The sequence below is a fragment of the Zootoca vivipara genome, chromosome 7 (genome assembly GCF_965207765.1).
Source record: "Zootoca vivipara chromosome 7, rZooViv2.hap1.1, whole genome shotgun sequence".
Taxonomy (NCBI): domain Eukaryota; kingdom Metazoa; phylum Chordata; class Lepidosauria; order Squamata; family Lacertidae; genus Zootoca; species Zootoca vivipara.
In genome coordinates this window covers 38,584,169-38,786,904 of record NC_142590.1, presented here as the reverse complement: position 1 = coordinate 38,786,904, position 202,736 = coordinate 38,584,169, and the positions used below count along the sequence as shown (strand labels likewise).

The window sequence follows — 202,736 nt, the reverse complement described above, 5'->3', positions numbered from 1 at the left end:
TATATGTGCAGCAGAATGAGGTGGTAGGTGGGCGATTTTATTTTTCAGTAGTCAAAGCTTCCTGCAAATAGACAGAAATCAGGCAAAGGCCAGCAGCAGACATTTTCTCCCTGCTGACTGCTTGACAAGGCCAAAGTTAAATTATCATCACCCAGTGGCGTAGCATCAGGGCGGCCCAAAGGGGTGGTTGCCCCGAGTGCAAATTTGCTAGGGGTGCAAAATTTCAACACCCAGTGCTCCCTGAATACAACTGTGCACTTCCATCACTGGGCTCCATGCAAACCAGGAAGTGACCTCTCCAGACAACAAACGACACTTGTTTTCTTACCTCTGCAGCTGCGATCTCTTGGGTAATGCAGATTTTTTTTGCAGTTGAATGCACATGCTAATGGCTAGATCTTTGACGAATCAGTTGATATTTCAACATCTCTCCCTGCTTCAAACATGGGGACAAAAATTGAATGTCTCAGCTATCTCCAAAGCATGATTACCGAAGTAGTCTGGACCAAGAAATAAGTTCTGCACAGGTAACATCTCTTGGAACTGCGGTGGGACGTGGGCACTTAAAGCACCACCTGCTCCTACAGAGACTTGCCCAAACGATTTATTATCGTTTGGTTGCCATGCCAGGTGAAAAGCTGTTCTGTTTGCCTGGGTGTTTTACACCAATGCTTCTATTTCTTGGTTTCTTTTTCATTTGTTATTGTCTGTTGGGTTTTTCCCTGCTGTAGTAATTTGCCATTGTTGTTTCATGAGATTTAGTGTGGTGTTGCTGCTGATTTTAAAAAACCTGCTGTTTTAATAAATAATATCAATATTGTATTGTGTTGTTTGGATAAGTGATGACAGTGAAGACGAAAGCCCCGTACAAAAGGTTTAGCTCTGTTTAAAAGGCAGCTCCAGGCAGCCCAGTTCTGCTCATCAGCTTGTAATGTTTCCAACCAGTTCTCCAGAGGGCAAACTTTGTGAAACCTGTATTGTACTTCCTTTCCCTTTCCTTGTCTTTGCCGTTCTGACATTCATTTCTATGGAAACGGGAGCATAAGAAGGAACTGAGAGGCAGCTCCTGAAACTAGCAAGAACTCCTGATCCACAGCCATTGGCTTTTGGATACAGTTTCCATGAGAACAGATGTTTGGTCAGCATTAGTAGTGGGGGGAGTCTCAAAACAGATCTCTCTCTGTGTGTTAATATGTTCGTGTACATGCATGGGAGAGATTCCTTGTCTGAAATCCTGAAAAGCTGCTGCCAGTCAGTGTAGACAATACTGGTTTGACTTGGTTTAAGGCAGCTTCCTATGATCCTATCTACAAAAACATTTAGAGAATCAGGATTCATTTCTTTAATAATAATAAAAAGTCACCTGGATATTGCATAGCTACTTTAATACTACATGGCTATAGTAATTAAATGGCTTTGAAACACCACAACATCTTTTCTAAATAATAGTTACTTTTTTAATCCTCCCCACTGCTGCATGAATGTGAACAATCCACCGCACAGCAAAGTTTTACAAAGAGCCTCTATTTCCCTGTTGGTTTAAGTTATACTGCAAAGTCCTTTATGTAATGTTATAAACTGAGGGGAGGGGAGGTTCCCCTAAACCCAATAATGTATGGGGTGTTAGGGGAGGGGTAGTGCTTCTGGTGGGGCACATGCCATGCTCCTTCTGTGGTAGTCTGTTTGCCTTTGGTCCCCGCCCTGCACTCGCCTCTCACCTGTGGCTCCTAGAAGCAGTCAGCATGTGCCAGTGGCCGCACCCTGGGAAACAGCTTTGACTGGCCAGCTAAACCAGGTTAGGATAGCCAATGGGTCTCAAATCCCTGGTGAGTTAGATCTTTCCCCTAGGGTTGCCATATTTTGAAGAGCAAAAAAGAGGATGCTATCATTTTAAATACCCCTATTATGTTGTTGTTTAGTCGTTTAGTCATGTCCGACTCTTCGTGACCCCATGGACCAGAGCACGCCAGGCACTCCTGTCTTCCACTGCCTCCTGCGGTTTGGTCAAACTCGTGTTACTAGCTTTGAGAACACTGTCCAACCATCTCGTCCTCTGCCATCCCCTACTATATGTAGGCTATAGAAGCTGTGATATATTGCTTGGGGGGGGGAGGCAGGAGAAGAGAAGAGGAAAGCAAATCTACAACCACCCATCATGGCTCTGACTTGTCCAGAAATTATAGCCAGAGACATTTTGGCAAATTAAAAAAAAAATCCACCCAGACAGAAATTTTACCCCTGAAAAAGAGGACGTGTCCTGGAAAAAGAGGACACATTGCATTCCCCTGCATGCAATGACAGCCTCCAGCGGATTGAGCAGACGAGACCAACGGTCCAGTGGTCAAGAAGACAGTTTCTGCACGTGCCGTAGAGGGAAGTGAGGGACAGATAGGGCTTGTCGACCTGGGAAGGAGAAGGAAAACTATTATCCTAAACATCTTCTGCCTTATGGGACATATTCAGCAGAATAAAAGGCTAAGGAATAAACCCTACAGAATTCCAGAGTGGAGACCCTAAGATGGTTGGACAGTGCCTTCCAGCAATTCCTGCAGTCAAGCTGGTGCCAAATGTATTGCTCCGTTTTCCTTTGGACCACAGCAAGGCCAAGAGCAGGGTCTTGCCTGGGCAGCCCTCCATGCACACTGCTCAGGCCTGCGCTCCAGGGAAGTCACTTGGGTGCTACTAACACAGCAGTTTGACTTCACCCCCCTCTCCCTCCCCATAGGCACACTCCATTGTCTCTCCAGACCGATGTAGGCCAACGGCAATGTTAGATGCAAACCATCATGAAACAATGGCCTAGCATCTACACATCTAAGAAGGTTCCCAGGTCTGTGCAAAACAGGCGGTGCGAAGGTGATGAAGAGGGTTGTGGGGTGACAGAAAAATGTGTCCTTTTGCAGGAGGCTTGGGCTTTTGGCAAGAGGTACGCTGGGAAGACGGAGAATAAAGGTGAGACTCCCATGAGCTGCTGCGCAGGCCTGAATTCCATGCGGTGCTGGTTGGAGGAGACTGCACGAAGAGCCCTGGAGCCCTTAAAGACTGCTGCATTGGACCCCAGCTTCCTGAAGCTAGGAGAGAGCGGCAACAGGAGGCACTCTTGGGGTGTAATGTTCTGCATCCCTCCATTGCAGACTTCCAACTGTAAGTGTGTGTTAATAAACTGTATTTCTTAAAGACACTAGTCTCTGCTGTGCTCTGATCTTCCCAATGGAAACACAACCCTGGAACTCCTCAAATATCACACCACTCATGGAGATTGGGGTGGCATGTAACAGTATCAATGTGTGTGTGTGTGAAATGATTGGCTCAATTAAGAGTGCCTGAGATCGTAATACAGTGGTACCTCGGTTTATGAACACAATTGGTTCCAGAAGTCTGTTCATAAACTGAAGCGTTCATAAACTGAAGCGAACTTTCCCATTGAAAGTAATGGAAAGTGAATTAATCCGTTCCAGATGGGTCCGCGGCGTTCGTAAACCGAAAATTCGTAAACCGAGGCGTTCATAAACCGAGGTTCCACTGTAGAGAGAGAACATGTTATTACTCAGCCATTGATTGTTTTGGATGTATCTAGGATGCATGTATACCCTACATTTAGAGCACATTATTTCCCCCCAGCAATCTTGGGAATTGTATTTTGTTGTGGGTGCTGGGGTTGTAGTTCTGTGGGCATAAACTACAGTTCCCAGGAGTCTTGCTTTCAGTGTATATCTGCACCCTTAGCGTGATTTACATTTAACTCAACAACCATTGGGTATGATCCAGATGAACACCACAGTCCTATAGACACAGACTGATGTAAATCCTATTGAGTTTAATCCCATTGGCGCTTAATCCCAGGTAACTTAATATAAGATTGCAGTTTAAATTAGATTAATTTACATCCCTTTAAAATCAGTGGAACCAGATAGTCATGGTGTAATTAAATTTAAGCTCCATTTATTTCAATGGGAACTAATGCAACCACCTTGTGCTGGATCCGGCCCCTTATCTGTAATTCTGGAGGAATTTCTCAAAGGATATAAACGTGTTTTTTTAAATAAAAGGAATCCTGATTCACTTTCAAATAAGTTCTGCCCTGCCATCTCATTGGCTAGCCCAAACCCTGCCTGAGTTGTGCCCAGAATCCTCCCCGACTTCTACAAACAGCAGAATCAATCCTACACATGTTTACTTAGAAGTAAATATGGCTCTTGCTGAAATAGGGGATGAAATGCATACAGCAAGTATATTATTTCTGCATGAAATAACTTTATCTGTATTACATAATTTGCCGTTAATAAATGTGCACTTTATTATCCTTGTGCAAACAGAACTGTGGTTTGTCAACCTAAACTTGGCCTAGTTTCGTCACATGCAACTATCTGCAACACTGTTTGCTGCTTTGTATTTTTTCACATGTTTTTGGTAAGGTTTAACAAAAATGTTTCATAAAATTTGATTTCTAAAAATTCAGCAGAATTCCCAGGAAACTGGAACAAGCTAACAACATTCCTAAAAGGTGAACATTCGTACCAAAGGTGATAAAGGCAATATGTTTATGCCCCCAGCCCATCCTCAAATGTTTTCAAGGCAGGCGGAATTGCTCTAGCATTGCAGGAATAGCTGTGCAGTAGAGTAAAGTCTTAAAACCTTATCGGTAAATATATTTCAAAAAATACATTCCTTCACTCTAGGGGGTTGGAAGCCTGGAGTTCTCTAGATGCTGCTGTGATAGCTCAGCCGATAGAGCTCTTAATCTCAGGGTCATGGGTTTGAGCCCCATGTTAGGCAAAAGAGTCCTGCATTGCAGAGGGTTGGACTAAATGACCCTCATGGTCCCTTCCAACTCTATTATTCTATGAGAAAATAGGTGCTTCCCTAATTAAACAGGCAGAGTTTGAGTCCATGAAGCATGTTTTGCAGAAGAATTGCAGTGCATATAGACTGTAACTGGAGCTCATCCTTCTTCCAGGACTCAGAAAGGCTGTCCTATATGAAGTGTTGACTCTTGCAGAGGAATGCTAGTACAGCTTCAGCTACATCCTGAAGTTCCTGACTCATTCTGGTCACCATCTGCTTGTGCCATCTCCATCTCTCTCTCTGAAGGTCCTTTAACTTTCCCTAGGAGGAGACGAGGAACATGCTACATGAAGCCAAGTTCCATCTCAACAGCTCCTTACGTAAAGCTTTCGGAATAATTTCTTCTGAGTGGTGTTCAATACCTCTAGCTACACAGGCCAATTTCTAATTAACTGATCTGAATTCTTTCTGAACATTGTGCCAGCAGTTTTAGAGTTCCAACCACCCACCCACACCCTTCCCATCTACTTTAGAAGACGACGGAAGACCGTGCAAGCTGTATCAATGCATTGGGCTGCATCCAGGCTAACTGAATGAGTGAGTTCCTACTGAAATCAATGGAACTGAAATGAAGTCACAATTAACTTTCAGTGGGACCCAAGTTAAACAAATGGGATCATTTGGATCCACCCCATCATAGTGTGGGTTGTCATCAGGTGCCTCGAGTGACCCCAGCCACACATATTGATTGCCTAATCTGGATTTGAGAGGGCAGCCCTAGATAATTCAATGGGGCTTACTTCCAGGTAAAATGGGTTACAATTGTCTCCATAGTTTCCTTTGGACGAGAAGACTCAACCAACCCCTCAGAAGGTATACCCAGCTTCAACTAACTCCCGTTCTCTCTCCCCTGCCCATTCCAATGGCAAAGTGCTGTTTATTGCAACATTCCTCACCAGGACTCTGCCCCCACCGCTGCGAGTGAATTCCCTTCACGGACCTTAAGAAAATGTTAATGCTCTTTTCATCAAAATCTCAGACCGCTCATTCACTCACTGATCCAGCCGAACTCACAACAACCAGTTAATAAAAAGAAAAACAGCTATGGATTTTCCATTAAGAGTTTTAAATTAGCTGATTTTAGGATCCAAGTCTATGTCTTTTAGGCCTGCAGAAAGCAAACAGGTGAAGCTTTTCCAGGCATGCAGATTCCATGGTAACAAGTGGGAAACATCATTTGATTTCTGCCCCTGTGCAGGATTAAAGGCACAGGACCAGAAAAAAGATGAAATCATTATTCTTGTTACCAACCATCCTGACATAACTGAAGTAGTTACTCCCAGGTTAATCACCCAACCTATCAATTGCTTATACTTACAGGTACCTGGGAGTCAACTCTGGGAGAGCTGACTTCCCAGTATGCATACAGAGGGTTGGGCCATTGGGAGTTTCCCCCATCACTTTCAAGAGACTAGGGATAAGGATATTTACAGATAACCTTACTGTTTCCACTTGAAGTGACAACAATGGTGGATGTGTTGCTATAGAAAGAGAATTCAAGTAGCTTTCCTGTGCAGGTTTTTAAGGCAATGCAAGTAATGCTTATCTGCGAAAGTATTTTATAGGAGCCTTGGGTAAATTTAAATCTGCTGCTGCTATGTAGGGACCTTAAACAATGTGAAGATACACAAGTTTCTCTTCCTGCTAGATTCAGGTTTATTGTTTTGGACACTGGTGGCTATTGGGGTGAGATATGATTCACAAAGATCTGATCCTAAGAATGTTTCTTCCTTAGATACGAACTTTATCAAAAGCAATTGGGCTTGCTTTCATGTACTTAAGCCAGGTCAATAAGAAGGGAAGAGCCCTGCTAGATCAGAATAAAGATGTACCTAACTCAGCATTAGGTACTTAATGGTAGCTACCCTGACACCCTCTTCTGCTGCATTCACAGTCATAATGGCACTGATACGAGAGATATCATATATAGCTATTGTGAATAGTAGCCATCGATCAAACATCTCCTCCATGAATTTGTCCAGTCCCTTGTAAGTCATTGTAAAATGGTTATATTTTTCAACATGGCTAGATTAATATTTTTGCCTAGTGTGAGGTATTGGTACCGTTGTGCATTTTCAGCATTCTGTTGAGCTGCCCTAGGCATTGTTAGCATGAAGTGGCCAAAAGGGGATATCTTCTCCAAACTTCAGAGTTTCTCTAGCATGGGATAGGCAACCATTATCCAAGCTAAGAATATATCTTAACTCTCATAATTCCTCTTTTGGGGATCTAGAAATATCTCAAATCTCACGTGTTCCTAGTTCACAAAGGCTGATTACTAATATACTGTACAGTATTACTAAACTTCACAAATGCTGATTATCCTTTTTTTAATAATATTTTTTATTAGTGTTTTCAGAAAAATAACAACAATACATAAAAAAAGAAAAGATAAACACATAGAGTAAAAAGAAAAAAGAAAAAGAAAAACATATATCGTAACAATTCTCATATCATCTCACATGATTTAATGGGACCTCCTCAGGCTTCCCTCCCTGTGGTTCTTTAACACATTTATAGTTAGCAAATTCTAAATCATTTTCATCACCTTGCCTAACCTTACTTTTTAACTTTCATATCACATATTCCTAAATTCCACAGTTTATTTACACCTTAATTTCTGATCTAATATGTTACTTTAGCATATTTTTAAAAATACAGTTTAAAATCTTTCCATTCTTCTTCCATCGCTTCCTCTCCCTGGTTGCGGATTCTTCCGGTCATCTCAGCCAGTTCCATAAACTCCATCATCTTCATCTGTCAGTCATCAATCGTTGGTAATGTTTGTAGTTTCCAGTTCTTAGCAATCAAAAGTCTCGCTGCCGTCGTAGCATACATAAAAAACGATACATTCTTCTTTGGAATCTCCTTCCCTACAATGCCCACTAGAAATGCTTCTGGTTTCTTAACAAATGTGTTTTTCAACACTTTCTTGAGTTCATTATAAATCTTATTCCAGAAGTCATTCACTAGTGGACATGTCCACCACATGTGGTAAAATGAGCCTACTTCTTTCTTACATCTCCAACATTTGTTATCATGGTTATGGTATATCTTTGCTAGTTTTACTGGTGTAAGATACCATCTATACATCATCTTCATTAAATTTTCCTTTAATAAACTACACGCAGTAAACTTAATATTCTCATGCCAAAATTTTTCCCATTCCTCAATCATGATATTATGACCAACATCCTTTGCCCACAAAATCATAACATTCTTTCTTTGTTCATCTTTCGTATGCCACTCAAGCAACAATTTATACATTCTGGAAAGTTTTTTCGTCTTAGGTTCTAACAATTTTGTTTCCAACTTTGACCTCTCTGATTGAAAACCAAGTAGTCTATCCATTTTGAAAACTTCGTTAATCTGGTGATATTGGAGCCAATCGTCTAGTTTACATTTCAAATCCTCATATGTCTTTAACTTAAATTGGTCTCCTTCTTGAATCAACAAGTCTCTATATTTCGGCCAACTGGTTTCCATATTTACTTTTTTACGGACCTTGGCCTCCAATGGTGATATCCATTTAGGTGTTTTTCTTTCTAACAAATCTTTGTACCTGGACCAAACACTATACAGTGATTTTCTGATTATATGAGTTTTAAAGCCTCTGTGGGCCTTTACTTTATCATACCATAAATATGCATGCCAACCATAAACATTATCGTAACCTTCTAAATCCAAAATGTCTGTATTTTCCAACAAAAACCAATCCTTCATCCAGCAAAAGGTAGCTGCTTCATAATAAATCTTTAAGTCCGGCAGGGAAAAGCCTCTTTGTTTATCATCAGTAAGTATCTTATATTTAATTCTTGGCTTTTTCCCTTGCCATATAAATTTCGATAAAACCTTTTGTCATTCTTTGAAACAGTCCAACTTATCAATTATTGGCAGCGATTGGAATAAAAACAACATCTTTGGCAATACAGTCATTTTCACAGTAGCTATACGGCCCAACAAATGCTGATTATCCTGAAGTGCTCTCCCTCCTGCTTTTTTTTTTAAACCAAATATATGCATAGTCTGTGGTATCACTGTGTTTTGTCAACCCTCTCATATTCATGAACCAAATCCCTATTGCTATGTAAAACTGAATGGCTTGGATCCTAAGGTAGCAGCAGGCAGAGCAATCTTACTTTTGGGTTGTGGATTGGTGGCAACCAAAAACAGAGGGTTGAAGTCTTCCAAGTTGTCATCTGGCAAAGGTGTGTGTGTGTGTCAGGGAGGAACAGTGTTTTACCCTTCCCCACCTTTCCATAAAAACAACACACACACAACTTTGTAAACATTAAAGGTGCAGTCCTGTAGATCTTTATTCATGGTGGTCCCAAGGAGTTCAGTGGGACTTACTCTCAGGCAAATGTGTGGAGGACTGTAGCCTTGGCCTTCAGATACAATCCTACAGAAACGTACCTGGGAGTAGGGCCCACAGGACTTTGTGGGACTGACCCCCACTTTCAAAACCACCCAGGCACTCACCTTGAGTAGTATAACATTTTTGCTCACAAGCATTCACAGCAAGAAACTCCCATCCCTTGCCCACAATAGCAAAAGAGCAAAAAAGTGATGTAAAAAAGCATACTCTACACAACTCTCAGCTCCTTCCGGCTGAACAGCTGAAGTAAATTGGGAGCCACATCCGGCCTATGAGCAGGGTGTTTGCCATCCCAATCTTCACCCATTCTTGTGTCTTTCTAGTGTTTGCGTTGAAGCTTGCAAAAGTGACACAAGTGATATGTTTGGGGAGTGTGTATTTCTTTCTTGGGAATTATTCCAAAAATCTTGAATGACTCCTTTGTTTTCCCTTTAAATTTTTATAAATAAAGATTTATAAAAATCATGACACATTTTTCTTTATTTTGAAAAGATTGCAAAACTTTTTTTGCAGGTCAGCTTTCCATGCAAATGTAGAATAGAATAGAATAGAATAGAATAGAATAGAATAGAATAGAATAGAATAGAATAGATCTTTATTGTCATTGTCCTCTTGCGGGAACAATGGAATTTCTTGGTTGCTATATCAACTTAATGTATGTAGCTCATAACACCCATATTAATATCTCAATGGGACTTGCATGTAGGTGGGTGAGAATATGGATTACAGTCTTCAATCTTGCACTCTCTCTCTTTGTACCTTGACTGTCCTGTTCAGCCTGGGCACGATCTTGCTTTTCCAGCATTCTAAAGCCCTGCTCTCTGTTCAAACATGGCATGTAAAGTGTTCTGCAATCCTCTATGGGTAGGATGTGCCAATATTCTTTCAAATAGTACACGTCCTAGAGACTAGGCAGTGTTCATGTGGAGGAGCTGTCACTATAAAACACCCACATTCCAAGTTGTGTTGGCATTGCTTGTGTTGATATTATTGCCAATTATACACCGACTAGCAGAAAGAATTCCCAGGCAATGCCGGGCACCAAGAAACCAGAAAAAGAATCAGCGGGTTTTGAAATAAGTGGTTAGAATCAGTGCAGCTTTGAAAGGTTCAGTCTGCCATATGATTCAGTGTCGTGAAGTAAGAGTACCACTCTAAACTGCCTTGGTCAGACCACACCTGGAGTCCTGTGCCCAGTTCTGGGCACCACAATTTAAGAAGGAGGGTGACCCAAATGATCAAGTGTCAGGGAAACAAGTATTAAGAGGAATTGTTGAGGGAGTTGGGTATGCTTAGGCTGGAGAAGAGGAGACTGAGAGGAGATATGATGGCCACCTTCCAATATCTAAAGGGCTTTCACATGGAAGATGGAGCAAGCTTTTTCCCCCTGCTCCAGAAGGTAGGACTTTGAACCAATGGATTCAAGTTACAAAAAAGGAGATTCCAACTAAACATCAGGCAGGTAGAACTTTCTGACAACAAGTGCTGTTTGACAGTGGAACTGACTCCCTAGGAAGGTGGTAACTCTCCTTCACTGGAGATTTTTAAGCAGAGGTTGGATGGTCATCTGCCATGCATGATTTAGTTGAGATTCCTGTATCATAGGGGGTTGGAGTAGATGACCCTTGAGGTCCCTTACAACTCTACAATTATATGATTCTATGATTCTGTAGATGCATGTAGAGAGTGCATAGAAGACTATAAGCCTCTCACCTGACTGAAGTTAGCCTCTATTCACACTTTTGCATATTGCCATAAAATCTTTTGATGAAGAGCGCTGAGCAAATATTTTAAATAAATGAATTTAAGGTTGCATTTGAGTTTTCTTTTTGGTTTCTCTTTTGCCACCAATATGGGTTTTTAAAACAACAACAACAGCAACAACTATGGTTTAATGACAGGCAATGGGAAGCCTTGAATTTTGCAATAAACATAAATTAATTGCTTGAATCAACTTTTCCTCCATCCACTGTTGGTGGCAACTTTAGTCCCCTCCCCACTCCACCGCAGTTACCCAGATTAGAAGTTTGTTTGCTTGCAGGCTTGTCTGTTCTCTGATTGGCTTTGCTTATTTGATAATTACACTTGCCTTCCATTCTACCTCATAGTCGTGGCTTTGTGCCCAGTGCGGCTGAAGCTGTTGCGCTCCCCTAAATCTGTCTCTAGCCTGCATACCTACAGCGCCTTTTCTACCAAGCTCAGGAGAAAAGGCATTTTACAATTTCTGGCAAAATCCTTTGACAAACCAACTTCAGCTTTACCAATAATGGTACTTGAAGACTGTACCAAGCTGCATCATGGGAGAGAGAATATACCCATCACTTTGCTCCATAGACTTTAATTTATTGAATGAGGTTCTATTTCATCCATGTTGCTTTTTTAGCTTCTAAAATCCTTTGCCTAACAACTGGATTTTCTTCTTTCTCTCACACACATTTTGGCTTCAAGTAAGTATGGTTTCATGGAACCAACAAATCCTTGCTGGCTTTTGTTTTCCATCAGAGGGTGGAGGTGATGAGAGAGAACTACTTCAGAAGTTTTCCAGCTAGGCTTCATAATAATCCAGCCTGTTAAATGCCTCAGTACCAGGTAATGCAAACATTACTCAGAGTGTAAAGCCTGAAGTTAGGCTTTCCTTGCCTTGGTCTATAGACTTTCAGTATGTTTCTCATTATGCAGCTGAAACGGATATGCACAGTTATGTAGCACAGCCTGCCTTAACTGCACTTTATGAGGTTAGGAAAAGATCAGGCAAAAATATACTCTGCGGGTGATGGGAGTGCAATTCTAAAGGCTCATAATTGAGAGTCAAATCAAAACCAGTTTTCTCTGGAATACAGAGGCATGGTTATTACTGTGCCAAACTACAACCTTTCTACCCCCTAGATGTCTCTTGCATACAGCTGTTCAGAAAAAAATGTCAGATGAATTCATTTTGTAGGATAGGAGGAGGATGACAAACACACAGCTTTTCCCTCCCTCCGCTCAACAACTTTTACTCAATCATTTATTTTTTAACAAGTTTATGGAACCTGGAAATCTGTCTAGTAGAAAGCTAAAATACCCGATCACTGAGCAACAGGAAAGTGGAAGATTAGAACAGAAATTATTATAGATCCTGTTTCTCTGTGGAGGACTCCATTCATTTGCAACCTGAGGTCTAAATCACATGTGAACGTTCACAAGAGGTTGCAGCATCATGATGCCTTGCATGTGTGAAATGTTTGAAATGTTCATTACAGATGAAAAGCTGCAGGCAGAGCTTTCATATCCTATTGCCTCTAACAGATTTTTAAATGGAGATGGTTGACACATTTTTTTGCAACTATCACATGATGGGACAGACACCAAGTGATGTCAATCAGTGTGTTAATTAGCTCTGAACTGGCCCATTTGAGGTGTGTTGAATCATGCTCTCTAAACCCAAGTACAGTGGTACCTCTGGATGCTAACAGAATCCATTTTGGAGCCCTGTTCGCAACCTGAGCAGTGCGCAACCTGAAGCTCCGAATCTGCACATGCTTGCCGTGCAATTCGGTGCTGAACCCAGAAGTAACCCATTCCGGTACTTCCGGGTTCGGTGTGTTTGTATCCTATGATGTACGCAACCCGCAGCGAACATAACCAGGGGTATGACAGTACCCTTTTTCCTGGAGTGACATAAAATCCACATTATCTTTTGTTGGGCCAAACAAAACGTTACAAAAAAGTTTGAGTTCCCCAGAAATCACCATCAGGCCAGATGTAAATATGCAAATGGGGTGGGGGGGGAAAGGTCTGGTGGTGTTGGTGATGCAACCCTTGTCTTCCCCTTTTGAAAGTCTTAAAGTATAGGGTAGGAGGAGTTAGCAGACATTCAACTGAGGCCCTTTCAAGTACAGTGGTACCTCAAGTTACAAACGCCTTGGGTTACAAACGCTTCAGGTTACAAACTCCGCTAACCTGGAAGAGTTACCTTGAGTTGAGAACTTTGCCCCAGGATGAGAATGGAAATCGTGTGCCAGTGGCACAGTGGCAACAAGAGGTCCCATTAGCAAAAGCACGCCTCTAGTTAAGAACAGTTTCTGGTTAAGAACGGAACCCCGGAATGAATTAAGTTTGTAATTAGAGGTACCACTGTGCTTGGGTTTCAAATTGCAACCCAGTCTTCTGGTAAGAAGGAGTACAAAATGGATGGTTTCCCATACCTAAAAATACAACTAGCCAATACTCAGTTTTTCTCCAACTCTTGGTGAAGCATCCTTTAATGGATGGAGAACAAGGATGAAATGGAACTAGAAGGTTCCCCACCCCACCCCATAATAGATCTATGTAACTGAAAATGGGGGTATAGGCTTTTTCAGATGAAGAAATAATGTTTTCTCACTGAGACACTCCAGACTTGCTTTTATATTCAAGTGGTAGTTGATGGCTTCAGACAGTCCCCATACCACTTGCAGTTTACAAGCTTACATCTGGCAATCCAGAATGGGTAAAATATATCAAAACTTTCTGCGGTTATGCCTTACAACTTTGGTAACCCTACTAAACAGGAATGATACTTGTTTTAAATCCAATATATGGGTTTCTGCTTTTATTGCAATTTGGGAGTGCCTAGGATTTGTTGGTGGGCAAATAATAAATAGTTCTATTTTTAAAAAAGGAGACTGATGCCCCTCCGCGCCTCATCCAGGAACAAGCAAAGTGTGTGCCAAGCAACGTCGGGGCGACGGCTGTTGTCAGTGGAGGTGGAGAGGGGGCGCTGCCCCCCCCGAGTGGAGCCCGGGGCGCCCCGCCCCTATCACCCCCCTCTTGCTACGCCCCTACACTCTCTCTCTCTCTCTCTCTCTCTCTCTCTCTCTCTCTCTCTCTGTGTGTGTGTGTGTGTGTGCGCATAAGTAATAGAGAAGAATGAGGTCAAAAGAAATCCATTGGTGATTGTTACATAGAGCAATAGATACAGTGACAATTGTCAAGCAAGTGTTGGTGAACTAAAGTGATAAAAAAGCTGTAATCCCAATTAAAACTGCAGGTGATACAATTGAATTTCTTGCCCTGCTAAATTACAGGGAAGCTGGTGGGCTTCTTCCCTACAATGGGCATAGTCACTGCACCAAACTCAAGGCAACCAGGAGAAACAAGGCTGTGCTCCATCCAGTCCCTTACATCTATTTTTGGCAACTGCTTTCCTCAAAACGTGGAGTGGATTGCATGGCTGAAGGAAGCAAATCAAAGGCTTCTCCCCCCACTTAGACTGCAATACATGCCATACATTTAAAGTACATGACTGCCCCTAAAGAATCCTGGGAATGGTAGTTTGTTAAGAGTGCTAGGTGTTGTGACTCTGTGAGGAGTAAACTACTGTCCCCATGATGCTCTGGGGGAAGCTCTGTGCTTTAAATGTACCTTATGCATGCAGTCGCTTCAGGTAATTTTCTCCCCAGCTGTGATATGTGCCAGGCAAGGGGGGGAAACTGCTTGAAGCAATCGAGTGCAGTGGGTTAAAGTGGTTGGAGAGGCACAGCCTGGTTTACCCAGACCTATGGAATACATTTCATGGGTTTAAAAAATAATAGGGCTCACCGCCACCTTGCCTACTGTGGCTTTTTATGTCAGAATGGGCATTGCATATGAAACTGTTACGGAAACACTGCGGCCTAATTTGAATAGTAGAGTGTCTGGCATCTGGTGGGCAGGGCTTTTGTGTTGTGCTCTGGAATTAGCCCCTCCCTTTGGGTGTTCAGTTAACTTCCGTTAGAGAGGCCAACTGTCATTCTTGTCTCATTCTTGCCTCATGATGTTGTTTTAGTTTCTCTCAGATAGTATGTCATCATGTTACGATTTTCTTTATTATTATTATTATTATTGAAGCTTTGTTTGACATATACCTGAGCCACTTACTTTGCTGAAAGAAAAGAAACTCTGCTGAAGAATGGTGGAATATCCTGAGGGAGGGGATATTCCCAGTCTAATCACCCCCACACTCCACAACAGAAACATCATCCCTGGCTGCCCAGTGGCATCTAATTTGACCCAAAGCTCCCCTCCCCTCACCCTAATTGACATTTTGAACCCTGGTGGAAAAACAACTGCTTGGGCCGTTGACTCACAGGTAAGAAGACTGTGGTTGTTTCCTAAAAAACAAAACCTGTGGGGCAAGAGTTGGTACTAAGAGCAGCTTTAAGACTTGTACCCCCCCCCCCAATGGATACTATTAGGCTCTCAACAAGGGAAGAGTTTTGCGGCTTTCAGTCCATATGCCCAACCGCTTCAAACAGTTGCTGTCATTCACATGCCACGCACCCCTTTTCTGTTTTAATTCTTCTGCAATACTTTGCTAGACCATTGCTGAATCCAGTGTTGTATTTGCAGTACCCTTTTTAAAATCTGACATTATAAAGACAGTCATGTCGCAGCGGTATGAAAAGTTACGCTCCTGAGTTCATGTCTTTGTTTGTTTGTTAAGGGTTCCCTGGAAAATGCACTGGCGCTTAGCCTGTTTATTCTCTCTCCAACGTGCACGCCCCCCCTCCCCATTTTAAAATTGAAACAGTAGTTCTTTGTCACAGTGGTCAGATCAGCCTTGATTTATTTGGTATACAGGAAGCTAACCCAGCAGGGAACTTGGGGTGTTGCTGCTTTAACTGAAGTCTTTTGAATAACGGGGAGGAGCAGAACACAAGGAGCCTTGCTTTGGAACAGAGCAGAATGAGTTTACTCAAGAGATAAGGCTTTTTTTTTTTTTGCTTCTGATGCTGGGCTTGTTAGCATATGTTGCCGCTTTGCCAATCTTGTGGAAAAGCCAATAACCATAAATGCATTTGATGTGACTGCTTTCCTTATCCTGTGTGCTGCGCCTGCCCTGCCACCCCCCAAGCAGCCACACAGCGAGGAGAAACTGCTGTAGTGGGTAGGGGAGGCTGTCCACAGTTGTAGGCCGGTGCTTGGGCAGGCTGTGTGTGTGTGCACGTGTGTGTGTGTGTGCGTGTGCAACTGATGGTGCTTTTAAAATCTAGTGCTGCCTGGCTGGCTGGCTGCTCCTCCTTCGTGTGATCAATGCTTAAATAAAACAGGAGATTTTTTAAAAAATCATCGTAACTCCCCACTATTCTCCTTACAAGGAAATTGGCAGTGTGAGAGAAGTTGTTTGCGGAACCTCCTCCCACTTGGAGGAGTATCAAACAATAATATCTTACATGCGGGGCTGTTCAGAAAGCTGGAGAAGGTGGGGAGGCGGAAACTTGCACAATGAGGTGGCATTTAAAAGCAACCTTATAGCTAGAGGAGCTCTTGAGGAATAATTGCATGCGGTTTAAAAAGCACACACAGAATTGGGAATGCACAGCCCATATCCAACCCTTCCAGGTTTTTTATTAGAATTCTGCTGCTGTGTATACTATTCCCATTTACTCTGCATCCAACATGCTCCCACCACTGGTTTGGGAGGCAGTATGCACATGGCATTAGCCACAATCCATATCTACCTTGTCATTTCCTATTAAATACTGTGTTTCCCCACAAACCAGCTGCTGTCCAAATTGAGAATAGAGAATGCCCTAGCTGTGTTTCAAGGCAGTAATGTACACACAGCCTGAATGAGGAACATTCAAAAAGTCACATCCACACCTTACATTTAAAGCACTTCCACTTCAACAGCCATGGCTTCCTAAAAAGAATGCCAGGAACTGCAGTTTCAGGGCACTGAGAGTTGTTAGCAGAACCCTCAGTAAATACCCTTAACAAACTAAAGTTTTTGGGGTTCTTTGTAGGAAGCCATGACTGCCAACATGGTATAAGAGTGGTTTGAATGTACAGTGTGGATCCCTCTTTAGTATTGCTAATGCTTGCTAGAAGATGCTTGAAAGTTGTAACTAATTGTGCATCTGCAATTCCCAGAGTGTTTTGAAGGATCTGTTTCTGGCATATGTCATGTTGTCTGTGTTCACTGTTCATTGATCTCTGCCCACAGACGCTGCAGCCAGGGGCAATTGGGGGATCAGCATAGAGAGTGCAGCTCATATTACCTGCTCTGTGTTCCTGAATTTTAGGGTTTTGTCCTGCTCTTATGGGAGAGCTGTCAAGCAGACAAGCCTGAACTGTTCATAAGTTGGCCTTGGCCATGAAAATCTGGGGAGAACCTAAAACCTTTGTTATACGGGGACAAAGGTCCAAGCTTCTTGAAGCAAGAGTCTGACATACAGGCAGGGTGGAGCCTCAAACCACATTTCGTCTGATCTGGGGAAACAAATAAGATATTTATAGGGGGAGTTTGTGGTGCTCAGGCTGCTTTTGAGACTAGTTTCACTCGCCTGTGCACTTGCTTCTGTGGCTGCATAATGGCTGCTAAACCTGTGTGTGTTTTAGAATGTTATTACAAAGGCGCCATATGACAGCATCACTCTCTCCTCCCAAAGGAGAATTTAGCTACCCTGAACACCAGCCATTCAGAAAGGTAAAATCGGAAACACCTTCCCAATAGGGTTGCCATATTTCAAAAATTAAAAACAAGGAACCCTGGGTTTTTTTAAAGGAAGACTCCAAGATTGTTGAGCTTTTTTTTTAATACAAACCCCAAAGTTGTTGAGCTGGTTTTTACAAAAACATGATTTTGCAGTTGTCTTGCCTGAGATCCAGGACAAAGCATCCCCATTTGGAAATTCCCCCTGGACTTCAATTTTGCCTTTGAAATCCCAGTAATGTCCGGGAAAGTCCAGACATATGGCAGCCCTACTTCCCAAGGACATGACTCAAAAGTACATCTGGAAAGATTGCTTCTATCTGCCGGACTGGAAGCCATAGATAAATATGGATTAACCTATTATTATTATTATTATTATTATTATTATTATTATTATTATTATTATTATTATATACCACCCTATACCCTTACGTAGATTTCAGGGTGGTTCACTTACCACATGGTAAGGATTTCTACCACATGGGTGCTTGGTTGTCTATATTAATGCAAATGAACTGGGTCCCAACCCCCACTCCCCACCCACAGATTATAATATGCAGTAAAGGTCAGAGGCCTTATTGTGTGCTGTATTTCCCTTGAGAATTTCACAGTACAAGTTAGCTCTCTGTACTTCCCCATGTCATGAACCTGAGGTGGCTGGCTTGGATAGTGGTAAATGCTGGGGAGGAAAGTGGGGAGCGAGAGAAAGAGCAGCTGTAATATGTGGCCTGCAACCCTGCACCAGTTGACCATTGCCTTTTTAAGTGGTGCTATTGTCTGTTATTTGCCTGGATAAGATCAGAGCCTCCTCCAGACTGGTGTGTGATTGACACAATAATAGCAGTGGATTTAAAAGAATCTGAATAAGTGTGCATGCACCTAAAAGCTTATACCCAGAACAAACTAAGTTGGTCTCTAAGGTGCTACTGGACAATTTTTTATTTTTTTTCAGCAGTGGATTTATTCTGCTCTATTACTTGTTCTATGATGCTTCACCAATTCTGCTGCATTATTGTTCAGAGGGGTTGTAGCATCACAAAAGTTGGACTAACCCCAGGGCTGTCTTAAGCATATGCAGCGCTGGGGTGCAAAGATGCATCCGGCGCCCCCCCCCAGGTTGCCCAGTCCAAGGTGTGCAGGAGGGCGGAGCTGGCCGGCCGCCTCAGCGTCTTGCTGGCTCGACCACCCCCGAACTCATGGCGCGGAGCCGGCCACAGCAGAAGAGCCCACCAACAGATGGGCTCTTCCCCAGACTCAACTCTCGGGCCCCAGACTCTCGCCCTGGCGCCCCCAAGAGCCCAGCGCCCGGGTGCCTCGCACCCCTATTGCCTATGGGTAAGACGGCCCTGCCTAACCCCCCACCTCAAACAGAACATTTATGGTAAGGGAAGAATTACCGCAGGGACTTAAATAGGCACTAACTTGGAAATGGAGCAAAATGACCGCCCCCCAAACTTTTTGCAGGTTCAAATAGTTTTGAAAGTGAGATCTTGTGTGATGGCCATGGTAGTATAGTGAGCACAAATCACTGGGAATCATAGTGCCAAGTTTTCCCTTTTCTCGCGAGGAAGCCTATTCAGCATAAGGGAATTTCCCTTAAAAAAAGGGAGAACTTGGCAGCTATGCTGGGAATGAGCAATGAAAAGGATGTCTGGAGGGGCTCCAGATATGGGGAAATCTCCCTCCATTGTCTTCCCTTTCTCAGATGGGCCATGTTCTCAATGGAATTTGTGTGAGAGGAAATTGTGGTGTTCAGTAGCCGCAAAATGCCAACCAAAGTGACTAAGGAATAGAAGGAAGATGCACCAACAAATCCAGAAGAAGCCCATGTTTGACCAGGATCGTAATCTCTTATTTAAATTGTGCAAAGGAAGCTGTCGCTGGTGCATCTAGTTCAGTATTGTCTACCCTGATAGCCAGCAGCTCTCCTGGAATTCAGATGGGGGAGATTCCTAGTTCTACCAGAAGATGCTGGGTATTGATCCTGGCATCTTTTGCATGTAAAGCAGATGCTTTACCGCCAAGGAATGGCCCCTTACAGGAATGTAAAGATGAAAAGGCTCTGCCTCACATGTATGATATGATGCACACTGGTCCTAAAACCACAAAAAAGATGGACCCCAACTTTGGTACATGACTGTGGTCTCATACAGCAAATATTCCATGTTTCCCTACACACTTTTCTGTTCCTGTACTGATCTGGCCTATTGACATCCTTTCTGCATTCCCCATCCCAAGCCAAGTCCTAAATTTATACATCTGTAGCTCAAACCCATTCCTCCTTTTAAAAAAACAAAACAAAAACAACACAAAAACAAGATTTGCTTATAATTTGGCCACAGCTTTCAAGGAAAAGCTCTGCGAACCAATGCCACACAAGATTGTTCTGTGGCAGGCTGGAATGTAGACAAGTCAGTATGTTCTCATTCCACTTCGCTATAATTTAGAAATGGTTGAGCGAGGAGGATAAAATTGGAACAAGACTTTTCCTCTTGTATTTGGATGGTAGACTGGAATCTTTTAGGGGTGGTCAGCAGCAGTGCTGTCCAAAGCTACGAAGGTAGTCTTTTAATAACACAGGTCTGCTCTGTGATTAGCCCCTGTGAACTGGGGCTTTGCTTTGACTGTTTGCTTTGTGTATTTTATAGGTGTGTAAACACGATTGGCTCTGTTTCTTTGAAACAGACCCTTGTTAGGGTGTCCAGATTCCAGCAGCGGAGGGTTAAGTGGGTATTGGTGACTCCGCCAAGGCTGGGGAAGAGGATCTTTTTAATAAGGTCCAAAGCGTGCTCTGTGCCTGCATCTATTTGCAGAGTTTTTGCTTTTTTGGTAAACATTATTTGCTACTATAGTGCAGGAGTAGTGAGCAAAGCAGTAGTGATGGCGGTCTAAGCTTTTGTTGCATATCCCTTTGTATTCAGGGTCCCTTTTCCTGCCTACAGACACACATCCTGTCTTAAGTTTCATCACAGAGTAGCATTGTTAATTCCATCAATTAAGAAAATGAAACGGTTTTGGAAAGCGTAATTCCTAGTTCTGATGTTTTATCTGCGTTGTCTATATGTCCCACCCAACTGAAGAGCTGCAGACAAATTAAAATGAAGAGTATTTGAAACAAGGCTTCCTGTCCTTTTGATAAATGGAACCAAGAGGCATTTAAAAAAAAGAATATTCCATAGAGCAGTATAAAGAATGTCACAAAATAAGTATGCAAGCTTTTGAGTTCTCCATAATGTTTCCTGAGGCTACATAGTGGTGGGGAGCAGAGAGAAAAAAGCCAGCTGGTGGTGATGGCCCTGCAGCTTTAAGATGCAGAGGTTCTTTGTCTTCTATTGCTTTTTTTTACCCAGCACACACACCTGAAAGGCTGCCTAGTTTTATTTATTTCTGTTGCAATCTGCCAGAGAAACTGCCTTTCTTCTAAGCTTGGAGACAAACCTGGGTAACTATTGGTTTTTGCTCTTTTCAGGAATGGGGGAGTCAGCCATTGTGTTTTCCTCCAACAGGCCTTTGGGGGAACTGACTGTTTTTAAATAGTGCTGCACTGTTTTTACTACAGGTATCTGCATTTTAATAGATTTGTTTCTATATGGTTTTGATTCTATTAGAGTTTAATTACTATATTAATTAACTATTGTCTTCTATATGACTATATAGAGTGGCTGGGGGAACCCGGCCAGATGGGCGGGGTATAAATAATAAATTATTATTATTATTGTTGTTGTTGTTGTTATTGTTATTATATGCTTTTAGCTTTTAGTATTTTATCAGTGTTGTTTTAATTTGTACAAGCTGCCTCAAGTTCCAGTCTGGAAAGGTGGCATAACAACAACAACAACAATAAAATAATAATAATAGTACAGAGCCTCATTTGCAAGTCTCCTCTCATCTGAAGACTGTGACCAAATACAGACTCATGACTTTCATATTAGTTTTTATTTTCCTTCTCTCAAAATCTGCACAGTAGTAAAGGGGTTGCCTGTGGTGAGCACAGGTTTGGAGCCTAATCAAATGGCTCTCTTGGCTAATAGCAGCAGCTGTAACTTTTCATTCTGCCCATGGCAAACTATGTAGAAAAGGCAGTGTGGTGTAGTAGTGAAGAGCAGTGGACTCTTAATTTAGGATTCTGCCTCTTTATTTTTTTTTAAAAAAGTTGAAGCCATTCTGGGCTAAATCCCAGAAGCCTGTGTTTGTCAAGAGGTCACACAAAGAACAGCCATCACTCTAGTAAGGAGACAGTTCTGCATCTTCCTAGTAATCTGGTTCTGTGATGCAAGGATGGCCATATTGTGACCTCAAGTGGTGAATTTGGGGTGAGGTTAAGGAGCAAAATATGCCACACCCAGACCAAAGCTTGGGTCTTGAAGCAGCAGGCGAAATGGCACCAGGCATCTGTATGCATGAGGTAAAGCAGGCACCCCCAAACTTTGGCCCTCCAGATGTTTTGGACTACAGTTCCCATCATCCCTGACCACTGGTCCTGTTAGCTAGGGGTCATGGGAGTTGTAGGCCAAAACATCTGGAGGGCCGCAGTTTGGGGATGCCTGAGGTAAAGGTACAGGGACCCCTGACCATTAGGTCCAGTCGTGACCGACTCTGGGGTTGTGGCGTTCATCTCACGTTATTGGCCGAGGGAGCCGGTGTACAGCTTCCAGGTCGTGTGGCCAGCATGACTAAGCTGCTTCTGGCGAACCAGAGCAGCACACTGAAACGCCATTTACCTTCTCGCCGGAGCGGTACCTATTTATCTACTTGCACTTTGACGTGATCTGCATGCATACAGGTGTGCAATTGTTCCAGTAGATGCCATATTGTGCAAGATGGCCTCAGGAAGCCTGTATGCCATTTGTGTGCCCTGTTTGGCACCACCTGTCAACAGAGAAGGCTGACCAGATGTGCATGGACAGGAGAAAATGGGCTTTGCTCCTTCAGTACAGGGGCAGCCTTCTAGCTTCAACACCCCCCTGTTTACATGCCCCAAAGCTGTTGTTTTCTCCAATGGCAGGAAGTGTTGGGTAGTTGCTTAGCAACTGCAGCATGCTTTCCGTTATAACCCTGGCAAAATAACTAGCCAGACTGGGGTTGAGGTGCTGCTGTTAAAGCAGGCAGGTGCAAAAACAGGACTAATACCCAGGATAATTGAGCCATGAATTACAAACGTCCAAATGGTGCTAAACCCTTTCCCTTGTTCTTTCTTCCTCTCTCTCTTTTTTTGTCTACAGGTGATCAGTTGGGAAACAGTATGAGCATAATGCCACAAAAGAAAAACTCCAGCAGGAAGCATGGGTGGTTCTGGGGCACAGGAGGTGCAAAATTACTGAGAGTTCAGAAAATCAGCATTCTGGTAAGGCACAAAATGTAACCGGACATCACCATATGATAGCTTGCAGGGCAGCGATTGGTATACAGTATTTTCATCTTCTGAATGCTTGTGGAACATCTATTTTTTGTGGTATCTGACTAAATCATACTCAGAGTAGACTAGTCAATTACTTAATAAGTTATTATGACAAATTTTAGGTCCATTGGTTTCAATGGGTCTACCCTGAGTACAACTTAGTCAGATGCCACCCTTTGTCTTTGGATCCAGTTTTAGCCTGGAAATGTCTACAGCCATACCTTGGTAGCCAAATGCCTTGGCACTTGTGCATTTTGGCTCCCAAATGCTGCAAACCTGGAAGTGAGTGTTCTGGTTTATGAACGTTCTTTGGAAGCCGAATGTCCGGTGCAGCTTCCGCAGCTTCCTATTGGCTGCAGGAGTTTCCTGCAGCTTCCTATTGGCTGCAGGAGTTTCCTGCAGCCAATCGGAAGCTGCGCCTTGGTTTCTGAATGTTTTTGAAGTCGAACGGACATCCGGAACAGATTCAGTTTGGCTTCCAAGGTACGACTGTAAAGTGCCACTTGTGTAGACAGCAGTATCTTCAATGCTTGGGGCTGACAATTTGACTCCTTGGTGGGACCTGCTCTACTTCTTTTCATGTGTAGTAGTCCATTTTTTGCACACCAAAAAAAAAAAAATCAAACTACTTACATTTTGTATTAAACATTATAATATAAGCAACTTTCCACAAGCTGTGTGTGATTCGTTTTCACTACAAGTGTTTCCTTGGGAAGGCATGGAGAGGTATAATTTTGACACTTCTGGAGCTGGTTCTCTCTTTTGCCGCGAGAGAGACAGCGGAAGAAATTCCAGATTGGATATGATGGAGGGTGTGTGTGTGTGTGGAATCCAAGCTGGATTCACCCCAAGGCATAGGTGGGTCATGGTACTAAGCAGTCTCCTGATTATCCTATCAGGAAAACTCAGTGTGTCTCCATCTGATAATTTTCTGGCAGAAAAAGGAGTATCCAGTCTTTCCTGATTGGATTGGATATTGTGTGATAACTGGCTCTGGCAGTAGGCTGGAGAAAAGAGCTGAACTGTGGAATTCTGTGACTTAAAAAAAATATGAAGGGGGAGGAGAAGGGAAGCTCCTTGCAAAATGCAAAGTCTGAAAAAGACAGGAAGGAGGATTTGTATGTGGATTGTAGGTGTGTGTTTAAATTCTGTCCATATTTGATGGGGTGTTAATGAAGAATCTCGAACTTTGATATTAATAGGTTAGCTTCCCCATCCCTCAGAAGTCTTAACCCTCCCTGTTATGTACTGAGCTGAATCATATTCTAGTTTAGGTTACTGTAGATCCCAGTACCTCAAGGACAACTTCTACCTACATGAGCCAGCCCCAACTCTGTGTTTATCATCTGAAGCCCTTCTTTCTGTGCCTCCCTCAGAGGGAGATATAAGGGTGGTGGTACAAGAATAAGCCTCCTCATTGGTGGCTCCCCATTCATCAAATGCTATTACCAAGGACGTAAGCCCAGTGTCATTATTATCCGTTTTAAGGCACTCAGCAGAAATATATTCATTCACCTAGGCCTTTGGATCTTAATCTAGAGGCTACCTTAGTATGTTTGTAGCCTCTTATTCTGCTCATCTTTTTAGTGGGGTGCGTTAAGGCAATAAGAGGCTGCAGGATCAGGCCAATGGCCCATCTAGTCCAGCATCCTGCTCTCACATTGACCAGGTGCCTGTGGGAAACCTGAAAGCAGGATTACAGCACAGGCATGTTCTCCCCTCCTGTGATTTCAAGCAACTGGTATTCAGAAGCATAGCTGCCATTGTGACTAGTACCCATCAATAGCTCTCTCCTGAGTGAATTTGTCCAGTCCTCTTTCAAAGCAGTCCAGGTTGGTGGCCATCGCTGCTTCCTGTGAGAGGGAGATCCAAGGCTTAACTACCGGTATGTACTGCAGGAAGAAGTAACTTTTTTTTATCGGTCCTGAATCTTCCAACATTCAGCTTCATTGGATGTCCACAAGTTCTAGTGTTATAAGATAGGCAGAAAAACTTTTATCTATCCACTTTCTTCATGCTATGCATGATGTTACAAATTTCTCTCACGTCACCTCTCACTCACCTTTTTTCTAAACTAAAGTCTTTCAACTCCACTAATATCCAACCAAAAAGAGTTGAGTTGAATCTGCCTCTGTGTCTCTATGTGAACATTTTAGGTTTTTTCTTCTTCTACTTGGTTTTAATGTTTGATTTTACATTGTAAGTCACTTTGAGTCACTTGTGAAGAAGTGAATAATAATAATAATAATAAAAAGTTAATATCATCCCAGGCACTTTTCTCCTGTTCTGACCAGCTTCTAATACAGGAGCTGGCTTGGCGTGACAAACCATGGAGAAGTGGCTGGGACAGTTCAGCTCCCCTATGATCTAAAAATAAGAAGGGATATTTACCGTACATTAATAGGGAAGACATATGATTGAACAGTTGTTACTGCTCCCATTGAAGAAGAAGAAGAGGAGGAGGAGGAGGAGTAGTTTGGATTTGATATCACACTTTATCACTACCTGAAGGAGTCTCAAAGCAGCTAACATTCTCCTTTCCCTTCCTCCCCCACAACAAACACTCTGTGAGGTGAGTGGGGCTGAGAGACTTCAGAGAAGTGTGACTAGCCCAATGTCACCCAGCAGCTGCATGTGGAGGAGTGGGGATGCGAACCTGGTTCACCAGATTACGTGTCCACTGCTCTTAACCACTACACCACACTGCCTTTTCTACAGTGGATTCCCATCTCTGGAACAATCTCCACCTGCAAGGCATACCTAACTCCAAGTGTAACATCATTTTTCTATGTCCCGAAGCACTTGTACGTTGATAGCTATTGGTCCCTCACTCCTTGCTGTTTTATGGTGACCACCCGTGACAACATTATGGGTGTGTGTGGATACATAGTGTGATCACTTTTAGTTGTTGTATGTTTTCAAGATTTCCTTGTTTACTGTGTAAATCACCTTGAGACCTTTGGGTGTAAGGTGAATCTGTAAGTTATTGTTATAATGGTGATGATGATGATGATAATGTTGTTAATGTATAGTTTGGCCCTGAATGATAACTGGAGCTGTATATATGAACTATTTAGAATCAAGTTCAACAATATGTTAGTTACATATCTCTGCCTTTAAAAAAATATATGCCACCATTTCACTTAAATTGCAGGGTCCCAGTCCTGGACCTCCCCAACATGGGAAGGTAAGGAAGCTTTAATCCTTTACTGCTTGCTATGGTGGGAACTCAATCCAGATCAGGCCTCCCCTGGAAGCAATCTGTGAAAAAAACAAAAGCTGCACTTAAAGACACAGATACATAGCGGCAGCATGGCTCACCAGAGAGGAGTGTTGCCTGTAGCAAATTGTCTTGACATTCTGCCTTGGACAAGAACATGAGCAAATTCTAACTTTCCCTTTGCAGTTTTCTAACTAATAAAATTGCGGTAGCAATAATAATAAATCTCATTATTTTCAAAGGAAGTAACACGCTTTACAACAAACATCTTGAGACTATTGGGCTACTGATTGTGATAGCAGTAAAGGTCTTCCATGTAGCTTTCACTGTTTGTGAATTCAGCTTTAAAAGTATGGTGGGAGTGCTAAAGGAGATTGGGCTATTTCTATTTTAACTTGAATATCTGAAGCATACCCTTTTGCAAAAAGAGAGCTGGACTTCTGTCTGAACCGTGCAGCAGTTTTGAACAGTGCTGGTTTTGGGGCCCTTTCCCCTCCCCACTGCCCAGTACTGGCCTCCCCAGGGCTGTCGAGTTTGTGCTTATCACACAATGCTGCTTACCTCACAGCAAAAGCGAATGCTCTGCGTAGATCCTAGAGCGGGAAGTGTGCCCAAGAGAGAAGCAGCGAGGGGCTGGCAGCTTTGAATAAGGAGCTGGAATTATTATGTCAAACTAGAGCAGTCTTTGCAAATCAGAGCTCTGGGAGGCTGTACTTACTGACCCATAACTGTATACTTCTTCCTTAGCTACACAGTTCCAAGTGTTGCGGCTGAGGCTTCAGTCCCATGATGCATGTGCTAGGAAAGGCAGCTAGATTTGCTATTTAAAGCAACATATTCCTGAGCAAATTCAGATGATACAGAGCGGGCTCTTGGAAACCAGTGAACCGTAAGCAAGTATCCATCTGGTGCATTGACTAGAAGTTTTGGAAATGGATACAAGATCAAATCTCAGCCATTCAGGCATTGCCTTTGGTGGCCTTGAGACCAGAATCGTCTGCACTTGCCGTTTAGTTTCACAATCACCACTGTGCTGCTCTGAGGCTCTTCCAATATATCTCAAACCTGCTTTGTTAGTACGGACGTCATCTCTTGGCATCTGGATAGAGATGATGTTTCTTGCCTTGAAATGGACAGGTGGCCTGTGCTTTTCAAATCTGAGTCTCCACCACCAAACTCTTCCAAGTCCTTTGAACGGATGAAGTGCATGTTGCAAGTTGTGGGCAGTGGACTTGGTAGTTATTTCCAAGGTGATTGATACAGAGAATGTGATCGTGTGTGAGCTAATATCCTCAGGTACTCATTAGCTGTTGCCATAATTCACTCTTCCTCACCCAAATGTTGTTGGACTCCAACTCCCATCATCCCTGATCATGGCCTTGCTGGCTTATGGGATTTGGAGTTCAACTACATCCAAAGGGTTGTTGGGGAAGGCTACTGCAGTTAAATAATAACAATAACAACAACAATAATAATAATAATAATATTTATACCCCGCCCATCTGGCTGAGTCTCCTCAGCCACTCTGGGTGGCTCCCAATTGAATATTAAAACAATACAGCATTAAATATTAAAAGCTTCCCTAAACAGGGCTGCCTTCAGATTTCTTTTAAAATTAAGGTGTTCCACAGGGCGGGTGCTGCTACCGAGAAGGACCTCTGTCTGGTTCCCTGTAACCTCACTTCTTGCAATGAGGGAACTGCCAGAAGGCCCTCGGCGCTGGATGGATCTCAGTGTCCGGGCTGAACAGTGGGGGTGGAGGCGCTCCTTCAGGTATACAGGACCGAGGCCGTTTAGGTCAACACCATTTAGGTTAACACCAACACTTTGAATTGTGCTTGGAAACATACTGGGAGCCAGTGTAGATCTCTCAAGACCGGTGTTATGTGGTCCCAGTGGCCGCTCCCAGTCACCAGTCTAGCTGCCGCATTCTGGATTAGTTGCAGTTTCCGGGTCACCTTCAAAGGTAGCCCCACATAGAGCACATTTACGTAGAGTGTAAATGATATTAAAATCCTACTACAAGACCTGTGTGATACGGTGAATAAATAAATGCTACAGGCACATAGGGGAGCCTGTACAGAAGCCAAACTATGAAGACAAAAATGTATTACAGTACTTAACTTTCTTTCCCAGTTTGCTCAGTCCTGCTATCTGTTCCTAAGGTCCAAAATTCATCTGATAATAAATGGGTCACCGTACAAAGTAAATTTGGATGGGGAGTTATCATACCCAAAAGGCTGGGAACCATTGCTTTTTATGGCATTAGTCAGATAGCAGTATAGGTTTCTACCACACAGTGAGTCAGTCCCCAGAAGTTCTAATTGTGGAGCAAATAGTAGGATGTAGTTCTCTCCTTTGTGTGATTTGAGTGACATACCTAGAAAAGCCTGTATTGACTGTTACAGTTCTCAAAAAGAAGGTGCTGAGCAGCTTCTCTGCAATATTTGGGCAAATCAGCCAGTGACAAGGTAGTGAGATTGCAGAGGATGAGAAAGCAAAAGTAAGGAAGGGTATTAGGACCTTCATGACTAAGATTGGTTGAAATTCATGGCCAAACATGCTAACAGGCCATTTGTTTGGACCTTAATGAGGGAGTGCATCATGTGCAACTTTGGATGGATGTTTAATATTTCCAACTCACTGGGTTGGTTACCAGCTGACATCTAAGCCTGAGGACTAGGGTTTGAAATGACGCTGAAGCCCTCAGGAAGATTAGTCAAATGCTGAGCAGGGGTGTATTTCTGGTTATGTTAACCTACATTCCTGGCAGTACACTTGGAGCTGCTGCTTTCCTCCCACATCCTGCCATGAGAAGAAGCCTGGTGGATCTGGTCAAGATTTCACCTAATCCAGCAACAGGCCAGACAGGTGCCTATATGAAGGCTACAGCCTTCTTCTGATCTGAGTTTCCACATGATCATCAGAACTTGACGACGTGGATTTCTCCTCCATGACATCCTCTAAGGCAGGCATGTCAAACCTGCGGCCCTCCAGATGTTTTGGCCTACAACTCCCATGATCCCTAGCTAGCAGGACCAGTGGTTGGGGAAGATGGGAATTGTAGTCCAAAACATCTGGAGGGCCGCAGGTTTGACATGCCTGCTCTAAGGGCATCCATTCTAGTGGTCATCTTCTTACTTTGACGTCCATATATGAACAATGCGCCGTGTGCAGGGCTGTCTTAAGCATATGTGGCGCCGGGGTGCAAAGATCCACCTGGCGGCCCCACCCCACCCCGGTTGCCCAGTCCCAGGCGTGCAGGAGGGCGGAGCAGGCTGGCCGCCTCAGCATCTCGCTGGCTCGGTCGCCCCCGAACTTGTGGTGCAGAGCCGCGCACAGCAGAAGAGCCCGCTGTGGCACTGGCGCCCCTGAGAGCCCGGTGCCCAGGTGCCCCGCACCCCTAGCGCCTATGGGTAAGGTGGCCCTGACTGTGTGCAGAAATTATATCCCTTTCTCCATCTATCCTGAATCATCTGATGTTGCATGTCTCTTGCCTGTCTGTCCTGAATCATCTGCCACTGCCTGTTTGATTGCACGTCCCTTTCAGTTCTAGTATTATTATATGGGGGGGGGGGAGAAGGCAACTTCCCCTATCAACTTTTCCACACCATGCAGGCAGTGCTGACTCCAGGTTTTGGAGGGCTTTGGGGGAATCTTCCCTCTGTGGGCTTCCAGTTCCCTCCCCACTAGCCCTGTCTCTCTGGCCCATTCCACACAATTGCCTGGGAGGGTGCAGAGAACGCAAGGCAAGTGGGGGACCCTGTACCACCTCCTTGCTAGATGGCAGCAGAGAGAGGAACAGAGCAGAAGAACCACATGGTTCAAGACAGAGAGTGGGAGTGGCGTTCCAGTATCAACAGTTTTATTTTCCCATCCCTTGGACCTCTTTCAGATAGTTGCATACCTCTTCTTAAGCAATTTCTTACAGCAACCTTAATGCAGTTCCTTTATATTTGTGTTGTTGTTTTTTTTACCATGATCAGTATCTAAATGTTTAAGTAATCAAAACCCAGAAGCAGTAGCTGAGCATTCCAGTTCCGTCCCATTTGTGCTTGCTCTTTGTTTGTTTTGTTGTTTGTTTGGAATAAGAGCCAATGAATAGTAGTCCTAGAATTTAAACACTCTTGCCTATTCCTAGCAGGGAATCTCCTTGTGGTCAAATTTGGAGAACAATAGGTTAAGGGGGAAGAGCACCAGCTGGCATTAATGCAGACATACTTGGGCAGGCTGTCATTCCACTGTTTGCGTTAAAAGCAGGGATGAATTTCTAAGAGAGTCCAGGGTTCAGGAAAATTAGAATGCCATACCATTGTCTTGGAATGCCTGTTCCTTAACCCTAATTGCATTTGTTTGCTGTTTTTGTGGGGGGGAACACGCTCCGAACATGCTCAGAGGCACACCACATGTTCACAGATTCCGTCCTGGCACTAGAAACTAATTATGAAATTGAGTCCTGGGTTGTTGTTGTTGTTGTTGTTTTGGGGGGCTATTAGTCAGATTAAGCCTTATGTAGGGACCTCAGTTACCTGCATTTCTGCTAATGCTGCACAGAATGATATTCTATATGAATCTGTGTCCAATGATTCGCACTATGTCACAGGCTTAACATTTTCCAAATTGTCACATTCTCACCCCCCACCCCAATGTAGATGAGTTGGATTTTATTTTAAAACTTGTCTGTGTCATCTGTTAGTCTTTCTACTCCCCTTTTTGGGGTAAGGATTTACTTGGACGGGGTTTTTTTTTGCTTTCTGCGAGACTTCCACACCTCAGTGGCAGTGGGAAACGCTGAGCGCAGATTGCATTTAAATGAAGTCTTGCAAAGGAGGTGTTCCAGACGCTGTCTGGAGAGGCTGAAATCTTTACCTGATTCCCTAAAACGCTTGCAAATATTCAAGCCGAGTTAAAGAGAGACTGTTCTTCATTTAGGCAGCCTGCATCTTTGTTGGGGGAAAGACTGTAGAGGGAGGCTGGGGTGGGGGCAGGGATGTGATTTATGGCTTTGGGGAACTGGAAGAGAGAGAGAGGGAGAAGGAAGACGGGCAGAAGAAACAGTTCAGGAGTAAAACATACAGAACCCAGAATATCTTCCTTTAGGTTACAGATATTTACAGAAGCGCTCTCTCTCTCTCTCTCTCTCTCTCTCTCTCTCTCTCTCTCTCTCTCTCTCTCTCTCTCTTTCACACACACACACACACACACACACACACACATTTTATGTTAGTAATATCAAAGTTAAACTTTTCTTGTTAGGGGCTCTGCCAAAAGCTATCTTCATGCAAACCAATACAACTGCATTTTGTAGCCCATGTCTAAGGAAAATCTTTGAGAGTGTGCTTTTATCCCTTGTGGCCCCATACGTAGGCATGTTGCTTGTGGAGTATGTGTTCAAAAGCCCCGTTTGGGCAATGTGACATTTGTGGTACCATGGTTGATGAGGTAAGACTAGGATGGTGGAAGTCCTTGGAACAATACCGGTTTGGGGTCTTTCCAAGCCCTCCCTATAGTGACACATTTCTTTTTAGGAAGAATGGTTGTCCTCTTGAGATTCATCAGCAAATAGAGCTGGAATCTGGACCAGAAGTGGTGCATTAAAAAACTTAAGAAGTGTCTTGATGTAAGAGGCCAAAGGTCTAGCTAGTCCAGCATCCTCTTCTCGCAATAGGCAACCAGATTCCATAGTATGACTATGCATTGTGTGAAATTCTTTCTTTTGTCCGCCCTAAATTGTCCAGCAGAGAGAGAGGGGGGAACTTTACTCCACCCACTTCCTCCAGACCAGGCATCAGCAATGTTTTCTGCCCGTGGGCCAGAGGATTCCCGCAGACTATGGTCCGTGGGTCAGACATAGGCCGCACAGGCGCAGAAGCGATTTCCAGTGCCGCGCTGCCCATGTCCCAAACACTGGAAATGGCTTCTGTGCATGTCCACGGCTGTGCAGAAGCTATCTCTGGCGCTGCAGACATTTTGGAAATGGGCAGCGCAGCACCAGATGCCTGCTCCAGGCCGTGCATAATTTCCATCATTTTATGCACTTCTAGCATGTCCTCCTTTTCTTTTCCCAAATGTTGCGTCCTTTCCTCATAGAGGAGCTGCTCCAGCCCCTTGCTCTCTTTGCCTCCTTTTTCCAGAACCTTTTCTAGATCTACAGTTTCCTTTCTGAGGTGAGGTGACCAGGCAATATGTGAGCACCCTCTGGAGTGAGCCCTGCTGCTGGGTAGACTTGTCCAGTCCACTGCACACTGCTGCCTTTCTTGTGGTCAAAACACCAGTCACATCAATGTGCCAGTGCTTGTAGCAGATATAAAAAGACAACTGTGTGCTTGCTGAGTTAAATTTCCTGAGATCACTATTAGAGGGCTATGTGGCTCACATGCAGTGCTATAAACAACCTGCTTCATTAAAACACTTGTGTTAAAGTGTGGAGAATGTGCAATATATCGTTTCCCCTCCCCCCCCAAAAAAACATATCTGAAAATATTAACAAGGAGCCAAGATACCTGTAATGTTAAAACACGTGATTTAACATTGCATGCATGTATCTGAATTATCATAGAATTGTAGAGTTGGAAGTGACCCTGAGGGTCATCTAGTCCAACCCCCTGCAACGCAGGAATCTCAACACACCGTTCCCCATCCAGTCTGAAACCATGCCAGATCTTGCTTAGCTTTGCAAATGTGCCAGCAGTTTTATTGCTGCAACTCTGAGGTGGGAGTGTCTAATCAAGGCCAATGTGTGTATGTGTGCGTTTAATCTATTGTGGCAAGAGGGAGTTTCCCCCTCATGACCAATAGCTTCTACATTGGGATCATGGCACAGGAGGAAAGGGTTAACCTGCCCTCCGTTTTTGCATTATGGTCAGTCCTGATTGGGTCCCCCAGCAGCTGGAATTTACACGTTAAAAAAAATAAAGAAGGGAAAATGATTGGCAGGGACAACCATCATGTTTCAATGTCATGTGTACTGTACTTTGGCTCTGAAATTCACAACAGCTATGTGTCAGACAAGCCAACCAACCCTCAAAGTGCTTGTAGACTATACAGTCTAGATTAGAGTGCTGATTTTATGTCTGCTTTAGGCAATATTTGGTTTCTTGTTCATGTCCTGGCCATACGCGCACACATATTTGCACGGAGGGAAGTGAGATGAACCCACAGATCTGGTCAGCAGCACTTCCTCAGCGGCTCTTGTTATGGATAGGATTCTTTGCCTGTCTTTTTCTGCGACACACCAGTTACATGTGTGATGTTTACCAGTTACATGTGTGATGTTTGTCTACCGTACATAGTTTTGCATCCGGGGTTTATTGATTCTGCTCACAAAGAAAGCACAGAGTGAAAAACGGGTCCGTCATGGAGATTTCAACTCCTGGAAATGAAACCATGGAGATGCAGCTTTCCCTAAGTAGCATACTTCTGAGTAATACAGCAAGCTTTTCCTTAGATGGGAGACTTGAATTAAGCACCACTGTTCACCTGTTGCTGAGACTGCCACCTACAGGATAGGATCAGGTTGGATTGTAAGGGACTCCTCCTGACGGCTGGACATACCGTAGTGGCAGGCAGGTATTGCCCAGTCTTTGCAGCAAGCAGCTTGTGTGCTTATAGTCACACACAGTGTATCGTGTCATCCTGTACAGATAATGCCATTCGCACTTTGTGTCCACATAGCAATTTCAGTGGGAATTTGAGCCACTCTACTGTAAAGTGGAAGGGACAATCTTGGAATGGGATATGGAACTTTCCTGAACTGGATTTTTATTTTTTTTACTTTTTGGAACCTGGAAGAGTGAATTTTCAATGAACTTTGCAGTAGCTGGAGTAATTTGCTGGTTGGGAATAAGAGCTGATTTGTCAAATGTAATCATTCTGTTTTGGAGTTCTACAGCACAATCATATACAGTATGCACGTTTACTCAAAGGCAAATACTATTTAAAGGGGTTACTTTCTCAAGTAAGCATGCACAGAATTGAGAGTAAAGCTTGAAACAGAGATCTGCATCCTGATCTCATTGCCTCCCAAATAGTAATTATAAGCCAAGTGGTAAAACAGGCTTTGTAAGACTTAAGTCTCACATCTCTAGCAATTCCTCAGCATCATTACGGCACAGAACGTAATTACTGGTGCATGTCTGAGGAATATCTTGACGCCAGTTAACGCCACAGGACAGGCCCAACAGCCGAGCCTGTTACTTTCTTTAAAGTCTGGGTCCCACAGTGCTATAACCCTAAGGGGTAGGCAGCACTACAGATACAGAGATACTTTAATTGTTGTCTGCAGTTGTTTGTTTTGTAACTCGCTTCTGCTCAGTATTGCTGTCAGCAGATGATTCTACCAGGCAACCAGTTCCCAAGGTTCAGAAGGATGCAGCTGGATAACATCCATTGTAGGTCAGGTATCCATCCACATAGATATATAGACCCGCAGAAATATGAAGGTGCAACCTTATGGCATTTCTTCCCAGAGTTGTGGTTTAGCATTGGACATAAATAAGTGTTGGCTGCAATGAAATGTTGCAATGTATACTAAACTTGCGGAGTTTAGAGGGCCAGTCATGCCTCGCTTCAGGATACTCCATTCTGTCCCATCCTTCTCTGTTTCCATTCATTCTTTTCTGGATGGCAATATTCCTTGGCTAATTAGGATGCTCTGTTTTCAGTGAGTTTTTTGGGTGGCGTCGGCATCCACTTAAGGTATGTTTGTATTGTATTCTGTAAACAGTACACGACAGCCCAGTTTCCCCTGAGCATGTGAATACCTCCCTCTTGTTTCTCAGTGACCTCATCATCCTCGTTCACTATGGAAGGAGGAAAGTCTGAGAAGACCTTGCATAAAAGTTGACTGTGTGAGGCACAGAAACAACATTGGAAGCTGTCTTATGCTCATGATACTGGTCCAGCTAGCTCTGTACTGTCTACAATGACTGGCAGCAGCTCTCTAGCTGTTTTGGACAGGGTCCCAACACTAGCTAGAGTGAGATGCCAGGGATTGAACCTGGGACCTTCTGTGTGCGGAGCAGATGCTCTGCTACTGAGCTACGACCCTCCCAGGGTGGCTCAGGAGAGCCCACCCCCACTGTATGAACTGTGCTACTTTCTACCAGCAGTGTACCCCTTTATTTGCTGTTCAGTGGGGTTTCTTTTCAGGTGGAACTCACTGGAACTCAGTTCCGGCACCTCTCAGGTGGGTGCCATTGCCATTATAAGACAACAAAGGAGGCGTTCCTGGTGAGTTCCGGCACCTCTTTTTCTAGAAAAATAGCACTGGTTGCTGATGCATGCAGAGAAGGTGACCGGTGTAGGTTGATGGTCACTGCTGCCTTTGAATCAAGTAAGCAACCTTTTTTTAAAAAAATGCCTGTGTGCTGAAAATGCCTTACTTGATCTACTTGGTTCTAAAATCCCTGTTCCCTGCAAGTTCCCATTTGATGTTTTCAGTATTGTGTTATTTTGGAAGGAATGTGCAAGAAATGAGACAGCTTTTGTGTGTGTTTTCAATGTCAAGACTGGAAAGTAGACTTCGCAGGCAGTCAGTTTGTGTGTGTGTGTGTGTGTGCGTGCGCGCGCGCATGTCTGTCTGTCTGTCTCAGAAATTAAAACAAAAACAAAAAACCAGCAAGCTGGGCACTCCAGCTACTGCTAGCTTCCTGTTTACCGGAGCAGCTGCATGGAGAGTATTACAAAGGGTGTGTGTGTATTAGGCAAGTCAAGCCACTGAATGGTAAACACAACGCAGGCACCTAACAAGTTTTGATCTTTTCTCTCCCCCCTCTTCCACTGCCTCAACCTTTCTTTTGCCCTAGCCATTTTCCAGCCTGGGTGAAAGATCCTACAAATGTTTGTTCCTTCCCTTTGGAAAATGTAGGGCCCTTGAAGTTTTTTGGTGGTTTGCAGAAAAAGCCTAAGCTCTTTTAAGAGTATGAATGGTCTGTTTGCTCTCTCTCTCTCTCTCTCTTTTAATCAAGTACTTAGAGATGAAGAAACTAGCAATCTGCTTGCAGCTACTGTATATGCATAATTAATACAATCTTGTTATTCATAAAGTGTAGGAGAAATAGGGATATTCCCAGTTAAAAATAATGAAGTACCAGCTACCAACTAGAGTGCAGCGCTATTGTGATTTTATGCTGGGAGTTAGGCATATGTCACGACATTTTGGTTACTTATTTTGCAAAAGCTATACAAGAGAATTCATTCTGTTAACAAGCATATTTAGACTCTGTTGGCTGCCTCATTTTGTTGAACCATAGGCTCCTGGTCACTTTTTTAAACGTATGCAATGCTATAATTTGCTTGTGGGTGTGATGAATTTCATGTGCTCTTTTTTTAAAAATGTAACTCTTTGCATTGTCCGCTACATACACTGAACTGATGGTATCTCATTTCCATATTAATACTGTATATTGTTTTGTTAATTCCACCCCCACCCCAATATTTAGCAAAAACCACCTACGTCACGGTCTCTTGATCTCAAGTCCTGACAGTATTAATAAACAGGGCCTTTCTGCATACTGACCCTTCTTGCTCCTAAAGGGGCTCAAGTTGCATTGGGTGTCTTTGTTTTACAATGCATACAGTGTAGATCTGTCTGTCCATATAATTGCACATAAAAGCTTTAGCAGAGAGCCAGAACGGGGGGGGGGGGGGCGGGGAGAAGAGAATTTTTATGATTCCAACTTGTGCAGCTTAGGGCTGAGGAATGTGGTGTGTGTGTGTGTGTGTGTGTCTGTGTTGGGGGACTTGGAAATCTCGCTGCTGCAGCACACTCAGGGTTACAGAGACGTGTGTAGAGAAACGTCTCAGCAATTCTTGTGTAGAGCAGGGGAAAGGGAGGGGAGGTGGGGAGAGCAGGGGCATTTTGAAACTGCTGGCTGCTGCGCGCTGATTGGCGGAGCCTCGTGTCTCAGCGTTCCAGCCAAGCAGCTCTCCTCCCTCCACTCTGTCCATCCCGGAAGGAATTTCCTTTACTGCTTGATCTATTGTTGTTGTCACTGCTCTTTGCTGCATGTTTTGGTCAGATCAAGTAACCATAGTATCAAAACTGTGTCCCAGTGTCTGCAGGATTTTATACTAGCCTCCCACAACCCTGCTCTCTTCCTCTTGCAACCCCTTTGCACGCTTCTTATTATGATTTCATAGGACACAGGGGGAGAGGGGGGGCTGTGTTTTTCCACTGCAGAGATGGTTTCAATTAAAGGCGCTCTCTATGTGGCTTGCTTCTTTTTTTTAAAAAAAGTTTCCTCTCAGTGATTAGATGCAAAGTTTTTTCTTCTTCCGTCCAGCAAAACTTTCTGCTTAAAAACAAAACAGCTTTTATTTCCTCGTTGTAAGTAAATGTTGGGGGGTAGGGTGGGATGTTATACTGGGGTTATCAATACTTTCTCTCACCCGCCGGGCTATGAGAGCGGGTCGAAACGCAGAGGTTGCCTCCCCACCACCCCAAAAAGTGGGGTACTTGCAAATGTTGGGGTTTACATTGGGTGTTCCTTTTCCTGTCTCTCTGCAGAAATAAATCATATGGAGGGGTGTGTGTGTGTGTGTGTGTGTGTTTAAAGGGGGAGGGGGCTTTTCCAAATGTGCCTCTCCTACCAGAACTAAATTTTTGAGTCTGGAGAGAGAGAGAATCATTTGCTTGGGTAGAAATCCAGTATTGCAGATTTTGTGCTGAGATCCCTCTCCTTTCTAATGTAGCCATTTATTGTGTGGTTAATGTGAGAGGCGAACTGGTTTCCCATCTTTTCCCTGCCCCTTTTAACATGCAAAGAGGAGACGGAAGCAAGGTGCCCCTTCTGTCTCCCCCCCCCCAAAAAAGAGGGGTGCAGCAGGTTTGCTTTAGAGCCACTGCAGTATCTGGTGTGGGAAAGCGCGGGAGGGGGAAAGAGAGAGAGAGAGAGAGAGAGAGAGGCTCAGCGGTGGAAAAGACCCTGGCATTTTCTGCTCTGCAACACCGGCTCTCTTCTACTCCCTCGGGGTTTTGCAATGGCTAATTCCTCCTGAGGCTGACACTTGGCACTAGGGAAGGAGGGAGGGAGGGAGGGAAGAGGATGCAGAGCCGGGGATGAAGGGCGGAGGGAGCAGGGTGGAAGAGGACATTTCTGAGAACAGGCATATTCGCCGTGCGAGCTGGACTGGCCGCGAGAGGAACTCGGAGCAACAGTGCCCCCTAGAGACCTCTCCGCCCCACGGCACCCAGACCCGGCAGGTTCTCCCCCCACCCAAACACACACACACACGGGAGGGAAGCGCATTTCATCCCTCAATTTGGGGCGCGGGAGAGATTAATTTTGGCAGGGAGAGCTGTGTGGCTTCGGAAAGGGATGCGGGGGGGGGGGAGAGAAGAGAGATAAATCCGGCGAGCTAATCCTTGCTGCGGTGCTTCTTGGTGCCTTTTTATTTTATTTTTTAAGTCCACGTGGTGCCACGCTCATTTTATTTTATTTTTATTTCTTTTTTTAAAAAAAGCAGTTTCCCTCTCCCTCAACTGGTTTATAAACCCCTGGAGACTTTGAGGGAGGAAAGGGGGTGGGGTGGGGTGGGAGAAAGCGCATCCAGTGTAGCGGGTCTTTATTCTCTCTGGGAACACTTCTTTGTCTTGCAGGAACGGCGTGGGTCAGGCAACTGATCTGAGCTTACATCTGTCATTTTCAAAGAGAGAGGGGAGAGATTAGCGGATGCAGTAAAATAAAAAAGAATATCTGGCAACAAAAGCCTCTCAGAGTAGCCCAGGGAAAGTACCACAGTTGCCGGGAGACGAACAAGGAAATGGGGCTGTCGCACACACACACACACACACACACACGCACGCACACACGCACGCACACACGAGAATCCATAAAGGATGCTGAGCTCTGCCATGTGCTCCAAACTTACAGTGGCTTTCTGAAACCAAGGGCCACTGTGTTTATATGTTTCCAGAGAGCTCTTCCTCCCCGATGAAAATATAGGAATCTGCTGCCCTTGGAAGCCAGCTTTCTGGTACAGGTAGATGAGTGAGGGGAACACATGTAGAGCAACTTGAGGCAGGTTGTATTATTGTTTGTGCCTGGGCTGGTTGGTAGTGGCCCCTGCTGGCCTAGGGAATTAACTGACGAATGCCCTAGTATTAATAGCATCTTTTATCTCAGTCACTTTTAAAAAATAGTGAAGGTTTTCGTCTCAAGAACTGAGACAACCAACTTTTTAATTTTGGTTTCCCGGCCTTTTGGGGTGGGATTCTGTTGTTTTAATGGCAAGCAGCCTTAATCAGACCACTGGAAACATAGCAAGCAGCCTTAATCAGACCACTGGCTCGTTTCTAGCTCACAGTTGGGTACAGCTAGGTTGCGTGCACACTTTTTCTATAGAGCACATTTGAAACACATTTCCTTCTCCCCTCAAAGAATTCTGGGCATTGTTGTTTGTTAAGCTGGGAGCTGCAACTCTCTGCCCATGGTTCTTTGAGGGAAGGAAAGCGCTTCAAATGTGGCAGCACTGTGTAGGGCATGGGATGTGTGAGGCAAGCATGTGACACTCTGAATGCTGCTAAACTACAGCTCCCATTGGCCCCCGCCAGCATGGCCTATGTCTGTATGATGGGAGTTGGTCCAAGAGCATCTGAAGGGCAACATGTTAGCCATCCTTGCTCGAGCTCTCCAGCTGCTTTGGGACTACAACTCCCATCATCCCTAGCTAGCAAAACCAGTGGTCAGGGATGATGGTAATTGTAGTCCCAAAGCAGCCGGTGACCCAAGCTTGGGAAACCCTGCTGTAGGGCAGCTTTTCTCAACCTTGGGTCCCCAGCTGTTGTTCAGCTAAAATTCCCATCATCCCTGACCACTGGTCCTTCTAATTAGGAAGGATGAGAGTTCTGGTCCAACAACATCTTGGGCCCAAGCTTGAGAAAGGTTGCTGTAGGGTTTCAGGCAGGGAACATTCCTAGTCCTAGCTCTACCTAAAGGTAAAGGTAAAGGGACTCCTGACCATTAGGTCCAGTCATGACCGACTCTAGGGTTGTGGCGCTCATCTTGCTCTATTGGCCGAGGGAGCCAGTGTACAGCTTCCAGGTCATGTGGCCAGCATGACAAAGCCACTTCTGGTGAACCAGAGCAGCGCATGGAAATGCCATTTACCTTCCCGCCAAGTATTTATCTACTTGTACTTTGATGTGCTTTCAAACTGCTAGGTTGGCAGGAGCAGGGACCAAGCAACAGGAGCTCACCCCGTCGCAGGGATTCAAACCGTCGACCTTCTGATCGGCAAGCACTAGGCTCTGTGGTTTAACCCACAGCACGACCCGCATCCCTCTACCTAGAGATCTCTACCTAGAGATGCCAATAACTGAACCTGCACACAGAGCATGTGCTCTATCACTGAGATATATAGCCATATATATCTCAGTTATTACATGACATTGCAACCTTGGGGGGTCCAACTCTGCAATTCTATGCTGTTTTCCCCACAAGACTGGAACTAGCATGCAGAATAGCAAAATTCCAGGGACAGCCAAAGTCAAAATAAAAAATGAAGGGAAAAGCAGCATCAATATAACCCAATTACCTAAGTTCTATCCTGCCACCTGAATATACGTTTGCATCTATGTCTGGTGGACCTCCCCATGGGGGACATTGTCCAGTTGGCACATGCTGTAACGAACAGGGTACTAGGACTTAATAATTCTGCAAAGCTTTCGTAAGAAATATTTATATGTAGGTGAGTGTTGTACTTTGGCAGTGTCTGTCTAGCTACACTGCAGTATGCTCACTTAGAAAGCCTGCATTTTGTTTCATAGATATTTCAGATAGCTATTTTAGGTTAATCAATATTTAGGATGAAAATATCCTGTAAAGGCGCATGGGTATAGTGACAAATGCAGAGCTCTTGGAGTTAGGTTCAAAAGGAAGGTTTGTCTGAAGTTGTTTTCTGAAAGTCATTCCTTTGTATTCCTGGCATCTAGAAGCTGACGCAATCTAATATTAACTGCATAGTTTTGTTCACTTCCTATATTGGATTAACAATAGTTAAGTGACATATTATAGGTCAAAATAAAGCTTCTTATTGGTGGAAAATTACTTTTTCCTTTGTCATGTCTCGATTGCTTCTCATGTTAGTAATTGGCCCAAACCTAGTTCAGACTTGACGACCTTTGGCTTTTTGTAATGAGCTTGCTGGATGATGCCTTTGCTTGTTCTCCAACAGGTGACATTTAGTAAACATGGTGCTGCTGCTTTGGTGCTTAGCAGTCAGTTCAGTATTTAGTTCCTTCCAGGAGAGGGCAGAGTTACATGCACAAGCTTGTTAATTACAAAGCTTTACAAACTTCTTTTGTGCTTTCCCTTTCAGATTTTCCTAACTTCTGCCTGTGCTAGGTGATCAGTGCTGTGTTTGGAGAAGTGTCGTCTAAGTGCCTGATAAAACTGCTTTCCCCCTTGTCCATAGTTCTAAACTGCTGTGAAAACCTCTCCAATCATGGGACTGCCAGTATTTTCTGATGGAATTCAGTTGTGTGTTGGCAAATTCAGGTTGTGCAATTATAGCTGGTTAGGAGTCCTTGTGCAATAAATCTGCTCCCCCGCTCCCCACCCAAGCACACCTTTCAGGTCCTTTCCCCAGCAGAAAGCAAGCTTGCTCCATCTTCCATGTGGCAGACCTTTATATGTTGAAAGATGGCTATCATATCTCCTCTCAGTCTCTTTTCCAGGTTAAGCATATGCAGCTCCCTCAAACATTCCTCATAAGGTTTGGTTTCCAGGTCCTTAATCATCCTGGTCACCTTCCTCTGCATATGTTCTAGCTTGTCAAAATCCTTCTTAAATTGTGGTGCCCAGAACTGGACATAGTACTCCAGGTGGGGTCTGACCAAGGCAGAATGTTGTTGTCGTTTAGTCGTTTAGTCGTGTCCGACTCTTCGTGAACCCATGGACCAGAGCACACCAGGCACTCCTGTCTTCCACTGCCTCCCGTAGTTTGGTCAGACTCATGTTCGTAGCTTGGAGAACACTGTCCAAGCATCTCGTCCTCTGTCGTCCCCTTCTCCTTGTGCCCTCCATCTTTCCCAACATCAGGGTCTTTTCCAGGGAGTCTTCTCTCATGAGGTGGCCAAAGTATTGGAGCCTCAGCTTCAGGATCTGTCCTTCCAGTGAGCACTCAGGGTGGATTTCCTTAAGAATGGATAGGTTTGATCTTCTTGCATTCCATGAGACTCTCAAGAGTCTCCTCCAGCACCATAATTCAAATGCATCAATTCTTTGGCGATCAGCCTTCTTTATGGTCTAGCTCTCACTTCCATACATCACTACTGGGAAAACCATAGCTTTAAGTATACGGACCTTTGTCGGCAAGATGATATCTCTGCTTTTTAAGATGCTGTCTAGGTTTGTCATTGCTTTTCTCCCAAGAAGCAGTCTTTTAATTTCATGACTGCTGTCACCATCTGCAGTGATCAAGGAGCCCAAGGCAGAATAAAGTCACACTATTACTTCCTTTGATCTGGGCACCATACTTCTGTTGAGGCAACCTAGAATAGCATTAGCTTTTTTTTGTTTCTGCATCACACTGTTGACTCATGTTAAGCTTGTGGTCTACTAAGACTCCTAGGTCCTTGTCACATATACTACTGGCAGTCCAGGTGTTCCTCATCTTATATTTATGCAGCTGGTTATTCCTGCCAAAGTGTAGAACCTGACATGTGTCCCTGTTGAGATTCATTGATAGTTTGAGCCCAGTTCTTCAATCTGTTAAGGTCATCATGAATTCCGAATGTGCTTCAGAAACCAGGAAAGCAAGAACAGTGGATTAAAGCTAAGAAGCATTGTTAGTTTAAACTGCTTTTGCCGTCTTTGTGGTGGTACTGTAAACATGGAATGACTTGCAATTTGGGTGTGTTTTGGATCAGCTGCATTAATAATTTTGCATATACTGTTGGTTTTGGAAAGGGAAATCCTCCAGCTGTTAAACCACAGGGAAAGCTTTAGAATAATGGATCAATTTTTAAAGTTGGCCACCAACTTAAACATAAAACATTAGTTCTAGTGAAATAAATCAGTTCGGTCAATTCTGCAGAGGGATTTCTGGTATTCACAGAACTTATGTGTGTATTTCTAGGTGTGTGTCCAAGTACTGTTTGGTCAGCATTTGCAAACAGGCTGCTTGTGAATTCAAATTGCAAACTAGGTACTCTGCAGGCTACCTTAGTGTGACATTTACCTGACTTGCATTCATAGTATGCTCAGTGCACAGCACACTCTGCTGTTCTTCTCATACCTTTCAACAGAAGCTGCTTAGTAATTGATACATATACGCTATACTATATATGCTGTTTGTACCTCATACAGAACTCAACTCAGCCAGATGATAACAGTGACGTCCATCTTAATTGGAAGCTGGTTCTTGGTCAAATTCTGATTTTAGTACTTTTAACTTTTATACCTGGAGTTGAGATGTTGAGCTATGAATATCATGATGTACATAAGTATGATTTTCGGGTTTGAATTTAACAATTCAGAAATTTGCTAAGGTTTGCTCAATCTGCTGGTAGGCAAGGTACTGGGAACCCCTTTTAACCCCTTTTATTGAATTAGGGCATTGAAGGAATTCAGGTTTTGAACCAAGAAAATGTGGCTTCTGCAAAGGAAGAAGTGCATGTTTGCTTCAATTGCTTCAATTTAATATATATATATATATATATATATATATATATATATATATATTGTCGGAAGGGGTGAACATCATCAGACAGGATGGTGAAAACCTGTTCTGGCTTTTGAGTCATTTTTAAACACACATCATCATATAGATGAACTTCAAATTATCTTAACTGATAAAGAACGCTTTTTAAAGAAAGCTTAAATAGAAGCTGAGATTCTAAGGCTGCCTTATTCTGCATTTGCAGAATAAGATGCTTCTCTGTGAAACGTTGGAAGTTACAATGTGGCAGTGGACAGCTTTTTTATATACAGTACAGAACCAGCAGTCATGTTGACTAAAGACTAAAAGTGGATACTTCCTTTAAATGGTTAATTTGCTGGCTGTAGCTGAATCTGCCTGTCTGTGAGCTTCCAAGGATTTAAAGGGAAGCTCAGCTGAAAGGGGGCAGTTGTACCTACCCGGTAGGTGGGAAGGGACTGAGGCAGGCTGGTTTGCTAGCATCACCACAAAGGTTTAATACTTTGGTTAGGATTTCCATCTCTGCCAGAAACTCAAGTTGTCCCAGAGGCTAGGCTAGCTAATGCAAAAGAATCTACAAGGCTATGATTTATTAGGCTAATGTGCCAGCTAGTGCCTCTTTCCTATTTCATAATGAGCCTTTTCCATTGGAGATGTCTGCAAAACTGCTTTTATTATGCACTTTGGAAGTACAGAGCTCCCAGGTTGTAGAACGCTTGCTGCATAACATGTGTTTTTGTGTGTGTGTGTGTGTGTGTGTGTGTGTGTGTGTGTGTGGTGTGTGGAGAGAGAGAGAGAGAGCTTCTGTAAATGAGGGCTCATGTGCCTCGGAAGGAATTGTGATGGTTCAGCATCCTCTTTAGCTGTGAAAGATTACAGTTTATGTCCAGCTTTTAAAGCGTCTACCTGAGCCAACCTTACGGGCTCAGCTGTAAATGTATGAAAAGGGTTATGCAAATAGGAGCACATATTGTAGAGAGAGGTTAAGTGCATGATGTCTTTGAGGTAGAAGTCCTCCAGTTCAAATCCTGGGTAAGCTCCATCATAAATAAGAAGATGATAAGGCGGTATTATCTTAAGTTACTTGTATTAAGAATTTAGTGGGACCGGAGCTACACATGCAGCAGAATGAGGAGCGGGTGAGGTTGTAGAGTTTTGAGATGATAGCATGGTCTGCTCCATTTCAGTCTACAGGGGTTGTATGGATAACATTTTTTTGAATATTGCCCTAAATAGGAAAACTAGCAGAGTACACAGAAGAACCACTCTCTCATTTATTCTGGGTCATCTTCTGGTAGGGATTGTTTTTGTTTAAGGCAAGGGAGCATTTGTTGTGTTCCTTTATATTTTGTCAGGTGGGTGGGGTACAATTCTCCTCCTCCTCCTCCTCCTCCTCCTCCTCCTCCTCCTCCTCCTCCTCCTCCTCCTCCTCCTCCTCCTCCTCCTCCTTTAACTGGCATCTTCCTGCCTTGCCCCTTATAATCTGAAGTTGTGTCCTTGACTCTACTACCTCAGAACTGTTAAATGTGCAGTTTAGACCTGAAATAATTTTGCATGCAGGTCTTCAGATGTTACCAGCCCTCAAATATTTCTGATAGCCCAGGATCTCACATGCATTTGTGCGACATTGATTGCATATAAGGGGGTAGGGAAATATACCAGGCAGAGAAGCTTATGCACTAAAGTTAACTAAGTGAGTGACTACTAATTATTATGTGGTGTCCGGGGGGGGGGAGCAATATGAAATGATATCTGGGGAACTCTTGGCTCCTTTTGTTATCCAAAGGCATAGAATGCTTTGATGCTAGTCTTCTATCTTTTTAAAGAGATGTGGTTTGGGGATGCGGAGTGATATATTGAGCACATGAGCCCGTTGCCACGCATTTGGTTCCCTGCCCCTCCCGAGTCCACCTTTTCCTGGTGGTGCCATTTTATCAGTATGTTGTTTATAAATTGTGTTTTTAAAACTTGTACTGAAACACCTTATTTGCCTTAAAAGTATTGAAGAAGTTATGCAAAAGCACGTAAGTAAAAAAAAAACATGTTCCCATGCAAATTTTAAAAATAACAATAGTTCAATGGGCTGGAGAGAAAGGAGGTTAGGAGTTGTGCAAGTTGTGCATTGCATGTAAAAGATCACTGACATCTCCATGTAGGACTGGGAAAGACCCCCCCCCCCGAAATCCTGGAGAACCACTGCCAGTCAAAGTAGACAGTACCTGTACTGAGCTAGATGGAGCAATGATCTGACTTGGCATATATTCCTATGTAAATGACATGCTCAGGTTAAATGGTCCCTTCCATGCTCACATAACTATGTTATCCCCATTAGTGTGGATAGAGCATAGCAGAATGTGCACTGTACACACAAAGTGCTGTATCCCCAAAGTGTGGAAAGTATGCTGTTCTTCCTCATCATGCTTCCGGTGGAAGAGCAATTGCTGAATAACATCAGGAGTTGCTCGTTTGAAAACACCCAATGTTATTGTCCTCCTCTCACAGATAAACACAGATTTATCAAGTTTTAGTTGTTAACGCCTAGGTCACATCCGCACCATACATTTAAAGCAGCCATAACGCTTTAAGCAGCATAAATGTATGGCGGTGGATGTGACCTTGTTGTGAAACCTGCAGTTCTTGGCTGCTGATTTCTGGAGAGCAAAATTGATAAAAATCAGTTGTTTGGGTTTTGCTCTCCTTAATTGATAAGTGTTCTGGAACTAAAGGCTGATATTTGAATATAGCTGCATCTCTCGGACCAAAACACATGTGATGTGAGGCCTCTTGAAACATTTGGGTTCTTTGGGATTAGGTTTATGAGGAATTCTGCCAATTTAGCTGTGTGTGTTTTCCCTATTAGCGATTTTCAAGAGGACTCCTAGATGAAACGTAATTCTTGCTTATGTTGAAAGGAGCAAGATGATTAGAACCTCTTAAACGCTTGACTTGCGATGCGATCTCCAAACCAAAGTTGTAGTGCTGTTGCAGTATCCTTCCAGTGATATTTTGATCAATGTTCAGGCACAATTAGCATAATGCTGTAATTATGGCTTATGGAGCTGGTATTCCCCAAGCTGACAGTGCCTTTTCATCCAGGGTGTGCTGACATGCTAACTTAATACACATGTGTCCATTCCCCCCCCCTGCAGTGCCTCATCTGATGAAATGAATACCCACCAACATGCTATGTTCTGTTCCAAATCTATTACCATATGCCTGTCTTTTTACAGTTCTTTGGTGCATGATGTTCATAGAGTGGATAATTAGCTAAGTGAATTAATTGACATTCATACGTGCAATTAGCAAATGGTTACAAGCAAGCTATTCTCTTTGGGATGACTAAAATTTCTAGGGGACTAGTGTAAAAATACTGTAAAATCATTAAGAGTAAATAATGAGGGTTGATTGCTATGCATGATTATAGAGGCTGTTTTCTTTCCCGAGCCATAAAAGTGTACACATTGTAAACAAGCTTGTGGGAGCGAGGGGGTGGGAGGGAAGAAAAAAGCAATGCTATATCTGTTCTGGAGCAGATCACTTCTGGAGAGATGCACTGGATATGTATTCTAGATAAAATCTGAGCAAGATGGATGGTATGCCATAAACAATCTGGTGATATTTGCCCCCAAGCTCTTCTTCTTCAGTGGATAATGCCATCTTTTGCTTAACAGGTTTTCTGTTTGATATTTACTATGGGACAAAGGAAGATGTGCAGCTCCCTAAATAAGAATGGTATCAAGTCTCTGGGCTGGAGGCTCTGGATTTCTTAGACATTTTTCATACGCCCTTGTAAGAAAAGATGCAATTCCTTGCGGTAAAGGAAACCTAGGAATGGTGATTCCCTTCACTGTGTAAACAAGAAGAGGAAAGCATTGTAATATGACTTTGCACATTAAGGCATAAGACACACCCCATCCTTGATATTACCAGGGAAGAAGAATTCGTAGTGGCAGCTTTATCAAGGCGCAGATTTTCATAAGAGGCTGTTTGAAAAAGGGATCTTAAGAACATAGAATAACTGCTCTCAGAATTGCTGCCTCCAAACTTCGGCCCCACACCTAAACCCGGTCTTGATTTTTTGCTGCTTCTGTTACCCCCCGAGTTCTGGATCTCTACTTGCATTATAAAGACAAGTTCTTCATGGGTCTGTATTCTAGAACAATGGTAGTGTGCTTGCCAGGATGGCAAAACCTGGAGATTATGAGGGTCTCTTGCTATTTTTCACACTTAACAGCTGATTCAATGTTTGTGCTCTTGTTGATGATACCAGGACAGCAGAGGGCTGGTCAATGGCATGTATTATGGAAGATGCTGGATACAGGAATTGCTCCATACAGGTATTAGCAGTGATATGAAGATGCTCCATGATGTGGATGCGCTGTAGAGGGATCCATGAGACACTTTATGGCTGATGCACATAGCAGCGGTTAATATGCACTTGCCCTTACAACGATCATTTATTGGTAAGTACGGTGCACACATCTAAGTATGCAAACTGGTGGCCTGCGTCACCTCTGCTTGTCTAAGGACAAGGCGCTTTTCTCTCTCATAGTAAAATCAAATGGCAAGGACTTGGAGAGTTGGAAATTGAGGGAGGTGAAGAAAAATGTCCCGTTTTCCCCACAAACACCCACTATACATTTAAAGCAGACCCAACATACATTTAAATCACATGATTTAAAATTCTGGGGACTGTAGTCCATTAAGGGTACCAGGAGTTGTAGGTCTGCGAAGGGGGAGGGAAGCTACAGTTCCCATGATTATTTTGGGAAAGCCTTGTACTTTAAATGCATGGTGTGGATCATTTCACATTGCTGTCAGAAACAAAATTGTGCAATCAGAAAATAAAAGTAACACTTAATGTATTTATAGGATTGGCGCCTAACCCTATCGAATTTACTTCTGAGTAACATATAGGGTTGGGTTGTAAAGGCTGTGCTGTAAATGCTTCCTAACCACATGGGAAGGTCAACCACTGCAACAGATTAGGCATGGATGTAGTAGATGCACCATCCCAGAGGAATCTTGAAACTGAAGAGGGATATTTTTGCATCTAGTCATACTTTACTTCAAGCCAGATGTAGATGTTGGATGCTGCAATTCCTGGATGATATTCTAGAGCAATTCAGAACAAACCTTTTTGCTCTTAGAAATCTAAGAGGGATTTTATTAATGTATATTTCAAACACTGAAAAGGTTAAAAGGAATTGAACAATGCAATAACACCCCCTTGTCATGATCCACAAGAGGGTAAGGCCTTGGCTTCCCAACCTTTCTGCTAGTTTTGATTGTAAATGCCTTTATATTTCTTTAGAGTTGCTTTTTCCTGTACACTTGGATATTTACTCTTGAGCCCTCAGGTCTCTCAGCTGGGTGTTGCCTGACTGCACATATTTGGCTTGAGTTTGAAGGGATGGTAAGAAGAGAGGGTAACATGCACAGCGAGAAATACGGGTCTGAGGGACAACGATATCCAGATGATCTGAACCATCTGCAAAGAGATACATTTGTTCCCTATTATTCAATCAAAGTTAAGTATATACATTCGATTTGTTTAAGGATGAGACTAAAATGAGAAGCATGATGGACTAAGGGGGTGCGTAGCACAGGCACACAGCAGACATTTAAATACATTTAATACATTAGACGCATTTAAAATTATAGTATGGCATGGAGAAAGTGGATGGAGAGCAGGTTTTTCCTCCATCTTTCATAACAGTAGAACACATGGACATCTCATGAAGCTGAATGTTGGATGGTTCAGGACAGATAAATTACTCATTGACCCAGCAAATAGTTTTAAACTATAGCATTCCCTCCCACAGGAAGAAGGGATGGACACTATTAGGCAACTTCATGGAGGATAAAGCTATCAATGGCTACTAGGCTCTGCCACCACAGGAGCAGGGAGAGGGCTCTTGTGCTTGGATCCTGCTTACCACAGGCATCTGGCTGACCACTGTGAGGGCCGGGTGCTAAACTAGATGGGTCACTGGCCTGATCCTGCAGGCTCTTCTTAATGTTATTTGTGTGTGTGTGTGTGTGTGTTTGTAAAATGGTAGTCATGAATTCATAATTGATAGTTCTGCCTGCAGCCTCCACTTACCTCTTTGTTTGTTGAGTTATTGGCTACACTTAGAACAAGTCTCAGTTGTTTGGAGATTGGCTTTCATCCTTCACACTGTGGCTGTGGCAAGTTTTTACAACTTTGGTCTCATAAGTGATGCTGGTGGGGAAGGAAAGGATATATTTTGGAATAACTATTCCTTACTGCCACGGTCAGCAAAATCTTCTTCACATTTATATGGGATATTGGCCATATTGTCCAACTAACACCCCCCCCCCTTTTATATTTATGACTTAGGAAGATTTTGTAAGGCTGAAATTCTGAGATTTGTAATAGAATGTTGTTGTTGTTTAGTTGTTTAGTCGTGTCCGACTCTCCGTGACCCCATGGACCATAGCACGCCAGGCAGTCCTGTCTTCCACTGCCTCCCGCAGTTTGGTCAAACTCATGTTCGTAGCTTCGAGAACACTGTCCAACCATCTCGTCCTCTGTCGTCCCCTTCTCCTTGTGCCCTCCATCTTTCCCAACATCAGGGTCTTTTCCAGGGAGTCTTCTCTTCTCATGAGGTGGCCAAAGTATTAGTAATAGAATATAAACTTTAAATTGACTTACAATTTATCACAGGGACTCAGGGAGCTTCCAGGCAGTCACTGCCAAATTCAGGCTCATTTGGAGCTGCTGCAAAACAAACACCAAAGAAACGGACTTTCTGTGATAAGGAAAATGACAGGGACATGCGCTGGAAAGTATTGGCCCAACATTAAGATCCACACCGTGCATTTAAGGCACATCCAACTTGCCTTTAAAGCCAGTGAGTTGCCCCAGAGGATTGTGGGAACTGTAGTTTGTTCAGCATACTGGGAATTTTAGGTCTGCAAGGGGGAAGCTACAGTTCCCAGGATTATCTGGGGGAAAGTCATGTGCTTTAAATGTGTGGTGAATGTACTTTGAATATGATGGGGGCCTTCTGGAAGCAACCTCAGAATCAAGGCCCTTCTGTTTCTTTGTTTATCACCTACAAAAAAATTGGTGAGGAGTAGTATGTAGCCAATGTTCGAGGTTCTTGAAAATTATAGAGAAATTTCTGCTACTTTAAAAGGAATGGGAGAAGGGATTGATGAAAGAGTTTGGAAAGTACGATGAACAGTTCTACAAAGTTCCACCTTAAGAAAACTTCAAAAGACTTTTTTTTTAACGGAAGTTGAGGGTTTACCACTCCCCAGTGAACCGAAGGAAAGCCCTGGCAGTGGTTCTGCCTGGAAAGCCCTAAGGACTCACACAGAGAGAATAAAAAGCATGAGGCAGAAAAGTTCTGCTTGCAGGTGGCCTGGGATTCCTCCTTCACTGAGAGTCGCAGCCTGAACTGAGATCGCTCAGTGCAAGTGTCTGCCTGTTTCACAGGAACAATCTTTGGCAGTTTTCAGCTTCCTCTGGCAAAGGTGAGAGGGGCAGAGAAGATTGGGAGAGACCTAGCCATGGCTAAGCGTTTTCCTGGGGTAATAGAGGGTGGAGGAAATGACTTCTCAAACCAGTGAACTTCTGATCTTGGGGAGGGCTGCTAAAGCGGTGTGTGTTCAGCGCTAAATACCTCTGCACTGATGAAGCTGCCTTCAGGCAGAACTTGAAGCAAACTTCTTTATTGGGGCGCAGTTGTGATAAAAACAGCAACACTTCTGTGGTTAAGAGGGAAATGCACACTTCATTTTGGAAGGTTCCTGATGGAGCAGTGGACCGTCTTATTTCTCTTCCATGACATGGCATTTATCAGATAAAGGAAGAGAACATCTACAGACTTAGCTTTTTCAGCTATAGTTTCCAAACTCCCTGACAGTCCCACAAGTAGAAATCTGTGGCCTTTTTTTTCAGGATCCCTGCCTCCACTTTGCAAGTTACCCTCTCATGCTAAGTTTTCTCAAATGGATGACAGGATGGTTCTTCAGGTAGCTGGGGTTAGAGACTTCAGAATCTCTGTTAAGTATATAATTTCCAAGGTGAACGAGGCTTGCAACTTTTACCAACTTGTTTGTTTGGTGTAGAGAATTATTGCTAAGTTGGTTCCGGAGCAAAAAAAAAAAAAGAGAGTCTAAAATGTGCCTTTCACTTTCCCCACCAAAAGCTGGTCCAGAGTTTCCGTGCTCCACACTTTCTAAACATGGCTGAGTCACAATGGAAACTGCTGATAGACCTGGCACTTCTGTAGGAGACCAGTGTTTTTCATGCAATGAGTTGTTACTCATTGAGCAGAAATAGAGATAAGCTGGGAACAGAACTTTCCCAGCATTTGAAGAGCAATATTTGAACACTAGTTGCTTGTGGTTTCCGTTTGTGTAAGTTGCAAGAATATCATGGGTGCACTTGGGATGCACTAACTCACTGCCAATAATTTCTGGAAGTGACACTCAGTTGTTTTCCCTTTTGCCCTGTCTGCTGCATTGGCAGACATGAATGGAAGACTGTGCGTCCAGTGTGGACTTATGTAAAGCAACACAATCATACACTGACCCTTATCCAGAAGGAACTGCCTCACATGTGCCTAGTTAGGTGTTAGTGCCCTTGCCTTTCTAGATGTGTGGTTACTCTATGGCTGGCATATCTCTCGGGACCTGGCTGCCACCGCTGCCTCCTCTTCCCTGCCGCTGCTCCTTCTTGCAGCTATTGTCCCTCTAGCGATGGATAAGGAGATGGAGCAGCATCCAGCACAGAGGGCAACTTAAGGGACAGTTGGGGGAAGAAGGTTTGCTGAGAACATCTTGCCTGGGGGCTGCCAAAATCTGAACCTGGCACTGTCCTATCTCACCAAATTATTATTTGATATTTAATCTTCACAGGCTTTTCTATGCTGCCAGGCTTACAGAGATTCTTTTTAAACTGTTGGCTGGTGATTTGTGATTCCGGTTTATTTTGTCTGTTGTTTTATTGTATCGATATTTTTTGTACACAGTTTTGAAATTGTGTTATTTAAGTATTCTATTAATAAATAAGTGATTAGGGAAGCCACAGTTTGACTTAGCATACTGTCTGAACACAGGCTCATAGTTCAGCTCTCTTTACACTAGCCACAAGCTGTAGCCAAGGTTTGTCCTGCGGTTTGTGGCTCCTTTATGCAAGGACTCTCCTGTCCCCGAGCCACACACCCATATACACTCCTCATGTTTCACTAGTTATTTATAAAGTGCATGACAGGGACTTTGAACCTCCTTGAATGGCTTTTGAATGACTTTTCTGTTTACTTTCTCAAGCATGTTATTGCTGTTGTAGTGAGATGGGAAGCTGGCCCAAACGATCTCTCTTCCCGGTCCCAACCCTGTGACTCTGGTTGTTAAAAAAGAGATTGCCACAGAGGGCAAGCCAATTAGGCAAGTTTAGTTGGCTAGTTCCTGTCTACTGGGAGGATGGACCTTGAGGGATCTGAATAGCTGACCTTTGCCAAGTATTCTTTCTTGAAGAAGGCAGCTGGAGGCGGTGTCAGACAGGTTCTTGTGTGTGCATGCACATGAGAACAGTAGACCAGTCATCTTTAGAAATAAATGGGTTGGGGAAAGTGTGTAAGTTTCAGAGTCTGTAAGTCAACAGCACTGTGGTGGAGACTGGCTGTTCCCCACACTGAAAATTAACAATATTTTTAGGAGTTATGCTGTATCTTTCCCAATGTGCTCTCTCTCTCTCTCTCTCTCTCTCTCTCTCTCTGTGTGTGTGTGTGTGTGTGTGTGAATAAATACAAATAATACAGAACGGTATAAGCTTTCGGTGACCTCATTTCACCTCTGGAATATAATACTCTCTGTGTACACACAGGAACCCCCCCAATAAAACCCAGAATCCTGCAATTGTTGTTTGTCACTGAGCATAGATCAAAGCACCGTTCACAAACTAGTTTCCAGATTTCTTTTTTGGAGCAGGTGCTTTAAATGTTCATTGTGCATAAAGTAGTTACACATTTTCTGAGTCACCAAGGGGCATCCTTTGGGGAAATGGAAGAAAAAGAGTAGAGTGGAGTGAGAATATGTAGCTGGTGGGTTTGGGAGGAATTTACCAGGAAAGGTGAATTGTGGTGGCTGCAATTTTCAGCTAGGCCCAAAGAATATTTGCATAAACTTGCACAGGCCAATCATATGTGAATGTTTATGCAGAGAAGTATCTCTGTAGGATTTTGTAATATGTAGTTTATTTCAGAAATTTATTCCACACCTTTCCAAACTGTTCAAGGTGGCATAATGATGTGTTCATCTGTGAAGCAAACATAAGTTTGGGATTTCCCTTCATCTTAATAACTTATATAGACATTGTTCTGAAATTATGTGAACAGAAAATTACATAAACTTGCTCTGCGCCATGGAGTTCCTAGTTCCTTGTCTCTGGCTGCCTCATTGTTGGAAAAGAACGATAGTCCTGCCTTTGTTGTGCTTTCAAAGTTGGGGGTACTTTGGGAGATAATATGTCATTGTCCCTCAACAAGCTGATGGAATTTTTCAAACTAGGTCAGGCTAATGCAGATTTGCTTGTTACTATGGATATTGCTTAATTATACACCAATAATCCCCCATGAGAATCTCACGATTGCTGCTCATCTTTCTGTTTTTAAATATTCCCAGAATGTGCAAAAGAAGCTCTGATGGTTGAAAACTGGGAATATATGAGCTGAAGCAACTGAGAATCTAGGTTAAGATAAAAGGTGGGGAAGCAGCTGTCTCCAAAGTGGCGAGGAATGGTGTTGCTTGTGCTATTTTAAACCTCCCCCAGGTCCCCATCCAGGCCACAGGTGGATAACTGGTGGTACTGCAGATTTTGTTGGCCTACAACTCCCATCATTCCTAATCATGGAAGCTGGAGCCCAACAATATACGCAGGACCACAGATTCCTGTCCCTGGTCCTGGTCTGGGCCAGTCTTCCCCAGCCTGGTGTCCTCAAGATGTTTTGGGCTACTAATCCAAAGGGCTGGTGGGAGTTATAGTCCAACAACGTATGAAGGCTGATCCTAGGGCAATACCCTACTGCAGTGAAGGGCCGTCCACCCAGAGACCCTCTAAGCAATTCAGATATGTGTGGCTCCACATATCTACACCACGAAGGTGCTTACAGAGCAAGTAAGGCTTGCACAAAGAAGGCAAGTTACATGTTGCCTGGTTAGGTAGAAAAAAATGGCAAGTACAGTTTAGGGTTAGGATACCTAAGGAACTACTGGCTCCCAAATGAATCTGCCTGTAGGTGGAGATCTATCTTAGAGGCCCTTCCTTGGATCCCCTTGCCTTCTGTGATGGTGAGGGGACCTGCTCTTCCCAGGAATGGTGTCCTGTCTTTGGAATGCCTTGTGTGAAGCTGACTTTGTCTTTTCAACATTAGGTAAAAAAAAAAAATCTGTGTGTGTTTGCCTGGACCTATTCTATTTTAGTGAGTGTCTTACCTTGCTTTCTAAATATTGCAGCTCTGTTTTATTGTTTTGAGTGTTTTGTTGTTGTTTGTTAATTTGTTAGATGCTGCAAGAAGTCTTCAGGGTTTATGAACAGTGTTGAAATATATAACAATGATAATCCTGGACTCCTTTCTGACCCAAGTAGAACTCCATCCATTGACTGGGTGAACTTTGTCCCGTCTCTATGGTGTCCAACATATTGTCCCTGCCTGTGGCAATTAATTGCCTCTAGAGAAAGTGGGGTATCTGTTGCCTACAAGACCCATCCCATCTCACTGTCAGGTATAAAATTTTCCCATTCTGCATAAGGATTCCCTCCACCTGTAATTTCTAATTGTCGTAAGTGCAAGAATTTCATTTGGACTTGGCTGTTTGATTCTGCGTTAGCTGACATTCTCTATCGCTTCACCTTAGCTGACATCCTCTAACATTGCGAAAAGGTGTGAATTGGCTATATGACTGGAAAATTTAATTGCCTTGGCGGATGCCACAGTGGAAATGTGGTTTGGTAGATTGGTTGGATGTTTTGTTCATCTCCTTATGTTTCATATGTCTTGAGCCCTGGAGATTCAGTTGCTGCAAAGGAGAAGTTGGGAGCTGGTGAAGCTGAAAGTTGATCATTCACTCTGCATTCCGCTTCTCCTGTTTGCTGGTAATTCTTTGCAGATGCATACCTAGGAGTTGGTGACACCCCCCCCCCCAAGTCAACTATCAGACTATCTATGGAGCATATGACATAAAAGGGCAAAAGGTAAGTGTGTCTGAAAACAACTTGAATTGAATATAGCCTGTTTCATCCAAGGGTGAATAGAGTTGTCCAGCCACTATTCCTCTGCAATTGACATTCAACATTTCATGGCTGCTGCGCATACGCAATCTCCATTGGATGGGGTGTTTTTCTTCCCCTGCCCTCCAGCTTAAGTTGTATGTTTTGTATTTCTGTAAACATCAAGGTTTCCTTGAGATGCAAATACACTCCCCCTTTCTCGTGTCTCAGTGATCCCCTTTTTGACCTTATTTCTGTCTGCAGCCAGCACTTGATGCTATTAGGAGGAGCTTTAATGTTATTGAAAAAGTCTCTTCCAGCCATGTAACTTCTTTTTTAAAAAAGAGCTCCTTGCTACATGCATTCAGAGATGGTACAGTCTTATAAAGGGTGGTGCTATTGTGGGGCCTGCGTGAATATCTCTTGTGACCTCGTTGCCAGTCAATATGACTGCTTGCTTCGTGTAGCATTGCTTGTCATACTGATTTGGCATGAATCTGGAAAATGACAGATAATTTCCTGAGAAATTTGGACCACTTAAATCGCAACTTTCCAATAGTGTGTCCTTCAAATAGCTTAAAACTACTCATTGTTAATTGGATACTTGTAAACAAAGAGAATGCATAGTGTTTACAAGTGAAATGAACTTCATGCTTGACTTGTGATACTGACCTGAATGATCAGGCCAACTTTTCTACTTTTTTTATATTAAAAAATGCTGCCCCCACAGTATATCCTGCTCTTCTTAATTACCTCCATGACTGGTGCAATATTCAGCTTAAAGGCTTATATCCAAAATATAATGCAAATAGTTCTTCTTCTTTTTTGCAAGAACTAGGTCACCCAAGGGGTGACAATGTAAGAGCGCCATCACCTAGGTAATGTATCTTGTTGCCATGGTGACCCTAAAGGCTGCATCAGTCAACAGCTTTCAAAATTTTGACAGCTGACTGAGACTGAAGGTTTTAATGAGGACAGACACTTGGTTAGTTTCAATAGCCAAGTACTCTAAAAATATTCTTCCACCTTGTTAATGTTTCTAGAATGTAAATTAATAATTCAGGTCTCGCTCTGTGCAGTTCCTGACACTCCAAAGCAAGATTGTTGAAGGATAATAATGTTAGGCTGGCTCTCCCATTTGATATGGCTTCTGCTGGTCATGAAACCCCTGAGGTCATAATGTGGTATTTGCTGGTCCTTTTGTCATATTCCTAGGATAACTATTGCGCTGGTACAGAAAGCCCTCTGTCTCTTCATTGCTTTCTCAGATGGATAACGCAGATGTGAATATCTTGTAATACTTGTGGAGGGTAGTTAATACCATAATTTTCATAATGGTGGTCTTAATTGCAGATTATTTGTCTTTATTTGCTATTGTGTCTTTATATTAATTGTTAGTACACTGTAGCCTCTCTCAAGCAGTGTGTTTTCTATTCTTGCTTTTAAATGTTTGGACCACATCTGTAAACCTGAGTGGTCTGCTGTCCTCTCCTAAGAACAAGTATATCCATTAAAAAGGGGTATTCACCAATTTACATTTTTCTACTGCCTAACTTTTAATTGAGTTTCATTGGCTAAAGCAATGTTATATACCAATAGTAGTAATTCTGAGCCCACCCACAATTCTGTTTGTCTCGTGATTTCAAGTCAGGGTTCCAACAGGGGTTTTTTTGTCCCTCCACTTTCCACAGGAAAACTACTGTTTACTGCTGAATTGGAACAAACATCAATTGGGTTTTCTATGGCTTGACATTTGTTCCGATTCAGCTGTAAAGAACGTGTTTTCCCAGAGAAGGCAGCAGGACAACAACAACAACAACAACAAAATCAACCCTCTCGTGCCCGTGACTTGGAATCAAGGGATGAAACAGGACTGTGGATGGACCCACAGTTCAGGCAATTTAAGCCAGCAGTAGTTCTGTTTTCTAATTACCGGTAATGCATGAAAAACACACATTGTTTAAACTCTTGGTCTAAATCCATCAAAGGGAGATGTACAGAAATCTGTTAACAATGAAAATTGGCACTGAACACTTACAATGAACAGATACTGCTGATGTCATGAACATTGATTTTCTAAATGGTTTTTTCCAGCCCTAATTTTCCTATCTCAATGAACTTTTTGTTGTTGCAGATAGTTCCCAGTCATTCTCAATAACCACCTATACTCCTACCCCTATTTCCCTTTTTATGTGTTAATTTTCAAGAAGGGTGCTCTCACAATCAAGGAGCTGTGCGGTGACATTGCTGGCCCTGTCTCCAGGGTTTCATGGCTTTCTCTGCCTGCATCTTATGTGCGGCCGGTGCTTCTTTTTTTCTCCTGGGGGAACGCAGGGGTATGCATACCCCTAAACATTTTGTGAATCTTTGTACTTTTGTCCATTTACTGTATTTATTTTCCCCGATCTGAACTACAAAATGGTGATTTTCTTGAGTCAAAATGAGAGTATCCCTAAACATTTTTTTAAAGAAAAAAAGCACTGTCTACAGAGACAAAGCCTGTGCCCATAGACCTCATTTGAAACCTTGGTCATGCTGGCCCTGGGGAAGGTGACTTGTGCAGATGTGTGCAGTGGTACCTTGGGTTACAAACGCTTCAGGTTACAAACTCCGCTAACCCAGAAATAGTACCTCAGGTTAAGAACTTCGCTTCAGGATGAGAACAGAAATCGTGCTCCGGCGGTGCGGCAGCAGCAGGAGGCCCCATTAGCATAGCTGCCAAGTTATCCCTTTTTTAAAGGGATTTTCCCTTGTGCTGAATAGGCTTCCTCGCGAGAAAAGGGAAAACTTGGCAGCTATGCCCATTAGCTAAAGTGGTGCTTCAGGTTAAGAACAGTTTCAGGTTAAGAACGGACCTCCGGAACGAATTAAGTTCTTAACCAGAGGTACCACTGTATAAGTCTCGGTTCCCCCTGCATATGTCCATTTCTAATACATAGATAGGTTGGTTGGTCAATGAGGGCGACTGGGGCAACGTCCCACAGCCTCAGCCAAGCCTCACCCGCTTGTTGTGTTGCTTACAACCAGTCCAAGAGATGGCACAACCTGCCAGCTTCCTCCTCCTTAGTCCCAATGTTGCTGTTATAGAACAGTTTGAGGACAAAACAGAATTAGTTGGCTCTGGCCACCATTAGCTTTGGCTCCCTGCTGTCTGCCAATCCAAACGGGCACCAGCCACTACTGGGAAACAAGGCCAGGGGTGGCCCCCAGTGGCCCTTGATCATGTGAAAAACCCTTCATGTGAGTTAACATGTGAAAGTGGCACACACCAAATTATCCTCTTCTGTGCTTCTGAAAGTGGCGAATTCTCCACAACTCCTGCTTTTCAGAATATAAGCACAAGAGAGAAGCCAGGCAAACGTCACACAGTTCTAATCATAATAGAATGACCCGTCTTGGATAATGTCTTAATAGGGAATTGTACATTGTGTAACTCCTAGCCATACAATGGTTTTCCTCCAGCTAGTGTGCTTGCTATGTAGGCAAGTGCTTTTCGGTAAAACTGCACAGCCAGGAAAGTTGCTCCCATCATGTCCCAGAACTAAAAACTGGGATGCAACAAGTCTTCGTGGAAAGCAAAACTTGTGTGTGTGTGTGTGTGTGTGTGTGTGTGTGAGAGAGAGAGAGAGAGAGAGAGAGAGAGAGAGAGAAACTCAACAAGCAGCACACAGAGAAGATGGTTTAATGAGGCATGTTTAGTACGAAAGCTTTGGAAAGCACAGTGGTCAGAGTTTGAATTTGTGTGTGCACGCACATGCCCACAAATGCCGAGTGCTTGGATTACTCCGTCCGTAAGCTGTAAACACAAAAAGCAGCCTGTTCAACAAGTCACTGAAATAGAAATGCTGGCCTTTGTGGAATCACATACTGTATGTATGCTCCTTGAAGCACAACTGCTGTTTGCTTTGCAGCCAGTGCCAAAAGCTGCCAGCCTGAAGCCAGGAAAGCAGCGGTGGTGGGGGTGGGGGTGGAGTAAAAGCCTTCAACAGCTGTGTATGACTAGGGCTCCTGTTTCCCATTCTGTCTGCCATTTCTTAATGCTGTTGTTTAAACCTTCTCTTTGAGCCCGCCTGAGGTTGACAGCCATGAGGCTGATCCTGTGATTAGATTAAAGTTAGCAGTAGCTCTTGCTACCTTTCTTGCACGATAGAGGTGTATTTAATTTCCTGCATTTATGCACAGTCCATAGGTCCATATTCAAGGCTACAGTTCTGTTGTGCTCATATTCAGTGCTTTTTAAGAGGGAAAAAGGTGTCAGTACTCACCATGAAGTTGTTATAGTAAGTGCTACACTTTTAACATTTGGGGGGGGGGGAATGGTGCTGGAACTCCGTACCCTTGAGTATCTCCAGAAAAAATACTGCCATCCTGTACTGCATTTTTCCAGCTTTGGAAGTACTATATTTTACATTTTGTGTGTGTGTGTGTGTGTGTGCGTGCGTGCAATTTTTCGCACAAGTTGCACATTAATTGCCATTATGATCACCATGTGTCAGGAGGACCACCAGCTGGTAAAGTAATTTGTGTAAAGCAGTCAGTGATGAGTGATCCAAATCAGTTAGCCGTTATGCCTGTTGTTGCAGCCACAAAGTAGAATGAGCCTTCTGGCGAACACCAGAAATCTCCTACAGCAGGGCCTGCTATTTTGTAAAGCATTTTTAGTTTGATGTTCATTAGCTGTGTAGTCAATTGGTTCTAAAAATAGTTCAGCGCTTGTACCTGCCTTTGCATGAGGAGGCTTAATCTTGCGCCAGCCTGGTCTTCTCTGTCGAGAAGAGTGAGGAGGTCGGACTTGTAGGGACAAGTAAAAGTGCCCTTGGCTCCCCTGAGAACCACTGTGATTACAAGCTTGAATTCTTGCCTTGCCTGTTGTGCAGGCATTGCCTCGGTGCACTGAATAGCAGGCAAGAAAATATGCTCAATTTTGGCCAGTTGCTAAAATGACTGATGAGCAACTTAGATCTGTTTGCTATTAACCCCAGTTCAAAAAGCCCCAGTAACTTGAAATTATAAAGGGACTAGTAGAAGTATGGTACAAAAGCAAAAGCTGAAGTGATGCGTGCATCATGTGAAGCCACCCACCATCTCTGACCTCCTTGTGCTCAGAGCGATGCCAGCTGCTTCCACAGCCTGGTCGTTGTGGTTCAAAATGTATGCTAGTGACTGCTTTGGTAAATGGCTTTCACGGCCTCTCCCCCCTCCCCCCCAAAAACCCCCAGTTTAATATGAGAGAAGTGTTGTGTATTAATACAGATGTTTTCTGTGAGCTAACGACTGTTTGCCCTCTGCTCTGCAGATTGGTAGGGACCCAGGTGGCACTGTGGGTTAAACCACAGAGTCTAGGGCTTGCTGATCAGAAGGTCGGCGGTTCGAATCCCTGCAACGGAGTGAGCTCCTGTTGCTCGGTCCCAGCTCCTGCCCACCTAGCAGTTCAAAAGCACATCAAAGTGCAAGTAGATAAATAGGGACCGCTCTGGCGGGAAGGTAAACAGTGTTTCCGTGCGCTGCTCTGGTTCACCAGAAGCAGCTTTGTCATACTGGCCACATGACCTGGAAGCTGTCTGCGGACAAACGCCGGCTCCCTCGGCCTATAGAGCGAGATGAGCGCTGCAACCCCAGAGTCGGACACGACTGGACCTGATGGTCAGGGGCCCCTTTACCTTTACCTTACTGCAGATTGGTAATTTGCACATACCATTTTAATGCATGAAGGGTTAACATTTCCTGTAGCACAGCTCTGAGATTGAGTTTACAACTTATTGAGTGGCAAAAAGGCACCCGTAAGAAACGCTCTTCAGGTTTTCTGTGCTCACCAGATTTCTGAGCACAGGCTGTTGTTATGTAATGAATATATTGCTAAAATGCCAAAATAGGCTTCTAAGAGGATGGAGAAATAGAGAGAGCATTTTTACCTTAAGGAAAAGTTGCAATTCTATAAAGATACTATTACATGCTGCCCACTATTGCTCTCTCTTAACAAGCAGTAATTAAAAACAATTTCTCATGCTAGCTACCACACCCTTCTCCTTCTTAGTGCAAGGAATGCTCCAAGGCAGTGGTTCCCAACAGGTGGTCCGGGGACCCCCAGGGGTCCGCGAGCTATGCCAGAGGGGTCCTCAAGATGCTATTAGAATAAAAAATATATTAAATATATTTCGTATGATAACAGGTTTTTTTTTGTTTTGGCCGCTTCCTGCATGAGCAGAGTCTAGCGCAAAACTAGAATTAGATAGAGGCAGTAGTTCTGCTGTATGCCGTTAGACGGCGCTTTACAAACACTACTGTTTTGCAAAGAGGCAGCACGCGTATTCTACCAACGCTCACCTCCCCAAGATGCTTTGTGCGCGTCGGCTTCATTTGTGCGCTACTGCACAGGTACCCTGTCTTCTCCATTCCCCTCCCTCCTCCCTGGCGTGCGCTGCCTCTTTGCAAAACAGTAGTGTTTGTAAACAAGAAACTTGGAAATAAGGCAATGAAAAAGATCCTTCCATTTGCAACCACATATCGGTGTGAGCAAGCATTTTCTTCCATGTGTTTCATGAAAAACAAATATAGGAATTGGCTCGACATGCGGTCGGATTTCGGAGTGAAAGTTTCAAGTTTGGAACCTAATATTTCAGAAATAATGAACTCAAAGGACAGATTTAACTCATCTCATTAAGAACTGAAAATTAAAACTAACTGTATACTGATGGAGTACTCTGTTGTAACTGTAAAAAACATATAAATATAAAATATAAAAAGACTCTTAATTTGGCTCTAACTTTTTAATTTTAGGATTAGGAATTAATGGGGGTCCTTGTCACAATAGCGGCTCGATGAGGGGTCCTCGAGAAAATTTTGTTGGGAACCCCTGCTCCAAGGCATGACTTTCAAGGAAACAGAGCATGCTTGAAGGAGCCTTCAAGGCTGCCCCAGTAGACCAGCGAATGCACCGGGCTGACTTCCGCACCGGGCTGACTTTCTACGGTAGCAGTTTGATCAGTCACATGGTTTTTCTGTTTAGATGCACATAGGAGGGACCTCTTTGCCATAGCTATACTTTAGAATTCAGATTGGCTGAACGCTGCAGAGACCTAATTGGCCAGATAACAATAGGTGGAACAAAATGTTTGCAGAGCTTCTCTAAATATATTTAGAAGTGTAAAATGTGTATGGGACAGGAAGGAGCATGGTGCTTTGAACTCTAGGGATACAACAGCAGCAGTAGCAGCAGCAGCAGCAGCAGCAGCAACAACAACAATAGCCTTTACTTGACATTCTCCTTGCGCGGCCTGTGACCCAGCCCAGCACCCCTTGTGGACTAGTACCCACGTCATGGGGCTACCTTTGAAGATGGGAAACTGCAGCTAGTGCAGAATTTAGGGGCTGGAAGGTTATTGGCTGGAAGTAGGTTTGATTGTATCCATCTCTTCCATGCTGCCCACTATTGCTGTATAATTTCTGGCCTACAAATCAGCTGGTGTGTGATGGCCGCATTAGAAACAACCGTGAAGGTGGGGGGAATGGTCATGGATAACCCAGGCACCCCCAAACTCGACCCTCCAGATGTTTTGGGACTACAACTCCCATCATCCCTGACCACTGGTCCTGTTAGCTAGGGATGATGGGAGTTGTAGTCCCAAAACATCTGGAGGGCTGAGTTTGGGGGTGCCTGGTATAACCCATTTGACGTGCAAATATGCCCGTTTTTGACACATGCCTATTTTGACTTTCCCCTTTTCACAAGCTTGTTTACATGAATTGGGCCTCTGGAGTTTTACATCTTGGCTAGCATGACTTAATGTATGAGAATTTCTAATCCAGATAAGTCTGTTTTGCCAGCGTTGCTTTCCATATGCTCTTCTGCCTCCTTCCACTTTCCCTTCCCTCAGATGCAAACATCTGCATGCTGCCTCTGCTAGGCCAGGGAAGAGTAAAAACTAGCCGTAAGCAAAGCAAGCCCACCCACCCCCTTCACAACAATACTTGGGGTGTGGGGGGGGAGCTGTGCATAAATATCCAATCTCTGCAGTGGCACAGACGTGCTGTGACTTCTTATGAATGTTGCACCATGAATATTAAGTTGCATTCCTGCACATTCAGAGGCTGTTGCCCTGATCCTGCACACGCTGGAAATGAAGGGAAGGGGAAAGGCCCGTTAGGGTGTCTAATTCCTGTTAAGAATACAAAGTTTTCTCCTGCGGTGTGTTCTCTAGGATTTTGTCCACTGGCTTTTAATGTCTTCTCTGCAGAGACATGCAGTGACTTAAAAAAAGGAAAGAATCAGACTGACTGACTGACTCCTGCTTGGCTAGGCCAGATTTCAATGCCTTGGCTTTCAAAGGCTTCTGTCCTTTCTAATCACACCCCCATGTTAACACCAGATCCCATTCTTCAAGCAGGATTTGTTAACTTCAGGGGAAGGCACCTGATTAATGGCAGAGATCCTGTCGAACACAACCTCTCTTAAAAAGAAAAAGGAAAAAAGAAATTTCTTGTAGGAGACTGGAGCAATTAGAACCTGTCCTTAATCCCTTTTTATGTAGCTAAATACATTCAAGAGAGGGCAATTTAATATGACAACAAAGGTGATGTCAAGTTTCTGTCTTCATTACATTAAATGTTCTTCATTTTAAAGCCTAATTTCCAGAACTGAGACATTTTGCTGGAGCTCCAGAGTCCTTGTTCTCTGAAGGGGGGAAAAATCAACCTCCACCACCAGCTTGGCCTTAATTATACAGCTTGTCTAGTTAACAGCTTGTCACTTTTTCTTTCTCTTATTGTTCATATTGAATAGTCATTTATTAGTGTCATTAGCTTTCCTTTCCTGAAGGGCAAGTAAACAAAAGCCTATCTTCTGAGAACTGATCAAAACCTCTGTTAGAATTAATTCTCAGGCAGGGAAAATTAGCATTTTGCACCTCTTCCATTTTTATTCCTAGGTGTGCATTTCTTTTTACATTTTTGAGCTGGCATCGTAGAGCTGTCTAAAACCTATCAAATGGCCTAGCTTGCTTGTCGACTCCCACCCAGGTCTACATTTTCAGAACTGATTGGTGACAGGGCTTCCAAGCACATTATTGAATGGGAATTTCACATGCTGCTGCTTGCTATACTATTACTACTACTGCCTCAGTGTTTTGGCCCTAAAACAGGACCACACGAGGCTCTGAAAAAGCACAAGCTATTATGTGGTTGGGATAGTCCTTCCCTATCATCTAGGCCTTAGAGTTGGCATCAGACTCTGAGGTGAAAATCTCTAGAAGATCTTTGTTGAATGATGGCTCTAGTAAAAGCACTTAGCCAGTATAAAATTCCTGCAAATAAAATAATAATAATAATAATAATAATAATAATAATAATAATAATAATAATATTCCACTGTGATGTGGCAGAAGGACGAGCAGGAAACTGACAAAAGATTTTCAGGGGAGGAGGAGGAGACAAGAGGACTATGACTGTTGGAAGATGAATTCTCAAACTCACAAGAGTCAGGTGGTTTGGGAAGTCATTGGAAATTAAACAAAGGGTCTGCTGGTTTCTCTGTAAGGTTTCCAGACTCAAAAGAGAGCAGGGCAATTAAAGGCACAGAAGTCCTGTCCACTATTGAGTCTGGCAACCCTAGTCATGGAGGTAGTGACCCTGAAGAGGGTTCAGATCTAGTGCCCTGTGGTCTTTGGAAGGGTCACTGTGGTCTATTGTCCAGTAAGGACTCCCCCACACTTCTGGTTTCCCTGTTGTTTACAGATGAATCAGAGCAAATGTCCATCAGGTTTCCTCTGGATTGACGTTGGCTCTGATTTAGCGCTAAAGAGCGGGGTTTTGTGGGGAAAGTGGTGGGGCAAAAGCAGAACTGCTTGAACCCATATCTACGTAGTAGGCACGGGACAAATGGAAAACGTGATTGGACTCATGCTTTCTAGGCATGGGGCAAGCTGAAGTGTGGCTGAGCGCAAAATCTTACTGGTTCATGACCCTGCCACACACAAAGGGCTAACAGCATTGATGGTGTAACTGAGCCCTGACATGAAACATCAACAACAGCCAGTGCTGTTGCTAAATGTGCTTTTATTTGCCTCCCTTGTTCAAGGGTGCTTCCAGAAGTTGTCTGAATATTGTAAATGGAGGACCACTGAGGTATCTCACAAACAGGTCAATAGGCTTCATAATAACAGCAATGACAAAACAGCGACATACGGTAAATGTTACTGCATTAGAAAGCGTTTCAATACATAAAATGTAGCAACATTACTCTTCCTGGCAATAGCAAAAATAGCAGAGGAGTTTGAACAGTTCTGCCTTGGTCCTAGCTGTTCCTGCTGTGTCTGCTGCACATTAGCCAAGGATCAAGTAAGTGTGATCAAATATATTCGTCTTGACTTCCCCCACAAACCACTGCCCTATTGACATCACCAGTCAGACAGCAATTCCTCCTGTGGTGTTATTCAGCTTCTCCTCCTCCTGCAGTTTCTGACAAGGCTTCCAAGGCAGGGGAGCTGGAAACACTCCTCCCGTGATGTTACGGCATGTAAGTCGTCATGACCAAAGTTAGGTCATTGAGAAGAGCCTTAACTGTATTTTGCAACATATCGTTGATTAAGAATCTGATTTAGTGTAGGCTTCCTTCAGCAAGAAACATGGCAGCTGCTGCCTCAAGACGTATGCTCATGTTATGGCTGCCATGTGGGAGCTGCTTTAAACGCCTTAGAGGTGGGCCTCTCCACATGTCAAGCTGAAGGAATATAAAGCTCTCTTCACTGCACTGCAATGGAGGCCTTGCTTGCAGCCCCACCACTCTTTGTTGTTTGAGGAGCAGTGTTGTTGGGAGGTAGCCTTATCGGTAGTGGCCCCCACATTGCAGAATGGCCTCCCTTCTGAGGAGCCTCTTGTGTGCCAGCATTGTCAACTTTTTGATGATTGGTCAAGACACACCTCTTTACCCAGGTCTTGGGTTGAATAAGGTGTCTTCCCTCTGACTATATTGCTGTTCTCTGCTGCTGCTTCATTCATTTTGTTATTGGTTAGTTTTGTAGTTTTGCTGTTACAATTTTAGTTTGAATTGTGCTTGCTTCAATTGTGACAGTTTTGGTGGGCTGTAAGTACAAAACAAACAAATAATGAGTATTTAAAGTTGTGAAAACATGGGCTTTTATGCTTATGGTGGAGTCATCATGTGACAAGTTATTTGTTTATTGACAGCTTTTATATGCCACCCAAACAATGGGTAGCTTACAAGTAATGAAAGCATTAAAATCCATGAACTGCAGAACTATAGAAACATTAAATAAATTCCAACGTGAAAAACGTTCAGCAGCAGAACAATGTCACTAAAACTCATCTAAATTTCAGTGGATTTAGAAACTTACAAAGCCTGGAAATATAAAAAGTATTCTCTTGGTGCTGTGTAAAGTCCATAGCGAAGACACCTAATTCCAAAATTAGGCTGCCACCACTGAGAAGGCCCTTTCCACATGTTGAGCTTCACTTGGTGGGGACTCCTGGAGAAATTCCTCTTTTTCTGCAGGCATTACTCCCAGTCCAATTCAATCGCTCAAAAATTAGCAAAGGCAGGCAGTGCTGAGGCAAAGGAACTACCCAACTATTTCACATTGAGTAGAACTCAAGTATGCCTTTGCTTGGCACCTGCAGTCCTTCTCTGAATGGTTGTTTGAATAGTCCTGAAAAAAGTCATTCTCTGAGGTTCAGATCACATGGGCCTGGGATATGAGTTTCACATTCCGAGCCAGTATTCACATGCAATTGGAAAATCTAGACTCTATTGCTTACACGCTATGTGCTTGCAATGTATAGAATTCGTTATGACCGTCCACTGAGCCCCTCCCTGTACTTAGTTTAGTTCCAGGGAGCTTCCTACTTGAGGTTTAGCTGCTGGAAGATCAGGAATAGCAGGTATCAGGCATGCAGCTACGCATGTTTGCTCTGAAGCAGCTTCCACTATGTCCAATGGAAGTGACTTCCAGGTTAGTGTGATTTCATTCTTCTTCTTTTTCCAAACATGGCACTTCTCAAATTTTTGTTTTGCAGCCTTTCTGTTATGTACTTCAAAGGTGTGCTCAACACGTGCCATGTGTTCTTTGTGGTTTGCTGCTTTCAGGACCCTGCAGTTTGGCAGAACCACCACTGATATCAGTGGCTGGGAAGGTTTGCGTTGGTTATTTCTTAGCCAGATGAAGGAGCTCAGCAGGGCTGGCGGGTAGCAGTTTCACACACACATGGCAAGCATGCACACTGCCCCTCTCCCTCCACTTAACATTTTGTTGTGTTAGCAGTGGGAGCACTGGCAGTCTCCCCACCTCGCTCTGAAGAAGGACCAAGCGAGACGAGCCAAGACTAATAGAAAACAAAGACAGAGAGTCAAAGGGGCTCACAGGACGTGCTAAGGTTCACAACGATGGAAAAGCATAATGCCCTTGAAATGCAGTGATAGTTCCATTGGAAGCCAGCATCTTCATCAGAACCTGGCACCTACATTTCACACTGGTGCCACTCTGTGGCCCACTTGGCCCAGGCGGTGGCATGCCTAAGGGGCAGGTGTTTCCATATGTCTCCAAACAACTCTTCACAGCCCCTTAGGGCCGCTTAGGGGAGGCATGCAGGAGTATAGACATGCCCATGTGCCTTCTTTTTAAAAAGCTGGACTATGAAAATACCAAATGTTGGTATACTACTTGTGATGCGATACACTTTAGCTGCACAATCGTCACATCTAGACTTCATAATGCAGACAAAGACACTTTCTTTGGAAGCCCTTGGCATAATGACGTGGTCGTACTGTGTGCTCTTTGTATTCTGTGGTAAGCTCTTCTCACTTATTTTGCAGTCCGCTGAGCAGTGGTGTCAAAGGGGCTGTTCTAGGAATTTGGTTCTACTGAAGCTGAGTGAAAAGCCTTTTCGTTCATATGCTGAAATAATTCAGTTGTCTTGAATCCTGCTGCCACAACAAAAAGCAGTTAGATGACATTTCGGTTCTTAAGAAAAGCTCCTTCCTCGTGTTGCGTAGTTTCAGGATGTGATGACTTGCCTGGGAAAAGAGCTGCATTTCATATTGAAATTGTGCGTTGGGAAAGTCTTTGCTCTGAATTACTGTTCTTCTAGGGGTGGTCTTGGTCTGCATAACTGATTTTTTCCCCTTCTTTTGTCCAGCTGCTAATGAGAGGTACAAAGGTTGGTGATGGGCATTCAGATTTATTTTCATTTCCTTCTGCTTTTCTTCAGCCCACATGACGACCAAAGGATTAATAGGCAGGGTATTAGAACAGTGAGCCTTTAAGCTGGTGGGTCCATGCTGCAAGCCAAATGCAGCTGCTGTGGCATCCCATGGATGCAGCTGAAAGCAGGAATGCAGCAGAGACAAAATGCAAAGTAGAAGCAATGGCAATATCTGCTGGAGCAGTACCTGCTATCCTGAGCTCCTTTAGGAGGAGAAGGGCAATATATTAATTTATTAAGTAAATAAAATTTGCCAGTGGGTCTCCCTTTGGGGGTTGGAGGGCAGTTCGGGCCTTACCCATGATGCCTTTTGTTAGGCAGACTAGGCTCAGACCAGTAACTGGGCCAAGGTCGCACTGCCAACTCCATGGTTCATCAAGAATGTGGACTCAGTTCTCCACAGCCCAAGTGCATCATGCTAAGCACTACACTGCTCTTTGCCAGCTCACTATTCTATGGCCCCATCTGCACTATACATCTAAAGCAGTATCATACCACTTGAAACAATCATGACTTTCCCTCAAGAATCCCGGGAACTGTAGTTTGTTAAGGGTGCTGAGAGTTGTTAGGAGGGTCCTATCCTCACAGAACTACAGTTTCCAGAGTGGTTTAACAATCCCTCCTCCCAAGGAACTCTGGAAACCGTAGCTTTATGAGGGGAATAGGGGTCTCTTAACAGCTTTCAGCACCCTTAACAGACTACGGCTCCCAGGAATCTTTTTTGCGGGGCATGTCTATGGACTCTATTTGGGGGTGTGGTTATAGGAGTTGCCACCACTGGTTTAGAGTGAAAGTTGGACTGCCCTATACCATCCTTGATTTTTTGAGCCATTCCCTGTTGTGCTGGGGCCGTGGCAGTTGAAGACCGACATCTTGCTATACAGGACTTGGATTTGCACTAAAACAGACCTTTTGATTCAATACTGTTGACGGCTGCTTCAAGTTACATCTATAAGGGGAAGCACAAGTTGGTGCAATCATCTGTTCTGTTCCCTCTTGCTCCTGCTGAAGCTTTCTTTCCTGATTTGTGCCAAGATTGCCAGCTTCTAGGGATACAATCAGCTCTACTTCTACTGCTAGACTCAACAAGAATCCAGGTTACGAAGATCAGAAAGAAGCTTGAGTTTTTCTCTTTCCCTCTCGTACTGCTGCATTTGTGGCTGGCACTGGCCGGCCTGTTTCCAAAACAACAGCCTGAGGAAGGAAGGTTGGTGGAATGTCAGATTGCGAACAATTTGGGCTAAAGTATGGGCTTGAGGTTTCTGTTTTTGTCCAAATCTTCTCTTCTATTTTTAAACGCTTCCCAAGCTTGATTTCAGAGAAACAATGCCCTTGATTATCTCCATTTGCTGTCGCAATGACACCCAGCAATCCCTTTTCAATTGCAGTACCACCCTAGAGGCTCGCTCTGATTCACTCTCATGTGGGTGCCTGGGCAGTAACTAAATTGCTCTCCTTCGGCAGCTCCTGGACGTTTGACTCCTGGCATTGCAGCTGAAGTCATGTGAGGCATGTAGAGATTTCAAGGCAGTGCACAAGACAAACTTGTTCGTCAAAGAAAGCAGGTGGCCACTGACCTGTGCCTGCTTGCGGTGCTCTCCAAAACACTCCCAGAAAGCTTGATCCATGTCACTGCTCAAATCTTTTATCTCTATTAGGCTGGACTAGTTTGAATAATAAGCCTAAACTATTGTTGCCATATTGGATAAAAGTATGGGAAAGGAAAAATAGGTAAGGTAGGATTGTGCTTTATTACTTTTTTAGGGAACTAACAAACTGGTATGGGAGAATGTGTAAGTTTTTGTGTTGCACATTACTCTTCACTAGACTTGGCTGGCGGATAAAGGAACCACCATTACTCCTAATCAAATCAAACATGCACTGTACAGCATGTTTAATGCCATATCAAACGTTCTTCTGTTTCACCCACATAAATGCTATTTGATCATTATGACTGCAAATACTCTTGCACAGAAAAATGGTTATGGACCTAAATTGCTTATTAGTTGTAGATGAGCTCCACCAGACCATTTTAATCTCTGTCACAGTAATGTGTATTCAGACAACTGGAAGCCTCTGATCTGGTAACTGCTTAAAAGTAGGGGTGGCCTGTATGATTTTGCCCTCAAATCCATGAACTCAGCATCAATCATTTTCTCAGTCCTGTTTACTGCCAACGTTCCCTTATGTGTGGCTACTTCTGTGCTGCTTATATTTTTTTATTGCTGTATTGTGCAAGGTACCCACAATTCCTGGATTTAGTAAATGTTAGAATTTAATCAAGGCTTGAAGAACACAAACCCTGGGCAAGCACCTGGACTCCTGGAATTTTGCACCGCACAGAGGTTGGGGTGGCGTGCAATACTCATGTCAGGAATTGGGTTTCGTGTTTCCAGGATAAAAGGCCTGTGAGCAAGGTGTGCCTGGAGCCGAAATGGAGGGAGGAGCAGCAGCATTCCTGGAGCAGTTCTGGTTGTTGCTCCCAGCAGCAAAGCCCAGCAGCGGACAGAGCAGTAGTGGAACAAAGTAGCTTGACTTCCTGCTTTGGAAAGGAAGTTGTATGAAAACATTATTGTTGAATGTGTACATCAAAAGTTTGCTTGCCTTTTGTTTTTCCAATAGAATTTTGTTCTCATAACAACTTGCAACCTGACTATTACATCTATGCACTTGAATGCAGCAAAATTCTTAAGAACCACCTTGTCAAGTCGACAGTTTACATCAGTGTTTCTCAATCTTTTTTGGGCCACGGCACACTTGTTCCGTGAAAAAAATCACGAGGCACACCACCATTAAAAAGTTAAAAAAATTAACTCTGTGCCGCCCTATATTATAATTATGACTGTAAGAAACACTTGCCAAATATTGCTTTCCGGTGGGTTAGCGTTGTGTATTGGCGGCCGCCAGGCTTGTTTGCACTGAGCTTTGGGAAAGAGGAGGAGAAATATTGCTTTCCGGTGGGTTAGTGTTGTGTTTTGGCGGCCGCCAGGCACGTGACAATGCAAATCGCCCTTCTCGTCGCGGCACACCAGCCAGCGGAACAGCGGTTGAGAAACGCTGGTTTACATGACATCAAAAGTGTGTGTGTGTGTGTGTGAGAGAGAGAGAGAGAGAGATTGATTTGGTTGGCTTGTTGTCTCTGTAAGTGGCCCCAAAGCTGCTAAATATAGGTATCCTGGCTTATCACTTGTGTGTAGGCATGGAATTGACTTGAAATTGGATAGTAGGTTTGACTTAAATGGCTGCCAGTTACATACAGTTGTAACAGACGTTTGTTCAGCCCAGTAGAATTCTTGTGGCATGTCTGTACAGTATTGTTAATTATCAGCGAAAGGGTCTTGGCTTCCCTGAGTTAATCAATGGCTGGGAGAGAAACTGGAAGTGATTTTTGCTGCAGGATGGTGAGATCTACCTGCCTTTGGAAATGGCGGTCCTTCGACCTTAGGTTGTATCAGCAGTTATCTAAATGGAACACTCCTACGGTAGAAGTATTGAGAAAAGTGGGATCTGTCCAAGAGGAGGGGATGTGTTTTATTGTTGTTGACCCAGAGAAATTGTTTTAATGGGAAGATTGCTCCCACTGCAGCCTGTATCTCCTTCCTTTTATTTCCCTGTTGCGTCAATTCCAAGCTGTTACGACAAAGAACTCCTGATGATACAAGTGAGTGAGTGGGGCACATCTAGGCCTAGATGAGGGAAGTTCAGGCCAGAATTCTATGCTAATTTCTGATGTCTAGTGAATTACTCATCTTCAGATTAGTTTGCTGCAATATTGGTATAAAAAGGGTCAAAATCTAAAAATTAAAAGACTATCAAGAGATCGAGGTCTACAAGCACTTCTCCCCATTTTTCCTGACATTCCAACAAGAGAACTGATAATCTTTATAAGTATTTAACTTCTATATGATGTGTGTGTCTATATGTGTATGTAACATATATGAGAGTGGGGAGGGGAAGGGAGAGAGAGAAAGAAAGAGAAAAATACCGTATATTCCGGCGTATAAGACGACTGGGCGTATAAGACGACCCCCAACTTTTCCAGTTAAAATATAGAGTTTGGGATATACTCGCCGTATAAGAAATACGACCCGGCGTATAAGACGACCCCCGACTTTTGAGAAGATTTTCCTTGGTTAAAAAGTAGTCTTATATGTAGGAATATACAGTATATAAATGCAGAAGCCAATGCCGGTATCCTCTGCACAGTTAGGCACCTTCAACCTTCAGCCTATAGTCAGTTGGATAAAAGCAATTTAACTGTGCAGGACAGTAGCCAAAGAAACTATCTGGGCAATTAAAAAAACCACCAAAAACATTTGTTAATGTATAGATAGTTTGTTAGAAACAAACACGTATACAATAGCCTGAGAAATAGCCTGTTAAAATAGAATTTCCCCCTTTTATACAAGGGATATGATTTGGCTCCAACTCTTCAACTTGCATGCAATACAGAAAGGAGAAAGGATTTCAGGCTAGTAACTTGATCTACCCTAAATAGTAGATGAGTCATTCGGAATGATCATGTGCTGATGTATCTGTTAAGGATGCTCTACGTGGACAGTTCCAATAAACACATTTACATATCACAAAACACACTCCAGGCTTACAGTTTCTTAAAAACTCTAAAATCCGCAATTGGGCAATACCTTTATTGGGACCAATCAAAATGTAACGAAGTGTGTTATTTTAACATTTTTTTTTTTAAAAAAAACCCTCATCTTTTGACCAAATGGGCCCTTCTGGGAGCATATATGCTTTTTGTTTCTTTTTTCTTTTTACTGTAATACTACGGTAGTATGTGGGCACCCTCATACCTGCTATTTGAATTGCTTATTATTATTATTATTATTATTATTATTATTATTTAAACATTATGGCTATTCTTTCCGAAAGATTCTCGTTTTACACCTCCCCACACCGCACCCCCCATACATTAAAAAACTCAAGCCCTTTTAAAAAACTGACTTTTCCCACTGTCTTCCAAAATCCCAGCAAAAATAATGAGAAAAGGTCTATGTGGAGCAGTCTTTTCTGCTTATACCCCCCCCCCCAAAATGCATGTTTGCTTCAGGGTCAATTTTGGATAGCCCATGTTGCATTACTCCAGCAGCTTTCTCAGTCAGGAAAGGTCCTTCTGTAAAGATGTGGTGATGGAGGACCCCTCTACATATAGAAAAGAGCACTTCCGAGAGTTGAGGTGTTTATATGAATTACTTTTCAGGTAGACCACAGTGGGGGGGAGGGGTTAACCCTAAGCCAGGGCAACTCCCGCTTTGTGTGTATGTGGCTTACGAAAATCACTGAACTTCAGTGGCTGTTGAGCACCTAACCCTCTCAGCAAATCCCAGCTTTTGTGTTTCAGCAAAGCAAATAATTGCCAGCTTCTCGGGTCCAGGCTTATGTGAAAAGGGAGTCTGTTATAACAGCAGTGAAGTGGAATAGCCTATGTTTAGGAAGGGTGTAGTAGGTTTGCCAAAGAGAAGTTTTGTTTCAATGCAAACTCCTGATGGCCTCCCTTTTACCTTTTCTTATTCCCTGCTCCGCCTCAGGGCTGTTATTGGTGCCTAAAATAATACTGTATTGTGTTTTTTTTTCTAATATACAAAACAAATATATACTAAACAAAATGTAAAAGAGAATGGGGTAATGATGTCACAAATACCTTTTGATCCCGAAACACTGATCAGGAAGTCACTATATATACAGTAGTTGCCTCCCATCACATATATCAGAAACAAAACGGATGTTTGTACTGCCAAATATATTATTTTCCAAAGACCAGTATTAATCTCCATATTGGGTGAAAGTAATGTTGAGTAGTCTGAAGTCTTGTCTGAAGTATATACTGCAAGTTCGTTCCTCTGCTCGAACAGCCAGTGCCAAAAGGAAGATTTCAAGGAGAGCCTGCCTTCCCCTTTCTTTCTCTCCACCCCCCATGTGCATGGCTGACACTTGCTATGGATGGATATTTTTAAAAAGTTCTTCGTGCCATCTGTTTTTTTTTTGTGTGTGTGTGCATTAAAAGTGCATGTTTAAAGCATGCTGCCTGTAACACAAACGTTCCTTTTTACTGCATGCAATTGTTTCAACACTCACTTATTTCCAAAGGGTTAAAGAGCAAAGGTGATCCTTTCCCCAGATAACTCATTCATTGTCACCTTGATTGCATCAGGGAATGTACTTGTGCAAGTCTCACAGGCACATTCACTGTTCAACATCACTGAGGCTCAGCACAATCCCAACCCTGCTTTGTGAGTAGAATCCAATAATGCAAATGTCATGTGTGGATATTTACCTGCAGTTTAAGGATTACATTTCATGCATCTGATGGACTGTGTTGTGGCATGCACTTTCGTAGACTAGATTTCATAAGTCTTTTTTTTCAGTTTGTTTTTATTAGTTTTCAAATTAAGATAGAACCACAGATAACAACAAAATAATAATATATCCAACTAAAGCCAGAGCATACACAGCCCAAAACATATTAAATAATAACAGCCAATCTAAGCCAATCTAAGATCATGACATCCATATTTATCTAGACTGTGCAGGGAGAGATGCCTATAAATCCGAAACTATAAACTATATGACTATATGAAATAAATCCCATCATACTGAGTAGAAATGGCCAGAATCATCCTGTCCCTTTGAGACCCATAAGTTATGTTATTTTTTTCCACAATAACTAAATGTCAGAGATTTTATGCCGATTTGCTGGTCTTTAAGGTGCTGCAAGACGTTGTCTTTTCCTGAACAGACTAACACCAATGGCCCTCTGGAAACTGTTGCAAATACTTCCTGGATATCTCTTTAGTTTAAGGTGGGTCATTGGGTAGGAAGTCACAAATGAAAATCAGGAAGCATCAATAATACACTAGTCTTGGGAAAGTGTTAACTGGCTGTTATTAATATTTTCAATAGTGGTCAGCTGGGATTCAATAAAGCCTCTTCCTGCCACATCTCTTGTACAGGAAGTAGTATTTTTTTTTTGGAGGGGGGAATAACAATGCTTAAACAAGCATCAAGTTGCTGAGCAGGTATTATGCACAGTGCTTTCACAGAAAGACAACTGGAGAGACCAGCCTTATCAAAAAATAATAATTGTGCAACTCAAATCGGTTCAGACCAATTTTTTTTCTTTGCTTCTTGGTTTGAGGGATTGCATTGCCACTTGTGTTGTCCTTGTAATTATTCCTTGCATATGCATCAGGAATTCTGGCACATCCTTTGGCTCCCAGTTGACAGCTGCTTTTGGTTTAGCTGATGCCAAACTTGCCCCAAAGAACAGGGCCAGGGAAGCTGTGGTCCTCCAGATGTTGTTGGATTCCCAACAGCATGGCTGGTATTTGGGGATGATAGGAGCTGTAGTCTAATGACACCTGGAGGGCCAGATTCCCTATCCCAGGATTAGGTTTGGTAAACGTTGGAGGGATTTTGGGGTGTAGAAGTGTTTGGTTTTGGGGATGTGGTGGAAGTGTTTGGTTTAACCAGAAGCTCCTTTTGCCTGTGATTGGTCAGTTGCTAAATAGTTTTCGCTACTTGAATTTGTGGGGCAGAAAAAAGAAGGTGCTTTATTTGGGGGAAAAATTCCTTTGGTGGCCATTAACTAATCTTTTTTTGAGGTGGTTTCAGTCGCCCAAAAGCTTGGGTTTGAGGTTTGTGTTGCCATAGATATTAAAAAGCATTTGGCCCACCCTTAGGTGCCCTCAAAGTGTGGGTTGTGGGCATGGGTGTAGAGCCGGGATTTATGTTGGGGGGGGGGCGGGTAGGACACCCACCTGTCACCATCCTCTGCCTGGCTCTGTCTAGCAGATTCAGAATGAAACACATCAACAACAATTGCTTTTAATTACTTTCTTTTGACCCCAAGTGCTGAGAAAAATCGGTCAAAAACGTATCACCATTTCTACTTTAAGTTAAGTATTTTTATTTATTTATTTGCTTGCTTTTTTGGGGGGGGCAGCTGCTATCCCTGATCCCGCTTGACCACGCCCATGGTTGTGGGGGCTTCCCTTTTTGATGGGTCAAGAAGAGATGTAGGTGTGTGAATAAGTGTGCTAAACGCGCTGCATAGCTTGACACACTGGAGGAAATCGGGTATCCAGACTGCAGCCGGGCGGCGAGGCGTCTTGCTCTCTCTCCGCCCTGACTCGCTGCTTTGTTCTCTCTGTCTCTCCTTTCCCCCTCAGAGCTCGCCGGAGGGGCCCATGGAGAGTTACCGGAATGCCACCGAGGTGCAGATGACTCAGATGGTGCAGCCCTGCCACACCAACCACCGCCGCGAGCTCAGCATTGGGCAGCTCCTCAAATGGATCGACACAGCCGCCTGCCTCTCCGGTGAGCCGCCGCGGACTTGCCCCGGGCACGCGGAGGGGCGAGAGCTCGTTTCTTAGCAACCTGCCCTCGGCTGGATCTAAAGCGCTCGCTCGCGCACACACACACACGCCCTTAGCTTGCTCACTGCTCGCTCTTAAGGTGGGCCGAGCGAGTTCCGGCCGCAGCCCTCGCCGCCCAAGGGAGAGGGGTTAAAAAAAAGGCTTTTAGGGCAACGGGCGGGCCGGCCTCGCCTGTTTTCCTTCATAGCCAATAAATCTGGGGGCGGGAGCGCGGACGGAAACGTCGGGAGGGACGCCATATCGCGGGGAAGCCTGTACACGTGAAGGCTCCCTGCATCCGTGGACTTGCAGAGGGAAAGAGGAAGGGGACCGACTTGGCGCTCCCCACTTAGGGACCTCTATCCCCCTTCCCTACCGCTCTGAAAAACAAAACCGTGAGAGAAACTTTTCTGAGCTAAAGTCAAGCTCGTTTGGAACTTTGTCTTTTTTCTTCATATTTTAATTCCCTGGGCTAGCGGTAACTGTGAAATAAAAATAATGTTCGTGCACACATGTATGGAGAACAATTGAAGTGCAGGGCTGGAAGTGGCAAAACAAAACAAAACAAAACAAAAAACAAGAATGAGCAGAGGGTTAGTGTAGTTTTGAATTGTGAATTAAGCTGGGCTGGCAGCTGGAGGCTTCATTTGGCACCAAGAAGAAAATACTCATTGCCAGTTCAGAGGCAAGACAGAAGCGCATGGAGGGCTGTGGCAAGAGGGTTCATGGGGTGCAATGGTGGTGCTGGGGCGCATGTCCCACCAGTGTCCAACTTCATCTCAAAGCTTCCCTAACGTAAAACTAGTTGCTGATCAGCAGATCAAGAGTGTAACTGCACAAGCAGAGATTCCTAGATTTGACCACCAGGCCAAAAGTGCTGGTGGAGAAAAGCAAGCTAGGGGGGAACCCCCCCCCCACCAAACCAGAGCAGCCATGCCCACTGTTATTGGTCTTTAATATGGAGTGCAGCTTATTTGTTTTCCCCTCTGGGCATGTTGCCTTTAGAACCTTTAACTACATTGTAGAAGCACTACTAAGGAACTTCATAAAGGAGCTTGCATTTTGAAAGCAGATGAATCTGAGGGGCTTAATCAATGAACTTATTCCACTTTAAATGTGCCCAAGTCACACTGTTGTAATGATCAGAGGTTTGGGAAAGACTAAATGCACTCTAGTCTTGTACACTCACAGGCAGGATTGCTCACCTGCCAGACGTCCACAGAGGAATCTGCACAATCCATAAGAATAGCCCTGTTGGATCAGAACCGAGGCCTATTCCATTCAGCAACCTGCTTTCCCACAGTAGCCTGATAGATACTACTTATACTACTGACACTTCCAGACATACAAGCAAATGCCCCTTCTTCCTTGTATATACTTTGCTCTGCCCTGGGCATTCAAAGGTAGACTGCCTCTCACCTGGGAGGTTCCATTTAGCTGTCATAGCTAATAGCAATATGTTCTCTCAATTTGTCCAATCTTTCTAAAGCAATCTAAGGGCTCATGCACACTTTCTTTTGTGCCATGTTTCTAAGCACAGGTCTGAGCTTTAAAGCTCCGTGTCCAAATATTGTTATTGTTTTCTCCTGGCACTTTCCCCAGAAGAACCCTCATTTTACTGCTGCATCAGAGCAAATGGTTCAGAAGTGGGTGTCCCTAGGTAGTACTCAGATACCTTTAGAGAGGTGACTTATGCAAACACTTCCATTGGGTTCTCTTTAGCACTGTAGCTGGTACTTGCTTAGCTGGAGAGCGTTGTGTGTAGAAACCTCTAATTTCTGTGTGAATGAATTTTGGAATGTAGCCTATCATACAAAGGTAAGTATTCCACCCATTGTCCCACCCAATTTGGCTCTGCCCTCCCCCACTTGAATGTACTATGGAATGTTGCTCTCGGGCTACAGAAGATTTCCTACCCCTACCTTAACTCCACAAATTAAAATTTGACCTTGCTAATTAAATTGGCACTCACCGTTAATCAAGTAAACCTTCAATTGATTAATTCTGTCAATTAAAACTGATTACAACTTACGGGACTTTTAGCGTCAATACTTCAACTGACCTGAAGTTCTGATGCAAAGGAAAGCTATTGAGAAGGGTATATTGCTGTTTATGGAGCTGCTTGCACAGTGGAAAGATAGCTTCTTAAATTAAAATGAGGCTTGGAAGGTAACAATAATAATCGTACAATCAGAGAGATCACCAACCTTTTTGGGGGCCCATCTGCATGTTTGGAAGTCTCTGTTTTGGGCACCACAAAATGTTCATCTCCCGGAAGAAAAGCTGACAGTGCTCAGAACCACCTCCCCTCCACCCTCCCTGCAAGAAGAGGCAAAAACACCCACACCTATGCCAAAATAAAGCACAAAATAAAAGCAGTCCACACCCTCGAAAAAACCTGGCAAACCTTGCAATAACCTCCCAAGCCAAAAAAACATGAGTAAAAAGAATGAGGTTGGAAGGGGGCATGTTGGGGACTCTAGATATAGGTAAACCACCATTCTAGAAGAGAAGCGTAGCCTTTTGAATACAATATTTCAGATACGAAATACCTAGCATCAAATCTTTAGGAGTCAACCTTGCAAAGAGCTGAAAAAAACATTTTGAATGCCTATGTTCCAACAGCAGCTTTTTAGGCAATTGGGTGATCACCTGCCTGGGATTCCCCCCCCCCCAATTCTGCATGTGGGGATAATTATGAGAGTGCTTCTTAACATAGCAGGCGCATGTGCTGGACTCTGCAGTTTTATGCGCCCTACCATGGTGCCGGTTTTGTTCCTGCAACCAAGGCTTCTTGTTTCCATTCCAAGCCTGCAACTGTAATTACTGTGAACAGAAAGAGCCCTGTTTGCTGCAATGATGTACATAACTAATGTGGTTTGTTTGCCTTTTCAGCCGAGAGGCATGCTGGCTGCCCCTGCGTCACGGCTTCAGTGGATGATATCTATTTTGAGCACACAATTAGGTAACTGCCTCACTTCCTTGCCTCATTGCAGTTCAACTGGATTTTTAACTGGATTTTTAAAAATGTGCCTTTAGCAAATGCAGAAGTAGTAGAAATATGTGCCATGTTAATTAGCCCTTTTGAGCCTGGGTAACTTCTCTGGGTTGTTGTTTTCTTCTTCTTCTTTTCCTTTTACTGGGACAGCCAATGAAAAATATTAGGTTGAAAAATCAATGGTTTCTCCTTATCCATTAAGATGGGGTGTTCCAACTCTGCTGTTTCAGCACTGCAAAACAGGCCTCACCTTTGGCATGTGCCCTTAACAAAGAATGCAGTGCAGATGCGGAGGGTCTGGGGAACTTTGATTCCCTTGTTATAGCATTCCTAGTCATGTGTTATGCTTGCAAATAAAATAGCACATTTGGGGAAGACAGTGGGACAAGCGTGCTCGCTCCAACCCCTTCTTTGTCCCATCTCTCTCCAATTCAGGGAAGAGCGGCCTCTGAAGTGGGGAGTCCCCTGTACTTTAGGGGTCTCCCTATGCATTTTAGAATCCTGTTTTTCTAGGGTTTCCTAAAGTGTTCAGGGAGTCTCCAGGACTACATTGACAATTTGGAGGGTGATGAGGATGGGGGTGTAGCACTAGCACACATGTCCCCATTGTCCCCCTACACACTTACTCTAGCTCCCTTCAGGTATTATATTTAAGAGTAACATTACACACAAGTTGACATCCCAGGTAGAAGGTTCAATCGGAGCAGTCTCGGGACCTGCTTTGAATTCGGTTCTGTTTGAAGGTCGGTTCTGTTCCAAGAACGAAGAGAGTACTTTGGAGCATTTGCAGGAAGCTGCCTTCCCTACTGACCACAGCCCACCCGACACATCTGGCGTTTGGGGAGGATGTTTTGGGGATTATAGGATTACGACTTCTCCGAGGGCTTGAGCCTCAGCACCTCTCTGATTTAGAAAACGAGTCGGTGCCAAAATGTGCAGCTGCCTCATCTTACACAGTGATGTGCGTCAGCTGCAAGAACATATCTGTTCTTCTTTTAACCAGCTTTATTTATTTCAATTTCTGTTAATATACCAGGTCAAAGTATTTGTCTCTCTAGCCCTGTATGATGTTCCTTGACTGGCAATGGCTCTCCAGTGCACCAAGCAGAGGCCTTTCCCGGGGTTGTCTCAACTGGAGATGCCAAGGATCTTCTGCACAAAAAGCGATGACCTCTCTCCATCCTCTTCTAGAGGAAGGTCACAAAACAAACTCCTTCAGGGCACAGGAATGTGGTCCATGGAGGCACAGGTCAATTCTGTGTCCAGGGCAGCTGTCTATCATCTTCATCTGGTACGCAGGCTGAGACCCTAACTGCCTGCGGTCTGCCTCTCCTGAGTAGTGCATGCTCTGGTTATCTCCCGCTTGGATTACTGCAATGCGCTCTACGTGGGGCTACCTTTGAAGGTGACCCGGAAACTACAACTAATCCAGAAGGCGGCAGCTAGACTGGTGACTGGGAGCGGCCGCCGAGTCCGCATAACACCGGTCTTGAAAGACCTACATTGGCTCCCAGTACGTTTCCGAGCAAGGGACGCAGGTGGCGCTGTGGGTTAAACCACAGAGCCTAGGGCTTGCTGATCAGAAGGTCGGCGGTTCGAATCCCTGCGACGGGGTGAGCTCCCGTTGCTCGGTCCCAGCTCCTGCCAACCTAGCAGTTCGAAAGCACGTCAAAAGTGCAAGTAGATAAATAGGGACCACTACAGCGGGACGGTAAACAGCGTTTCTGTGTGCTGCTCTGGTTCACCAGAAGCGGCTTTATCATGCTGGCCACATGACCTGGAAGCTGTACCAATAATGCGAGATGAGCACGCAACCCCAGAGTCGGTCACGACTGAACCTAATGGTCAGGGGTCCCTTTACCTTTACCTTTACCTTACGTTTCCAAGCACAATTCAAAGTGTTGGTGCTGACCTTTAAAGCCCTAAATGGCCTAGGTCCAGTATACCTGAAGGAGCGTCTCCACCCCCATCATTCTGCCTGGACACTGAGGTCCAGCGCCGTGGGCCTTCTAGTGGTTCCCTCACTGCGAGAAGCAAAGCTACAGAGAACCAGGCAGAGGGCTTTCTCGGTAGTGGCACCCACCCTGTGGAATGCCCTCCCATCAGAGGTCAGAGAGATAAACAACTACCTGACATTTAGAAAATACCTAAAGGCAGCCCTGTTTAGGGAAGTTTTTAATGTGTGATATTTGATGTATTTTAATGTTTGTTGGAAGCCGCCCAGAGTGGCAGGGGAAACCCAGCCAGATGGGTGGGGTATAAATAATAAATTATTATTATTATTATTATTATTATTATTATTATTATTATTTTATTGTACTGAATGAGGAACATCTGCCTATCAAGTATTGCCTTCACTGACTGGCAGCAACTCTCTAGGGTTTCAGATGGGTCTTTCCCAATGGAGGACTTTTGAGATAGACTGTTATTAGGCGGCAGAGCAACTGCCTTAGGTGGAGAAGGCCTATGGTTAAATCCCAGGCACCTCCTGGTAGTGCTGGGAATTTAAATAATTAATTAACAGGATCTATATCCTGCTTGATCACCCATTGGCTCTAGGTGGTTTACACAGAATGTCCCTCGTTTCATACCCTGGAGAGCCACTGCCAGTCAGTGTAGACCAGGGTTCTCCAAACTTAGGTATCCAGTTGTTTTTTTGGACTACAACTCCCATCATCCCTAGCTAGCCGGCCCAGTGGTCAGAGATGATGGGAACTGTAGTCCAAAAGCAGCTGGTGTAGACAATACTGGGTTAGATGGACAGTCTGACATGGTATAAGGCAGCTTCCTAGGCCCACGCAGAGATGCCAGGGATTGAACCTGGGACATTCTGCATGCGAAGCAGGTGCCCTACCATTGACCGATGGTCCTCCCCCGTGGCGTTTATATTTAAACTTAAAGCCTTGAAGCAAATTTTCTGAAACAGAACATTCACGCTGAATTTTTATTATCCTGCCGTTCGTATTTGAATATATTCATGTGTTACACAAATGGCATGAAATCATTATGGTAAGCGCAAGCTCTGTGGCATACCTGTCTGTGTTAAAAATTAATAAAGCACCTTTCAGGCAGCGGTGAGAGATTAAATGGGCTTCTTTTTCAGAGGGCAGGTATGTAAAAACCCAGGTCCTTTTTTCTAGCTTATGGGGTGGGTGGTTGTGCCCTTATTTTGGGAAAGCTGTCAGAAGAATGGGTGAATTTGGAGTTTTGCCTCTCTTTTTTTGGTAATACTTTAAACTTTTATATTCCATTTGAGTGCCCATCATCTTGATTCTTTTATATGCGAGGATTTGCTAACAGACTGCATGACTCTCAATATGGCTTCAGATCAGGAATGGGGAACCTTTAGTCCTCCAGATGTTGGACTCCAACTCCCATCAGCCCCACCCAGTGTGGCCAATGGTCTGGAGTAGAAGGGCATTGTAGTCCAACAGCATCTGAAAGACCAAAAGGTTCTCTATTCCTGACGCAGATTATTATGTCCCATTTACTACCACCTGGATGCCCACTCTCAGCCAGAGTTTGGATGCTTGGGAAAGATCGTGGTTTTAAAAGGTTAAAACTAGCATAATGGCTTGGGCTCAGAGAGGGACAAGGAGTCAGTGCATTTTTTTTAAAAAAGGCATTTTATCTGCCTGGTCCTGGTCCTCTAGCTGCTATGGGTTGAACCAAGAGAAGTTTCCTGTCTTCAAGGCCAGCCCCATATAGGAAAAATTACAGTAGTCCAAATGGGATATTACCAGAGTGTAGATAATTACAGTGGTACCTTGGTTTCCGAACTTAATCTGTTCCGAAAGTCCATTCTTAAACCAAAACTGTTCTTAAACTGAGGCGTGCTTTCCCTAATGAGGTCTCCCGCTGCCGGTGCCCTCCTGCCGTTTGGATTCCGTTCTTAGACCGAGGTAAAATTCTCAAACCGGGACACTATTTCTGGTTTTGCAGAGTTTGTAAACCGAATTGTTCTTAAACCAGACTGTTCTTAAACCGAGGTACCATTGTATGACCAGGCTATCTCTGTCAAGGAGAGGCTGTAGCTGCAGACAGGTGTTTCAATACATGGATGCTGCTTGGCTTTACTAAGGCAAGGCTGGATCAAAGATTACCCCAAACCTTGAAAAGATAGTCAAAGGGAGATGTTTCTGAGCCAAAGCGCATGGCTGCATATGCTGTGGAAGACAGTTATGTTTTGTGAGTGCTCTATTAAGTGATAATGATCATGGTTAGAGTGTACTATATATAAAACACTGGAACTTCTAAACAGATACCGGTAGTACTTGAGCAGTGGTAGAACTCATATCCATGCTTATTACGCTCCAGGGAAGCAAAAAAAGACAAAGGTGCAAGACTTCCCGCAAGCCACATATTCCCAGATAAATGCCAGCATGCAAACAACACATGCAGATTGGAAATAAGCAGAGAAATATGAGCCAGGATTGTCTTCACACCTGAGATCAGCTTGAATGGTGCTAAAACTGAGGGGTAAATGAAGACCAGTAGCCCACTGACTTGGGTTGGCTTCTTGTCTATGCAGGAACTCTTGGATCAGTGTTTTGTCTCAAAATCAGAAGCCCAATAATGTTCACTTTAAAAACATGGGGGGGGGGAGCAAGAATCAGCACAGGTTATTCAGCACCTTTTAATCGACACAGCAGACTTGTAAGGTGGGCTAGATGGAGACTAGCCCAAGGGCACTCAGTGAATTGTGGGGTTTGGACTCTGATCTGCTTGGGTTCATGTCAGACACTGTCCAGTAGACTGAACTTCTGATATGAATAGAAAATATGGACGGTGCCTGCTGGCCTTTTGTCTGTCCATGTTTAAGCCTATCCTTCTCCCTGTTCTCCCACAGCTGAAAAGCATCTATAAGAATGTTCCAGGGCCACTCAGTTATGTTGACTTGGTAGGTTGGACAATTAAGGTCCCGTAATGAAACACACCCCTTAGGTCCCACAGAGTTTATGCAAATGTGTGTTTTATATTGTCAGAGGCGACTTCTTTCTTTTTCAGCTGCACTTTGCTTTGTTTCCCTCCTTATCCTTTTGTATTAGACAGCTGCATGTAAAGTCTCCTTGGTGCCTATGTGGGATGGACGAAGCCTGGTAGGAGCCTTTGCAGTACAAATGTTTACAGCAATAGACTAGATCGCTGATCTCCTAACCCACTGATGTCCTGAGATACTGGTGTTAATTAACCTAACTGACACGGTATTCAGAATGCACCTACTAGCCTGCTTTTCCTGTGCACAGAGGCGGTTCTCAAAAAAGTGTAATATTCACTTTCTGCAGCTTGCAGATGTTCTTTCCATCTTTCCGTCTCTAAAACAAACTGTAACTCTTCACAGGGTGCACATGGGACTATAAAATTGTTGTGTGAAAAATGAAGGGATGCTTTGTCCATCTGCTGTTCTGGCTTCTAGAAAACATGCAGTTGCCAGATGAAGGGCTCATTTTATGGGAGCAATTTCATTTTCTTCATACCGGTATTACTCTATGAGTGGATGGAGAGGGAGTAGGTTTGTGTTTTGTAGGACCAAGAAGGTGCATTAGGAGGACTTCAGCCCCCCGTAGCTTTTTACCTCTATGTCCCAAATCCAGATCAGGGGTATTAAAGGGGAAGGGTGAGTAGGGTCGGAGCCTGTTAGTTACCAGAATGAAGAGTGACTTTCAAAAAGGCAGGGATTCAAACTGTTATGTGTTAACTGCAATTAAATCCCTAAGTGCAAAGTAGGAGTTGAAGAAGCTTCATCTGAAAAACCATCCGGAAAATCTGAAATCTACACAACTCTCCGGGAGTTGTGCTTCAGATGAGCAATGTTTTCTCTTAATGTCATACAAATGCATTTCCTGAATGTCAACTGATGGCAAATGTAACCCAGTCCTGCAGTGTCATCCAGAGATATTAGCAGTACTCTTAATCATGCACAGGGACTCTAAAAATAGCTTCCCCCAACTATTATTGTTTTTTTCATTATGCGTTTTCTTTATACATTATGCAAACCATTGTTTTAAAAACACACACACACATCTATCTACATGCGCTAAAATTTTTGGTACAAGCTATACCCCAAAGCATTGCTGAAATCCTTTCTGTATTTTCCTGGGTATTGTGGTATAAGTCCTACTGAGCACAGTGGGACTTTATTCTTTCTGGAGAAGTATGCATCGGATTGTGCTTCATGAGAGAAGTCATGCTATACCAGGCGGGGCAAAATTCTTTCTTTAGTCCATCATTCAGATCAGACAGCATTTTATAATTCACACAAGAATCAATATGCATGCATAGCATTTAGTAAAACTGAGCCAGTGCATGTTTTTTGGCTACTTCTGGGCTTTGCAGTTCAGAATGTGGTTACCTTCAGATGCTGTTGGACTACATCACCCATCAATCCTAGCCAGCATGTCCAGCTAAGGATGATGGGAGCTGTAGTCCAGAAACATTGGTTGCCTCTGGCATAGCCTGTTAAACAGCTGAATAGTTTTGTTGCATTCACCTTTCTGGCTTAGTTTCTTGACTGTTCTTTCCAGTTCAGAATTGTCAACAAACTACCAACAACTCTAAGAAGAAGGAAGTTGATCCTCTCTAAATCTTCTGGGTTTTTTTTGTTTTTAAATAATGCTTTGAAGCAAACTGTTGGAATAGCATTAGTAAATTGCTCACTCCCTGATTTAAGTAACACGTCCCTTTGAAATGGGGCAAAATCTTCAATATTCTGACAGAGACGTTTAATTTAGTTCTTGATCTTATTTGCGTGCCTTTTGCATGTCAAATGCCTTTATTGCAAAATAATTACCTGTCTGCATATAATTTCTGAGAGTTTAGTCGATGAAAGGAAGGGCTTGTGTGAAAGAAACTGGGTTAGTGGGTGAATCTTTGCTTGGGATCTGTGTTTGTTGTAATAGTATATGACAGGCATCCCCAAACATTGGCCCTCCAGATGTTTTGGACTACAATTCCCATCATCCCTGACCACTGGTCCTGTTAGCTAGGGATCATGGGAGTTGTAGGCCAAAACATCTGGAGGGTCGCAGTTTGGGGATGCTTGGTATATGATCTCCTGTGTGCATGTATGCCTTTTGGGTGTTTTAAGGCCAGTATGAAGGCAGTTCTCTTTCGACATCCATAGTTTCCACTTGTGTGTGTGTGTGTGTTTGTACACACACACACACACACACACACACACACACACACACACCTGCACCCTGAGAAACTTACTTTTGAATCCTTTTATGTTATTTGATTCTTATCTTTTTCGAATTTTTAATGTATTTTCTGTTTTTGTGTATTTGATTTTGTATTTTTTTTTAATTACTTGAATAAAGATCTATTTTAAATTTAAAAAAAAGAGAGAAACTTACTTTTCAGAATATAGCACTTAAACTGTGAGAGTTAATCTCCAGCTAATGGTGTGTGATTCTAAATATTATTAATTCAGTTTTTACCCCGCTGTTTGACCCTACCTGAAAAACATCCCTTTGAGTTTCATCAGCAATTGCACTGGGTGGCAGTAAGAGGATGTGTCCTTAAAGAGGCTGTGTCCACTCCTAAGGTGCTTCCAGACGGGAGCTCAGTTTCCTAAATGGGTCATTGGGATATTGCAAAATAGGTTGCCTGTAGCAGATTTAAATGGGAGAAATTATGGGCTGGGTTTTTAATGTCAGTGATATGGGTGGAAATGTGCATGTATGAGGATCACAGGTTCCACAAGGAACAGCTGTCTGGAAGCACCCCTAGACAAAACACCACGTGGGAACCTGGCACTTGAGCCTAGCTTCATGCCAAGCAGATTCACTTGGCTTGTAGCAAGAGGGTGGAGGCATCCTTCACTAACCATATCAATGAACTCCTACATCTCATATCTGGGCTGATCTGATGGAGAAGCTTAAGGAAAGTCCTGTGTTGAAATGAAGTGTTTAAAGCAGGTTGTGACCATCCTGCCTAACCTTTTCCCTGTTGATTCTGTTCTCATATTTTTTTTTTTACTGAGAAACTGAAAGGGGAGAGAGACTTGCCATTGCGCTTGAGAGCTTATATTAAAGCTGAGCATCTCTGAACCCAGGCAGATAACTTTTTGAGGGATGACACATCCCGCTTCCTTTATCGAGAGGTAGATATGATTTAAATGTGTGTTTAGCCATGGGTGAAATCTTATCTATGTGCCCTTTTCTGATGAACCAGAAAACTACACGAGGCCTGGGCCTGCAAAGTCTTCCACTTGGGACCTGGTGGGGAGGGGAAAAAATAATTTCCATCCCATAAATCTCTAGGCCTATCCAGTGCTTCCTCTCAGCCGTCCCCGTGAACTGTCCGGGTGACCTAACTTACAGGCCTCAGGAATTAATCTGACTGTGTTGCTTCTAGACACCCGGTGGGAGTGATTTGAGCAGAAAGCTATCTTAACAAATGGACCATGACAGCAGTATTGTCAAGCAGGGCCCACCAGTCAGGTAGAACTCCTGCATATCAGAACCACAGGATGCTTTCTACCAATTGCATTTTAATGTTTCTTATCTTATTTATCTTTTCTCCCCTATCCCTAGTGTTGGGCAAGTTGTCAACATCAAAGCAAAAGTGAACCGAGCATTTAACTCTAGCATGGAGGTTTGTATGCTTCAGTGTGCTATCTTGGAGGACTTACATTTGTTGCCCAATAAGCAGTTAAGGTTGCAATCCTAACCCCACTTACCTGGGAGCAAACTCCGCTGCATTCAGTGGGACTTCTGAGAAGGCTAGGATCTCAGCCTTGCAGTTGCCAGTACCATGCACTCAATTTTTGTTCTCCAGAAAGATAATGCAAACATGCAGTTATTGAGTTAATTTGAATTGAAGATGAGTTGCTGGGATACATACACACACACACACACACACACACACACACACACACACACACACACCTATATATACACACACCTTAGATCTCAAATGACTTGCAAGATGAATGTTTTGGGTCCCGAATGCCGCAAACCTGGAAGTGATTCTTCCGGTTTGCAAATGTTCTTTGGAACCTGAACATCTGTTCCGACTTCTGTGGCTTCCGATTGGCTGCAGGAGCTTCCTGCAGCCAATCAGAAGCCGCACCTTGGTTTCTGAACTGTTTTGGAAGTTGAAAGGACTTCTAGTACGGATTCCATTCGACTTCCAAGATACCACTGTACTCGTGTGTGTGTGTGTGTGTATACAACCAATGAAACAACCAATATATCTCATAAAAAGTTGAAACAAAATTTAAAAAAATTCCTTCCAGTAGCACCTTAGAGACCAACTAAGTTTGTCATTGGTATGAGCTTTCGTGTGCATGCACACTTCTTTAAATACCATAAAAATTTGTTATCTGCTTTCCTAAGTTGTTTAATATATCAAAGGATGTTCATAACCACGTAGAGGATGAGGATAGGTGGTGGAGGGTAAATGAAAAAGTGCAAGCTTTGTTATGTGAATACTAAACATTGTTTTCTTTGTCGAGCTTGAAATATTTTTGGCAAAAGAAGGGGGTTGGATAGTTTAAAGGAAAACAGGGAGGGCCAGGGATGAGGAGTCCTATAGGAATAATGCATGACACAGAAATAACATTCAACTATTTGGAGTGAATGCTACATAAGGGAAAGGCTGTTTTCTGTGTCTTCCTGTAGAAGTAAATCTTGGTTTCAGCTTCATTTCCAGCTTCCTATGTCCTGTCAATGGGTTGAAATTCACTGTAGTGCAGTGGAGAGGTGGCTTTCATGGCAGCCTATTTCATTTCGTTTCATTTTTTTAAACCATACCCCACATATCTGGCAAAAATCAAATCAAATCAAATTCAGGGCACTTACATGATCTATAAAGCAATAACCATAAAAACAATTGCAAAACCAATAACGCATGAAACAAAAGCAATTTTAATAGCCAATACGAACCACATGAGAAAATTTTAAAAGCGCATATAGGCTCAGAGCAGCAGCCAATAAAACCACAAGCAGGGACAATACCAGCCGCAATGAGGACTTAAATGGTACAGTTTAACCACCACCGAAAACTTGAGTGAACAGAACAGACTTCAACAGGTGCTTAATAAAATACTGCAAATACGGTGCCAGGTAGATGTCTCTTAGGAGGGAGTTGCAGAATGAGGTACAACCGCAGAAGCAGCTCTGTCTCTGGTTACGGCTCACTACTCATGGTAGGAGCTTCTAGAAAAGGGTTTCCAAATACTACCTTAGCTTTTGGGCAGGTTCATGTGACCCTGCACCAGTCCGTGCAGAGGAACATCCTCCATGTCAAGCAACATGTAGAGTAAAATGGGAGTCAAAATCCACTTGCTCGGCACAGTGATCATGCTACAGCTGAAGTACTATTTTACTTGTGAGTTGCTGAGCTTTTGAAGCATATTGGCAAGATTTGTGTGCCAGAATCGTGTCACATTCCTATAGCAAAGCCTTGTATTTCTTGGCTATTTTTCCATGTGCATGTGAATCCTGGAATATGTCCTCAGAACCAGTTATTGTGATATGTTAATATTATGTTAAATGCTCTATTGAATAATAATGTTAACATACATTAATTTGTAAGGTTCTCTCCCCCCCCCCAAATGTAATATTTCTGAAGGGAAGTAGAGCTGTCACTGTTTCTGTGTGGTATCCTGATTGTGATACTATTTCCAAGTCATCAAATTGTCCTTCATAATCACAAGGGCTAGAAACTTGGATTTTAAGTAAAAACGAAAACTTAATAGCAGCTATTCCTGGAAGCTATATAGAGACCACATTTTGCAGGGCACAGAATATGTATGGCCCTGGTTTGTGGAATATTCATTTCCCCCATCAATTGTAAAAGCTTTTCTGTAATTCACAGAAGAAGAACCTATCCAGGCAAAACCCAAACAGCACCCTGATTCCCATAACTTGGCTTCTGTTGCTGGAAAAGGGAAGAATGTTATCCAGGGGATGTCTGGTTTTCATTTTTCTGCCCCAGGGAACAAACTTCTGTGATTCATTTGCTTAGGAGAGCAGCAGTACATAGAATGCAATAATCACACCGCCTGTTCACCTTTAAATATTCAGAAGTATGACTTGCCAAACCAGAGCTAAGAACTAGAACAACACAGAGAGCTATTATGCAGTGCAACTCCTTCAGGTGCTACAAAGCATTCTTTTGAAATATTATCCAGTTGTTTCCGATGTTCCTTTTTCCTGAATGGAAATAGTGGAAGGTTTTCTTAAAATGCAACTAAACTCTTAATTCAGTACCTCACCATCGTTTTATTTTCCTCCTCCCCTCTGGTGATTGTTTCTAGGTTGGTGTACAGGTCAGCTATGAAGACCTGTGCAATGGGGAGCAGTGGAATGTCTGCAAGGCCTATGCAACTTTTGTGGCACAAGGCAAGCCGTCTGCAAAGGTAGGCACAGAGAGTTAAAATCTTCAGTTTAGGCATTTGGAAAAAAAATAGCATTGCTGCTCCATCCCTTCAACCCCCTTTTCCCCTTGAGATTTGCTTTATAGAGACTACCCTGTGCATTTTTAGAGAATGTATAAAGACTCTTGTTGATTGCTTTAGCTATGTTATCACGGTCCTTAACAACTATTTATAAAAATAACACACACACACACACACACACACACACACGATCAGTTTTTATATGGTATGTTGCTGGTGCAGCTCTGCTGAGGTCTAATTTGTAATGTTGAAACTAGGAGAAAAATAAAGGTATTTTAATTCAATCATAACTTATTAGCTGATATAGAGTGCTGCAACACACAAATGGGATAGCATTGCATGGTTTTTAATACAAATTGGGGCACACAGATATAAATACAGATTGCTTTCATGGTGACTTGTACTCCTCCTTCCGGCAACTCCTGCAGCCAAGCTGGTGCCAAAACAGCTTTTCTTTGGACCACATCAGTGTGGCCAAGGGGAGGGTCTTGTCCTCTGGGCAGCCCAGGACCTCCATACATACTGCCCAAGCTTGCACCCTGGAGAGGTAACTTTGGTGCTACTAATGCAGTAGTTTGACTTCACCCTTGGAGGCGCACTCCATTGCCAACAATGATTGTGATTGGCTTTGTGGCATACAGAACTTTGGTTTCCCCCCCCCCAATTTTTTTATTCATTTTGAATATAAGCACACCACATACACATAAAGACAATATCAAACAGTACAACAATAAACAACAAAATACTAAAAATATAACAATAAAGGAAAACAAAAATACAAAAATTTCATACTTATCATTCTTGATTCTTTGCATTGTGGTGACTTCCTCAAGTAGTTCCCCCCTAACTGTGCTTCACTGTAAATCATCCTTAGCAATTTCTATATCATACTTTCAATCATCTTATCTAATTTTAGTCATTCCTTGTCTAATTTTCATACTTAACTCTTATACCTATAAATCCTAAATCAGGCATCCCCAAACTTTGGCCCTCCAGATGTTTTGGACTACAATTCCCATCATCCCTGACCACTGGTCCTGTTAGCGAGGGATCATGGGAGTTGTAGGCCAAAACATCTGGAGGGCTGCAGTTTGGGGATGCCTGTCCTAAATACTAAACATTTTTCTCCCTACAGCCTATAACAACTTCCAAATCTGTTTCAAACCTTTCAAATATTACAGTTCTTTTTTAAATATACTGTACTTTAAATTTCTTCCAATCTTCTTCCACCGATTCTTCTCCTTGGTCACGCAGTCTCCCGGTCAGCTCAGCCAGTTCCATAAAGTCTATCATCTTCATTTGCCAATCTTCCACTGTTGGTAATTCTTGTGTCTTCCAATTCTTCACTATCAGTATTCTTTCTGCTGTCGTGGCATACAAAAAGAAAGTAACATGCTTTTGGGGAATTTCTTCCCTAACTATTCCAAGTAAAAAGGCTTCTGGTTTTTTAATAAATGTGTTTTTCAACACCTTTTTCAATTCATTATAAATATTTTCCCAGAAGTCTTTTACTTTGGGGCAAGTCCACCACATATGGTAAAAGGTTCCTTCCATGTTCTTACATTTTCAGCATTTATTATCATGTGTATGATGAATCTTGGCTAATTTAACCAGCGTTAGATACCATCTGTACATCATTTTCATCATGTTTTCTCTCAAAATATTACATGCTGTAAACTTAATAGCCTTTTCCCACAACCTCTCCCAGTCCTCCATCACGATATTATGCCCCACATCTTTTGCCCAATCAATCATTGCAGATTTCACTTGTTCATCTTTCGTATGAGTGGCATACAGAACTTCGGGTGATTGTGCAGTGGATGAAAGTTATATGAAGGTTGCAGTTCTCTGCACACTTGCAAGGATTGAACATGCTGGACTTCTGCGAAAGCACACCCAGGACCATGGTGTAAATCAGGGGCTGGAAACCTCAGGCACCTCTGCTTGACCTTTGGGACTCTCCTCAGACTGCACACCTCACTGAATCTGCCCCGCATTCTCATTGAGTGCTTTTGCCTGGTCAGAATGTGGATAATGCCTTTTGCTTGCCTGCATCAATTAAAATAGAAAGCTTGTTGCATGCCTGTAATGTACAAAGGTGTTTGAAAAACAAGGCCATGGTGCCATTTCTTGTGAACTGCAAGGCCTTCCCTGACATGCGCACACACTCCCGTCAAAGTGAACAACACATTTATTGTTTTATGCTAGAACTATGCAGACTACAGAGAATATCAGCATCAAAATAGGTAAAATGTGGTTTGGTAATGCTTTGGGCAATCATGGGTATGTCCTGAACTTTTCCGTTCAGCAAGTTTCCAAAGCTAGTAGAACTCCCTCCAGAGTGATTTGTGTACTGCCCCATACTCTACTGGCTTTTAAAGGGGCCGATGAAAAACTCGCTTGTTCTAGTTCCCCTTTCCTTAAAAGGATTTAGAGTGCTGCTTTTCCAGAAACTGTTTAAAGGTTGTTTTATTTAATTATAATGGTATGGTGGTGGCCTGTGAATTGTTTTCGAGTGACTGTTGTTGTAAATTGGGGCTGTCATTGACATACTATATTACCTAAATATTATTTTATGGTGGTTTTATGTCAACCGCATTGTGAGGTCTGTGCCCGAAGAGGCAGCTGGAAAAATACTTCCTTAGCTTTTAGATTTAAAATAAATGGAAGGTCATAGCTGAACTACTTTCTCAGAATGCGGGAAAAATCTCAGGTCAGGATGCTTAACGGCTCTCTACTGAAAGGTACATTTTATGCTGTTTTTCCATAATACACTTAGATCAAGTTAAAGCCCCTGGTTCCTCAAACCGAAGAGGAGAAGATTGAGTACAGCGTTGCAGCTGAACGCCGCCGCATGCGACTGGCCCACACAGAGACCATCAAAGACCTTGTTACTAACAGCCCTGTCCAGTCCGGTACAGAAATCCCCAGGCTCCTTTCAGGTACTTTTTGCTGAGGGGCAGCACTTGTCTAGTACATCAGTCCTGCCACAGGGTTGGAAACAACAAAGTGTGCTCACAAGCAGGAAAAGGGAACCATCAGCAAGCGAACATTGAGAGTTGAAGCTAGCCCTGTATCTGGAGTGTGAGGCCACCACCTACAATTGTGGGGTGGCCACCACAGAATATAGAAGCAGATCTTTATGTAGGTAGACACTGCTATGCTATTATTTTTAGCAGTGGATGGCTTCCTCCCACTTTGTCAGGCAGTGTTGTCTCTAGCAGTTATCTGGTGCATGAAGCAGTATGTATCTTTGACCACATGTTCGCAAAGCCAGCCACAGCTTCCTACCAGATAGATATACAGTGGTACCTCGACCTCTGAAGGCAATCCGTTCTGCGGCGCTCTTCGGAAGTCGAAACCTTCGGAAGTCGAAGCGTCCATTTTGCGCATGCACAGACTGCACGCACGGCAAAAATACTTCCAGGTGAGCGGACTTCGGAAGTCGAAACCTTCGGAAGTCGAGGTACCACTGTACATGGATGTATCCTCCCCCCCAAATTACAGTGTTTACATGATGTGCATTGGGGTTTCCCACAGCGATATTTATGTAAGGTATTCTCATGCATAGAAGAGAGAAGGTGATTGGGTTTTGCTAAAGATGTAATCTTCAATGGCAAGTCAGCCTTGCTTTCTGTGTTGTCCTTGCATTTAGAGCAGCAGCTGTATTTCCTAGCGGATAGGAATACTTGGAGGTTCTGCCAGAAGATATCTTCATGGGTGGCATAGTGCAGTGTTTCTCAACCAGTGTGCCTCCAGATGTTTTGGGACTACAACTCCCATCATCCCTAGCTAGCAAGACCAGTGGTCAGGAATGATGGGAGTTGTAGTCCCAAAACATCTGGAGGCACACTGGTTGAGAAACACTGGCATAGTGGAAGAAGCTACTGAGAGCACATCACTGGCCTGTTGTTAAATCCCTAAGTGGTCACAATTGCTGCAGAGAAGGTGCTCAGCTGCAGGCTTGAAGCCCATATGCTGTCTATGCCATGCTGTTTAAAGAGGCACAACAGTGGTGCCAGTGGTTGTCAGGTGCTGCAGCTTCACCTTTTGCAGAGCTTACCTTAATCATCACTACCTTTTTTTTTAAAAAAAGTCATTAAGCCCCTAACAAAGAAATAAGCACTTTGAACTACTATAGATGGAACCTAGTGGAACAGGAGCGAAGTATAAAGCTTGGGAGTGAACAGAAGTGGAGATGAGAATGAGCCCTGGTTTGTTGCCTAGAGAAGAGAAATTGGCAAGCTTGACGCCATGCACTTTTTGAAAGAGATGGTGTAGAGCAGGCAATGGGGCTCATGGGTCCTTGTTTTTATTTATTGGTTGCATTTATATCCCACCCTTTTCTCCAAGGAGCTCAAGATGGCTCTCCCCCATCCCAATTAATCCCTACATTACAACAACCCTGTGAATTAGGTTAGGCAGAAATGCAGTGAGCTTCATGGCCAAATGGGGATTTGAACCCTGGTCTCTCCCAGTTTCTAGTCCAACACTCTTAACCACTGCACTACACTGGCTGCCACTTGTTTCCTAGCTCCTGGTATCTGCATGCCTACCAGTTTATTCATAATTTTAGACACATCCCAGTTTATCACAAATGCTGACTGTCCGTGGCTTCCTAGGGCTGCATGCTGTAAACAGGAACCATTGTGTCCTCCTTGTGCCAGATAATACCGCAGCAGTTCCTGCCCACTTCCCTGCCAGACTGTGGGTCCCTGCAAATTGGAAAGGGTGTGGGGATTCAACCCTGAGAAGATTGTTCCTCTCCAGACACCTCTCTGATAAAATTGTGTCCTTTTTTTCTTACCAGAGTTTGAGAACAGAGAGTGTGGCATGATGGTACCTGCAGAAAAGACCAGAGTGGAAAGTGTGGAACTCATCCTGCCCCCACATGCCAACCACCAGGGGAACACATTTGGAGGACAGATCATGGCCTGGATGGAAAATGTGGCCACAATAGCGGCAAGGTGGTCTACTTGGTTTGGGGGGAAGAACTAGACAGGATGGTGCTACTTGGCTGTTTAAGTTTGGACCCTGCAACTCCTGCTTCATGCATGGTTAGGACTGGCCTCCATGCGAAGAGATGAGTTTGTCACTATGACGCGTACTCTTTTCATTGGAGGACTTCTGTTCCATCATTTACTAATAACAGAGGTGTTATTACTTCCACAGTTGTAAAACTGTTCTTCAGGAATCATTGAAAGCATTGCTCTCTAACACCTATTTAGTTACCTACTTGCCAAAATTTAACAATGTTTCTTGATGACCATAGGAAGCTGCCTCATGCCGGGTCAGACCTTTGGTCCAACCCTAGCCCAATATTGTCACTACATTGACTGGCAGCATCTCCCCCAGGTTTCAGAATGGGTATCTCCCAGTCTTACCTGGTGATGCAAGGGTTGTACCTGGGACCTTCCGGATGCAGACAGTTGATCTGCACTTGAGCTACAGCCTTTGGTCGGGGCTTCATTGCATTGGCAAAGGTTTAGCTCCTTTCCGTAGAACTTCTGACTAGGCCTGCATAGCACCATAACTCACATTATAGCCAGTTATAGTAACATCCTGGTTTCAAAGGGTATGGACGAGGCATCCTAATGGTTTAGACATCCTGGGTGGTATTTAACTAAGTTTTACTTAGTTATATATTTCCCTAGCTGCTGCAGAAAGGCATCTCCCTTTATGCACTTCACTCTGGCTGAGAGGCTGGTGTGCACAACCTTTGCCTTCTCCCCATAATTAAGCAGATGCGCTGCATCTCTCTTCACTGGGGACAGTTTGTTCTAGCACTGGCAGCCTTCCTTGTGGAATTGTTTGGAGTCCAAACCTTTGAGCAGTGCCAAAGATCACCCTTCACTTTTAGCAGAGACAAGCTAGGTGACACAGTGACACTTAGTTCTGGGGATCTGGATGACATAAGCTAGTGAAGAAGAGAGATGAGGGGAAACTTAAATTGGGCACTTCCCAAGCTTCCCAAACTCCCTCATTTTTAGGGACTCCATACTGCACATTTAAAGTGCATGGCTTCTTGGGTGCTATAGTTTACCCCTCACAGAGCTACAATTCCCAGCACCCTTTGCAAACTAGGGTTTCCAGGGGTCTTTGGGGAAAGCTGTGCACTTTAAAATGTATGGTGCAAACTTGACCTTTGCTGGATAGCCTAGGTCTGACTCTCGCTGTGTCATGGTAAAAATGTCTTGTTTTGTGAATGGAGAACTGATAATATATCTTGTGCGAGAGTACAGCTTACCCATTACTAGTTGGAAGTAGTATTTGCATATTTTGTCCTGCAGAGGAATACTGGTTTTGATTTTTCAGTGCTCATAATATACTCTGTGTGATTCCTCTCTCTTCCCTAGCCGATTGTGCCATGCTCACCCCACCCTGAAGACGATCGAAATGTTCCATTTCAGGGGACCATCTCAGGTTGGGGACCGCCTCCTGTTCAAGGCCATTGTCAACAATGCATTCAAGAACAGGTATTGCCTTTCAGAAAACTTACTTCACTTGTATAAATTAGACCACATTTTGTGATCTACCAGAACAAATGCAAAGTCATTGAACAGGAAGATGACAGATTGAAGTTTTTGGTGTGGTTTTTTTTCTTTTACTCCCTCCCTCCATGTAGCACATAAGAGATTTCACCATTGAGATCTAAAAGTTGTCAGTTACTGACATCATCTGAATGAATCAAAAGGCATAGCTTAACTCGTCTGTAAATAAATAAAAACAGCACTTTTTGGGGGAAACTGCCTATTTAAGATCAATTTGGATAAATTCGCAAGTCCAAAAGAAGCAGAGTTAACAAAAAGGCCCTTTAAATTAGAAATGGAGTCTGTTTCTACTTGTCACAGTTCTACATGCGCTTTGATCTGTGCCAGCTAAAAAATAAATGTCTTGTTCTTAATTTCAGCATGGAGGTTGGGGTGTGTGTAGAGGCTTATCGGCATGAAATGGAAGTCAGCCGAAGACACATCAACAGTGCTTTCATGACCTTTGTGGTCTTGAATGATGAGGGTCAGCCACGCACACTTCCAATGCTAAAACCAGAGCCTGGGGTAAGAAGCAGCAATGGCTTTGAGAGTGATGGATTGTGGTCCTGAATCAAATTTGGTAGCCCTGCATGAACTCACTCAGTTGCACACTGTAGCATGTTAGCCATGCAAAACCAGCTTTCTCTTTGGGGAAACAGCGAAAATGGTTTGCAATATGTATGTGTGTGTGTGTGTGTGTGTGTGTGTGTGTGTGTGTGTATATATATACATATATATATATATATATATATATATATATATATATATACATATACATACATATATACATATATATATATATATATATATATATATATAAACATTAAGGCAACTTTCACCAGGGTGTGGGGAAGAGACCCTTAAAAAGTCTAATAAACTGACTGGAGCATTCTGTGCTGAGACTCTTTTTGCAGATGTTCACTTCACTGTGTTGATACTATTTGTCCGTGGATTCAGCTTTAGTGATGGTCTTTTCTGGCCCATATTTTTTTTACTGCAGGAGAAGCAGGGCAACCTAAACTCTTTTGAGTTAAACTCTTAACATCTGGCCCATCTATTTAGTTTAAGGCCTCGCTTTGTTTGTTCCTATGCTTGCTTCATATGTCTTCCAAATGTCACCCATCCATTTTATATCCCTTTAACAGGATGGAGAAAGACGGTTCAAAGAAGCTAGCGCTAGGAAAAAAATCAGACTGGACAGGTAAGTGAAAAAGTATTATTATTCTGGCAACTTCTTGCATCGCGCTCTCCCTAACTAGGACCATATGTGATTCCTCCTCCCTCTTTGTACATTCCTGTGGTAGAATTGTATTCATATGTTGTAGACTGAAACAATTACGTATAAGCAGGTCTTCCTGCACATGGGGCCCCTGGGTTTGATCCACAGGTAGAGTTTCTGCTCTTCTCCGTGTCTCAGCAAAGTGCTCATGGTGGCGTTCTTGAAAACAGCAGAGGTAGCTGCTACCAAATGGAGATGATTTTGATGGGAAGGAGGTAGGAGTGAGGGCAAGGTGTTTCTTGTGAATTTATCCAAATTGATTTTTAATAGGCAGTTTATTTATTCACAGAGGAGTTAAGCTCTGTCTTTTGACACATTCTGACGATGTCAGTAACTGACAACTTTTAGATCCCACTAGCGAAATCTCTTACGTGCATTCAGAACAGCATGCCTGGGTTTCTCCCCCTATTTCCTTCCCAGGAAGGGACACATACTTTGCACATGCTCAGACACACACTTCTTTTTTTGTAATTACTTCACATTCTAAGGTTGAACTTTGGCTTTGCAAATGGGCTGACATTAAACCTTTGGAATAGGATGATGGTGGGTTGAACAGCACTGCCTGGCTGGAATGAAGTCATGGCATAACTGGAAATGAGGCAAGGCACGCAGACTCCATTTCTTCAGCGCTGGAGTTTTTTATGGGCACTGCTAGTTTGATCGCAAATCTGTTTCTACAATGAAGGCGGATACAAATTTGCTTTTAAATTTTTTTTGGCAAGTGTTAAGATCCTTCGGAATCTGTATTACTAAATTTGATGCAAAATACGCTTGCTGAAAATGTAAGGAAGGAAAGGCAATAGCAAGAAATTCACTGGCTATAATCGGCCCATTGTATTCTGGTAGCAAAATTTGTCAGAAAGGTAAAAAGCTTGGTAGGAACGAAAGTGTAAGTTTTCGTGGAAGAAAGGGAAAGCTGGAAAAAGTGACCAGCAAAGCTCAGAGAAGTGTTCCCCACCCCCATCCTCAGTCTGTTTCTTTCTTCTTCAGCCAGTCCTATTTATAAAACAAACCTTCGTTCAGCTCTGTGTTTTCATTCTGATTCTAGTTTTGCCTTACGGTGACATCAGAGCCCCTTCCAGTTTGCCTCCTGTTATGTCACTAAAACCTCATAGTGTATTTATAGCCTTGTTCTTTGGTTGTCTCTAATTCATAATTTATTGCAGAACACAGACTGAGACCGCATGCATTATCCTTAAGGCCACAGTTCTCGGAGCATTAATGCCAGATCAATGAATTCTCTTGAGAGCAGCGAAAGAAGGCAGGGAAGAATAAAGCAGGCTGCAAGAGCATCATGAACAGTGCTTAGAATGCTCTGACTTAGGGGTTCGTGGCACCTTCCTTGCTCGGGAGTCCCCTCTTCTCTGGCATCTCGGTGGCTTGGCCATTTGTCTCTGTCATTCTCGTGTGCCTGCTAGTGAACCGCAACTACATCATCCTATCAGGAGAGCGTAGTAGGCAGAGCAGTCAAATAATCTACAGGGTAACTTTATTTATCCTAATCATTGGGGGGATATACAAAATGCTTGGCTGAGCAGCAGTGCCGTTCGCTGCAAAGCCTACTTAGAATGAAATACACTTCTGTGGTGGGGAGAAGAGTCAGTTCAGGATAATGTCAGGTTTAAATATGCCACAGCTTCACGAGGTAACTGGTGAGTAGCTGTGGTCTCTGGTATCTGCCTGTCTCGCTTTGTTTCTCTGGACCATCTTTTTTAGGACCCGCCTTATTTCTGTGATTGCAAGTTGTTTAAAATTGTTTTTACCATTTTACTTTAACCTGCCCTGGGACCTTTGGGTGTAGGACAGGTCACAATTTTTCACAATAGTAACCTTTACTCTTCCAAAGCTTTTCTAAAATCTTTATTAGGGGAAAACGTTTTTTTTAAAAGCTAATAAAACATTCTGCGTATGCATACTTATGAGATGCTCATCTCAAAGCTGCATTGTACCTTGGAAAACAACCTTAATTTGAAAACAATATTACAACAAAGTTTGTGTTGCTCTCCACCCTTGTGTGAAAAAAACCCCACAAGTCAAAGAACTAAGAACTAATGTGGACTTTGTATTTCATATGGGGGCAGCAGCAGTAAAGAATCTATTTTACCTGCAGAAGTTACCATATTCAGTTCTGCAGCTTCTTCATGCTGAGAAGGGTTCCCTGCCTAAAATCCTGGATGCCTTGCTGCCATTTAGTATGAACAATACTGAGCTGGATAGACCATTGGTCTGACTCTCTATAAGGCAGCTTCCTATGTTTCTGTGTACTGGTGTAGAGACTAAGGCCCGTGGCTTCCACATCCTTGCTGGTAGCTTAGCTCTCAATATCCTGCCACACAGAACTCTCCTGCAATCTGTTCTTTGCCCTAAAATTCATTCTAGACAGAGCACATGCGTAGAAACCACAGAAGGCCCACACCTCACCTCAGACCTGCCTGCTGCCTGCTAGTAAGGGTTCAGAAGTGCATGTGTAATCCTCACCATCAATGCAATGACCAGATTGTCACTTGGAGAGCCTCCTCATGTTGTCTGTGGTGGATACAGAGAAAGTGGAATAAGTCCTGATTTCTGTTACGGGGCTGCTTCACGTTCGATATTTCTTTTACCCACAGAGAGCCTTCTTCCGGGGAAAGCATTTGTAGTACACTTGAAAACCACACGGGGGCCTGTTGGGCTGTGATTAAATATATTTGGAAGCCACAGAAGCTCAATAAGGCACTTGTGCAACTTTCACCCTCCTAGGAGTGTAAGCGCATATATGCCCCCCTTCTACTGCCACCTCACCCTTATCGGGGCTTACCATAACACTATCTTGCAACTGGTGGGTTGTTAAGCAAAGTTTTGGCCCACACAAATGCATGACATCAGCCTGGCCACCTAGCTATGGTGCCTGAGTGGAAGGGAAGGTGCTTCAGTTATGGAGCATAAAGCATATTCGGGAGAGATGGTCTCTGCCATTACGAACAGCTTTTTTTGGTCATTGAACTGTTTAGATCAGGCATCCCCAAACTGCAGCCCTCCAGATGTTTTGGCTTGCAACTCCCATGATCTCTAGCTAGCAGGACCAGTGGTCGGGTAAGATGGGAATTGTAGTCCAAAACATCTGGAGAGCTGAAGTTTGGGGGTGCCTGGTTCCATTACTCTTAAAACATCTGCTCTATTTGCGTGTGTGAGAGAGAGACTGCAAACATACTGCATCTTGGAGGTAGCATTTCTCTCTCTTTTCAGTACTGCTGCAGGGGGATCAGGTTGGTGCATGCTGAACTGGGCTGCCCTCAGTCAGGGAGGAGAACCTGTAGGCCTCCAAATGCTGTTGGACTACAACTCCCACCATCCCTGCTGGTTGGCCCACTGACTGGGGATGAGGGGAACTGGAGTCCCAACAGGTTTCCCATCCTGTCTCTAAGTGATTTAAAAGGGGTTGTTTAGATTTTCGTCCCAAGATCATGATTTCACTTCATCTTGTGTTAGGGCTGGTCTTGCAAGCTCCAAATCCAGGGAATTTATTAATAATATTTGTTTTTAAACTCCTAAACACACAACACAAAGCATTATTTGATACGAAACACAGAATAGAGCTGTAACTGAAGGCTTGCAATCTAAATAGTAATGTCTGTAACTTACTAGATAGTATCTGACCAACTGTTATGTTTATGATGCTGGGACTCCATGGGTGCCTTTAAATATAGGGGAGTAAGGAATACGAGCAAATTCCTTTTCTTGAGAACTGGTATGCAAGTGTGCATTTTGTGTATATACCTGAATCTCCTTGTTCCACAAAACCTGTGGACTTTGTTCTGTCTGAGCTCCTCTTCCTAATAAGTTTAAAATGTCTCTTAAGTCATATGACTTGCCAAGGCAAGACCTCTTGTTATTGGGTACTTTGGACCACTTTACCACTTTACTCTGTCATCTTGAAGGTCATAGATCAGTTGTTATCAGACAAATCTCTCCTCCTCCTCATTTCCTTATCTTAGGTCCTGATAATGAGATTGTATGGGAGTGATACAGTTGAGCAAAGAACAAGAGCATCTTGTGACTGTCAGTGCCCTGCTGTTAGCACTGAGCAATTTTTCTGTCACTTGAGTCCAAGGCTACTGCTGGTTCTATAGCGGAAATGCACTCTGCAAGCTGAGTCAGGCACACCATACTAACCAGTTTCTATTTCCTCAAGCCCCTACATTAAATCCCATTACATTTCACCTGTGTGCAGCAAATCCTCTCTGAAAATAGACCCAAGTTTAATAGCAGCGTCTAAATTTGAGAGATGCTGTATCCTGTGTAAGGTTTTATTTTAGTGCAATTAGGTGATACTTCTGACTTTAACCCTGCAACTAGGGGAAAGGAATCCAGGGCACTTGGGGGATGTGGCAGGAAGTTGCATAAGTAGTTATTCGCAAGTGGGCCTCTTGATCCACATATGAAAGAAGTCAGTAGATGCGATTGTAGTATGTTAGAGCAAACCTGAATGTGATTTTCTCTAGGTGTTTGCCTGCCTTCACTCCCTAGCACCAGCAAAAGGCCAGAATGAACCAAGACAGATTTTGCCAAAAATGGTTGCAAGCAAAGGAATTCACTTAACTGAAAAACAAACCCCAAACTATACCTTGAATATACAATGTGTCCCAAACTAGAGATAAAAGGTATCCCAGATCCTAACTAGCACAGTGTTCCCTAACACATCTATAATCTCATACTTGTTCTCAGCTGGGGAGTCTTTGATTTGTTCCCTTTAGACGGACTGAGAATAATTAGAAAAAGGAAGATTTCTCTAAAGAGGAAGGCACACATCCCTCTCTCTTGATTTGCTGTTTGTGACCACCCACTTTCTACTCAAACCCTCACCCCAGCTATCTCAGATTTGCTTTACTTTCTTTAACAGCCACCAGCCCATTTGGGAATAATACAAAAAGAGAGAGATGTTGACACCACTATCTTGTGTAACTAGCTTGCTCTAGAGTGCCTCGATTAAACTGGCCTTGTGAGCTCTATTCAGGTATTCTCCTCCTCATATGATGAGGAAAGTAGAGGTGAACTCCTCTGTGTGTCCCTGTGCTGCTCTTGCTGTCCTCCAGGTGCAGGAACTCGCTGCACCTGTGGAGCCTTCCTGTGCAATTTAGAGTCCTGATCATGCAGGGAGGCACCGTGAGTGCAACAGGCTCCTGCTGCAGTCAGTTTGCTCTCCCAGTGTGCAGAGAAAAGTGGGCATGCGGCACTTTGGGGGCCAGCCACTCCCACCCCCCTGCTCTCCCTCATGTGATTCTAATCTAATTTCCCTAAGAGTATTTAACCTTAATCAATTCTATAATTCTGTGATGACCATATAGCTACCTTGCCCAGTGAGTCTCTGTTGAACCACAAGATTTATTCTCCCTTCCTCTGCAGATACCTGGATTCAGTCTGGTGGCTAATTTAAAAGCTATACTTAAAAAACAAGACAACCTATTTCTTTTAGATAGTATCTTTGGAAGGTCACGTTCAAAGCATACTTGCCATTTCCTTTCAAGTGCCAATTTTACGAGGAGCGTTTTTTAATTACCTTTTGTTGACAGTCAACATTCAGCGTAACCAATGCATTCATTTCCTTTCTGCAGAAAATACGTCTTTTCCTGCAAGCATACAGAAGTACCTTTGTCTGTGCCTTGGGATCAAAGCAATAAGGTAAAATAAACATGGAGGCTTCTTGGTGCTCCACAAGTTGCTAACATCTGCATCTCAGGGGGCCTTTAGACTCTTCCAAAGCAGGAGGGCCACATTCCCCTTGGAGCAGCCTTCCAGGGGCCACATGCCAGTGGTGGGTGGTGCCAAAAGCAGAAGTGTGCAGAGCAATGAATGTGAATTTTACCTTTGTACAGTAGACTAGTTTCGCCGCATGGGGGCATCCCCCCCATCAAGTAAAACAATAGAAATACTTAACTGACCAAACACGTTGGTTATGCCCCCCCCCCAACAAAAGTCCTGCCCTTCCCTAACAAAAATCCTTAGTTATCAGAAAGTTCATTTGATGGGTGGAGAGTGGACAATAACCCCTTCCCCCATCAGTTGATCTGCACAAATCAAGTTGGTGTGTGTGTTGTACAAGTGTGGGTGTGCAAATGGGAGGTGCCCATTCTTGGACATACTCATCATCTGCAGACTTCCCTGAGAAGGTTGACCAAGGGGGACTGCCGCCCTCAGGCCCCCAAAACTTAACCATACCTGCCATGGAACTTGTTTGTGCATCAGGTGTCTTAATGAATAAGGGCTCTCTTGTGGGAGTGAACTAGAAATGCTACTCATGAGCAAAGATAAAGTTAGAAAGCTTTGTGTGTTGGTGCAGAATGGTAGGAGAGCCCTGCTGGATCAAGCCAGTAGCCCATCTAGTTCAGCATCCTGTGGCTAACCAGGTGTTTTGGGGAAGCCCAAAACCAGGACGTGAGTGTAGTAGCGTTGTCCCCACTTGTGATTCATTGGAAACGGCATTCAGAGTCATACTATCTCTGATATTGGAGGTAACATAGCCATCGCAACTAGTAGCCATTTTCTCCAAGAAGGAGACTGGAGACTCCATGCTTTTGTGTCAGAATGCAAGCTGGCCTCCAGGTAGCTTCTATATTGGCTTTCCAGCCAGACATGACATTTTGCCTGTACCTTGGGAAATTAGATATTTAGAAGCGGACATGTGTCTGTTGCTATGCAATCAGGACAAAACCCACTGAAACCTTGGCTGGTGATTAAAGTTAGAGGATTTGATTTGTTAAACCCATGGTTTGCTTTTTGTTTGCTTAAAATATTTACTTATACCTCCTTCAGCCTGACAGCAGGTCTCTCAGGCAGCTGATGCAAGAGAAAAGTAAAACAGAATAAACGCAAGAAAATATCATCACATTTCATGTAAACACTCGTTCTCTCTCCCCCAAAGGCTTTCATAAACTTCTTAATACCTTCAGAAGGCTATTTTGGGCCTTGCTGGGAAGGAATCCCATACTTTGAGTACCACTGATGGAAGGCCTTCAGCTTATTGCCCTCCTAGCTTGCTTCCAAAGGTGGTGGCACTCAAAGCAGAGCTTCTGGTGATTCAAAAGCAGAGCTTCTGATTGAAAATCTACCTAGGTGTTTAAGGAGACGGACTATTATTTAGAATGTCCTCATCCCAAGTCACTTCAGGGTGACTGCTCAAAACAAATTATGATGAATGCTCAACAAAGTTTGGGGGGTGGTTAGGCAAAGCCAGCTATTTATTCAGTTCAGTATTCATTCTGATTTGTTTGTGAGGACATTACATTATTTTTCCATCACTTGCCTTGTCTCAAAAACAGTCCCAAATTGGGAGAGAAGCTGGTTTGTTGTGCAAGACTGCCAAATCAGCTTTAAAAGTTAAAACCAGCAGTGAATTAGGCCTGGAAACCAACTAGGAGCCAGTGAATAAGTTTAAGAACAGTGGAAAGAGTTGCTAAGATGTATTTCGTTATCAAAATGTGAACAATATTTGGCACCTCTAGAATTCCACCATTCCTTAACAAAGAAATACACATGATGGAAAGTAAATCAGACTCTCTTGCCTTAATATATTATGCAGGTTAAGGGGTGGGAAAGAGGAGGACCCTTTACAATCTTTTTGTGGAAGGAAGTGGTTTTTTAAATATGATGTGAATATTTTGACAGGAACTTGGTGATACTAGATGGTATAAAGGAGGTTCCACGAAGTATAGGGCCATTTGCGTGCCGAGGTACCAAGATGTCCCCCCAATAACTCACACAATACACCATAAATTTTGTTTAAGGGTTTTTTGCATTAATTTTGGCCACAACTTTATTAAAATACAAATCAAATGTGAGTGGTTGCTTAGTCATTGGTTCCCCAGCCATCTGTCCCCCGCCTGGGACAGATCTGACCCCTCTAACCTAGTAGAGGAGCCAGTAAGTAAGCATCCCCTGAGAGAGGGCGGAGCAGGGGGCACACGCCCTTCATATTGTCCTCTCCCCAGATGCTCCCCGTGGCTCATGCGTGGTCCTGTCCCCTAGCAGGGTTAAACAGACAAACAAGTAGAGCCCAGGATTCCTTTAACAGAATACTTCTATATGGCAGCAGCAATCACATGAGGGTCAGGCCCAGCCAAAATCCGTACCCCTCGACCAATTTATTTGAACCAATGACTAACTGCAACCTTACAAGTTGTGACTAATTGCAGTATGGTAGGCAAAAACCACCTGACACCAGCCAATCAGTCAAGTGGAAAAATTCCTACCAGGCCCCTGAATACAGGCGACCCCGTGACAGGCACTGCAAGGTCAAAGCAAGGGGCCTAAACACAGCGGAGGGCGGGAAATTCAAAGCAAGCAGCAAAGAGGAGGCACAAACCGCTTCTTAAGCTTAAATAAGACTAGAATTGTCAATCACGAAATTGCAACAATTAAAACTCCCCAGCAACAACCAACCCTCCAATAAGATACAACAGCCCTGGGACATCTTGTTAACCCTTCCGCAACCCATGCTCTCCCCTATAGTGAGAACCTGCTTTGCCAGAGTGGATTTTTTTTGGGGGGGGGCAATTGGAAATGGAAGAGGAAGATGTATTTATTTTTGCAAGCTTTATTATCACAGAGTCCTCACTGACTCCTAGCACTTGACTCCCTGCAACTTCTAAAGAAACTCTATAAAGTCTGGCTAATTCTGCTAAAAATTTCCGAGACTTCAGAATTGTGAAATCTCTGGGATTAAAACTATGTCATGGAACTCCATGTCAGAAAGAGCATATAAGCCAAAGTTTTAAAGTGGAATGATGTCCCCATCACTGTCTTTTATTTCTAGAGCAAACGACATGTACTAGGACCCTCAATACTTTACAATAATAGAGAAAAGTTCACAGCAGTCCCTGCCCACCAGTGTGTAATTTAATAAAGATAAGAGGAACAGTGAGAGGAAGTAAAGGGAAAAGGTCGTGCTGGTGCTGGACACATTACAATTAGAAGCTCTTTGATGGGCTATTTTCTTGTTTGTTTGTTTTTAAATGCAGGTTTACCTGAGTTACAACAATGTTACTGCACTGAAGACATTAGTAGCAAAGGCCAACTGGGTGCTTACATCCGAAAGAGACAAGGTAGCTGACCCCATCCTCAAGCAACTGTTCAGTCTAAAATGCAAAACATGTAGTCAAGTATCCAAGCATTTCATCCTAGTTTATCTTTGTTGTGGGAGAAATCATGGTTTTAGGACTGCAAGCACTATTTTTTTTGTTCTCGTGAATTGTGCATACAATGAAATTTGCTGGGCTACATTTGCATTGAACTGGAATGTAGATATTTTTTGTTGGAGGTGCCCTTTTTTGTTTTAATCACCCCTGCCTTTGCTTTCTAAGGTCAAGATGTACACACTGGAAGAGGACAAATTCCTCTCTATCCGAATAGAAATGACCATCTGCATTGATGCAATGCAGGCCTTTCTGCTGCTCTCGGACCTGCGACACAGGCACGAATGGGACAGCCATTATGCGTAAGTACTTTGGTGGTTAACAATTGCCTTTTTAAGGGATGGTGTCCCCAATTCCCATTCTCATAGTTTAAGAGATCTTTCTTCTCATGTAGTTAAAAACAAACAAACAAACCCACAAGCTGAGATTCTTGGAATAGTAGATTCTGTGCCCAATGCACATTCTTTTCTGTGCTCATGTAGAATCTCAGCATAACTCAGATCCGAGGTTATTGAGCTACTCTACCAATGATACTAGACACAGTACCAGGCCTCCTCCTTTATGCCCTCACAACTTTGATCACTCCCAAAACTTACCCTATTGGCTATTGTTGCTCTTTATTGTATACAGCCTAAGTTGCGGTTGCACAAATATAAGAACCTAAATAAGGTCTCCTTGTCAAAGTTCAGATGCGAAAGGGCAATTGTCATCTCCAACTGTTCACCTTCTGATTTCCCTTTTTGCAGGAGTTCTGAACTTGTCCAACAAGTTGATAAAGAGGACATGATCTATCATGTTGTTAGCCATACTATGAGCGAGGAAAACAAGCCTCAGGACTTCGTCATCCTCGTGTCACAAAGGAAGCCTTGCAGCAAAGGGTATGTGGCCAAGCATCTCCTCTCCACTGCAACTTCTAGGGCGTCCGTTCCGCTTCAGAGATGGTGCACACATATCTGTAAAAAGACCAGTGCCCAGGTGGCCTTTCAAAATCTCTTCTGCAAACTTCATTTCACCAGTTTTGAACAAAAGCTAAAGGCAAGAACTAGGCTAGCCCAGGGCAGGTTCAGCCTATTGAGTAAAGCGGAACAAGATTTCTTTGGGGGTTGTTGTGGGCATGGTAAGCAGAGAGGGAAAAGTTCAGTGCACTTGTTCTAACTGGGTTTCCTTTCTTTCCAGTGATCCATATGTTGTAGCATTCAGATCTGTCACACTGCCAACACATCCAGCAAAACCAGAGTATACCCGCGGGGAGACCTTGTGTTCTGGCTTCTGTATTTGGCAGGAAACAGATGAGCTCACCAAGGTAGGCATTTAGCTTTCTAAGAGTGCAGCAGAGGAATGAGTGATAGTGGCTCAGTTTGGACATGGATTATGGGGAATGTCCCATGGATCCCCTTTCCTACTTACGCAAGGATTCTGCTCCATTTCCAGGTTTTGGGCACCAGGTGAAAACTTTTCTCTATAACAGTGGCTATTGGCTGATTAAACAAACTACGGCCCTTTAAATGTGTTTGTGGGGAGTGGGGTTATTGGTTTGTTTTTGTTTTTTTATTATGCATTTTGTGTTCTCATTTTGTATTTTTAAGTTGTAAACTGTCCTGTGATCTCCAGATGAAGGGTGGTATGCAAATTTAATAAATACGATAATAATTTGCCATGATTTCCAACTAGGGACAAACCATGGTTAGTGCTAAATTCCAAACAATGGTTTCTAAATTCATAGTTTGGAAGTCAGCACTAACTGTAATCTGCCCAGTTTAAGAAACCATGGGAAACTATGGTCAAAGCAACTCGGAAATAGCGGGGGCAATGTGGGCTGGAAATAGTGGAGGCTGGGGGCTATGAGCCTCTGTCCTCCAAATTGGTTCAGTTCCCAGGGATGTATTTTATAGCACGAGTTCACCCTATTTGTTCTGAGAGTAGCTTTGTATACCAGGTTACCTTTATAAAATGTCATGAATCTTTTTTTCCGATGTTAGAATAGATGCCGTTTGTGAAATATTGAGACATAGCAAATCACTTGCTGTGAATTCCTTTTATGTACCATTGGTTAACACAACACTTTTCTCTATGCAATCACATACACCAATGTATTTGGGAGTGGTTGTGTGGGAAAAGAAGTCAGGGAACTGCGTGTGTGCACCAGCTTTTAGTATCTGCCCATTTCTAGCTCAAAGGTTTTTCTGTATGTAGGTTTTTGTGATTCAAAATGGGCACAAATCCTTAAAAAAAAAAAGGAGATGCACCACCGGTGTAATGGTTTGGATTGAGTTTGTGGGTTGCTATTCCGGGATTCTTGCAATAATCTCCAAAGATGGCTCAAGATGTTCTGATGCTTATGGCAGAAAATCCACATGGTGTCTCTCCTCTAAGCTGATACACACCCCCACAGATGTATACTAACTAGTTGCTTGTTTGCTGTCCTTCCATTGTACCTTGAAGCCAGCTGCTGCTTTGGATTCCTCTAAATAAACCAATGTCTTGTGCAAGTTAGGAATTAGAACGGAGTTCAAGGAGCCAAAGGTCCTCTGACATTGCTGTCAACTATTACATTGAGGAGGGACACCCATTCTTAGTTTGAGGTCCGTAAACTGAAGCCTTCCCAGGAACTAATTGATGGGGTTTTTTTATTTTATTTCCAGGTGTCATATTACCATCAGGCCACTTCAGGTGTTTTGGCCTACATTACAACTAACATTGCTGGCCTCTCTTCAAGCTTCCATTCCACCTTTCAAGCCTGTGAACAGTTCCTCCAGAAAAACAAAGACAATCTCTCGGTTGGGCTTCAGAATCTTTAGTTGTATAGAAACCAGTCCTGTCATCTTTGTCTGACAATGAGCATTGTTGTAAATATTGAAATGACAGCTCAGTGTATGTGATAAAAGGAGAGGAAAGAAACAGGTTTATTCAAATGCACAAATTGCACAGCCCTCACTTGTGCAGGGAAGTCACTTTTATTGGCTTATGATCAGAATGAAGTTTTTATGCAGTACAATTTAATGATCAGTAACTTAGCAATCATGTTTGCACTTTAGGAAGTAACTTGTTCTGATCCGTCCTGGGTTTTACATCTCCTTAATTGCACCTGTGTTGGCTTCTATTGAAGCCTTGTATATATATTTGATTGGCAGAGAAATGGGATGTCAAGAAAAACTTGAAAAGGGACTGTTTCTGTGTCTAGAACACTAGATGGGAGAACAGCTTTCAACTGAAAATCAGTAGCTTAAAAATGACTTTTCATATAGAGGTGAAACGTTTTTTAAAGTGCTTTTTAACCAAAGCTATTGAGCTTCACAAGAATTCAGAACAAATTCATTGCAACAATTGTTCGTCATTGGAAGAATCTACAAACTAATTTTTGAATTGGTGGAGGGCATTCTTAACTACCTACAGTGCACATTGCACAAAATCAGCACAGTATTAAATCATGTCACGTTAGCTTTTCTTCAACCATTATTTAGTATCAATGTGTCTTTCTTGAATGTTGGAAGTTTTTTTATCATCAGTCTGAGCCTGAGGGAGATTAAATTATTTTGCCCTGGAGGTGACGTCCTTCTCATGTAAAAATCATTCAAACTTGCCCTTCTGGTACTTGGAATGGAGGAGGATGAATAATCTATTCTTTGATCCATAAACTAAGTACCTCATCTTCTGTTTTACTAGGTGGGTATTTTCTCTTACTCTTTTGTAGCAAAGTTTGCCAGTTCTGGTTTTGAATCTTTTTGACAGAGCTGTGGGACTTTATTGACATTTCTCTCAATAAAAGAATATTTAAAAATTTAAAAGCTCCCGAGTTTGCATTTGTTGGTCACAAACTGCTCAGGTGCTATTGGAGGCTATGATGGCATGCCTCCATTTTATAATTATATATGTGCATGTTAAATTCTCATTTCACGCTCCACAGGGCTTAGCGCTGACACTGTTAAGCACATACATATATTCCTGGGTTCTGAAGCTGCCCATAACATGGGTGGTACATCAGGGAGGCTGTTAACTCTGGTTAAGGATTGGTTTACATGCTTCAGCAGCAGAGCTGAGAACTGCAGTGGATCTCTTTCTTGTACACGAGATCACACTGTATGGGTAGCAGTTGTGTAACAATGTATGATATGGTTCCCCAAGAACCACTGATGTCTGCCAAAGTCAGCCTGCTTCTAGGATTTTCTTGCTTTCCTGCACATGTATGTCATGCTTCTGCATTCACATTATGCAAGCATGGAAGCTGAGGTCAAATACAGAATTCAGTACCTTGGGATTAATTTTTCAAAAAATCTAGTTCCTAGTACTTTGAGGTCCAGAAAGAAGATGAAAACATGCAAACCAATCAGTGTGAAAGAGAACTGAGCACAACTTGTGATGGTTAAGGTTTAGAAGAAACTAAACAATTTAGTCAAGAAACTGAACTATTTTATATTCTCTATCAGCTAAAATGGGACATTTTAAAGAAATCTCTAAAGCTACTGAATTTTGTAATGTACAAACCCGTTGGTGATGCTTCAGCCATGTCCTCAGAACGTCCACCTCCACCGTCTGAGAATGAGTTTAGTTCAACTTCATTCATTTGTCAAGTTATTGTGTGTCATGTCTGCCTTCTCTGCTAACACTAATTTGAAAGTTGTCTCAGCCAAATAGGATGGCATTTCCAAGCTGTTTATGCAGCAGCACCGTCCAGATGGCAAGAAGCTGAGGATACTATTTGTTGTAGAAGTTGCTGCAGGGACTATGAATTGGTTCCTTTTTTGTGTATACACATTGACTGAAGTAGCAGAGTTTAAACATATCAGTTGATCTGGTGGTATCAGCCTAGGAGCTTGCCACGTTGAACTTCCTGTTGTGCTGAGAACCAAGAACAAGCACACTTGGACCTGAACATCTAGTCCATGCGCTAAACTGCCAATCCAGCTGCAAAACAAAGGAAGTCAACCAGATTCTGGAGCATACCACTGCTGGTGATCTGACTCTGGGCAGGAAAAAGCTGCAAGAAGAGCCTTGCCCAATGTGAGTCTCTGCTGTGGCATAGCTATTCTGGAGCTCTTCAGTTGGCCAATGAGCCAAGAGGGGAAAGGTTACTGGACTCAGAATTAAATGAAAAAACTTGAAACTTTGCTGGATCAGCGCAAATCAGATGTATAACAAAGAGCGGGACTTGGATGAGGTCGCCCTGATTCTTTGTGCTTAGTCTCAACTGAAACTACAGGGAGTTGAAATGTTTGTTCATGAAAACAAACACAAATGACTTTTATACTATAAAAACAAGCCCTTCATATGTTCTTGGATGGCCCATTGGCCACATGGGCAGGGGCTGATGGGAGCTGCAGTCCAACAACACCTAGAGGGCCACAGGTTCCCATCCTTGGTAGGTAAGGGTCACGGCTCAGTGGGAGAACATCTGGTTTGCACGCAGAGGGTCCCAGGTTCTCTTCCTGGCCAGGTAGGGCCTACAGCTACCACAAACGCTAGCCAGCATCACCATGGCCAGCCTTAGTCATTTGTTGTCTGAAATGGTTGTTAGAATATGAGTCAATGCAGGAAACTAGGCAAGTGCCTATTTACAAGCCTGGTGAATTTGGTTGCTTAGAAGAGGGGTGTGTGTGGCTGTGCCTGTATGATATGCAAATATTTCATAATCTCACTTGAATTTTGCCTGCATCTTGGTGCATTTTCAAAAGTAAAATTTAATACTCACATGCCAAGTCTCGGAACTGAGTCAACACAGGTTCAAAAAGGTCGTAATAGATTTGTTCAGGTTGGCTATTCTTTCGGATAAAGAGGAGATCATCCACTGTAACTGGATCAGTCTTCCCTTGCCAGAGAGTCAGGCTGTACCTAGGAAGAGAAGTCATTTGGGGGGTTACAGGAAGTTTTTGCAAGCTGTGTAGTCAAGGATGTTAAACAGCAAATCATTCAGTGCTAAGCTCCAAACTATACGTTATGTGGGAGATCCATGATTAGGCTGCAATTGACTCGATACCTGAGAGGTGTATGCTTTGGGGTTTGTGGTTTGAGGAAATGGTATAGAAGGGAATGGGGAGCCAAGAACAGTACTGTATTGCAAAATTCATAAAGGTCTGATTAGTATATATTTTATTAAATTTATTTTCCTCCTCCCAAAGGAGTCCAGGGCAGCAAACACTTATGTGATAATTAAAAAACTGTTAAAAACATCTGAAGACATTAAAACATCTAACACAAATTTAAGAACAGATGTAACCAAATCCCAAGCTGACCCACCAAAAGAGAAACATTTTCAGCAGGCATCTAAAGGATACAGTCATGGCACCTGCCTAATATCAACTGACAAGGCATTCCAAAAGTACAGGTGATTTCTCACTACAGAAATGACTCTGTAGGATATGCCTACAGGGATGACTTTACAGGGATGCAGCTCTGAAGGATAATAATGTTCCAATCTGCACATCAGTCCAAGAGATGTAACCCAGCAGGGCTGTTAGGATCAGAATCACCAAAGATCACATTCCTCAAGCATCCCGAGTGGTAAGCAACCACTTCCTCTTCCCCCTACTCCCATTTTGCCGTGATTATTCTGGCTGTGTCCTTGTGCTGCACTGTAGGGAGATCAGTGTTGTATCTTGTGGGCAATGCATTCTTTGTTCCCAAGACAGCACTTTTTGAAAGGCGGTTGGTATGTTTTGTGACCGGGAATATGTAGATTCATTCTAATATTAGCAGCTCTGTTTTAATCTGATCTATTGCATACAGTTTGCAAGTTTCTAGTGCGCGAGTAAACCAAGATTTCTGAATTAATCTGTGTGTGTTGCAGCGGAGATAAACAATAAGTGTGCTGTAAATCTCTTACCTGTCAGACTGGCTGAGAAGCCAGCTCAAATGAGGCCAGGCTGGTCTTGCCATGACAGCTCTTATAGGGAAGGTGATTCGCTGAGGCAGGTTCTCTACGAGGCTATGCATGTCCTCAACCATTTTCTGTGTGTAGGTCTTGTTTGGAAAGAAAGGTAAATAGAGGGTTGACCATCCTGGGGAGAGGGTGCAGTTTGGGAACTTCTCCTGGATGAGTGAGAGGAATCTGAGGACAAACAATAACAATATAGCTGCAACTGCAGACATCTAAAGCCATTCTAATTTCTCTTCACACAAGGATAGCCAAGACTCAGAGCATATTTGGGAAGCATCTCTCGTTTATGAATGGCAGCTCAGGGACTTGATCATAACCTTCATACCTTCATACCTGGCTTCCAGCATCCCATAATCCTGATCCCAAAGCCTTCCCTTATTACAGGTATTTGTATTCTCTGTGATCTGCCATCTTTTGCCAATACAAGCCGAGATGCTACTAGCCTGCAAAACACAGTCTAAAATCTAGAAGGAAACCCTGCTTGGCTTAGTGGTGATTAATGGTCTCAGGGCACAAGCCAACTTGGCCATTTGACACAATCAAGTAGACACTTGGCATTTATCAATAATTGTGTCGTTGCAAAATTGGCTCAGTGAAGTCTTGTGCTAGCAGAAGACTATACAGACTGTGGGGTGATTGGGAAGCTTTTCAGATGGAAAATGTTGGCTCCATTGCAGATCAAGTTGGGTCTGCCACACAGGAGAATTTATGCCACATATGCAGAGAATAGATGGTTGTGGGGTTATTGGGTTCCCAAGCTATCTGCAGCAATTGATCCATATTTTTCTGATGTCTTGCAATGCATTTTTGGTGCAGTGGGACTGCTGAGTACACCTTGTGCTACATTTGCCCACAGGTGTCCCCTCTTGAGCAAATATGGGGCTGAATTTGACTATATGGGACAGTTTATTTATTTACACCATTTATGTAATATACATAAAAATAGCCCTCTAAGGAGTATACAGAAAACTAAAGCAACAACAGACAGCAAATATTACAAAAATACACAGTTCATATATAAAAGGGGGTCCCAAGGATACGAAAAGGGCACCCCTCCTCTCATAGTTCTTTCTCCAGCCTTTGTCTCCTTCTCCTCCAGCTGCTTTTCACAGCGTCCCCTGTATGCACATGCTTCACACAAGTGGAGGCTTAGGAGAAAGTCACAGGTTTTGATTCGACTCGACTCCTACCATGTGTCGAATGTTAAGTGTGTGATATAACTGTAGACAAGTACTTCTGTATAAGATGCTCCACCCCAGGATAGAAAATGCATCCTGATACAAATACAATAGAAGTTCATTTGACTCACCGGCTTGCGTTGACTGCAATATTAATAGGTACATTTGGGCCTCTCAGAATGTCTGCATTTAGCCACACAGGTCTGTCGATATTCATTTGAGAGGAGGTTTTTACTAATGTATCCAGAGATGGGCCAACAGCTTTGATGCTTTTGAAATCCAGCTTGATGGCTAATTGGGAAAGGAAGAAACTCCTGAGAAATCCATCAGGTTCAGTTAGTGCCCCTAACTCAACCAGCCCAGCTTTGTTCTAGAATGGATGGATGGAGGCAACACATGAAGAGGTCACCCTTTGTGTGGATCTCTCCCCACAGTCAGGCAGGCAGCCTTTGAGAACACACTTTCCTAACCTTCTACAAAGAAAACGGGCGCATCACAATAAATAGCAATGACCAAGCAGAGCTCTGGTGCAACAAATCTACTCCCCTCCCCTCCAAAACAAACAAACAAACAAACAAACAAACAAACCACACAGATAGAAGACCACAAAAAGTGTAGGATAATAATAATCACTGGGTAGGGTGTGTGTGTTGGTGACAGCATAAGACTTCTGCACAAGTTTTGTGAAAACAAATCAGGACAACTGCTCAACAAGTTTCCATCTGGAAGTGACCTGTAAGTTGCTTCATTATTGACGAGGAAGTGGGGTAAACAAAATGCAAGCTATAAATTAAATAAATAATGAAACCTCTGTTCCCGATTGCAAGCTGTTCAGACTTGAAAGGAAATCGCCCTCTATATTTCAAGCCTTTTGCTTGTTTTCCCACCATGGCCGATGGATGCATGTTCTTTTCGAGGTGTTTCCACCCAGTAATAAATTATGCTCCTACATCCAAGCTCAAAATATTCCACGTTTTCTGCAGTTCAGATATTCCTACTTTGCTTTGACTGCTCTCAGGGAAGCTACCCAGGGCCTCTTTTATACATAACATCATCCCCCTTCCTGGAAGATGCTTTCAACACAAATGTAAAGGACTAGATATAAGATATTAATGGTGTACAGCAGGGGTCCCCAGACTTACCGGGCTTCGGGCCGGAGGGCAGGGGAGTGCACGCGCAGCAGGACAGAGGGCGGGGGAGTGTGTGCCCGTGCGCATGCGCACACGCACACGGGCGAAAAAAATCGCCGAAAATCGCTTGTGCGCATGCGTATGGGCCTCCCCCGACCCGGAAGTGCATCGGAAATGACCTCTTCTGGGTCGGGAGAGGCCCATACGCATGCGCACAAAGGATTTTCGGCGATTTTTTGCCGATGTTGAAGATTGCCGCCGCGCCGCGCGCCGTAAGAGCAGGCAGCGGCAGCGGGTGGCAGGGGTCGTCGCGGGCCGGATTGGGAGGCCAATTGGGCCGCATCCGGCCCGGGGGCCGTAGTTTGGGGACCCTGGTGTACAGTCTCAAATACACATTAAAAATGGGCACCGTCTCGGCCATTTCCATGCATGTGACATATGGCAAGATGAGAAGGCTGACAATAATAAATATAGTTAAATAAAATAATTTCTCCACCACAAATAAATTTTACCTTTCAGATGGAACCAATTTGAGTAAAAACAAACCCAATACCTTTGGCTTGAAGCTTATAATTTCATTCCCTATCCACTTCAATGGGCACATTTCCTTTCAGCCAACATACCTTTATTGGATGACTTAAGGACTGCCTCCAGCCATTCCTGAAGAGTGTTATCACTGTAGATGTCAGGTGGATGGGCCATGATGGGTGTGTCTGTCTCATTGGGTGTGTTGTGTGCTTCAACGGTGACATCAGCTTCCAAGGCCATAACATCACCTGTACGAACGTACACACACACACACACACACACACAGAGAGAGAGAGAGAGAGAGAGAGAGAGAGAGAGAGAGAGAGTAGTGAAGAAAGTTCTATGCACAGTCTATTTGCATATGGTGGGAGTTTGGTGTGGGCAGCTTTCACACAGAGGCACCATTTCAGATTTTAGGGTCTGGAATTGGAACAAGGTCTAAAGGCTTGCTTCTAGATGCATTCAGAGTCAACTGTGGAAAAAGCACTGTATTTAAACAGTTTGCCGTGCTTCTCTTTCCTCTTTTTTTAAGGTAATAATTGCAGCAAATACAGAACAATACAGAACAGACAATTTTATAAACCAAAAAGATTTGTTTATAGTGCATTTATTATTAATATTATTTATTTATTGCTGTTGCTAGTTGCTTTTCTTATGGAGTAACTCAAAGTGATTTACATTAAAACCAGTTAAAAACAAAACCACCACCACCCCTCTAAAAACTTACCTATATGAATAAAAGACAGGACTTTAGGTCCTAGCCACATTAAAAAGGCCAAAATGAAATTAAGGGCTGAAAGCCCCAGAGCAAAGAAAAAACCTTTTGTCTGCTGCCTAAAGCTTGTGCCTACTTGGGGAAAGCATTCCAGAAGCAGGAGGCCACCACCAAAAAGGCCCATTCTCATATTTTCCCCAGGGCATTTTTTTCAGCCAGAGCTCGCCAGAACTCAGTTCCGGCACCTCTCAGGCGGGCGTCATTATAAGATAACAAGGGAGACACTCATGGTGAGTTCCAGCACCTCTTATTCTAGTAAAATAGCACTGCATCCTCCAAACTTCCCATAGAGTGGGGTCACACAAAGAAGGGTGTCAGGTGATGATTGCAGGATTCAGGTCAGTTTATGTGGGGAGAGGCAGTCCTTGAGGTACTGTTCCCATTGCAAGGAGGGTTTAATTTGAATGAGACATTTCCATGGTGTTATGAGAAAAATATCCACCCAGAGTTCATTGCCAGCTGAGTGAGGCCAATCAGACACCAGGATAGAGCAATCAAAAGAGTTTAATTTCTCACTGGATACATTATTTTATTATTTGTACAGTTTTAATAGATTTTGTGTGTGTGTTTTTAGAGGTTATAATTCTCTATCTGTAAGCTGCCTTAAGTCCCTGTCAGGGGAAAAGGTGGGGTATGTACGTACCGGTACTGTATATTCCTGCGCATAAGACTACTTTTTAACCCAGGAAAATCTTCTCAAAAGTCGGAGGTCGTCTTATATGCCGGGTCGTATTTCTTATACAGCAAGTATATCCCAAACTCTATATTTTAACTGGAAAAGCTGGGGGTTGTCTTATATGCCCAGTCGTCTTATATGCCGGAATATACAGTATGTATGTATGTATGTATGTATGTATGTATGTATGTATGTATGTATAAATATCAACTTTTTATTTTAAAGCTTAGTTGGGGAGCCTTTAGTTGTTGGACCACATCTTCCATCCTCCCAAACCATTTGCCATGTTGGCTGGGGTTGAAGGGAGTTGGGAGTCAAAGAACATCGGGAAGGGCTTCTGTTTCCTCCAAGTTAAACAATATACAAAGTGCTATCTGAAGAAAAGGAGAAACTAATTGGGTTCACACCGCAAAGAAATAGAATAATACACCCAACACTCAGCATATTAAATTCCTACTGAAATAAATATATATTTGGTTTCTGATCACCAGGACAGCAGTGTTCCTGAAAGTGCAGAGGCCCTCCAATTTTATGCCACATTCTTTTGATTCCTCTTGCTGACTAATAGATAACTCAGTGGAAACCTCTCTCTTCCAGTTCCTTCCTCAAGAAGGATTCCCAAGGCCCAATGAAATACTTGATTTTTTTCAGATAAGATGTCTGATGTAAGTTGTGCCTGAGCTGATAATGGAAGTGGAAGACTTCTACATCAGCCTGGAGCTTTCTGCCCATTCCTCTAGTTTCATTATCACAAGGTGATAAGCCCCTTCAGACAGAACGCAGTAGGAAACCGTAGCATTCCATGTTGATGGAGTTGTCTTATCTCACACAACTAGAATCAATTGCTCATTCTTATCGCTACAATGTGAGCCATCCTATCCCCCTTATCATTACAGATTTATCTGCCTTGATTAACTGTAAGGAATGGTGTAGTTAATATGTTAAAGTTTAGCAGAACTTTTAATTCATGGTGGTTAACCCACCTTAAAAAAAGAAAAAAGAAAAATTGGGAAAGCATGTATTAAAATGCAGTTTTGAACCTAGAGTGAGCCCCTTAAAGTTAACTTCTGTCACTTGCCCCTCAACCACATAAAATGAGAAATAAACTGCAGCTGTTTTTCTGTCAGTTGAGGGATATTGACAAGTTCTTACACCCATTAGCAAGTCTATATACCCCCATGTGGGTGGTTGAATACAGACTTACTCTGAATTCATAGCACTGATGTATCTGTGAAAAGCATTATTCGAGAGAGGGAAAATCCTCAGCTGGACTTGAAACTCAAGCCATCATCTTCCCTGCTACTATGGTGGTACATACAGTACTTGAAAGGAAAGTTTGTTCCTTGGGAACTGTACAGAACAACACTTGCAACAAATGAGAACAATATTTCCGTAAGTCTGGTAAAGAAATAATGATGTCTGACAACTGTAGAGTAGTCGGCGTGGAAGCACCTTCACAATGTGCAGTCCAAATGTACCTCTTTAGCCACCACCACCTGCTTCCCAACAAACACTGCCAAAGTCAGTGACATCAGCACATCGCACAGTGTGCTCACAGTATGCACACTTCACAAAGCACCAACCCCCCACAATCGAAGGGGCAAGCTGGTGCACTTGTACCCTACTATGGTAGTTTTAGCTAGGCATGATTTAACCCAGGAGAAGAAAACGGCGCCTTACTCTTTAATGCCTCTTCCATTTCACTCTTCCGGTTTGCAGCATGGTACCAGCTGACCAGCAAGCCATCTTTCCGGTCTATTCTCCTCAGATTGAACAGATAATCCAACATATCTCCACCTGTACTGAAGGCTTGAGAATCTAAACAGGAAATTGAACACAAATAAACATGGGTTACTCCCAGTGCTTTTTTCTCTTACAAAATGTTTAGGGATACTCTCATTTTGGTTCAAGAAAACCACCACTTTATAGTTCAAATCGGGGAAAATAAATACAGTGGTCCCTTGAGTTATGAACTTAATTCGTTCCAAATGCACACTTGTAGGTCAAAAATTTCGTAAGTCGAAAAGCAGATTCCCATAGGAAAAAATATTTGGAAAAATTCGTACGTCGAGGAAACCGCATTTAAAACCGCCAATGGTTTTCGTTCGGATGTAGAAAAATTCGTAAGCGTGCGGCCATTTGTCCTGTTCGTAAGTCGAAAACTTCGGATGTTGAGTAATTCGTAAGTCGAGGGATCACTGTACAGTAAATGGACAAAATTACAAAGATTCACAAAATGTTTAGGGGTATGTGTACCTCTGCATCCCCCCCAGAAAAAAAGCACTGGTTACGCCCAATAAAAACTAAACCCCCACACAAAATAAAAGCTTTATGCAACTTCCTGTGTCATTCTTGGTATTTAGACCCAGTTAGTGCATATCTTTGGTGTTGAAGGAACATACCATATTTCATTCATTTCAAGAAGGGAGGGATCAACATTTCCTTTCTGAATAAGTATATGACTGATAACAAGATGACATTTAACAGTAGGGCCTGAATCGGTCCAACAAATCTATGCCTATCTAAATTTTCCAACAATATGCAACAACAGTTTTGTTGACAGGTTTTAACATTTTATCCTCCATGAAACTAGACATCAGATTTGCCAAAGTTATTTTCAAGGATAGGAATTGTCCTTTCAACCAGTTAAAGCCTGAAACGGTCTCTCGTGTGACCTTTTTACTATACATTTATCAAGGAGTTTGAGGAAGCATAATTTATCCTATTAACAGGTGGATTTCTGGTCAAACCTTAGAGAATCTTTTGAGTATCTTCCTTGAGGGGTGGTGGTGGTGGTAATATATCTGAAGATTGTAATATCTCTCAGACTTTCTGCGATTGTTACGGTATTTTACTAACCTGTCACCTTTAATAATTCATAATCAGTTCTGCTGAGGTTGTGATTTTGAATTATTTTGTATTTTGTACTTTGCCTAATGGTCAGTTGACTGTAATAAACATTTGATTGATTGACTGGTTTAGCATTAGGTATCCAAATCCTGCGAGGAGGGGTCTTATGTTCCAGTTCACATCTTGGCTTTCCCTCCGGGGGCTTACGAGCTCTTGGCTTCACTCTTCCTTGCTATGTAGAAATGCTTACATCTTACCCACCCCACCCCACCCCACCCCAAAAGGGCAAAGATCCCTAATCAAAATGCCGTGCAAATTCCAAATACTGAAGAAGAAAGACGCTCAACCTGTGGAGTGTTATAACTTAAGAAACTGCTTGATACAGAGTCAGACCATTGATCCATCTAGCTCTGTGTTGTCTACACAAGGGGTTCCCAACAAAATTTTCTCGAGGACCCCTCATCGAGCCGCTATTGTGACAAGGACCCCCATTAATTCCTAATCCTAAAATTAAAAAGTGAGAGCCAAATTAAGAGTCTTTTTATATTTTATATTTATACGTTTTTTACAGTTACAACAGAGTACTCCATCAGTATACAGTGAGTTTTAATTTTCAGTTCTTAATGAGATGAACCACTTTTTAACCAACGGTCCATTTTTAACTACGTGAACTGTAGCTTCCGCGAAAAACAACGGTTTGTTTACAAACACTACTGTTTTGCAAAGAGGCAGCGTGCGCCAGGGAGGGGGGAGGGGAATGGAGAAGACAGGGTACCTGCGCAGTAGCGCACAAATGAAGCCGACGCGCGCAAAGCATCTTGGGGAGGTGAGCGTTAGTAGAATGCGCGCGCTGCCTCTTTGCAAAACAGTAGTGTTTGTAAAGCGCCACCTAACGGCATACAGCAGAACTACTGCCTCTATCTAATTCTAGTTTTGCGCTAGACTCTGCTCATGCAGGAAGCGGCCAAAACAAAAAATCTGTTATCATACGAAATATATTTAATATATATATTAGCATCTTGCGGACCCCTCTGGCATAGCTCGCAGACCCCTGGGGGTCCGCAGACCACCTGTTGGGAACCACTGGTCTACACTGACTGGCAGGGCTTCGGACAAGAAACATTTCCAGCCCTACACAGGGACTGAAACTGGGGCACGGATGTTCTGCCACTGAGCTTTCTACTATAGTCCAGGGAAGGTATCAGGCAAGGTTATAAGGAGTTTCACAGGGGTTGGGTTGAGGCTGTGCACATCTTAGGGAAAACAAAACTGAGTTTGCCCACCTTCCCACTACGCAGCCACCTCCTGCATATACCGATTTCATGAAATCAGCCCCAGAAATGTCCTGTGAGGCTAAAAGACCTAAAGTAATATATTTCATTGAACCAACCGGGCTCAAAATAAGTAAGCATTCACATTTTACCATAGAATTTTACCACAGAACCTTCCGCCTGAGGAAGAGTTCAGCAAAACGGGGAGCTAGCATACTTGTGCATCAACCTAAGCCAAAAGCAGTTGCAATCTAGTTGGACTAGATGGCCCTTCGATTCCCTTCCAACTCTACAATTCTATTCTTATAGCTGCAACAGAGAGCCTGTCCTGCCAACGTATAGATGACAAATGCAATATGAATTCTAACCCAGCAATCACAGCATTTATGTGACATTCACGGGGCCCCACCTCCAGCAAACCCTGGTCTTCTTGCTTAGTACCTTGTGGGGATTTCCTGTTGACTGTCAGGGTTACAGTGAGAGCTATGCAAATCACTGCCATGGCACAGATCACAGCAATGACAACTCCTTTTCTTCCAGTGGAAGGACACTTCATGCTGGAAGCTGTCATGTTCTTTAAGTGCGCCAGCTCCTTGGCAGTTTCCCCTATACAATTGCAGTTTCCTTCCAAAAACAGGATGAGAGAGTAAATGAAGGTGAAGAGGGAATTCAGAATGTTTAAACTCCAGCCAGAAGCCTTGGCCCCCGAAAACAGAAATCGGGACGAAGGGATCTTAATTCAGTAAGTGGTGTTCTTTTCCTCCTTTTAGAAAATCCAGAACAGCTCTGAAGAAGTTTCCTTCCAATAATCCACTGTTGCCTTGAAGGGATTCTCTTAATAACTTGTGGGTTTTTTCACTTTAATAATTATTGCCTTGGACAAGTCGCATGTGATACCGTGCTACTGTCTTGGAGGAGATTCCATCTAATGATGTTTCGCTGTCTTGCAGGTGTTTCTTTTAAACAAGCTGGTACTTTCTTGAAGAATTGCTTTTTTAACACACCTTCCTGGTCTTGTTTTTCTTCTGGCACTGCCTTAAAAATAATTATTCTTAAAAAAGAAATAGTTCTGTGTTCCTTGCAGGATTTACCTCCTGGTAATCAAAGATCAGCATCGTGGAATAACAGGCTAAGTATCTGCAATAGCTATAGAAGGTTTTCTACTGGGGGGGGGGAAATAACACTGGTGATGATCTCTCTAGCTCAGAAATAATTTTACTGAAGTTCTCCGAGGTTGTGCTCATATGAAAAATCCAGCATGGCAATATTTTGAGGCCAAAGTCCATCTACTTTATATGTGCCGGGGGTGGGGGGTGGGGAACCTTCCCTCCAAGAATTTGTTATATTAATGCCATGTGTGTGAAGGCAACTGCTCTGAGATTACATAAAGATGGGCCCTCCCTCTTCAGATCAGCGCATACAAATGCTGGATCACATTAGCCCACCCCCCCAAACCCCAGGAGGAAGAAAGAAAGACTATGCCTGCTGGTTTTAAATTAACAGGTTTGAAATAATACTGACATTATCACTTCTAAGCTTTCCTGACCTTACTAGATTAAGAGAAGATATTCATCTGGAAAGCTTCTGTTAAAATTACAGCATTAGCCACACACACACACACACACACACACACACACACACACACACACACACAGGTAAATGCAAGGGGTTCAGGATCTCATAACAATTGAACTCATCCCACTGTAGATACAGGAGACCTGAGACATACCTCTGCAAATCCCACTAAAGCCCTTAAGTACTGTGCTTGCTTTACATATCCCAAGACAGGGTTGGGTATACACTGTGTATGCTGGGCCAAATCCTCATGGTGCTCTCTTGCTTTGCCTAGTGAAAACCATGACAACCAGGTTCAAGCCGATTCAGACGGCAGGCATGTGCGATGGCTACAAAGGAGGTGTTCCTGCCGCACGAGTTTGTGTTTCCTTTCTCTAAGCCCCAGTGGGCTGCTGCTGTCAATCTCCTTCTTTCCAATAAGAACCAGAGGTGACCGCACCCCAGCTTGGTGGCCTCTCGCTAAGCAGAGAAGAAAATTGGCCAGTAGTTTGGTTCGGGGCACAACAGTTTTTGTTAAGGTTAAACTTTTGAATGAACGCCTTGGAGACAGTTCACATGATCAAACAAACTGTTCTATATGTGGCAGGCAGGAAAGGTCAGTGTGCAATGTCAAGTGGCCAAGCGATTATTCCATTGTCCTGCCAGACTGAGACTGCCTGTAGTGTGCAGTTTCCCCAAGCCCACAGCTCATCCTAGGATTAAAAACAAAGGGAAACCACCAAACTGGTGGTGTGCTGTGTTTTTCGTGGCTGTATTCTACAACATGTCATTGATGCAGTTAACAGTGCATTAGAGGGGAGATTCATACTGGAGCGTCCAAATTTCATTCTGCTTCATTCTGCAATGCTCCCCCAATGTTACTGAATTGATACCGAATTATAGCCATCTGGAGTGGGGTGCACTTGAGCTACAGCACAACGAAGGTGGAACACCCACCCACACCCACACCATGGGATGAAAAGTTACATGACTTCAGCAAGAAGCTATGCACTGATTGAAAACCTAGCTGTATGTTTACACCAAAACTTTTTCAAGCATGAATGGTATTGGAATGAAGCGACTGTACCGATACCACCGTAAGCACAAATTCTCCTGAACGCACAATAAAAAGGACACTTGGAGAGGCCCAAAGGCCTTCTTGTGACTGAGGAATCTCCTTGTCCAGGTGGAGAGGTGCAATCTCAGGGACAATGTGCAATTAAACCATCAATCAACAGTCTGCGTGGCTTATTTGACAATTTTTATGCAGTTTCTTTACTCCCTGTTGTAGTTTGCATAGAATTGGCATCTTAATATTCAAGCAGCACCTCATTGCCATGGATGAAAGTAGCGTCCATCACAGATCCAGTAATTCCACCCTGTTTACAACATGGTCTGATCATTTTTATTTGCAACTTATATTGTTAGAATCATCATGTAATCAATATAGTGATCATGTTATCAATAAATTTATGAACACGCACTTGCTATGGGAGCTTGACATTCTAAAGACTACATTCTTTCCAAAGCTGTCACCCAAACGCAGCAGACATTGGTCCACTAGGCCATATGGGGCACTGCTCCAGCCAACCTCAGTCTGCCATCAGCCAGGCCCCACCTGCGCGCCTTCTTACTTACAACCAGCCAGAAGGCAGCTCTATTGTCATTGCCTCTGGTTCCTGCCTTGGTCTTCCTGCCTTCTGCCCCACCAGCCCCAATGAGCACAAGCTACCACTGTCCAAACATTGTTCCATTTCTATACCACAAGCATAACACAAGTGTAGTATGCATGCAGACCAGATGAATGAAAATAAAGTCGGATCCAGGATTTATGGGCTGGACAGGTGGCTCCTGAGAAGCCTCGTTTTAATTCATTTCTAAGATTTTATGCACCAGATTCACTTTTCTCAAAGCTTCCCTTCTACTGCCACCTTCTGGCTGACATGCTGGGACAAGTTAATCAGACCTTGTTCCATTTTACAGTATTCTTTACAGGATTCTAGTGGTGTACTGGAAAAAAATGAAGTACAGAAGCTCATCAGGACAGTCCCCATAGAAATATCCTAAAGGGGAGTCTAAAATGTTGGTGTAAAAGGGGAAAAAATTAAAGTATGCCAAGATAATAATGATGATGATGATGATGATAAAGAAAAATTATTTATAACCCGCCCATCTGGCTGGGCTTCCCCAGCCACTATGGGTGGCTTCCAACAAAATATTAAAAGCTTCCCTAAACAGGGCTGCCTTCAGATATCTTCTAAAAGTCTGCTAGTTGTTGTTCTCTTTGACATCTGTTGGGAGGGCATTCCATAGGGCGGGTGCCACTACCAAGAAGTCCCTCTGCCTTGTTCCTGGTAACTTGGCTTCTCGCAGTGAGGGAACCACCAGAAGGCCCTCGGTGCTGGACAGTGTCTGGGCAATAGGGGTGGAGACGCTCCTTCAGATATACTGGGCCGAGGCCGTTTAGGGCTTTAAAGGTCAGCACCAACACTTTGAATTGTGCTCAGAAACGTACTGGGAGCCAATGTAGGTATTTCAAAGTGTTATGTGATATCGGTGGCCACTCCCAGTCACCAGTCTAGCTGCCACATTCTGGATTAATTGCAGTTTCTGGGTCACCTTCAAAGGTAGCCCCACGTAGAGTGCATTGCAGTAGTCCAAGCGAGAGATAACTAGCCTGAGTACCAGATGGAGCTGATAGACAGCTGCCCTGGACACAGAATTGACCTGTGCCTCCATGGACAGCTGCGAGTCCAAAATGACTCCCAGACTGTGCTCCTGGTCCTTCAGGGGCACAGTTACCCCATTCAGGACTAGGAAGTCATCCATACCTGCCCCCCAAAAACAGTACTTCTGTCTTGTCAGGATTCAACCTCAATCTGTTAGCCGCCATCCATTCTCCAACCGCCTCCACACATTCACACAGGACCTTCACCGCCTTCACTGGTTCTGATTTGAAAGAGAGGTAGAGCTGGGTATCATCCTCATATTGATGAACACCCAGCCCAAACCCCCTGATGATCTCTCCCAGCGGCTGCATGTAGATGTTGAAAAGCATGGGGGAGAGGACAGAACCCTGAGGCATCCCACAAGTGAGAGCCCAGGGGTCTGAACACTCATCCCCCATCACCACTTTCTGAACATGGCCCAGGAAGAAGGAGTGGAACCACTGTATAACAGTGCCCCCAGCTCCCAGAAGGGCGTTGTGGTTGATGGTATCAAAAGCTGCTGAGAGATCCAGCAGAACTAGGAAACAGTTCCCACCTTTGTCCCTAGCCCGCTGGAGATCATTGACCAGTGCGACCAAGGCAGTTTCAGTAGTCCCATGATGAGGCCAATCCAGGCATGCTTGGAGTTGTTCAGCAACCATTCGCTCAATCACCTTGCCTAAGAATGGAAGATTTGAGACTGGGCAATAGTTGGCCATATTGGCCGCATCTAAAGATGTTTTTTTTAAGAAGCGGTTTAATAACTGCCTCTTTCTGCAGGTCTGGGAAGGCTCCCTTACAGAGAGAAACATTCACCACCCCACAGAGCCCAGCCCTTCACGGCTAGCTTTTATAAGCTAGGATGGGCAAGGATGAAGGAGTTGGTTTCACTCGTCCAAGCAGCCTGTCCACATCCTCGGAGGTAACAGGTTGGAACCGATCCCACACAACTTGATTAGACAGGACTCTAGCACTCTCTCGCCCCGGCCCTGCTCCCACGGTGGAGTCTACCTCTTCCTGAATCTGAGCGATTTTATCGGCAAAAAACTTTGCAAAATCATTGCAGGAGATCATGTGGCCTGTACTGGGCCCTGATGGAGCAGGTGGTTCCACTAAATTGCGAACCACCTGAAAGAGTCTCCTGCTGCTGTTTTCTGCAGATGCAATAGAGGCAGTGAAGAATGTCTTCTTCACCATCGCTATCGCCACTTGGTAGGCTCGACATTGAGCTCTAACCTATGTCCCGTCAGATTCAGAATGAGTTATCCACCACCGGCACTCTAGCCATCTCAGTGATTCTTTCATTGCCCTCATAGCTGTGGAAAACCACGGGGCTGTCCGGGCGCCATGCAATCAGAGAGGGCGCTTCAGAGCCAGTCAGTCAATAGCCCTGGTTAACTCCACATTCCAGCAGGCCACCAGGGAATCATCTGAAAGGCCATGAACATGGGATAAAACATCCCTTACCAATCTCTGGAAACCATTTGGATCCATTAAGTGGCAGGGCAGACCATCCAAATCGGTCCCACCTCTCTGCAGAGGGGAAGGGTTACGGAGAAGTCCAGTTGCACCAGGAAGTGATCTGACCATGGCACTTCTTTAGTTTCGCTTTTACTTAATGCCAGATCACCAACATCCATAGAGGTGAACACCAGGTCTAAGGCATGTCTGCAGGTATGAGTTGGGCCAGACTTATTAAGGGACAGCCCCATGGAGGCCATGCTTTCCACAAAGTCCCGAGTGGCCCCTTGTAAGGTCGTGTTGGCATGGATGTTAAAATCCCCTAGGACAACCAAACAAGGTGTCTCCAGGATAAATCCAAGTTTGGAGCAAGTACTCTTTGGTGAGAGAACCCCAGCAGAGATTTAAAATCACAAAATATGCAGCAAAGTAAAGCATGGAGATATAGACTGTTAGACCTTTAAAATATACCCTTGTAAGTTCTAAAACTCCCCACTTCCCTCAGCATAGGAAAAAAACCCACATTTGATAAATAAAAAATTGGTTTACTTACAAATTCTTCAAAGGTTAGGTCCATGTACTTCTCCATACATTAGTCAGAAAAGTTGTACAGGCAGCAAAAACTGGCTTAGTCAGATTGGAGAAAGTTCCTAAATTATTGCACCAATAACACAAGAATGGCTTGTGAGAGCAATGTGACTAAGCTGGAGCAATCATCTTAGCCTCCTCACAAGCTGAGCTTCTTAAGTAGACTGGAAGGGGAATCAAGGCTTGATTACTAGTCCCTCCCAAGGTGAGCTAAGCCTGGCAGGACAGCTTACTCTATGGTATTAAGCCTTCTGTGCATTAATTTGACTTAAGAATGCTGGTTATATGAGGTTGGTTATCCCACAAAAAATGCAAGCAACTGTGTTAATCCATTAGACACACACACCACATAAAGTTCTATTGATTAGGCTCATAATTCTTTGCATAATTTATCTGGGAGCAACCCTTATTGAACTCAGGCGATTACTTCTGATCAGGTCAATTTATAAAATATAGTGAGCTTTAACCAAATATCTTTTATTAGGAATGCAAACCATCTTGCAAAGATATGTTTCCATTTAAACTGATACCATGAAGTAGGAACCCTCCTCAAAGGAAAGAAGAAGAAGAAGAAGCCAGTCTCTGCTTAGCTATTTCCTCCTATTCCCTGAATTCCTTTATGGGAATATATTCAGAATAACAAACACAGGTTGCTATTATGAAATCCTTCAGCAGGGTTTTAAGAATCAGTTGCTCATTTCCCTTTTTGACACAGGTGAAGATAGTAAATGCAGTAAATGGTAGCTCATGTTTTAGTACAATTGTCTCTTGCACTTGTTGAATTTCTCTTAAAAAACAACAACTGTGTTCCATTGCTGCTGCTTTGGTGCATTCTAAAATAGCAAATGAAATACTGATGCTTCCCCCTCTGATTTTTGGCTGCCTTTGTCTAACTGCCACAGGGAGAGGAAAGAAGAGGGAGGGGACGTTCCAATGGGTGTAATGGGGCTTGTTGTTGTTGTTGTTTAGTCGTTTAGTCGTGTCCGACTCTTCGTGACCCCATGGGCTATAGCACGCCAGGCACTCCTGTCTTGCACTGCCTCCCGCAGTTTGGTCAGACTCATGTTCGTAGCTTCGAGAACACTGTCCAACCATCTCGTCCTCTATTGTCTCCTTCTCCTTGTGCCCTGCATCTTTCCCAACATCAGGGTCTTTTCCAGGGAGTCTTTTTTTCTCATGAGGTGGCCAAAGTATTGGAGCCTCAGCTTCAGGATCTGTCCTTCCAGTGAGCACTCCGGTGGCGCAGGGCGCCAGGCCACCAGGGGGCGCCCGCCGCTGCGCCTGCTGCGCCCGCTGAGAGGTGCGGCGGAGGCCGCCCCAGGTGCGCCGGATGCACCCCTAGGCGCACCTCTCAGCTGTTCAGGCCGCTCTCCGGAGGCGCACGGGCCTGGGGCCGCCTCCGCCGCGCGCAGGGGCGGCGCAACAGGGGGCGGCCAGGCTGGATGGCGCAGGGTGCCGGCCCTCCAGGGGGCAGCTGTGCTCCGCGCCGCTTCCACCCGCCCGCCTGCCGCGCCGGGAAACGGGGCGGGGGGCGCCAGAGGGATCCGTCGCGCCAGGGCGCCAGGCATGCTTAAGACGGCCCTAGTTGAGTCTCCAAAGGCTTTTGCATGACTTTGGAAGCAATGACACAAAAGGCTGTTTTGGGGTATCATGACTGGCTCGGTGCCCCTGATCTGTAGAAACAGGCTTAAAGTCTCCCTGGTCCCGTCTTTCTATTCTTCTGTTGTGCTATGCTCCTATGGCAGCCATTTTGTGTTCTGCCACACTTCCATGGCAGCCATTTTGTGACTGGCACCCACAGCCCGCCCTCAAGATTCAAAATATGCCCCTGGCCCAAAATGGTTGATAACACCTGCCATACTCCAACTATTTCCTCCCCCCACCCCCTCTTATTTTCTCTCATATTATGTTTGGGGGTGGGAAAATAAGCAGCAAGTGTGACAGGGAAGGAAGTGATGGGCCTTTTAGTTTAGCTTTTTGAAAAACAAGAAAATGCCTAAATACAGTTGATTTTAAATAATAATAACCACCTGTTATTCTGGTTTCTGTCTGTACTCGTGCAGCGCTTCCAGTATGTTGCACCTTCCTGTCTTTAGGAGAATGGCAGGCATGTTTCTGCTTTGTAGAAGCCATTTAGCAGCCATTAACTTCTCTGGGGGAAAGTGCAGGCAGAAGAAACACTAGGCTGAGCTGACAGTTCCTTTGTCTGCAGACCAGATTTGCTGGTAATTTTTGACACTGCAACTCTCTCTCTCATTAGAGTGCTAACGTGACAGTTGCTCATGGAGAAAGTCAAGACTTTTTTGTTGCAAAAAAACAAAACAAAAACAGACTATAGACACAAAGAAACAATTTCTAGCTTTTCCAAACACTGGCCTTCTTATATGTGAAAAAGCATTTCTAAAATTGCGTCTAAAAACAAACTGTTCAATGCTATAGGCCCTGCATTGCTGATGGACAAGGAAAGGGGAGGTTGCAAGATATTATGTACATACATGCTATGGGAGCTGGGAGGCAAATATTGAAAATGTGGCTTACTACAACCCTGCAATGTCTATATCCCCATATGGATAGAAAAAGCTGCAGCCAAGTAACTTATGATGATGTAATGCTAGCTGCCATTTATATGCCCACATAGCAGAATGGAGTGGGAATTATAACCGTTGTGTATCATGAACTCTGCATTTCAGATGGGTGATAAGGTTGACAGACAATGGCTCATAATAGCTCTCTAATAAACAATCCTAAGAACTGCCCCCTATTCAGCCTCTTATTGGTACAGTAACTTAAAACATCCGACATGCCCTTTTCATTGTCGTACTACAGAGTACACAGGTATTGCCAAGGTGTAGGCAGTTATGTAGGATACACAGGTAATTCAAATAAACTCATTTCGTCACACAGTTATGCTGGAAACAGACACCACAGGAAAATATATCCTCCAAAAAGCAAAACATATAGTATGGGAAAATTTAGCTAATTTTGCTTCCTCCTTTGCTTCCAACCTAAAGCTCAGCTGAACACAGACATGCTGGGCTCAGTTCACAAACATCAGACTGCACCAACCTGTTGACCTCCAGATATTTTGGACTACAACTCCCATCAACTGCAGCCAGCATGTTGTATGAAGCATCTCTCTCTCTCTCTCTCTCTCTCTCTCTCTCTCTCTCTCTCTCTCTCTCTCTCTCTCTCTCTCTCTCTCTCTCTCTCACACACACACACACACACACACACACTGTGCTCTTAGCAGTCTTACGGTATAAATGGAGAGCCTAAAACAGGAAACCAGGGGATATGTGTTACCCTAGACTTTTCCTATCCTCATGGGTTGTACTTGGGAAACATGGGATTAAGATGTGAGGCTGGTGATGCACCCCCAGAATGCAGGGCTTTCCCCCCCCCACCCATGGCTTTAACGACACTGCAGAGAATCATTGTGGTTCTTTTTAACTCAGACACCCCCATTGCATCATTTTGCTAGCTTTGCAACAACATGTACAGGTAGAGGGAATAGTGTTTCTCTACCTGCACAGCTTTTGGACATATAGCACAGCACTTTACCACCCTTTACACCTGAACCTTCTGCACCACGTTACCCACTGGAGAGTTATGACACCTCTAGTTAGGTACTTGCTTTTGCAGAAACAAACATGACTCTTTGCTAACTCCAGCTCCCCAGTGCAGGGGTACTTTCCTCCCATTTGCATTGCTCTGCCAGCTTGTTCTGGCTCTATGGAAAGGGGCTTAGGGCTGAAGTGCCATAAGTGAAACCAAGTATGACCCTCATGGTTAAGATGCAGGCTAGCTTTTACTAGACCAAGGAACTAAAGTTGGACATAACGCAGCTGAGCTGCACAGGAACCTTCTTCAAAAACGCAGGCGTTCTGTGCTACTGAGAAGCTGGCGCTTTGAATATGGCGCAACTCCCTTGCTTTTGTCATCTGTCCTCGGGTTTTATGGGGTTGAGAGCTTCCACCTCAGCAAAGGAGGCAGCTGTTAAAGCCTCGGTGATGATGGGGGGGGGCGCTCAGGAAAAATAAACTAGGGCAAAGGCGACGTCTCTCCAGAGGCCGAGACTCCCACCCACCGCTGGCCCCGCCTCGGAGTGGGAAAAGGAGAACTGGGGAGATCCGCCGGATGAACGAGGTGGGAAACCTTTAACTCAGAAGGGAGTCGGGTAAGGGGGTTCGCTTCCACCCAGGCGGGCTAAGGAGATAGGTGGGGGGGCCAGGAGGATCTGGAGTGATCTTTGCAAGCCCCGCGGCGACCAGTCCTGCCCCCTCCCCCCTTGGCTGAGCAGCCTGCCCCAAAGACCCCGCCCGAGCAACTGCCTGCCACGAGGGGGCCGCCCCTCTCTCGGACTGGCACCCGTTTTCCCACGATTGCTGGGGTACGGGCTAAAGTTTCCTCCAGTCGGAGGTAAAAGAGCACTTGCAAAAGAGGAAAGTCCCCCTGTGCAAACTTGCACATCGCGACACGCCCCCCTCCACTTGCGTTTCTGGCTCCTTTTTAGCAGCACGAGGATTTCCCTATCGCCCAGTCTCTGCATTCCTGCCGCAAGAGGGGACTTTCCTTCCCAGTTCCGGGATGTAGTTCCGTCTGTTTGCACAGCGAAATGCTTTCTATGCAGATCATCTGGCCGCGTTTGGGGACCGTTTGATGTGGGATGTGTGGTAGTGGCATAGCTGCCAAGTTTTCCCTTTTCTTGCGAGGAAGCCTATTCAGCATAAGGGAATTTCCCTTAAAAAAAGGGAGAACTTGGCAGCTATGGGTAGTGGACCCGCTGCTTTTGAGTGTTGTGACTAGCTCTTGATCGTATCCTTTCCGACCCCGCTTATTTTGATGGTAACGATGCCATTTTTCTTGTTTCGGGATCTGTCCGACAGCTTTGCTAGTGTTAGTGTTTCTGAGATTCTAGCATTGGGCGGCGGGGAGTCTGAGTGACACACTGAAAAACGCACCTGTGCAACATTATTCATCGGTGGTAAGGAAAGTTTTGTTTTGAAGTTAATATTTCAGCTTGCTAGTCGCTGAAAACGCGTTTGAAATGTCTTTGGCCACCTACTCGGCTGCAGCACCTGCTATTGTTCTTTCAGTCTGAAGGGACGTGACAGTATTGCCCTACTAAGGGGATCAAGACTGCAATTTATAATCGCGGGATTCCTTTTTGCAGAGTTCTTGTTCATGTACTCCTAGTTGCAATTTATCTGAGAATCCCTTGGGGAATACGGTATTTGTCTTTTACTAGCCTCCGAGTTTCCCTTTTGTGTTGCAGGGTGAAGGGATGAGGAAGACAAGTGTCAGCTTATGTGTTTCTATGAAAGTAAACTGCCCATCTTGAGGTACTTAGAAGTTTAAGGAATGGAAAAAACCTGTTACTCTCCTAGTTTGCTCTTCCTATATTTTATGCAGTATTCTGTTCAGATCAGGATGTGTGTTACCCTGCTGAAAATGTTTTACAGCTTGGAATGAGGAGCATGTTGCTGCAATCCATAACAACATTTTAGGAGTCACTTCTCATGAAGCCTCTCAAAACAGTTTCACAATACAATAAAAACCATGTAAAACCATTTCAAATAAATTCAGGTATGGACTCTCCTGTTATAGCAAGTGGCTATGATGAGCAACTGTCAGTCAGAATCTACATTTGTAGTTGATTCACCACCCGAGGGTCTGTAACGGCAAGGGTATTTTTGGTAGGTGATTGGAGGATGGCTGCGGGACCTGCTATAGACAATTACTGAATAATTATTTTCATTCCTACTTGTGTTTTTCTAGATACAAATGATGTATGACTTTGTGTTTCTGCTAGCCCACACCATTCTAATGGTTTTGGCCCATACCAAAATTTACATTATGCCCTTTGCATCCACTTTGTTAAAGCACTCTGGACATTTAAAGAATTTCTCCATAATTGATGTGCCCCTCACATGGCAACCACCACACATGGAACATTTCCTCTAGCAGGGTTTCCCAAACTTGGGTCTCCAGCTGTTTTTGGACTACAACATAAATTTGTGACAATGGAAGTGGCCCTAATTTTTGGTAGGCTGGAATAATTGCTTTGAGCTAAACCCAGACCTACTTTACCCAGCATTGACTGGGGTCAGAATTTACCTTAAGTAACAGAGAAGCTTCCCTCCACTGTAATTTGAAGACCATGGAATAAATGCTGGAAAAAATTGAATAAAGTAGTAGTATGTATTCCAAGTCTTTAAGAATGCAACTCACATCCCTCTGCAATCAGTGGTTAAACGCTCATTGGCATCAATGGTTCCAGATGTTGCCCGAAACCTTTAAAACCTGCACCTGGCTTTATGGTGGCATATGGTGAGCTGACCTGGCCATCTTTTTATCAGTCTAGTCAAAAGGGGAGGTTATAAGTGCCACTGTTTGCAGATGTCTCAGAATACCGTCGCTTTCTCTTGGGAGCACTGGCTGAGAATTTCGTTAAGCACTATTAGCTGGTCCATTTAAATTCAACTCCTTCACAGCAGCAATACAAAACACATACCCCTAAGAATACTGGTGTGAGAGAGAACACATGTGACAATTACACTTTAATTTTGAGGGGACAGGACATTTCTGACTACTTTGAAGCTAAAATAACTTTCTTTTGCCTCCCAGTGTGTCTGAACAGGTAAAGCAAGAGTCTCCCAAGTTGAAGTTTGGCCAAGGGAGTTGCAAGCGACTATCTTCTTCAAGTACCATGTCCACAGATGCTGATCCCCCGACCTTAGTGAAAGTGCTCCATTTGGTTTTCCTTTCAACTTTCTGGGGAATGCAGATATGGGTGACTTTTATAGCCAGTATGTTGGGACCATTCCACACCCCCACTCTTTGCACATAGATGCTTAAAGGTCAAATTAATCACAGTTAATTTATTTAGGGAGGGATTCAACATTGGGAGAAATGGGATTGCTCTGGACTGGCATATGCAGTGAATTTAGAAAGGGGAAAAGGGCTACTTTAGCTTGGCAGCAAGATGTAGGCTGGGCAAATAGGGATTAACACTGGTCGGCAAGGATATGTACTTTCTGGATTGGCGAGTCTATATTCCTAGACACCAAGCAGCTGAATGATGATGATGATGATGTGAAGGTAAAACCACCAAGTGTGGAAAACCCTAATAAAAAATGGAAATAAGCCAGTCTGAAGCTAGAAGAGATTATCCAAAACTGTATTTTGCATCCAATGGTTTTTTTAAAAAAATAGCTACGGTATTATTTTTAGCATCTGTATCATTTAAATAACCTTGTTCCTTTGTGTTCGCCCCACTTGTTCTTGCAGGTTTTGTGATGGGCAACAATCTCTCACAACATACATTTGGATTTATTCAGAGTTGCCTCTTCCCTTATTACTTCCACATTGGCTCAGCTTGTGCTTTCATCAACCTGACCATATTTGCCATGTGTCACCCCAGCGAACTTCTCAATGAGGAAGAAACCATGCAGGTAGTGAGCTCCCTCTTTTAAATATCACGTGCATCCGTTAGTCCGCCATTCTGCTTTGTTACATGGCCTCGCTTGTGATGGCATGCCTGCCTTAGGAAGAAGTGGTCAGACCAAGAAGCCACCCACGCTTACTAACAGAGCCCTCTTTGTGTTTCCTGTAACCACGGCTGGTAGGGGGTAGCATTCAGACAGTAGGTGGAGGGGCAGTGTTTGGTGACTTGGCACAGGAATGGAACATCTTGCACTGAAATATACCCTATTAATCCTAATTTGAAAATGCAATGGCAGGGCCAACCCACTGGGTTATTTTAAGGATGATATGCATTGCTGGGGCCACAGGAACCTGCCTAGGTACCAGCCATGAATCCAAATATTATTCCTGCAAAGCGATTGCAGCTACATGTGATATGAAAACCCCCCACATACCAGCTGATGCTACCCGACAATAAATAGCTCATAGCATAACTGTCTTTCCTTTCCAGATTACAGTCTTCTTCATTTGTGTCATAGTTGCTGCTCTAAATGCTCAGTGGTTTGGGCAAGTGACTTCAGATATTATGGCCGAAATGCACCTGATTGAGCAAAGCTATGGCTTGGGAGAGGATGCTGGGTGGTTCCAGCATAAGTCGTTTATGCGGCTGCGTCAACTGGATTCTCATTACAGGGAGCTGACAAGCAGACTGAGCATCTACCGTGGTTTCTCTTCCCTCTGTAACCTGTGCTGCATCGCATGCAATGGCTTGAGCCTCTACTATATGGCTGCTCACCTTTCAACATTATAAGCACATGGGTAAATAACCTGCATGGGCATGATTGTGAAAAGATGGACTGCAAATGGCTGAAGCCATGACCTGGGTTGCTGTGGAACAGGCTTCCCCAAACTAAGGCCTGCGGGCCGGATGTGGCCCGCGAGGCTCTTTTATACGGCCTCCTGCAACCCATGCTGCCTGCTCTTAACAGCGTGGTGCGGTTGCCCACTTCCAGGTGGCTGGAGCATCGGAAAGAGCTTGTGTGCATGCGTCATTTCTGGCGCACTTCCGGGTCAGAGGAGGCCCGTGCGCATGCACACAAGCTATTTCCGGCCCTCCTCCAACCCGGAAGTACGCCGGAAATAGCATGCGCTCCCGTGTATGGGGGCGCGCTCCCCTGCCGTGCACCTGCCCAAAGCTGGGTAAGTTTGGGGACCCCTGCTGTAGAGTGCTCCTCCACACAAGATTCACAGGTGCTTGGATCACCGTGTTCTGAGTGTAGCATGCTATAAATTTTCTAGCCATCATTGGGTTGGCAGCCCATGCACTAATCGACCTTTCATAGAACACTGGACTCCTTGCTGATCAAGGCTCATTCTAATAGTAATACCTGGTCAGACAATTATGAGACAATTTAAATGCCACCAAAGTAACAGATTTCTTTTTGAAAATGAAAAATTCGTAAGCAGATGCCTACAGCTGAAAAAGGATTGGTCACTTCATTTGCCCTCTGCTCCCCTTAGTCTTCTAAAGGACCAGATGTTAACCTTTTAAAGTGGCTGCAGCCTTGCTAGTTATGGGTATCAGCTTAAGGGCACCTATGACTTCCTAACTGTGCTTGGTCCAGTCCAGGGAAAATCTCTTCTGATATCAAATATATTTGATACCAACTTCTGAAAAGGTAAAATGCTCTTCCTAGCCGAAAGGTGACTGGTTTTTAATTCTACCATGGATTATATTAAAGCCTTACGTTCCAAGGAGCAAGAACAGATGAGCTAATAAACCGAAATCTAACTGCAGTAATGAATTTGTTTCCCGGCCGAAAGTGCCTTATTGTAAAACACTCCTGTTCTTTATTTGCTATACAACAAAGGTCTAATTTCAAAAGTCAAGCAGCAGTTTGGTATCTCCTTTTCCCTGGAGACAAGCACTAGCCAAGCTTGTTCAGGTAGTACTTGCCCTTCTATATAGGTTGAACTCAGGAGTTAGTTGCTGTCCAGCACATCCCTTGCCTTACGCCTTAAGTTGCGTTTACTGGATCTTCCCACCTCCATGAAAAGTTATGTCATTTCCAAGTTCAGAAAGCACTTGCATGAGAGCACTTCAAAAACAATTAAGCTGTATATAGAGGGATGCCATAGATAGACTCAGTGTGAAGGCGCGTCCTTGAGATATTGTACTCTAGAAACAAGTCATTTTATGTTTTATTACTTGTATGTTAGCAGCATGGCAAAGGATGCTACTATGGCCACAACGTTAGCAACTGGGTAGGTGTAAGAAATGTACTTCCAGAAATTTAAACCATAATTTATAATATAATATATAAAATGTGCCCAGCTCCTTTTAAAACCTATTTTAAAAGATAGGTTAATGCGATCTTGTCACAGCAAAAAGCCAGCAAAATTGTAAAGCTCTCAACACCACCCCACGTTACCCACTGGAGCACCACGTTACCCACTGGAGAGTTATGACACCTCTAGTTAGGTACTTGCTTTTGCAGAAACAAACATGACTCTCTGCAAACCTCAGCTCCCCAATGCAGGGGTACTTTCCTCCCATCTGCATAGCTCTGCCAGCTTGTTCTGGCTCTATGGAAAGGGGCTTAGGGCTGAAGTGCCATAAGTGAAACCAAGTATGACCCCCATGGTTGAGATGCAGGCTAGCTTTTACTAGACCAAGGTACTAAAGTTGGACATAAGGCAGCTGAGCTGCACAGGAACCTTCTTCAAAAACGCAGGCGTTCTGTGCTACTGAGAAGCTGGCGCTTTGAATATGGCGCAACTCCCTTGCTTTTGTCATCTGTCCTCGGGTTTTATGGGGTTGAGAGCTTCCACCTCAGCAAAGGAGGCAGCTGTTAAAGCCTCGGTGATGATGGGGGGTGGGGGCTCAGGAAAAATAAACTAGGGCAAAGGCGACGTCTCTCCAGAGGCCGAGACTCCCACCCACCGCTGGCCCCGCCTCGGAGTGGGAAAAGGAGAACTGGGGAGATCCGCCGGATGAACGAGGTGGGAAACCTTTAACTCAGAAGGGAGTCGGGTAAGGGGGTTCGCTTCCACCCAGGCGAGCTAAGGAGATAGGTGGGGGGGGGCAGGAGGATCTGGAGTGATCTTTGCAAGCCCCGCGGCGACCAGTCCTGCCCCCTTCCCCCTTGGCTGAGCAGCCTGCCCCAAAGACCCCGCCCGAGCAACTGCCTGCCACGAGGGGGCCGCCACTCTCTCGGACTGGCACCCGTTTTCCCACACGATTGCTGGGGTGGGGTACGGGCTGAAGTTTCCTCCAGTCGTAGGTAAAAGAGCACTTGCAAAAGAGAAAAGTCCCCCTGTGCAAACTTGCACATCGCGACACGCCCCCCTCCACTTGCGTTTCTGGCTCCTTTTTAGCAGCACGAGGATTTCCCTATCGCCCAGTCTCTGCATTCCTGCCGCAAGGGGGGGGGGGCTTTCCTTCCCAGTTCCGGGATGTAGTTCCGTCTGTTTGCACAGCGAAATGCTTTCTATGCAGATTATCTGGCCGCGTTTGGGGACCGTTTGATGTGGGATGTGTGGTAGTGGACCCGCTGCTTTTGAGTGTTGTGACTAGCTCTTGATCGTATCCTTTCCGACCCTGCTTATTTTGATGGTAACGATGCCATTTTTCTTGTTTTGGGATCTGTCCGACAGCTTTGCTAGTGTTTGTGTTTCTGAGATTCTAGCATTGGGCGGCGGGGAGTCTGAGTGACACACTGAAAAACGCACTTGTGCAACGTTATTCATCGGTGGTAAGGAAAGTTTTGTTTTGAAGTTAATATTTCAGCTTGCTAGTCGCTGAAAACGCGTTTGAAATGTCTTTGGCCACCTACTCGGCTGCAGCACCTGATATTATTATTTCAGACTGAAGGGACGTGACAGTATTAACCCTACTAAGGGGATCAAGACTGCAATTTATAATCGCGGGATTCCTTTATGCAGAGTTCTTGTTCATGTACTGTACTCCTAGTTGCAATTTATCTGAGAATCCCTTGGGGAAAACGGTATTTGTCTTTTACTAGCCTCCGAGTTTCCCTTTTGTGTTGCAGGGTGAAGGGATGAGGAAGACAAGTGTCAGCTTATGTGTTTCTATGAAAGTAAACTGCCCATCTTGAGGTACTTAGAAGTTTAAGGAGTGGAAAAAACCTGTTACTCTCCTTGTTTGCTCTTCCTATATTTTATGCAGTATTCTGTTCAGATCAGGATGTGTGTTACCCTGCTGAAAATGTTTTACAGCTTGGAATAAGGAGCATGTTGCTGCAATCCATAACAACATTTTAGGAGTCACTTCCCATGAAGCCTCTCAAAACAGTTTCACAATACAATAAAAACCATGTAAAACCATTTCAAATAAATTCAGGTATGGACTCTCTTGTTATAGCAATTGGCTTTGATGAGCAACTGTCAGTCGGAATCTACATTTGTAGTTGATTCACCACCTGAGGGTCTGTAACGGCAAGTGTATTTTTGGTAGGTGATTGGAGGATGGCTGTGGGACCTGCTATAGACAATTACTGAATAATTATTTTCATTCCTGCTTGTGTTTTTCTAGATACAAATGATGTATGACTTTGCGTTTCTGCTAGCCCACACCATTCTAATGGTTTGGGCCCATACCAAAATTTACATTATGCCCTTTGCATCCACTTTGTTAAAGCACTCTGGACATTTAAAGAATTTCTCCATAATTGATGTGCCCCTCACATGGCAACCACCACACATGGAACATTTCCTCTAGCAGGGTTTCCCAAACTTGGGTCTCCAGCTGTTTTCGGACTACAACATAAATTTGTGACACTGGAAGTGGCCCTAATTTTTGGTGGGCTGGAATAATTGCTTTGAGCTAATCCCAGACCTACTTTACCCAGCATTGACTGGGGTCAGAATTTACCTTAAGTAACAGAGAAGCTTCCCTCCACTGTAATCCAAAGACCATGGAATAAATGCTGGGGGAAAAGGAATAAAGAAGAAGTCTGTGTTCCAAGTCTTTAAGAATGCAACTCACATCCCTCTGCAATCAGTGGTTAAACGCTCATTGGCATCAATGGTTCCAGATGTTGCCCGAAGCCGTTTAAAACCTGCACCTGGCTTTATGGTGGCATATGGTGAGCTGACCTGGCCATCCTTTTATCAGTCTAGTCAAAAGGGGAGGTTATAAGTGCCACTGTTTGCAGATGTCTCAGAATACCGTAGCTTTCTCTTGGGAGCACTGGCTGAGAATTTCGTTAAGCACTATTAGCTGGTCCATTTAAATTCAACTCCTTCACAGCAGCAATACAAAACATATACCCCTAAGAATACTGGTGTGAGAGAACACATATGTGACAATTACACTTTAATTTTGAGGGCACAGGACATTTCTGACTACTTTGAAGCTAAAATAACTTTCTTTTGCCTCTCAGTGTGTCTGAACAGGTAAAACAAGAGTCTCCCAAGTTGAAGTTTGGCCAAGGGAGTTGCAAGCGACTATCTTCTTGAAGTACCATGTCCACAGATGCTCATCCCCCGACCTTAGTGAAAGTGCTCCATTTGGTTTTCCTTTCAACTTTCTGGGGAATGCAGATATGGGTGACTTTTATAGCCAGTATGTTGGGACCATTCCACACCCCCACTCTTTGCACATAGATGCTTAAAGGTCAAATTAATCACAGTTAATTTATTTAGGGAGGGATTCAACATTGGGAGAAATGGGATTGCTCTGGACTGGCATATGCAGTGAATTTAGAAAGGGGAAAAGGGCTACTTTAGCTTGGCAGCAAGATGTAGGCTGGGCAAATAGGGATTAACACTGGTCGGCAAGGATATGTACTTTCTGGATTGGCGAGTCTATATTCCTAGACACCAAGCAGCTGAATGATGATGATGATGATGTGAAGGTAAAACCACCAAGTGTGGAAAACCCTAATAAAAAATGGAAATAAGCCAGTCTGAAGCTAGAAGAGATTATCCAAAACTGTATTTTGCATCCAATGGTTTTTTTAAAAAAATAGCTACGGTATTATTTTTAGCATCTGTATCATTTAAATAACCTTGTTCCTTTGTGTTCGCCCCACTTGTTCTTGCAGGTTTTGTGATGGGCAACAATCTCTCACAACATACATTTGGATTTATTCAGAGTTGCCTCTTCCCTTATTACTTCCACATTGGCTCAGCTTGTGCTTTCATCAACCTGACCATATTTGCCATGTGTCACCCCAGCGAACTTCTCAATGAGGAAGAAACCATGCAGGTAGTGAGCTCCCTCTTTTAAATATCACGTGCATCCGTTAGTCCGCCATTCTGCTTTGTTACATGGCCTCGCTTGTGATGGCATGCCTGCCTTAGGAAGAAGTGGTCAGACCAAGAAGCCACCCACGCTTACTAACAGAGCCCTCTTTGTGTTTCCTGTAACCACGGCTGGTAGGGGGTAGCATTCAGACAGTAGGTGGAGGGGCAGTGTTTGGTGACTTGGCACAGGAATGGAACATCTTGCACTGAAATATACCCTATTAATCCTAATTTGAAAATGCAATGGCAGGGCCAACCCACTGGGTTATTTTAAGGATGATATGCATTGCTGGGGCCACAGGAACCTGCCTAGGTACCAGCCATGAATCCAAATATTATTCCTGCAAAGCGATTGCAGCTACATGTGATATGAAAACCCCCCACATACCAGCTGATGCTACCCGACAATAAATAGCTCATAGCATAACTGTCTTTCCTTTCCAGATTACAGTCTTCTTCATTTGTGTCATAGTTGCTGCTCTAAATGCTCAGTGGTTTGGGCAAGTGACTTCAGATATTATGGCCGAAATGCACCTGATTGAGCAAAGCTATGGCTTGGGAGAGGATGCTGGGTGGTTCCAGCATAAGTCGTTTATGCGGCTGCGTCAACTGGATTCTCATTACAGGGAGCTGACAAGCAGACTGAGCATCTACCGTGGTTTCTCTTCCCTCTGTAACCTGTGCTGCATCGCATGCAATGGCTTGAGCCTCTACTATATGGCTGCTCACCTTTCAACATTATAAGCACATGGGTAAATAACCTGCATGGGCATGATTGTGAAAAGATGGACTGCAAATGGCTGAAGCCATGACCTGGGTTGCTGTGGAACAGGCTTCCCCAAACTAAGGCCTGCGGGCCGGATGTGGCCCGCGAGGCTCTTTTATACGGCCTCCTGCAACCCATGCTGCCTGCTCTTAACAGCGTGGTGCGGTTGCCCACTTCCAGGTGGCTGGAGCATCGGAAAGAGCTTGTGTGCATGCGTCATTTCTGGCGCACTTCCGGGTCAGAGGAGGCCCGTGCGCATGCACACAAGCTATTTCCGGCCCTCCTCCAACCCGGAAGTACGCCGGAAATAGCATGCGCTCCCGTGTATGGGGGCGCGCTCCCCTGCCGTGCACCTGCCCAAAGCTGGGTAAGTTTGGGGACCCCTGCTGTAGAGTGCTCCTCCACACAAGATTCACAGGTGCTTGGATCACCGTGTTCTGAGTGTAGCATGCTATAAATTTTCTAGCCATCATTGGGTTGGCAGCCCATGCACTAATCGACCTTTCATAGAACACTGGACTCCTTGCTGATCAAGGCTCATTCTAATAGTAATACCTGGTCAGACAATTATGAGACAATTTAAATGCCACCAAAGTAACAGATTTCTTTTTGAAAATGAAAAATTCGTAAGCAGATGCCTACAGCTGAAAAAGGATTGGTCACTTCATTTGCCCTCTGCTCCCCTTAGTCTTCTAAAGGACCAGATGTTAACCTTTTAAAGTGGCTGCAGCCTTGCTAGTTATGGGTATCAGCTTAAGGGCACCTATGACTTCCTAACTGTGCTTGGTCCAGTCCAGGGAAAATCTCTTCTGATATCAAATATATTTGATACCAACTTCTGAAAAGGTAAAATGCTCTTCCTAGCCGAAAGGTGACTGGTTTTTAATTCTACCATGGATTATATTAAAGCCTTACGTTCCAAGGAGCAAGAACAGATGAGCTAATAAACCGAAATCTAACTGCAGTAATGAATTTGTTTCCCGGCCGAAAGTGCCTTATTGTAAAACACTCCTGTTCTTTATTTGCTATACAACAAAGGTCTAATTTCAAAAGTCAAGCAGCAGTTTGGTATCTCCTTTTCCCTGGAGACAAGCACTAGCCAAGCTTGTTCAGGTAGTACTTGCCCTTCTATATAGGTTGAACTCAGGAGTTAGTTGCTGTCCAGCACATCCCTTGCCTTACGCCTTAAGTTGCGTTTACTGGATCTTCCCACCTCCATGAAAAGTTATGTCATTTCCAAGTTCAGAAAGCACTTGCATGAGAGCACTTCAAAAACAATTAAGCTGTATATAGAGGGATGCCATAGATAGACTCAGTGTGAAGGCGCGTCCTTGAGATATTGTACTCTAGAAACAAGTCATTTTATGTTTTATTACTTGTATGTTAGCAGCATGGCAAAGGATGCTACTATGGCCACAACGTTAGCAACTGGGTAGGTGTAAGAAATGTACTTCCAGAAATTTAAACCATAATTTATAATATAATATATAAAATGTGCCCAGCTCCTTTTAAAACCTATTTTAAAAGATAGGTTAATGCGATCTTGTCACAGCAAAAAGCCAGCAAAATTGTAAAGCTCTCAACACCACCCCACGTTACCCACTGGAGCACCACGTTACCCACTGGAGAGTTATGACACCTCTAGTTAGGTACTTGCTTTTGCAGAAACAAACATGACTCTCTGCAAACCTCAGCTCCCCAATGCAGGGGTACTTTCCTCCCATCTGCATAGCTCTGCCAGCTTGTTCTGGCTCTATGGAAAGGGGCTTAGGGCTGAAGTGCCATAAGTGAAACCAAGTATGACCCCCATGGTTGAGATGCAGGCTAGCTTTTACTAGACCAAGGTACTAAAGTTGGACATAAGGCAGCTGAGCTGCACAGGAACCTTCTTCAAAAACGCAGGCGTTCTGTGCTACTGAGAAGCTGGCGCTTTGAATATGGCGCAACTCCCTTGCTTTTGTCATCTGTCCTCGGGTTTTATGGGGTTGAGAGCTTCCACCTCAGCAAAGGAGGCAGCTGTTAAAGCCTCGGTGATGATGGGGGGTGGGGGCTCAGGAAAAATAAACTAGGGCAAAGGCGACGTCTCTCCAGAGGCCGAGACTCCCACCCACCGCTGGCCCCGCCTCGGAGTGGGAAAAGGAGAACTGGGGAGATCCGCCGGATGAACGAGGTGGGAAACCTTTAACTCAGAAGGGAGTCGGGTAAGGGGGTTCGCTTCCACCCAGGCGAGCTAAGGAGATAGGTGGGGGGGGGCAGGAGGATCTGGAGTGATCTTTGCAAGCCCCGCGGCGACCAGTCCTGCCCCCTTCCCCCTTGGCTGAGCAGCCTGCCCCAAAGACCCCGCCCGAGCAACTGCCTGCCACGAGGGGGCCGCCACTCTCTCGGACTGGCACCCGTTTTCCCACACGATTGCTGGGGTGGGGTACGGGCTGAAGTTTCCTCCAGTCGTAGGTAAAAGAGCACTTGCAAAAGAGAAAAGTCCCCCTGTGCATACTTGCACATCGCGACACGCCCCCCTCCACTTGCGTTTCTGGCTCCTTTTTAGCAGCACGAGGATTTCCCTATCGCCCAGTCTCTGCATTCCTGCCGCAAGGGGGGGGGCTTTCCTTCCCAGTTCCGGGATGTAGTTCCGTCTGTTTGCACAGCGAAATGCTTTCTATGCAGATTATCTGGCCGCGTTTGGGGACCGTTTGATGTGGGATGTGTGGTAGTGGACCCGCTGCTTTTGAGTGTTGTGACTAGCTCTTGATCGTATCCTTTCCGACCCTGCTTATTTTGATGGTAACGATGCCATTTTTCTTGTTTTGGGATCTGTCCGACAGCTTTGCTAGTGTTTGTGTTTCTGAGATTCTAGCATTGGGCGGCGGGGAGTCTGAGTGACACACTGAAAAACGCACTTGTGCAACGTTATTCATCGGTGGTAAGGAAAGTTTTGTTTTGAAGTTAATATTTCAGCTTGCTAGTCGCTGAAAACGCGTTTGAAATGTCTTTGGCCACCTACTCGGCTGCAGCACCTGATATTATTATTTCAGACTGAAGGGACGTGACAGTATTAACCCTACTAAGGGGATCAAGACTGCAATTTATAATCGCGGGATTCCTTTATGCAGAGTTCTTGTTCATGTACTGTACTCCTAGTTGCAATTTATCTGAGAATCCCTTGGGGAAAACGGTATTTGTCTTTTACTAGCCTCCGAGTTTCCCTTTTGTGTTGCAGGGTGAAGGGATGAGGAAGACAAGTGTCAGCTTATGTGTTTCTATGAAAGTAAACTGCCCATCTTGAGGTACTTAGAAGTTTAAGGAGTGGAAAAAACCTGTTACTCTCCTTGTTTGCTCTTCCTATATTTTAGGCAGTATTCTGTTCAGATCAGGATGTGTGTTACCCTGCTGAAAATGTTTTACAGCTTGGAATAAGGAGCATGTTGCTGCAATCCATAACAACATTTTAGGAGTCACTTCCCATGAAGCCTCTCAAAACAGTTTCACAATACAATAAAAACCATGTAAAACCATTTCAAATAAATTCAGGTATGGACTCTCTTGTTATAGCAATTGGCTTTGATGAGCAACTGTCAGTCGGAATCTACATTTGTAGTTGATTCACCACCTGAGGGTCTGTAACGGCAAGTGTATTTTTGGTAGGTGATTGGAGGATGGCTGTGGGACCTGCTATAGACAATTACTGAATAATTATTTTCATTCCTGCTTGTGTTTTTCTAGATACAAATGATGTATGACTTTGCGTTTCTGCTAGCCCACACCATTCTAATGGTTTGGGCCCATACCAAAATTTACATTATGCCCTTTGCATCCACTTTGTTAAAGCACTCTGGACATTTAAAGAATTTCTCCATAATTGATGTGCCCCTCACATGGCAACCACCACACATGGAACATTTCCTCTAGCAGGGTTTCCCAAACTTGGGTCTCCAGCTGTTTTCGGACTACAACATAAATTTGTGACACTGGAAGTGGCCCTAATTTTTGGTGGGCTGGAATAATTGCTTTGAGCTAATCCCAGACCTACTTTACCCAGCATTGACTGGGGTCAGAATTTACCTTAAGTAACAGAGAAGCTTCCCTCCACTGTAATCCAAAGACCATGGAATAAATGCTGGGGGAAAAGGAATAAAGAAGAAGTCTGTGTTCCAAGTCTTTAAGAATGCAACTCACATCCCTCTGCAATCAGTGGTTAAACGCTCATTGGCATCAATGGTTCCAGATGTTGCCCGAAGCCGTTTAAAACCTGCACCTGGCTTTATGGTGGCATATGGTGAGCTGACCTGGCCATCCTTTTATCAGTCTAGTCAAAAGGGGAGGTTATAAGTGCCACTGTTTGCAGATGTCTCAGAATACCGTAGCTTTCTCTTGGGAGCACTGGCTGAGAATTTCGTTAAGCACTATTAGCTGGTCCATTTAAATTCAACTCCTTCACAGCAGCAATACAAAACATATACCCCTAAGAATACTGGTGTGAGAGAACACATATGTGACAATTACACTTTAATTTTGAGGGCACAGGACATTTCTGACTACTTTGAAGCTAAAATAACTTTCTTTTGCCTCTCAGTGTGTCTGAACAGGTAAAACAAGAGTCTCCCAAGTTGAAGTTTGGCCAAGGGAGTTGCAAGCGACTATCTTCTTGAAGTACCATGTCCACAGATGCTCATCCCCCGACCTTAGTGAAAGTGCTCCATTTGGTTTTCCTTTCAACTTTCTGGGGAATGCAGATATGGGTGACTTTTATAGCCAGTATGTTGGGACCATTCCACACCCCCACTCTTTGCACATAGATGCTTAAAGGTCAAATTAATCACAGTTAATTTATTTAGGGAGGGATTCAACATTGGGAGAAATGGGATTGCTCTGGACTGGCATATGCAGTGAATTTAGAAAGGGGAAAAGGGCTACTTTAGCTTGGCAGCAAGATGTAGGCTGGGCAAATAGGGATTAACACTGGTCGGCAAGGATATGTACTTTCTGGATTGGCGAGTCTATATTCCTAGACACCAAGCAGCTGAATGATGATGATGATGATGTGAAGGTAAAACCACCAAGTGTGGAAAACCCTAATAAAAAATGGAAATAAGCCAGTCTGAAGCTAGAAGAGATTATCCAAAACTGTATTTTGCATCCAATGGTTTTTTTAAAAAAATAGCTACGGTATTATTTTTAGCATCTGTATCATTTAAATAACCTTGTTCCTTTGTGTTCGCCCCACTTGTTCTTGCAGGTTTTGTGATGGGCAACAATCTCTCACAACATACATTTGGATTTATTCAGAGTTGCCTCTTCCCTTATTACTTCCACATTGGCTCAGCTTGTGCTTTCATCAACCTGACCATATTTGCCATGTGTCACCCCAGCGAACTTCTCAATGAGGAAGAAACCATGCAGGTAGTGAGCTCCCTCTTTTAAATATCACGTGCATCCGTTAGTCCGCCATTCTGCTTTGTTACATGGCCTCGCTTGTGATGGCATGCCTGCCTTAGGAAGAAGTGGTCAGACCAAGAAGCCACCCACGCTTACTAACAGAGCCCTCTTTGTGTTTCCTGTAACCACGGCTGGTAGGGGGTAGCATTCAGACAGTAGGTGGAGGGGCAGTGTTTGGTGACTTGGCACAGGAATGGAACATCTTGCACTGAAATATACCCTATTAATCCTAATTTGAAAATGCAATGGCAGGGCCAACCCACTGGGTTATTTTAAGGATGATATGCATTGCTGGGGCCACAGGAACCTGCCTAGGTACCAGCCATGAATCCAAATATTATTCCTGCAAAGCGATTGCAGCTACATGTGATATGAAAACCCCCCACATACCAGCTGATGCTACCCGACAATAAATAGCTCATAGCATAACTGTCTTTCCTTTCCAGATTACAGTCTTCTTCATTTGTGTCATAGTTGCTGCTCTAAATGCTCAGTGGTTTGGGCAAGTGACTTCAGATATTATGGCCGAAATGCACCTGATTGAGCAAAGCTATGGCTTGGGAGAGGATGCTGGGTGGTTCCAGCATAAGTCGTTTATGCGGCTGCGTCAACTGGATTCTCATTACAGGGAGCTGACAAGCAGACTGAGCATCTACCGTGGTTTCTCTTCCCTCTGTAACCTGTGCTGCATCGCATGCAATGGCTTGAGCCTCTACTATATGGCTGCTCACCTTTCAACATTATAAGCACATGGGTAAATAACCTGCATGGGCATGATTGTGAAAAGATGGACTGCAAATGGCTGAAGCCATGACCTGGGTTGCTGTGGAACAGGCTTCCCCAAACTAAGGCCTGCGGGCCGGATGTGGCCCGCGAGGCTCTTTTATACGGCCTCCTGCAACCCATGCTGCCTGCTCTTAACAGCGTGGTGCGGTTGCCCACTTCCAGGTGGCTGGAGCATCGGAAAGAGCTTGTGTGCATGCGTCATTTCTGGCGCACTTCCGGGTCAGAGGAGGCCCGTGCGCATGCACACAAGCTATTTCCGGCCCTCCTCCAACCCGGAAGTACGCCGGAAATAGCATGCGCTCCCGTGTATGGGGGCGCGCTCCCCTGCCGTGCACCTGCCCAAAGCTGGGTAAGTTTGGGGACCCCTGCTGTAGAGTGCTCCTCCACACAAGATTCACAGGTGCTTGGATCACCGTGTTCTGAGTGTAGCATGCTATAAATTTTCTAGCCATCATTGGGTTGGCAGCCCATGCACTAATCGACCTTTCATAGAACACTGGACTCCTTGCTGATCAAGGCTCATTCTAATAGTAATACCTGGTCAGACAATTATGAGACAATTTAAATGCCACCAAAGTAACAGATTTCTTTTTGAAAATGAAAAATTCGTAAGCAGATGCCTACAGCTGAAAAAGGATTGGTCACTTCATTTGCCCTCTGCTCCCCTTAGTCTTCTAAAGGACCAGATGTTAACCTTTTAAAGTGGCTGCAGCCTTGCTAGTTATGGGTATCAGCTTAAGGGCACCTATGACTTCCTAACTGTGCTTGGTCCAGTCCAGGGAAAATCTCTTCTGATATCAAATATATTTGATACCAACTTCTGAAAAGGTAAAATGCTCTTCCTAGCCGAAAGGTGACTGGTTTTTAATTCTACCATGGATTATATTAAAGCCTTACGTTCCAAGGAGCAAGAACAGATGAGCTAATAAACCGAAATCTAACTGCAGTAATGAATTTGTTTCCCGGCCGAAAGTGCCTTATTGTAAAACACTCCTGTTCTTTATTTGCTATACAACAAAGGTCTAATTTCAAAAGTCAAGCAGCAGTTTGGTATCTCCTTTTCCCTGGAGACAAGCACTAGCCAAGCTTGTTCAGGTAGTACTTGCCCTTCTATATAGGTTGAACTCAGGAGTTAGTTGCTGTCCAGCACATCCCTTGCCTTACGCCTTAAGTTGCGTTTACTGGATCTTCCCACCTCCATGAAAAGTTATGTCATTTCCAAGTTCAGAAAGCACTTGCATGAGAGCACTTCAAAAACAATTAAGCTGTATATAGAGGGATGCCATAGATAGACTCAGTGTGAAGGCGCGTCCTTGAGATATTGTACTCTAGAAACAAGTCATTTTATGTTTTATTACTTGTATGTTAGCAGCATGGCAAAGGATGCTACTATGGCCACAACGTTAGCAACTGGGTAGGTGTAAGAAATGTACTTCCAGAAATTTAAACCATAATTTATAATATAATATATAAAATGTGCCCAGCTCCTTTTAAAACCTATTTTAAAAGATAGGTTAATGCGATCTTGTCACAGCAAAAAGCCAGCAAAATTGTAAAGCTCTCAACAATGGCATTCCACATTCCTTTGCTGAAGTGCACAAGACAGTAGTGAATAAATCGCAGCTTTGGTTTAATCTCTGTGCCTACTGAGCAGGCAAACCCTTTGTATGAAGCTATTGGAAAAGTAACAACATATGGCAGGCATTTAGGGGGTCCCCCCCATTCTAACTATTCCTAAAACAGAATTGTTAGCTGTGCTTGCATAGCATTGGATGCAAGTATGCTCCCTGACCCCCAGATACACTTATTTTATGGCACTTAAATCTGTAAAGTTATACTGTGTTGCCCCAAGCTGCAAGTAGAAGCCCCATTGAGATTAACACGGTTTATGGCAGGCATCCCCAAACTTTGGCCCTCCAGATGTTTCGGACTACAATTCCCATCTTCTACAACCACTGGTCCTGTTAGCTAGGGGTCATGGGAGTTGTAGGCCAAAACATCTGGAGGGCCGCAGTTTGGGGATGCCTGGTTTATGGCAAATTGGATACTTCAAGAACTAATCAGATCTTCGGGGGGGGGGATCTGTTTCTCTCAAGCAAAACTCAGTGTATTAAATATCTAGGTGAATAACATAACAGGAGCCCTGCTAGATCAGGTAAAAAAAGAGACCCATATAATTCAGTATGTTGTACTTACAGTGCCCAAGCAGATACGTGTGAGAAGGACCCAAATGCCACAACATTCTCCCCACCTGTGATACTCCGCAACTGCTATTCAGAGGCATACTGCCTTTGACAGTGGAGGGTGAGGTTTTCTACTTAACGTATGCCCAGTTTTGTTCTATTCCTTTACTTTTAAGGAAATGCGAACGATGCTTATTCCCAATTAAATAGAAGTGCAGGTGCAGTTTCTGTGATTAGGATTAGAAAATTTGCCATCTCAATTGTTGCAGAAGAAGATACATGTGTACACAATGTTCCGTCTTTATAAATCTTAAATCTGAAAATTTATAAATCTAAAGAGGCCTTGTTCCATTGTGTGTTGTATTCCCCCCCACCCCCAAATGTTCATTCACTTTAGTTGGTGGACCTTCTTCCCAAAGAAGTAGTTTTTAGAGAAAGGTGCAAGTTTGACCAAAACCAAAAAAGTAGGAGTCCCGGCTTTTATGAAGTACCTGCAAAAACAATTAGAAAGTCAACCTCCAGTCTTGGCTCACAACATTTTAAGATAATCTATATGCTTGTGTTTGTGCATGCATGTTTGCTTACACTACTGTCCCATTTCCCCACCCCATTCCACATTGAAAGATACTGGAATAACTTGATAGGTTAGATTCTCAGCCTGCCCTACAAATTTGGAAGAAGATAGGATGGAAACATATTATGGGTGGGATTCACCTAACAAGCCCAGTCAGCAGAAGCTCTTATGCCCAGAAATTGGCTCTGGGCAGGGGTCAGGAGAACCTGCAGAATAGCGCACAGTGGAGAGAGAAGGTGGGCTTCATTCTGTCTGGCAAGCTGAAATGTTTGCACAGAGGGAATGCTTACCATAGCATGATGCTCAGGTCCATCCCCTGCTCTCACTGTTGGAACAATTTAATAGGCTGGGTTGGTAAGAAAAGATGTCCCCACTGCGGAGATCCATGACATTCTAAAAGTTCAGGCAGCCACAACTGCAGTAAATTATCCTTCCTTTAGAAGCTGATCACCTAACCTTTTGCTGCAAGGCAGTCTAAAAATACAGCCACCTTTCAGTGCAATGGCTATACATTGTTATTCCCGCAACTGTCACGTCTAGCGGGTGCCACCAAGAGAAAACTGAGGCAACCCTGTAGTGAAATGGATGAATAAGCTTCAGCTGAAACCTCTAATCTGAAGCGACAACATATGGGCAGTTTTGTTGGCTGTGGATATTTATGACTACTGTATTCTTAACATCAGAATCTGCTGATGAACAATTATTTCTCTGTTAGATTACTGTTAAACAAAAAAATAATTCTTGGTTTTTTGAGGCAAGCATGTGGATCCTGATGATTCAACATTACACACTTGTCATTTTGACAATAAAGATGAGTAACATGCAGTCCCCAGCTCAGAATCTCACCTTTGGTGCTGCAGTGCTTGTAGCAATGTGGTTTCCATGTCTATCTGGTATATCTCCCCTTTTTCTTCGTCCTCAAAATACAGCTGTGCAATTTAATGAGAAACAAATTGACTAAACATGTGAACAAGGACATGCGATATTACCTGCAAGGCTTAGTACAATATTTATGAAGGTCAGCAGGGCATCTGTAATACTAATAAACAACTATTCATGTGATGAAAAACCCTTTCCATTGCTTCAATTTGAGACTGCAATTTATTAGGGCAAGTTCTGGGAGTCCAGAATTGTGGTAGTTTAGGGCTTGGTTTTTTTACTTGATTTAATTTTATTTCTATTTATTGCTTGCCATATACCTCAAGCCTTTGGAAGAGCTAAATAAATGAATTTTTATTCATGCCTACAAATCTAAGTAGTTAATGAAAGTTTTAAAACAACTTTGCAGTTGTTTATGGATAACACAACCCTCTGATTTGAGATTATTCTCTGCCTTAAGGATACAGTCTGACCTATCTGTGGCCCTCCAGATGTTTTTGGATTCCAAATCCCAGTAACCCCATCATAGCCAATGATCAATGAAGTTGGTGATTTTAGTCCAACAGCATTTGAAGAGCCGTAAGTGTCCTGTTCTTGGCTTGGGATGCAGGTAGAGGCTGATTTAGGCTCTGTCATATCCCATGATGAAGCTGTTGCTTAGTATACTGTTGTGGGAAGGCAAAAAGTGTGGTTGCTCAGTCTCTGCTGGAAGGCTCATTTTTACTCCCTCTAACCTCAGTCTTTCTGTCCCCTCTCTCTCCACCTCAGCTAGAGCCCATTGCTCTCCTCCCGCCCTTCCTTAGGGCACAAAAGGTCTAGGCTCCAGGCATCCTACATGGGGCTAAACTGCTCGGGCTGGGTGTTCATCAGTATGCGGATGATACCCAGCTCTACCTCTCTTTCAAATCAGAACCAGTGAAGGCGGTGAAGGTCCTGTGTGAGTGCTTGGAGGCGGTTGGAGGATGGATGGCGGTTAACAGATTGAGATTGAATCCCGACAAGACAGATGTACTGTTTGTGGGGGACAGGAGGCGGGCAGGTGTGGAGGACTCCCTGGTCCTGAATGGGGTAACTGTGCCCCTGAAGGACCAGGTGCGCAGCCTGGGAGTCATTCTGGACTCACAGCTGTCCATGGAGGCGCAGGTCAATTCTGTATCCAGGGCAGCTGTTTATCAGCTCCATCTGGTACGCAGGCGGAGACCCTACCTGCCTGTGGACTGTCTCACCAGAGTGGTGCATGCTCTAGTTATCTCTCGCTTGGACTACTGCAATGCGCTCTACGTGGGGCTACCTTTGAAGGTGACCCGGAAACTACAGCTAACCCAGAATGCGGCAGCTAGACTGGTGACTGGGAGCGGCCGGCGAGACCACATAACACTGGTCCTGGAAGACCTACATTGGCTCCCAGTACGTTTCCGAGCACAATTCAAAGTGTTGGTGCTGACCTTTAAAGCCCTAAACGGCCTCAGTCCAGTATACATGAAGGAGTGTCTCCTCCCCCATTGTTCTGCCCGGACACTGAGGTCCAGCGCCGAGGGCCTTCTGGTGGTTCCCTCACTACGAGAAGCTACGTTACAGGGAACCAGACAGAGGGCCTTCTCGGTAGTGGCACCCACCCTGTGAAATGCCCTCCCACCAGAGGTCAAAGAGAACAACAATTACCAGACCTTTAGAAGGCATCTTAAGGCAGCCCTGTTTAGGGAAGCTTTTAATGTTTGATGGATTTCTGTATTTTAATGTTTTGTTGGAAGCCGCCCAGAGTGGCGGGGGGAACCCGGCCAGATGGGCGGGGTATAAATAATAAATTATTATTGTTATTATTATATTAGAATATCCATTTTAAGAAAGGACAGATAAATGCCAAAAGGCGTTGTATCTTACCTCCAGTTCACTAGGAATATATTTCTTTTCTACATCCCAGGGAGGTAGTTCTTCAAACATGACCATTAAGTGGTCAGTAAATCTGAAACACAAGATGAATGCACCATGTTACTCTCCAAGCCATTAAGTTCAGCTTCAGCATCTACTAGAGTTGAATTCAAGTAGATACTGTACACTGACGCCTTTGGAATTCAAAGCAATGTAGCTCAATTAAAGGCTGCTAACCAACACAGTATTTTTAAAAATTAAATTCTTCAATGCTTTTTTTTTTCAAAATAGGGATGCTCAGGAAGATCATAAATCTATTCTTATTTAAGGTTAATCCAAAAATAACTACCTTCTCACAGCACTGCTCACAGTCAACTAGCTCACAATCACCTCTTCATACAAACATGCTCTAGGACTCCAAATGTTTTGGACCACAACTTCCATCATCCCATGCTGGCCTGGGGCTGAAATGAGTTGTAGCCCAAAATATTTGATGGAAGGCATCAGGCTAGGGAAGACTTGTTCAAACATTACTTTGAGATTAGCAGATGAGGCTGACAGGCATGCTCCCACTCTTACTCTTTGCATTCAGAACATCTCAAGGGTCTTACCAAAGTACTGGAAAACACAGCAAATAAAATGTGTGAATCGGACCCACTGCCTCCTCCCATATTATGTTCATTTGGATTTATATAAATTCAGCTTTAAAAAACAACAACCTCGATTCTTCATGAAAAGAGGAGATGAAGTCAGTTTGCCCATGCTCAGGATACAGGAACAACACAGGCCAGGTTAGGCTGCCATTCTCATCTAAACAGACTTTGGCACCGATAGCATTTTCTGAGCCAAGTCCATCTAAAGACATCTCAGCCAGGTCTGCTGATATCGCCGTGTCTTCCTTAGAGGATGCTACAGACAATTTGATGTTCCGATCCTACATCAGAAGAGAAAAGGGGAAAAAATTGAGGCAAGTATCCACATCTTTACACATTTAAAATATCCAGGGGCAATTCTTCCCGCCAAAAGAAAAAGGTACCTTGATAGCTTTGAGTAAGGCCTCCTTCCGAGACTTTTCCCTCTTCTCCTGCAATTTAGCTTTTCTGAAATCCCTCTCTTCAGCGCGCTGAAAGACAAAGCTACATCGTAACTGTGGGGAGGAGATTGCTGTTCCACCAGTCTTAGTCTACTGTATAAACAGGTTTGCATTTGCCCCCTTCTAACCTTTAGTCTATCAGCTTTAGCTCTTGTTTCCAGAAGCTTCTTTTCTTTTGGATCTATTCTCAATCCCTCCTCGCACCATGTTATGGCTTCAGAGAAGTGTTTAAGTTCCAAATGGCACAGTGCTCCTAGAAAAGCAATAGTTTGTTTCACATATGTCTGCAGCAAACACAGATATGCTCAACTAATTTTTAAAACATCAGTGTGGCAAACAGGGAGGTACACTTACGCTGGTCAATTTTTTTTCCAGTCTGAAGGCACTCATAGAGGCCTGAATTCTAGGCTGACTTTTATTTATTTTCTTACATTTATGCCCTACTTTTCTTATATCATACAACCTAGCATGACCCTACATTTATTATTACTTTTTAAAGTATTTATAACCCACCTCTTCACCGACTATTTTCAAGCAGGGAGCAACATAACAAATAATAAAAACATGTCCAGTAAATAATAACAAATTTACAGTTCCATTATAAGGCAAACAAAGCTAAACTACAATAAGAGCAACAATTGCAAAGATCTCCCACTCCTTTTCCAAAGTAGCAACACTACAAAACAACAACAACAACAAAAAGACAAGGGTGGCAATAAGCCTCAGCTCGTTTCTTTCTTCTTCCTGGTCCCAACAAAACTCACAGGCCTCAAAGTTGGTAGGCCAGCTGGGAAGGATGCGGCAGGTGGATTTGCGAGCATCTCCCATCTCTCTCCTTACTAGTGAGCACAAACAGCATTCAGCATCCTCCCGTGGTTCCCAGATGCTAACTAGACCAAAGACCCGCTTTGCTTCATTGGAATGGTGGTCTCATGTGCCTTCAGACCACATGCTGCCCCTAACATACTGCAAATAACTTCGTCCCAAGGTTCCCATGCTTCTTCCTTCTCTTCATCTCAAGTAGACACAACCCTTTTAAGTTGCATTATGTTCATATTTCATGGCACTTTGAAAGTTTACTTTTCAAAAATATTCTATACAAACTTTTATTGCTGTTATACAGTGCCCCCACTTTCTTAATTACATGGAGGCCTCTATTAAAATGCAACTGTTGAACGCTCTTTTACCTCTTGTAATTGCCTTGAGGTGATTAGGTTTCAGTTTTCTTGCTGCGATAGCATCATTGAGAGCAGAGCGAAAGTTACCTAAACGAAACATACCTCTGTAAAACCTGGGTCATTACATTGGATTTTTAAGGGAGGCTGGCAAATTGCTCCCTAAGAAACACTGAGCTACACCGAGGCAAGACACGTGAGGTCTTCACATATGACATTAATTTATAAGGATAATGAAAAGAGGAGGCATTATAACAGGTAAGATGCAGATTCAAAAAACTGCCCCTCCTTTTTTAAAAATGTATTTGATAAATAATAATTTGATTTTGTTGCAAAAACTTCAACACAACCTATTACTTCTTGGCTTTCTTTTCAGACTCTGTATTTGAGGCTATTTGCCCCTACTAAAAACCAACAGCACTCAATTCTTTTATTTATCCAGACTAGCTGCTCAAGAGACATCTCTGCTTGCACATACTGAATCTTGGGACCTGGAATACATTGGATCAAATTATGTCTTAACAAAATTTAAAGCACTGCACTGTACAGTACAGCCAAACCAGATGCAATATTATGCATATTTGAGAGTAAGTCCCAATGAACTCAGTGGTGCCTATTTTCTTTGGGAGCTCCACATACACTGCTAAATTAACATCTGTCTAACAAGGATCTTGTCAGATATGGATCTAAAATTTAGCATCCTCAATACTACTTGTTTGTTTATAAAAAACATTCAAAAACAACTTTATGACTGCTGGAACATACAGGACAAAGTCCTACCTTTGATATTTTCCTGCTACGGTATATAGAATTTGAACTAGGCACAGTTTTGAATACAATACATTACCCAAATAAAACTGGGCTGCAGCTCTGTTTGTATGAAGAACAGTATTTAATTCTAGGTCATTGCACTTCTTTTTCAGTCCTTCTGAATAGGATATCACAGCCTTCTTATAATCCTTTTCCTTGAAATAATCATTGCCCTCATTCTTATAGGTCTGGGCTTGAAAAACACCAATAAAGATAAACATTGCAACGTTAGAAAAGCAATCACCAGCACTCCTTTAAAAGTCAAGTTATCCATAACAGATAAAGCACAGATCTTATGCTTCCCAGAAAACTCAAGCTAACCAGCCTGCTATACTATGGTTTTTTTTTCTTTTACACCAAAGGGGGTCAAGGGTATTTCTGCAGCTATTGAAAGTTTTTAATGTTATGATAACCTCTCAAATTTTTTATGGAGCTGCGAGTGCCGGCTGAGTTAAATTTCTACAAGTCCTATGAGCCCCAATATGTATTTATTGAAATGGGACGGTGCCCTTTCAAGATAAACACTTGGTTGTTAACCTTAAAGCTCTGGCTTAAGATCTTTATTTTCAAAATGGGAATACAGTAGGGCCATCAGCTCATTTATCTGTGGACACCTATTGCAGCATTTGGACAAAGGTTGTGACAGAGGCTGTATTGGACTGTCACCCTTTCTCCTTCAAATGGGACATGACAGAGCAGCTACCCTGGTAAGACAAAGCTGCGATGTCTCTTTTCAAGACATTGAACTGCTTGAGATGAAACAATTATGCCCCTTGATTCCTAGAGAAAGTGTTGCGAGAACAATGTAAATTTCATCAGCTGATACATTTACAGTTATGTAAGTGGAGACTACCTTCAGGTGTTTGGTCTTTATCAAAAATAATAGACTGAAGACAAGCAAGATCAGGATTCTGCTTAGGATCTATTTCAGCAGGAGCTTTCTTCATGAACATTGGGATCTGGTCAAATTCCTGTCAACAAATGCAAGAAGCCCAAGTTACCAAGGACAGAAGAAAAGGGTTCAAAATAGCCGTATGTCTTTGGAAATATACCCTTTATTGGAGATACTTAACAGAAGAACTTGTATTTTTTCCCTCCCAGACATTGAATTTTGGCCCTGGGTATTTCTCAATAATTGACTTAATTCACAGTTCTTGGCTTTCTAGGTAAGTAATTTCAGAATTAGTACCAGCCCTTTCTAAACCTTCAAACCCACCATTTTCCTGTTACAAAAACACAAACAAAACCAACAGGAATGTAACAGATATAGATCCTGTAATATCCGTCATTGAATTCTATTAAGTTTCTCTATCCTTCCAAGTCAATTCTTGTTTACCAAGAAAGACACATTGGCCAGGTTAGCCCATAATGCTAAACCATTGTTTATTAAACTACTGTTTATTAAACTGTATCATCAATAAACTAGTGATTATAGTTAAATAAACAGTATAGAAAAAATGTGACTAGAGAATTCATCATCTTATTTTAAGCCAGCTATAGGGAACCTGTGGCCCTCCCTCCAGATATTGTTGAATTCAGGTTACAATTTTTTAAATATTTTTGATACACTGACATGTATTGTGAACTTGCAACCCAATACAGTTTGCAGGTTTTTAATGGGCTCCTTGATCACTGCAGATGGTGACAGCAGTCACGAAATTAAAAGACGCCTGCTTCTTGGGAGAAAAGCAATGACAAACCTAGACAGCATCTTAAAAAGCAGAGACATCACCTTGCCGACAAAGGTCCGTATAGTTAAAGCTATGGTTTTCCCAGTAGTGATGTATGGAAGTGAGAGCTGGACCATAAAGAAGGCTGATCGCCGAAGAATTGATGCTTTTGAATTATGGTGCTGGAGGAGACTCTTGAGAGTCCCATGGACTGCTAGAAGATCAAACCTATCCATTCTTAAGGAAATCAGCCCTGAGTGCTCCCTGGAAGGACAGATCGTGAAGCTGAGGCTCCAATACTTTGGCCACCTCATGAGAAGAGAAGAATCCTTGGAAAAGACCCTGATGTTGGGAAAGATTGAGGGCACTAGGAGAAGGGGACGACAGAGGACAAGATGGTTGGACAGTGTTCTCGAAGCTACGAACATGAGTTTGACCAAACTACGGGAGGCAGTGCAAGACAGGAGTGCCTGGCGTGCTATGGTCCATGGGGTCACGAAGAGTCGGACACGACTAAACAACAACAACTCTAATGCCACAACACACATCACACCCCTTGGTTAGAAAGTCACACCCACCGTACACGGTCAAGTTATAAGTTTCAGTTGCCAAATTATGTTGACAACATTGTGCCAACATAATAGTTAGTTTGCAGGTATCCTCTATTGTTACTGGCAGATTCAGTATATACCAGCAACTGTTCCGTGTTAAAATAATGGTGACAAATATTTTAAATGTTAATGTGAAACATTAATGTGGTTCAAAAACCCATGGCTGTCAGGGAAACCTGTCCAGAAGTCAGTCATGTTCCCTAAAACTGCTCTGTATATCCAGCTGTGGAAGATGACTGGTTATTAACACTGGAGGCAAGGCATTCTGCACAAGCTCTAGAGGCACTCTCATCTTTACTGCTGGTTCATAGGCCTTGAAGTTGAAAGTAGGCTCCAGAACTGACCTGTTGCTCAAACATAATTTAGTAGAACCAACCAGCAATGCTTATAATAAATAACACTGTTAAGATTGGTACCATCAACCCTCACCCTGCAGTGGGAACTAGTGGTTTGCAGAAGGCTAGCCAGTGTTTGTTTGTTTGTTTACTTTCTATCTTACCTTTCATCCAAGGAGCTCAAGACAGCGCGCATGATCCAACCCCCTTCCACATGTTATCCCAACAACAACAACAAAAACCTGCGAGGTCGTTTAGGATGAGAGAGGCAATGACCGGCTCAAAGTCATCCCAGCAAACTTCCCGGGCGAGTGGGAGATTTCGAACTCGGGTCCTATCCCGACATTCAAAACTACAGACCCAATTCCCCCCAAAAGCTCACCGGCCGCCGTTGGGTTAGCCAATATCCTTCTGCCTACCTGGAAGGGGGGAGGAACAAGAGGCCGGCGAAAATAGGATAAAGCTAAGAGGCTGGAGACTCTCTCCCAAGTTGGCTTCTGCCCAGGAGCCCTTGTAGCCGAGCGCGGCCACCGGCTCCGCCCTCGTCCCGCCGCCCGCAGAGACGCACCTGCTCCCAGTTCTCGGGGCTGAGGGCGCCCGCGTAGCGCTCGGGACCGCGGAACCTGTCCAGGAAGGCATCCCAGCCCGCCTCGTGCTCTTCGTCCTCCTCGGCCGCCGCAGCCGCCGCCATCATGTTGCACTCCCCTTCGAGACACAACCAGGGCAGGCTCGCTCGCTCCGCCCTTCCGGAGGCGGCGGCTTCCAGCCCCTGCTGAGCCCGAAGCGGGAGGAGCCCGACTCTGCTTCCCGCCTGGGCTGGCAAGGGGAACGGGGCGCTGCAGCGGCGGGGCTTTTGCAAGCTTTCTATCACTGCCCCCCCGTTTTAAATTAGATCGCTTGTGGGGGCGTCAGTTGTCTCGGGTTGTAGGCGGGAAAAGGCAAACTGAGAAAAACCAGGGTGAGGAAAAACCAGGGGCGCATGTCCATACTAATGCACATCCTGTGCCGGATTTACATATAAGCTACTGTATATAGCTTAGGGCCCCACTCTCTTGGGCCCCCCCAAAAAATTTAAAGGTACATTTCCAGAATATAAGATAATAAACAAAATAAAGCCTACATGCAGCAACAGTGTTTTGTGTTGTGTAGGCTCCTATGATGTAAGTCATGGGCCCCTCCTGCTAGCCTGCTTCCTAAAATATCACTGGTTTGCTCATTTCTACTATATATAGCATCTTAAAAAGCAGAGACATCACCTTGCCGACAAAGGTCCGTATAGTTAAAGCTATGGTTTTCCCAGTAGTGATGTATGGAAGTGAGAGCTGGACCATAAAGAAGGCTGATCGCCGAAGAATTGATGCCTTTGAATTATGGTGCTGGAGGAGACTCTTGAGAGTCCCATGGACTGCAAGAAGATCAAAGGAACATTAATACTACCCAGCTCCTGCTATGCCTATGACCCTGTTGAAGCTTTTGTTGAGTCTTATTTTTAAAAACCTTTAAATGGTTTTTAAAAAATGAGAACTCGTCCTGCATTGGTGTACACATTAAACTAGATTTAGAAAAGGGTGGGAGGCAGGAGAGGAACAGTAGCATATCTGCCCACCCCCCGCCTTCCACAGCAATACTATTTTATTTCTAGGTGTCTTTCCATTACCTATTGGTATTTAAACCCCTTCATGGATCACTGCCTTGTCGTGGCGAAGGGGCTTGAATAACACCAAGAAGCTATGAGCTATGCCGTGCAGGGTCACCCAAGACAGACAGGTCATAGCCAAGAATTTAGACTAAATGTGATCCCCCTGGAGAAGGAACTGGCAATCCACTCCAGTATTTTGCCAAGAAAACTCCACGGACATAAAAAAGGAGAAGCTTTGAGAAGAAAGTGAGAGTTTCCAAGGCATGCTCTGGTTCATGGGGTCACAGAGAGTAGAACATGACTAAGACGACTAAACAACAGCAGCAGCAACAACAACATTGGTATTTAAAAGGGGCTTGCAGGAGTGCTGTGTACAAGCTAATAAGTGACTAGGGCATGCCTGCCTTGATCTTCATAGAAAAGCCTGTTATGATGTACCTATAGCAAGCAAAAGTCCAGTAGGCTGGATTCTGTAGGGAATTGATGTTCTTTATTATCCAGGTAGCTGGTAAATTATCAATTCCTTTTATGGTCCTTTATAATGTTCTTGCTGAGGTTCAGTATAGGAAGAGTGATATTCACAGCCTTTTTGTTGTTGTTAGGAAGAGCTATACACCAAGATCCTTTCTCCTCTTCCAGTCCAATATTAATTTCCATTGGCCGATCTCCAGAGGTTTATAACAGCAAAAAGTCTGGAAGGGGTGTGGCGGATAGTATTCAGGGCTCTGGAACTCCTTAGAACACTTTCAGCAGCACTGTCGCTGTCCTCCGTCTTGCTGTTGCCTTCAAGCCTCTCCTTCTGATTGGAGAGAACAGCACTAACGCGCTCATGGGCATGTGCTGCAGCTAGGCACACAGAAGCATCTGGGTCATGCATCAAGCCTTCAAGAGCTGAAAATGAAAGAGAAATGTTAACACATAAGGGGGCTCTGATCCAAATAAATGCTAAACCTTTCATATTAAACCTTCAGCTATTTAATGGACATTGTTATTGTTGTGGATATCTTTAAAAATAACTCCACAAATTTTATGACTGGGACATATTTAGTGAATTTGCTTATTCATGTATTTCATATTAGGTGGATCAAAACACAGAAAAAACCCCTTCTATAAGTAAGTCAGTAATTAGATTGTTATAACAAAAGAAAAAAAATCTCTATGGAAAATCACATTTTAAAATGTCCTGCTCTCTAGCACCATCTGGTGTTGTGTGTTTGTAGCACATTCAAATCACTGTTTCTTTACTAATATACCTGAGTCCTGAGCTGCACAGTTTGAGAGGCGGTAAAGCCTGTTCCCAGGTTATTATTAGGGAGGTTATTATTATTAGGGAGGTTATTATTAGCGACCAATATAATAGAGAGAGTGGCTGTAGAGAGAAAAGGCACAAGTCCTGAAGGGAAAGAGCCTTACCTACAACTATTAGCTACCAAAACATTAGCTGTTACTTCTCTGCAACTGTGGGGACCAGAGTTTACATTTTAGGAAGGAAATATGGCAGTCCCACAATACTGCAAAATTCTCTGCAGACTTAATTTCCTAAATTGCAGCATAATTGTGTCCATATAATCATTATGTGAAACCACATCATAGAATCACCCTTTTACAGCCTCTTTTTCTAAAACTGATACCTTACAAAAAACAAGACGGTAAATTTACATATGTCTAATAGAGATTTGAAAAATACTTAAAAGTGTTTATATATTACCCTAAACACACTTTGATTTCTTTCCCCTCCCTAAGTATCTAGCAGTTTGTGCAATTTTGAATGCAACGGGGAGAAAAAAAGCAAAGTTGATTTTTCTGATTATATAGTGAGATTTTATGGAATATTAAAGAAAACATACATTGCTGCCTCAGAGGGTGGCCTCATAATGTTTTAAGGTGCTTTCAGTATTTTAATAGCAAGAATAATTAATGTGAGTTAATTCATAAATTATCAACCAATAAGTATTTGAACTTTCTGTCTTTTTTTGTCTATATTATCTTTCACAATTTTGGCATTTTAATAAAAACGAAGGAAGAAAGGGGGAAATATACAATCTATACAAGTGTAACAGTCTCTGCATCTAATTTTCTCTCCTTTGTGTTCACTCTCTTCATTTAGTACCTAAAGACATGACAGCAATAATCTTACAATTTCTCTATTTAACCTACCATGAATGATCATTTCCAAGTCTGTACTTCCTGCCTTGCTGTCCATATGTTGTACTAGAAAACCTAAAGGCAACACAAAAGGATTCAGTTGTCATTTACTTGGGTCAATGCATGGCAGCAACGCATGTAACTAATTCTACGTATATGTACAGTGCTTGAAAACAAGCCCTTTGTTTCAAAGAAATGCCTTAAGAAAGTGGGTTTAAAATTGTTATATGCTCAAGGACAAGGATGCAACTGTGTACTGGTTATCAGAGGAAGGGAGGGCTGGGTGTGCGTTCTGAAGCTAGCATTTGCTGAGTAGAAGCTTTCATCCAAACAAATGTCCACAAAGCAGCTTTATTGGCATCCTTTCAGCATAGCAGTGGCAAAACATGCTCCTGCACTTGACTGTGACAATGCCTCTTGCTTGTCTGGATAAAAGTGTGTGCGTGTGCGTGTGCTTGTATATAAATTCCTGAGTTTGATGTTGCAGGAATGTAGCCTACTGTACAAAGGTTTAGACTTTAGAGTCCTATCCATTGTTCCATGCACCCTTAGTTCTGGGCACACCCACTACTAGAAAGCTGCTTATAAGTGAATTTGGCCCTTGGGCTTAAATAAGTTCCCTAAACTTGTTTTAGGGGAATCTGCATGATTTTAAGGAATCCTCTCTACAGTAAAATGAAGGTCATGGCAAGAGGTAATGCAAACAGTTGAACTTGTGTTTTTCATTTACCAAGGAACACGATGGAAGCCCTTTTTATCGGAAGAAGCTCACTCTGAGTATAGTAAAGGTCCTGGTACAAGAATCTCTGGAGATTTGCCTCTTGCTTCTGCACCTGGAAACTCAAGAAATGTGTAATTGGCTTCATTAAAAATAAAAATAAAGAGCTGGTGTGAGAGTTAGGAAAGAGCTATATAAATAAACATACAACCATTATCATCATCATCATCATCATCATCATCATCATCATCATCATCATATCTGATTTTTAAAGAAGTCTGTAGATGGACAAATATCAGCTTGCTAGGAAGACTCAAATGAAGAAAGCTGTTCAGCTCACAGCATGGCTTTTGTTCCTGCAACTGGCTGCACTAACAGAAGAGGCGGAGAGCATCTTTGAAAATCACCCCTTACACAGAAGCAACATTCGGATCGAAAGCCATTATGCGAGCTAAACAGCAGTGTTGAATTCCACCCCAGAATTCCAAAATGTCACAATTAGGGATGTCACCCAGCCCATAATCTTTCAAAAAGATTATCACCCCACTTTGCCCTTAATCTAAAAGACAGTTTTTAAATCTACACATTTAAAAAAACAAATAAATGCAAAAAATTGTGGCTGTTGGTTTTTTTGTTTTAATTCCTTCGAGGTCATTACCCTTGCCACAATCAGGCTTGTGTTCTGCCTCTCTTGCTGTCCTTGTCTTTAGACTCCTTTGTACCAGCAAAGAACTTTTAGTGAAGCAATGGGAAGGGTTTGTACTCAGTGGTAGAGAGCACGTATCTTGCATGCAAAATACCCTGGGGACAACCCCTAGCATCTCCAGATAGGGCTGGGGAAGACTCTGACATCCTGGAGAACCGGTGCTGTTTAATGTAAAGCAATAGTCAGAACTTGTAGACAACATACAAGGTACTGGCAGGTTTCATCCAGAACTTCTTCATTCTCGGGCCAAGCTTTCCTGCTGACAACCTGCTTTGGTAGTTTCCATCCCAGGAACTGAAAGGATTCATTTAAGGCATAACTACATTCCTGCAAGATATGGAGATGATATATAGTTTGTTTTTTTTACACCATTCAGAAAACACAACGCCCAACTACTGAATAGTCTTTAGGAAGGACACACCTTCTGGTATTTGCTCATCAAGGGACAGGAAATGTGAATGTTGAAGTTTAGTATATTTACACTCAAGGAAGCATGAAAGCACTGTATGGGAAATGCACCCGGAAGACAAAATGTATTGAGGAGTTAGTGATCTGACTGACACAGAGCCCCTCCTGCCTCTGTTCCTTCCCCCTCCCTCGCTCTTGTTAAGTTTTTTGATGGTGTGAGAACAGTCTTAGATGCCCTGAGAACATTGGGAGGAGGTGAAGCCCACCCCCCACAGCTGCCTCATCAGTTGTGAAGGATAATGATGGGTACCTTCTTTGATGTTGGACATTGTTTTGAGAAAATGAGGCATTGGTATGCGACAACCGGTGGCTAGGACTTTGTTAGCCCAAAAATGGAAAACTCAGGAGTTACCAACGATTGAAGAGTGGCAGACAAAAATGATGGACTATGCGGAATTAGCAAGACTGACTAGCAGGATCCGAAACCAGGGAGAGTCAAAGTTCCAAAAGGATTGGAGTAAATTTGTGGACTATATGGAGGAGAACTGTAGAAGTTTAAAGACACTTGCAGGACTGAAATAAATCCTACGAATTGACTTTAAATAGAAGGAATAAAGGAACTGCAAGACAGGATTGGACAGAAAAAAACCGTTTGGGGGGAGGGAGGGAAGTCAAAGCTCGGCAGAGCAAAGAAAATTGTAATAATTGATAAGATGGTTAGAAGAAAAGTTCTGTGTTTGTTATGTTTGTTGTTGTTTGTTTTGTTATTGCTAAATGTGTTTAATTGGAAATTTAATAAAAATGTCTTTTAAAAAAAGAAAAGAAAATGAGGCATTGGGAGGGGGGGGCTATCTATAAAATTGAATGGTTTGGGCAGAATTTCTTTGAAGCTTGTGCACAGACTGATTGGCCGCAGAACCGTGCAAACTGAGGCTACCTGGGGGAGTCACTTCGCTGCTTCTCGAGGGCTTCCAAGTGGCAAACTGAAGTGCTTGGTTGGTATGTATACATTGCTTGCTGTTTTAGAATAAAATCTTTAATCTTCTCACTCACTCACTTGTGTAGTTTGCATTGCGTCTGAATCTCATTTTAAAAGAACCACATTGCCTTTGGCAAGACAAGCACTCAGATGGGAGGTAGAAAAGGCTAGAATAGAGAACTTTTTAAATTATCTGGTTGGTGAGAACCATGATTGTTCCCCTGAAAATAAAGAAATGTTGGCAGACGCTTGCCTTGTGGATGTCAGGGTCCTCCTCTTCGAGATGCAGAAGTAATGGAACCAAGTTTTCTAGTACCTGATGCCTCATTGCATGCTTGTTATTTTTCTTAGCCCGTTTCACCATTTTCCCAAAAAGACTTATGGCGGAAGCACGGACACTTGCTCTTTCCTGTCTCAAAAACAAAAGAAGGCAGTGAGATTGTTTCAGTAGAGAGTGACATGCATACCGGCCCCGATTAAAAATTTGTAATCCCATTTCTCCATTATTATTTTTAAACGATAATTTTATTTCATAATTCATGAACCTAGACAAAATGACCGCAGCAATTAGAAACATCCCCAAGCAAAAATGTATAAGTGAGTGGAAACAGGTGGAAGATTATTTAATAAAAGAAAACTTTAATATCAAATTGGTGGTATGTCTACATTAAAAGAAAAACAGGGAAAAAATGAAAATGAGAAAATCTTAAAAAAATAAAAGGAAAAGAGAGAGGAAATACAACTGATGCTTAGATAGAAGCAAGAACTAATGAGTGTGAACAAAAGGGAAGCCATGTATGGGCAGTGAGGAGTCAACTTTTAACTGTAACTTTTAGCTGACAGATTGCAAAATCTGAATACAAAAATTGATATGATATTTTAATTGCTATATTATAATTGGTTGAAATCTGAGTTATGTTAATTTGCATTATATGTTATATCGGATATTTAAATATGATTTGGTTGAATATCATTTCAAATTTATGTTTTCGATTTGCCTTTCTTTTCGTTTTTTTCTCTTTCCTAGCTTTTCAATATGATTTGTATTAATTTGTTTATATAATCATTGGTTAATATTTTCTGTTTTCTTTTACTTTCTTCTTTTTGCGTTGCTATTTGTTATATTTCTTTTTGTATTTGTTTTGCCAAATTGAAATAAAGATTATTATTATTTTTTAAAAAGATAATTTTATTTCATTTCTGAATTATTTCCTATGAAGCAACTCAAAGCGATTTCACAATACAATAAAAACATATGGCAAACTAGTGCCAAATGTATTGCTCTGGTTTCCTTTGGACCACATCAGTGAGGATGAGAGGTGGGGTCTTTGTTGTCTGGGCAGCCCAGGTCCTCCATACACACTGCTTAGGCTTGCGTCCAGGGGACGTCACTTCAATGCTGCTAATGCAGCAGTATGACTTCACCCCCGGAGGCCCACTCCATTGTCTCTCTAGACAGACGGATGCCAGCAACAACAACAAAAGTATCTAAAACAAAATTTAAAAAGTGTGCATGCACACGAAAGCTCATACCAATGACAAACTTAGTTGGTCTCTAAGGTGCTACTGGAAGGATTTTTTAAAATTTTGTTTCGACTACAGCAGACCAACACGGCTACCTACCTGTAACTAGTATCTTAAACAATCACATAAAAGTAATCGAAAAGCATTATATATTAAAAACAGTTAAAAACAATTACATATACTGCATATGTGAGTAATGTAATACTAGTGGGATAAAAATCTCCACTTAGAAGGGTTGTTGAAACTGGAAAGTCTCCAACAGATGCTGAAAAGACCATAAAGATTCTACCTGTCTGAAATGTAATGGAAGGGAGATACCAGCACACTAATAGCCAGATTCCACTTCATGTGGAATGAGCCTCCTGATAAGATGGAATCTGCAGTATATCCTATCCTGCTAAGTGCAGTGATTGGTTTGGTATGTAAGGGATGAGATTATTTTTCAGATATTCTTGTCCCAAGCTGTATAGGGCTATGTGGAACGGTTCATACGAGTGAATAGTAGCTGCTGCATTTTTTCCTCCATAGGGGGATTCTGATTTTGGGGTATTGTTGAAGGATGACAATTTGTCTACCTTATTACTATATTTTTGGCACCACATTAGGATTTTCTGCCTCAGACTTTAACATCTATTGGGTTATCTCCATTTTTTTTTACCTTACTAAAGCTGTGCAGCATCTATCTCTGGGCAGGGTTATTAGCTGTTTATTTTGCTCCCCGCGATTCTCCCCTGCTATTTTATTCTTACAGCAACCTTGTGAGGTAGGTTAGGCCAAGAAAAAGAGCGACAGCCACAAGGACACTGAGTTTCTTTAATGGCAGTGCCAGAGTAGGGATCTGAATCTGAGAGTCTTTAAGTCCCACACTCTAGGGGCACTGCATCATACTGGGATGTCAATGTCAATGGGACCTCAAGATAAAATCACTTCTGTGAGAGGGTAGGCCTGCCTCTTGGCTTGTAACAAAACCCAGCCAGTGTGACACTGCTTTCTTACATCACTGAATAGTTCCTGGAGAGAAAGGCTGATATCGCAAATACAGTCTGCTCCTTCTGGGCCAATAAGAATCTTCTCAATTTCAGCAACTGCATCTACAAACAGCCGCCCATCCATCCCAGTAAGACTTTTTGTCATGGCAGGCAATACAATCTTTACTTCCTCCTGCATGGAAAGGCATAATTTAAGTTAATAAATAGTCAAACCTAGGGTTCTCGAACCGCTCCGTTTTTGAACATTTTGACTCCTGAACGCTGAAAACACAGAAGTAAATGCTCCGGTTTTTTAATGTTTTTCAGAACCCGAACGTCCAACACAGTCTCTGTTTTGAGTTTCCCTACTGAATTGAGGCTTCCACTTTCAGTTTTCAAACGTTTCGGAAGTCGAATGGTCTTCCGGAATGGATTACGTTCAAAAACTGAAGTTCCACTGTACCAGACCTATGGATAACAAGCTATCAGGATGTTATGTTTAAACATGAAGCAGTGGACAAGAAACATAATTTTAAGGTAAAGAAAGTGAAATAGCAATGGAGAATTAAGATTTATTTGTAATATAATGTACGGCACTTACCTTCTCCAACTAATAAAGTCTATTAAAAATAAAATCTTATACATGCCTGCTCAGAAGTAAGACAAGATGGCTTATCAATATTTCCAATTGTGGGAATATTTTATAAGTGCATTCAACTGAGATGAGAATACTTTAAAAAATCTTTATCCTAAGCATGCAAAATGCTGAAGAACATTCCATGTGCCGATAGATGTTTAGGGCACAATCTGCTTATGCCACGTTCTGGAGAATTTGTGACCATAACTCATAGGCTTTGGAGATTATTGCTATTTTTGGATGGGATTCAATTCAACATACTGGAAAATTCAGGTTGCTCAATTAAAGTTGATTTTGTGCTCTTTCATAACAAATGCACTTCACCCAAAATCAGACTTTTTCTAATAAGGAAAATTGTGGGTAAACACACTGGAAAGTATGGGCTAATAATTGATTGACACAACATCATAGAACCTCCCCACAAACAAATCAGAACGAATTATCAATACAGTAAATAGTTCATGTTGTCTAACTGCTCCGCAAATCTTGTGCAAACAAATTGAGTAGAATGCAATTAAATCCTCAACAGATATTTCTGAATATATCAACTAAATCCAGTGAAATCATACAACAGGCCCTGTTATTTACCTTTCCTATCCAGTATGTGATGTTAACCAGTCCTTTGATACACAATGCCCGGATGACTGGGTTTTCATTAGTCAGTCCTCGCTTCAGACGATACAAAGAATACTGTTTGGGAAGTCTTCTGGCCTCTGACATACAAAGAAGCTAAAAGACAAAGAAGAGGTCCATGAGAATTTGGTTCACAAGCAACCGCCTGCTTCAGTTTCCTCCAGAGAGATACACCCCCAAAATCCTGTTCAGATGCCAAACATGTACTAACCTGTTTCTGGCACTTGGTTATCAATCCTACCCAAAATTTCAAAGTACACAGTGGCCCTTCCAATGGACATGCAATCTGTTTCTTCGTCCATGTTAAGTAGAAATGGCCTGCAGTAGGTTGCACCCATCCATTCTTGTGTCTTCAGGGGGATTTATATGGTTTATTCTTTGTGCTGCATTCAACCACAGCAGGGGTAGGGAATCTCCAGCATGGGGACCAAATTTGGCCAGCACAGGTTCCAGTTTGTCCTGTGAGGCCACTTCCCCTGAGCCATGCCTACTTGCTGCATATCTGATGTCATATGTGACATGACCTAATGCCAAATGTTCAGGAACATAAGGACCAACCTAGCATTAGAGATGATGCACTTTCTCAAATATTACTAGTTCTGTCATTACTTGTTTTGCCACAGTTGAACAGCTTCTGCTTTTAATAAGTAAAACTGTATTGTTTTAATATTTACCTAATTTATTCTGCCCGCAGCATCCTACACAAAACGCAACAGGATGAAGCGGCTCTTCAGATGCACTGCTACAAATATATTCTGTTTGATCCAACTCCACTTACACCACCAGCAATACAACTATCTGAGAACATAACCACAGAGTCACAGGTGGGCATTACAGTATCACTATATTTGTACAGCCATCCTTGGAATCAAGGCCAACAAGCCACTCTGCACTCCTAGAAAGGCCTCTATGGTTCCACAGTGCAGAAGCTGCATCTTCCTTACTTCGCTGAAGAAAGCCAATCCTGTGATCTGGTGCTCTTCATCACCTCGCTCCAGGAAGGGAACTAGGAGGTACAAGATCCTCAAAACGTCGTAATAATAGGAGGTCTGAAGCATGACTCTGGTTAGGAAAGACAATGCACACCGTTATGGCCAGCGGTTAACTCTACACTTGGGAATTTTTGTAAATGTTTGGGGTGCTCTAACCAAATCTTTACCACTGCGCACCTTGCAATAAGGCCTACTCCCCGGTGGTGATCTTCGCAGCTGGTGAGTAGCTCCCAGCCCCGCTCCTTCTCAATAAGCGTAAACTCACAATAGCACCTCGCAGCTAGGAGAAGAGTCTTCAGTGCTGCCACAATATAGCTGAATTTTAAAAATCAAATCAAATATGAGACACATCAAGAAGCAGGTGTAGCACAACTGCGACTTCCCAGTTGGGCAGTCCCCAGTTCAGATGTTACCTCTGCCACAAACCCACTCACTCTCACTAGGTGGCCTTAGCTAAGGCCAGACTCAACCCTCCATCTGCATACTGTATGGGGATAGAACTAGTCTGCTTTACAGGGCTGGTGTAGGAATATTGATGAAGCGCTAGAGCGCATTGGAGAAATTCTATGTACAATTTAAACACTAGCTGAAGCTTCTGACCCAGACTCAAGAGCAGCCCCGTATCTGGCACACTCTGCAGTAATCAAGCCTTCAGGTTCCTAATGCATGGACTACTGTGGTCAGGTTGCCCCTATCCAGGAATGGCTGCCTAGTCCTACTCCTGAACTGCATCTGCAGGACATACTGTTTGAAGGGACACCCCCTCCCCCATCTAATCCAGGAGACTTGGTGGCCTGCAGGCGAAACCCACCATGCCAGGCCTTTTAAATCATCTTTTTAAACCAGCCCATTACCAGCATCTCCACTTGCCAGGCAACCTTTCCTCTGCCCACTTCCTGCAAAAGAGCCATCTTTGGGAACTGCCGCTTTTATCATTGCAAACATTGGAGAACGCTGGCTCCTCTGATGTGTGCGATGCTGTGTCCACCCACCAGCGCCCCATCAAGGGCATTGCCAGAAATTAAAATGGCGGCCTCCAAAACAACCTGCTTTTTTTCAAGGGGAAGGGGAGGGACTCAGGGCAAGGCAAAAGTGGTGGGCCCCTTGGGGGGGGTGTCCTTGCAGCTGCCTGAGGGTGCTGATGCCAGGGCTAGATTATGCCCACCGATGATCTGCTCTGTGTGGGTGAGATTTACTCAAGAGAACATAGTGCATGGAAGCATGCCGTTACAAAGGAGCATGTTCACATGTTCTGGGGAGTGCGTTTAGCCCCTACCATAACAATTTCTCTCATATTTACCCCACAGGCTCAAATTCCTCCTGAGAATCTGAGTTCTTTATTACGCTGTGCCTGATGCTATAGTGCACCTGAACAAGCAGTGCCATCAGCAGCCGGGGAAAGATGTAGAGGGCCACTTCCGAACTTTTGGGCATAGATAACAGCTTCGAGAAAGCGCTGGCAGCCTGAGGGAGAGGGAGAGAGAGACTGTGGTAAGATCTTTTCTCTGCAGAGCTCATTTATGTTTCTGGGGGTTGTTACTCCTGAACCACTTATCTTTCCTGGACTAATTTTAAATGTAAACACCTCTTCCCGAGTCAGGTCAATGATGTATGCAACCTCTGTATAATTAGGTATATATAATAAGGTATAATAACTGCAATTGATTTGAAAGCCTAGTTAACAAGGATGTGATTTTGGCAAGAATGGGCACCGCCTGAAAGAAACGTGACCCTAAGCCTATTTATTCACAAGTAGCAGTCACTGGATTCAATGGAGTGAATAGGCAAGCAAGCTCAGGACTGCAACTTTAGAAAAGTAGCACCGATTCATGCAGTACTGAATGCCAATGTATCACTGCTGATTATTTATTAGGGATTTCAACACTTTTGCAGTGACATCACTCAGTTCCTTTACAATCTCCCTGCATGGAGAATGCTCCCTGTCGGACACCACACAGGACATTTGTATAATGTGACTGCTAGCAGGTCACGTGGCTGGCAGTTACATGAGTTTACATTTGCTAGGAAGCAGCAGTGAATGTACATGCTAGAAAATACCTGTGCATGCAATCATTATGTGATCTGACATATATAGGCTGCATGCTCTTTCCTACAAGGGATTTTGTCACATCCAAAGCAGGTCCTGTGCCGAAGGAGTCTTGGAAGAAGTACTGGAACTTGTTTTAGGAACAGAAGAAGCTGACTTCTGCTGAGTGGACCAATGGTCCATCTAGCTCAGTATAGCATACACTGACTGGCAGCAGCTCTCCAGGCTTTCAGACAGGGTTCTCTCCCAACCTGACCTGAAGATGCTGGGGATTGAACTTAGGACCTTTTGCAGGCAAGGCAGATGATCTACCACTGAGCTATGCCCCTCCTTCCTTCTCTCTAGGGAGCTCATTTGCAAAAACCATCCAGACAAGTTGGAACAATTCCTTACAGCCAGAGGTGTGATATAGTTTCCCGTGACCTTTGGGCTCATCTGCAGCTTTTTCAGCAGTACATTCACAAGGAGAGTTAGGTCATTGTAGGAACATGTTTTGGTCAACACATGCCACATCTCAGAAGCATACCTGCAAGTTCAGGGGAGGGAAACAGAAACATTTCAGGTGTCAGGAGAAACCAGTGTGGTGTAGTGAGAGCCAGTGTGGTGTAGTGGTTAAGAGCAGTAGACTCGTAATCTGGGGAACTGGGTTCGCGTCCCGCTCCTCCACATGCAGCTGCTGGGTGACCTTGGGCTAGTCACACTTCTCTGAAGTCTCTCAGCCCCACCCACCTCACAGGGTGTCTGTTGTGGGGGAGGAAGGGAAAAGGAGATTGTTAGCCGCTTTGAGACTCCTTTGGGTAGTGATAAAGCGGGACATCAAATCCAAACTCCTCCTCCTCCTCTTCTTCTTCTTCTTCTTCTTCTTCTTCTTCTTCTTCTTCTTCTTCTTCTTCTTCTTCTTCTTCTTCTTCTTCTTCTTCTTCTATATCCACAACTTTGTCATTTGCCTATCCTCCCTCCCAACTGTTCTGAGTGCATAAATCAGGGATTGGGAAGCTGTAGTCCTCCAGGTGTTGATGGGACATCCAGCATAGCCAATGGACAGGGATGCTGGAAGCTGCAGTCCAGCAACATCTGGAGGACCACAGCTCCCTCATCCCTGGCATAAATGAAGACTTTGAAGAGTCCACAGGGAGCAACAATGGCTGCAGTGGTGGGATCAAAAGTACACCATGGAATACCACCAGGAACGATACATTATGCTTAAGTAACTGAGGTGCAATACCATTATTCGGACCAATAGAAATTATTGATTTGTCCTCATAAGGAAACATTAACAGAGTAGTGAGCCAGCATTTGAGTTCACCATAACTTTTCTGCAGGCTGGATGCTGAGTAAAACCAAAACAACCCCCCTAAAAACAGTGGCTCGGGGGAGGGCAGAGAAAAAGATGTGGCGTGCGAGGGGAAAGTCCCAATCTGCATTTTGTAAAATGGAGAGGAGAAGGTGTTCTGCAGACTTGGGGGCCAAACTAGATGTCACCCCTGAGGTGTGTGAATGCTTCTGTCGCTTTACTAACCCCTCTGCCCTCAAATAACAGCCATGCCTCTCTCTCTTTAGCGTCAGAAATCCCTTGCTCTATTTCCCCTCAATCCAGAGCCCTCCTACATTTCCGTAACTAGACCAGGCTTCTGCTCCAACCCTCCTAAATCCATGAGCTGTTTGCTTTTTCCGTATGGGAACTGGTTGCGAAGGATGACTGCGGGAGGCCGTTCCGGTTCCCACTCTCTCCTTGCGGGAAAAGGTGGCACTCATAAGAATCTTCCCTGCTGGCTGTAGGTATTTTCTGATTTGTATTTTCTGGAGCACTGAGGCCCGAGTGCAGGTGGGAGAGAATGGGAACCCATTCCCGTGTTTCCCCCACCCCAAGGTGTCCAGGGATTGAAGGCTGACCCAGCAGGGCTAAGCATCATTGAACTATGTACCTGTCGATTGGTAAAGGGCACTGGAGAAGGGCACTGCATACTTCTGCCATGTAGGCATGTGCCAGCTGAGCCAGGATCTCCATCATTATTTGCCTGTCCTGGTACTGGTAAATGGAACCAAGCTGCTGGTAGATCTTATCCACAATTTCTGGCACCTTGAAGGAAACAAGCATGCTTCAGTTAAATGCCCTGCTAGAGGGAAGCAGCGCTGGGGCAGGGACCACACTACAAGGTACAAACCAGAGCCCTCAAAGAGCAGAAAGCAAACATATACTTAAAGTATGTCACCCAAAGCATCCTGGGAACTGTAGCTTTGTCGGGGTGAACTGCACTTCCCAGGAATATTTGAGGGAAAGCCACGTGCTTTAAATGTGTGGTATGGATGCGACCCCCTGTTTTCATGGCCAAGCAACAAATCATTAAGATATTGATTATTTAAGGTATTTAAGATATTTATTATTGCAGTACTTTCACTGCTAGGGAGGGGGAGAAGTGCCTGTGGGATTTTCCGTCTCAAGTGCCAAAATAATGTGACTGGACTTAGGCTGGGGAGGCTATTTGCTCAGTCAGCAAAACATCTTAGGCTGGTCCTGGAGGTGAGAAGTCACAACGATCCCCTGCTCTGGTCATTTGGGTTCTCCCCAAGATTGGTAGAAGTTGGGTGGCCATCTGTCATGGATGCTTTAGCTGAGATTCCTGCATTGCGGGGTGTTGGACTTGATGACCCTCGCGGTCCCTTCCAACTCTGCAATTCTATGGTACAGGGAGCACGCGTCAGCTGATCAATAATTAGGCACTGACACAGGAAAACATCCTGGGAGCACTGGCAGAGCCTTGCCAAGACCATCAATGGTCCTTTACCACAGATAAACCGTAAAAGCCATTTACAGTTTATCTCAGGGTCTAAAATGGTAATGGTGCATCTCAAAAAGCCGCCTCTGTCACTGCTGGGGTCTCTGCCAGCTCCAAACATCTCCTACCTGCCTATGTAACCTGTGCATGTATCGCTGCAGGATTACAGATGTGATGTCACGTGATGCCGCTGTGGTGCTCTTATTGGCTTCCTTTAGGCAGTCTATAGCGGTCAACAAAAGCTCTGTGATCTGTAGCGCTGTGAGGTACGGCAGAAATTCCTAAGAGAGGAGACACAGAGCAGCACTTTGTTGAAAGGACAACAGCAAGGCAAGCTCAACTGGCAGGGCTTCCTTGTTCTAAGAGACCTTTGCAGGAAGGAATGAAAAGTTCCGTGGAGGAGCCCATTCCTCTGCCACTTCACTCAGCAGTTAAATTCAACCAGCTACTCTGGGATTTGCTCCCAAGAAAAGGTATATAGATTTGAAACCTGGTGTTCTCAGCTTTTCATCTTACGGAGGAAACCAGACCCACTGGTTTGAACTGATGAGACCCTTTTCACCCAATGCATGTGCTCTACCATGGATCTTGCAGCCCTTCCGCAAGTTTTATATCAGAAAACTGAAAATGGGGAAGATCCCATGCATGCAAGCTCAGAAGTACCACAGAGTCCAATGGGTCTTTCTCCTCTTGAGGAAGGGCACATAGAATTGCAGCATTGCTGACCTATGATCTGAAGGTGGAAATCTTTGCCCCAAAACTCATTACAAAGATGTAGTAATAATTATGGTTCTGCCCCAACCTTACGCCCTATCAGGACTAAGTTATGGTGGCCTCTGCAGTTTGCATATCCTCTGCATTGCATCATATCCAGCACAGAACAATTACCTGAATAATATGGGTGATATTTTGATGAGACAGAGTAGGGTCATAGGAACCCAGGATCTCTTCACACAGTTGGATCTCTTCTGCTTCCAGGGAATCACTTTTGTTTTCGAAGGCTAACGAGAAAAAGAGTGACTTTAAAGTTTCTCCAAGCGGAGAGTTTGCTATCAGGCTGCTGTGTGGGTGTCTGGAGTTCAGAAAAAAGGGAGAGAAGGGGCCAGAATGGCTGACTAATGAGACATAATGGCCAGTGACCAACCTGTTCCAGCCACATCTTTTGTTAGGGAAAATGGCACAGAATGGCAAACAAACACTTTGGGACTCACCCACAGCTAAGGTGGGTCTTGAGGTCAGTGTATGATGGGAACAACAGAAGTAGGTTTTGGAACAGGAAAGGAAGGCAAAAGGACACAGGCTGCTCCCAGGAAGCCACTATTTTGCAGGTGAGAATCAATTGCATGCCAATTTATTAAAGTTGTGAAGGTTGTTTATTTAGGTGATAGGCATACTGCTCATTGTACAAGCCACAACACAGTTAAGTAACTAGAACAAAATAAGCTGTTTGCCTCCTCCAACGCTCCACTTGAATGTTTGCAAATAAAGCAAATATTACAGAAATGGCATATATCTCTCATCGTCTCTTCTCCAAAAGGAAGCCAAGCCCTGGATAGCATTACCCCTGGAACCTGGAGATGTGGGGATGCATAACAGTAACCTGGGTCGGCCTGCCCCATTCCAAAATCCTCCTTAATTCTCAAATTAGCTCTGGAAACTGCAGAGCGGGTATCCTGCTGCAACTGAGATGTGACCACCCATGATTTGGCACTGAGCTATAGATATCTTCTCCACCAGGGACTTCTCTCAAAGCCCCACTTTGTAGCTACGTTAGGCAGGATCTTCTCCAGCTTCTGCACAGTGAGGACTACAGGGGTTGTCAGCACAAAATCCAACACGCTATGGCAGAGACAAAAGGAGCATGAAGGGCAAACAGACCAGTGTCTGCAGAACAGCTAACTAAATAAAAGCACCCTTTGCTGTTGCACAAAATGGGCATGTCTCTCCAGATTTTTGGAACCCCCTAATAATGATGCAATACATCAAATTAATAGTCTCTGCTGTGGATCGTCTCAGAATTCCAGAATACTTCTTTCCACATGAAATAATAGAAAGTTGTTTTGAAAACTTTAAGTTGGCTTTGAGTTGGTGTGCTGCAAAGCTGAAGGAAACCACACACTGGCTTCTGATACTATTGAGAGGCTGCACCTTCTGCCTCGCAACAAGAACATTGCGGCAATGGGAAGACCAACCTGGCTCCACCCATTGGCTAGTGAAGGTTCCTTCTCCCTCCCCATTCCTTCTGTTTCATGTCTATTAGATTGCAACCTTGTGGTCAGAGACTACCTTGTCTTTTGGTATATGTGCAGTGCTTAGAAAATAGGCACCTTATAATAACAGTACTGTAGTCCTGTAGTTATTTGTCTGCAGGTATGTGCAGGTGTTTTGTCTTTTGTTAATGTGGGGGCCTGGAGATTCTAAGCACCCCTGTTTTTTCTTCTGTGAAATGGGTATTATGTGGTGCCAACAACAGTTGATTCTTCTTCTTCTTTATTAAATTTATTAAACACCTTCTCTCACTGCAGGCAACTCAAGGCGTCTTGACAAAATAAAAATAAAAATTCCAAATGTGCACTTGGGCCAGAAAAAAAGAGAGAAAATTGGGGATTCCTGATATAATGCAATACCCAGATATAATAAAATATAGGACATAAGAAGAGAGTGTCAAGGGCAACAAGTCAATGGCTGCCAAATAAAGTACAGTCTACTACTTCTATATAGATTCACAGTTTGGATACTGGAGTTTTCACAGCTCCTATCTTACCGTTTTGGCGCAGCATAAGGGAGTACAGGAAATACATGCCTTCCATAGCATGTTCACCAATTTCCTTTTGGGGGTCATTGAGACGCAGACACAGCTGACCAATCAGATGCCCAAGCTTAGGACATTCATCAGGTGACGCCTGAATGGAGAAATTGAGAGTGCGGTCTTTTGACACTGAGGGGAAGAGAAGAAATCTTTGTGCTCCTTGAATGAAAAAAGTCCCCCTGTGTGGATGAACTGATGTTTGGAATTACATTGTCTTTTTCTGATGAGCTTTGTACCCTGTTCAGGCTATTCTCCTCGCACAAAGAGAGGGAGACAGGGCCATGTTAGCTGCCTCTACAGACTCAATCGTGCCTCCAACAGCCAGCTCTGCCACCGTCCACACACAGGAGGGCAAACAACTGCAGCAGGGAGTCTGCTGTACTCTAAATGAGAACAAGCCTTGCATGATCAGGGGGTTCTGAATCATGAGGGAAGCCTCCACAGAGACAATAGACTTTGTGCTGCAGACACTGAAGAATGCCAGTGTGTTGTTGTGGTTAGAGTGTTGGACAAATAACTGGGAGACCCGGGTTCTAGTCCCCACTCGACCACAAAGCTTGACAAAATGGAGGGGGGGAAACAAAACTATGTACAGCAACTGAAGCTCCTTAGAGAAAAGGTGGGATATAAATGTAATAATAATTTTATTTATCTTATTCCATTTACGAATCACTTCACATAAATATATCCAAGCACCTTCACAGTAAAAACCATAAACAATTAAAAACAATAGATAAAAGCAGTTTTAAAACAATTTCAAATCCGATTAAGATAGAACTGGGGTACAGACCTCCACTTAAAAGGCTTGTTAAAGAAGAAAGGTTTTCCATAGGTGCCTGTGTGATATCTAGTGGAAGGGAGTTCCAGTGGCTGGATGCCACCAAACCCAAGGCCCAATTCCTATATCATGTGGAATGAACTTCCTGATGAGAAGGCATGTGCAGAAGGCTCTCTCCCTGTATATATAGAGGGTGAGATGATCTTTTAGATCATCTGGTCCCAAGTTGTACAGCTGTCTATGCTCTTACTTTTGCTCTCCCGTGTTGCATAGGGGTGGCAAAGCTGGGCAATAGAGATATGACAGAGGGGCTGGCTAGCTCTCTCACAGTGATCCTCGTGTGTGGGGCAGAACACCTTCACGGGGTTTCGATTCATGCCCATATCAGTTTGTAGCAGCAATACTGTGAAAAGGCTATGGCTCATAGCTGTAGCATGGTTTTTGTAGGATATAAGGGATTCAAGCTATAATAGGCCAGTTTTGTCTCCAATAGACCACTTGGTAGGGTTGCCAGACTCAATAGAGGACAGGACTTCTGTGCCTTTAATTGCCTTGCTCTCTTTTGAGTCTGGAAACCTTAAAGAGAAACCAGCAGACCCTTTGCTTGGAAATTAGTCCTGTCCTCTATTGAGTCTCGCAACCCTACCACTTGAATATTAGAAAATGTCTTGTTCATTTGCTTCTGGCTATCTCAGACTCTAGTCACTCATTCCCCCCTCTTTTTCCCCAGTAGAAGAATAGTGAGGTAGAAATAAAGCATCAGATTCCAGTGAGTACCAGTCCCTAAACTTGCTTTTCACAGTCTCTATCCACTCACTTCGCCTCAAGCCAGAGGGCAGCACTCACATGAAACGTGGGGCAGGTGGCTGCAAATTTTAACAGGGATACATAGGTGTTCACTGCTCTTGCCCGCTCATGTGCTTGTCCTGATATTATCCAGGGCATCAAGTGCTGTAGAGGTAGTGGGGGCAAACTGTTAGCAACTGTATAAGAAGAGAAAGTGTAATTCTTCAAAGTCATGCTCTTGTCTTTCAGAAAAGAACCCAGGAAGCTGCCTTACTCCAAGTCCAGCCATCAGTTCATTAAGCTCGCTATTGGCTACACAAGGATTTCCCAAACTTGGGTTGCCAGCTGTTTTTGGACTACAACTCCCATCATCCATAGGTAGCAAGACTAGTGGTCAGGGAGGATGGGAACTGTAGTCCAAAACAGCTGGAGACCTAAGTTTTGGAAAACCCGGTGGGGAACTTCTGGCATGGAGGCTGAATGTGGCCCTCCAGGTTGCTCTCTCAATGGTGTCAAAACCTCACAGAGAGGAAGTAAGCTAGGTTACATCTTCCCTCATTTCCCCTCCCACCCTGACACTTTTCCTGGTTTCCAAAGATTAAAGAACACGGGGAAAGGGCATTTCCTGTGTTACTTCCCAATGTCAAGGAAATCCAAATTCCACTTTGGGTTGCTTTCCTTCCGGTCTTTAAAGTTCTGAATAGCATGAATGTCATGCTAAGTACTCTCAACAATCTTATGGCTTCCTGTCTGGCCTCTTATTCCTGTTGTTGTAACTCTCCCTGACCAAACTGAAAGGAGCCATTCTGAGCTGACACCTTTCAAAATTAATTTTAACACCCCCTAAAAAACACAAAAACCCCACTAGTAGATTTCGGTGAATGAGGCACTTCTCTGCTCCCTGAGCAGCAAATGCCATTTCAACAAAAAATCTGTCTGTCTGAGAGAGTGTGGTGTAGCAATTACACTGTTTGACTATAACAGGGCACAAACTGGTTCAAATCTCCACTCAGCCATGAACCTTATTGGGCCAGTGAGTATCTCTCATTCCACGATGACTCACATGGTTGTTGTGAGGGTTGTATTGGCATGAGGAGAACCATATACACCAAGAAAAGGAAAAGAAAAGAAGGACTACTTCATGAACCTAGGCATAGGGCATATTCTTTGAGCCACAAAAAAGATAACAGGAGCTTACTTCTAAGAGAGCGGCCAGTTCAGCTATGTTTGGTCTTTCTGCCAATAGGCTTTTCAGCATTGATTCTATAGCCTCTAAGGTCTGCTTGTACAGTGCCTGAGAAGGAGAAAAAAGTTGCATAATATATTACTATAACATTACATGTCCCGCTGCCTTGTGGGGCATCTTCGGGAGAGGGAAAGGCTAAAGAGTAAACTCTACACAAATCCGGAGTGGAGTCCCTAAGATGGCTGGATGGCACCTTGTATGCCTCCTTCCAGGAACTCCTGCAGCCATGCTGGTGCCAAATGTATTGCTCTGCTTTCCTTTGGACCACTGCAAAAGCAACATGGGAGGCAGCAGTTAAAAGATACCGGTCTCTGCGGTCACAGCAGGCGCTGCGATTCTCCAGCAGTTTGACTTCACCCCTGGAGGTGCACTCCATTGTCTCTCAAGACAGGTGGATGCCAACAGTGTCCATGAACTGACATGACTAATAAAGCTGTGATTCAAAAGCGAGTGTAGCTCTCCCCCCTATTACAATGCATAGGGGTTGCATAATAGTGAACAACATGCTCAGTGTATTTCGTCCTACTTTTGCCCAAGGATGGATTAAGATGGTGGGGGGCCCTGGTGCAGTTCCCAAAATAGGGTCCCCTTCTTCCTAAAAAAGGAATGCATGAAGTAAGGTACCACAGAAAAGTTTTGTGATATCTTAAAGATTAACATGTTTATAATGGCATAAGCTTTCTTGAACTACACACAAAAACCCTCTTTCACACTCTCAGCAAACTGCAGGCATCCCCCCCCTTTTTTTACAAACCTTGATATACAAAAAGAAAGTACGCTTAACTCATTGTTTTTGCTCACTTTCTGCTCTGGGCCAGTCACCAACCCAGCCTTACCTAGCTCACACGGTCATTGTGAAGATATAGGACAGGGGTCAGCAACCTTTTTCAGCCGTGGGCCAGTCCACCATCCCTCAGACCATGTGGTGGGACGGACTATTTTTTTTGGGGGGGGGGATGAACGAATTCCTATGCCCCACAAATAACCCAGAGATGCATTTTAAATAAAAGCACGCATTCTACTCATGTAAAAACACCAGGCAGACCTCACAAATAACCCAGAGATGTATTTTAAATAAAAGGACACATTCTAGTTATGTAAAAACACACTGATTCCTGGACTGTCCGTGGGCTGGATTGAGAAGGCGATTGGGCCGCATCCGGCCCACGGGCCTTAGGTTGCCTACCCCTGATATAGGAAGTATAAAATGGCTTCAAAAGGGAACTTAGTGCTTCGATCATCAACATCAAATTTGCATTCTGATGTTGTATCTTTGTTCCACATAGGGTCATGTTTTTGTGCACCCTCTTCCCCAAATCAGTATAGTTCTTTCTCTTTCCTTTTTAAACATTGTAGATTCAAACAGTGAGATGTTATCATTCGAGCACGTACCCTCTCCACAGTAAATTGGTCATGAGAAATCTATGTCCCTCCAGACTGGACTCAAAATCTCCCCAGCCCCAGTTAGAATGGCCAAAGGCAAGGAATGACATGAGCTACAATCCAGCAAGCGACATCTGGAGGGACATAGTCCCCCCCACACACACCTGCAACGAAGTGAGAAAATACCTGTACGGGAACTTCTTCATTGCTCTGACTTTGTAAGGTGTCCAGCGAGGGCAAGGCAAAGACGCTGGCAATGCAGGTGCTGAGCAGCTTCTCTTTAGGCCAATGAGAAAGCTCCATTTGGCTGAGGAATGGCGGTTGGGGGAGAAGAAACAGAGCATTCAATGTGCATTACAATTCTTCCTTATGGAAGTGGCGAGGTCTGCAGTTCAGAGTACTGAGGGGGGGAAATAAACCATGTCTGAGCTGTGTAGTGCCTACTGGAATGGGCAGGCTACAAAGGGGTAGCCACTGACTAGAATCTGGTGTGGGTATGCCTACCTTGAGCCCATGGCTCTGACTGGAATTCAGAACTACCAGGGTCAAGATCAGAGGACTCCAGGCTCACCAATGTAGGTCACATGATTCGTCAGTAGTGCAATAAAGCAAGACAATCCATTCCATATCAACGGACCTGAGACCGGTTTGGCTTTTCTATATGGTTTGTTTCAAATAATTCCACAGATGATGATGATGATAATGATGATATTCTTTATACCCCACCCATCTGGCTGGGTTACCCCAGCCTGAGGCAGTCTCTTCCGGATGGCATTATTCAACTCTATCCTTAGCACTTTTCTTCTGAGCTTTGCTTCAACATTTGGGTCAGGGAGGATGTTGGGTTGTAGATCCGACATACCTTAGGTCCTGAATGAGAAGCATCCCCTGACAGCGCAAAGCTGTGGAGTGCGAGTCGATGCTGTCCAGAGGCAGGTCTAAAATCTGTGCCTGCGAAAGAGCAGCAGCAAATTCTGTGAGGAAGAACTGTTCAAGTGTCTGCTCTGTTCACCAAAGTTGCTGCTACAGCTGCACTAATGTGTGATTTTCCCCCTGCTGGTCAAACATATTTTACACCAATTGTACAAGGTATTAAATACACAAATAAAGGATCTGCATTGCATCTGACTCACCATTGTTTGCTCGACCAGCTGCAATTTCTGATTCCCATGCCGATAGTTTTGATTACCATTCCCACTCATTTTTGAATCGAATTCCTGGGAACGCATATGAGACTAGCAAGAAAAGGGTGGAAGATTTTAATAGCACTTTCACATATGACCGTATTTGTTCAGAACCAGTTTCCTGAGCCAGTGCATCATAAGATGTGAAAGGAGGGCAATAGAATGTTTAATGGCAATAGTCATTCTGCTGATTGCCTTCCACACAGAGAACACGCATTGAACATCAAGCCAGGAAGGTAAAGGTAAAGGACCCCTAGACAGTTAAGTCCAGTCAAAGGTGACTCTGGGGTTGCGGCACTCATTTCGCTTTCAGGCTGAGAGAGCCGGCATTTGTCGACAGACAGCTTTCCGGGTCATGTGGCCAGCATGACTAAACCACTTCTGGCGCAATGGAACATCATGACAGAAGCCAGAGCGCACGGAAATGCCGTTTACCTTCCTGCTGCAGTGGTACCTATTTATCTACTTGCACTGGCATGCTTTTGAACTGCTAGGTTGGCAGGAGCTCTGACAGAGCAATGGGAGCTCCCTCCCCCCCGGGAATTCAAACCACCACCCTTCCAATCAGCAAGCCCAAGAGGCTCAGTGGTTTAGACCACAGCGCCACCTGCGTCCCCATCCAGCCAGTACTGGGACGCGGGAAGGGAGCAATACCTTTTTCATGGAAAGCTGTTTACTAAGACTTTGAACATAATTGGAAATCAATACCATCTCTGCTTCCTCTATTTCCTTCACTCACAATCAGTTTAACCTTCCCTTAGTCTTCCCTGCACAATGTGCAAGAAAGTAACTCCCATAGTTATACAAGGGCCAGGTTGTCTGAATGGGAAAAAGGAAGACTAAGTTCTAAGAGCTCATGTCACCATAGTAAAAAAAAAAAGAGAGAGGAAGATTTTTATTTTGCAGGACTTTGAAGTCAGCAAATTATCTATGAGCTAACATGGAAGGTGAGTCCGTGACTGGGATGTGCCCATGAGAAGAGGGACCCTCATTATAGTGGTATAGTCTGATCTCCTCCATTAGCACCTTACCCCAAATTGAAAATATCTACTATTTGCCAAAACTGTATGCCTTCCAAAATTGAGCTCTTGCACTGAAATAAGTTCTGAAGCTATCTAATATTAAGGTTCAGGTATATGCAGAATATTGCAAATGTGTATTTACTGTCGAGAGGGAAGTGCAATGTTAGAGTTAGCAGAGTATTAGGAACATGTTCCTACCATTTTATTATGGTCATCAGAGACTAGCTGTTTTTCCTTTTCCGTTCTTTTTGCGTCATACAGCGTCATCCCATAGGCATAGCTGGAGGTTAGTGAAGCTGTTACAAATAAAAAGTAAATGGAACTGAGGTTGGTGCGGAAATGTCTCCTGGTACTGTTACTCTAACATAGGGGTGGATAACCTTTGGCCTCCTAGATGTTGCTGAACTACACCTGCCATCATCCTTGGTCATTGGCCCTGCTTGCTAGAGCTGGGAGTTGTAGTTCAGCAACATCTTGGGGGCCAAAGGGTTCCCACCCCTGCTGTCGGGGTGCGTGGTAATAAGCCGAGGTTTACTAAGACTTGTGCAAAAATCTCCTTCCTCCAAACATGGCTCTTTTGTTCATTTCTAATCTTGAGCCATTTATTTGGGACTCTTTCTTTGAAACTCAACGGTAGGTCACCAGGAAGTTAAAACATAGTTTTGTGGTGCAAATTAAGACTTACAGCTGAGGAAGGGTTCTCATCATATGCAAGTAGAAATCCTCCAGTTGCAATCTTCATCTAACTTCATCTAACCATAGTGAGAGCTATGGGGTTTTGGTATCTATCTATCATCTACTTACTTACATTATTTCCATTCCACTTAATATATACTGTATAAAATATCTCACTCACAATTCTTTCTCCAGTCTCTGCCTCTTCTTCTGCAATTGCTTTAGTAGACTGGTAAAAATCTATCTATCTAATTTTGGCACAATGGCAAAATCAGAGCTGAAAAGGACAGATACTTCACACAGGCCCTGTCTGGTTTAAAGCTGTTTGGTCAAGTACTTAGGAAGTTACCTTATAGTGAATCTGGCTATTGGTTCATCTAGCTCAGTACTTGATTACAATTTTTCATACTGGTGCTTGGTGGGCATCAGTGAGGGTGTATAAGTTCTGCCTGGTGGTTTAAAGTAGTAAAAGATCTACCGTTGCACCTCTGTTTTATTTTACCACATCATTTTAAAACTCGTCATCTTACTTTGGAATTGTCCGTGGCAATAAAAAGTGGGTAAGAAATTATTTAAATAAACTTAACCGAACTGGGTGATATCCAATGTGAGGAATCATCAGAGTAGATTCCACGGACTTGATTCCAGTGGGTCTACTCTGAGTGTCACTTAGCTGGGTAGCATCCACTGACTTGCAGTGGCTTCCCAAGGTCTTTTGGATGTTACGGTTCCCTAAAGATAACCATGGATCAATGCCCCCTTCATGGATCAATGCCTTGTCGTGGCGAAGGGGCTTGAATAACTCAGAGAAGCTATGAGCTATGCCATGCAGGGCCACCCAAGATGGACAGGTCATAGTGGAGAGTTTTGACTAAACGTGATCCACCTGGAGAAGGAACTGGCAAGCCACTCCAGTATCCCTGCCAAGAAAACTCCATGGACAAAGAAAACAGGCATATAAAAGTTATGACGCTGGAAGATGAGCCCCTCAGGTCGGAAGGCGTCCAACATGCTACTGAGGAAGAGCGGAGGACAAGTACAAGTAGATTCAGAGCTGATGAAGCGGCTGGGCCAAAGCCGAAAGGACGCTCAGTTGCGGATATGCCTGGAAGCGAAAGGAAAGTCCGATGCTGTAAAGAAAAATATTGCATAGGAACCTGGAATGTAAGAACCATGAGTGGAGGTAAGCTGGATGTGGTCAAAAATGAGATGACAAGAATAAATATCGACATCTTGGGCATCAGTGAACTAAAATGGAAGGGAATGGGCGAATTCAGTTCGGGTGACTATCATATCTACTACTGTGGGCAAGAATCCTGTAGCAGAAATGGAGTGGCCCTCATAGTCAACAAAAGAGTGGCAAAAGCTGTAATGGGATGCAATCTCAAAAATGACAGAATGATCTCGATACGAATCCAAGGCAGACCTTTTAACATCACAGTAATCCAAGTTTATGCACCAACTACCGGTGCTGAAGAAAGTGAAATTGACCAATTCTATGAAGACCTACAACAACTTCTAGAAATGACACCAAAGAAGGATGTTCTTCTCATTACAGGGGATTGGAATGCTAAAGTAGGGAATCAAGAGATAAAAGGAACAACTGGCAAGTTTGGCCTTGGAGTTCAAAATGAAGCAGGGCAAAGGCTAATAGAGTTCTGTCAAGAGAACAAGCTGGTCATCACAAACACTCTCTTCCAACAACACAAGAGACGACTCTACACATGGATATCACCAAATGGGCAGCATCGAAATCAGATTGATTATATTCTCTGCAGCCAAAGATGGAGAAGCTCTATACAGTCAGCAAAAACAAGACCTGGAGCTGACTGTAACTCAGATCATCAGCTTCTTATAGCAAAATTCCAGCTTAAACTGAAGAAAGTAGGAAAAACCACTGGGCCAGTAAGATACAATCTGAATCAAATCCCTTATGAATACACAGTGGAAGTGAGGAACAGGTTTAAGGATTTAGATTTGGTGGACAGAGTGCCTGAAGAACTATGGATGGAGGCTTGTAACATTATACAGGAGGCAGCAACGAAAACCATCCCAAGGAAAAGGAAATGCAAGAAAGCAAAATGGCTATCCAACGAGGCCTTACAAATAGCAGAGGAGAGGAGGCAAGCAAAATGCAAGGGAGATAGGGAAAGATACAGGAAACTGAATGCAGATTTCCAAAAAACAGCAAGGAGAGACAAGAGGGTCTTCTTAAATGAGCAATGCAAAGAAATAGAGGAAAACAATAGAATGGGGAAAACCAGAGATCTGTTCAAGAAAATTGGAGATATGAAAGGAACATTTCGTACAAAGATTACCATAATCAAGGACAAAAGTGGTAAGGACCTAACAGAAGCAGAAGACATCAAGAAGAGGTGGCAAGAATACACAGAGGAATTATACCAGAAAGATATGGAGGTCTCATACACCCCAGGTAGTGTGGTTGCTGACCTTGAGCCAGACATCTTGGAGAGTGAAGTCAAATGGGCCTTAGAAAGCATTGCTAATAACAAGGCCAGTGGAAGTGATGATATTCCAGCTGAACTATTTAAAATTTTAAAAGATGATGCTGTTAAGGTGCTACACCCAATATGCCAGCAAGTTTGGAAAACTCAGCAATGGCCAGAGGATTGGAGAAGATCAGTCTACATCCCAATTCCAAAGAAGGGCAGTGCCAAAGAATGCTCCAACTACCGCACAATTGCGCTCATTTCACACGCTAGCAAGGTTATGCTTAAAATTCTACAAGGCAGGCTTAGGCAGTATGTGGACCGAGAACTCCCAGAAGTGCAAGCTGGATTTCGAAAGGGCAGAGGAACCAGAGACCAAATAGCAAACATGCGCTGGATTATGGAGAAAGCTAGAGAGTTCCAGAAAAACGTCTACTTCTGCTTCATTGACTATGCCAAAGCCTTTGACTGTGTCGACCACAGCAAACTATGGCAAGTTCTTAAAGAAATGGGAGTGCCTGATCACCTCATCTGTCTCCTGAGAAATCTCTATGTGGGACAAGAAGCTACAGTTAGAACTGGATATGGAACAACTGATTGGTTCAAAATTGGGAAAGGAGTACGACAAGGTTGTATATTGTCTCCCTGCTTATTTAACTTATATGCAGAATTCATCATGCGAAAGGCTGGACTAGATGAATCCCAAGCCGGAATTAAGATTGCCGGAAGAAATATCAACAACCTCAGATATGCAGATGACACAACCTTGATGGCAGAAAGCGAGGAGGAATTAAAGAACCTTTTAATGAGGGTGAAAGAGGAGAGCGCAAAATATGGTCTGAAGCTCAACATCAAAAAAACCAAGATCATGGCCACTGGTCCCATCACCTCCTGGCAAATAGAAGGGGAAGAAATGGAGGCAGTGAGAGATTTTACTTTCTTGGGCTCCTTGATCACTGCAGATGGTGACAGCAGTCACGAAATTAAAAGACGCCTGCTTCTTGGGAGAAAAGCAATGACAAACCTAGACAGCATCTTAAAAAGCAGAGACATCACTTTGCCGACAAAGGTCCGTATAGTTAAAGCTATGGTTTTCCCAGTAGTGATGTATGGAAGTGAGAGCTGGACCATAAAGAAGGCTGATCGTCGAAGAATTGATGCTTTTGAATTATGGTGCTGGAGGAGACTCTTGAGAGTCCCATGGACTGCTAGAAGATCAAACCTATCCATTCTTAAGGAAATCAGCCCTGAGTGCTCCCTGGAAGGACAGATCGTGAAGCTGAGGCTCCAATACTTTGGCCACCTCATGAGAAGAGAAGAATCCTTGGAAAAGACCCTGATGTTGGGAAAGATTGAGGGCACTAGGAGAAGGGGACGACAGAGGACAAGATGGTTGGACAGTGTTCTCGAAGCTACGAACATGAGTTTGACCAAACTGCGGGAGGCAGTGCAAGACAGGAGTGCCTGGCGTGCTATGGTCCATGGGGTCACGAAGAGTCGGACACGACTAAACGACTAAACAACAACAACAAAGATAACCATTTATAAGCATCAACCTAGGCAACTAAGGTTCAAGCTTGTGCATCGTCAGACGCACATTGGGGAGTGAGCTAAAAGATTTGAGTTTTAGTATTTATGCCTTATATATTGTACTTAGTTCTTCACTCTACATATTTACTCTCCAAACCCTAGAGGTCATTTGTCTTCACCTTCAGAAATTGCATCTGGCAGGCAGTTTTCCAACAGTAGGGGATTCCTGGATAATTCTCTCTTTGTCGTCAGGGGACACTGTTGAGTTGTTTGGACTTCAGCTGACTCTTCATTCTCAGCTTTTTTTATTTCTTTTTCCATCTCTGGGATCACAGGGAGTTTTTGTTTGTTTGTTTGTTAATTACCAGAAGAGCAACTGATTCTTCACCAGCTAGAAAAAGACTGATGGTATTGTCCTTCCCTCGTTCATTCACAAAGATGTATAGTAAGGTCCATTTTGAAAATCCTGAACCATAGCTTGTCTTCTCCAGACTTAGGCGTTCCAGTCTTGAAGACCGATGTTTACAACATGAGCAGTGTTCCTGTATGAGGGTCAGGAATTTAGAATATCAGTGATGCCTCACTGGTGAACTTCAAATATTTTGCCTTGCAGATTTTCGGCTGGCTTTGGTCCTCCTGCTGTTCCATTGCTGTGAGATGGCTTAAGCTATGCTTTAGTTTTGTGTCACCTGAACCCGGGCTCAGAGTTTCTCTTGCTCCAGACAAACTACATGCAGCAAATAAGGTTTGTCTCCAGTTTATAGCTCAAGGTTTTTCTGGAGGAAACAATTCATGAGCCCAAACTCAGGCAACATGCTAAGCCAAAGCATGGCTTACTCACAGCAGGACTGGTGGATGAACAAAGCGGCCTCAATCTGGCAGCTTCCACACTCATGCATACACATCAAACCATGGGTTGACTTACATGTAAACTAGGGCATGTAGGGTGGTGGTGGAATCAAGCCTTCACATTGTGATTAGAGTTGAAGTCTGTTCAATGCCCTATTAAAAACAAAGCAACTGTATTGGAGAAGACCCCGACAGCCAGACTCTCTTCTGAGCTGATTGGTAGAGTGTTCTGTGTACATACAGAAGCTACCAGCTTTTATACAGATGGCGATGTTATCACCACTTGATTAATGAGAGATCACAAGATATTAGCTGAAAAGAAAAGAAGAAAAATGGGAAAACAGCATTGGTGGTTAAAAACCCTTCACCTTTTAAACTTTATGCTGACTTTATGCTTGTTTTACACTCTAACCAAAGACATGGAATTCAGATAGAAAATGGCTCAAGCCTACGCAGTCAAAGATCCTTGCAGAACCCAGACCTATACATATTTGTTCCATAAGAGTCCCTTTAAGAGAAGAAAATATAAAAGACAGTCTAGTATCTTTGTAAAAAGAAAAGTTGATTTTGATACGAAATGTTTGGAAAGCATTAAGTCAGCACTGGGAATGTGAAAATCAATATGCCTTGTGGTTGGAATCGCAGCTAAAGAACCTCTGACAGATGATTATCTCTCTTGAAATACCTCTATGGAAGGACATTCCACCACCTTTCGAGAAAGCCTGTTCACTGCTGAACAGCTCTTACCATTGGAAATTTCTTCCAAATGCTTCATCAGAATCTTGCCATTTGAATCCACTTGTTCAGGTCCCATGCTCTGGAACAGCAGAAAACAATTTCGCTCCATCTTCCATGCGACAGCCCTTAAGACATTTGAAGCTGGCTATCATATCAGTTCTCCTCTCCTCCAGGCTAAACATATCCAATTCCCTCAACTGTCCCTCATATGACTTGGTTTCCAGACACTTTATCATACTGGTCACCCTTCTCTGCAGACCATCTAGCTTGTCAATATTCTTCTTGAACTGTGGTGCCCAGAACTGGACACTGGACTCCAGGTAGGATCTGACCAAGGCAGAATAGAATGGTACTATTACTTCTCTTGATCTGGGCAGTATACATCTTTTATACTCAGGCTCAGCTGATCCCTACAGAAAGCTCATACACTTGCTTATTTGTTGGTGAGCACTCACAGCCGTTTGCTCGTTTCAGATTCCTTTTCCTCTGATGGATAAAAGGGCTTACTAGTCAATGTCACAATGGAGATGTTTGTGTCATCATTCAAGCCAACAGTGCTGGTTGTATAGTATCTAAGATTCTGAACATGGTTGTAGAATAATACTTGCTGTCTTGAGCACTGCCCTTTCCTTGGCCCTGTCTTGTATCCCTTAGCAGTATGCTATTGTTTTGGGTAAGGAATCATCCCTACTTCCATCTCTCGGTTTCTTGGGATTCGCATAGAAATAATCCATAATTAAACATGCCAAACAGATTTGTTACATTTATATTTAGGGTCTCTGAAACATGGGACTGGAAATCAGTAGAATTGCCAAGGCGACCTAGTCATGTACTTTGCCGAGTAAATAAATGATGCTGAAACATTTGTGGGTACTGAGGAACTGATGGACTCAACCATAGAGACCCACTTGAGCAAATCAGAAAAAGAAATAAATACACTTGCTTACTTGTTGGTGAATGCTCCCAGCTGTTTGCTGGTTTCACATTCCTTTTCCTCTGATGGAAGAAAGGGCTTACTAGTCAATGTCACAATGGAGAGGTTTGTGTCATCATTCAAGCCAACACTGCTGGTTGCATTGTATCTAAGATCCTGGGTAAGGGAGTTGAACATGGTTGTAGAATAATACTTGCTGTCTTGAGCCCTGTCCTTTCCTTGGCCCTGTCTTGTATCCTTTAGCACTACACTATTGTTTGGGGTAAGAGAACCATCCTTACTTCCACCTCTCAGTTATTTATTCTGTCAAAGAGGATGATTCTGAAGGAGCTCTCCACCTTTACTGGTCCAGGGAGGAGGGTAGTTCCCCCACCAAAAAATTTATCCCAGTCACAGGAACAGAGTGGGGAGGAAGCAACCTGATACTTCATTCTCACTTCACCAGAAGCACACCAGCAAGAGTAACCACAACCCCAGATGAAACCAGAGTCATTATCACAGGAGATGCTGGCTTTGTGCAATGGCTGCTTTTGCTTACATGCTGATCTTCAAGCAGGCCAACCCAATCCATATTTATTTGGGAATAACTTCCACTGAATTCAGTGGGGCTTCCACCCAAAATTAGTGGGCACAGGACTTCCTTTGCAATAATTCTACGCACAGGGAACCATGCCTGGTACGCCAGATTTGTAGAAAGGCACAGCAAACACCCGGGGGAGCCAGAGCCTGGGTTACATCCTGGTCCAAAGTGGGTCACAGCAACAGCACTATCACCACACAAGTATCTGGTAAAGAGAGAGAGAGAGAAATGGGTTCCCCAATGCATTTTTGGGTTAAAGGAGAGTCCTGGATTTCAAATGGTTGAAAACTACTCTCCTAAGTGATCAGTTTGCAGCTGGTTTGAGATTTGTACAATTTGACAACAATGATGCTCTAAGCAGACTGAAGCTAAATCCCGCAGAATAGGATTTATTGTAAGGCTTTTCTTCCCAAGAAAATGTGTGAGAGATGGTAGAAAGGGAGGTGGGAAAGAGAAATGACCAATAATGGTAATATCCCTACCAGATATCTAAGTTAAATGGTTATGTATTTTAATGGTATTTCAGAGTACTCAGAGCACTCCACCCATGTAGTTCTTGTTTGATGTAACAAACTATGTTTTTACATTACATTACAGTACATGAACAAGTCCAGGGATGGGGAATGTGTGATTCTTCAATTGTTGAACTCCCATCAGCCCCAGGCAACGTGACTAGGCCTTCTCAGAGGCCTGGGGAGGCTCATAGACACCTTCCTGCTTTTGAGGCCCCATAATAATAAACGCAGTCATGGAAATATGACAAAATGCAAAAACAAAATGAGGTATGTGGGTGGGGGAGGAAATAAGACATAATTTGATTTTTTAAAGAATACTTTTCCAGTCTCTTTTGTGCAAATACACTTATTCTTGAGGGAAAATCCTGCTTTCATGCAATGTCACAGTAGACATTTAGCATGTGGCAAAATCTGCATCACTTAACAAAAAAGTATTGTCTTTTATCAAATCTCTTTTTCTTTTGCTTAAATTTGCAGCTCTAAACTGAGTGTGTTGCAATTTGATCTGCTGCACATAAAAACAAGTTGCAAAACTTAACAAGTGTCTATATTTGAGGTCCACTTTAAGCTTGAGGCCCCAGGCTAAATTACCTTTCTCCAACTGGCCCTGAAATGGCAAAGGGTGAGGGAAGATGGGAAGTGTAAGCCAACACCTTCTAAAGGGCCACAGGCTTTCCAGTCCTAGCTTACAGTGCAATCCTAAACATAGCTATTTAGTAGCAAATCCTATTTAATTCAATGGAACTTACCGTATTTCCAGTTAGGTGGGGCTAGGATTGCAGCCTTACTCTCTTAGCCATGCTCAGTGCTCACAACTGCTTTATTACTGGGGAAAAGTTACAGGTGTGTGGGAAGGTCATATTTAAAGCAAAACAATATTCAAACTTATCTGTACCGTATATCTTTTAATTATGTAAGTGAAATGCTTGTGAATACTGAAAATTCAGATTACAGTACATGATCTTAAAGAGGGGAAGAACAGCAGCAGCCTATTTGGCAATCAGGTGTCAGGACTTCAGAATAGCCAATTTAATTGGCTCACTCAGAAGCTCAGCATTAACCAGGTTCCATCAATTTTGTTGTTTGGAATTTGTTTTCCATACTTAGAAATCCAACCCTATAGTCAGAAGAGGAAAATTTACTTTTAATCAACATGCAGATGGGGGGGTTTCTACTTTAAAAGGCATTATTTTTCTTTAAATAAAAAATAAAAAACGTTTACAAAGACAAACTTTGTATATTTTTTCTTAGCAAAGTCCCTCTCAAACCCTTCCAGGAAGTATTTGGCTAGTATAATCGAGACCCACTAGTACGTAAGCAGCAACTCAGTCTTTGAATTCATGTAGCAGATGATCAGATGGGACAGATCCAGTTATGTACTCAGACCATGAGGGTCCCTCACACAGAGGCAAAGCGCATCTAAGAGAAACTAGTGGTGGGGATTTGCCTTTTGTTTCCATAACCACAGTTGCACTGGCAAACATTATTGCAAACTTTCTTTTTACCTTAAGGCTTAATCACATCCAGCTTCATGCTGCTGTCCCCAAAATAACTGTCAAACAGGACACTATTATTATTTTGCATAACAAATATTGTCAGCCTACAGTTCCCATCACTCCTGGCCATTGCTCATGCTGGCTGGAGATAATGGAAGGTGCAGCCAACATCATCTGGAGGGCTACAGGATCCTCACCTTTGCAGAAGATCCCAATTGTACAGATGGAACTCTGTGCTGTTGAAATCAAAGGGCAACCAAGTTTGCAAGTGAGGCTTTGGCATATAGGCAGCACCATATCTGCCTTCACAGCAATCCTTGGGAAAGAAGATACAAATAAAAATAATTCCCATAGACTCTCACAGTCATATGCTTAAGATGGCAGAGGGGAAACACTGACATTTCAATATTCAAAAGCCACATATCCAGTATTTAGGGAGTTTGCACTTTACTCAGCAAGTTAACAATGGCTTCTTTGGTAAGGAACAAAGTCTCATTAGTATTTTGATTGCATACTTCAAATAGAGAAGGCTCGTCCAAAACCTTCTTGCCACCTATTATAACATAGGGGTACCCAAGCTTATTCGCATCTTTTAATCTTTTACCAATGGTGAATTGTGTCCGGTCATCCAGCACTATCTCCTCCTTAAGCCGAGGGGCTGCTTCAACAATACAGTCATATAAATCCTCCAGGAGCATTGCCCCTTTCTCCTCCTTGCTACCTTTCTTTGGGGGAATAAGACAGACTTGGTATGGTGCAATGAGGCTTGGCCACCGAATGGCGTCCTCCGTAGAAAGCACCTCAATGGAGGCTGCAAGAATCCGAGTCACACCCAGCCCATAGCAGCCCATTTCAGCCGCAATATGCTTATTTTCTGCAGTGCGGACAGTAGCGTTAAAAACAGAGGAGTATTTTGTGCCCAAGAAGAAGGTATGGCCAACTTCAATCCCTTTGTACTCAGCTAGTTTTCCTTTGCAAACTGGGCAATTCTTCTCATCTGGGTTTATCGTTTCCTCATTGGCTGCAAAGTCACAGCCTGTGCACATCATCAACCGGTCCTCACCAATGTCAGCGGGGAGCTGGAATTCATGAGACATTGTCCCGCCAATGCTTCCTGTAGCTGCTTGGACTTTCACAAACCGAAGGCCTAAGTTGTTGAATATGTTGCAGTAAGCGTTGCACACAAGGGCATAGGTCTGGAGGGCAGCTTCCTTGGAGGTATCAAAGGTGTACATATCCTTCATATAAAATTCTCTGCCACGCAGCAACCCAAAGCGTGGTTTTGGCTCATCTCGAAACTTTCTTGTTACCTGGTACAGCAAGAGGGGAAGCTGTTTGTAAGACAAGTGGCCTTGGGAAGCAATTAGGTCTGTGATGGCCTCTTCGTGAGTAGGTCCTAGGCAGTATTCTTGGCTGTGCCTGTCTGCCAGACGTAATAGTTCACTGCCCATGAGTTCCCACCTTCCACTGGCTCTCCAGAGCTCTGCTGAGCTCAATGCAGGCATGTTCACTTTCTGACCCCCTATAGCCTGCATTTCTCGGTCTATCACTTTGATGAGCTTCTCCAGTGCTCGGACAGTGTAGGGCATATAGTGGAAGCAGCCAGGACTGGCTGGGTAGATAAGTCCTGCTAGTAACATCAGTCTCTGACTTTTACATGTCAGTTCACCCGGTTTGCTGGTTTGCTGTGATGCTATGCTATCCTCCCGCAGATTCATTGACTGGAAGTGCTGGGATACACACTTTTGTCTTGCATGAAGATCACAATAAAACCTGCAACATTGTTGCTGCTTTTGGCACCAGCTGATCCAATTTTTCAAAGCAGGAAGAATCGTTTTCCCTCTTCTGAGAAGCCCATCCATTTTGAGACTCACAGATGAAGCTTCTCTTTCAAATCTGCAGGCAGAGAGAGAAAATAAAAGCAACTCATTTCACATAAACAGATGCACATTTTATATCTAGCTGAAAGAGATTCCCCACATATTTTAGCTACTGTGAGAGCTGAATGCATTGAACACAGCCTGTTTGGCTCAACATGGGGCTGAATGGTTCTAGCTGATTCAGTTAATTGGCAAAGAAATGAGGAGTTTCTAGAAGAATGTGCTTCCCGCAACTGCCTCAAATAATGTTTAAGACCTGCTTCATCACCTTCAAAATGTACCGTGTTTCTCCGAAAATAAGACACTGTCTTATATTTATTTTTCCTCAAAAATACACACTATGGCTTATTTTCAGGGGATGTCTTATTTTTTTTATTAAGTATGGCACAGTTTAACCTACAAGGTTAAACTGTCTATCACTATGGCTTATTTTCGTGGAATGGCTTATATTCCTTGAATGCTTAAAAATCCTGCTATGGCTTATTTTATGGTTATGTCTTATTTTAGGAGAAACAGGGTATGCACAGGCACAAAAATACACATTTGCAATGCTCACACAACAGCTGTACAGCTTCCTCTGCCCCACTTAGGGTACACATCTGTACAGAATAGGCGTAATGGCCCTTCCATTATCCCTGACCCATCGGTCTGGAGCTGGTGGGGCTGCACCCAGGAACACCTGCTGAGCTAGAGTCTTCCTCATCCCTGCTGCAATGCAAGAAGCTGCATGTTTTAATACAAACAATGAGCTAGCTTTTCCTAGTTGCAAAGATAACATTTGAAGAGCCACGAAAAGCAACCAAGTACCTTCACGGTCCAAATGAAGAAGTTGTCCAAATCTGTTATTATGAAAACGCCTCCAGAGACTTTTTGAGGAAGCAGGAAAAGAGAAATATGAATTCCCCTGCGCGCCCCCAATTACACTGCTATTGTAACATTCCCGTCATCTCCATCACGGGGCACCTATCTATATGGTGCCTGCTTTGACATTTCTGCGGAGGAAGAGGAGCGCCGGCGGACTGAACGCAAAGGTGCAAGCATTTCCTCGGGGGGAAGTCCCGGCCGAGCACAGCAGGGCTTCCTTCCGAGTAAAGAAACAAAAGCACTGGGTTTGCACGAACCTGGCTGAACTGGAAGCGCAGCCGAGTCAAGTCTCATACGGAGCAGCCCCTTGAGAAGAAAAGCGACAAACTTTCCAGCTCTTGCAGCGCCCGTGGCAGAAACCACGCGGCGGCTGGACTGGGGGTGCAACACAGTATACAGAAGCTGCGCATGCGCAGCAGCGATGCCCCGTCCTTTTCGGAACGGAGCCGGAACCATAGAGTTGAAGGAAACGAAGAAGAAAGAGCGACGCTCTTTCTCTCCCCTCCGTCTCGGGCGTCTCTCCCCTCCGTCTCGGGCGTACAGATGAAGTCCGCCAATAACCATGACGATTCAGGTTCAGGCAGCCTCACGTGACACGTGAAGAGGCCTTGGTTGAATAGCATCCCGACTCTTTAAATGTTCCTCTTTTCAGGCTCCTTGTTGCAGAAGTTTCAGTTTGCCGGCCCAGAGTAATGGGAATAGATATGAATTAATGTAATAAAATTACTAACTAAAAAGGCCAAAGCAGGAAAGGTTTAGAGGCTCCGGTTTGTTTCGGCGCTTTCAATGTGCAAATAGCCCCCAAAGTAACTGGAGGAAGACTCAAGTTAATTTCCTTGTGGGGATTTGCACCACTTCAAATCCCTTATTGGTAAACGGAAATTTGGCAGAAATTTAAGAAAGGCTTTGTCCACTGAGCCACACCCACACTCACCCTACACAAAGCAAAATATAGCTTAAATTTGTGTGCTTGAGGAAGAATGACAGGAGATATGGAAAATTCCAAGAGATGCTGCTCTCCTTTTATTAGGTGGATTCATTGGGGAAGGCTGCTCCCCTTAGGCAACCGTTTGAGAGAACAGGCTATTCCCCATCCTCCAGCCTAAATGAAGCCCACCCAGCACTGTATCTAGTGCTGAAATATTATGTTCTGGGGGAAGTTCTCGGAATGAGTGGCTAAATCAGTCCCTGCCTGGAAATTTATGATCAAAAACAGGTGTGGGTAACCTTTGGCCTCCCTGTGTTGCTGAATTACAACCTTCACCAGCCACAGCAAGCTGATCCAATGGCCAGGGGTGGTGGAAGTTGAGCAATAGCTGGAGGGCCAAACACCTGTTCTAAAAGACATTGCGCGCAAGGAAAGGGGGGGGGGGAGAAGAGAGGGTGATATTTACTTTTTTGACTGCACTTGGCTGTGCCACATTTATGGTAGTCGCGCTTTTGCAACTTCTAGGCTTGGCTGATGTAGGGTGCTGTGTGTAGAGCTGCCCTTAAGGACAGCTCTGAAGCATCATTTGGTCTAGAAGGCAGCTTTTTACGGGTGGGGAAAATGCATTCCCATATGGCCTGTTTGCATCTGTTGCACTGACTATAACTATGGCTTGAGGCCCAGTCTAGATGCTATCTGTACCAAAGTAAAAATATCGCTCTTTCAGTAGCTTCATGTGATACTTTCAACTCTGGTCCTAAACCTTTTTCTGTGAAAGTCTGTCACTTTCTCCATGCTAATGATTCTTCTACAAAGCTTGCTTCACTGTTAATTGCACAACAGAGTATACAGTTTTCAAAACCATATTGGCCATATATTGTGTGTGTGTGTGTGTGTGTGTTATCTGATCAGGCATAAGAGCAGTGAGATTCGCCCCCCTCCCCAAAAGTTGAAGACGCCTGGTAGCTGTAGGATAGAGTTAGTTTTGGTAATATGGGAAAGTTTGACTTAATATTTCCTGTTTTCTTCCTTAAGCACCGGATCAGGGCAACAACATGGGGGTAGGAGAAGGGAGTGGTGGGTAGAAAAATTGCCTTTCACTGAGTGGACATTTTCAGACTATCCTAGGGTAATTGTTGCAAATGCAGTCATGTGCGGTCATTAGGATTTTTGTTGTTGTTCCAGTGTGTATCATTTTATATCAATGGGTGCCAACATTTTGGGGCTGTGCTCACATTTGGAATTTTGAAGGAGTGTCATGGGTACCAATCTATGGCTTTTAAACTGTGGTGGGGTTTTGTTTTTATTTGTTAC

At 43.6% G+C, this 202,736-nt stretch overlaps 7 protein-coding genes across 30 annotated transcripts; 4 read left to right on the top strand and 3 right to left on the bottom strand.

The window, feature by feature from the left end:
• Positions 1-330: 330 nt before the first annotated feature.
• Positions 331-112,918, top strand: ACOT11 (acyl-CoA thioesterase 11). Of its 10 annotated transcripts, XM_088674021.1 has the most exons (19): positions 331-527; positions 2,904-3,144; positions 22,883-23,004; positions 77,567-77,714; positions 80,648-80,717; positions 85,799-85,849; positions 89,288-89,348; positions 92,017-92,118; positions 94,937-95,099; positions 96,968-97,124; positions 98,514-98,633; positions 99,068-99,212; positions 99,833-99,888; positions 105,558-105,624; positions 108,960-109,043; positions 109,302-109,435; positions 109,880-110,011; positions 110,310-110,436; positions 111,776-112,918. In XM_088674021.1, exons 1-19 carry the CDS (start codon positions 462-464, stop codon positions 111,929-111,931), a joined length of 2,202 nt encoding a protein of 733 aa, XP_088530147.1. In that variant the 5' UTR covers positions 331-461; the 3' UTR covers positions 111,932-112,918. The 10 variants fall into 10 exon arrangements, with proteins under 10 accessions (XP_088530147.1, XP_060132877.2, XP_088530148.1 ...); XM_060276894.2 differs by lacking the exon at positions 85,799-85,849 and having other exon boundaries at positions 332-527; XM_088674022.1 differs by lacking the exons at positions 331-527; positions 2,904-3,144; positions 85,799-85,849 and adding an exon at positions 21,130-21,219.
• A 1,326-nt stretch (positions 112,919-114,244) lies between these two features.
• On the bottom strand, positions 114,245-124,983 carry FAM151A (family with sequence similarity 151 member A). Its single transcript, XM_088674035.1, has 7 exons — positions 124,854-124,983; positions 121,972-122,109; positions 118,936-119,088; positions 117,314-117,473; positions 115,951-116,175; positions 114,820-114,959; positions 114,245-114,318 (listed from the first exon to the last, which is right to left on the bottom strand). The coding sequence occupies exons 1-7, from the start codon at positions 124,981-124,983 to the stop codon at positions 114,245-114,247; spliced, it is 1,020 nt and encodes a 339-aa protein (XP_088530161.1).
• Positions 124,984-135,629: 10,646 nt separating this feature from the next.
• On the top strand, positions 135,630-139,945 carry LOC132592437 (transmembrane protein 205-like). The gene is made up of 4 exons (XM_060276893.2): positions 135,630-136,065; positions 137,351-137,532; positions 138,014-138,177; positions 138,660-139,945. The coding sequence occupies exons 1-4, from the start codon at positions 136,031-136,033 to the stop codon at positions 138,957-138,959; spliced, it is 681 nt and encodes a 226-aa protein (XP_060132876.2). The 5' UTR covers positions 135,630-136,030; the 3' UTR covers positions 138,960-139,945.
• Positions 139,946-141,520: 1,575 nt separating this feature from the next.
• On the top strand, positions 141,521-146,148 carry LOC118088235 (transmembrane protein 205-like). The gene is made up of 5 exons (XM_088674020.1): positions 141,521-141,903; positions 142,201-142,267; positions 143,554-143,735; positions 144,217-144,380; positions 144,863-146,148. The coding sequence occupies exons 3-5, from the start codon at positions 143,636-143,638 to the stop codon at positions 145,160-145,162; spliced, it is 564 nt and encodes a 187-aa protein (XP_088530146.1). The 5' UTR covers positions 141,521-141,903; positions 142,201-142,267; positions 143,554-143,635; the 3' UTR covers positions 145,163-146,148.
• A 1,615-nt stretch (positions 146,149-147,763) lies between these two features.
• On the top strand, positions 147,764-152,349 carry LOC148685044 (transmembrane protein 205-like). 3 transcript variants are annotated; one of them, XM_088674017.1, is made up of 5 exons: positions 147,764-148,104; positions 148,402-148,468; positions 149,755-149,936; positions 150,418-150,581; positions 151,064-152,349. In XM_088674017.1, the coding sequence occupies exons 3-5, from the start codon at positions 149,837-149,839 to the stop codon at positions 151,361-151,363; spliced, it is 564 nt and encodes a 187-aa protein (XP_088530143.1). In that variant the 5' UTR covers positions 147,764-148,104; positions 148,402-148,468; positions 149,755-149,836; the 3' UTR covers positions 151,364-152,349. The 3 variants fall into 3 exon arrangements, with proteins under 3 accessions (XP_088530143.1, XP_088530144.1, XP_088530145.1); XM_088674018.1 differs by having other exon boundaries at positions 147,764-148,468; XM_088674019.1 differs by lacking the exons at positions 147,764-148,104; positions 148,402-148,468 and having other exon boundaries at positions 148,552-149,936.
• Positions 152,350-152,742: 393 nt separating this feature from the next.
• On the bottom strand, positions 152,743-163,318 carry TTC4 (tetratricopeptide repeat domain 4). The gene is made up of 10 exons (XM_035103638.3): positions 163,171-163,318; positions 160,840-160,957; positions 160,024-160,179; positions 159,189-159,266; positions 158,130-158,254; positions 157,945-158,031; positions 157,628-157,842; positions 156,921-157,002; positions 155,007-155,089; positions 152,743-154,077 (listed from the first exon to the last, which is right to left on the bottom strand). The coding sequence occupies exons 1-10, from the start codon at positions 163,294-163,296 to the stop codon at positions 153,975-153,977; spliced, it is 1,173 nt and encodes a 390-aa protein (XP_034959529.1). The 5' UTR covers positions 163,297-163,318; the 3' UTR covers positions 152,743-153,974.
• Positions 163,319-163,710: 392 nt separating this feature from the next.
• On the bottom strand, positions 163,711-200,931 carry PARS2 (prolyl-tRNA synthetase 2, mitochondrial). 13 transcript variants are annotated; one of them, XM_088674009.1, is made up of 26 exons: positions 200,752-200,916; positions 197,948-199,646; positions 194,235-195,944; positions 193,564-193,640; positions 192,818-193,180; positions 188,182-188,279; positions 186,911-187,012; positions 186,640-186,728; positions 185,964-186,084; positions 184,347-184,442; positions 183,209-183,313; positions 181,540-181,678; positions 179,664-179,776; positions 178,904-179,056; positions 177,924-178,078; positions 176,392-176,524; positions 175,252-175,415; positions 174,129-174,266; positions 173,904-174,021; positions 172,915-173,055; positions 171,718-171,882; positions 169,451-169,606; positions 168,015-168,137; positions 167,117-167,219; positions 166,399-166,461; positions 163,713-165,132 (listed from the first exon to the last, which is right to left on the bottom strand). In XM_088674009.1, exons 5-26 carry the CDS (start codon positions 192,957-192,959, stop codon positions 164,888-164,890), a joined length of 2,862 nt encoding a protein of 953 aa, XP_088530135.1. In that variant the 5' UTR covers positions 192,960-193,180; positions 193,564-193,640; positions 194,235-195,944; positions 197,948-199,646; positions 200,752-200,916; the 3' UTR covers positions 163,713-164,887. The 13 variants fall into 13 exon arrangements, 11 of the variants coding, with proteins under 11 accessions (XP_088530139.1, XP_088530140.1, XP_088530135.1 ...); XM_088674008.1 differs by having other exon boundaries at positions 193,564-193,799; positions 195,173-195,944; XM_088674010.1 differs by having other exon boundaries at positions 195,173-195,944.
• Between the last annotated feature and the right edge of the window lie 1,805 nt (positions 200,932-202,736).

Bases quoted from the DNA above. Each gene is read 5' to 3' on its own strand.
- ACOT11 (XM_088674021.1), top strand. From the start codon at position 462: ATGTCTCAGCTATCTCCAAAGCATGATTACCGAAGTAGTCTGGACCAA. The intron at 89,349-92,016 runs GTTTGTATGCTT...GATTGTTTCTAG, and splicing joins CATTTAACTCTAGCATGGAG to GTTGGTGTACAGGTCAGCTA. The intron at 109,436-109,879 runs GTAAGTACTTTG...CCCTTTTTGCAG, and splicing joins GAATGGGACAGCCATTATGC to GAGTTCTGAACTTGTCCAAC.
- PARS2 (XM_088674007.1), bottom strand. From the start codon at position 192,959: ATGGAAAAAGAAATAAAAAAAGCTGAGAATGAAGAGTCAGCTGAAGTC. The intron at 187,013-188,181 runs GTAGGAACATGT...TTTTCTTGCTAG, and splicing joins CTGATGACCATAATAAAATG to TCTCATATGCGTTCCCAGGA. The intron at 176,525-177,923 runs GTACATAGTTCA...CTGAACTTGCAG, and splicing joins TGCCCTTTACCAATCGACAG to GTATGCTTCTGAGATGTGGC.
- LOC118088235 (XM_088674020.1), top strand. From the start codon at position 143,636: ATGTCCACAGATGCTCATCCCCCGACCTTAGTGAAAGTGCTCCATTTG. The intron at 143,736-144,216 runs GTATGTTGGGAC...TTGTTCTTGCAG, and splicing joins ATGGGTGACTTTTATAGCCA to GTTTTGTGATGGGCAACAAT. The intron at 144,381-144,862 runs GTAGTGAGCTCC...TTTCCTTTCCAG, and splicing joins ATGAGGAAGAAACCATGCAG to ATTACAGTCTTCTTCATTTG.
- FAM151A (XM_088674035.1), bottom strand. From the start codon at position 124,983: ATGACAGCTTCCAGCATGAAGTGTCCTTCCACTGGAAGAAAAGGAGTT. The intron at 114,960-115,950 runs GTAAGAGATTTA...TTCTCTTCCTAG, and splicing joins CTTCTCAGCCAGTCTGACAG to GTACAGCCTGACTCTCTGGC. The intron at 114,319-114,819 runs GTGAGTATTAAA...CTGTAGTTTCAG, and splicing joins TCAGTTCCGAGACTTGGCAT to TTGAGACTAAGCACAAAGAA.
- LOC148685044 (XM_088674017.1), top strand. From the start codon at position 149,837: ATGTCCACAGATGCTCATCCCCCGACCTTAGTGAAAGTGCTCCATTTG. The intron at 149,937-150,417 runs GTATGTTGGGAC...TTGTTCTTGCAG, and splicing joins ATGGGTGACTTTTATAGCCA to GTTTTGTGATGGGCAACAAT. The intron at 150,582-151,063 runs GTAGTGAGCTCC...TTTCCTTTCCAG, and splicing joins ATGAGGAAGAAACCATGCAG to ATTACAGTCTTCTTCATTTG.
- TTC4 (XM_035103638.3), bottom strand. From the start codon at position 163,296: ATGATGGCGGCGGCTGCGGCGGCCGAGGAGGACGAAGAGCACGAGGCG. The intron at 159,267-160,023 runs GTAATGTATTGT...TGTTTCGTTTAG, and splicing joins TGCAGCCCAGTTTTATTTGG to GTAACTTTCGCTCTGCTCTC. The intron at 155,090-156,920 runs GTAAGATACAAC...TAAATTGCACAG, and splicing joins ATATTCCTAGTGAACTGGAG to CTGTATTTTGAGGACGAAGA.
- LOC132592437 (XM_060276893.2), top strand. From the start codon at position 136,031: ATGTGTTTCTATGAAAGTAAACTGCCCATCTTGAG. The intron at 136,066-137,350 runs GTACTTAGAAGT...TTTGCCTCCCAG, and splicing joins AGTAAACTGCCCATCTTGAG to TGTGTCTGAACAGGTAAAGC. The intron at 137,533-138,013 runs GTATGTTGGGAC...TTGTTCTTGCAG, and splicing joins ATGGGTGACTTTTATAGCCA to GTTTTGTGATGGGCAACAAT.